Source organism: Melanostigma gelatinosum, assembly GCF_949748355.1.
Source record: "Melanostigma gelatinosum genome assembly, chromosome: 16".
Taxonomy (NCBI): domain Eukaryota; kingdom Metazoa; phylum Chordata; class Actinopteri; order Perciformes; family Zoarcidae; genus Melanostigma; species Melanostigma gelatinosum.
In genome coordinates, this window is record NC_136649.1 from 12,407,743 (window position 1) to 12,689,357 (window position 281,615).

At 41.6% G+C, this 281,615-nt stretch overlaps 23 protein-coding genes across 45 annotated transcripts in view; 9 read left to right on the top strand and 14 right to left on the bottom strand.

The window, feature by feature from the left end:
* The window catches only part of atg9a (ATG9 autophagy related 9 homolog A), an 8,763-nt gene extending 6,011 nt beyond the window's left edge, over positions 1-2,752 (bottom strand). Inside the window, exons 1-9 of one of the 2 annotated variants that reach the window (XM_079287361.1) lie at positions 2,648-2,752; positions 2,314-2,369; positions 1,592-1,743; positions 1,420-1,476; positions 1,231-1,327; positions 969-1,118; positions 647-788; positions 402-542; positions 150-270 (exon numbers count right to left, since the gene is read on the bottom strand). In XM_079287361.1, the coding sequence (XP_079143487.1) occupies positions 150-270; positions 402-542; positions 647-788; positions 969-1,118; positions 1,231-1,327; positions 1,420-1,476; positions 1,592-1,694 (811 nt within the window). In that variant the 5' untranslated portion in view covers positions 1,695-1,743; positions 2,314-2,369; positions 2,648-2,752. Of the gene's footprint in view, positions 1-149; positions 271-401; positions 543-646; positions 789-968; positions 1,119-1,230; positions 1,328-1,419; positions 1,477-1,591; positions 1,744-2,313; positions 2,370-2,647 lie in introns of those variants that run through there. The other variant, XR_013772727.1, reaches the window with a different exon arrangement.
* Positions 2,753-22,727: 19,975 nt separating this feature from the next.
* myo10l1 (myosin X, like 1) lies at positions 22,728-48,536 on the top strand (the record flags this gene model as incomplete). Its single annotated transcript, XM_079286130.1, has 43 exons — positions 22,728-22,811; positions 23,083-23,181; positions 31,833-31,991; positions 33,329-33,516; positions 33,970-34,104; positions 34,386-34,510; positions 34,662-34,675; positions 34,797-34,881; positions 35,129-35,235; positions 35,820-35,949; positions 36,033-36,151; positions 36,244-36,390; positions 36,494-36,594; positions 37,163-37,229; positions 37,482-37,574; positions 37,677-37,745; positions 37,845-37,927; positions 38,226-38,328; positions 38,715-38,795; positions 38,877-39,001; positions 39,181-39,307; positions 39,427-39,533; positions 39,640-39,940; positions 40,064-40,897; positions 41,085-41,208; positions 41,331-41,472; positions 42,334-42,438; positions 42,577-42,672; positions 42,775-42,868; positions 43,090-43,145; positions 43,465-43,607; positions 43,951-44,145; positions 44,272-44,429; positions 44,507-44,627; positions 45,033-45,181; positions 45,346-45,494; positions 45,583-45,790; positions 45,919-46,055; positions 46,171-46,294; positions 46,818-47,168; positions 47,504-47,680; positions 47,783-47,974; positions 48,432-48,536. 43 exons carry the CDS (start codon positions 22,728-22,730, stop codon positions 48,534-48,536), a joined length of 6,309 nt encoding a protein of 2,102 aa, XP_079142256.1.
* Positions 48,537-52,359: 3,823 nt separating this feature from the next.
* On the top strand, positions 52,360-59,111 carry pttg1ipa (PTTG1 interacting protein a). The gene is made up of 7 exons (XM_079287112.1): positions 52,360-52,558; positions 53,411-53,463; positions 53,817-53,925; positions 55,633-55,735; positions 56,668-56,733; positions 57,588-57,634; positions 58,410-59,111. Exons 1-7 carry the CDS (start codon positions 52,471-52,473, stop codon positions 58,445-58,447), a joined length of 504 nt encoding a protein of 167 aa, XP_079143238.1. The 5' UTR covers positions 52,360-52,470; the 3' UTR covers positions 58,448-59,111.
* Positions 59,112-60,506: 1,395 nt separating this feature from the next.
* sumo3a (small ubiquitin like modifier 3a) lies at positions 60,507-64,434 on the top strand. Its single transcript, XM_079286468.1, has 4 exons — positions 60,507-60,639; positions 61,463-61,591; positions 61,754-61,825; positions 62,045-64,434. Exons 1-4 carry the CDS (start codon positions 60,619-60,621, stop codon positions 62,105-62,107), a joined length of 285 nt encoding a protein of 94 aa, XP_079142594.1. The 5' UTR covers positions 60,507-60,618; the 3' UTR covers positions 62,108-64,434.
* Positions 64,435-66,399: 1,965 nt separating this feature from the next.
* LOC306789885 (thrombospondin-type laminin G domain and EAR repeat-containing protein-like) lies at positions 66,400-73,961 on the top strand. Of its 2 annotated transcripts, none has more exons than XM_079285962.1 (13): positions 66,400-66,757; positions 68,528-68,751; positions 69,276-69,649; positions 70,032-70,122; positions 70,232-70,388; positions 70,514-70,645; positions 70,734-70,804; positions 70,941-71,099; positions 71,173-71,374; positions 71,492-71,724; positions 72,408-72,586; positions 72,725-72,826; positions 73,069-73,961. In XM_079285962.1, the coding sequence occupies exons 1-13, from the start codon at positions 66,673-66,675 to the stop codon at positions 73,220-73,222; spliced, it is 2,163 nt and encodes a 720-aa protein (XP_079142088.1). In that variant the 5' UTR covers positions 66,400-66,672; the 3' UTR covers positions 73,223-73,961. The 2 variants fall into 2 exon arrangements, with proteins under 2 accessions (XP_079142088.1, XP_079142089.1); XM_079285963.1 differs by having other exon boundaries at positions 72,730-72,826; positions 73,069-73,191.
* Positions 73,962-74,538: 577 nt separating this feature from the next.
* On the top strand, positions 74,539-85,898 carry usp40 (ubiquitin specific peptidase 40). Its single transcript, XM_079286463.1, has 31 exons — positions 74,539-75,157; positions 75,254-75,321; positions 75,411-75,524; positions 76,088-76,252; positions 76,396-76,542; positions 76,783-76,926; positions 77,022-77,150; positions 77,338-77,454; positions 77,567-77,674; positions 77,797-78,003; positions 78,144-78,279; positions 78,472-78,553; positions 78,739-78,910; positions 79,007-79,091; positions 79,183-79,253; positions 79,358-79,767; positions 79,846-80,005; positions 80,119-80,179; positions 80,413-80,466; positions 80,706-80,794; positions 80,987-81,073; positions 81,161-81,197; positions 81,375-81,439; positions 81,542-81,616; positions 81,709-81,918; positions 82,202-82,320; positions 82,443-82,508; positions 82,618-82,828; positions 83,772-83,867; positions 83,963-84,057; positions 84,260-85,898. The coding sequence occupies exons 1-31, from the start codon at positions 74,962-74,964 to the stop codon at positions 84,366-84,368; spliced, it is 3,885 nt and encodes a 1,294-aa protein (XP_079142589.1). The 5' UTR covers positions 74,539-74,961; the 3' UTR covers positions 84,369-85,898.
* A 539-nt stretch (positions 85,899-86,437) lies between these two features.
* Positions 86,438-87,673, top strand: fabp7a (fatty acid binding protein 7, brain, a). The gene is made up of 4 exons (XM_079286697.1): positions 86,438-86,571; positions 86,746-86,918; positions 87,000-87,101; positions 87,390-87,673. Exons 1-4 carry the CDS (start codon positions 86,499-86,501, stop codon positions 87,438-87,440), a joined length of 399 nt encoding a protein of 132 aa, XP_079142823.1. The 5' UTR covers positions 86,438-86,498; the 3' UTR covers positions 87,441-87,673.
* Positions 87,674-88,889: 1,216 nt separating this feature from the next.
* LOC306790716 (uncharacterized protein) lies at positions 88,890-114,738 on the bottom strand. 18 transcript variants are annotated; one of them, XM_079287180.1, is made up of 51 exons: positions 114,315-114,738; positions 112,207-112,407; positions 112,034-112,117; positions 111,837-111,941; positions 111,590-111,733; positions 111,316-111,459; positions 111,043-111,186; positions 110,649-110,792; positions 110,408-110,527; positions 110,081-110,191; positions 109,884-109,916; positions 109,735-109,782; positions 109,633-109,659; positions 108,665-108,823; positions 106,838-108,574; positions 105,626-105,685; positions 105,377-105,514; positions 100,899-105,239; positions 100,223-100,318; positions 99,960-100,055; positions 99,368-99,418; positions 99,026-99,091; positions 98,652-98,747; positions 98,240-98,335; positions 98,098-98,148; positions 97,773-97,838; positions 97,429-97,524; positions 97,267-97,302; positions 96,941-97,006; positions 96,661-96,702; positions 96,497-96,538; positions 96,319-96,387; positions 96,169-96,216; positions 96,037-96,084; positions 95,915-95,956; positions 95,759-95,827; positions 95,524-95,571; positions 95,318-95,368; positions 95,149-95,193; positions 94,431-94,463; positions 94,306-94,353; positions 94,130-94,192; positions 93,117-93,164; positions 92,912-92,953; positions 92,223-92,270; positions 92,096-92,137; positions 91,953-91,994; positions 91,822-91,863; positions 91,699-91,743; positions 91,577-91,612; positions 88,890-91,434 (listed from the first exon to the last, which is right to left on the bottom strand). In XM_079287180.1, exons 1-51 carry the CDS (start codon positions 114,322-114,324, stop codon positions 91,352-91,354), a joined length of 9,642 nt encoding a protein of 3,213 aa, XP_079143306.1. In that variant the 5' UTR covers positions 114,325-114,738; the 3' UTR covers positions 88,890-91,351. The 18 variants fall into 18 exon arrangements, with proteins under 18 accessions (XP_079143306.1, XP_079143309.1, XP_079143310.1 ...); XM_079287183.1 differs by having other exon boundaries at positions 96,497-96,535; positions 100,899-105,242; XM_079287184.1 differs by having other exon boundaries at positions 96,037-96,081; positions 96,169-96,213; positions 100,899-105,242.
* Positions 114,739-116,204: 1,466 nt separating this feature from the next.
* Positions 116,205-120,376, bottom strand: LOC306790880 (uncharacterized protein). The gene is made up of 10 exons (XM_079287413.1): positions 120,344-120,376; positions 119,707-120,099; positions 119,439-119,569; positions 118,936-119,077; positions 118,515-118,711; positions 117,615-117,703; positions 117,455-117,523; positions 116,993-117,097; positions 116,836-116,910; positions 116,205-116,719 (listed from the first exon to the last, which is right to left on the bottom strand). Exons 2-10 carry the CDS (start codon positions 120,078-120,080, stop codon positions 116,549-116,551), a joined length of 1,353 nt encoding a protein of 450 aa, XP_079143539.1. The 5' UTR covers positions 120,081-120,099; positions 120,344-120,376; the 3' UTR covers positions 116,205-116,548.
* A 524-nt stretch (positions 120,377-120,900) lies between these two features.
* On the bottom strand, positions 120,901-136,642 carry fyna (FYN proto-oncogene, Src family tyrosine kinase a). 2 transcript variants are annotated; one of them, XM_079286965.1, is made up of 12 exons: positions 136,496-136,642; positions 131,288-131,544; positions 129,196-129,292; positions 128,328-128,426; positions 128,005-128,108; positions 127,708-127,857; positions 127,435-127,599; positions 126,386-126,565; positions 126,008-126,084; positions 125,278-125,431; positions 123,326-123,457; positions 120,901-122,232 (listed from the first exon to the last, which is right to left on the bottom strand). In XM_079286965.1, the coding sequence occupies exons 2-12, from the start codon at positions 131,532-131,534 to the stop codon at positions 122,024-122,026; spliced, it is 1,614 nt and encodes a 537-aa protein (XP_079143091.1). In that variant the 5' UTR covers positions 131,535-131,544; positions 136,496-136,642; the 3' UTR covers positions 120,901-122,023. The 2 variants fall into 2 exon arrangements, with proteins under 2 accessions (XP_079143091.1, XP_079143092.1); XM_079286966.1 differs by lacking the exon at positions 136,496-136,642 and adding an exon at positions 132,147-134,168.
* Positions 136,643-139,466: 2,824 nt separating this feature from the next.
* On the top strand, positions 139,467-142,163 carry marcksb (myristoylated alanine-rich protein kinase C substrate b). The gene is made up of 2 exons (XM_079287405.1): positions 139,467-139,830; positions 140,865-142,163. Exons 1-2 carry the CDS (start codon positions 139,735-139,737, stop codon positions 141,426-141,428), a joined length of 660 nt encoding a protein of 219 aa, XP_079143531.1. The 5' UTR covers positions 139,467-139,734; the 3' UTR covers positions 141,429-142,163.
* Positions 142,164-145,326: 3,163 nt separating this feature from the next.
* On the bottom strand, positions 145,327-150,240 carry col10a1a (collagen, type X, alpha 1a). The gene is made up of 3 exons (XM_079286475.1): positions 150,141-150,240; positions 149,618-149,763; positions 145,327-147,812 (listed from the first exon to the last, which is right to left on the bottom strand). Exons 2-3 carry the CDS (start codon positions 149,745-149,747, stop codon positions 145,978-145,980), a joined length of 1,965 nt encoding a protein of 654 aa, XP_079142601.1. The 5' UTR covers positions 149,748-149,763; positions 150,141-150,240; the 3' UTR covers positions 145,327-145,977.
* A 17,413-nt stretch (positions 150,241-167,653) lies between these two features.
* On the bottom strand, positions 167,654-173,746 carry LOC306790778 (transforming growth factor-beta receptor-associated protein 1). The gene is made up of 11 exons (XM_079287271.1): positions 172,966-173,746; positions 172,578-172,772; positions 172,228-172,382; positions 171,501-171,583; positions 171,009-171,356; positions 170,779-170,836; positions 170,551-170,694; positions 170,247-170,381; positions 170,023-170,167; positions 169,526-169,947; positions 167,654-169,414 (listed from the first exon to the last, which is right to left on the bottom strand). Exons 1-11 carry the CDS (start codon positions 173,651-173,653, stop codon positions 169,271-169,273), a joined length of 2,517 nt encoding a protein of 838 aa, XP_079143397.1. The 5' UTR covers positions 173,654-173,746; the 3' UTR covers positions 167,654-169,270.
* A 574-nt stretch (positions 173,747-174,320) lies between these two features.
* Positions 174,321-178,098, bottom strand: fhl5 (four and a half LIM domains 5). Its single transcript, XM_079286413.1, has 6 exons — positions 178,037-178,098; positions 177,661-177,841; positions 177,274-177,448; positions 175,559-175,728; positions 175,216-175,402; positions 174,321-175,065 (listed from the first exon to the last, which is right to left on the bottom strand). Exons 2-6 carry the CDS (start codon positions 177,820-177,822, stop codon positions 174,914-174,916), a joined length of 846 nt encoding a protein of 281 aa, XP_079142539.1. The 5' UTR covers positions 177,823-177,841; positions 178,037-178,098; the 3' UTR covers positions 174,321-174,913.
* An 8,298-nt stretch (positions 178,099-186,396) lies between these two features.
* fut9a (fucosyltransferase 9a) lies at positions 186,397-187,485 on the bottom strand (the record flags this gene model as incomplete). The annotated part of the gene is made up of 1 exon (XM_079287296.1): positions 186,397-187,485. The coding sequence occupies exon 1, from the start codon at positions 187,477-187,479 to the stop codon at positions 186,397-186,399; it is 1,083 nt and encodes a 360-aa protein (XP_079143422.1). The 5' UTR covers positions 187,480-187,485.
* A 3,558-nt stretch (positions 187,486-191,043) lies between these two features.
* On the bottom strand, positions 191,044-194,349 carry manea (mannosidase, endo-alpha). The gene is made up of 5 exons (XM_079286032.1): positions 194,178-194,349; positions 192,888-193,503; positions 192,460-192,569; positions 192,212-192,288; positions 191,044-192,086 (listed from the first exon to the last, which is right to left on the bottom strand). Exons 2-5 carry the CDS (start codon positions 193,390-193,392, stop codon positions 191,453-191,455), a joined length of 1,326 nt encoding a protein of 441 aa, XP_079142158.1. The 5' UTR covers positions 193,393-193,503; positions 194,178-194,349; the 3' UTR covers positions 191,044-191,452.
* Positions 194,350-195,583: 1,234 nt separating this feature from the next.
* Positions 195,584-207,676, bottom strand: LOC306790548 (serine/threonine-protein phosphatase PP1-beta catalytic subunit-like). The gene is made up of 8 exons (XM_079286905.1): positions 207,595-207,676; positions 203,729-203,860; positions 198,813-199,043; positions 198,612-198,716; positions 198,411-198,482; positions 198,073-198,224; positions 197,402-197,536; positions 195,584-197,295 (listed from the first exon to the last, which is right to left on the bottom strand). Exons 1-8 carry the CDS (start codon positions 207,644-207,646, stop codon positions 197,191-197,193), a joined length of 984 nt encoding a protein of 327 aa, XP_079143031.1. The 5' UTR covers positions 207,647-207,676; the 3' UTR covers positions 195,584-197,190.
* A 1,799-nt stretch (positions 207,677-209,475) lies between these two features.
* On the bottom strand, positions 209,476-224,953 carry plb1 (phospholipase B1; the record flags this gene model as incomplete). Its single annotated transcript, XM_079286008.1, has 43 exons — positions 209,476-209,736; positions 209,883-209,957; positions 210,370-210,465; positions 210,570-210,674; positions 211,087-211,168; positions 211,457-211,551; positions 211,672-211,737; positions 212,602-212,682; positions 212,816-212,867; positions 212,960-213,059; positions 213,178-213,221; positions 213,321-213,388; positions 213,748-213,806; positions 213,881-213,941; positions 214,048-214,125; positions 214,222-214,293; positions 214,403-214,498; positions 214,614-214,718; positions 215,095-215,176; positions 215,260-215,360; positions 215,462-215,527; positions 215,921-216,001; positions 216,103-216,154; positions 216,276-216,384; positions 217,078-217,121; positions 217,291-217,361; positions 217,705-217,763; positions 217,847-217,907; positions 217,996-218,082; positions 218,204-218,272; positions 218,789-218,842; positions 218,987-219,094; positions 219,189-219,258; positions 219,440-219,495; positions 219,576-219,641; positions 219,740-219,805; positions 220,240-220,288; positions 220,477-220,543; positions 221,049-221,083; positions 221,234-221,297; positions 221,422-221,485; positions 221,576-221,622; positions 224,893-224,953. 43 exons carry the CDS (start codon positions 224,951-224,953, stop codon positions 209,476-209,478), a joined length of 3,285 nt encoding a protein of 1,094 aa, XP_079142134.1.
* Positions 224,954-226,758: 1,805 nt separating this feature from the next.
* On the top strand, positions 226,759-230,196 carry LOC306790733 (protein yippee-like 5). 3 transcript variants are annotated; one of them, XM_079287211.1, is made up of 3 exons: positions 226,759-226,898; positions 228,297-228,468; positions 228,580-230,196. In XM_079287211.1, the coding sequence occupies exons 2-3, from the start codon at positions 228,328-228,330 to the stop codon at positions 228,802-228,804; spliced, it is 366 nt and encodes a 121-aa protein (XP_079143337.1). In that variant the 5' UTR covers positions 226,759-226,898; positions 228,297-228,327; the 3' UTR covers positions 228,805-230,196. The 3 variants fall into 3 exon arrangements, with proteins under 3 accessions (XP_079143337.1, XP_079143339.1, XP_079143338.1); XM_079287213.1 differs by having other exon boundaries at positions 226,791-226,802; XM_079287212.1 differs by lacking the exon at positions 226,759-226,898 and adding an exon at positions 226,991-227,115.
* Positions 230,197-231,951: 1,755 nt separating this feature from the next.
* On the bottom strand, positions 231,952-248,986 carry LOC306789921 (phospholipase B1, membrane-associated-like). The gene is made up of 43 exons (XM_079286007.1): positions 248,881-248,986; positions 245,236-245,282; positions 245,091-245,145; positions 244,903-244,987; positions 244,708-244,742; positions 244,137-244,203; positions 243,957-244,005; positions 243,232-243,297; positions 243,068-243,133; positions 242,932-242,987; positions 242,681-242,750; positions 242,479-242,586; positions 242,281-242,334; positions 241,792-241,860; positions 241,584-241,670; positions 241,435-241,495; positions 241,293-241,351; positions 240,883-240,953; positions 240,717-240,760; positions 239,981-240,089; positions 239,800-239,851; positions 239,618-239,698; positions 239,153-239,218; positions 238,951-239,051; positions 238,786-238,867; positions 238,323-238,427; positions 238,112-238,207; positions 237,931-238,002; positions 237,757-237,834; positions 237,590-237,650; positions 237,457-237,515; positions 237,008-237,075; positions 236,885-236,928; positions 236,667-236,766; positions 236,521-236,572; positions 236,312-236,392; positions 233,900-233,965; positions 233,685-233,779; positions 233,337-233,418; positions 232,907-233,011; positions 232,707-232,802; positions 232,398-232,472; positions 231,952-232,251 (listed from the first exon to the last, which is right to left on the bottom strand). Exons 1-43 carry the CDS (start codon positions 248,939-248,941, stop codon positions 232,084-232,086), a joined length of 3,204 nt encoding a protein of 1,067 aa, XP_079142133.1. The 5' UTR covers positions 248,942-248,986; the 3' UTR covers positions 231,952-232,083.
* Positions 248,987-253,938: 4,952 nt separating this feature from the next.
* On the top strand, positions 253,939-255,852 carry LOC306789960 (protein yippee-like 5). The gene is made up of 3 exons (XM_079286064.1): positions 253,939-254,024; positions 254,528-254,699; positions 254,811-255,852. The coding sequence occupies exons 2-3, from the start codon at positions 254,559-254,561 to the stop codon at positions 255,033-255,035; spliced, it is 366 nt and encodes a 121-aa protein (XP_079142190.1). The 5' UTR covers positions 253,939-254,024; positions 254,528-254,558; the 3' UTR covers positions 255,036-255,852.
* A 1,820-nt stretch (positions 255,853-257,672) lies between these two features.
* Positions 257,673-267,457, bottom strand: lclat1 (lysocardiolipin acyltransferase 1). The gene is made up of 6 exons (XM_079285949.1): positions 267,134-267,457; positions 263,276-263,443; positions 262,629-262,827; positions 262,304-262,450; positions 260,900-261,016; positions 257,673-259,962 (listed from the first exon to the last, which is right to left on the bottom strand). Exons 2-6 carry the CDS (start codon positions 263,441-263,443, stop codon positions 259,436-259,438), a joined length of 1,158 nt encoding a protein of 385 aa, XP_079142075.1. The 5' UTR covers positions 267,134-267,457; the 3' UTR covers positions 257,673-259,435.
* An 11,959-nt stretch (positions 267,458-279,416) lies between these two features.
* The window catches only part of lbh (LBH regulator of WNT signaling pathway), an 8,806-nt gene continuing 6,607 nt past the window's right edge, over positions 279,417-281,615 (bottom strand). The window contains exon 3 of the mRNA XM_079287196.1: positions 279,417-281,151. Within this exon, the coding sequence (XP_079143322.1) occupies positions 280,948-281,151 (204 nt within the window). The 3' untranslated portion in view covers positions 279,417-280,947. The remainder of the gene's footprint in view (positions 281,152-281,615) is intronic.

Genomic DNA, 281,615 nt, shown 5'->3' on the forward strand with positions numbered 1-281,615 from the left:
TCCTTTGTAATTCTAAACCTTGACAAATAGGCACATACATGAGCGTGTGCATGCAAATGGTTCCTTTCACCTGAATAAGACGCCATAGAAAGACAAGACAAAAACATGCTGTGCATAGAAAATGAATCATATCGTCAACACGGACGCACCTGGCCCCCAAAAGAAGATGAGCTCAAAGTTGTATTTGAGACCCCGGGTGTAGAACACAGACTCCCCAAGTGCAGGAAGTCGAAATCGCACAGGAAGGAGTGATTTATTCACCATGGCCACCTTGAGAAGTGCAGGAAGAACGTTTTGGTTTGAGGTCACACTGTTCTGTTGTGTTTGCAAGTAGCCGCATCAGACATGAATAGTTCAGAAACCAATCAGTGGGATTAAGATGTCATCACAAGCGGACAAACCATGTAGTTTTTAAAGCGGAGGATGCGGTGGTAAATGTCAAGCTCTGTCAGCTCTTTTTTATGGATGCAGATCTGGTGCTCCTTCTGGATCTCCACTATCCGGGCCTGAACCTCCTGCCATGTTGCATAGGGAAGTTCTGACTGAAAAGTTTTAAAAAAGCACCAGTTGGTACAATAAATGTCAACAACGCCAGCAAATAAAATATTCAATACTGTTCTAAAACAAACGTCTTTGTCTGTCTCACCATGGTCATCTTGAGTGCGTTGATGTAGAAGGATCGGATCTCCCAGTAGCAGCAGACGTTGTAGATGAATTTGACCAGGCGATGTAGCCAAAACACCCCGGAGATTATCAACACGAAGATCACAAACGCATTGTCTCGGACACTGCGGGAGACGATAGTCACTTTTATAATTCAAAGACGTATACATCCAACTGCACGAAGGTCTCCCGACATACTGAGAACGTCTTAAACATTCATGTTTGAGTGTCAACGGTTCTTTATCTCACAAACACAATCACAACACAAGAAATAATCATTGAATAAATGACAGTGTCACACTCACCGGGCACTGCAGACATCCACCGGGAGGAAGGCATCGGGCAAGGTGACTTTAGATGAATCGGTGTGATTTACAAACTTGTTGGCGAAGAGTATGTCATAGTCCACACAGTTAGCCAGGAACACCGTGAAGCCGACCACAAACAGCAATTGACTGCAAGGTGAAAGAGAGAAAGAGGAGAGAAGGTGCGACATCAAGCTCTGCCATACACGGACTTCTTACAGACAGACACAAAAACATAGTTCCTGATGGATAGGATACATACACCAGCTCAAAGATCTCTCCCAGCAGCATACAGGTGAATCCATTCTTCTGGTGCAGATTATAGACGTAACGGATGTTAAGGAATATTGTGAATGTATCTGAGGTTAGCAACACGATTTGTATTAAAAGCACAATTCATGCGTCATGGACATTAAGGACACAACACATTCGGAACACATGCCAAATCCACGTAAAAAGGATATTCTCTGGAAAAACAGGTCCAGGTTTTCTATATGGTGCCATTGGGCTGCAAAATATGTATTACAACATTAGTAACAGTGTTAGCCATCACGATCAGTTTAATGTGTGTTGATGTGTGATAACTTCATGATTTGTTTGTGATTTGCGTTCGCATGGCATACATTTGGCTCCCTCAGGCACGTGCATCAGCAGGTTGTCTTCTCCAGGCGGAGAGTCGCTGTAGGACGCCTCCAGACGCTGGTACTCTGTGTCAAAGTGATCCATGGTGACGGCAGTTTACGTCTCACCGGGTAGCGGAGCCCACTGCTACAGACTAGAGGCCAGAGAACGTCAGGGAGAGATGAGGGGAGGGCAAGAGGGATGAAGGAACACATACGAGTAAACAGGACGAGGAAGAGGAGGGGAAGAAAAGAGGAGAAAGGTTTACACCTCATATGATATGTTAATAATCACCTCATTCAACACTTACGCCCTATATTATGGAAAACATGTAGTACAGACCACAGCCTCTCATAAAACCACCAAAGTTCCAAAAGAGACTCAACAGATTGTATTGACTCAAGACCAAGATTACATGGTTTAGAGTACAAACAATATATACAACACAATGATGACAAAACAATGGCACCCAACAGGAATGAAGTACAACAACAGTGTTAAGAAGCATCTTATTTTGGCTTACACAACAGAAACATCTCAATCTTATGGTGTGATAACTGTCCTTACATCACAAATCAGGGACCAACGTTATACATTGGTCTTTACTGTAGGTGGGAAGAGATACTAGACCATTGAAAGATCTATTAACTGGGGACACGTCTAACGTATATATACTGTCTCAAAGCAGAGCTATGGTGTATGGCAGATTCAGAAATCATCTTACCTCCATTGCAGTGCAGTACGTCCTCTCCAGCTGTGGTATTTACTCAACATTACCAGCTGTAAAAAAAGAAGGAAGAGACATTTTCTAGGACCATAACAGACTGTAGGACCGGGGCTTTATGTCATATTTATTTTCGGAGGCAGTGCAGTACAGCACGAGACTAAACCTAAAAACGAGATGAACGAAAAAGCTTTTGACTTTGGTGGTTATTTGAAACAGGAAAAGGAACACGTCAGAGTACGAAGACAACACAGGAGAACCGATTCAGGTGTTGTTGTTGTCGTGGTTTTGACAGCACGGGCCTGCCTCCCTCTCAAAAAAACATGCGCCTTACCGTTAGGTTCCAACACCTCCGCAGCCTATCCCGGGATTTCTCTTTTTTTTAAATCTAATACCCGTCTCGTTTTCGTTTTTCTTTGGCAGCCTCTCGAAGTCGGGAGTCATACAGGAGCTAGTTTCGTTTTCGAAACAGCTAGCCGTGTGGCGTCTGTGGGGAAAGGGAGGTTATCCAATCAGAAAGAGAGTTCCCTGACGGTGAGAAGAGCCAACCAATCAGGTGCGGTCAGAGGCGGGCTCTTGGATTTGAGTTTTGTATATATGGACCGACACGCCTTGCGTGATGGGCCTCCTCGACGGGCTCCTCAGTTACAGTGATTTGTTTAATTAAATGGGTGTTTACTACCACCGCCTGGCCGTTTTAAGTAGCACTACAATACGATTCTGTCATACTGCAAGTGTACTCTTGGTGATGCTGCTCCATGAGGATTCTACATGTACGTTAAAAACAATGACGTGGGACAATTCCTGATATTACACAGATTTTTAATTGATTTTTGTCATCTATTATTGTTGTTTTACATCTTAAAATGAGTCTTTAGAACATGACGTTTGATCAGCTGGACGACATTATCATATACAGTATGCACTGAAAGAAATTAAAATAATGGTAACTCTTTATTTTATTAGAATTATTTCCTCTAATACCTGAAACTTTTCAAGAAATATAGCAATATAAGGAAAATAGTAGTCAGTTGATACACTTCCACAAATTAATTGATTTAAGGACCTTCAATTTGTGATTACTGTGTATTTTAGCTGTAGAGGCCTAAAATATACTATGTCCAAAATGAACAGCAGCCATTACCATGGATAATATGTCTGCTAGTTTCTGCTACTTAAACATATTTTAAATACATTATTTCTATGTCAAATGAAGCTGAGAACACACCAACTAAAGATCCTAATGACGTTCTTGGCAAATATTGAGATTCTGACTCAGATTGAGAAGTTGAGAATTAAAAGAGCAGCATAGCCTCGCTATGTTTTGTTATTAATACCAAATAATGTGATATCTTAAAGCTTTGCCTGTGCATCATATCTCTATCAGCATACAGTAAATGGGCAGATGTATATGACTCCATAGCATCAAGATGATGCTTTGGAAAGCCAAGCTTTAAAAAAAAAAAAAGGCCAGGGGTGTCTTGAGGCAGGGGGGAGTCAGTTATTATAGTGATCTGGGCAATTTAATCATTTCTGATTAGGATTAGGCTTCATTCAGTTTAATCCAGTTGAAAAAGTCTGTCTCAACCGAGCTCAATAGCTGATAAATCACAAACAGTAACTGAGGTATAAAAGTAATGTATATCTCAAAGTTTCTCACCTCAACCTCTTGTTGGACTGCGCTTGCATTGCTTCACTTTATGTTAATTCACTTAATTTGTTGACGTTTGTACAGGAAAAGTAAAGGGTAAAATTGCAATTGTTACAGATAATCTAAATATGTAGGGTTTACTTTTCTGGCCTGACTGAGCTAAAACATTTTTGCCCTTTTTCCTGTTTACAAAAGACAAAATACAACCAAAAAGTGCATCACATTGACAAATTATAGATAATTGAAAAATAAGATAGTTTGAGTTTTCCAGATCTAAAATGAAGCTAAAACTATAGAGTTAGAGCTCATCCACTTCTTTCGCCACTAAATTACTTCTTTTTTTTTTCCGTTGCGACACTCATTGTGAATAACTAGTGTTGTATGTCATGATTCTGGACTGTTGTGTCTGTATGTGTGTGTGTGAGCATGATAGTACTCTGCTGCAGGCTATATAGCTGGCTGATTAAATTACCCCACTGTCTGTCGGGAATTAGGGGTTTGCATTGACAGCTAATTTGGTCCAAAGACGTGCTGTCATGCTGCCATGGGTGGTGCTGGGATAGCAGATGTATAGGGTGGGGTGTGGCAGGAGGGGGTGCCGGGATGGGGGGGGCAGGGAAAAGGGAATCAGGATGATGTCATCTCTCTATATAATCAGATCAAGCTCCTTCCTGGCTTGCACCCATGTGAACTCAACACAGCAGGTATGGAATATATACACACACATGCACAAACAATTTACACAGGGTGCAACATTGGACTCCTTGAAAATGAAAATGTAATCGTTGCTTGTCTTCCTCTCCCTGCTGGTACCCCTGGGGCGGTTTTCCAGCATAGCCCTGGGCTAATTGTCCCACTTCCTGTAGGGATTGGCAAATATTCAAGAGATTACTGTTTTAATCTATTGCTGTTATCATTTTGAGGAATTATTTTTTGATTCGGCGAATCATGATTCAGTCGTTATCTAAATTACCGGTATATCAATTTATAGTTACCGCACTCAGGATTTTAGGAATTCTGAGTCTTCCTACCCCTACATTTTTATCGAAATCTTTTATTTTTCATATGTCATTTGTTCAGTCTAGTGTCTCACTGTCCCAGCATGACAGTCTACTGTTTCAAAGCCTTCTCTTAACTGCCGGGAAAGAAACTGAAGTAATGAGAGGTGAACACAATAAATCTTTGTACACTGATACTTTGGGAAGTTTGCTATTTTTTTTACCAAATGAGTCAAACCCTATTTATATCCTCCAAAGCAAAACTATTGGCTAGGCACTAATGTCAACCAGCCTGAAAATACCGCCCAATTGTGTTTATTCCCGTAAAACAACCTAAATTTCAAAAAAAATCCTACTCGGAACATAAGCTTAAGCTGAAAATGTTGTCAATCAGTCCGGTGTGATTATCAGCCATATTATTAACCTGAACCATGATACATGTGGAAGGAGGTCTTATGTTTATTGGCATATTTATACTACCCCATATCGCACAACCTTTGTGGTCCCTTATTTCACCTGAAAGATGTTTTTGACACTGGACAGAAAATAACACGCACGCACACACATACACACAGACCCACGCACACACAGAAGGAATCAGTTTAATAACAATTTCCTGTCCGGGTTGTATTTAACTGGAGACGTTTGACAAGGTTAGATTGTTTTTGTCTGTATGTGTGTGAAGGAAATAGGGATTACCTGTAAGGAGAGGAGGTCAAACTTTCATTTATAGTTTGCTGATATAGCACTGTTGGCCAAATGAGTTTTTTGAAATAGTACACCGCTGTCTTCAGATAGGAGTAATAATGCACACTTCACGGTCTGCTGATAGTAATTATAACTTGAGCACCTACGTTTTGTTTCCTTTAAAAAGTCGACTGGTCAGTAACGTTCTTTCCAAAATGACCTTCTTCATCCTCATTTATTCTGAGAAATGTGATTCAATGTTGAATCCAGAGCCAAGTGTGTTGCATGAGTCATGCACATCGGGTGACATCATATCACTCTCTGAGAGTGTGTGTTTGTGTGTCTGAGTGTGGCGGGGGGGGGGAGGGTGCATCAGACATGAATGCATGAATCATTGTCTCGTTCAGTGTAGCTACTTGTCTCCGGGGAGTGAACTCTGACACCACTTCATGGATTGTCCCTCACAAGCACCACAGTGGCTGAGCATCTTTGTATTCTTTCCCCCCCCCCCCCCACTTTTTCCACCTTTGTAATATAGAGTAGCAATATTAAAATAATGTTTGTTTTTCTATTTATTGCAATGATTTACTATTTTGACTTAAAAATCAGCAATTCAGACCTTTGTACGTCTCGATGTTCGCTTTGTCTCTCTGTCCTTACTCTCTCGTTGCTGTATCCCTGTTATGTGCATCGTAAATGAAGTAAAGTTGGGCATCCAGACATGCAGATGTCCATCAGACTTGCTCACTAGACAAAAAAGTTAAATCAGTTGCAAAGCAGTTTGTCTTGCACTGCCAGTTTAGTAACTTGGTAGATTAATATAAGAATGAAGAAGGGTATCAACCATTAAATATTTGATTATTTTTAATATATAGCAAGGGGAATCCTTTAATATATATTTGATGGGGGGTATTTATACATATATAAGACCAAACAAAGCATCTTTGTATCTCTGGGACCATTGTAAAAAACAAAACAGAGCTTGTTGAAATTTAGCCCCCAGGCCTTGCTTTGGATTGTCCCATTTTACCAGTTAACCAGTACAAAGTAAGGTTGATGATCAGGGCATTTCACACTGAGTTTCTCTGCATCCCTTTGATTCAGCGTGTCCTCTCAGACAGCCATAAACAGATGTGTCTGCAGGGAGAGCGTCGGGTCACACTGAAAGAGACAGAGGTTAACAAATGAGGAGAGATTTATGGATGCCGCGGATATAAAACTGATTGGCTGTGACATTGTGATCCACCAGTTACCAGAAACATGTGTTAAATGATATGCTTCTTCACTGTAAGTGTTGTTTGTCAGTTCCATAGATGTGTAGGTACAGATGAAGTACTGTGCGGTGGGTGGGCTCAGCTTTGAGCTCTTCAGGAATCTGTCTGCGTTTTTCACTTGGAGAACCAGAGGGACCTATTGATGATCTGTCCACATCACACACTTCTCTCTGATTCACACCCCCCACACACACATTCCGTGTAACAGTAAGAGGAGAAGGAGACGTCAAGGAGAAAGAGAGAGGGACAGAGAGCTGTGGTCAGATGAGTAAGCAGAGTTCTGCTCTTGACTCGCAGGGAACAAAATCTGTCCCACAATTCACTGTTGAGGGTCACACAGTCCTGGTGTTGTCAAAGAATTTAATAGCCCAGACTTTCTTATGTCTGTGTATTTAAATGCATTTTTCAATGCATGTGTTTGTGTTCCTGTATACATGTGCATGTTAGATGAGTTGGGTCGATGGCTTTTAGGTAATCACGGACAGCACAACTCTTGCCTTTCCACTCCAGGGATTTTTCTGTGCAAATTTGTGTCCGTTGCATTCGGTATGCTTTTGACTTTCATATAGATCAAAAATATGTTCAGTACATTTGTTTCATACTTCCTAGAGTACCAGTCGGGTGGGGTTTGTTGCAGACAACATGAAGGGTATTAGAAGGTTTTGCCAACTTTTTAGTTAACATATTTATTTTTAAAAGGTGCAATTTAAAGGGAGTCAGAGCAGTAATATAGCATCAAACAACTATTTGCTAATCAGTGGAGTATGAAGTCGCTCTCACACTATGTGTGAATTGTAATCCGAGCTGTGCCTTGGTTTGTTGACATAGCTGGACCTTGCATGCTTTTCGTGCATGTAATTGCATGTTAGCGTGCCCCACTGGGTAGCTCACAGCCGCCTCTCTGCACTGCGCTCTTACAGCTGATAACACTGTCCCGACCCACAGCGGTCATCTGGGACGCGTAGCACACACCCTCCGGTTTCCACTCAGGTAAACACTGTTAGCTCTGTAGTTTGCACTGTTAGCGCTGTTTGCACCGTTTGCTGTGAGCCGCTAGCTCAGCCGTCGCCATGTTGAGATCAGTGAGTGAGAGCAACAGAAATGCTGTCACTCACTGATCTAACAGTTATCAAAGTCATCAGTTGTTTGATGAATCAACTAATCGTTTCAGCTCTACTTAACATGATCTGAATGGTTCCGGTGTGATAAACCACTCTCATTGATTTAAAACAAAATGCTTAAAATAAACATAGTTCGGCATGTACATTTGCTTACAGATTTTGGTGCATTTCGGATTTTGTGTGTAGCCTGTATCATGACTGGTTTATACAGTAAATGCATTGTCTAATCAAAATTTTTCCAATACAGGCAGAATATTAATCCCCACTTTTCTCACAAAATGGCCAATGATGTCAGCGACCTTCAGAGCGACGCCTCATTCAATTTGAGAAGAAAAACTTCTGAGAAAACAAGAGAGATATAATTTGAGAGTCTATTATGAATTGTAAGCGCTGCTGCAGGCCACCTAATCAAGCTGAGAATGCTGTAGTCCCTGTTAGTCCTGTGTCAACAAACTGCTTCTGGTACCTGAATGCACCACTCCAATATAACATTGGCAATTGTTTTTAGTGCATGTTACTGAATATCTACAGTGAAACACCAAAATATCTTTGGGTATGGTGACCAACTGGACGGGGGATTTCCTCCCGTTTGAGACAACCTTTCCTACAGTTTAGAGTGAGCACGAGTGTATGGTGTGTGTTCATGGTCTGTTCTGCTGCAAATTTACTATAGCAGTTCTCCCTTAAGGCCACATAATATTAAAGATTATAAAGATCGGGTCTCATTTCCTGAGTGTTTGTGTGTGTGTTTAGCCCAACAGATGGGGTAGTCGAGGCTAAAGCTTTTGAAATGTCTCCCTGATGAAGATGGGGGGGGGCCACATCAAATAATACTTCCAGGCATGCATACAGGAGGCCCCCTCTATGCCTCCAGGGCTCCAGGGGGAACAGGCTGAGCTTCACAATGTTTTACCCCAGAGAGGCCTCACCCCACTGGGCTCCTGGCTGCACCTGGCCCCCTCAGCTTGGCCTTCTGAAGAGGAGAATAAAACCACACATGGTCCACATCACATAAACCAGCTGTCTATCAATTTCTAACTCATTCATACAAACTGGTGTCTTTGGGGACATTGTGTGTTATGTTCCTTGATTTTGTTTTTTTTTCCCCCTGCTGTTCTGGTCCTGTGTGCATATATGTGTCTGTGTATATGTGTATGTGTGTGTGTGTATCGTGAGATATCATTTTTCACCCTACAGGGGCTCTGACTAACCCTGTAACCAAGCCTCCTCCTCCTATGCAACGAGGGGTTGGCTTTCCAGGAAAGATCATATTTTAACTCTCCCCCTCTCACTCTTTCTCTCTTTTGATACACATGAATATGCTGACAGCTCTTGCCTCATGGCTAATTTACACATCAATTCAGTCAGTGATAGGAGGATTTCTTTCTCTGTGTTGTTACATATTAATATTCACTCAAGCCAACTTGTCAACATTAATAATTGTATCCTTCAAGAATCACTTCTAATGTATATTATACATGCAAAAGTAGGTATGTAGGGGTCATAATGCTGTACCACTTGATGACAAGTCAACCTTTATATCGGGTTTAGAAGTTGTATGACTATTGACAATGAATGGTTCACAACTTTGTGATTCAGCAGTTTTAGTTGTTCATTTATTAATATATGAAGTTTGGTTCGGGTGCTCTGCAGCTCTTTTCCAGAAGATCAGAGGTCAGACAAGACATTGGATCAAATACCTAAAAAGGCAAATTAGGCATAAATGAATGGCACAAAGGCAGATGCATACGTGGTTACACTATTTTTAGAAAGTTGAGAGAAACAAAATCACATTTCCCTTTTGCATAAATCCTCTTTCCCCTGTTTTTGCTGCTGATGGACAGTTTGGTTCATTACATGATCAACAACTGGAATTGGGCTCTTTCATTTATTCTAGTAGTCACCCACCAAAGCAACGTATTCCCCGCTGGAAAGCTTTACACATGGTGACGACTGTAAACAGTGAACAACTGCAGTGATCCAGTTTTTTTTTTTACCTCAATCATTTTGAGATTGAAGAAGAAAAAAAATCCAGATGTGGTCAGCGTTGACAACAGCAACATAACTTCAAACCCATACCACCCTTCATTTGCCCTGTGCGTGCGTGTGTGTAGGTGTGTGTGTGTGTGTGTGAGAGTGTGAGCTGAATGCGTGTGTTTTGCATTGGAGGAGGCTGTGTCTGCACCGCCCCGTCGGTGTGTGAGGTGGGCAGCGTCAAGCTCACTCTGCCCCTGGACTGGTCCTCTCGCGCAACCGAACGCACTATAGCCTACCCACAGCTTCTCTCACACGCACACACACGCACACACGCGCATCCACACATACACAGACACTGGAACGCTGAAACGAGGCAGACCTGGAAACACGGGGCGCGTCAATTAGCGCTCCTCCAACGGATCCCTGGTGTGGACATTTTTAATTTCTCATCTTGGGTTTTTCTCATGTGGCTTTTTTGCGCATAGAGCCCGGACGCTGCCGAGGTGTGTTTGAGCAACTGAGCCATTTCGGAGATGAAGACAAACGCTCGGTGAATGGGAAACACCAACACGGAGGCACCGCTACTTTTCCCCCATCCCGACCAACACGCTCACCCTTCCGTCGGCGAGATTTGTGCAGCCGAGACCGGAGCCGGTGTCTGCGCTCTGCGGGGCCGGGCGCGCGTCGTCTGGGAGGAGTAGGGAGAAGGAGGATGGAGGGGTTTTTCACAGAGGTAAGCTACGGAGAATATGTGTCACTGTTATGGAGCTGAACACCGATGACAGATTAAGCCTTTCACGGCGTGATACAGCCTATGCATTTGCACCGATGCACGGCCCAACGTGCAAAGATGCTTTTGCTGTTTGTCCACCGGTTTTTGGTTTCGGCAGGTGTTGCTTTGCCTCCGTCAACTGGAACCATTCCTCACAGTTCCTCACACACCCCCACAAGCAATAGGCCTGTGTCTAAACCGCATGCCTATATGTGTCGATTCAAAACAAACACCCCGTTTATTTTATTATCACTGCAGAGCATCAGGGCCCGGCTGCCGGACGGCTAGGTGAATTCATTCAGAGCAGAGCTGCAGATAAATTGGCCAAACGAGAGTTGACATGGGCTTTTGCATCCATAAAGCTGGCTCTCCGATTAAAGACAATCTGTTAACGGAGGGTAGACCGTGTTGACCCACAGCAACAGCCCTCCCACACCATGCTGCTGTTTAGACACCCTTTCTGTGCTTTTTAGTGCGCTGTCAATCAGGGATCTATGGGTGGGTATGGGTCGGAACACGGCTGCGAGAATTGAGGAGGGGGTGAAGGAGGAGGAGGGATATGTGTGTGTGTGTGTGTGTGTGTGTGTGTGTGTGTGTGTGTGTGTGTGTGTGTGTGTGTGTGTGTGTGTGTGTAGATGGAAGCTATAGTTGAGACAAATGGTGAACAACCGGTACTGAATATAAATCAGAGGTTATTAATTCAGCCCATTGCATTCCTCTACTGCCTATAAAAAACTCACAGGCTTTCACCTCCAGCATCCTGATTCATCTGACAAACCATTCTCATGCTTGTAAAACCAAGCCGGGTTTTCTGTATTTCCATTCCTCTTCCCCTCCATGTAGGGTCTTCATTGCAAACCCATCTTACCTCTTTCCTCCTTTCATTTGTGTTTCGGTCCACGCGCACCATTCAGTGGCACATGCATCCACACAGTCTCACGCACGCTGTCTTGTCCTCTGTCTTTGATGCCAATATCCATCCTCTCCAAGCTACTTATCCTCCCCCCTCTTAAATTAATCTGATATGGGTTTAAATGCCTTCCACGTTGGCAGTGATGTCATGCCTTTTATTAGTGTGTGTGAGTGGTTGTGTGGGTATCTGTGTGGGTAGGTCCATGGCAAGCACTGGTGTCCGAGGTCCTGGATTTTCTGGCTGTGGCTGGGGAACAAAACAGATTGAATCCTGGTAATAATGTCTCATTTGAACAACAACAAAAGTCAAAACTGTTCAGATGATCATGCAGCAACAGCTAAGTGCAACAGCCATTTTTCCTGCTCCATTTACCATCAGTCTGTGTGTAATATATTGATCATAGCATTGATTCACAGACCGCACATCACCAACCCCGCATCCCAAACAGGGACAGACTCTGACTTCATGCAGAAACCTGACTTCATGCAGTGGGGAGCTGAGTAAGCAATTCTCACGGGAAGTGTCGGTCCAACATCCACTTAGGTTCATTCCTCTGCAATCTTTATTCATGCGCTCCTCCACTTGTCTCTATGCTCTGAACCAGAAAGAGTGAACAGCTCAGCTGACCTCTCTCTCTCTCAACCCAGGCAGAAAACATGATAGCTGGCCGACCAGCCAAGCATGAAATGTCAGGTGGCAGTAGTCTACTGTATAATCCCCCCATATTCAAACTAGTTTGGTTAGATTTGGAATATGGTTGTTTCAGTGACATTATGTGCTCTAAATTCAAGAAAAATTATGTTTTTTCTACACCATACATGTGAAAAGTTATGCTACTTTATGAAAAGGATGCTGCTGGGGACACATTGGGAGTGCGAGAGGCATAAAGGGAGAAATTGAAATATTGTAAAGAATGTCCTGAAGCTGCTTTTAAACTACAAACTGCATGGGTTCGGATGACAGTACAGTGTAATGTACGTCTCATTAGACAGCCTGGATGTCATGTATATGTGTGTCTGAGCAAGATGGGTGGCATTTTGTGTTACTGTTTTGTGTGCGTGTGTTTTGTGTGTGTGTGTGATAGGTCTGCACTACAGGTGCACAACCACCATGGGCCAATAACCGGGAGATAGACAGGTGTGAATGTGGAAAGAACAGCTTTGACACATTATCTGAAGCCTGCTGCCGTGTTGCTGTATTATATCTCTGCCTGTTTATAGCCTCTCTTTCTGTCCTGTCTTTGCAGTACACAGTCCTCTTCCTCTTCCTCTTCCTCTTCTTTGCTCTGGTTTCCCTCAGTCTGTAAAAGAAATGATTGACCACTCAAAGGCAATTTGTGGAGTGGCCACTACATACTGACAGTAGTAGAGCAATAAGAGCTTTCTCTCACTGAGTTGATTTTTTCCTGCAAAGAGCACTGAAATATTAATCATATACATTCTGTATTGGATATAAGCTGTGAAACGCTCTAACAAATCTCAAAGCAGCTTCCGTGTTTGAGCTTGAACCACGGATGGAGTCATTTAATTGCAGTACAAAATGCAGTCCTTTCTTTTGTGCAATGCATTTTGATGTAAAAAGCTTACAGGCGTGAATTTAGCAGTCCATAGATTGTGTTCCAAAAAAATGCATGATTTTGTATGAAGTGCATGCTGCAGGAAGGCTGGTTCAGTGGAGGGATGGGAGCAGTCACTGGAGATGTGTGACCTATATTCAGCAGCTCCAAACACATTTGTTCTGCACAGGAGCTGCATCAGCTTTACTTCTCTCTCTCTCTCTCTCTTTCTCTTTCACTCCTCTTTTCCCTTCCCTCTGATGCTCTCTCTCTCCCCCTGCGGCCACACTATGTGCGTCTCCATCTCAGTTCTTTCGATGCTGCTCTGCCACTCTTCTTCCTCCTTCTGGCGTTTTTCCTGCTCTGTCTTTCCTCTCCTTCCTGCTCCCCCTCCTGTCTCATTCTCCGGCTTGTTCTGCTTGTGTAGGTGTGAGGGTTTAGCTCCGCGTCAGTCAAACCAAATGAAAGCTGTTTTACAGTGTGTGAATTAAACAAAATCTACCAGAATCCTACTCTTCTTTTAAAAGGGCTGTAATGGAACTTGCCAATGTCAGAATCAGCTTTATTGGCCATGTATGCGTACGCATACAAGGAATTTGACTCAGTTTTTTACGTTAATCTCAACGTACAAACACAGAAAATACAACTTGGCAATATGACCGAACATTGATATCATAATAAATCACTACAAAAAGTTCAAAAACAGCAAATGTAACAATGAGTATTTACTTTTTAGTAAAGGATTTCTTAAAATTTGGAGAGCAGGAGTTACACTTATGCACTTAACTGTTGCCTGTTTGAGTGATTAAACTATACTGATTACTGTATATAGGGCTTCACCTAATGATTATTTTCTTTATTGATTAATCTGCTGATTACTTCCTCTATTAATAAGTTCATCATTTCAAAGCCCAAGGTGGCATCTTCAAATGTCTTTTTTCTAGGTTTGACCAACAGTCGAAAACCCAAAAGATGCGTCATGATATAAAACAAAAAAAATGGGAAATCCTAACACTGAAAAGCTAGAACCGTTAAATGTTTGGCCCTTCTGTTAGAAAAACACTGACTGAAATGATTAGTTGATCGACAAAATAGTAATTTTATTGTTGGTATTCTGAGATGAATTAATCATTTATTACAACATATTTATTTAAAATGAAATTGCAGTATGACTTTAACTTGGATTGGTTTGCGACTCACAATGTCATAAATTTGCATCACAACGTTTTTATTTATCTCTAAAAACATTCATCTTTTTCCACCTTGTACACAGCGAAGTCAATTAAAATGTATATGTGTAACCCAAAGTCACAAATAAATGATATAAAATAGAATAAAAGTAAATATGAAGTTAGATCAAATTAAAGAACACAGGGCACCATATCCCACAATCCTCTCCTCCTGAACCCAGCATCCACTAGTGCTGATAGGAGAGAGGCTGTTTCCATGGTGCCCTGTTTCCACACTGTTACTGTGGAGTCTTGTTGCCAGGGTGTTGGTGGGGGTGGGGGGGTGTGTGACTGTAGTTTAATCCAAGATCAGAGAGAATGTGATAATTAGCAGACTGCTCAAAACTGGCCTCTCAAAGAGGATTTGCACTGTACTAACACACACGCGCACACACACGCACACACACACACACACACACACACACACACACACACACACACACACACACACACACACACACACACACACACACACACACACACACTTCACAGTTGATTCTATCTGCTGCCTTTAACCCTGTTTGTAATTTAGCATCATACTCTGATCTGGTTTGCTTTGGATAAATCATTCATGTGTTTGCTTTGGAAATGAGGACAGGTCAAAAGGTTATCTGTCTAAAGCTTATATATTTTCCAGAATAATAATAAAGCGGCCAAACAGGGAACTTAATGCACTCACTCTCTCTCTCTCTCACTCTCTCTCTCTCTCGCTCTCTCTCTCTCTCTCTCTCTGCTGATTATTTTCTCCTCAAAATTTTCTTTAATCTTTGATTAAAAGATAATAGGTGCTTGAGGACAAAATGATCAGTTTTGGAAATATTCACATATAGAATTGTCCAGAATTGTTTCTTTATTCCCCCAGATGTTTGTTTTTTTATACCGAGTTAAATTTCAACTGTAATCTGTCTCACTGACAGATGTGACTCATATAGGACAGGTGACACTGACCCTCACCCACCCGCACACACAAACACATGTTGTTGCTCTCCTTCCAGCCGCCATAATCTGCTGAAAGCCTCGCCGTCCTGATTGTATTATCACCTTTAATGGAATATTACTGACACACTTTAGGTCCCTGACACAGGCCGGGCTGCACCAGAGGAGACGGATCAGGGAGCTTCATCTCAGTGATGTTGTCGAGTCCCTTTCACACACGGACAAGTTAACCTGCTTCTTATACGACAGCCAACGCTTCTTACTGGTCTGTAACACCACAAGTGCACAGAAAGACCATTACAGCCACCAAAACCCTGACCTTCACAACATGCTTCCGATGGGAAGCATGTGCATCTAATTTAACAGAGGTCTCATCGTTAAAGGTCTTGTGTTTGTCCGTTCTGGGTTACTGTAAAAACATGTCAGCTGCTCTGTGAGGAGGAGCAGCTCCATCTTTATGAATAAACGACTCATTCTAAGCTTACAAAAACACAATGATTTGTATTTTCAGGTCATAATACTCTAAAGAAAACATACTTATTCATATTTTATTTCATTTCTGCCCATAGATCCCCTTAATTGCTACCCACTGTTCCTTTAAATCTAAAAGTATGGCAGGAAACATTTGAGAGAATTTGGAAACAAGATTAGAACATTGATATTGTGATCATTTACATTTCGACAGCAACCGAGTGAGCAGCTTTATATGGTCATGTGATCCTTTTTCATTGTGCCGCTAGTAGCTTGTTCCTTTTCTAAAAACAAACATGACAGTATATCATGTTAACTTGAAGCTATCACAACAGTTGGATCAGTTGGATCTCGTGATCACAGCAACTCCACTTGAAGGCACCAAACAAGCCCTCCATCCAGGATGGACAAGAACTATATTGGCAAGAGGACCCTCCCCTCCTCGCCTGATTAACTCACATAAGCACTTAACCACACCCACATCCACGCTCCTGTAAGATGTAATGTTAAAAACAATCCATGCTTGTTTGCCAGAATCATTGCCGGAGGTTTCAGAAAGAGCCACAACACAGAAACGAAAGGAGACAGAAATGCAGCTGAGTTGCATTGAAGACATTATCATGTTGAATTATTAATGGCTGGTTGTGTTTAGTGAGCCTTGGATGTGTCTCGACTGTTGTTTTAACATTGTGGAAGTAGTGACTGTAATCAATGAGTTAATGAGTTCAGCCAGCCAGAGAGACAGACATTCAAATTCATCGTAAAATGCACCCCTGACCTTTAGTCTCCAGAGTGTCCTCCCAGCTCCATGCTGGTCTGTAGTTTCCTTCCATTAGCTGGTGACTGGTCAGCTGTTTCTGTCATAATTTATTCATCCGTGTGTCATTCTGTGTATTCCTCAGTTTCCGGTAACCTTTGATCCCATTTTCTCACTTTTATGTATTTTGTACTTTCATAACAAGTGTTCCTTTTCCCCCCAGTTTCTGTCTCCTGTCTGTCTCCTCTGTTCTCCTCTCAGTCGATGATAGCCAGGCTGTCACACTTGCTTCTGTTTCTGTGGGTTACTCTTTTTCTCTCTTTCTGTTTGTGTCATTCTTTATGTTCCTTTCTCCCGAGACTCCCTAAAAAGTTGGTATTTTACTCTGGGGCCGTGCTGCTTTATCCCTTTTTTCCTTTACCTTTATCCTTGCTACCTTTTAGCCCGCAAGCCATATGTCTGTAGTGATGGTAATGTCGCTCATTCCACCACTTTGTTCCACGATGAAATATCTCATGAATCCATGAGATGGGTTGACATGACATTTTGTGCAGACATCGTGGTCCCCAGAAGATGTCTCCTACTGACTTTGCAATCCCTTGACTTTCCCTCTGGCGTCACCATGAGGTGGTCTTTATTTAAAATTACTCATCATTTATTGAATGAATTTATTTAAATCATCCCCTCAGGAGGAATTATAAAAACTGATGATTTGTGGGACACTAGAGTACCACGGACGCCTTTTTCGCTTCGCCTCCATTGTTTTTGTTTGTATGTGTTTTTGCCCCCAACATTTCTTTGCAAAATGTTGCACCAGCCAGTGTATTTTGTGTAGTTTTGTGTTGTATTCTGGTTGGTCTGTTGCTTGTAGCAGCAGTCACATTGGTAGACATTGGGGCTAAATTTCAGACACTGTCAAGATTTAGTTGCAGACTGTCTTTGGACTGACTAAAGATGTGACCGTATTTTTTTTTTTTTTTTAATATTTTATTTTAACAATGCAAGAGATCATATAGAACACAGAACATTAAACATTACAAACAACTACATAACAAGTTAAGAGAACAAAAAAAAAAAAAAAAAAAAAACTAAAAGAACTAAACACAAATAAATGAAATAAAATTCAGTAAATAAAGTAAAAAAATAAATAATTCCCCCTACCCAAAAAAAAAAAAAAAAAAAGGTTGATGCATAAAGTAACACAACACAAAGGAGCATGCAATGACTATATTGTAAATCGGAGCTCGAAATAATTACCACATCTGAAACATATTTTTGTCACGAGTGTGAACTTGTGTCTCAAACAACCCCAAATGGCACAGTGTAAAGGGATATTCAGTCTTAAATGACTGAGCCCTGCTCTTCTATTCCTCTACCTTAATTTGTTTTTCGTGTTTCCATATCAACTGAAACACTTGCGCGGATATTTGAGATAGTATTTATCACTGTAGTAGATCACGTCTTGACTCAGAGTGACCCTTGTATACGGTATGTGCTGTTTGTGTGCTTTTATTTAACGAGGTGTATTGATGCTCAGTTGAGGGGCTGTTGAACCTGCAGCTTGAAGCTAAGAACATGTGTATGCCTGCAGACATGTGTTTGGGGATCGTTGGGGCGTGAGAGGCTCTCAGAGGGAGGGGGTTCTTCATCAGACGCTGTCTCAGGGGCGATGCCTCAATCAAATGGCACGAGCGTCCATGTGATCGCCCGAGCAGAAACAAGGCCTTTATCAGACACACACACACACACAAACATACTGCTGATCAGGCGTCTAGGTCGAATGCTCTCTTTTGTATGCTCAGTAATCAGAAAGATTAGTAGAGGGTCAGGATTTTCTTAATAGTTCTCCCATTTTTCTTCTTGGTATATTCAATATGTGATAATATAATCAAACCTGCCAACCTTCCTCTGCATACAGGCCTTGATGAATGCATTTTGCATGTCTTATACATAAACTGTATACAAGAAGTTGTCGTCACTGCGACGACACACATTGGTTTTTGGACTGGCACGTTGGCTGTCGGCATGTTGGGTTTTGGCCGTCTCCATCTAGGTTTTTGCAACCAGAAGTGACAGAAGAGGGTGGAGTTATGTACAACCAAATGAATGAATGAATAATACATACTTAGGCAACAGAAATGGTTACAATTAACTTTCATAAACTGAAAACACACTGTGAGAGAGTTCAAGTTGTAAGACTAAAACACGGACAACTCCCAGACCGTGACAGTGACCTGTCAACCACAAGGTGGCCGCATCCTAAAGCATATCCTGCTTTATTGTCTATTTTACTCTAAATGGGACCCAATTTACTAAATGAACATCATGCTGTATTGACGAAGACATGAAACTAAAGCACCAAATCATTTTACCTAACATGCACAAAGACATTCATTGAATAGCATTCTTTGGGTGGGATGTTTTGGTACTCTTTCAACTCCTGTTGGTCAGAGAGCATGGTGTAAGATATGAGGTCAGGGGTCATGTTTGAGGATAAAGTGACCATTGAAGTTTAATGGAGCTTGACGAAAAGGTGATGGACAAAGCTGGAGGCCCTAGTTTGAATGCATAGTGAGAAATGGAGAGGGAGTGTTTTTAACCATACATGCAGTTCCGAGCACACAGAAAGCACTGGAGCTTGTTGTCATGCATGACCATTCCTGTCTGTCTGGGCCAGTAATAGACGAGGGGAGGGGAGGAGGAGTAGGAAGGTGTTGCTGGGTGTAGGTTGTAATGCTGGCAGGTCATTTATAACTCTCTGTGTCCCCTTAGCTGCATATTCCCCAGAGATAGCGCGTAGTGCAGGCAAAGTACATCGATCAGGACTAGAGACCAATTTACCGAAAGAGAAGGCAGATAGCGAGGTCAGGCAGAAAGCAAAAACATGCATTATATTCTTATTTACGGAGAGCATTAGGAAAAATAGGGGGGAGAAAGTGTAAATGTACCACTAGTCCAGTATTATAGGTTTTCGTGGGGTCAGAGGTCATTTTATCAGTTAAAACAGGATGTAGTAAAGTACTTGTGAACTGTGAGCATGAGCCTTAGGCCGAGGTGGTTATTGGGTCAGGTCACGGCACCACCATCATTATAATGGCTCTGTGTGCTGGAATGTGACAGGCAGACGAGCTGGAGTTTGTGACGAGACAGGCTGACTGACTGCAGAGAGAGAGGATCTATAGGAGGGATGAGGGGGGGGGGCTATATATAGAGGAGTTACTGAGGAACCAACAGCAGAGGCTCTTGAATTTTTCAGTTGTCAGAGTGAAATCGCATGTATGAGGCTTGTTCGTGCAAAGATTGGAGTAAATTAGCATGAAATGTAACATGCAGTGAATATCTTCAGATCTTAGACTCAAACTGTCCTCGATGAGGCAATCTATGGTGGAGCTTATAACAAGATGAATTGGTATAAAAATATTCACCGAGCTACTTTAGCTCAATAGCACGAAAGACAAAGTACAGTTAAACGTTAAAAGTATTGGAAGAAACCAAATTTTGATCTGATGATGGCGCTGGAGGATAAGTCGCCAAAGTTACAACAATGCATCCTGAGGGGAACACAAAGGTCTACCACATTTCATGGAAATCCATCCAGTAGTTGACAAGACATTGCACTGTGAAATACAAAGTCAACCTTAGGCCTCCGCTGTATCACCAAAGTCATGAGGATTAATCCTCTGGGAACCATGAATGTCTGTACAAAATCTCAAAGCAATCCGTTCAATAGTTGTTGAGATAGTTCAGTCTGGACTCAAAGGTGTGACGCAGACGGATTTTGCCATCCATAGAGGCTCGCCGCTAAAAATGAGGTCGCCCCGTAGTTAAAACTTTGCATCCAAAAGCATTCAGACTTTTCTTCCCCCTAAGCCTCATCTTCAGCTACCCAACAGTCTGTATATATCGTGTACTGTATGTGTGTGGGAATGATTTATGCCTGATTAACTCCACAGCCTGGAGCAAGGACTGGTTTTCTATTATCATCAGTGCATGTGTGTCAGATTGATAAAGAGAGCAGGAAAAAGAAAGAGAGAGACGGGGAGGATCACAAAGAGATAAAAGTTGCCAGGGAATGCTTTGGGGGGAGGCAACATCTGTTGCTAAAATAATTCTCCTCTGCTGCTCCGCTTATTCACGTGCACACATCTGGTGTCCGACCGAGTCTTCTCAGGACTCAAACATCTTCTCAGGCTTAAGACTTGAGTCATCAAGTCTGGAAACTTTATTTATTTTGTTGACACTTTTATGTTAATACTTCCCTCTTTCCCTGCAAAATAATTTTAACAGTACTCTGTGATTTAAATGCTCAACAGCTCAAAATATTGTCAGTTAGTGAGCAGCGGTAACCCATTAGATATTGTATTTAGGAGTGTTTAGACTCTGATGGGGCAAAATCTTTGATTTGAAACATTCACCTCTGAATAATTGGATGATTTTGTTAATTGTGATGTCATTTACATTTGTTGACATCCTCTAGAGCAGCGGTTCCCAAACTTTTTAGGCCGCGCACCCCCTTCTACATCCCGACTGGGTTCGCGCACCCCCCCCCCCCCTTAATAAAAAAAAAAAAAAAAGAAGCAACAGAGCCTTTTAAGCCTTCATAGCCGCATAAGAATCGGACCAATGAGAGAACAGTTTGCTCGCGCGTGGCATTTGTTTACAAGATTTAGTCCGCTGTTAAATGTTGCAGTGTGAACACAAACCGAACAAAGGAGCAACTGCAACATTGTATCATATTAATCCCTGAATCGGAACAAAGCAAACGAACTGAAGGTGTGAAAACGCCCTGAAACACTGCAACAAAGTTTCAATAACTTTCAGTGACACAAGGCGTCACTTTTAAAGAGCAATACGGATGCGAGGACACACGCACAGGCTCAGAGGCAGATTATCACATTTAATTTACAATTAATGACCGACTAATGAAGCCAGGATGTCTTCGGACAAAGCATCGATGCGGCGCGACACAGTGTTGTTGGACACCGGGATCATGTCCAACTTTTTTGCTTCTTTCTCCCCAATCATACATTCCACCATCTCTCTGGCAGCTGGCGAGCTCACGTCTTCGGCGATTGTGTGCGGTAGCCCCTTTCTCGCTATTCTGTAACCAGATATGAAGCCCGTAGTGCGTCATTTATAGACCCAACACATGAATGAGACTGCAGCTGTTTTTGGCTGTTTTGTAACTCCTCCAATTTTGATATAAACAATGTAAAGGGCTTTTGACTTGCACTGGCATGCTTGGTGTTCAGGTGGTGACGTAAATAAGAGCTTCAGACTGTTAGCCAGAACCTCACTGCACACCACGCACTGTGGCTTTGGGGAATCTGCGTTGCCAATCCAAGTGAAGCCCAGACACAGATACTTTTCATCATATTTCCTCTTTTTTTCCCCAGTCTGATGCTCACTCTCGTTTCCTCTTTTTCACCTTGACTCCGCGATGGGCCGATGTGCTCCCGATTTGTCTGTGCTGCACCTCTCCGTTCCCCTCGCCTCCGATTCCTCTCTCTCTCTCTGTCCCTCTCCTCTTTTACGACTGATAGCTTCAGATGTCCCACCTGACAGTTTTTAAATTAAAATTACATTTTTTTTTAATATTTAATATTATTACACCATCAGACCGCCATTACACTTTTCCTCTCGCGCACCCCCTAGAGGCAGCTCGCGCACCCCCAGGGGTGCGCGCACCCCACTTTGGGAATCCCTGCTCTAGAGCTCATGCTATTGTACATTTCAAAGCAATACAGTAAATTGTACAAGTTTATAGGAGGACATGTGGTCCATTTCCTGTCTTTACAGTACTTCAGTAGCTCTGTTGACTGCCTCCTCTTCTTGTTTCCTTTTCTGTCTCCTCCTCTTTCCATCCTCTGCTATGCTGTGCCCCTTTTTTAGGGATCGGAGGTCAGAGGTCAGTGACTTTGTGAAAGAGGGCTTTGTCTGTGTGGAAAGGTCTCGGAGGAGCACACTTCCTCTGACCCTGAGTCCCCCCCCCCCCCCCCCCCCCCCCCCAACACAAACACACGGGTCGGGTTATGCTTGAACAGAACTAGTTTGTACCGTGTGTTGTAGAACCATGTTGGAAATCAAAAGGGTTCATAGTTGTTCCAAATGGCTAGGAGGAGACGTGTGCTCATTCTCAGACAGCCTCTGCTCTAAGGTAACAAAGTGTGGCACCAATAGTTGTTGAAAGAATAAAGTTCAAGCCTAGCTTCATGGCGTGAAGCAGGTATGAATGTCGGATTATTGCTGAGCACCACGTTTAATCTACTGACAGTCAACTGTAAACAACAGACTGTAGTAGCTTAATTCTAACTCTGACTCCACCACATTGGCTAAGACCTCCACTCTAGTCGGCACTTTGCGTAACCAAATACACTTTTTTCGCACTGTTTGCTTTAATTCAGTCTTTGTGTGTGTCTGTGATCCAGGGGGCCCGTGTCTGGGTCAGAGAGAAGGAGCAGCTGGTTCCCGCCACGGTCAACTCCTGCGGAGATGGAACGCTTGTCGTCACAACCGACTATGGAGAGGTAAGAAACCTCACCTCATATACGAGTCTCGTGTGATGAGAAAATATCCCGTTTCCACAAAGTCAAAGAAATAAAAAGTGTACGTTTTAGTCATAGTTGAGTTTTACAAACCTAGCGAACCTAGCGCCTCTCCTGCACGGCTGCTGACAATCACACTCAACGGTAGAGCAGGTTGTACCAGCGCCTGTTTCAGACGTAGTTTAGCCAGCGAAGCTAACATTTGGCGCTGGAGCTGACAGCGCTGGAGCAACAAACAGCAACAAGTTGCACTCTGTATTCATAACCCCTCTTTTGTAGTCAACTTTTGTTGAAACAAGACTCTGTTGGTAAAAGTTTGAAACCCTCCTTGCTGGTGCGGTTGCAGCTCATTTCAAACCGCGGGTGTTGCTGTTCATGGTTGGGGCCTTAGAGGTACACAGGTTTTCCCCATGAAAACTGTATAATTATTTATGTGCAGGGGACTGTTTTGTTTTTAGTAAACAGTATAAACAGAAGCAAATTGCAAACACTCTACAGACTGCAAACACATTTAATGATCTTAAACACTATCAGCATTAGATTACTTCTGAATGAAAGCTGCTGTAGTTGCTTGTTATATGTCATCTTGACTGCATTCGTTTTCAGATAAAGGTCATAGTGGAGGTGAAGCAGCTGTGCAGGTTCATCCGCTCCTTCGTGGATCGATAGAAACTCCTGGACATGATGCTCCACTTTCCTGTCCTAGTTCCTTCCTCCTCTTCTTCCTCCTCGTATATATACAAAATTCATCTCTGACACACATTCAGCCTCAGGAGGAGAGCTAGAATAGATGGAGAGCATTATGGGAGCACAAATGCACATTTCAGGATGTCAGACGAATGGCAAAGCCAGGTCGTCTGCTCCAGCCCCGGCCCTTTAACACCAACCCTCCAGCCAAAATAATGGAATTGAATGTTTAAATCTCATTATGAGTGTGTGTGTGTGTGTGTGTGTGTGTGTGTGCCTGTGCGCAACTAATCTGTATCAGAGCAACATGCACACGTTGGATTTAATGTTTTTTTTTTATGGCTGATGTGTTTGGCACACACACAATAACATGCGCTCCAGTTGGCAGCGTTTAGACGGAGCTAATAATAGACTTGCTTCTGTGGCCCGAATTCAAGAGTCTCAATCCTTCCTTTTTACCCCCAAAGCTGTGACCCCCACATCTCGGCTCTCCTTCACAGATGTACAATGGAACGAAGACAAAGAATGGCCAAATGCTGCTCTAAAAGCATCGTCTTTCGGTGTAGCTGCTGCGCCGTTCTTGATCGGGGACACAGCGGGATGAGACAGGCCTTTCCCAAAATAGGATTGGTTACAGGAGCAGGCATTCTCTTTGCTCTGGATTATGAATGTCCTTAACCTCCCCAACCCCCATCCAGTCCTCCCTGCCTCCCTCTGCCCTCCCTCTTTGCTAGCGGTTGGTGTTTAACTGTTAGCTCTGCAGGAGGTGGTGAATATTTGATCGAGAATCAGCAGGATGGGTACTTTAGCCTGTTAAAACAGGATCTGACCCGTGCAAACAGACCCAGGCTCCCCATCACTCCCTGTTGCTCTGCCCCTGGTTCCCATGATCATATATACAGCTTTAATTCCAAATATCCAAAGAGCCTCCTGAACCCTCGAGGCATTTTAATCGAGGCTGCAATGGTGGCTGGTAGAAAAAAAGAAACATGCTAAATTGAATCGCATTTGGCTATTTTTTGGAGATTGTTTTATTTGTTCCTTTTTCATGTTCTGCTCCCAGCTGCCATGTCACTCTGGTTCTGTAATCTACAGGCCCTGACCCAGTTCACCACATTAACAATTCTGGGTTACTAATTCTGTGGCTGCAAAACGGCAAGCCTTCATGACAATATATAAGCCAATATATTGGCTGATTTATAGATCCTTGGTGGAAGATCTGCTCTAAAGGGAGGCCTCCAGGAGGTATCCTTAACAGATGCTTTAACCACTTCACCTTTCTTCTATCAATGTAAAGGAGCTGCATTTCTACTCTGACCTGCTTTCAATCTCTATGCTTTCAATCTTCCTCCTGTGCAGGAAGCTCATTTAATTTGCCTGTATTTGCATCATTCTTTAAGTCACTACCTTGATAAAATCAGCCGATGAAACAAGAGGTAAAACCAATCGCATTGGATCTGTAAAAACCTTGGATCATACACAAACATCTCATCCGTGGACCAAGGTGTTACCTTTCCCTTTTAAGTCTGTGCAGCTTAGAATATGATTAGATTGCATTCGATAAGAGAAAACGTGAATTAACCTGGAGTAAAACTGGGTCAGCAAAGAAGTGGATGCAGATAAATATAGAGCACATGCATGGTATTAAGATATGATGAATGAACATTCTGCTGTTAACAGAGCTGCAAATGACTTGCGCTTGTATATTAAAGTAGAGCTGAAAAAAATGAATTGGCAACAGTTTTTTATTAATTGATTACTTTTAAAACATACACTGGTTCCACTTTGTCATTTGTGAAGATTTGCTGCTTTACCTCGTGTCATATAACAGTTAACTGAATATCTTTTGAGTTGTAGACTGTTGATCGGACAAAACATGCAACTTGAGTACGTCACCTTAGGCTCCAGGATATTAAAACGGATATTTGTTTTATTTAAAAAAAAAATTTTTAGACAGACTTAATCACCAACTAATGATTAATTAAAGTTCATATTTCCAAATTTGTATTGATAACCAAATATGTTAAGGAAATGCCGTGCCTGACAAAGATCTTTAGCAGAGAGAGAGAAAGAGAGTTAGCATCAGGTTCCAATGTATATCTCTATAGGACACATTTAAACCCACACAGCATGAACCGGACATGGGAAAATATGTAGATACAGACAGAAGACAACACAAGAGTAACACACACCTGCATCCATACACTTAAACAACACACACACACCAACGTGTACACACACATTACGTTATGACTCATGGACGGTGTGTGTTATGCGACCTGGATTTCGGTAGCTAGCGTGAAAGCTGCAGCGAAAGCTCACGCGAGCGCAGAATATGCTGCAGGGATGCCTTACTCCCCGTGCACACACAAAATGACTTTGGACTTGAACACACACACACACACACACACACACAGAAATACTGACACACTGTCAAATGCACCTAATTAAAAGTGCAAAAAACACTTGTTTTGTCTGATTTGGCACATACACAAGTTGATGTTGCTGTGTGATCTCGTCGTGACCCACATTCCTCATCACAGTTTCATATTCCTACCCCTCTGAGGACCCCGTAGTTACTCACTCGCTTAGTAACAGATAATGACATTAACTCTGGCACACACAAACACTGAATCTCTCTCGTCTCTTGCCTTCTGTCGGTCTCTCACCATCCCTGTCTCTCTGCAGTGTCCCTTATCTGTGGAAAATGAAGCAGGGATGGGATGAGTGTGGCTTTGCTAAATATTAGAGGATGATGACATATGGAAGGTGTCACACACCCCACTGCTGAGTGGGTGCTGTGGGGCAAAGAAGGCTTTAACAGGGTTTAAGCTTGTTTTTAACCTCCTCTTCCCAATCCAATGTACCAGATCAGTGGTAAAAGAAACAACAAGGGGAATGATGTCATGATGTGTAATGATATTACACAATCACACGAGAACCGCGGAATCGCAGGATCAAGAGATCTCACGAAAATCCACTTTGCCAGGTTTTAAGTAATGAGTTTGTGTCCAAACCACAGTGGCTCAGACCAAACAGTATCCCGGAGCTACTGGCAGCTACGGCTGTTGTTTAGGTGTGTGTGACGACATGGAGAGGCACTATTCCTTCAATACAACAGCAGCTCCTAAAGAGTTAGCATAGATGCTGCATTGGTTATATCAGAACTGGAGAGTAACTTAACCTAAAGGTGCTAAATTCCAAATTCAGAGCTTATCTATGATTGAGAGGTTGCCTCCACACGGAATGTTGAATTTAGCACATTTAACTGAAGAAATGTGCTTTGTTTGACAGTTTCCAATATTCCAGTCCAGTCCAAATGAGCTCACTATACCACTTTGGTTTAAAGATAAAGTGAATTGCACACAGCTCTCTCTCTCTCTCTCTCTCTCTCTCCCTCTCTCTCGCTCTCTCTCTCTCTCTCGCTCTCTCGCTCTCTCTCTCTCTCTCGCTCTCTCTCTCTCTCTCTCGCTCTCTCTCTCTCTCTCGCTCTCTCGCTCTCTCTCTCTCTCTCTCTCTCTCTCTCTCTCTCTCTCTCTCTCTCTCTCTCTCTCTCTCTCTCTCTCCCTCTCTCTCCCTGATCCCTTGAAAAAAAAGTCAAGGGATCATCAAAGTAGGATTCATTCTCTGGGGACTGGGAATCTTTCCAAAATGTCATGCCAGTTCATCCAATAGTTTATTTCAGTATAAACTATTGGATGAACTGGCATGACACATACATCCCAAGACCACCGTTACGATAACCATGAGCTTTGTTTATTTTAAATTAATCCTACACATGTAACGACTCGCTAGTGTACCAAATGTGTATTAATCCACAGCTGAAAATTGTCCCCAACAAATGCAGTTTTCAAGGACAACTTTTCACTGTAGAGAAATTACATTACAGTCATTTAGCAGATGCTTTTATCCAAAGCAACTCACAATTCAGAGTCAATCACATTTCTACACCGTAGGCACAACTACAGGAGCAATTTTTTTGGGGTTAAGTGTCTTGCTCAAGGACACATCGACACACAACTAGCAGAGCCAGAGCCGGGGATCAAACCGCCGACCCGCTGAGTGAAAGACGGCCCTGCTATCCACTTAGCTACGGTCGCCCCCAGACAGACAAATCAGAGTTGGTTAACCATGCTCTACTTCTGCGTTACTCTCATTCTATCGCTCTCTCTCTCTCTCTCTCTCTCTATCTCTCTCTCTCTCTCCCTTTCAGTCTGTCTCTCTTCATGTTTTTCTCGCACTAATTCCATGTCTTTCCTCTCTACAATAATGAATTATTGACCATGAGGTATCCCATTTTAGACTCTCTGGGTAGTCAAACTTATTGTGTGCATGTGTGTCTTCACATACAGTATAGTTTGTCTGTGTATGTGTGTTAATGTGCACCAAGAAGCACAGAATGTGTGTTGAAACCCACCAGAGGGCATTGGAAGACGAAGATGGAAACCTTTTTTTTCTTCTTCCACTTCAGCTGCGTTTCATTTCAGTCACTGACATACTTTCTCACTTCATAGCATCCCTCCTCTCTCTGAATCATCTGCATCTGGGTTGTCCCACATGATTTTAGTGCAGCACGTCTGCTTTATCTGCCGTTAAAGGCCTTTGTATTTGAAAGCATCTTTGGCCTTAGAAGCAATTCTAAAACCCAGAACTGCTGCCAAGGCATTTATTTGATCTTGTGATTTAATGTCCATGTTTTCTTTTATTTACAAAGAGCTCACCACTGGAGGTAGATCCTTCTTTAAAGGCACTAAACAGATTTTACACATCAAATTGAGTTTACTCGTCATGAGGAGTTCTACTCAGCCTGTGAAAACCGTTGTTTGATGTCTTTTGTGACTCTGGAAGGAGCTTTCTTAACTGAGAGAAAATAACCTTGATAATGATTATCCTTTGCCACCGAGCATTATGAGTTTTACATTAAATGGAAAGAAATAAGACAAGTGGAGATGAATTTTGACAACCAAGACCCAGGCCTCCAGATGTCCTAGTGTCCTTCCTCCATTCAACACATATAATTTACCCTGGATTGCAAAGGCACGCCTGACTTTCTGATTGACATGGCTCTCCATAAGCCTTACAATTACCAGCAGGGGTCTACACACACGCATCCATGTGCATTAGATAGGCAGACCAGAGAGAAAAAACGAAAACAAGCTGAAGGAGCCCATCAGAAATAAGGATGGAGGTTTCAGGAACTGGCATTGAGGAGTTAAAGAGGAGAGCTGGAGGAAGAAAAAGGAAGTCGTAGGAGGTTGAAATGTGGAAGATGCAGCGTGGGGCAGGCAGAAGAGAGAGGGGTAAACTAATGAAGGCTGGGATGATGTGAGGGTGGACGAGATTGAGAGAACAGAGAGAGAAATGACAAAGAGGGGGAAGGGATGAAAGAGGAGTGACGTACAAAGGGAAAGCAGGATGAGAGAGACAGGGAAGAGATGTCTGAGACATGAAGGCATGCAGAGAGCGAGAGAGGCAGAGAGAGATTTTAATAGGGTGAGAAAATAATGAGAAAAGCCTTATATGTAACTAATAGACTTCGATGTAATTTGAGGGAGTCTTTTTGTTCTCACAGATACAGAAATGAACCCTGGTCTGGATGTAATACAGTCAGTATGAAAGCGTCTCTGTACCGCTGTCAGAAAGCATGACTGACATTTTGAATTATAAACTTTGCGTGAAATTGAATTGTTACAAATAATAGCTTAAATTAAACCTAAATCAAGAAACATATGCAGCCTAGTTTTAGCACATTTGCTACAAGTAATGGCCACTGATATTGATCCCCCGCCTGAAACACTCATGAATATAAGTAATTGCTGTTGGGTAACATGTCAGCGCCTTTGTTGAGTACCACGCTTTTAAAAAGGTGAAGACACAAGTGGACGGGGTCATGAAGAGAGACAGCGACATGAGTTATGGTCTCTGTAATGGAGGACGAGGGGTAATTGGGTCATTCCATCACAGCTGAGTGAGTGGGGAAAGGTTAGTGACTTTATGGGTTGGACTTTTATCAACAGCAACAAGACATTTACTTCTAAAAGAGAGAGAAGGTTAGGAGTGCAAAAAACATTTTACGTGCAAACGATGCTGCGGCCCTGAGAGAGCCGTCTGCACGCAACAGCTCTGTGCCGTGGAAGACACAGTTACTGGAGTGAAATAGATTTATTTAAGAACAAGATGTCTGAACGCCTACAGCAGGCCCCTCTGCCACACTCAACCGACTCCCAACACATCTGTTACAGCAACACACATAAACACAGGCACACACACACAAACACACACACACACACACAACAGGGTGGAGGCTGGCTGTGAGACTGAGCTGACATTAACAACGCAGTTCTGTAAAGGCCGTGGTTTCTATTCTTAGACAAGTTGATTTTGCTGAAATGAATGAACGACCTTTATGCTGAAATATAATTACTTTGATTATCTGTGTGTGTGTGTTCGTGTGTGTGCAATGCAAGAGAGAAAGATCATAGTCGCTGCATGTGTGTGTGTGTGTGTGTGTGTGTGTGTGTGTGTGTGTGTGTGTGTGTCTGACATGAATACACACCGGGCTGCAATTCACCTGTCATGCCCTGCCAGGTCAGATCTGTTCCTCTCTCTCTTCTACTTCTACTTCTTCTTCTTCTTCTTCTCCTCCCAAAGACGGGTTCCCCACCCGTCTTGTCCCCTGCTCTCCAGTTGCCATGGCGATGGATGAGATAAATGAGATTGGGGTCTGGTGAGAAGAAGAGCCACGAAGCTCTGTATTCTCATCATGTGCATTTTCGTCATGTTGCATCACAATTGGCTAAAAATGGAATCATCTTTTTCTCTTTTAATCTTTGTTCCTCCTCACTCTGATCAAGGCACATTTATTATCGGCATCATAAGCAGCATGACCGCTGCAACTCAACTATTTCATTGACCTTTCATTTCATTTTTTTCTTCAATTGACCTTGACCACACACAATGCCAAGTAACAGCAGCATAACACTAATGCAATGCAGTCAATCTCAATACAGCACAGCACGTCACTCAGCTTCAGCGTGTGACATTAAAGGGAAAACTCACTTTAATACCAAAGACTGTATTTAAGAAGTGGAGGTACTCGTCATGGTGTCACCCGTTGCTTTGTGGACTTTGCTTTTCAAGGCTCAAGTTTGGCATTTTGGCCCTCGCCATCTTGGATTTTGGCGGTGGTCAACTTGGTTTTTGCAACGAGTGAACGTCAGTGACCATATTTGGACTGCGGAGGAGTGACGTGGGGACGCCTTACACAGCTCTGGTAGCGGTAGCGACCTGTCAATCACACGGTAGCCACACCCTAAAACATACCCTCCTTTATCGGCTGTTTTAATCGAAACAGGACCATAATTTACCAAATGGACATCATGCTGTATTGAAGAAGACTAGAAACTAGTGATTGAGAGCATAAACTCATGTTCACAATGTTTAGTGAGGTAATAAATCAAGTGAGACTCGTAGACTTCTTCACAATCAAACTTATTTTGCAACCAGAGGAGTCGCCTACCAGCACCTCACTAATGAACACATTATATCTTAGTTGTTTAAATCTTTTTGTAAAGACAGGAAGTGGTCTTGACACACAGAACACCAGCCATAACTGAGTGTCTGTCACCAACCTGGTTCAGTGGTTTTACAATCAGTCAAGCTCAAGAACGATCTAATCTCACGAGACAATTTAAACGATGTAAAAAGATATGACGACTGCTGCACCGTCAAATGCCAGTGTGCCTTGATTTTTTTTGGGAAATTGGGGTCTCTTGTGGACATTGGTTGCCTGCCGTTGCCAGATCCACGTAGATCCTCTTCACTCGTTTTGTAAAGTTTGCGTGTACGACTGAGGTAAAAGTAAAAGTGGGTACCTAATGTAACTTGCGTAATTCAACAAATTTAGAGATGATAAGTGACATTCTGTACATCTTGTTGTCTTCCAGGTGTTGTACCTGCAGCAGGCGGAGCTCACCAGGGAGCGGGTGTACGCTATGGACCAGTCCAGCATCGATGGGGTGGAAGACATGTCAGCACTGGCTGAGCTGCACGAGGCCGCCATCATGCACAACCTGTACCAGCGCTACCAGAAGGATAACATCTATGTAAGTGCATTCTGACAGACGCATGTGTTTGTAAGTATGAGTGAGAGGGTGTATGCACGTGGCCAAGTGTGTGTACTGTGTACATGAAGTTTGTGTCTTGGTGTACTCCAGTAATCTTTACATGCATGAGGCGTTTAGGGGGGAAACACAAATCATCTTATCAGACACATCTACTCTGAGTGAAATAGGAAAAGAGGGAAGCTTATGAAGTGAGAGTTAAAAGAACAAACAAACTAAACTCCACGTCTTTAAAGTTGTAATTCTTATTTTAATCCTGGTTGAATTGGCGACACCTGTGATGACAAATAATGACACTTTCAATGCAACACACTTAACAAATGAACCAACACATGCATGATTCTTGTTGGTTTTGTACATTAACACTGTAAATCTAATACAGTGTAGTATAAATGCTCTGTTGTCTTTCTCGGATCCAACAACCGACTCCATAATTACAACAGAAATGAATTGCTGTGACAATTTGCTTACGTTTATGTCTGTAATGAATCGAAGCATTAGCCCATGCCCATAAAACTCCATTACCCACGTTGCCTTGGGGAGTTTATCTCACCCATGACCATTGATGAAATGAAAACACTATCATTCATTTTTGTGGTCACAAAATTGATACTGAGATGAATTGAAATGAGTCAATTTTGATCACGTTCATGGTGAGTTGAAAGTCAGACATCTGGAAGGCCTGGAAACCGGAACGATTACCAGACAACAGACCAATAACATCCTCCCCGAGTGTGTCCTAATCTAGATGATGAAATATTGTCCACGCATGGATTTCACTGAAGCTGATCATAAGAGTTTACCCTGTCTGGGTGGGTCAGCTTTCTGTGTCACTGTGTGCTCATGCATTTATGTGCATATGTGTCCTTCAGCACAGTTTTATATGAGTGTAGTACACAAAATGCTCAGACAGGGTAACATGACACGATGGAAGGCATGCTGACTTCAAGTTTTTTTTAGTTTCTAGTGCAGAGGGATAAAAAGCAAGGTGACTGTTACAGCACAAACAGCTCAACAAGGGAATCCAGCCTCCCTCCTCTTATCATATCACTGATTTGACCTCAGCTTTCTAATAAAAATCTGGTGATTTGTCACTCGTCACTCCCACTATCAGATCTCCACCCTGATGTGTTCCCTTATCCTCCAGTCCAGATTAATATCAACACAAGGCTGCTTTAAAGTTCCACATAGTTATACTGTGGGTGTTCTGAGAGCGTGTTGTTTGCGTATGTCTTACTACTGTTACTGTAGAAAAGAAACAAATAAACAAAAATGACGCAGAGACGGAACCTAAATTGCTGCTTCTTTACTCCATTCAGACTAATATCGGCAGCATCCTGGCAGCCGTCAACCCCTACAAGCAGATCTCAGGTCTGTACGACCCAGAGAGAGTGGACTTGTACTCCAAGCACCATATAGGGGAGCTCCCTCCGCACATTTTTGCCGTGGCCAATGAATGCTACCGCTGCATCTGGAAACGCCACGACAGTCAATGTGTCCTCATCAGGTGAGTTTCAAGCATGGAGGCGGGTATTTTGATGATTAAACAGTCTGGTTTACCTCTAATTCATACTTTGTCCATCTGTCAGTCTATCTCCCGAGCCATCAGTCCATTCATTTATTAAATCCTGTGTCACAGGGGACTGCAGCCTGTCCAAACATGCATGAGGCCAGAGGGCAGTTCCGTTTTTAGAAAATCCAACACTTCCTACTGTCCTGCTTACCCAGAGTTGCGCATGCATTTTTTTTTAATGTCTTTGGATGTCTGCCTTATTTGCTTGAGCATGAATAGCTTAGCATGAAGCTACATTTTTTACACTTCAGATGTTGTATGTTTTAATGCAGTATTACTGAAGCTGTCAAACCTTTATATCAATTAAACAACCAGACCAGTTGAGACATGGGAATGTCACAGTGTATTTAATTAAATTGTGTGTGTGTGTGTGTGTGTATACTCCAGTGGTGAATCAGGGGCAGGAAAAACGGAGAGCACCAAACTGTTGCTTCAGTTCCTGTCGGTGATGAGCCAGAAGTCAGCCGGGACTCCTCCATCGGAGAAAAGTACACGAGTGGAGCAGGCCATTGTGCAGAGCAGGTACAGATGTGCAAAATGAAGAAGAGACACTTTCCTCTTCCTTTACAATTACTGTCAGAGCTGTTTCAAAGTATTTTGGGTCAAGCCCCCATCATCAAGTCTAAAGTAATTCAAAAGATGTAGAGACAAGTGAAAGTGAGTAGAATAATGTTGCTTTTGGAGAAACATGTAATGAATGGCCTCTGCAGCACATGGTGGGTGAACTATATTCTATCCTGCGTACACTGTTAAATGCACACGAAACAAAAGGCACTAACTGCAGGTTTTTACTCTCTGTGCAGTCCGATCATGGAAGCATTTGGTAATGCTAAGACTGTTTACAACAACAACTCCAGTCGCTTTGGGAAATTCATCCAACTTCACTTCTCTGAGGGCGGCAACATCCAGGGAGGCTGCGTCATTGACTGTATCCTCATACTTATGTACGAAATATGTACATTTGTATCAAATATACCAGCATTTCTGTTCTATTACTGTTGAATAACAAGATGTGCTGAAGGAGTATGTTTGCGAAGAACTCAGTTTTATTGTTGCTTCCTTGACTCTTTACCGTTCAGATCTACTGGAAAAGGTAACCACGTCTGCAGCCGGCTCATATCAAGTTTAAATTCATTGGGAGTGATTTGTCAGTGTTGCATTGTGAGTCATAATGAAATGTTGATGGTGGCTTTGCTGCATTGATTTTGCCGTAGAACCGAGTGGTGCGACAAAACCCTGGAGAACGAAACTACCACATCTTCTACGCTCTGCTGGCAGGAGCTAACAAAGACCATAAAAGTAAGGAAAAGAAGACGGATGTTCAAATATCAACAGTGTCTTCGATGTGAAACAGTATTCACGATACAAACTGGCGATACAAAAAGATATGAAGCAGCAGATCCTGTTTTAATCAGTTGAAGCATGTTTGTGTAAGTTCACAGCAACTTCTCCAGACTACATCTATGTAAGACGTGCAGTTAGGTATCGCAATGTGCATCTCTCCCAATATCACCCTGCTGACATTTTATTGTATTTTCTCCATCAGGCCTCTACTTCCTGGAGGACCCTCCCGAATCTTTCCACTACCTCAGCCAATCAGGATGTGTGAAGGACAAGAGCCTGAATGACAAAGAACTGTATAACAGTGTTATGGTCAGTGGGACAGAGTCCTTTCTTTGTCAAGTAGATTTAAGTTTTAGCTGCTCTGGAGGCTGAAATGATCAAACTAAAAACTATCCATATAACTACAAGTTCTTTGTAATCCGAGCTGACTTTCTAGGTTTACACTAGCCACACTAGACAATAGCTTCGCTGACAAAAAATGTAATCGTGATCTGAAGATATATAGATACCTAATTCCAAACACTAAGGGGATGTTTGCAGCTTGCAAATAGCACAACATAAAATACACCTGATAGACATGATGTCCCTAGAATGTCCGAAGTCTGAACCCCGCCTTAGACGTTAAAGTGTCTTCTTTGGAGTTTTATCTTGTAACACAAACAGGAAGTCCGTGCATTGCATCTTGATGTCAAAATGATTTATGTCTTGAGTGTAGCGTTGTCTGTACATCTGAAATTAGAACCACCATTCATCAAACCTCTCTAAGTCAGTGCATTTATACAGAATCTGCGACCATACTATATTCATTTTTTCATCTTCGCAGTCACTGAGATAAAAAGTGATAAAAGCACCTCTTCTGTTGGTAGTACCTCATATCATTTCCCTGCGTGTAGGAGGCGCTGAAGGTGCTGGAGTTCACAGAGGAGGAGATCAGAGACATGTTTAAGCTGCTGTCAGGAGTTTTACAGCTGGGAAACGTGGAGTTCATGACTGCAGGAGGAGCCCAGATCACCACCAAGCAAGGTCAGTGCACGGCTTGAGTTAGGAAAAGGAAAACTTGGAAAGATGTGTTGCAGTAGTGACATCTGCCTTTGTCCGTCTTTCAGTGGTCACTAATGCCAGTGAGCTGCTGGGCCTGGATGCCTTCCAGCTGTCTGAAGTCCTGACTCAGCGCTCCATAATCCTCAGAGGAGAGGAGATCTGCTCGCCACTCACTATAGAGCAGGTCGGCATACACATATAAAATAACAGTTATTCCCCCCCTTGTGATTGATCTCTGGCTCTTCCCGACACACTCATGCTCTTTCATGCCGACAGGCCGTGGATTCCCGGGACTCTGTAGCCATGGCATTATATTCCCAGTGTTTCTCCTGGATCATCCTCAAGATCAATCAGAAGATCAAAGGGAAGGAAAACTTTAAATCCATCGGCATCCTTGACATCTTTGGCTTTGAGAACTTTGAGGTCAGAACTTTGAATTACTAAGCGGGAAGCTGTTTTCTAAGTGTCACTCGTTCTCATCCACACATGCAGATGTTTGTATGAGATTATGTGTCTTTGCTTCCAGGTGAATCGGTTTGAGCAGTTTAACATCAACTATGCCAACGAGAAACTGCAGGAGTACTTCAACAAGCACATCTTCTCCCTGGAGCAGCTAGAGTACAACAGGTGAACTTCTGCATATACAGTATATCTATCTACAAACCTGCATAGACAAATACTTACATATTACCAGTTAGTTGGTTTGTCAGGGATTTAATTAGTTATTAACTTCAATATAACAATATGAAAAATAAAAAAACACAACTTTAAGGGATCAAATACAAACATTAGGTCCGAACATCAATCTAGATACAATACAAATATAAATTTGTGTCACCACATGAACAGAATTATGTTTTAAAACTATAACCATTGTCCAAATATGCAAATCATTATGTCTGCTCCTATGAATAGTAAATTAAGGACAATCTCAAGGTGGTTGTAATCATGACAACAACAACAATCATAACAAAAATACGAATAATACGAATAATAATAATGACTATCTGTTTCTAAATAGAGCTACAAATGACATTGCAAGAAGAGTTTAAATGTAAAGAAACAGAATTAGTTGGCTGGTACATTCATAACCACGCAATCTTTTATATTCCTTTATATTTTTTCTTTGTTCAATGAAATACTGTACACTAGTTTTCTATGTGTACACTAACTGTTTTGGGTTAACTCTCCACAGGGAAGGTGTCCAGTGGGACGCAATAGACTGGATGGACAATGCCGAGTGTCTCGACCTTATAGAGAAGGTAGGAAATTGATACGTCGTCACTCGTAGCGTGAACAGTGTTGAGAGCCGTAATAATGCCATCAAATGTTTCTAAATCTTTGTAGCACCAATTTAACAGCGTTCTCTCAATCAGAGTTTGGTGGACGTCGGTTAGAATAAAGGCTGTGCTTGCCGCCTCAGACTTCTGAAACTGATCGAATCATATTGGACGAATGTCTGAGAAAGTGGTGCTGATGCATTAAGCGGATGTTTTTTACCCTCTCTCTCTTAGAAACTGGGACTGTTGGCACTTGTGAATGAAGAAAGTCGATTTCCCAAAGGAACAGACTTCACTCTGCTGGAGAAGTTGCACAGCAGACACTCTGTGGGTCTTTAGTTTAAAAAAAAGAAATATTGTTGAGCCGCTGCTGGTATTAAACGTCACACTGTATTTGATTTTGTTGTGCCGTTTTCCTGTTTTCTGCAGACAAACCCGTACTACGTCAAGCCCAGACTCGCTGATCATCAGTTTGGAATTAAACATTATGCCGGGGAGGTGAGTGGTGTACAACTGATGCACTTCATATCGACACACTGTATTTGTAATCGTAGTGAAGTCTGTGAGAGCTACGATGAACTTGTCTGTCTTTGGCAGGTCCTGTACGACGTGAAAGGGATCCTGGAGAAGAACAGAGACACCTTCAGAGACGACATCCTAAACATGCTCAAGGACAGCAGGCAGGGCATTCAGATGCATTCAATGAATAGTTTGTTGGAACTCTTAGAAGTCCTGAGATTGTTTTAAGTAATACGTTCATGTCATTCAAAGAAAAATATGCTTTGAGTTTTTTGAGCTGATATGAATCTTTGATGCAAATTAGTTCTAGTACAATGACGTTAGATGAAAACCTATCATTCAAAATGTTTTCACCTGCAAGCAATACTATTTTGATTTGATTCGATTTTTTGATCATCATTAGTATTTCCACTGATATAATGTCTGTGTGTAATCCCTCATGTTTCGGTTGCCTCTCAGACTGGACTTCATCTACGACTTGTTTGAGAAGGTTGGCAGCAGGAACAATGAGGAAAAGATGGGAACGGCCAGACGCAAACCCACCGTGAGCTCCCAGTTCAGGGTGAGCGATGCAAGCAGTTTGAGACGATACGATCAACTCGAAACAAAGTAACTAAAGAATAGCGATAGATACAATGAAGTACTTCGACTTTAAAGTGTCAAAACTTGTGAAATTCACTTTGTAGTGATATAAAACAGAGAAATCAGCAAATCCATGCATTTAAACTGGAAACAGTGAATTTTTGCATTTCTCTTTGATATATAACAAATAATTATTTGTCGGTCACTCAACTATAAATGAGTTAAGTTTTAGCCCTACTGAGACATAAGAACTTGTTACATGTAATGATCATTGAAGGAGTTACTATGGTCATTTTGTTCAAGAAATGCACTTTTTTAATATGTTCACACACACATTTTAATATGTTCCCATCTCTGTCTTCTCAGGACTCCCTCCATGCTCTCATGGCCTCTCTGAGTGTAGCCAACCCTTTCTTCATTCGCTGCATTAAGCCCAACATGGAAAAGGTCAGTCTCAGTCTCAGTTCTCAAATTCACATTAATGCTGATTCCTAATGAATTTACAATCTGTGTCGTTTATTCTTCTAGAATCCAAGTGTGTTTAACCCAGAAGTTGTCCTGAACCAGCTGAGGTATTCTGGGATGTTGGAGACTGTGAAGATCCGTCGGGCCGGGTTCCCCGTCCGCAGAACTTTCAAAGATTTCGTCTCTCGGTCAGCATCTCTAAATCTACCTTTATCTCATCTTTTATCTCAGTTGTGTGTGTGTGTGTGTGTGTGTGTGTGTGTGTGTGTGTGTGTGTGTGGTAAAAGTGTCTGGATTTGTACCCATTTTTTTTGCTGAGATCTCTCTTGTCTCTCACAGTGTGTCCTCTTAATTTTCTGCCTGCCAGGTATAAAATCATTCTGAAAGAGAAGTCATCATCAGCATCAGCAGCAGGAGATGCTAAGAAGAGAAGCACAGCCCTTCTCCTCAAATATGACAAGACCAAGAAAGACTGGCAGTTAGGCAAGACCAAGGTAAGATTTAGTGGTTTTTGGCAACACATTTTCAGACATCACAAAGCTATTATGACAGAAGTTTTGAACCACTACCACTTGTAACAATACATGGTTAATCTTTCACCATCGTTCTGCAGGTGTTTATGAAAGAGTCTCTTGAGCAGCGTTTAGAGAAAGACAGAGATGAAGTCCGACGCAAAGCTGCCATGATAATTCGAGCCCACCTACTCACTTTCTCTGCCAAGTAAGACCCTCCTAATAGGAACTCAAATTGTTGGCATTCCTGTACAATGTTGCTTGCAAGTTCTTATTCACCTTGTTAAATATGTTTTACCCTTTTCTGTCCACAGGAAGCACTTCAAGTGTGTACGCGCCAGTGTCGTCACCCTTCAGAAGCACTTCAGGAAGCACATCCAACGCCGACGGTTCGTGAAGCGACGTAAGGCCACGCTGGTGCTGCAGAAACACCGGCGAGGTCAGGTGGCGCGTACGCGAGTTCGAAAACTCAGAGAGGAGAAGCAGAAGAGGGAGGAAGAAGAGAAGAAGAAAGACGAGGAGGAGAAGAAGAAGGCGGCGGGCGAAGGGGAGCAGGAGGAAGCGAAGGAAGGAGCAGAGAAGGCTAAATCGTCAGAGGACAGTGCTTCTTCTTCAGTGCGTTTTCTCCCTGAACTCTAAAACATTAGATTTAGCATCTTATCCTTTTCCCGTTGATTTACTAATTGAAGCAAATGTTGGTGCTTAATCTGCCATTTTCTCTTCTCTCCTCCCATCTAGGGTGAGGCCCGGCAGATGGACGACATCCTCCAGTTGGAGCGAGAGATCGAGCGCTTGCAGAAGAAGAGAGAGGACGAGGTGTCCCAGCTGTGCGAGTCCTCCAAACAGGAGCTTCAACTCCGCCGAGATGCTGAGCTCAAACGGATGAAGAAGGAGGCGTCTCGCAAGGCCACGGAGCTCATCGACCTCTCGAACTTCGGAGGCGTGGACATTTCGCTGGGAGCAGCCGCAGCCAAGCCTGCTGCGGAGGCTAAAGCTCCAAAATCTGCAAGTGCCACGAGGGGTGCGTCTAAAGAGGAAGAGGTGGACGAGGGCTTTCATGCCGAGGAGGAGTGCATCCCTCTCCCCGACTTCCCTCCTCCTGCTGAGACGGACGCTCCTATCGATCAGGATATATTTGCTCACCTCCCGCCTCCTCCGCCTGCTTTTGCAGAGGGCACAGTGCCCCCTGCACTACCTCCTCTGCCCACGGACGGTGCACCTGTTCTTGGAATTCCTCCCCCTCCTCTCCCTTCACCTGCAGATGGCTCCCTTGTCCCTCCGCCACCTCCCCCAGGAGAGGTGGAGAAGAAAAATGGAGCCATGGCAGACCCGGAGAGGAAGGTGAGCATGGTGGAAAGCCTGGGGGACGGGGAGGAGCCCATCTACAGCATGCCGGCCGACACCGAGTCAGATTACGACCAGGAGGAGGAGGAGGGCTCCATCACCGCCGGAGACGACAGCTCCGTATCTGGGAGCAACCGCGGGAGCACCACCGTGACAGACGAAGAGCACCCGAGGAAGTCAACCTGCACCAACGCCAGCGTCGAGTCCTACAGAGGCAGCTCCGACTCTGTGAGGACACACACTCACACGCATCCTCACACGCGTGCACGCAGATATGTATGAGCAGCTATGTATGCAGTGACAAATTTAAAAAAATGTACTCAGTATATAGAAAATCTTATAATGCAATGCACTTTTTCTTGTTCACTTGTAGTTATTTAAAATAAACAAGTGATGTCATCGTATGATGTTGCAGTACGCAGACAGTGACGATGAACACGATGGCATGATGGACACCGATGAAGAAGTGACTAATGGCAGAGTGACCCTACTTAATGGAAATGGACCGCCGTATTTCCATGGCTACCTCTACATGAAGGGTGGGCATCTGCGTTTCCAAACTATTAACTCAGACGATCTCATGCTCAAGTGAAAAGCATCTCCACCTTTTGAGTTTTAAAATGCATTTTCATGACGGTAATTTCATTCTCTGCTCCTTCAGCTGGTCTGATGATCCCATGGAGGAGGCGTTGGTGTGTGCTGAAGGATGAAACCTTCATGTGGTTCCGGTCCAAACAAGAGTCTCTCAAGTCCGGCTGGCTCCACAAGAAGGGAGGAGGCCTCTCCACTCTCTCACGGAGGTTGTTGTAGTTGTTACTGAGTGCAGCCTGCATGCTTTTTGAATCACAATCTCTGTTGGAAGTGCTGTCCAGTACAATTTTGATGTGAATGACCATCTGTCTTGTGTTGAAAAAGTCCTCGTGTCCTGTTGAGGTGCTGGGATCACATGTGTATCTAACCCAATGCTTTGAGTCCTCTGCAGTGCTGGAAGACTTCAATGTCCCTGTCAAAGCTGATGCACTTTGACTTTACTGAGATTTTACTTTTCAAGTCCTGGTTCTACTTAATCTACTTCAAAAAAGTCAAAAGAAAAAAAGAGCAATATTTTTACAGAAGAAAGGATGTTGTTTTATGCTTGTTTTGGTTTTATTCTATCATAAGCAACCTACTCGAAAAAATATTCACAGAACCAGAAAATGAAGAATATCTAGACAAAATACACAAATTGAATCCAATGTGGGACCTGGACATGCAGAAAAAATAAAAGATAAACTAACTAAACTCTAAATGGCACATAACACAAACAAGGTTGTTTCCATACAATTTAAACATGACTCAGGATAAAAAACACTAAAACTCTATAAAAGTTAGTTTTTTCCAGGTCCTGGAATTTATCTTTATGAATGTATATTTTATTTTCAACATTAGGAAATGTGATTACTTTAACTATACAATCCTAAAGTGCATCAAAATAAAGCTTTACATAGATTTTGTGTATAGTTGCTTCCACCCTTCTATACATGTAAGAAGCTAATTCACGTTGTCTTCCAGATAGAAATGAAGTCCAACATGTGCATGCATCAGTTATAGAGTCACATGAACCGATGTAATGTCTCGAATGGATTGTCTTGGCCTTTGTTTTCATTGTGTCTGTTCTACCTCAGGAACTGGAAGATGCGCTGGTTTGTACTGAGGGACAACAAGCTGATGTACTACGAGAACGACAGCGAGGAGAAGCTGAAGGGAACCATCGACATCCGAGCTGCCAAGTAAGATTACTAGGAAGCTCCAGTGCCCCACACACACACACACACACACACACACACACACACACACAACCCCTAATTCACCGTTTGTCTTTCTATACATCTGCATGTTTGAGACGTGCTCCTTTTGTGTTTTTACAGGGAGATAGTGAATAATCATGAAAAGGAGAACGCTCTGAACCTTGTGACAGATGAGAGGACCTATCAGGTGTTTGCTGAGTCACCAGAGGATGCAAGGTGTGGTGGAGACTCGAGTGACTTTGTAGATAACGGCTACTTCGGCTGCTGAGTAGAGTCATGTATTCAAACTTGTGATGACTCCTCTTTGTTTCTGTGCAGTGGGTGGTTCAATGTGCTCAGTAAAGTGCGCGTGTGCACTCCTGAGCAGCTGATGGAGATGTCCCATGAGCAGGCCAACCCAAAGAACGCTGTGGTCAGTCTCTAAAAACAACAACTTCACGCTGATATTTTTGTCCACTAGGGATACCAGAGCAACTTTTTTAAAGTGAGGCACAAAGGTTAAAAAAAAAGTCTCTCGAAAGTTAAGAGCTCTTTGTGTTGAGTTACATAACTTTATCATTTCTAACATGTAGAAGCAATAGTGCACCAATAATTCACATTTAAAATTGTTCTCGTCCTCCTGTCGTTCTTCAGGGAACTCTTGACGTGGGGCTGATCGACTCTGTTTGTGCTTCAGACAACCCTGATCGGTGAGTTGGATCAACAATCAAAAGAAAAGGAAATGCTGATTCACTTTGCATGTCGAGGACCATTTCATTCTTTTTTCACATTTTCCAAATTGATTGAATTTGACATCAGAAGATAAGCTTTGATTTGAATTTCCTCCAAATGAGTGAGAAAAAAAGCTCTTTCTAACGATTGTTCTGATCCTTGGTTGATCTCAAAGTATATATGAAAAACTGGAAGACCCAATATGCAATCACTATCGCTTAAATACAACCCTTAAGTGTCCTGACGTATGTTAAGGTGTTTCTTTTTTATTTAAAAACCATCATATGACCTTTGCAGGCCCAACTCTTTTGTCATCATCACGGCCAACCGAGTGATCCACTGCAACAGTGACACACCGGAGGAGATGCATCACTGGATCAGTCTGCTGCAGAAACCCAAAGGAGACGCCAGGATAGACGGCCAGGAGTTCCTCGTCAGAGGTGAAAACTCATTTCATCACTTTTTAAAATAAAATGTGGACTTATTATCAGCCATGTAACTATTTAAAACACAGATGTTTTAAATAGTTTGTTGGGGCCGTAGAAGAGACAGGAATTCTCTTTACAATATAGCACACTTACCATTTAAATAAAAATATGGATTATTTAGGAACACAGATTTTGGTTTAGAATATCTCAATATGAGATTTCGTCACAATATAAATAGCCTTGGGGATAAATGCTGACGTTGAATAATTGCATAATTCTGCTGATCCTGTACAGATTCTTTACATCTTTCCTCCACTTTGCCTCCCCTCTCTCTTCCTGACTCGTCACCTTTCAGGCTGGCTTCAAAAGGAGATGAAGACGAATGCCAAGAGCACCTCCCTGAAGCTGAAGAAGCGCTGGTTTGTTTTGACCCACAACTCCCTGGATTACTACAAGAGCTCAGAGCGAAACTCCTCCAAGATGGGAACTCTGGTCCTTAACTCGCTCTGCTCCGTCATTCAGCCCGATGAGCGGGTGCACAGGGAGACAGGTAGGGAAAGAGAAGGGAAAAGACAGCAAGGGCAGGTTTAATCCAGGATTAGACGTCGGAGGTTTGCGACTACATTTTAAGAGATAATTCCGGTTTTACATTGCTGACTGAGTCCTCATTTCACAGGTTACTGGAACATCATTGTGTACGGGAGGAAGCACTCCTACCGCCTCTACACCAAGATGCTGAATGAGGCCATGAGGTGGACAGCTGCCGCACAGGGAGTCATAGACAGCAAGACCCCCATAGAAACCCCGACTCTGCAGCTCATCAGAGACATCAAGGTAGAACACACATACCTATTAAGCAAGCAACACACACTGACTCCTATGTTGAATTTGACCTCTTCTTGTCCTCTCAGGAGAACAGTGTGAACCCAGACATCGTGGAGCAGATGTACAGGAGGAATCCCATCCTCAGATACACTCAGCATCCGCTGCACTCCCCTCTGCTGCCGCTCCCTTACGGAGAGGTCCCCAGCCGTAAGTAAAACTCAGCTAAAAATGAACTTCAAATTTTTCTTCTTTTGTTTATTCCTTGTCTTCTTCCTTTCACATTCCGTGTGCACTAAAAGCTCCCGTACGTGATACTGCCCTCTGCAGGTCAGAACCAAACATTTCAATTTAAATGTATGTGCAAATGAAAAGATATCTTTTGCTCCTGCCAGCACAAAGATAAAGAAGAATTTGCAGACTTTCGTTAATTATTTGCTGAATATCAGTTCTAGTATATGTCCTTTTTTAATTACTCTAAACCGCTAAATCATCACATTAATCATTTGATGTCCTTTTTATTGCTGTCATCTCTGGTCATGTCGATGAGCTACAGCTACATTTTCTTCTTCTCTGTCTTTGTTCACCTTTTTTTTTATCTTTGTCTGTGTGCAGTTCAAAGGCAGCAGGGCTATGCCAGTCTGCAGGATGAGGCTGTGCGAGTTTTCAACTCACTGCAGGAGATGGAGACGCTGGCAGACACGGTCCCCATCATTCAGGGCATCCTGCAGACCTGCCAGGACCTGCGCCCTCTCAGGGACGAGGTACTCTTTTTAGTGTCTTCTCTCATCTCAACAGCAAATAGCACTTAATAAAGTGTACAGATTTATTATAAGTATGTTTCGTCAGAAGTCTGACATGTTTGTTTGCCATCAAATGTTGATTAAACATTGATTGAATCTCACAGCACTCCATTTCTGTGTTTCAGGTATATTGTCAGGTGATCAAGCAGACCAATCATGTGCCTCAGCCTAACAGTCCAGCCAATCGGGCACACTGGCATCTGCTCACCTGCATGAGTTGCACCTTCCTGCCCAGTCGAGTCATCCTCAGATACCTCCGCTTTCACCTCAAGAGGTGTGTGTCTGCTTTATGGAATGTGTTTTTTGTTGTTGTTGATAAATCCATCATAGAGTAAATGTGTATTAAATATGATGCCACTCAGGGTACGAGAGCGTTATCCTGGCACGGAGATCGAGCGTTACACCAGCTTCGTCGGGGAATCCCTGAAGAAGACCAAGACGCGAGAGTTTGTTCCCTCTCAGGAGGAGATCGCCGCCCTGCTGGTGAGACAGGAGATGAGCACCACCGTCTATTGCCACGGAGGAGGCTCCTGCAAGATCTCCATCAATTCACACACCACAGCTGGAGAGGTACACATAAAAATACACTCTCACAAACTGACACGTCCTCCTCTCACTGATTGTAAGACGCGGTACAAGAGCTGGTGCTTGAATTGTGGTGTGCTGTTACAAACTGGTCAGTGTTTTTCATGTTGCAGGTGGTGGAGAAGCTGATCAGAGGTTTGGCCATGGAGGAGAGCAAGAACCTGTTTTCTCTGTTTGAGCACAACGCCTGCACAGACCGAGCTTTGGAGAGCAGAGTGATTGTGGCCGATGTTCTGGCCAAGTTTGAGAGGTATGTATATCGCTGTCAGGTGTCATATAGGCTTTATATTTAGAGTGATCTCCAACGGGCTAGTGGATTGTTTTAATCAATGCGGTTACTTGACCCGTGTCTGTATTTTTCCCAGGTTGGCAGGCAGCGAAGAAGAGGAGGAGGAAGGAGAATGGAAACTCTACTTCAAGCTCTACTGCTTCTTGGATGTAGAGAGCATGCCAAAAGAAGGAGTGGAGTTTGCTTTCATGTTTGAGCAGGTGAGCTTTACACAACTGCACAACACTGTCTTGAACAGAAGGAACCAGTTATTAATCGCTCATCACTTTTCTTCCAATTTAAATAAGGTCAAGTATTTCTCTCTGAACATCAATAGCACGAGCGATTACTTGAGTTCATTTCACGAATCGATATAGGTTTGTATCAAAGAGGTGTTTGGATTGGATTGGTGTCTGGATTGACACAAAATGAATTAGGGCTGTATCAAGAAAACTGATGTGAGTAATATTATTATTCTTTCTGTAAATTCAATTTTAACTATTTTATTTATATTAATGATATCAAAGCAAATGTATTGGCCTTGACATTTTAAAAGGGAATAATTATCCAAAAAGCACAAAAGTTCAGTTACCTCTGTTCACCATATGTGATAAATGAAGTGATGTTTCACTTCTGTAGTGGGAAAAGTAATTAATTCATCGTATTACTTATGCTACCCCAACACTGCTGCAAAATGAACAGAGTGAAGGTCTTGTACTGTCATTTTCTTGTTTTGTCTCTCAGGCTCACGAGTCTTTGATAAGCGGTCACTTCCCGGCCTCAGAGGAGACTTTGCAGCACCTGGCCGCTTTACGTCTCCAGTATCTCCACTGCGACGGGGCAGGGAGGGCCGGGTGGACCCTGGGAAACGTTTATCCAATCGGACGTCTCCGCAATCGCATCATCCACTCCACCAAGCCGGGCGTCGGGGCAGCAGGTGGGTCCGGAGGAGCTGGAGGAGGAGCAGGAGATGGGAAAGGAACGGCAGGATTACAGGGAGTCGTCGGGGGAGGGACAGAGAAACGAAGGACCCCGAGCTTCCTGGACGGCACCCTGAGGAGAAGCTTCAAGACTGGGTCCCTGAAGAAGCAGAAGGTCAGTGGTGGAAGTAAAGCTTCAGCCCATTTGCAACAAAAAGCTACACAAGGATTACACAACTCAAGCAAGTTTCAAATCATTTATAGTCAGAGAACACTCAGGAGAGCTTACTGAATTGGACATCCATACTTTTACACCATCCACATCATTTCCAGTTGGTGGCAAAGTGTGACACGATGTGATGGATTTATGCATTCTGCTGAATTCCCATAAGCTCAGTCAAATCCGTCTGGTTTGCTAAATGGCGGATGGACCTCGCAAGAAACTGCTTCCTGACTGACTGACCGTCTGATTGATAGTTTGATAGTTTGTTCTGACCCATGTTGTTGCAGGTGGAGGAGGAGCAGATGCTGGAGATGTGGGTGAAGGAGGAGACGTCGGCCACACGGACCAGTGTTCTGGAGAAGTGGACCCGGCTGCAGGGAATGCCTCAGCATCAGGCCATGCTGAAATACATGAGCATTATCAAGGAGTGGCCTGGATATGGATCTACTCTGTTTGATGTGGAGGTGAGAAAACAATAGAGGAAATGATGGATCACAGAGATTTGTAAAAAACAAAAAAACAAAAAACTTATTTTTTCTTCTCCTGTGTTTCCTCTGCCTTTGTAGTGTAAAGAAGGTGGTTTCCCTCATGACCTGTGGCTGAGTGTGAGTGCTGAAAACGTGTCAGTGTACAAACGAGGTGAACCGAAGCCACTGGAGACCTTCCAGTACGAACACATCACCTTCTTTGGGACTTCACAGCCGTGTACCTACAAAGTCATCGTGGATGAGAGGGAGATGTTCTTTGAGACGCCACTGGTGAGTCATTCTTCATTATTTACCTTTTATCTCTTTCTTTTTTTCTTCATCCTTACAACTACAGATTATTTCCATCACTGAATAATTGTTTGGTCTCTAAAATGTTGGATAACTTAATTTATCTTTTGACCTGATGCGGATCCGACTCTGAAAGTAAATAAAATCATTAAGTTGGTGGTTCATCACACTCTTGTTATTCTTCTTGTTCAGCCGTATCTTATGTGTTGTCTTGTGATTTTACCTGCTATTTTATATTTTTTATATTTGCCTCCTTTGAGGCCCTTAAGGTCTCGGCTTCTGCTGCTTTGATTTTCTTTTTTTTAAATATTCTTGTGAATCTACTAACTTTATGGAAATGCGATGCCAATTTTTGCTGTATTACCTCTTTTAATTTTGCCATCAAATTATCACTGAATCAGGACACATATTAACCCACCGCATTCGTCTCTCTCTTTAGGTTGGGGAGATCACCAAAATCATGAGAGCCTACATTAACATGGTGGTGAAGAAACGTTGCAGCACCATGTCAGCGACCAGCATAACCAGTTCCTGGGCCAGGTGATTGCCACAAATCAGTCAGAGCCCGCGGTTCATCCAGTGGCATCAGATGCCCCGAGCCACATGCATCGGTTGGTTGTTGTTTTTTTTTAATGGAGGCAGTCGCAACAGCCAGCTATTCCTCAAAGAAGAGTGGTGGATGATCGAACGGGGAAAAGCAAGATAGAGGTGGACACAGTAGCCAAATGCACACTCGACTGGCCTGGGTCTCACTTGGGATAAGGTGGGGGGGGGGATGAGGATCTATTTAGAAATGTGCATGACAAAGAAAACAACCTGTATTTCGGGACGGCCTATTCACATACATAACCTGCCAGTTCTAGTCCTGCATGTAGATGTTCAAGCACACTCCAAACTCTTCACCGCTTCCCTTTCCGGACTTAACTCATGAATAATAAGCACAACTCCGCCGTCCAGTCCCAGTCTGTCCCAAGTACCCCACCCACCCACCCACCCTACCCCCAGTAGACTGCCAGACACTCACTTCTCTGATTTCAAGAGTCTCTCTCTCTTTCTCTTCACGTGTCCTCGCTCCTGTTGCATCTTTGTTTGCGGTCGGTATTGAGTTATGATGCTAAATTCTTGCTTGCTTTCTCTCTGTCGTTCTCTCTCTCTGTTGTTTATCCCTCACATCAGCTGTGTCACATCTGTTTATGACTGAGAAAAAGGACTCGATGCTGATTGTTCTTCAGGCTTCTGAAGGGGACAATGAGCTCCCTGCCCTACATAGTGTTCACTCGCTCACTCGTCAGTGCCACCGTGTGGCCACAAGAAGAAAACAAAGCCAAAGGAAATGGCTTTAAATATTGCTGAACAATGTCAAATAGATATTCTTGAAAAGAGTGGAGGTTTTGCTTTGGAGGCTCTTTAACTTGACACGGAGAGTCAGTGGATGGTTAACAGCCTCACTCGGCTCTACACGGAGAACAATATCAACCAGAATAGTATGAGTCTAAACCTTTCCCTATCTATGTCTACATTTAACACACACTACATATATCTACTGTATATTCACATACATGTACACATAAACTGAACCAACATGTATTGTTTTGTACTGTATATCACACATTATAAGAGTTATTATTGAATCTTTCAGTGGCCACTGCACTGTACAGTATATAGATGCCATACTAAATGCAATGTGAGACCTCTCGTGTAAAATACATGCAAGTGAATGGTGTGAATAATGACCACTGTATTTCCGGATGTGATGCCAACACTGTACATCATTCACTGGCTGTGCCATTAATGTGACTCACAGAGCAATGAATAGTAAAAACACAGACTATAATGAGACGGGCTGCTGTGGTGGTCGTGTTTCCACAGTGTTTTCATTGTTTTATCATTGTTGTTGCCTGTGGTACTCACTCTGCAGCATTAATTGGAGCCATACAACATTGTATATCCTTGTCTGCTCATGCTATTCTCACTGTATTTCTTTATTAAGATCAGTGACTTGAACAACAAGGCATAAGAGCTCCAGTTCGTCTGTGTTTCCAACCTGTTTATGAACATGTGACTTTTATTACTGATACTACTAGTATTGCTGTACTGTATGCCCTCTGCTATCTTAACCACCCTCAAGTGCTGTGTCTGGAATGCTGCTGTGTGTGAGTGTGTGTGTGTGAGAGAGTGTGAGTGTGTGTGTGTGTGTGTGTGTGTGTGTGTGTGTGTATTTATGGTGTAACAGTTGGAAAAGAAAGGGAAAATGAGAAAAGAGAAATAAGAAATGTTTATGATGAGTGTATTCCTTGGAAATAAGACGTATTTACATGAATAACCTTTGCAAAGAATGGTGTCGTGCTGTGAGTTAAAGGGGAAAGCATGGGAGTATTAGGGCTATATGGGTTATTTAATTATAATTGTACTGTATGTATTGCAAGGTGTGTTTGAGAGTATAATGTATAAAAAATATATTGGATTTTTTTCAGTGTAAGAGGAGCAGATAAGACACTGAGGATATGGACTCAGAGATGGTTTTAATTGTGCACTGGGAATGCTGACAGTCATCACTGCTTTCTGTGTGTGTGTGTGTGTGTGTGTGTGTGTGTGTGTTTTTGGACTGAAAGTGAAGTCACTGTTCTTTCACCTGACTCTGTGGCACTGCAGAGAGACGGCAGCATCCCTATAACACATCTTTGTAAACAAAGTGTTTCATCAAATATTCAGTGGGAATAACATGGGGAAAAGAAATTGCCTAATATCCAAATGCGGTCCAATTACTTGTCTAATTTGGTTTAGCTAAAGTTCCTAAACTAGTTTTTGTGTCAGTATTTGCCCTGAAAACAGTTATAGTTTGCCAGATACTTAAGTGAAGTTGAACTTCTTATGGTGCGGTTGTCCGTTGTCTATTCTGGGGTGCCACTTTCAGAGGCGTAGCCTGGATTTTAGAAATACGAGTCACGAGTCCAAGACCATCAACCCCTACCCACTAGAAAATTAGATCAGACACCACCATTTTATTATGATAAGGGATGTTTCATATTTGATCTTTTTCTTAAGGTTCAGTTATGGATATGGTTGAGGATTTTATTTTTCAAATTACCTGAAATAACATTTTGTTGAGGAAATTGCAGATTATTTATTTGGCCTGCAGGTATTCACATGAAAAATTGTCTTAAAATAGTGTGAACAGTCAACCAATATACATTTTCCATTTTCGGCCTTAAACTATCGTTACCACTTTTTCTAAATTGCCCAAAATTCCTAGAAAAATGACCACGGTCATGCCCTCGGTGTCCTCGACAGTATAGCTTCGGCCCTGGCTGCATACGCACAGCCCACTGGGATCCTGCCTATAGAGTTAGAATAAGCAGAACTCACTGACAGGTTCCTGTTTGAACTTTAGCTTATTTTAGTTTTGACTAAAATGAGAGGAGAACCAGAGAACCCATAAGCCATAATTAAGGAGGAACCTGTCTGTTCTAGTTATTCTACACCTATGGTTCTGTCTGTCACTGATATTACACTGAGTAGGAAGAAGTTGCCCCCGTAGTTGCTGAAATGTGATCGGCAACAACAATCAACAATAAATTGAAATTAGATTTATGATCGCAAATCCGTTTCCAAGGGCAACTTCATCACAACGGGTCCTGTTATCAGCCGCAGGCGGCCAGAGTGGGGCCCATTCTTATCTCATGTTATGCTTATTATCATTAACATAGTAGAACATTGTGCTTGTTATGAAAAAAAGAAAAGAGAAAGAGAGAGATATGTGTGTTCTTTTTTTATTTGTAACTGGCTTTACAAAATGATGCTTTAATAAATTATTAACATTATTGTCCTCTATTTCATGTTGTCTTTGTGAATTCATTTTGACACACAAACAGTGGTTGAAAGGAACTAAGGAGATTCATTTCAGCACTATAGCTCCATTTATGTTTCCCTTTTATGCTACTTCATACTTTCACTGCATTGTACTGAACATTCCTCCATGTTGAGATAACAGTTACTTTACAGATTAAAGGACCAGTTTGAGATTTTGGGAAACACGCAAAGGTTTCTGACAGAGAGAACATTGATACCACTCTCATAAATATATAGGCAAATTAGAGAAGCCCCTTTTTTCCAAACTTTTAACTTGACTATTAATATTGTTAATAATACTCATACGTTTTTTTTTAAATTTTGAATGCAGGACTTTTACTTGTAATGGAGTATTTTGTATATTGCTGACGTGGTTTACTTTAGTATCTCGAACAGTAGCCTACTGCCGAAGGGACAACTGCACAGACGCACACACACGCCTTCTTTGTCTTTGGTGCGTATTGAGCGTGCGTCAGGATTCAGCCTTTGGTTCCTTCTCGGCCAGTTCATTTTTTGAGTTTCAGCAGCCAAAACATTTCCGGTTGTTGCGCTCACGGGTTTTAAAAACAATTTCTCAGACGAAAAGTCTGACGGATACCCTCTGGAATAATCTGCGTCTAAGTGGTGTGATGATGGATTCGCGGATTTTACCCGCTGCTCTCCTGCTTCTCTTCGGTTCGGCGACAGTTTTCGGTCAGACTTCCGCACCTGGCCAAGGTAGGACTGGGAATCAGATCTGGTGACTGTGGCGTCAATGGCTGCTAAAAATCACATCCCCATTGTATTTCATTTCTTTACAAATCCACACCTTATTTCGTGAAGCTTGTCTTTGGCCCCGAACGACAATAGTCTTTCTCTTTGTAGGACTGTATTGTTTTATCTCCCCTGTCTCACACTTTCTGTTGAATAACAGGAACAAAACAGGACATGAAGCAACCAACATTATTTGAGCTGCGTTGGTCCTGAATTAAAAGCTATTGTTTTTATTCTCTGGTTTAAGCGTATTTATCATAAAATAATTGAGAACATCTTGGGTAAAGGTTATTTCAGCTACACATGAAGGCAATATGAACAGTGATATCCTTGAGCCTTTGCTCGTTAAGTATCTCTGTGTATTGTTGAAACCTCTCAACAGGAACAACGTCTCTTCTAGGTCACAACCCCCCTCAGGTTTTCTGTTTCAAAATAAGAAACCTGTAGCAACAACAACAAAAACACTGCATAAGAAAGAGACATTGTTTACACTTTAATTTGCCAGACACATTTAGACAAACCAAGCTGTTGTACTGTGCAGTCTGCTGATAATACCGTGACTAGTCTGAAGCCTGTGTTTACTGTGCTGTGTCTCCATGGAAAATGCCTCAGGAGGATTATCAGTAGTTACCCCAGTGAGCACAGGCCACATTTAATCTGCTTCTCATGGTGTTTTTCAGCTAATATTAGAGACTTTCTCTTGTGAAGCAACATGTTTGGACCTCTGACAGACACCATGTTGACTGAGTTCACTCCCTTATTTACACTTTGTGGATGATTTTGGGTGCTAAACTAAATTGACTTTCCCCCCTACAGCTTGTGAGGCGAAGAATGGGACAAACTGTGAGGAATGTCTGCGAAATGTGACGGTAAATCCTGGGGGGTTGATTTCCCTTTGTGTGTGTGTGCATGATGGGAAAGAAAAGTGTTCTAGGTGTAGGAACCATAGCCAGTGGCTCCTCCTCCACCTCCCCACCTGTTAGACTGGTTTGAGAAGTAACTGATGTCATTCATTCCAACCGTCCTCCATTTTCTACTTTTTGTGTGTGTGTGTGTGTGTGTGTGTGTGTGTGTGTGTGTGTGTGTGTGTGTGTGTGTGTGTGTGTGTGTGTGTGTGTGTGTGTGTGTGTGTGTGTATATCCTATAATTGCCTTGAAAACCTTACCATAAATTGTTTGTTCAAATAGTATCGAGACGATTATGTGTTTTGGTATTTTTACAGTGCCTGTGGTGCATCACAACCAAGTTGTGTGTAACGTATCCGGTTAAGACCATCCTTCCACCCCATGTACTCTGTCCACTGAATGAAGCACGCTGGGGGCTCTGCTGGAGTAAGAGAGTACACACACACACACACACAGATCCACACAGAGATTCACATATATATCACAATTTTATCGACATATACAGATATGTATTCATCACAAAATCTTGTGGAAGAGAGGTCGGAAGCTCAAGCTCATACAAAGACCTCTCTTAAAAACTCACGGCAAGAGAAACAGAATTACATCAAATAAATAAAGACTCCATTACACAAATAACTGTTTATTTTATAATTACTTTTGAGGTAGCGTTAGGATATATTATCTAAATGTTTCCATTTTGTGCATGCGCCAAATCGAATCAATTTAAAATGATAGAAATATAAATATAAGAGAAAAGCAGCAAATCACAGTTGAGAAGCTGTTTATAAATGAATTACATTATTAATCAATTCAAAACAATAGTTGTTGATTCATTTTCTGTCAATTGAGTAATTAATCAATCAACAAATCTTTTCAGATCTTCTCCACTGGCTGTAAGACAGAGATGGCCGTTTTGAATTATGGGCCATATAGAAAACAAATAAAAGTAGTAACGGGCCAAACAATAGTAAATGTGCAGTTTGCGCTTCAAGAAAATCTGCGTTTTTAGAGCAGAAAACCCCCTGTGCCAGTGTACGAAGTGTGAAAATGTTTGTTTTCATAGTGTCCGCTAACATTGTACTCTTTCATCATCGCAACAGATTCCTATCAAATTCAGCAAACATACTTCCCCTTGACTTCTGTGAAAACGTATTTATTTTTCCAACATTGAAATTTCCAGCTATTTGGTTCCGCCATGTTAATCTAATGAAATGAGGTAAATTATTTCATTGACGAGTAATCAATAACAGTATGTGGCCACAACGCCTCATCCTCAACTCAAGAGTAAGGCCAGCCGAGCATGTATTATTACAAACATAATGCTTTGTAGGGTGTGGGCAATAATAGCTTTTATCACAATATACATGTATATATCAATATACATATATATATTATGATGTAATACATTCCTGAAACTACCTGTTGCGAAACTGCTAATGGATAAAATAACCAAGAATAATAACAGGGAATGCCTGTTTTTAGTCAATCCAGTAAATTCAATTTCTGATAAATCAAAGTATATGAAGCAGTGCTGCTCATTGATTTGCAACATTATTATATTATATCACCTTTATTTTCATTCAGTAAGAAGTACTGAGATAATGAAATACAGTGAAGTGCATATATATATATATATATATATATATATATATATATATACACACACACACACACACCTATGGTCTAATACAGTCTAATACATATTTCAGGGTAGTAGTAGTAGCCAAATTCAAAGATACAAGATAATAAAGATTACAAGATAATAAACATACAGAGCCTTATCAAGCACCTCAAGGTCAGACTCCAGCACCATGTTCCGTACACATGAACATGGATAATTAAACATTCTGAAACAAGGAGTACCTTAACTTTTGATGTCCATTTTACTTCAAAGAATTTCTTCTACTTATGTAAACGCTGCTTTCAGGACTTGTTGACGAACCTTTATGTCTCAAATTCTAAGAATAACATTACAATCAAACATTACAAGTGGTTAAAAGTGCTCCGGTCAATTATAGTCACCTTGTAATGTACATGCAAAGATTAGAGTGACTATGCCAGGAAGAAAAGCAAAAAAAAAAAAGGGGGGGTAGAAAATAGTAAGTCATTGTGTTTCTCTTTCTCGGTCTGTAGTGAACTTCCAGACGTTGATAATCACCTTGGCAGTGATTGGTGGAATTCTCATCATCGCCTTCCTGGTCTGCCTGTTCTGCTGCTGCAAGTGTGAGAACTTCGGGTAAGTGCTTGTATGAATGCAACTCCATTAATAGAGTACTTATATGAGGAACTTTTTGGAAAGTAAAAAGCTCAGACATTACTTATTATGTCTTATTGCTAAAGCACAACTGTAACCTGTCTGTTAGAGTGTCTACTGTTAGTCATTAGACATGAGGCATGAATAAAACAATAGTATACACACTTACAATAACAAAAAAACAAACTGTTATTTTTAGTAAAATTAGTTAATGTATTTAAATGAGAATGATTCCGTGAGAAGTAAAAACATATCTACAGTAAAAATTTGAATTATTTAGATGTGTATCAGGTTTTGTGGTTGAACTGCTTCCTGGTTGTTGCATGGTCAACTCTGATCCCATCTCTCTCACTCAAAACCTTTCAATTATGTTTCTATAAATATATGTCTAACCTTCTGAGATATGCAGCTCTAGCTCACCTAATTACCTTATTAACAAAGGTAGCACACAGCTACGTTAGTCTGTAGAATGGAGAAGATAGTAGATCCACATGTTTGATGATCAGATGGTTTTATCTGGGGTTTGTCAGTTATCCAATTTATGTTGAAAGTTACAGATAGTTATGTTCAAGCATTATGTACTGGGTTAAAAGTGGTTAACTTTAGGTGCACACTTATTGTCCCAGATGGTTTAAGTATGGGTTGCCGTGTTTAAGGCCGGAGTAAGAACTTACTGTCGGATGACTACCTTTGTCACTGTGACATGTCGTAATGATATGTGATCATGATCGGTGCGTCCTATATGGAGACATTTCCGTCTTGTCATGTGAAGATAATATGGCCACATACTGTACATTTCTGTCGGCTTTGGTGTAGTTTCCTTGAGGTTTCTGCGTTTGAAACAAAAAAACTGTGCACTTTCTTGTGACCTATACAAGAATAACACTAACTTTGGTCTTGTGGTTGTGTGTCAGATCCAAAAGGTTTGAGGCCAAGCTGGAGAAACGGGCCAATAAGACAAAAACCAAGCAGGAGGAAAGGTGAGAAAAATAATGTTTCGTGAACGCAACACAAGTCTCCAGCCTGACCTGGTTTCTTCTTTTGTGAGTGCATCTTTATCTATAGTTAGTTCATCTGTAAAGAAAGATGTTCCAAGAGACATCGTCCATCTCCACTTCAGATGCACAAGGTGGACTTAACTTTGCAGTTCAAATTGTTGATAACGATGTGAAACATGAAAGCAATTCAGGCTGATATCAGGCTGCATCTTAAATGAAACTTGCCAGCGGTGCATCGATAAACGTAATCCGACCCCTCTCCTCACTGCCACCACCTTTTGTAAGCTCTCCCATCGTGGAAGACGTACAGGTTCATACCATAGGCTGTATTTCAGAAGGTGTATCCATGACACAGAGCTTGCTCCCTCCCTTGCCCGACTGATGTTTATTTTCTGATATCAGTTATCAGTTGATGATCAGTTCAGCCAACCTCTATAGCAGTGATTTATAGAAGTGATTTATAACATTTGTTTGTATTTGACCTTACAGTATGAATACCCAATATACAGTAGATGTATACACAAAAGATACTTTAATATAACAGCTGAATAACTACACGTCCATATTTCCCCTGTGTTACTGCTCTCAGGTAGTCTCTTAATAGTCTCAATGAGTAGGATAGTCTCATGTTATGCAATCTACGGGACACCAGATGCACTAACTGCCCATGTTGCATTGTTTTTCATGATCCAAATCTGTTTCCTTCATAGCAAACCACAAAAGCACACGTCAAACTGTGACCAGTCAAAACTGGTTTGTGACCACGTGACTTTTAGGAGTGTGAAAAATATTATCAGTCACTGTGTCACTCAGAAAAGAATGCTTTGTCCTTACAGGAGGACAGAAATGAAAGAGAGACATGACGATATCAGGAAGAAATATGGTGAGCGCTCTCTCTTGCTAATGCACTTTTTCATACACATGTGCACATACTAACATAGTGCAGATATATTTTTTCTGTTCCTAAATGCTAAATATGGGCTTCTGGACTTTTGATGGGATAATTCATTAAAAACTGCTAAATGAGATTAAGCTATGTTTTTTTGCTTTACACTTGACAGAGGTTATTAAAATAATAGTCAGACGTTTCAGAAAATGCGCTTGTATGATTTCTTGCCAAAGCTTAGATGAGAAGAATTCCAAGTTTGTAGTAAATATGAAGCTACCAGCAGCCAGTAAGCTTATCTTAGCATAGCTTAGGAAGCAGCTATCCTGGATCCGTCAAAAAAGCAACAAAGTCCACCTTTAAATATCACAATTTAAGATGTTATGTTATGTTTGTTTAATTCTCACAAAAAAAAACAAGTGTGAAAAAGACATGTTGCGGTGCAGTTACTCCCTGTGCTCACACACTTGAAGTCACCAAAGTGTGTTGTTTATATTAACACAATATAACTTGTTACTTAGTGAATTTAAGACTCGCTGGTAGGCTGATTCTGGAATCTTCAGACAGAGCCAGGCTAGCTGTTTCCCCTAGTTTCCAGTCTTTGTGCTAAGCTAAGCTAACCAGCTTCTGTAGCGTCACATTTAACTGACGGACATGAGAAAGGCACACATCCTCTTCTCTAACTCTTAGTAAGAAAACAACATCCCCCATAATCTCAGACTACTTTCTCAAATGAATGTATGACTCCACTGATTGTGTTGTGTTTCTCCAGGTCTAAGTGGGCAAAATCCATACTCCAAATTTGCATGAGAGGATTTACACCACGACCGTTGGGTTCTCCCCTGAACTCTGACCTCTCACGCAACAGACATCAACAACATGTCTTGTAGACATGAGAATTTATTTAAACTATAACTCATACAATTTTAGAAAAGTGACAGTTGTTTTGTAGATATATCTATCTAGATATAGATATAGATATATGGACAGGCTCGTCTGGCTTCCTCCAGCCAATGAACAGGAATGTTGTGATGACCTAAGAGGCTGTAACCAAAAGCAAGAGTATGGCTGCAGTGTTCTTCAATACTATACTAGTCTATCTTGTGGTTAATACTATTTATTTGGGTTAACTTTTAAGTTTAACCGTACAAAATGGAAAATAATCCAGTTTAGTTGTAGGACCAACTTTCTTTTTTTTCTTAAGAAAATCTGTTTCATCTGCAAATCTGTTTTTTTCCGCTGAGTTGCTGCTGATTTATTGATATACTTAGAAGATTATAGCATATTTTTGTACTTTGTGATTTCTTCTCTTGTCCCAAATTGACTCATCCCTTCTTTTTGTGGTACTGCTGTATGTGTCACTGAAATGAACAAATCTTCAACCCTTCTTACGTAATTTATGAAGTAATCATTAAATTCTTGATCATTGAATGTGTTGATCCTACATTTGGATGAGTTTGCGTGATTCTACATTTGCCGGTGTGTCCTGTAAAGGCACACAAGCCAAATAAAAGACTTTGGAATAATTATTTAATTCATGCTTGACTTTTATTGCTTGTGTTTTATACCAACAGCATTTGGGATATTTTATGTCAAAATGTATCCTGATTTTATCTGATATATACCGGTAACAAAATAAATCACCAGGCAATAATGGGTTAGGGAATTTTCTCAAAGATTTGACAATGCTGAATTATATTTTTCTGAAGAAGCAATTGATATTACCAAAGGAAATGAACAAATAACTATCACTGAAGGAAACTGCTGACACATCAGTGATTACAAATTACTATATTGTTGTTTTTAATGAAATGCCTTGATGTGATTATAGACATTAGACACTAGTGGGGGTTTATGAGGAGTCAACAAATTTCAATCTGTTTGATTATAATTTAGCTGTAATGGTTCTTTTAAAATACCATATGGCACAAAAGCTTCAGTGTAATGATAGAGGTATTCAGAATCAGCTTTATTGGCCATGTATGCGTACGCACCACACAGTGATAGAGAAGCAGAGAACAGACTGGATGATAGAGGAGTACAACAGGATGTACGCTGAGCTAAAGTCCAGAAACAGAACCCTTGCGTATGTCCCTGGGGAGTCGAGGTGTTGCAGCATGTAGTGCAGTCCCATGTTGACTGCATCATCCACCGACCCGTTTGCCTGGTAGGCAAACTGCAGGGGGTCCAGTAGGGGCCCTGTGATGTTCTTCAGGTTGGGTCAACACCAGTCTTTCAAAGGCTTTCATGACCACAGACGTCAGGGCGACGGGCCTGTAGTCATTTAATCCTGTGATGGAGGATTTCTTGGGGACCGGGATGATCGTGAAGCGTTTGAAGCAGGAGGGGACTTCACACAGCTCCAGTGATCGGTTGAAGATCTCCGTGAAGATGGGGGCCAGCTGGTCAGCACAGACTTTCGGGCAGGACGGGGGGACACCGTCTGGGCCATGGTGCCTTCCTAATCTTTTGTCTGTGAAAAAGCCGACTCACATGCTCTTCACAGATCCTCAGTGCCGGTGGGGGGTCGTTTGGGAGAGGTGAGGAGGAGGCAAGGGGTGTAGGTGGTTGTTTGATGTCAGAGCAGTTGGGGGGTATCAAACCTGATGTTTGGATTTTATTTCATGACTTAATTCAACGTTATTTATAAGTGTTTTTAAGTTTGTAAGTGTTTTTACACCTAATTTACCACAAACGCATGGTGAAGTACGAGTGTTCAGAGGTGTTGATACAATACTAACCATCATAGGTTATTCTGTCCGCGTGCTCGAGTATTTTGCATTGATGCGCGCCCCCGTTTCCGCGCTCCCGCGGTTTGGTCGTCACGTGGTGTCCCCCAGATCCAATCTTGTGTGTGTAACTTCGGTCCAAAGCGCGTACCCGTCAGCGGAGGAAAGGAGAGGACAGAAGGCGGCAGAAAGACAAATACTGCCCAATTAACCGATTAACCTGAAAACACACACACACGAAATACAGCCAAGATGTCAGAGGAAAAGCCAAAGGTAAGATACAGGTTTAGAGAGCTGTAGATTTGAAGAGATGGCTGAGTCGCGCTCCTGCCAAACAGTTTCTCAGATGTGCAATCTAAAATGGCCTGGTTTGCCCGTTTCTCTGAATCGGCGCAGTGTTTGTTTCGCAAATGAATGAGTACCCGCACAGCCGTTTACATTTACCTGCCCTCACACAGCGCTCTGTTAGATAGCACGAGGAGATAATCTGTCAAACTGACTAGAGTATCGAAGACTGTGAGCATAAATGACAATCACACCATGATTGTCATTTGCGGATTTTTTTTTTCTTTGTCAAAACGGCACCACGTTATGTCCGCAACGCTACAAATGCCGCAACTGCAACGGCGACAAAAGAGCGCCAATAGGAGGAGACGAACTCGTATAAAACAATCAAAGTAGCCGTTGTTTTGTAGCTGTTTGTAACGTGGCTGCGCTTGTTTTTTTGCCTCCGCACAACAAAACAAAAGCGTTAGCATCGTTAGCCGGCAGCTAAACTCGGCAGTGGTCTTAAAGGGCTGGAGCTAATCATGCTAACGTTAGCATCTGTGACTAAAGCAATGTACCCTACATGCATTACTCTGTTTACTGAGTTGGTTTTGGTTCAAGTATCTACAAACAAGTGGATTCCTTCACCACACACTGTCTTTTTAAAGTTACAGGCTTGCAGCCTGAAGTCTGGTAACAGCTAACGCTAGCTAAGTTACTACTTGACTGTCTAATAGTGCTCTTTTTTTAATGTGTTGTATCTGTGACAGTTGTATAAGCTCCTGACTGTTTGTGGTATCATTGTGTTCAACTCGCTTGTCTCTTGCAGGAGGGAGTAAAGACCGAGAACGATCACATCAACCTCAAGGTTGCAGGGCAAGATGGGTCGGTGGTCCAGTTTAAAATCAAAAGGCACACACCGCTCAGCAAGCTAATGAAGGCATACTGTGACCGACAGGTGAGCCGAAAAGCCTAAATGACTGCTTTCCTCTCCGACAACATGCAATTATTTTGGATTTGCTGTTACACCTCAGTCAGCGTCACCCTGACTTGCACACTGTACCTGTCCTAAAAAAAACAACCTTTCAATCACCCCTCATGTCTGTTGTCGCTTCTGCAGGGCCTCGCAATACGGCAGATCAGGTTCAGGTTTGATGGCCAGCCTATCAATGAGACGGATACCCCTGCACAGGTGAGATCGTATTCACCATTATATTCCCTTAGATCTAGCCAGAAACAAGCTTTCTACGTGACGGTAAAACGTTAAAGAAGCCTCTATAGACACTTTATTTTAACATTCAGCATCATTGTCTTAAATGAGAGCTTTATACTTCTGTCTCTGCATTATTTTACCCGTTCAGTTGTTGTTTACATCCACTAACTGCAATTCCTCTCCCTCTGCTTCTCTCAGCTGGAGATGGAAGATGAAGACACCATAGATGTTTTCCAGCAGCAGACAGGCGGGCACTGCTAAGCCCTCCCCCACCGCATTGACGGCCACCCTGAGACCACGCCCTCAGCCACTTTCACTGTCCCTCCCCATCGCTCCTCTCAGCCTATGATTATTATTATTATTATTATCATCATTGCAATAATAATAATAATGATTATTTCTTCCGTTTCAAGATGTCTGTCATGGTTTTTCGTCAGGTGTGTGGGGGGAGGGGGCTCCTCAGCTGTTTATGTACTGTCTCAGCCAGGACTGAACTTTTGTGCGTGTCAACAGCCAATCGGGACAACATTTCCTTCTGGCAACGCAGGCTGTGATTGGACCAACAGCACGTCACAGCTGTTCCTGGTTTGTCAGCGCTTCTCATTCGCTCTCCAGTGAAAGCTTAGTATCCAGTAGTTTGTCGAGGTTTTCATCCGCCGTGGTCAAACGTGAGGCTCTGCCAGTTTTTTTTGTCCGGGGGTCACAGTCAGTGGGCGTGAAAATGGTTTGAAGTGGAAGCACTATCTGAACTTAATACATGCAGGCCGCCTTCCATTTCACTTCGCTCTAATGTGTTTTTTGTCTGACCGGTGGCTCCTGCTCTTCTGTCAAAAAGGTATTTTAATTCTCTCTACATTTTAGGTGCTTTTGCTAAAGAGTTCTGCAATGCTTTTGTATTTTTTTGATTTTTCTTTTAACAATTAACAACCAGGGAGCTTGTTGGTTTTTTCCTGTACAGAAGTATCAGAGTGAGCGTTAGATAAAAGTTGTGTTGCTTGGACCAATACTCCAAAGACCGAACTTCTGTTTCATATTTGATGTACTTGGATCACTCTAAAAGCAAACTGCAAGGTCAAAACCGTCACATTTTAAAGGAGTTTGTATTCATTGATGTTATTTGCTTCCTTTTTGACTTCTACTAATTGAGAACGATTGTGGGTATCCGTGGTACAGACTTGTATTCGCTCATCCAGACTATTCCTATTTCGGGGAGGGGAATTTAATTTATCCGTTGAGATGGTAAGGGTCTGGCTGTGTAAGATAGTCTCTTGATGTACAATACATTTGTTTTCTGATGAAGCGGGCCAGTGGCCAGTCCTTTATGGTATTCTTGCAAGTGGCTCTGCTTGTGGGTTTTACATTTTGGGGAGTTAAAGTAGTGGGTGGGCTGTGGGAGGGACTGTTTTTGGGGTCAGTTGTCTCATCTCTGTATTGTCCTTGCGAATGTAAGCTGATGGGACAACTGATCCTACATGTGTTTTGAAGAGAAGCTGATTCCAGTTGAGCATGGATGTCCAACAAAAGTCAGTATGTTTATATTAACACGTTTTGAAGACACTTTTCACTGCCACATCACCTGCCAAGCTGTTTCCTTGTGTGCACAAGGCAGACGTTTGGGGCCGTTTGTTCAAAAGCTTGACTGCAGTGTTGGTAAACGGTGAGATCCCAAGTGGTGACGAGTGTCTTCAATATGTTACAGTTCAGACTAGGATGCATGCAGTTTGTTGCATATCGGGGAGGGCAGGGAGGCCAACCAATGGATTTGGGAGAATAGTGTCCTGTACCAACAGGGGCCCCGTTCGTTGTACGTAGATAACAGTTGGCTTCATTTGATTGACGGCCAGACATGAGCTTGGATTTTTCACTTCAGTCAGGATGTCCTGCTGCTAAAGTAAGTAGTCCTTGTGCTCAAATCCTGCAACGGTGCAACTTCATTCAGAGCGAGTTGGATCATGACGCCTGTTTTTAGTTTATTTTCAGATGGGGCGACGTCTGCGGAGACGCTGACTGATTAGAATTGTCACCCCTGAACGAGGTTTGAATGAAGCAGTCTTAACATACTTAAGTACAACAAAATACAACCAATGCCATTTTACAGGATTTTTTTTTTTTTTTGGTGAACTGAGCTTTTCCCAAATCAATATTCAACATAAATGTTACAAAAATAATTTACTGTACTCCCACCTGCTGAAATATTCCTCTCTGGCCCCAATAAATATCAAATCACATTTAAGGACTACCCATATCTCATCGTCATTAACATCACGCATGAGACAAAATGGTTTCACAGACGTGCTAAACCGGTGAGCGATCACTCTGAAGGACATTTCTCTGCACAAGCCAGTCACAAGTAGCGATCCTGGTTTTAGCTTTCCAGTCTCACAAAAATAAGAGCACAGTTATCAAGACAGCCTTCCACATGCATTTTAACAACTGCTTGACCGAGATCTTTTGAGCTGGCTAACATACGAGCTATGCCGTGTAATGTACGAAGAACGGGGTCCACGTCTTATTTGTTTCTCTACTGATTTGTACATTATTTGTGGTCTTTTACTACTGTATACAATAAATATAGTTTGGTACTCAGATTTGCTGTCGCGAGCATCATTGATTTGTATTTGTGTATCTAAAATTTGGTCAAGAATTTAAATGTTTATTATAATGCTTTACAACTATCCGCATTAAAAAAAGGTTAATTGATGGCTCTTAATTGCTCGTGGTTGTCTGTCCATATGTGTCAGTCCTGCGATGTCCAGGGTGAACCTTGCCTTTGCCCAATGTCAGCTGGGATTGGCTCCACCAAGCTTACAATAACTGCCACTTGATGTGCTTACAGTACATGATTCATTTATTACTAAGAAGCTGGAAGAGATTCCTTCCCGTCTTCAACCGAACCTGCCATAACGGGAAATGTCTGTCATTGAGTTCTATATAGCTGCTGTGTGATATATAGTTTTATATTTTAAACATGTGCATTTAGGTTTTTGAAGAAGTTGCCTGTTCAAAATGCAATTAAATGCTTATAATGTAATAATGCCCACAATAATAAGTTAAAAGGCGGAAATGTATTTTGTATGTGGTTGAAGACATGTTGATTCACCGTTCAGAATTTCAATGTTGATTTCTTGATTTTGGAAAGCCCCATTTATATAGGTTTTAATTCCCACATGCTAAACATGTACTGTATGCCCAGGTTTTGAAGAAAATAGACAGCTAGGTGGTGCCAGTTAACTATAGTCGCGTGTGTCTGTCTGACTTGGGTTATCCTCCACATAACACACTTGTGCACAAATACAAAAGTGATGAAAGAATTCTGCATAGAATTGAAGAATGACACTGGATCAAAACCAAAGTTAGAACTACTTATTTCCAAAGGGCCCTGAAATGCACCTTGAGAGACGAAGGGTCACTGCATTGAAAGAAGCAGGCTTAAAAAAAGATCTTCTATTAAGTCTGATAACTATTTAAAATCACTTCCAGGAAATCCTGAATTAGAATCTTAAATCTCATCTGACACGCTGACTGAATGGTTACATTCAGCACAACTGGAACAGTGATGAGACTGATCGCAGCAGAGTGGACATCTACGTTCACTTTATCTGCATCTCAACAGGTCCTTCTGAAACTCCATGCCTGGAAGGAAGAAAGATTAATGAATGGACAGAGAACGAAGAGTAAGGCCGAGTTTCTATCTTGCCTCCTGATCTGTGTGCAGTCTCTGCTTTTAATGTGGACGAGAGGAAGAGAGAGGCTAAGAGTATTTGCCTTGTAAATGTGCCAGTCGGAGGATCAGAGGATTCCGAGAGATCTGACACCACACAAGATGCCGGCGTCTATCAAAACACTGATTATTTCACGAGTGCCCGGTAACCAACAAACCAGAGTTACATATACTTAGAAGTGGTATTAAATTGTTGGGTGCCCATGGATAACCAAAACTTTGTATTCAAAAGCCATCTCCTGCTATTGAGCCAGAATTCTGCCAAATCGGCCCTGTTACTACTTTGCCGTTGCAGTGTTTCCTCATGTCACTGCCCTGGGACTTCATTACTCTTTCAACGAGTGATATTTGCAGAACATCCTTTTTTGATACTTTAATATCACAGCTGGGTTCATGCACATACCACGGTTTCCCAGGTAATAAACTACGGGATAACAGCTAATATGAAAATAGCTCCGCTCATATCCATCTGTCCAATAGTGGACCAAAGGTCTCATATGCTCTGTTGTTTTTAGGATGGCTTTTAATTACATTTTGTCTGCTAAGGCCTCTCTCATGTCGTGAATGTCTGGAGGAATCTGTCTATTGAGAGGTTTTTTTCCGATATTATTGCATTAAAATAGTCCGCTTGTGTGTCACTCAGTCTGTGTGTACGTGAGCACACGCACACACCGACTGACTACAAGTGGAGCAGCTTACCCCTCTGGCAGGTCTGTGTCATCAGAGGCGGTTGAGGGAGGATGAGTGACAGGCTGCTTGGTGATTTGCATGGCTCTGGTGTTTAAAAGGAGCTGCAGGTGCAGGATTCTCCACACAGATGAATGGATTCCTCCTCGAAGCACAGAGGAATCACAGCTCTAGGTCTTCTCTTCTTCTGTTTGTGACTCTTAGGTATAGCCAGAATAGCCTTTGATAACTTTAAACAGAGTTTGTTGACTGGACATTTTTCTTTGGATCTAAAAAAAAAATACTCACTTGGATAAATATGAAGAAAGCACGGCTGTCTGGTTTGTATCGTCACTTAAGGTAGAGACAAAAGGAGCAACTCACAGAAATATGGAGACATTTGCACCAGCTGGCAATTGAACCAAACAGGCTTTTTGGAATGACATCGCTCATATTCGTGCACCTCCTGCTCCTGGGGTTAAGGGCCATTGACACCACCGCAGACACATGGAGACGCTGCACAGGTATCGTACCATTTTATTCTATTTTGCCCCTTTCAACCTGAGCGTTCGTCTCCATTACTTCAGCTCACTTAAACAGATCTGATGTTCAGTTAACAATTATTCAGTGGATGGTTTACGGTTTCATCTAAAATCCTAGGAAACCCCTCCAGCTAAAATTCTTTTGGATAATAAAACTGTCTGTGTCTGCTTACAGTTCAGTGGGAGTGTTTGTGTGTGCAGTATTGAGTGCAATATTAACTTAAATTGATATCCACAAACAAGTACAGACATTGGATGTGGTTAGGATTCCAGAACACAGAGTATCAGGATGAACAGGGTGCATGTTTCAGAGCAATTCTCTTCTGTTATTCCAGCCTCTTTCTTTATACAACCCCTCCTAAAATGCCCTTTAGCCACCCAGGGTTCTTTCTCACACATCAGGGAGTCCAGCATGCCATGTCATTAATTGATTTATTAGTTTATAGCAGGTATTCTCAAACTTTTTAAGGTGTGTCCCCTTAAAAGCAAAGCGATGACTGCTTTTTGTTTCAAATGGTATTTATTAACCTATGAGCAGTAAAAGTACTAATACCACACTGTAAAAGTACTGTTACTTTCGTAAAAGTTTCTACACGGCTGCTACTACTAAATGATTATTATGCCACGGTGTCGGCAACAGCCGCAGCCAGGTTGATTGTTCGTATGTCCGGTCCATTCTCGTGAACGCAATACCTCAGCAACACCAGGAGGGAATTTCTTCAAATTTGGCACAAGCATCTACGTGGACTCAACGACGAACTGATTCGAATTTAGAGGTCAAAGGTCAAGGTTTTTGTGACCACACGTACGTCCCATTCTTGTGAATGCAATATCTTAGGAATGCCTTGAGGAATTTCTTCAAATTCGGCACAAACATCCACTTGGCTTCATGGTTGAACTGATTTGGTGGTCAAAGGTCACTGTGATGTCACAAAACACAGTTTTTGCCATAACTCATATGCTCATTAAGACAATTTCACACAAATGTCGAACAGGATGAAGTAATTAAGTGATTACATTTTGGACAGAGATAGATGTCTAAACTGCAACATCACTGGTCGGCAGAGGCATACAACCACAACCAATCTATTGTTCTGTTATGAATTAATCTGCAGATTATTTTACTTAACAAATCGGTTGTTTGGATTGTAAAAATTCAGTAGATGGTGAGAAATGTCATAATCCGGCAGAGCCCAAAGTGAAACCTTCACAATTATTGTCATTTAAAAGATTTGGCATGGAACAGATTGATGATATATTTCACTGACTAACTATTTCAGCTTTACTTGTATATTCTATTGGCATCATATTATATCATCTTTATGTTCTGTATGCAAACATCTTGATTTGTAAAGTGACTAAGCTATCAAATAAATACAGTTGATAAAAAGTCCAATATTTCTCTCTGCAATGTATTAGAGTGAAAGTATGAAGTACAGCGTGAAAAGAAAATACTGAAATAAAGAACAAGTACTTTGTACATCAATACAGTACTTGAGTAAATACACAAACATTCCACCAATTCCTATGAGAAAATTTCACATTAACTTCTACTTTTTAGAAACTTGCAGAAACATCTGAAAAATGTACATAATTTGGGTAGCAGATAATCTTGGTACTTTTTTGCTATCCCTTTCATCTCAGGGCTCCTTCAGAGAGAAACAACTGGTTAATAGTATAGCATATTCTGCATTTAAAGGCTTAAGCAGTGGAGCAATCTTCCTGCCCTCTTTATTTGCTCATTGTCTCCAGATTTGCTCCCTCTGGATCTTCTGTCTTTTGTCCTCGAGAGGGACTCCTCCAAACTCATAGCAGGGGTGCACATGAAGCAGGCTGGAGGGGTGAGGGGTGTGCATTTCTCAAGCCCTCATACCTCGATGAGCTTTCCCTCCTCCCAGCTGCTGGTGGACTGCGACCTGTTCCCCAAAGAATTCTCCATTGTTGTGACACTAAAAGTCACTAGCATTGCCCTCAAGGTGAGCTTCCAAGTTTGTCGGTTAATACCAGTGGTGGAAGAAGTACTCAGACTCTTTACTGAAGTGAAAGTACCGGAGTGAGAAAATACTTACAAATTAAAGTCATGCATTCAAAATTGTAGTCAAAGGAAAAGTAAAGTAGGCTACGGAAGGAATCTCAACTAAATGTACTTAAAACATTGACAGAGCAAAGTATATTTCTGGGATTTCAAATTTTTTATTTTTTATTTACTATCTAACAATGCACTTCAGTTTTTAAAACTTCTGAGTAGTAATGTAGAAGCAGTAGCGGTGTAAAAAGTACAGAATCTCCTTCTAAAATGTAGTGGAGGAGTAACATGTTGAACTATGTTAGTAAGTTACAAGTAAGAGTTGCCACTAACAATAGTGTTTTATTATTGATTAATCTGTGGACTATTTTCTTGATTAATCGATTCATTGTTGCAGCTCTACAGTACTTTGTTACTTTCCACCCCTGCTGCATACAGTGTGTCTGAATGTTTTTTTCGCCTTTTACCTTCCAGGGAAATGAATACATCTTTTCCTTGATGGAGCCAAAGCAAGTAGAGAAAAGAGGAGTGGGGGAGGAGGAAGAGGGGAACGATAAAGGGTACATTTTGGAAAAGAATAAAGAGAGGACTGTCGGTGAAGAACAACGACATGGAGAGAGGGAGAAGAAGAGGCGAGTCGAGAGTAATGAAGAACGTCGACGGGTCATCCTGGGACTGAGGTTCTCCAAAAAACGTCTGCACTTTCTTTTTAGAGGCCACGGAGGAGTCGTAGAGCGCTGGGTGTTTCGAGGCGCCGGACTGGATGACAACCAGTGGCACACTCTGGTTTTAGGTGTTGGTAGTCATCATGTCAGGCTCACAGTGGACTGCAGCACACCCCTGGAAATGTAAGTTCATGTTTTTATTCTTGTTCGTCTCTGTCTTCTGCATGTTTACTGTCTGTCTCCTACCATCCTCTCTTCCTGTGGCCCCTGAATTCCCTTGAGGGATAGTAGATCCTTCACCACAATACAATGGCCCCATTGCAATCTGCTCACACCCTGCAGCCGTATCACAGTGGCATGACAGTACGTGATAGATGTTTTTTTCGTGGAAACATGCCTCCGGCACACAGAAGCTGAGACATATCAGCTCCCGTACGGTGCCTATAAAATATGATTCCTGTCTCAGTCTTACAAACAGAAGAATGGAAGAGATTACTTTAATTACAGTGTCTTTAAGTTATATTCAAAGAGGAAAAACAACTTACTCCAGCTTTATGGCAAACAGTGTTCCCTCCAGGCTTTTCCCCGCAGATCTCAACATTCAGGGGTCGAAATTCCACATTGGCAGTCGGGGTAGATGGAAAGGCTTGTATTCAGTAAGACTTATATTTCCTTATCACTAACTTTCACGATAGACAAGCTGCTAAACCATACGGTTAATATGTTTTCACCTCTTTTGATTCTTATCTGCTGCCCCATGCACAGGGTTTGTTGCGACAGCTGGTTTTGGTGCCAGGTTCGGATGCCACCCATCAGATTTGCCCCTCTTCGAACCCCCAACTAGCAGTTCTGTCAGTACCACCACTTCTCTTAGACCTGCCTGTCACGGGGAGGGAGGTTCATGACCATGGGACTTCCTATGGTAACTTGCAGACGTATTCGACAATACTTTTCACACTGTACGGTGAAAGCCATGCCATATATGTTTTCCTGCTTCCTTGCAACTGATTGTCTGCTTGTCTTTGTGTTTTGATCATGAACTCTCAGAAACGGAGGAGCGAGTGTCAGTGGGGTTGGAGCGGTCATGCTCAGGGCTGGTACAAGGCCAGATGTGGTTCAATCCGCTCAGGAAAGGCCTCTACCTCTGCGACGGTACGGTGTGGGTCACCGTGCTGGAGGGTGAGAATCCAACATCCAAACATCTGCTCACGAGCAAGTTTTTATTCAGTTTAAAGTTGAAGAAATTCTCATCTCCTTATCGACTCAGATCATAAACGACTTGACTACGTGTTGGAACACCAGGTCCTCGCCACCAGCTCAGAGACACATGATGTCGAGGTATCCTTCAGCTTTGTAAAATATGAATATTTACAGACACTCACTGTACTTACACTTACATTACACGCAAATATTTTTGTCTTTTATATCTATTCAAAATTTGGTTTATTTTCGGCATTTTTTCGTCAATCTTTAGGTGTTCCAGGTAGCTGGCATGGGTCTGATGGCTGCAATGGCTCATAGGTCAACCTCTGGCTCAGCTGTGTATCTGTGGAGCCACACAGGTTTCCAGCTCTACCAGAATATCAGCACATATGGAGCTTTGGCTTGGAGACACTTCCGCATGGGCAAGAAGGTATGACAGAAAGGAAGACATGGGTTATCATGGATCAAGCTGATATTCACGGTGTTTTGTTACTTTTATCTAGATATTTCTGGTGGTCTCTAACTCTGGCGGAGGAACAGACAAGTGGAAAGAATCACAGACTGACATTTCTGTGATTTACAAGTGGAGCGAAAGAAGGAAACAGTTTGTGCGGTTCCAGACTCTGCAGACCCACTGTGCACGGGACTGGGAGGCCTTTAACATCAATCAACAAACCTATCTCGCTGTGGCCAACCACAGACAAGGTGAAAACTAAATATCCATGAAATGACTACTTGTTTACTTCCAGAAATCTTGGCACGACACTCACAAAATATCAAAACTGCCCTGTTTATCCTCTCTCTTTCTTGTTTGTCTTTCAGGGGATAATAATCACACTATAGACAGTGTGATATACAAATGGAACAGGTTGACAAAGTCTTTTGAGGTTCACCAGATGCTGCCGACCTCAGGGGCCTACGACTGGGAGTTCTTTACAGTGGGACCGTACCATTTCCTGGTGGTGGCTAATGCCTTTGATGGAGTGACCACCTCTGTAGACTCAGTCATTTATGTCTGGGTCAGAGGAAGCTTCCAGGTGTTTCAGACAATTAAGGTATGTGGTGAACATAAAACGACAAAAGAAATACAGAATTTGCCTTACAAATGCCTGAAAAGACCTTTATAAAAAGATCAGTTTGGTACCTTACCACAATACAGGGTAAATCCGGAAGCTGTTTGAGTGTGGGGGTAGAGTCGACATAATAGCACTTTAGTGTAGCATTTTGCTGCATGCCTTCCATATACCATTCATCTTCTCCCCAGCTGCGCTTTGCTTTTCCTCTGATGAGATCTGTATCTTTGAGATAAGTATGGAAAACCGTCTTGTCTGAACGCACAGAAGGGAAGGGAGCACAAACAGGGAGAGATAAAAGGGTAATGAAAGAGAGACGGGGAGCAAAGAACGGGTGTGTCCAATGCGGCCACGGGGCCAGAAATAGAGGTGTGCGGTTTGCCATGATTTGCTTGAGCGATAGCAGTGCTTTGGCATGTCGCTGATAGTGAATCATACAGCCACAATTGAGGAGAGAGTGTTGACACATTGATAGTCGCACAAGAAATCATAAGGAGATGATTTAGGGGAACTCCACAGCTGGATGTGAGGCACCTTGGGGCAGGTGGAACTTAATCATGTAAAAGCATCCAGATATGAGTGAAATTATATCCTTTTGGCATTTGTTTTACATGTATTACTTTCTCAGCTGTTTTTCTTTCAGTGCCTCTGTCTCTATGTTCTAGACGTTCTGCGCCACAGACTGGGAAATGTTTCAAATAGGAAGTAGAGTCTTCTTAGTTGTTGCCAATGGACACAGACTCCATCGCAATGGACCAAGTCAATATGCCATCAACTCCACCATCTACGAGCTGGACATGAATGGGCAGCTGTTTGTCCGCTTCCAGGATATCGTTACCTACAGGTACAGATATGCAAACACTTTGATGTGCCAGGGTGTATGTACATACAGACAGATTATGAGAACATCTTCTGTGTAATAACCTGATATTGCTGCCATTTCAACCTCTCGTCATCACCACATACATTCCCATCTCTCCAGTGCAGTGGACTGGGAGTTCTTCAGCCTCGGGGAGGAATATTTTTTGATTGTCGCAAACTCCTTCAACGGAGAATCCTACTCTCTCAACAGCGTTCTTTACAGGTACTCAACTTGTCAGCAACACCCCCACTAGTGTGAAATAATGCATCCATTCTGATTGCCCTCTAATTTAGTGATGTTGTAATGTAGATCTATTTTCCTCCTATGAGCCAGACTAGTGAAAGCCTAGCACTTTTGACATATGACGATGCTCAAGGAACAAATTAATTCTGGGTCTCTAGAGCCTTTGTTAAGCAGATGCAAATACAGCTTTCATCTGATTCCTCTTCTCTGTTTGTTTTTAGGTGGCAGGGATATGAAGGATTTGTTCCGGTTCATTGGCTCCCAACGATTGGGTGCAGTGACTGGGAGTTTTTTAGCTCTAAAGGAGAATCGTATCTGATCTACTCTAGTGCCAAAGAACCTCTCTCAAAAGTGTTTAAGCTGAAAACACACTAGGCAAAAAAAAACGAGAGTGTGCATGTAGCTTTGTTCACTCTGTTTATGCTTGTGTCTGTGTGTTTCTGTGTAAGAAAATGTTTGCTATAATATTTAAAATGTGAGTGTGTTTGTGCCTTCACAACACTGTGCCTGTTCTCAATTTACATACAGCCAGGGCCGTAGCAACCATTAAGGTCACGACTGTGATTCTGAGAAAAAAATCTTTAAATATGAATGTTTTAGGCAAGAACTATTAAAATAAATTGGCGTATGTTGAAAGGATTTAGTATTTCTTTACAAGAATTATATCCTAGGTTATCTTAAAGTTTTGAAAGTGTTGAAAGGTGTTTAGGGAGACATGTAGGAAGACAATTAAGACATTACAGCCAACATAATTTAACAGTTAAATTAATTAATAAAATGAGAATGATGTTATGTAATTAGAAAATTTCAGGAAAAATTTGTCCAGCCCTGCATACAGTAGTCAGCGCTAGGTTAATAATTGATTTACCTAATTTTTACACAAATGTCACGAGTTCAAGACCTTTATGGGAATATATCTTTCTATTTGTGTGCTTTGAGTGAAGTAAAGTAGAGAGTGAGCTTCTGTTAGATTTCAAATTTTCTGTAAAAACATTTAATATTGATGATTATTAACATTAACTGGAATGTGTGTTCTCAAAAGATTGAGTGATTGTTTCATTCATTAACTCATTGTATGAATTATATTTAAGATAATTACATTGAAATTACAATAAACCAGATTTAATATGTTTGTATGCAAGACAACAGTTGTTTGTGTAATGGCTGAACTTCAGCTATGTTCATTTGGAGCATTTAGGGTGGCAAACTAGTAAGTCATTTAGTGGTTAATCAAAATCCTGGTGAGGTGTTTGATTGGTATGCATGGCCATGGGCACATAACTGCCATCCTTTGTAAACACTATCAATCGTAAATATGTATTGTTCCATGGTTTGCTACAGAATACTACAAGCCCCATAACTTCAAGACTAGACTTGTCGGGAATTCAGTTTTTATTGCTATGCAAATTAGATAAAGATATGAACATATTTTTTTATGGCTGTGTCATAAAGGGGCAGTACATTACAGGAATTTAAACAAGCATGACTCATGATGTTTATACTCATAGGCCAAGTAATGAAACTATCAACCGTTATTATTTTGAGTATACGCGTTACCCAGGTGTAATACTACAAGTACCACAATGCACCGCTCCCTTTTCTGCAGAAAAAAACATGGCTGCCTACAGTTCACCAACGGTATTTCTATTTACGCCTTGTTTGTTATCTGTTTTAAGACGGACAGAGGAAGGAATAGCCAGTGTCAGAAGTCGTTAGAGTTTTGGTAAGAAGACGCCATTTCCCCGTCGTGGTGACACTGACCGTTAACATTGCCGACAGCCTGGGTTTGTGTCATTTTCGGTGTGCCGTCAAGCTGCTACTCAGTGACGGGACTGCGATTGATTTGCGATTGTTGCGTTAAGCTAGCTAACGTTGAACTTTCTCGCCAACATAACTGGAAGTCCAACGCATACATGCTACATCCGGTAATAATCGCTATGTTTAGCCCCGTGAAGTATTCTTATTTCAGAGTCAGCCCGGCCATTGTCAACAGAGAACTCGGCAAGACCAAGATGAGATAGCAAGAGGGCAAACCAGAGTGATAACACATGATTTACTACGCGGCATAGCTCGAGCAAAACTCAAGAGAAACCCCAGTAAATCACTCAAACAGCATGTTTGGGAATCTTTTCGAGGAAGAGGAGGAGGAAGGCTTCTCTTCGACTTCCTCCAGGGGGAGAGTTGCGAAGGGGGGAGACGAGCCAACTCCGCCCCGAGGAAGAAGCAATCTGTGCGGCATAAAGAACCAAGGGGGGACCTGCTACCTCAACTCTCTGCTCCAGACGCTGCTGTTCACCCCAGAGTTCAGAGGTGAGGCCAGATCTCTGACACATTTATTTTAGGAGAGCCGGTACAGTATTCAACCAGAGGACAGTTATTGACTGTTTGCTGCGTGTGTCTCTTCAGAGGAGCTGTTCAGTTTGGGAGCAGCGGAATTAGGATGTCTGGAAGACAAAGAAGATCCAGGGGCCAAAGTAAGTTGCTTGTACCTGTAACCAAAGATGTAATGTCTTTTGTGTATTTGTGAAGTGTAAACGCATGTTTTGCTTTCTTTTCTCCCCAGGTCAGAGTGATCCCGCTGGAGTTACAGAAACTGTTTGCCAGTCTGCTGTTGGTGGACCAGCAGAGCGCCTCCACCGCCAACCTCACCAACAGTTTCGGCTGGAACAGCAGCGAGGTCTGTGTCCATTATCGTTGACGGTGGAGAGGAGAAAGAGAGGCTCGGGTTACACTTCTTATTTCACTGATTGATTTACCTTCCAGCCTCAAAGGCAGACCCACGACATTTGCCGCATGACATACAAAACCACCTTTTCCAGGTCAAGACTGTCTACACAGTCATGTGATTTAAACAGGATCTGGAGCTGATAGAAGGCTGATAACAGCTAGAAGAAAGAGAGAACCATTTTACTGCTTCAGTGAAGTTTGTTCATCTGTATAAGTCTTGTATATTTCTGTGTTTCTCTTTAACAGTGAAATAGATTGATTTCTTCAATAATAGGACAAAAGCGATCCATCAGGGTTCCCACGCGTCCTGGAAAACCTGGACAATAGACACATTTTCCAACGAGAGAACGGGTCAAATGTCCTGGAAAATGATTTCAACATATTTGATTTTTTCTGGAAAACGATCTCTAGAAAAACCTGTCTTTTTGAAAAGTGCAATATAGTATGTAGTACTGTAATACTGTTAGTTCATATAATGTAACTGGGACTTTTCTTGTCTTTTGTTTTTCTCAGGGAACAAATCAGCATGATGTGCAGGAGCTGAACAGGATTCTGTTCAGTGCGTTGGAGCACTCTCTTGTGGGCACCACTGGGAGTACATTTATCCACCAGCTGTATCACGGGACCATTGTCAACAGTATTGTCTGCAAGGAGTGTGGGAACGTCAGCCAGAGACAGGTGTGTGTCCACATGTACAGGGTTTCTCTGCCTCTTTGACGTGGCTCTATTTAGGAAGACTGACGTTATTGGAGTTGTTTTGGTGGAATATATCTCACGACTAAATGCTAAGACAAATACCTGTTTTTTTGGGCCTTCTTTAGGAGGACTTCCTGGACCTGACTGTGTGTGTTTGTGGTGTGTCTAGCCTGGAAGAGGCTTTGTGGAACATGTTTGTGGAGGAAGAGATGTTTGAGGGCAATAACCTGTACCGCTGTGCACAGTGCGACATGCTGGTCACTGCTGCCAAGGTTAGTGCCAGCTTTCAGACTGTGTCAACACAATAACAACGGTTAAAATACAGCGAACCTGAAGAGACGTTAAACCTGTTCTTTCTCTTCTGATTAAGCCTTACATCAAACAATTGAGTAGAAAGGATTATTACAACTAAACATGTTAAAAGCTTCTTTGTATTGACTTTTTGTTTCCTTGTTCACATAAAAAATATTGCATTTTTGTGCTGTTTCTCACCTTCCTTTGCTTTTATTCAGTCTGCCAAGCTGAAGAAGCTTCCTCCATTCATGACCATCTCCCTGCTGAGATTCAGCTTTGACTTTGCCAAATGTGAGCGATACAAGGAGACTGGACGCTACAGTTTCCCCTTCACCATCAACCTACTGCCATTTTGTGAAGAGGTACCTGAAGGAGCTTACTCTCAACATCATCCAGGAAGGTTTTGATACACCAAGTTGTCTTGATAAGTTAACTACTATGTCTTCCTCTCCTGCAGACTGACGCAGATGACTCTGATTACTGCTACGAGTTGTTCTCTGTGATCATCCATAAGGGAGGCTGCTATGGGGGCCATTACCATGTTTATATCAGGGACATTGACCAGCTTGGCCAATGGGAGCCACCGGTGAGAAAATCAGACGAGCAAACAGGAGGATAAGAAATATATAAATGAGTCATTAGTTTTACTACTAATACTCGGAGTGGCAGCTTTTTCAGATGTGCATTACTGTCAGCAATGTTGAAAAGTGATCACAACCGGCAAGCTTTTGAACGTGTGCATTAGGAAAGGCATCTCTGTGTTTGCTTGTCAGGAGGAGGAATGCAAACCCAAGACTCAGAAGAAAGTCACGGAGGAAGTCAAGCCAACGTGTGAGCCAAAACTACAAGAAGACGACCCTTTGTCTGTCATCACTGCTATTATTGCCCAGGTGAAGCGACGCTTCCTTCGTCTGAGTTCTGTGTTGTTCATAGTTTGTTCTTTGTTGACTCGGTAGGACAGCCAGTTAATTAATTAGGTGCTGTTCATATCTTGTCCACTAGGAGCCATCAAAGAGTGTCCTGACAGACCAGTTGGGACAGAAACTCATGGATAAGATTGGTTCTTCCTGGAGCAAAAAATTTAGAAAACACTATGGCCCCATAGGAAAGGTACTTTGCTTTTATGATATTCTTATGTTTTCTTTAATGATTGCTGGTGTTCTTTGTCTTATACCAGAAAATAGTTTGTTTCCAGTGCAATTTCTTGACTTTCTTTTGCTCTTCTGGTGTAGTTCCTGCAGTCCCACAATGATGCTTTCATGTTGGTGTCTAATGGTACTCGAGTGGCACTGAAGGCGATTGCAAACCCGTCAAGCCCTGTGACCGAGCCCCCCGACCCAGCAAAGCAGACGACTAACTCTGATCCTTCAACACCTTCAGACCCCAGAGCTGCTGAACAGCAGCCAGAACTAGACCAGAAGTCAGAGCCGGAACAAAAGGTATTAAAGCAAGTTAAAGTTCTAAAATGACATTGTGAAAAAATACAGCAACTTAATTCAGTTTTATGTCTCGGTTCCTGGTGGACACTTCTTGTGATTACTTTGAGTGTTTCTCAGTGTTTCTTCCCATCTGTCAGCAGGGCAGCCACTGGTTTGATCTGAACGACTCCACGGTGACTTCCATCAGGGAGTCTGACATAGAGAAGCAGTTCCAGGGCAAAGAGAGCGCATACATGCTGTTCTACAGAAAAACACAGCTGCACAGGCCCAGTGAAGGTAATTGACACCATTTTTATTGGAAGATAAGATCAAAGAAAGAGGAGAAAAAGTTAAGTAGTGTGTGTGATTTGATTCAATGAAACAACAAATGTGTTCCTCTTTAATTAAATTTATAGTTTTGACATCAAGTACACAGTATATGAAGTAAGTAGACGACTAATATGTATCAATGTGTTTCTACATCTGCAGCTCTGAACAATCCCCAATATAAGATTCCTCTTAACCTCATCCAGATGGCTCAGGAAGAGAACATCAAGATGCAGAAAATGCGGTAAAACCACATATTACACGATTATTACACAGGCAGGTTCTGACGGTTCTTGACTTACGAGTGAGACATTTCAGCGGAAGCTAAAAATATGTAATCTGTGAAGATCAAAACCCAGAAATTGAAGAAGGTTATGTTAAAAATAGTTTTCTCACGCAAATTATTATTCTCCATTGTTTCTCTTACAGCGAGGAGTTTGACGCCACGAGTAACACCGTGGTGCTGCGTCTCCATCTGGCACCCTCGTACAGGCTAGAATATGGAGCCCTGCAACCAATCAGCAAAGAGCAGAACGGGAGCACCACTCTGACTTTTGACCGCAGAAAGACCGTGGGAGATCTTCGATTGGATATTTATCAGGTAACTCCATTTCCAAAAAGACTAGCTGTTGCGTTTTTTTAAAACGCCGAAAAGAATGATGGAATAAGCTCATGTCTTGTGCATCTGTTTATATAGAAGCAGGAACTCTGGGAGGGGGATATGGCTCTGACTGTGGCCAGGAGTCTTCCTGCAGGGCTACACCTCTACAATACTTTAACAGGTGAGACACTGACACGCAAAAAAAACCTCAAGAAGGTAAAAGAAGTTTTAAACGTTTGTAACAAACATTCTGGGTGTGGTTGTCTTTGCAGATGATAATGTCTCCCTGTATAGTGCAGGCATTTGTACGAACTCTGACCTGTTTGTGTGGAACGGCAGAGAGGTGAGTACAACACATTCTCTGCAATCACAATATGTGTTTCGTAAGCATGGTCACTTGACAAGATCCCGAGTGTCCGACTTGTGCACTGGTTTTTATCCCTTCAGGTGTGTGGAGCGACTGTCCTAACTGGAGCCGAGTGGGAGCCGGTGCTGCTGAATGTAGTCCGTCCCAATTTCGGGGAAGATGGGGATCTGGAGGAGGGGGATGGGTTGGAGTCTGTGGAGGAAGGAGGAGGTTTTGAAAATGGGGGGCCAGGGCTTAAAAGGGAGGCCAGAGGGTTTGCAGGTGCTTCGACTCTCGGGGAGGTGAGGGAGGCACTAGGGGAGCCGAAGGAGAGTCTGCTGTGCCAGGAGCATAAGGGAGGAAAGAGGGAAGAGCAGGGGACAGGAGAGGGAGGAGGGGCAAGTGGATGGAGGGTGTTCCCCCCCGGTGACATGCAACGGACGCTCAAGGAGCTGTCGCTGAAAGACGGAGATGCGCTGTTGGTGCTGGAGCCACAGTCCTTCGACAGCAGGTACAAGCCTCTGCCGTGTGTGTGTGTGTGTGTTTTCTTTCTGTGTGTTTTTACTACCGTCCTCTTAACTTTGCTCAGCATGTTCGCTCTAAACGGAGACGTCGTCACTGTGACCACACCGTCGGACTGCCGCTGGCTCCAGGTGGAGTTTGGACCACATGAAGGGGGGGGAGGAGGAGGAGAGGGGGAGAAAGAAGAGGAGAGGAGGAAGATCAAAGTTCCAGCGACAGGGAATATGGTCATTGAGTTTTTATTTTCATTAATCTATCGGGTTAGACTCTTTATCGCTGCATTTAAGCACCACATTGTTCTTTCTTCCAATAATGTAGTAGTCTAATGCATCTCTTACAGCTGCTGTGTGAGGTGAAACAGAGGGCCATAGAGGAGCTGCAGCTACAGGAGCAACTCGCAGGCAAGATTCTCAGTGTTGCATAACTATATCTGGCTAATATAGATATTGATAAATTATAACTATATAATGTGCTTATTAATGACTGTGAAAAGTTTCTTCAGGTAACATTTTTATCTCTGCTACTGTTCAGGCAATCACCAGATTTGTATTTGAGTTTGGATTCTTACATTTTTATCTACTGTAAGTATACATTAATACTTAAATGAGCTGTTGTGGTTTGTCTCACTGACCAGGTGCACAGTACTGTCTGAGGCATGTGGACTGCACAGGGAAACTCCTTCCTCCAGGTACCGTGTTGTTTGTTCCCTGAGGGTAGTAATGATTTTAATGGTGCAGATATCTTAGAGCTGGAAATCCCCTCATTTTCACAAAATATTAAGACGGGCATTCCTTTACACTGCCCCTCATAAAATGTTTAAAAGGTACTCCCCCTGCTTGTCATTTTTCTTCTCATCGTCTGTGTTTGAAGTTTGGAACACATTTACTAAGTGCTCTTGTGTTTGTCTCACCCTGGTCTACCTGACAGTGTGTGAAGAGCTGAGTGTTCGGGATGCAGGGGTGCGACTCATGACCACACTGACTCTCTGTCCGGGAAATGCCCCCAAGGCATCACAGGTGTGTCTTTAAAAAAAATTTGAAACCTTCAATAAATCCTTTGTAACAGCAGCTGCACAGGTGAATGTTACAGAACCTTTAAGTACCAGTAAACCTATCCTCCAGTGTACAACCAAATGAGACGACGAGTTACGAGCGTTTTAAAGTGCTTGATTTATGTTTGGGACGTAAGATTTTCTCTTTGCTTTGCAGCTTTTCTTGCACTTCTCTGTGGGCTCGGTGCCCTCTGCTGGCATGGAGATGGATATCATGGTGGAGAAAACGTGTACCGTCAAAGAGGTGTGTGAAACGTAATGTGTGAAACGTTATGTGCTTACGTTACATGTATATGTACTTTAAAAAAATATGATCTTTTGCTATTTGCAGTGTCTAAAGGCAATGCTGGAGGCTGTTGGACTTGATGGTAAAACTACATCAATGCATTCTGTTATTTTGTACTGTATGTAACTTGCATGTAGAGTTAGTGTTTGTGAATTGCTCTTCACCAAGATTATCTCTGCTTTTGTAAAACTGTAATCAAACAGACATTTTGCTATTGTACTTTTGAGGACGATCTGGTCGTTGAAATGTGTGTTTGCAGGCACCTGTTGGCACTTAAGGAGGCTCGATTGGTGTGAGGAGGTTGGAGAGCCGATAATGGATGAGGTGAGTGGCAGATTGTAGTTTGCACAATGTGTCATAATGAAACCGTGTTTGCTTCTGTTATAGCTATATGTATAGCGTCTCATTTTTAAATGTTTTCCTCAGGATGCTTCTCTGTCAGAGCTGAAGATAAACAATGGAGAGACATTAGTCATCACAGAAGGACAACTTCCTCCGAAGGTACTGAAATGTTTTCATTGTGTCTGGACATTCATATATTATAACTTCACCTCTCTCTTTAGCCTTTTGTTGTCTGTTTTTTTTTCTGTCAGGGGTTTCTCAAGCTATCTGTGTGGCTGTGTCTGGATCCCAGTAACAACTCTGCAGTTTCCATGGATTTTAATCACACTGACAACGGCCACACGGATGTCATGGCCGCGGGCGACTCACCTCCTCTGGGTGCCAGCAACACGGCGGAGCTGAGAAGTGCAGGACAGGTGGAGATATCGGACGAGGCTACCCTGGAGGATCTCAAGACGCAGGTAGCGTATGAAGGTTATGTGTTTATTTAAAGCAGGAGGTGATGGTCGTTTATATTAGTCAGGTAATCCTCAAAGACTCCAAATGGATTCTCTTGGATTCAAGTGGATTTCAGTCCTCATGACTTAGGACCCAGAGAGCTGCCCTTTTCCAGCCCTACCGGTTCGTTATGAGGCCAGAAGATGAACACTTTACATTTTGCCAGCTGTGGGGTACTATTTAGTTTTAGCTAAACAAACTAAATGCAAATGACTCACTTTACGTCGTTGTCTGTTTCTTTGTCAGGTGTTGACACTGCCGGCCCTTCAGGATGCGTGTGTGCCAACCACTGCGTTCATGCGGGTGTGGCAGCTTGAGGGCCGGAGGCTGGCACGTATCCTCCGAGGACAGCAGCTCACACTCAAGTAGAGACACTTTCCTGACACAGCGTGGCCAACAGATTCTCTTAATTATCAACAAATGCAAAGTGTTGAGTCATTGCTTGTTTACATGATCAACATTTTCTGTTTGGTTTCCTCCTGATCAGGAAATTGAAGCTGCCCAGTGGTACAGACCTCTGTGTGCAACAGCTACTAACAGAAGAAGATCTTGGGTAAAGTTTTCTGCTGTCTACACATTGTGACGGAGCGTCCTTTCTTTTCCAATGAGTACATTTCCCTTATTTCAACGTTAGTTAAATTCTTTTCTGTTCTGTTCCTAAGTCCTAAAGATGTGATGCTGAGTGTTAGAATGGGAGTCCCAGGGGAGAGGGGTTTCTACCCGCCAGAGGAGCTGGTTTGGGATGCAACCCGTGACTCTTCCCCACGGTCTCTACGCACTTGTCTGGCTGCACACTACGGCCTCTCCCCTGATTCTCTGCTGTTGGCCAAACACCAGCCGGAGAAACACGCCTGGGAGGAAATCTCAAACTGGGTGAGAGGAGAAGAGTCATTTCTTGAGGAGGAACTAGGGCGGGGCGCTATACCGGTTCAACCGGTATAGCGGTTTTAATTTCCCGTATGATATGAATTTTTCATATACAGTCATACGGTGCACAGCCGAAACAACTTCTGTCGCTCTTCAACAGGCAGCAAAATATATTGTTCGCCGCTGTGAGCGCTACTTCTTCCTCTTCTTCCAGTTTTACGGTGGTTGGCATCCAACTTATTGGTGCATTACTGCCACCTACTGCTCGGGAGTGTGGATCAGACGTTAGGCTGTGAGCACTACAGTCGGAGTTAGTTGTCTTAAGTGTATTGAGAGGGAACCCTAGTCATGTTTACAACAATTAATAACTCACAACTAACGCTCTTTAACAGGGCAAAACACCACGACACAACAGTTTGACACACAAACAATTTGTAACACTAATAATTGTACATTTATAAAATTTCACCGCCGAACTGCATGCTGGGTACTTCTCGCTAACAGTCTGCTAACAGCTGGGAGAGGCTCTGTGGCTCCAGTAACGTTACATTAAAGAACAGAAAAGAGCGATGCAGGATGAACAAAGACTGAACAACAAAAGGTATTTGGTCAGACACATATGCAACGCTGATTACCGAAATATGTGTGGTATTTGTTATAAATGTACGTTGGTACGAGGGTGACAAGAAGCTGTACATGGAGGGGCTTAGGACCCAGGGGAATGTAGGTGAAGGAAATAGGAAGTGACAGAACGGAAGACACACAAACAGCTGTTCACCACTCGCTGGCCAGTTGGCCGGCCGGTTCTTTTCGGCGTTAATTAATTAATGCTTTCACACGGAAAAATAATACCGTGATATACCACCCAGCCCTAGGAGGAACCTGTTTTTAGGTGTTTGGTGCGATCCGATTGTCAGTGAATAATATGTCTTATGCCTTTTACGTTCAGAGTCGGCAGGTTTCCAAAAAGAAAAAGAAGAGGAAGGCTGAATCACTACTGGGGGCACCATTTCACCTCAAAGATGGCGACACAATTGGCATAAAGGTATTCATAAACCCCTGTTCCTTTTCAACAATGAGTCTGTTGGGTTTGATTTCTTTGAAAAACACTGAATGCATTTTTTTCCTATTTTTCCCCAGAATCTTTTGATTGATAACAACAGGGACTTCCTCACCCTGGAGGATGAGCAGGGCCAGCAGAGGCTCAGGGAGCAGGCAGAGCAACGCAGGAAAGGGTGGGAACGCTCCCAACAGTTGTGATCATGTCCATGTTATTTCTTGAACTGACTAGTGTCCAAAAAAACAACCTTTTCATGGCATTTATTGTTTGGCAATCATTGTGTCATTTCGCTGTAATACAACAGCACTGTGTCAATAATGATTATGCTTATTGTTGTACAACTTGGTTAATTTTTTCCTACCCTTGCTTCTTTCCAGAGGGCAGGCTGCGGGCTCTGAGGGTGTTGGACCACCGAAGAAGACCGGACCGACCAAATCCAGGAAACCAGAGGTAGCGCTATCGATCAACGTGGGTGTATTCAGATAGCACTCTGCTCCCATGCGTGCATGGACAGATCAAACCTACCTATACAACTACACACACTTACACACGGATGCAATTGGGACAATCCACTTGACGTCAGTCGTATGTCATTTTCTTTTCTGTATTTCTCCACAAATCTTTCAAGACCGACTAAAATCTAATTATTTTATTGACAGGAAGAGACGGAATTTCATTTTGGTAATTTGATTAGCTGTTTTTTAACAATTGACTGTAATTTGCATTATTTCGATACAATGTTACTGGATGTCTTGTAAGACGCCTCTCTCTACAACCACCACTCATGCCCTTTATTAAATGAAATTGCAGTTTTATTATCCGAGAAAGATTTGAAGAGAGTTTGACCATCAGGCCATTTGTGCTGCATGGATCAGTAGTAAGAGAAGCAGAACAAACTGTTCTACTCTTAAGTGTTTTTGTGCTATTGCAGGCTGGATGTATACTCATGCTTGTGTAAACTGGAGTTTCTTTCTCATTTACAGTTTTGTATAAACTACAGCAATCGGGATGATAGCATCTGTGTTGCTAGCGGCTCAAACATTTACTTGTTTTAATATATTATTCAGTACAACAAGCCATTAATATAAGGAAATCAACCTCCATTAGTTCTTGTTGTTGCTCATAGGGTGTTTTAGGTGATGCTCATTTTTTATGATGAACCTGTCACTGTGCGCCGAGAATAAAAGAACGTTTATCTGCATCACAGGCTTGTTTTTAGGTTGATAAAAGAGAGGAGAGATGGGCCTTACTGTGGAGACGCCTCGGTGCAGCTCTGTCCTACCTCGCTCTCTGCCTCTCTCATTCTACCTCTGCTGCCCCGTCTGTTTTTCACCCCCAGGTTCATGCTGTAATTCATGATGACAATTTTTAACCTAAAGTACCTGCTCTGTTAGTTTACTACGGTTACAAAAAAAAGAAAAAAGTATTTCAGTAACTCAGTCTGATCATTTGACTCTTGTGTCTCATGTGACGTGAAACATGAACTGTAGATTGTCTGCTTTTGTTTACTTTCGACTCGTATTCTATAAATGGTTAAATAACTTAATTGACATTTAGCGGGCACGATCCACCCTCTTTATTGCTGACGATTAAAGCAGACCGTCTTCACTTTCACCTCAATCTGTTCATTTCATGTTAAAAGGAATAACCATGTGGAGCCAAACTGTCTGTGATGACAGACACTGTAAAACAGTGAACAGTTTTCATTGTGGAACATTTAATGTTTTATTTGCATGCACTATATGTGAACTTCAGGGAAGTTAAAAAGCATTTATAGATCATTAATTTGAAGTGGGGTATTTTTTCAGATCTTTTATTTTTTTTAAAACTTTTTTTCATTTATACATCGAGCCTTGACCAGTGCTTTTTTTTTGACAATATATTCAGCAAGAGTGAGATTGAATTTTGTTAATTTGGTAGTGTTCAATACATTTTTGGTGTTAATGATTCTACTGTATTATTACAGGAGACATCTGTTTGTATACTCTATCAACAATAAAGTCCGCTGCTGATGAATCACTGTTTTTTTTACTGAATTAAGCCGCATGGCTGAATGAATGTCTGTTCGGTACAGATGTTCATGGTTGCTTATCATGAATCCTAATGACTTTGGTGATCCTGATTCATTTTTTTATTCAGCGCCACCATGTGGTTGGCGTATGTGCTTTTTGTTGTCATATTGCTAAAAAATAAATGATTTAATTTTTAGAAATGTAGAGGAATACGAAATTATCCTTTTGGAAAAGGTGAAACCACTGTATTTTTAAGATTTATTTTTTTTAAACTCTGGAATCGTAACTTTAGTAATCTAACTTTCTCTAGCACCATTATCAGGTCTTAATATTATACATTTTGTTCTAAGTAATGACATTGTTATTAACCTCAGCTTTATGTATAATTAAGTCGCGTGTCTTATGTGTGTGAACGTTTTGCATTGACCAATTACAGCCCACGAAGCGTTTTGGAACATCCAATCAGATTCCCCGCTGCCGCTCGAATCCCCGCCCCCTGTCCCAGTATTAATTTGGCAGGGGGACACGCTGCAGGATTTACTGCACGGAGAACAGAGACCGTTTGACTGTTTCACACTGAACTGGACCAACAGCACTTGCAAAAATGGTTGATGCTTTCTGCGCGACATGGAAACTGGTCGACAGCCAGAACTTTGATGAATACATGAAGTCACTTGGTAATATAAATTACTGTTCTGCTGGAAATAAGATATTATTTTAGTGTGAGCAATATTGTGTTTCTCGGATAGTTGCTTAGTTTTCTCAAATATTTTCCCTGTAAGTACAGAAAATAAGTAAAATAAATAGTTAATTTGTGTCCACCATAATAATGATGCACTTTTTTTTGACAGGTATTGGTTTTGCCACAAGGCAAGTGGGCAATGTCACCAAACCCACAGTAGTGATGAGCCAGGATGGGGACAAACTTGTGATTAAAACCCTGAGCACCTTCAAGAACACTGAGATCTCCTCCAAACTCGGAGAGGAGTTTGACGAGACCACGGTTGATGACCGACATGTCAAAGTAAGCTGAGTAAAAAATCAGGGTGTAATCTGACTTTACGTTTGGAGACGGTTCAAATTCATACTGTGCTTGTGCTTGCAGTCTATCTTCACCATGGAAGGAGACAAACTTGTGCAAGTGCAGAAGTGGGACGGCAAGGAGACCAAATTTGTCAGAGAAATCAAGGATGGGAAGCTGGTGGCGGTAAGATTAAATAACACACACAACTTAATACAGTATGAAATTATTATTGTGAAATTATCACTTATTGTGATTACATTCATCATTTTATGGAGCCATTCACATTATAAAGAGTACTTGTGTGAAGCACTTTGACTGGCTTGTTAATGTTGTAATGACCCACATGAACTGCAGAAAACCTGCTTTACCTCCAACAGGAATGACTTTGCATTAAAACCACATCGAAGTATTAACTGGCACCATGTAATACAGGTTGTCTTTTGCTTTGTCTCTTCTCTTCTCGACCTCCAGACTTTGACTCACGAGGGAGTCCAGGCGGTCCGCACATATGAGAAAGCCTAACTTCCCCATCCACTTCCATCAGCAAATCATTCATGCACTGCAAACGATCAACAAGGTGTTCTCCTGTTTTTGTTTACAGTATGCAGTGATTTGCACTTGATTTGCTATTGTAACATGAGATACATACTTTGGGAAATCTTTTTTGTAAGATCTTTTGTATGAAATTCAGACTGTGAAGGGCCTAAAACTGTTTTGATCAGTGTATGTTAAAAATGGAAAAATAAACTACGTGTCTAAACGTTAATGTCTCAGACTTTTCAGTTAGTATGTAAAAGTCATGTGCGCTCCATCAGTACCACTTTATCTGTTTTTTTTTTTTTTTTCATGCAATTCTGAATGGAGTCCTACATTTCTTTTGAAATATGTCAGCCTAAGTTGTGGGAACAGTGCTTTCCCTGTGATGGCTGAGTTCCAGGTGACAGCTGCAGGGTGACGGTGCAGGCTAGAGCCAGCCGTGCCGCAGCAGCAGGTCACACTGACCATTGAACTCATGGGAATGAATGTCCTCTAGTAACCCCCAGATGGTCAGAGACTAGGAGCTGGAGGGGTTGGGTGTGGTGATGTCACACGCCTCGGGATAATCCGGTTTTAGTTGTGGTGTCATTACGTAGAGGCATCATTCGATGGGGGTGTGGAAAGATGACAGCCAACGCTAAGAAAGGACACTGTGCCGGATGTGGACAGTTTGTATCAATCCAATATCCCACAGTTAGTAGTTCAAAGTCTAAGATTAGAGTCTGTCAGTAAACTTTTGTGATCTTAATCTTAAAGTTCCACCATCTATCCTCCTCCTCTCCCACATTTTAAGAAGCCAAGCTGTCCTGCCCTGTGGGTTGGGTCTTGCCTACTGAACACTGTGACTACAAGTGGCCATTCTTCTTCTCTCAATGCACAGGCTGCCAAGCTTTTGGCCACCTCTGAATAGTGTGCGACACAAAGAAACTGTGGTAACTGGAGTGGAACTCATTTGGCCATTGCTCACTGAATTAATTTCAATCAATATACGTCTTTATGCTCCAGTTACACAGTATGCCAAAAAAAAAAAATGCCTTTATTCCGACAAAAGCAGGCAATGTCATTTGCGTAAGTATTTAGGGTGAAAACAGTTACAAGGCAAGGTTCAGGCGAGTTTATGTAACAATTTGCACAGCAGCACAATCGCACTGAACATGTAGAAAGGGGAGATTATCAGATTCTGTCTTGGAGAAAACCGTGAGAGATAATAGTTTAGTGTAGCTTCTTTTGTTCTCAATACGCTACCCAGGAGAGCACAGGGAGTGTCCTCTTTGTGTGGAATCTGTCAGCGGTGTAAACTGACCAGTAGTAACCCCTCTCTGGCCTCAAAAGGGAAATACAGCATGAGAAACTGACCATCGACTGTTGTCCCCTTCAGTTTGCACGGACTCACTCTTTGTGTTGGAAAGACGAGACTTACAAAAGACACACTTGTATTGCTATGTTTTAATGTCAAATTGCTACGATTCACAAAGAAGATGTAATTGACAAATGATACATAATGTGATTTTAACTGCAGTTAAAGAGCAGTTGCAGTAGAAATGGTTCAGGGGATAAATCTCTCTATTTTACCACTTTTTCAACTATTTACAACAGTATTATTTTAAATATGACTTCTTGTTCTCGCAACATCACTGACAGACATATCAGTTGTTGTTATCAAATGATTTATAAGTTCAAGTATTTAGTGTTGCCATTCTCAAAGTAGGGGAAGAAATATCACAAAAACATTTGTGAGCATAAAACACACACAACATCATCATCATGCACATTTCATTCATGGACTATAAGATAAACATACAGTGCTCTCATCACTGAGATATTCCCAAACAAAATGTATGTATTGCACATGTTTACAAATCAGTTTTAGGTACAATTCAGTTAAAACAATTAAAACAAATATTCATCTACTGTCACCATAAATCTAAAAGCCTTCTGTTATTTAGCAGCAATATCTTTTTTTTTAAAACGAAAATTCATTATCTCAAAATAAATATTCAAAGACAGATTTTGGGAACAAAACAAACAGCTACAACAGTGATAAAGGAGCATCGCCATAAAACTCAAGCTGTTACAGTCAATTGCAGGAGCCTGAGCTCACCGTGAGCTGCAGAGGGTCTTATGCACCATCGACTGTATGGACTAATTAAGAGTTTGTTTCTATTATACTAATAAAAAAGACGAGGGGATTTACTCGAGTAGATTTGGGATTAGTGCCATAAACTCTAATAACTGTCTTCGATGCGGCATTATGCAGCAAAAATATAAAGAGCCGTTTAGTAAACAACAGCCGGTGCAAGCCAAGAAATAAACGTACCAGTTTACATCTGACGCCATCTGCATTAATTTAGAGTGTAATCCCATAATGTACAGATATAATCCAATATGTAAATGTTTCATTTCAGTGTTACACTCGATGTCAACATAACAACGTTGACAATAACATTCAGGTTTTCACATTAACCTATAAATAGCTGATTCTCGCAGCTCACGTCATCTTTCATACTGTTGCTCTTCAGAGATTTCGAACATGTGACTTGGATTTCATTTTTAACCAACACTAGTGTTCGAAATCAATCTGAAATCATGTAACCCACAGTGTATATCACAGGATATTCGTAAAATGTAATATGAATCCTGTTACCTTCTGTATATACAGTAAATGGGATGTAATAATATAAGATATGCATTAATATCATATATAAGAACCTGTTCAAAAGGTTACTACAATATATATCGTGTTTCTACATTTTTTCACACAGTTTTTGGTCGATCAAGGAATTGCTGTTAGCCACATCCCTTTTGACTGACAAAAACTTCCATCACACGTGCCCTGCTGTTGATGTTCCAGCTTGTAAAACATCTTTGATGCAGTGCAAGAAGTGATACTCGCCCTCTCATAGACTAAAACAAGCTGCATCAAATTCAAAAGCCTGAAGAAGAAGAATTGGAACAGAGTGAGCAGTTGGAAAAAAAAGAAGCTTTTCCAACACGTCATTTATTCATTCTCATAGTACAGGCAATGCAATGCTTGTTTTTAGCGGCAATGTCAAAATGAGGAGCTGCACATGTCGGCAGTTAAATAAGACTTTGAAGGTAGTGTTTCATCTGTACGTTTGGGAGCTCTCATACACAGTGCGTGGTCATTCCTTTTGACACATAACAGACAGTAGACAAAAACAGAAAAACAGAAACACGTTCCTTTCATTAGATAGAGGAACATGTGTGAAAAACAAGGTTTCCTCGAAATTACTGAAATAATATCAATAATTATGGAACAATGCACAAACGCTATAAATGCCCAGTTGTAGAATCAAGGGCTTTAAAAGCTGGATGAGTTAAGCATTCAAAAATATGGCCATCTACAATGCAATCAAGGAAAACGCTGAAATGACACATGGTGCATAAAAATGTATGTACGATTACTGTCCAAACCACGTTTCAAGTAAATGTGGGAATTGAACCTCTGTCCGAATCCGCTTTTGTGGCCGTTTTTGTACCCCGTTTGCAGCATTATGTTCCTTCACAAAACAAAAATGCACCATCATATTTTTATTTGCATGTGTTGCTGTGAGCATCTACATGAATGATCCACCGAGGTAATATAATGTGTTGTTCCATCATTCTCAACATATCCACCTTTCAAAACAATTAAACACAAAAAAATTGGAAAGGAATGACACCGGCTGCATGTATTTGGTACGAGAGCTCAACCAAATCTGGAAGTAAAAGAAAATCGGACCGTCACATTAAATCCCCCGTCATCTTCTGCTGTCCTGGGTTTTCTCATGGAAACCAGCAGTGAACAGCAGGCTGCGTTTCAGCAGCTCGGGGGCGTGACCTGACCTCGTCATTATCAGTAAAATTGACTAAATTGTAAACCTCAGACTGAAGCTTCAAATGTGCAGCGGTGAGAAGGCGTAGAAAGGAAATTGGGCGTCGTCCTCGTCCAAAAAGAAACACTGGAAGTAGGGCTCCTCTGTGGAGGACAGAACAACACACGGCAGTACAGTTCAGTACACTGTGTTCCTCGCCTCTCTCTGGCATCCTGGAAGTAGGCCGCGCATGCAATTTGCACACTTGTGTGATATTTCGGTGATGAGAGGCGACTTCGTACTTACCTTCCATTTGAAAGCTGTCTGATACAGAAGGCTCAGCTATCAAAATAAGAAGTCAATGTTAATTATAAAACAATACAGTAATATGTTACTCTAGAATACTGCTTTCCTATACAGTAGACCACCTTTTAACTTGTCCTCCGTGGCAACCTTCTTCTCAGCAGATCTTTCTACAACAAAAAGAGCATTTTGTGGGTTCAAATAAAGTTAGAAGATTCAGAATTGAGTTGCTTAACAAACAGTTTTACCTTTCTTTGCTGGATCCTGTATCTCTTTAAGAACTCTGTCCTCTGTAAATGGACAATACACCAGATTAATAACAATTATTAGTCAAAGATTCAAACCACTTCCGGCAGAATAGACAACTGCTGTACTGTACCTTTAGCTTTCTCTTCTTTGGTTGCCCTCTCAACTGTTTTTTCTAAAATAAATAAATAATAGTTATTTTCGACTCAGGTGCACAGTAGGCTAGCAGGTGTACTATAAACGGTCACAAAGGCAGTTTCTTAACAATCAAGATACCTTTTTTTACAGGCTCTGCTTTTTCTTTACGAACCCTGACCTCTGCAATAAATCACAAAGTTTCCATAATTGTCCAGCATATCGTAGATGTGTTGAAGTATTCAAACACTCTGGTCGTATGCTGTACCTTTCTTTGTTGCAGTGGGTTTGACTTTTTCTTTCAGAACCTCATACGCTGTTTCACAAATATGAAACGAACACAAGTAGGCGAGAAATGGACAATTACAACATAGTTTCATTGCCAGGCACAAACAACTTAATGTTTTGTTTTATTTTACAGCTGCGTGAAAGTTAAAGGCGTTTCCTTTCTTGCTTGTGTAAGCCAGGTTAGCATATATGCATGTTTTTCTCGCTCCAGCATGACATTGGCTGTGGCTCATTTACTTCAAACGTCTATGTTGTTATGAAAGGACATGCTTAAGGTTTAATGGCAAAGCAAGCAGTGAAAACATCACCACCAAGAGAGTTGTTAGGATTGTTAAAGCTACCAGCATGCGTGTTCAGTGAGATACTGGCTACTGTTGCTCAACTATGCACTTGTTGTCTATAAACCTATGATGTATCATGTATGGTTTATAGAAAAACAAATCTATGGTAGTATTCTGTAAATGATTGTCTACAGAGCAAAATACTTTCCTGCTGATTAAAAACGTGTACCAATCTTAATTTGAGATGTTTTCTATAAAGAACTCTTAGACATTTTCACATTCAGCAGGAAAATATTCTCAGCCTTCAGATTACATGTTGTGATCTGATTACCACGAAGGTAACGTGGTTGCATAAAGAGCTGCCTCTAGTGAAGCACCACACATGTACCTTTCTTCACACGGGCTAGTTTGGCCTTTTCCCTAGAAATGGCTGCATCATAAGGAAGGAAATGCAATGGATTCAGCAGCATATATATAATAGACTGTTAACGTAGACTCAAATGCATCTCCAATGACTCCTGGCTTGTTCCATAACAAGTTGATCTAAATAACTGTGAAATAATATACATTTGTAATTGCACTAAACACTTTACCTTTCTTCACTGCAGCAAGCTTGTCCTTTTCTTTAAGAGTCTCCAGTTCTGCAAAAGGGAAACTCAGGTCAGACGGGACACAGAACTTGAGAGCAGAAGCCACTATTAGCTCCTTTTCCAACAATGCATATTGCAGCTGGGGCCACAGCATTGCAAGCAGCTTGCAGAGCATGAGGGATCTACAACTAGAAAGCAGGAATTAGTTTTCAAAAGTGCATCTCTGCTGAACAGATACATATTGTGTTGATTTGTACCTTTTTGTTGGTTTGTCTGCAAGAACATGAATCACTTCACCATCATTGGTTTGTCCACTTTTGATGCTTCTAGCTCGATACAATGTCTGTTTCATATTCTCTGCATGTATTATCATTTCATGTTAGGAGGAATCTTCCACTGAAACATCCAGATATACGTTCCACACATCTCAACGTTTACAGCACATTGTTACTGTTTGATGGGTTGGTGGCCTTTGCTTTGGAATCTCAGCTCTTTATTGTTTTAAAATCTAAGAGAGGTGAGTTATAAAAGCCTAACAACGTCTGTGTATGCAGTGCTTTGCAGAACTACACTTGTCTGAACAAGCAGACAGTATTCCTCAGAATGACTGTATGGAAACAACAGTTTGCCTATTGCGCTCAGGCAGTGAAATCACGTACATAATGTTGATTATTGTTGGATCTCATCGGCAAAATGCTTGTTTCTCTCCTGGGCAATTCACTCAAAACGTTTACACAATACATTGACCTACACTGTGTGATTAGATCGCTATAATTATAATGTCACATGTGGATTACTGCTCCAACTGAAGCACGACTAATGTACCGGTACCTTTCTTTACATGGACTGGTTTGGCCTTTTTCCTCAGCAATGCTGGGAGAAAAGGTAATTAATGCATGTTTATTTGTGACAATACGTAGATAAGAATGTAAGCATGTGTTGGTACTCAGTAAGCTTTATACATAATTAGTGTCTAATTATTTGATACCAAACACAGAGAATCCAGTGCAGGCTACCTTTCTTCTTTAGGAGTGATTTGACCTGTTCCTTCTTTGTGTCATCCTCAGTTTTAGAAGGAGCTAATTCATAAATGGAAAAAAATAAACTATTCTTAACTTGTGACTTTTCACAATTTAAAAATAGAAATAAAATACTGTGTCTTGTCTATGATTTCTTTGTTGTTGACACACACCTTTCTTCTGATGAGCTGGCTTAGGCTCCTCCTTTGCTACCTCAGGTGCTGAGTGTAATGAAAATGATTTGTGTTCAGGATCGTTAAGCTTTTTGCCAAAGAATGATGGATTGTATTGGCATTACCTTTTTTTGCAAGAACTGTCTTGGTCTTAGGTTCTAAAGAGAAAGAAGAAAAAAGTGGCGTGATTAAACTTGCTTTTTCGACAGATGTCGTTAAACTACATCACGTCTCTTAAAGATGTGATTTAAGATGTCTGCTATTAACATTTTCTGGAAATCTGGCATTTATTTCACATACTCTTAATCTGAAAAGTGTGAAATGCAGCCACACTATGTGCAACTAATCAGCACCTTTCTGTGAGGTTTTTGCCTTTGCCTTTTCTTTTACAACAGCTTCTACAGCTTCTATAGCTTATAGCTTCTAAGAAAGGAGGGGAAATGTCACAATAAATCTATTTGAAAAGCTACAAGCCAAAAAACTGATCACACACACACAATGCATCTTAGATAAAGCACGTCATCTCTGCAGTGTGAACAACATGCATCTCCAAAATATCAAGTTCGTCAAAGTTTTTTGTTTTAGGAAATCACAATTCAAACCTGTAAGCCTACATTGAAGCATGCACATTTTCAAGTCATGTTTAAACATGAAAAGTGACCAAATTGACAATGTTGAAAATGACATGAAATCAGTTTTCACATAACACTAATGTACCAACATTTGTGTCAGTTTCCGCAACAAATTATGTCAATGATGATATTACTAAAGCATGGAGTCTGTATGAGCGTTTCATCAGCAGCCACATATACTAATAGCTACAGAAACACACACGTCTGATACCTTTCTTCTTTTCAGCAGATTTAGGTTCAGCTTTGATAACAGGTGCTAGAGGAATACACGGCCTGATTAATTCCATTGTGTACAGTTCAGTGGGAAACCACGAAGTAAACTGATTAAAAACAAAAGAGAGATAAAGGCATTGTGAAATAATGAATGGAGAAAAACAAACCTTTTGTGGGAGTCACTGGCTCGGCCTTCTTCTGCTTGAGAACCTCAGCTTCTAAAGCAAATAACAACAAAAATATAAAAGTTGTTAATGTGATTCTAGCTCATTTCAAAATAAGACTACTTAGTAAATAATATTATCGTAATTTTTTCACATTTCATATAAATTAGGTCTAATTTAAATATGGATAATATTTGTTTAATAAAAACCTTTTTTGGTTGGTGCTGGTTTGACGTTCTCTTTTGGAGTTACAGGCACTATGAAGAATAAAATAGTGTGAAGAAAAGATACAGTTAAATAAAAAGATGAAAATAGAAAGCACCAGTTTATTTTAAATTCAAAACTCGTGAATGGATGTTGAGCAGTTAGCACTTTAAATAATAAAAGGCAGAGCGGTGAACATATGAAACATATTGGAATTAGTGTGTAAATAAAAAGATATACCTTTCTTCAGTGGCACAGCCTTCACTTTCTCCTTTGTTATTGAGACATTTTTGTGCGGTACGTCTGCCGCTGTGAGACAAAAAAGTGAATGAGTAGAAAGACGAATTGCTTTATTATTTGAAACATAAACATTAATGTTGATTCGTGTCCTCTTACCTTTGACTACTGGGACTGGTTTTGTCTTGAGCGGGGCAGGTTCTGTGTCAGAGGATTTTAGGTTTGTCATTCCAGAAAACAAGATGAAAAATAATAAAACTAAATACAAGCACGCGCCTCACCTCTCTTTGTTAGAACCGGTTCAGGCTTCTGTTTTGAAACGTCAGCTGCTAAAGAAAACATATTTAATGATCAAACCAAACCTTGATGACATACATATTTTGGTGATATATAATGTTTAAAATGTGCCTTACCTGTCTTTGTAGAAACTGCTTTGACTTTCTCTTTGGGCGCCTTGACTTCTGAAAACAAGTAAACAAGTGTCGGCTGAGGCTCATAGACTCAACCCACTAAAACATGACGAATCTGAATCCGATAAAACATATACACCAAAAGTAATTTACCTTTTTTCATCGGCACTATTTTGACTCTCTGTTCCACCAGAGAGGCATTTCTGGGAGCGCCCTCTTGTTCTGTCAGCAGCAGCAATTTGAAAATACAACACGCATACAGTATGTTATTGCAGTTCAAGATTTAGTTTGTTTATTATTCTTACGTTGTTGTAAAATTCACAACTTATACCTCTTTTCATGTCGACTGGTTTGCCCTTAGGAGCAGCAGCTTCTGTGTGTCAAAAGCACAACCGGGATCGTTTTATTTCCATTGGAACAATTAATCGTTTTTGCTTCTTGGTTAATTGAAAACAATATCTAGAACTTAGAATGAACAAATACTGTGGTTGTCACCTTTCTTAGCAGGAGCCACTTTGGCCTTTTCCTTTGGAACTTCTGTGTCACAAAATAGGATGGAGAGTTAGTGGAGATTTGCCTTTGATGCAGTTTGTGGTGCTGCTGAACTATTGCATTAGGGATTGTTTTTTAGCCTACCCTCATTTATATAAATGGGGTATAAAGTTGTTGATGTGAGGATATTGTTTCAGCTACAATCTCAGATTTCTACATTCCTCTCTGGTTAAGACAGTCCCCAAATGGGTTAGAATGCAGCATCCGTGGGTCTTTGCATTACCTGGTTTTACAGCTTTATCTTTGATTTGTTCCTTTGGTTCCTTCTTGGGTTCCTTATGAGCGGCCACTGGTGAATAAGTGTTGATAACTGTTTATAATGTGACACTTTCTTTTGAGATATAATTATGTATCTGTTGTGCACATACAATCTGTCAGCACACCAAAGATATGCATAATATGTGAGTCTATTTTCATCCTTGAACATCTGATTAAATTATTGGTGAGATATATGGTTACGGACCATCAAAAGAGCTAGAAAAAAACATAAAAGTGAACTTTTACTAATGAATTGACAGTTGACACAACATAATAAAAGCATGTTCTTACCTTTCTTTGTCGGTTCTGGTTTGGCTTTCAACTTCTCTATGATTGATGAATGTTCAAAAATATATAATTGATTCGCACAGAAAACTTTAAAATGAATCAAATACTAACAACAAGAATAAAATATCACTTTGACCAGATCTTTTAAATTCTGTATTATCTCACCTGCTTTTGTGACATTGAGATGTTCCTTCTTCAGAACAGATGCAACCTCCTTCATGACTACTTTAATCCTCCTTGCAGCCTTTTTAGGTCCATCGTCTGAAATACAAAGGCAAAGCTGATTGAACAGTTTCACGTAAAATATACAGAGGAAAGAAATAAAGCCACCTATCAATCTATCTAGCCCTCTTTAGGCTCCAGTCAGGCCTCTCTTTGGGACTTTCTATGAGTTAGCACTTCTAAATTACAACTAATGTTTACAAATATTGTGTTGTGATGAAAACTGTTCATGTATCATAATAGTATTTTGAGCCATGCTTGTAGGCTTCATGGATAATTTGTATTACCTGGTTTTACAGGTGTAGGTTTGAGTTTTTCCTTTGGTTCCTTCTTGGGCTCTTTATGATCTGCCACTGGTGGAATTCATAAAGATCAGTATTTATTATGTGACACTTTCCTTGGATATGTGACTTGTTATGTGTAAAACACATAAAAAGTCAGTATACCTAAATTATGCATTATATCTGGAATATGTTTACGTTTAACTCTCGTATTGGTTGGATTCATCATTGAGATATTAGGTTGTTGAGCAACTAAACTGAAAACATCAGATTTAAGATACTTTTACAAATTAATTGACAATTGACACAAAAGAATATAAGCCGTTCTTACCTTTCATTGCAGGCTCTGGTTTGGCTTTCACCTTCGAAACTTCAGGAACCTCTGTTAATGGGGGATATTTAAAAAGATCATTCATTTGCGCATCTTAGCTTCACATTAAACATGTAATGGTTACAGCGACTCTGTTACTTACCTGTCTTTGGAACATTCATGTGCTCCTTTCTCAGGACAGGAACTGTCTGCTTTACTGCAGCTTTCAGCACCTTTACTGCCCTCTTGGGTTCATCAGCTGAAATGAACAGCAGGAAATTATGCTCCAGTCTCAGGGACTATTTCATTTTTATTTTATTTCACATGGTATTGCAGGTGAAGTCTGTCATATCTTGCAACTGAAAAAAATGTATGAAAATATATTTAACAGATAATGTGATAATAATGTGATTTTTGTGGAAGACAATTTGAAAACAAGTGACCAATACTATAGATTTCGGGTGAGGACAGTCTCTCTTTTCAGTGCATTTAACCTACTGTAAAATTCATCAAATACTAACCACAAGAATGAAAAGTCACATTTACCAGATATTTTACATACTGTATTATCTCACCTGCTTTTGTGATGTTAAGATGTTCCTTCTTCAGGACAGAGGCAACCTCCTTCTTGATTACTTTAATCCTCCTTGCAGCCTTTTTGGGTCCAGCATCTGCAAAAAACAAATTTAAAAAAGGAAGAAAATTGAATTATTTAATTTAAATTATACTGAGGAAAGAAATACAGCCTTCATTGAACAAAATAAACATATGAATCAATTTAGCCTTCTTTAGGCTCCAGTCAAGCCTCTCTTAGGGACTCTATATGAGTAAGTACTTTTAAAGTACACCTGAAGTTTCCAGATATTGTATTCACATGAAAACTGTTCATCTGTCACAGCAGTATTTTGAGCCATGCTAGCACTGTGGCTCTATGGATGCTTTGCACTACCTGGTATTACAGGTTTAGGTTTGAGTTTTTCTTTTGGTTCCTTCTTGGGCTCCTTGGGAACATCCACTGGTGGAACATATGACATCAAAAAGCCTTAAAGATTTAGGTTTTTATAAAGATCACTATTTATTATATGACAGTTTATTGGATTGTATAACTTTTTAAGTGTGGAACACATAAAAGTTTTATTTTTCATGTTAGCAAACATGAAAAGCATAATATTTTAGTGTATTTTCATCCTTGAAAAGTCTGATAAAAAATTGGTAAGATAATGGAGCATCTTCACAGCTAAATAACAAATTAATGAATAATTGACGCAAAAGAATATAAGCATGTTCTTACCTTTCTTTGCAGGTTCTGCTTTGGCTTTCACCTTAGGATCTTCAGGAACCTCTATTATTGGGGAATGTTCAAAAATATATTTCATAAGCTCACCTTAGCTTCACATTAAACATGTAATGGTAGCACTTTATGCAATACTTCTTCTTAACCTCTTATCACTCCTGTAAAATTTGCCGAAAACGCCTATCCAATGCGTACCCAAAGTAAACTGCACAGCTCTTATTGAACCATTGGGAGTACATATATGGTTTTAGTCTTCATTGAAAGGGAACACTCTGTAGTTTCTTCCCAAACTGTCAGAATCACTGTACGTGCTACTGGCATTGAGTTATATAGTTTACCACACACTGAAACAGAAGGCTTTTTTTTCTGCCTGGATTTCTTTTGGCCAACAGTTGGCAGCAGTTATCTATGGCTGGCACTTAGGAGCTTAGATACACAGCGAAAAGATAGGGACAACACTGTTAAAGGACAATGAAATGTAATCTTTCACTTGATATTTTAAAGGTTGCCTCTTGTTTGCAATACTCACAAAGTCACACTGCAGCTTTAAGTTCACTTATGGTGACACTAAATCTGGAACGTTACATACCTGTCTTCGTAACATTCATGTGCTCCTTTATCAGGACAGGAACTGTCTGCTTTACTGCAGCTTTCAGCACCTTTACTGCCCTCTTGTGTTCTTCAGCTGAAATGAACAGCAGAAAGTGACCAACAATGTCATTGTCAGGTGAAGACTGTCTCTCATTTCCTTCCATTTAACCAACTGGGTTAATGTGTCACTGAAAGATTCCTCAAATACTAACCATTAATATAAAATATCACTGTGACCAGGTCTTTTACACAGTGTCTCACCTGCTTTTGTGACATTGAGATGTTCCTTCTTCAGAACAGATGCAACCTCCTTCATGACTGCTTTAATCCTCCTTGCAGCCTTTTTAGGTCCATCGTCTGAAATACAAAGGCAAAGCTGATTGAACAGTTTCACGTAAAATATACTGAGGAAAGAAATAAAGCCACCTATCAATCTATCTAGCCTTCTTTAGGCTCCAGTCAGGCTATCTTTTGACTCTCCACAAATTCCTGTAATGCTAATTTAATTCCCATCAGCCTCATTTGTACTTGGTGTTTATTTCTACTCAGCAAAAGTTATCATGTTAACACACTGAACTAAGATGGTGAACATGCTGACCCAGGAAAACACATATTGAACATTTGATCCAGGGGAACAGAACAATGCTGAGAACATAAACCCTTTTGAAAGTCTCCTTAATGTGTCATATAAACATGAGCTGGGGAACATTGGGCCCTGGGAACATAGATACCATCTTGTGAACATCATACATGCTCAATATCAACATGCAAGCATTGTCAGAGTGAGCATGTTAGCATGATGATGTAAGCATTTCAATCAATTGCACCATTGTGTAGTAGCCTCACAGAGCTGCAAGCATGACTGTAGATTTTTGCTGTTGTTGTGGATCATATTGTTTAATTGCTAAAAACACTGCATTCCTTGCCTTATGCCTACCCTTCTTAGTATCTTGAATCTTGACAGGTGATTTGTCTTTATGAGTCTTTTTGATTTCTTCCTCCTCTTTAGAATGCTTTGTTTGTTCTATTTTTTCCAAAGATATCTTCTTTGGTTCCTTGTCCTCTTTGGGAATCATCTTGACCTCTTTCTTGTCTTTGGAAGGTTTCTTTTGATCTTGTTCTTCATATAGATGTTTTGGTTGTTTTTCTTCCTTTCCAGAGAGTTTTGTTGATTCTTTTTCATCTTTAGAAGGTTTCTCGTGTTCTTGTTTTCCTCTAAGGAACTTGTTTGGTACTGACCTTTCTTTGGAAAGTTTTGCTTGCTTTTCCTCTAGTTTTTCCTCCACGGAAGGCTTCTTCGGGTCTTTTTCCTTCTGTATAGGCTTAGTAACTTCTTTTTCCTCCACTGAAGGCATTTTCTCTTCTTTACCTTCCTTAGATGGCATCTTGTCTTCCATCCCTTTTTTGGGAAGTTTTACTTCTTTCTTATCTTCAGATGGCTTCTTAACCTCTTTTTTCTCTTTTTCTTTTGTAGGTTTCTTGATTTCTTTTTCCTCCTTTGATGGCTTCCTTTCTTCCCTCTCCTTCAAAGGTTTCTCCACTTCTTTCTTTTCATCTTTTACATCATTCAGTTCTTTTGGCTTCATCATTTTCTCTACTATCTCTTCTTGAGGTTTTTTCAGTTTTTCCTCTTCCTTAGATGGTTTCAAGTCTACCCCTTCTTTGGGTGATTTCTTCTCATCTTTGTGAGACTTTATTTCTACTTTGTCTTCTTTGAAAGGTTTTGTCTCTTTCTTTTCTTTGAGATGTTTCTTCACTTCTTCAGGGTGTTTCTTTACTTCTTTGTGAGGTTTTACCTCTTCTTTCTGTTCTTTCAGAGGTTTCTTGACCTCTTTCTCTTCTTCAAATGTTTTCTGAACTTCTTTCTCTTCTTTAGGTGGTTTCTTAACTTCTTTCTCTTCTTGAGATGGTTTCTTGGCTTCTTTCTTTTCTGTAGGTGGTTTTTTGACTTCTTTCTCTTCTTTATATGGAGTCTTGACTTCTTTCTCTTCTTTCAATGGTTTCTTGACTTCTTTCTCTTCTTGAGATGGTTTCTTGGATTCTTTCTTTTCTGTCGGTGGTTTCTTGACTTCTTTCTCTTCTTCAAATAGTCTTTTTACTTCTTTTTCTTCTTTATATGGTGTCTTGACTTTTATATCTTCTTTAGATGGTTTCTTGACTTCTTTCACTTCTTTAGATGGTGTCTTGACTTCTTTCTCTTCTTTAGATGGTGTCTTGATTTCTTTCTCTTCTTTAGATGGTTTCTTGACTTCTTTCTCTTCTTTAGATGGTGTCTTGATTTCTTTCTCTTCTTTAGATGGTTTCTTTACTTCTTTCACTTCTTTAGATGGTGTCTTGATTTCTTTCTCTTCTTTAGATGGTGTCTTGACTTCTTTCTCTTCTTTAGATGGTTTCTTGACTTCTTTCTCTTCTTTAGATGGTGTCTTGATTTCTTTATCTTCTTTAGATGATGTCTTGACTTCTTTCTCTTCTTTAGATGGTGTCTTGACTTCTTTCTCTTCTTTAGATGGTGTCTTGACTTCTTTCTCTTCTTTAGATGGTGTCTTGACTTCTTTCTCTTCTTCAGATGGTTTCTTGACTTCTTTCTCTTGTTTAGATGGTGTCTTGATTTCTTTCTCTTCTTTAGATGGAGTCTTGACTTCTTTCTCTTCTTTTGATGGTTTCTTGACTTCTTTCTCTTCTTTAGATGGTTTCTTGACTTCTTTCTCTTCTTTAGATGGTGTCTTGACTTCTTTCTCTTCTTTCGATAGTTTCTTGACTTCTTTCTCTTCTTGAGATGGTTTCTTGGATTCTTTCTTTTCTGTCGGTGGTTTCTTGACTTCTTTCTCTTCTTCAAATAGTCTTTTTACTTCTTTTTCTTCTTTATATGGTGTCTTGACTTTTATCTCTTCTTTAGATGGTTTCTTGACTTCTTTCACTTCTTTAGATGGTGTCTTGATTTCTTTCTCTTCTTTAGATGGTGTCTTGACTTCTTTCTCTTCTTTAGATGGTGTCTTGATTTCTTTCTCTTCTTTAGATGGTGTCTTGACTTCTTTCTCTTCTTTAGATGGTGTCTTGATTTCTTTCTCTTCTTTAGATGGTGTCTTGATTTCTTTCTCTTCTTTAGATGGTGTCTTGACTTCTTTCTCTTCTTTAGATGGTGTCTTGATTTCTTTCTCTTCTTTAGATGGTTTCTTGATGTCTTTATCTTCTTTATATGGTGTCTTGACTTCTTTCTCTTCTTTCAATGGTTTCTTGACTTCTTTCTCTTCTTGAGATGGTTTCTTGACTTCTTTCTCTTCTTTAGATGGTGTCTTGATTTCTTTCTTTTCTTTAGATGGTGTCTTGACTTCTTTCTCTTCTTTAGATGGTGTCTTGACTTCTTTCTCTTCTTTAGATGGTTTCTTGACTTCTTTCTCTTCTTTAGATGGTGTCTTGATTTCTTTCTTTTCTTTAGATGGTGTCTTGACTTCTTTCTCTTCTTTAGATGGTGTCTTGACTTCTTTCTCTTCTTCAGATGGTTTCTTGACTTCTTTCTCTTGTTTAGATGGCGTCTTGATTTCTTTCTCTTCTTTAGATGGTGTCTTGACTTTTATCTCTTCTTCAGATGGTTTCTTGACTTCTTTCTCTTCTTTAGATGGTGTCTTGATTTCTTTCTCTTCTTTAGATGGTGTCTTGATTTCTTTCTCTTCTTTAGATGGTGTCTTGATTTCTTTCTCTTCTTCAGATGGTTTCTTGATTTCTTTCTCTTCTTTAGATGGTGTCTTGACTTCTTTCTCTTCTTCAGATGGTTTCTTGATTTCTTTCTCTTCTTTAGATGGTTTCTTGACTTCTTTATCCTCTCTAGATGGTTTCTTGACTTCTTTATCCTCCCTAGATGGTTTCTTGACTTTTCTCTCTTCTTCAGTTGGTTTCTTAACTTCTTTGTCTTCTCTAGATGGTTTCATGACCTCTTTATCTTGTCTAGATAATTTCTTGACCTCTTTCTCCTTTTGAGATGGTTTCTTCACTACTTTGTCTTCTTTAGATGGTTTCTTAACTTCTTTCTCTTCTTGAGATGGTTTCTTAACTTCTTTCTCTTCTTTAGATGGTGTCTTGACTTCTTTCTCTTCTTTAGATGGTTTCTTGACTTCTTTCTCTTCTTTAGATGGTGTCTTGACTTCTTTAAATAGTCTTTTTACTTCTTTCTCTTCTTTATATGGTGTCTTGATTTCTTTCTCTTCTTCAAATAGTTTATTTACTTCTTTGTCTTCTTTATATGGTTTCTTGACTTCTTTCTCTTCTTTAGATGGTGTCTTGACTTCTTTCTCTTCTTTAGATGGTGTCTTGATTTCTTTCTCTTCTTTATATGGTTTCTTGACTTCTTTAGATGGTGTCTTGACTTCTTTCTCTTCTTTAGATGGTTTCTTGATTTCTTTCTCTTGTCTAGATGGTTTCTTGATTTCTTTCTCTTCTTCAGATGGTGTTTTGACTTCTTTCTCTTCTTTAGATGGTTTCTTGAGTTCTTTCTCTTCTTTAGATGGTGTCTTGACTTCTTTCTCTTCTTTAGATGGTGTCTTGACTTCTTTCTCTTCTTCAAATAGTCTTTTTACTTCTTTCTCTTCTTTATATGGTGTCTTGATTTCTTTCTCTTCTTCAAATAGTTTATTTACTTCTTGTTCTTCTTTATATGGTTTCTTGACTTCTTTCTCTTCTTGAGATGGTTTCTTGATTTCTTTCTCTTCTTTAGATGGTGTCTTGACTTCTTTCTCTTCTTTAGATGGTGTCTTGACTTCTTTCTCTTCTTGAGTTGGTTTCTTGACTTCTTTCTCTTGTCTAGATGGTTTCTTGACCTCTTTCTGTTCTTTAGATGGTTTCTTGACTTCTTTCTCCTCCGTCGATGGTTTCTTGACTTCTTTGTCTTTTTTGAGATGTTTCTTGACTTCTTCTTCTTCTTTAGATGGTTTCTTGACTTCTTTCTCCACTCTGGATGGTTTCATGATGTTTTCGTCTTCTTCAGGTGGTTTATTGACTTCTGTCTTTTCTTTAAGGGGTTTCTTAACTTCTTTCTCCTCTGTGGATGGTTTCTTGACATCTTTTTGTTCTTTAAATGGTTTCATGTCATCTTTTTGTACTTTAGATGGTTTCTTGACTTCTTTCTCTTTAAGTAGTTTCTCCACTTCTATTTTTACTTCAGTAGGTTCCGTCACTTTCCTCTTCCCTTTAGGTTTTATTGCTTCTTCCTCTTCCTTCGAAGACTTCTTTACTTCTTTCTCATCTTTGGATGGTTTCTTGGGTTCTTCCTTCGTTTTAGACTCTTCTTCTAAAAGTAACCATCAAATTGTCATTTTGTCACGTACTCTACACATACTCTATTAAAGTTAACAACCTTGTTTTTATTTTTTACACATGTACTTTTGTACACAATTTTTTACTTTCATCAGTAAGTGTAATTACCTTTGGGCTTCGGTGGTTTCTTCTCAAGTGGTTTAGCCTCTTCCTTTAGGGTTTCTTCTTTTAGTTTTATCTCTAGGATTTCCTTAAGTTTGGCTTCCTCTTCTTTCTCCTCCTTTTCAGATTTTGCGGCTTTGAGGTCTGTAAGCCACAATACATCTTCATTCACGTATCAGGTGCTTGTGTGCATAGAGTAAATTCTTGTTCTCACTAGATACAATAGCTTTTCAAAGCATTTTTCAAAAGAATTACCTTTAATAATGGTATATTTAACTTCTTTTATTGCATGTCTTTCCTTTGCCTCTTTGAGAACTAAAGAACATAATGCAAAATATGTACAAATTAACAACACTTCCCAGTCCAATTCTGACCAGTAATCACACTGCATATTCTTAGCCCAGGCTAACAACAGTGCTGTATGAAAAGCCCAGTCATCATGACAGATAATCATGCTTGCATAAGCACTAAAAGCACTATAACACTAAAAGCACTGATCAGAAACACACCACAACTAGATATTATTGAAGCAGTCAGACCTATATTTTGGTGCTAGACTGCAGAGATCTACAGTAAGTCACAATAATTAGTTAATCAGTAATATTTTTTGTTGATACATAATTCACAGTGGAGGGAAGATCATATAATGCATCAGAATGTTGTTTTGTGTCCTCATCCAGAAACCCATTAATGTTTTTCTCAGCCTGTTAATTCCATCTTGCCGCCCTCTGTACTATTGGCTCACTGCCTAAGGTGATGAATTGCTTGTATTTCCTGTAGTCAGATGAGAAGATAGAAGAAGAATATCAAGTACAGTCAGTCTAAGGACATGCGTTGACTTCTCCTCTTGGGCAACACAAATTGAGGTAAAGATGTGTCAGGGCACGTTTTTAAACTCAACTGTGTGCTAGAACTTGAGCCCCAGTGTTTTTAGCATATACTTGTTTACAATTTGGCACCATTAAAAGTGTGCTGCATTACCTATTAACAGTTCCTGCTTGCAATATACCTGTGGTTATACTGACAACCGTAACTGGATTACTTTGACAGTGAAAAAAACTTAAAGACTTGATGATTCTTAGACAACTATGGAAGTGACTCTATGTTGCTAACATTAAGCTAGTTTAGCTATTTAACCTTTTTACGTTCTCGGATTCTGGTTAAAACGGCAAGCTAAATTATTATCTAAAATATTGTAATCTCTCAGAACAAACAAACAAACACACAATGTTAACAAAACACACTGATATGAACATATGAAAGATGTTACATTCAGTAAATCAGTCATTGAACAAATATCTGTTTGGCCCTTATAACTTTAGTCCCGTCACAACCAAGTGATCTTTTGAAAACATGTTAATGAAGATATAATAAATATCCACACTCACCATTCAGAAACATTTTCATTACCTGGTAATGAAAACGAGGATGAAATAGATGAGATGATCATGGTAAAGAGTGTTGTACCTTTGTCATGTTTGTGAAGGTGTTCTTCTTTGTGGGCAGCTCTGGACCCGACTCTTCTCCGTCTCTCAAAGGGAATATGAACGTTCCTTTTTCGTTTGAGTCCAGTTTTCACACTTTCATTGTTGTTGTTGTTTTCATCAAGTTCATCGATGATGTCGGAGTATTCGTCTTGGTCGTGAACTGTTGTTTCTTCTTCTTCAACATTGTCAGATTCGGGCACGCCACTGGCATTATTGAGTTTTTTAGATAACGGAATTTCAAAATCAAGATGTTGGACAGATGGCTCTTCTTCTTCATCTTCATCGTCCACTCCAATCATCTCTAATTTGACCAGTTTTTCTCCTTCCTCCTCCTCTTCTGAATGCTCATCGTCATCCACATCTAAAGTTTGAGCTTCCTGGTCCGTTTTTACAAGCTGATCTTTGACATCAGTGTCAAAAGTCTGTTCTTGGTCTCTTCCTTCATCAGCATGAATATCTCCATCTTCAGTCTCCTCCCCATCAACCTCTTCTTCTGTTTTTGTCTCCTCCTCTTCCTCCTCCTCATGTTTTACTCGAACTTCCACAGTTTTTTTCTCCTCCTCTTTCTCCTCCCTAGCTTCCACCGAATCTTCTTCAGTTTTGGTCTCCTCCTCCCCCTCCTCTTCCTCCCCATCTTCTATCACAAGTCCTGTTGTTGTCTCCTCCTCATCTTCCAGATATTCTTCTACTGCATCTTTCATTTTTGTCTCTTCCTCCCCATCTCTTACCAAAACTTCTTCAGTTTTTGTTTCCTCCTCCTCCTCATCGTCTACCAGAAGTCCTGTTTTTGTCTCCTCCTCATCCTCTACTGCATGTTCTTCAGTTTTGGTCTCCTCCACCTCCAATCCCTCATCTTCTACTTCAGTTTTTCTGTTTTCTTCTTCCTCCCCATCTCTTACCAAAACGTCTTCAGTTTTTGTTTCCTCCTCCTCCTCATCGTCTACCAGAAGTCCTGTTTTTGTCTCCTCCTCATCCTCTACTGCATGTTCTTCAGTTTTGGTCTCCTCCACCTCCAATCCCTCATCTTCTACTTCAGTTTTTCTGTTTTCTTCTTCCTCCCCATCTCTTACCAAAACGTCTTCAGTTTTTGTTTCCTCCTCCTCCTCATCGTCTACCAGAAGTCCTGTTTTTGTCTCCTCCTCATCCTCTACTGCATGTTCTTCAGTTTTGGTCTCCTCCACCTCCAATCCCTCATCTTCTACTTCAGTTTTTCTGTTTTCTTCTTCCTCACTATCTTCTACCAAAACGTCTTCAGTTTTAGCCCCCTCCTCCTCTTTCACCTCATCTTCTACCACACATTGTGTTTGTATCTCCTCATCATCTTCTACTGCATGTTCTTCAAATTTGGTCTCCTCTACCTCCACTTCCTCGTCTTCTACTTCAGTTTTTTTGTCCTCCTCCCTTTTTACCATAATGTCTTCAGCTTCGGCCTCCACCTCAGCTTCTACCACCTCTTCTCCAGTGTTCGGTTCCTCTATTTGTTCTTCTTCAAAATCTGTTTTATTACCTCCCCCGTCTTCTCCTTCATCATCCTCTGTTTTTAAGTCCTCCTCCTGTTGTGTACCAACATCGTCCTCTTCGTCTGTCTCCTCCTCGTAGGCTGCATCGTCTTCTGTTTTTATCTCCTCCTTCTTCTCCTCTTCCTCACTGTCAACCTCTTCTCCCTCATCTACGGTTGATGGTTCATGTTCTGTTTCTTCAAGGTTGATATGTTTCACTAGTGATGTGATAGTAACAAATTTAGTGCCTGTTATTGATCTTGTATCTGACTAATGAATGTGACTATTAGAGAAAAATGTATGAATACCATCCTTCTCCTCCTCCTGCTCGTCTGCTTCACTGGCAGCTTCAGTGGGAACTTCAGCCTCCTCTTCCTCCTTCTCCTTAATCTTTGAGTCTGGGGCTTCACTTAACTCTGCAGCAGCAGCAGCAGCTTCATCCTCGGCAGCTTGCATGATCTCTGTAACTGTACCATCACCCATGTGACCTGTCATATCTGACCTTCACATCATTACACAGAAAAGCAGTTCCAAACCTATTTTCAGGCACAGAATAATTTGATGGGGTGAAATGGGAGCAATGACCATTCATAACATTATATAGTACACACCATATGCTGCAGTTAATGACTTTCCCCATTTACTTATATAATTTAAACTAGCTAAGATCCTCTGATAAAAGATAATATGAAATATTCCAGACGAAAACACGTCATCCAGTACAAACAATCCAGATACATTTATAGACACATACAGTATCTCGGTACAGATGTTTAAATTATTGAAATACAGGTTACAGTTGGTTAGTAAGTCAGTGGAATGCAACTCCAAAGGACAAATTATAAAGACAAATTTTCATGCTCAATATAACATAGAAATCCTAGTTTGGAGCTAAATCCAGGTCAAAAGATTTGTTCATTTGCAAAACAAATTTGAGCCTGAAAGTTCAAGTTGTGGTCTTGAGCATTGAAATATACAGCAATGTATTCAAAATAAAAATAAGTGAATGAAAAAAATTTCTTGGGTTGAATATAATTTTGATTCAGTTCTGGAATTTTTTGGAATACATTTATTTTTTTAATTTTTAACTTTCATATATATTTTGATATTTGAGTTCTTATATTTTTCAGTTTCAGATTTTATATTTTCAGATTCAAATCTTTTTTTTTTCAATGCAAACATGCATGTAAGGCAACTGTTTGCTGGCAACACACATTGCACATGTCCAAAGCAATGTAATAGTGTATTTCCGTGATATGTGGTGGTATTTTCTTACCTTTTTCAAAAGGTGGCAGAAATGCACCTACAATTCAAAGAAAATATGTTAATTAAAGAAAATTAGCTTCATTTTTAAGAAATTATCTTAGTCATTATTTACCTTTCCTTTGTACCATATGTATACGAGATGGGCGAGCTACATCTTCATCTAAACAAAGAGAAGAAACAGACATGTTGTGTAAATGGGGTGTAATTTGCAGTCATATGCTAGTAAGATGCTTTTAGGTGAATTAAAACTGTAATAAAAACCTTTTTCAGTTACTACTTTTACAGCAGGTTCACCTAAAAAAAGAGAAGAAAATATGATAAAGTATATGCATCAAGGCGTCAATCACTATATATGGTACAGATATGATATGTGTCTTTATACATGTGTAACTTTTTGTTTAGTTTAAGTTATTATAGTATTTATTATTATAGTATATAGCTAATGCAAACAACCATACCCTGATCAGCAACAAGCATGCTCGACATGTAAGCCACAAACACATCTTTCTTTTCGGAGAAATCCAACAAGGCATCTTCGACAACCTTCATGGGAGCTTCAGGCATGATCCCTGAAACATTAGCACAACACAGTCAGTTCAACCTGCTCTTCATAATACTACAAATATACAGCTTTTGATTGTTTGATATTAATTCCATTACCTTACTCATACATATCTTAATATGAGTAATGACAGTGAATGCAAACACAGTGATATACCAGCAATAGTATTGTAATGTGGCTTATTTGTTATTTATGTTCTCATATGTTAAAAATGTTAAAAGACCTTGTTCACCAATCAGCGTTGTGGAGACTTGGCTCACGAGCATGTTGATCTGTTCTGTGGTGATTTCTGCTGTTCTCTTTAGAGCCGACATGGGGCTGAATCCCACAGCATGCTGGATATCTGATCAACAGAAAAGCCAAAGTAAAAACTGCAGTTAGCAGACTAGAGTAGAGTACATTGTCAAGGTAAACACACATACAGTCGATTTTAAGATCATAGGTAAAAGGTTCAAATACTGTACCTTTTACTGTGTCCATTATTACATCAAAGATGGCACAGAGCACATCCTGGATGTATCCTGTTATTCCACTCAGAAAGTCGTTTGTAACACTGAAGACATTTCTGCCAACAACCACAGGGTCCATGAAGCTGATGTCAGTGGTTCCTGAGAAGAAGAAAAAGACGCATTCAAGCCAAAGCTCCAGTGAGTATAACTTCATGCAACAATTCAAACACTTTTTGTTGTGGAGACATTTGGAAAGACAGTTAAAGACCAATGGGAAAAGATATTGTCCGCCAGTAATGAACAATTCTTAATATAAAAAACAAAAAGCACTACACAACAATACAGACACAATGTTTAATGGAAATAATGCACCACAAACAATAAGAAGGTTGAAATATAACAGAGGTACCTTTTGTTATATCCAGTGCACTGTCTATGATGGCACAAAGCACGTCCTGGATGTAGCCCACTATTCCACTCACGGTGTCATTTGTAACACTGAAGACATTTCTGCCAACTACCACAGGGTCCATGAAGCTAATGTCCATGGTTCCTGAGAAAATCAAAAAGAAAAGAAACGAGGACAATTATATAAAATCAGTTTTGTATGCTGTGTGAACTTGTCATTTTAATATTCAAGAGGTTACAGGTTAGCGGGATGGTAAATGGGGAGAGTAAATACCTTTTACTACGTGCAGAATTGTCTCCAAAATTGCATCAAGCACATCCTGGATGTAGCCCCCCACTCCACACACAAAGTCATTAGTAGCACCGAAGACACCTCTGCCTATGACCACAGGGTCAATGTAGCTAAGGTCAACTTTTCCTGAGAAAAACATTTGAGGGAAAAATGTATTTTCATTGTTAGTTTATTATCATGTTATTCGTTGTGAATAAAAAAGGGAAGACAGACAAATTCCTTAGTCAGAAGTAAGCATTAAATATGGAATACATACCTTTATTTATATCCGATATAGTATCTAATGCAGTGTCCACAATCGCACACAAGGTGCCCACAACTCCACCCATAAAATCATTAGTTGAATGGAACGCTTGTCTACCGATGATCACAGGGTCAACATAGCTGAGGTAGAAGTTCCCTGTGGGTTTCAGGGTAGATTATTAGAGCCATTGTCACATCACATGTACGCTAAAATGATACCTTTTCTTTTGTTCTGGTTGAGTGCGAGTATGTTTTCATACCTTCCTCATCTGAAAAATGGCGAACAAATCCATCTTTTGCTTCCGATATTTCATCAGCTGCGTAGGTGGCAGCGGACATGGGGTCGCTTAAATCAGGTGCACATTCTAGGGGCCCAGAGATATCAGAGTCAAACATTACAATAGTTGCTTCAACACTGCTGAAAAGATGTGGCATGCATGCGGTCTCTCCTATGTACCTTGAAACTTATTCATTAGACTGGATACTTCATCAACAGCGTCGTTTACAGCTTGCATGGGGTCCGAAACGATTTGCTGAATGTCTGAGATTAATAACAATGTGATATGATGATATGCATGTTTGATGATTGTAATTCTGAAAAGATGCATTTTTCAGGTATTCGTGACTTACCTGGGACTGCCTTGTACTCCACGAAGTCAAACATCACCACTCCAACCACCACCCAGGACAGGAGAGCAGCCAGAGCAATCAGCAGCTCCGCGGACATTTTCAGCTTCCCGAGGAGGCCCAGACCTTTGGACTTGAGAGAGCTCGTCTGTGGTGTAGCTGCTCCATTGGACCCACTGGCTGTGGAGGAGGAGGATGCTGCTCCTTTATGTGAAAAAAACGCAGAAAGATACTTTAGTCACTCAACGTCTTCAAGACAGTCCTGCTGTAGTACAGCTTTTGCTGCTTGGTTCTCTGCTACACTGGAACAAGTAGGAACAAGTATACTTTTTTTAGTTTTGAATGTATTTTTACTTGATTTGTCCTTTTAAGGTCAGACCCAATCCTCACTGTTATAACAAAGAAACAGTGGCATGCAGCTGCTCACAACAATCTCCAGAGAGGCTACATTCAGAAGTGCATTGGGAAAGTGTTGCATGCAGGTGTTTGTATTTGCTTTTTTTCAGTGTTTTTTCAACACCTTCATAGCATGGGAGTGTACATTTTTGAAAATAATAGAGCCAGACCTCAAACAAATACAACAGAATCTACAAGTATGATGGCACAGATATGTGTCAAAATTCCATATTTTGTCTGCCAGCGAGCATTGACATGTTTATTGTTTTTACTGTAAAGTGTCCCGCAGGGACATTATGTGTTATTAGATTATTTAAAAACTAGTGAAATCAGTATCTTAAAAATCTAAAGTCTAAAAATGATTATTGGTCAGACTCTGTACGGAAATAAGGATCTGACACTTCTCATTGCGCTTCTCTTTTGGATTGATCACATTTGGTTGACCACATTGGCAACATCAGCAAACAAACCACACAACTGTCACCAGAGTTGTATTCAAATATTTGAGAACTCTGAATGGTGCGCAGAAATACACGAGTTTACCTTTTCCCAACTGAGCCCCACCCACTGCAGGTGAGCAAGAAAAGCAAGAACAACTAGATACTGTCTTGTAAGCAACAAACTGAGAATATCTACTTTACCAATCTACAGTTTGCCTGTTACTTTAATGCTGTAGGAACAATTTATAACTTTGACTTGTGATGATTTGGTGAAATCTCTGACTAGGAAGTTCTCGTGGCATGTTTTGTATCACTATGTCCTTCCATAGCCACCTCTCCAGTCTCATTACCCACAATCTGCAGCTAAACCATGACATGTGAAGGATATGTCCTCTGTGATCAAAGAAACTGTACACGGTGGAGACCGTGTCTGATCTTTGCATTTATCAAATGATTACCCCAGCATGTGCATTGTAAACAGATGTAAACTAATTTCCTGATGTTGAGGGATTATATGATTTATATTTAATTGATTGGTATGCTAACATCTGGTTAGATTGAAGATCATAAAAGACAATAACAATCTGTCATTTCTATTTCATCAGGTCATCCAAACACATGATGGGACATAATTCCAACCTGTTTATCACAGTCACAAATTATTGTGATGGCATTTAATGACATACTCGCCATCATCAACACTGCTGTACTTTCCATCTTGGACATTGTGCCAAGGGGTTAGAGAGACCTTCAAAATACAATCTGAGCATGCCCGACATGCTCAGATTTACTTCCTCATGCTGTTATGAAAAAACGAACGACAGTTCAGAGCCTTCAGAGTTATTCAGGATGGACAGGTAGTATCAGCATTTCACAATAAATGAACACCGATTCGAAAGTCTGTTATTGCTCAATTCATTCAAGCCCCCAAAACTTCACTAAACAAAACAATTGGTTGGAAAATGCCACTTGTTTGAGGAAGATTACATGAGAAGTATTAGCCTATTTTTTAAATGGCAAAAAGAAAACCAGAGGTCAGCCCCAGCAGCAGCCATGTCTGTCATAGGAGAGCAACGCTAATACTCTGGCTACATGATATCCTGTATTTATAGCAACCAACTTTCAACATGTTTTCCAAAGAGGACATAACCTATCGCTAACCTAACACAGCCATTTATTTATTACATAGCTTTTATCTCTCAGGCGTTCTGTTCTCTATCAAACTATATCAAAGTGTTGTTAATTTCTGTGCAATAACAGGTGTAACAGTCCTACCTTCCGCCATGGTAATATGGAAACAATTTCAGCTATAATCCTTTAAGTTGAGGGCAAAGCCTCCTCATGCAGAAGTGAATGGAAAATCACAGCTTCAGTCGGCATCCAATCAGCATCCACTGTTTACGTAAAAAATAGACCAAGTCAATTAAGTTATTCCATTTCCACTTGGCGATCACTGTCTTCTTTCTTGACGCATGTTATCCACAGGTTGAACTTCTCCAAGATAAAAAAAAAGAAAAGAAGACAATAGAAAATCAAGCGTAAATTGTAAGATTTAAAGGTGTTGCAGAATGTGCCAGTGTGGCAGCATTACAGAGGGGGGTCTGGGGACGGTGGGGCAAAGGAAAGCAGCGCAGAGGAAGGAAAGAGCCAAGCTGAGCAGAGCGCTGGTGACGGGGAACAGACAGAATACCACCCAGTGTTATTGGTGCCTCACATGGGTATAGATCAGAGCACAGCACAGGGAGGCTTCAAGGTAACTTTATCCACCAGAAGGTCCGGGTTATTCTTAGCTGGAGCTCTGCACACCAGTTGCTCCGAAAGGCCTTTTTTGGCGGTTGAAGAAGTGTGTGCGTGAGATCAGTTAACTGAATTGGGCACCCCTATGACATACTATACTACGACTTTTTGACATTTTAATGACAAACTATACTATGAGCTTTTATATAAAATGTTTCTGACTAATGTACTATTACTTTCATGACATTTGATCACATACTACAGCAAGACTTTTTTAAAGACACTTCATTTTTTACATCATCTGATACTATGACATGTTTATTACTTTTTATGACAGACTATTTGTGGCATGCTATACCATGGCTTTGTTATGACATTTTGTGTGACATAGTACAGTTTTTTGTGAGACATGGAAAAATAAGGGTGCTGTAATATATTTTTGAAAAATATATAGTTAATCAAATATAATTAATCTATTAATTAATTACTTAAGAGTTTTCTGAATCTGCTCTTTTGATTTACAGAATACGATTTTACAGGGAAAACATAGAATAATAAAATGTTCAAACACAGGCGGTATGTGTAAATAATAAAATAATTATACAACTATAGCAATTTCATCTATTGTATTAATAATGGTCGAAAAATTCAATAAAAAGGAATCCACCCAAAAAAAAAAAAAGATTTTAATTTTTATAATTGTTTTGCTGGCGGAAAAAGGGGGGGGGACCCTGACAATTTCTTCTTTTTTTTTACTTTTGCCCCCAAACAGAGGTTTCCAGTTGCTGTTTATTGAAGGTCGCCACCCCAGCCACATCGGTTTTATTCTTTCTACTCCAGAGCTGCTTCTTGCTTAAAATTCTATTCAAGGGTGCGTTTGCTCACTACAATCCATGTGAAACATCAAGCAATTTAAGGATTTCATCTGTTTTAAAGTCACGTTTAAAGTAATCTTCAATGTACTCACAATCCATTTATATGTCAAATGTAGGGTAACCTATGAAGAGCTGCTTCTATGACTGCTGTGTTAAAGTATCTCATAATTTAGACTTTCTATAGCAACTGGAAACATCTGGTCAGTGGTTACAGATGGATGTACCAAAAGTGTTGGTGCATTTTTTTTTTTTTGCCAGACACAAGCACAGTTTCTTCCTGCAGGCGTTTACTCTGATGAACAGTTAAATCAGTCATTCACTGTCAACCCTCTAACAGCAAATGATCCACTGCTGCCATTATAGATTAGAATTTCAGAGTTTGTTTTATGACTTTTTTGACATTTTATTGACACACTATGGTCACTTTATATGATCTTGCTTATTACACAGCTACCTACTAAAGAAATCAATACTTTGACACATAATATTCAATTTTAAATGATTTTATTGATTTAGAATAATTTGATTGTTTCCACAAAAAATTGTCTCGCTGTGTACGTGATCAGAACTGCATCCATAGCCAATGTCTGTCATTCATAGCAGCAGACCGTAGAGATTCGTAATTGACCAATCAGAATTTGCTCTGTATATTTTAAATGTATTGGTTATTCTTCTTTTGTTACATGTTCCAAACAAATCTAACGCGTTGACGGACGTCTATGTCTGGTCAATTTCACATAAAATTCACCCTATAGTTGTTTAAAGTTGTGAATATGTTGTGTAGGTACACAGACAAAAAACGTCTTTGTAACGTCAAAAAACAAAAAGGTGAATTAGATACAACATGAGCTGTTAATCACTTAAAGTGATTTTAAATCACACAGTACTGGTGTGTCTTTACAGTGTAGCTGCGGCACTGAGGGCCTCAGGCCTGATGATGAGGGTGAGCTCCAGAGGTACAGGAGGAGGAATGTGTCTCTCTTCCTTGAGTAGCCGCAGTAACAAATCCTCGGTGTCCTGCGGCCAGCGGTAAACACGCGTGTTCTGAAGCCAACATGGGACGTGTTTCTGTGAGAAGTACGCATATTATACGTGTTATTTTATGTGCAGTAGAGAAAGGTTTCAGGGAGAGAAATGGTGGTAACTGCTTAACTTGAAGTTATTAAACAAAAAACCTTTCTGACCTGGGACGCATTGAGGAAAAGAAGCGGTATGAATCTGAAATTCAAGCTGCCTTGGTGGATGAATTCATTCTGCATCTGGAAAATTAGATTTAGGATTATAGTACCTATAAGCAATTATTCTCAGAATCATGTCTAATTTAAACAAATATGTTCTCACCATGGAGTGAATATATTTAGTGTGTAGACCATGGCTATCCACGACAGATCCTTCAATGTCCGCCTTGTACTTTGGACTGATGGCAACGATAATCATGCTTGATGGCTGTTAAAAAAACAACACACACACACACACACACACACACACACACACACACACACACACACACACACACACACACACACACACACACACACACACACACACACACACACACACACACACACACACACACACACACACACACAGGACAGATTAGTTGACTGAAAATACAAATTTAATACAAAATTTTGATTAAAAAAACAGTTAAAACAAACACAAAACATTTTGTTAGATCTTGTATTCTAAGTCATTGAATAGGTAATATTGCTTACAAAGATTTTATGTGATAATATAGCAACAACAATACAAAATGTATATGATATCTGTTAAAAACAGGTTTTAAACTGTGGTTTCACTTACATCTTTCAGGTAACCGTCATTCCACTTGTTGGTATCTATGCGTCTGATGGGGTTGTTAAAATTGTCAATCTGTGAAATTAAATTCAGGTCTTTAAGTGAGCTGTGTAGTGTTTAAAAAAATTAATGTATCTGACTTTTGAGGGAAGAGATATTCGCTCACATCTGGCAGAAAACCTTGCTTGGTGAGGAAGTCTCCAAAGAGGGCTATCTCTGAAGAAATGTCTGAAGAGTAAGTTATAAAAACGTTTCCTGAGAAGAGAAGAGATCATAAAATCCAAATGAATCTCAGAATGAATCATTTTTAGTTAAATAGTAACCTGTATGCTACCATGGAATAGAAGAGCCCTGCTTCTTATCTTAGCTAAACTAAATATGAATTTCTGTAAAAAAATATATACATATGTCATTGAGACAATCCTGTTATGTTTTGAAGGTGTTCTTTGTTATTCTGTCCATGTACTAATTTACTGTGCAAGAAACATCTTAACATGTATACAATGCAATACAACAAACTACAGCCTCACAAATAACCATGAAGTTGAATCAATATATCTGAAACTGTCAACAACAATTCTAAATAATGAATTTCAATAAGATAGTATTTTACACAGAATGGTTGAAAAGGGTTTTTTGTTTTTCTGGTTTGTCCATTTAAAATATTACACTGATCACAATAACCGTTTAGGAATCACAGCCATCCCCATTTCCAGAGGCAGTTTCAATTATGGAATTATTTATTGAGTACATGTTTGTCATGGGTCCTGATTTAAAATATCACACACACTATCAAGGGGTTAGGGGCACTCTGTCAGTCATTTTGAAGGAGACGGACAGATGCAGCAGATTTTGTTTGTTTTTGTTTTACACAAAATGCAAATTTACTTAAACTTTCCGAATACAATCATTATTTTCTTGCATTTTCAGATAACATTATTCACATAACTAATAGTAACATTTTGCTATGATGGTAGTTTCTTATCGTAGCTTATTCTCTTTAATCAGTCAGTAGTTATTGTATGTTAACTATGTTGGTAGGATGGCGGTTAAATGAGAGACTTACGGCTCTCATCAGGCAGGCTGATGGTTCTTCTTTTCTCATGTGGATGTGAGGCAGACGCCTCTGCTCCTGCTGAGCTCAGGTCCATCACTTTGACCTGTGACACACCCTGCAGGGCGGGGACGGAAAACTGGGGCACGTTAACCGAGACACTTCCCTGAGCCACGCTGTGATTCATGACGTTACCATGACGTCCGAGCCTGAAGCAGTGTAAAAGAAAGATAAGCAAAAGGCCCCTTGTTTGAATTGTGCTGACACGTGATAGTCTGTAATATGCAAATAAGTTGCAGTTCCTGGTTCACTGTATTTTTCACAAACATTAACAGTGAGCTTGAAGGAACTTTTTAGATGTATGTTCTACTGAGTAAGGTTACAAAGGGAATGCACCTATAGCCTGCATTTCAAGTTTAAAGTTGTTGTTTACCAGTTTTGTGTGTCATCCCAGTGTCTTCTGGGCAGGGAGGAAGCAAAGGGGTGACATGGCTGAGGAGGGTACGTGTTGAGTGGACTGAGGTTGTACTGCCCTTCTCCTGCAGAATACCTGACATCCATACTACGATGAAGGTCTGTGGACATAGTTTAGACACATGCTGAAGGCAGAAAAACGGCTGAAGAAGGTGTTTGCCAGCTCAAATACATGTACAATCAGATAAATGAAAAAAAAAAGAGCATACAACTGCTGCTAATGAAAGCAGTCAAAAGTGACTAAGCAGTCACTCAAGTACTGTACAATTTCAGGTACTCTCCACACTTTCTGGTACTCTAGTTACACTCTAGTACACTAGTTCAGACGAAATATTAAACTTTTTATGTTTATCTGAAAGAAAAGTTACTTTATAGATTCAAAGCACACTGCATATTTACCATGTTTGCCTCTTTTAATGAAAATGAATTAAATACATTTACGGTAATACATTTTTTTCTTACCGTAGTTGATCATGTGGTGGTGAGGAGGTAGAAGGGGTCTGTAGTGTGGCCACTCATCATCAGATCTTAGAGGCAAGGGAGGCTCAAGATCCTCATCACTCTGAAGAGGAGAATTGTGTTCATCCTCAACCCTCAAAATAAAAAAATAGATAAAATATTTAATCCCAAATGAATTCACATTGTATTATATTCTTTGACGGATTTCCTAACTCCAACATTTCAGAGTCACCGAGTTGTGTCTCTGTTTGCAGGCTCTGTTGTTCCGCACCGGTCAAGTCGGCAGCTCTCTCCTCTGGTGTCACCCTGCCTGGTCTCTGCAAGACCAGCGCGACGATTGAGATGCATCATGGCAGAAGCAGCTCCTCTGTCTCCTGGCTGTCTGTGCTGCATCAGCTCTACATGCAGTGCATCACGAGTTGGATGACTCTCAAACTCTTCGGTCACCTGCGCGACTCTACGTGGTATATTTTGGCAGAAATAATCCGCATTCATGCAACAGGTCGGTAGGAATCCATCATGAGGTGAATTAGCATGAACTATTTGGTTTACTGTGACTTCAGGGCTCACAAGTTGATTGGAATTTTCTAACATATTTGTGGATGAAAACACCTTTAGTTCTTCTGCTTTTTCAGATTTCTCCATCTTAACCAGGTTACAAGTCCTGCAAGTAACAGACAGAAGCAGAAACATAGTATCAGTTATCATCATGAGTTAGAAGAAAAAACAGAATTACAGGTAAATTGGCAGTATGACAAAAAGATAGTTGAACTGGGATATTGAAATAATTTCACATGCAGTCAACATATACAGAACATACCACATGGAAACATATTCTTACATGAATTGTCTTTTGTCCGTACCAGGAGTCTGAAAAGAAAAAGAGTATAAAAAGGACATACCAGTACCTGTTCTCTGCTGGATTCTTTCCACTCCTGCGGCTGCAGAGGCTTGTGTGTGCACATCCTGCTATATGCAAATTCTTCACCGTTCAGCTGCATCCAATCAGAGATAAGAATATAGTGTTTGCTGCTCAGCCAGATTGGCGGGGAAGCATTATCTGGGGATACTATTCAAGTGTCTTATTCCCGGAATTCACTGTTCCAAAAAAGGTTTGCCAAAATGATGAATAAACACTGCTCCGTCATAGGAATAACAAGGAAACGGGAGCTTTGACACATTAAAGCTATACTCTCAAATGACAAAATTCCACAAAGAGTCAAGGTTTTAGTCAGAACTAAGATGAAAAAGATGTACAATGAAAACAAATCAAACCGGTATAAAATGTTGACTGCAGAGTGGACATGATTTGCATATTTCAGTCATGTTGCCTGTGTGACAAGTTTAGTCAGTTTCTTGTTGCTGCATGTTCTCTGAAGACAGTTAACAGTCAGTTTAAAACCCACTTACCAGTACTGACAAGTGTTCAGTGCTAATTGTTTCAAAGCGGTGAGTACACAGGGCAGTGGGGGAAAGATTGTTTATTTAAAAACCAAACCAAGGTGTGTACAAGTAACAGACAGAGACAATAAATAATGTCGAGAAAAAAACAAAACAGAACAGAATTCTGCGATTGGCTGAAAATATTTGGCAAAAGAATACGTTTGGTCTCGTAAACAAGTTATTTCCAGATACACATTATGGAGGGACAAACAGATCACTTCCTTCATTCCCGTCAAGCGGCAGTTTGTTTGTCGTTTGGCTGCTGAAGCGAAAAAGACACTAATTCTTACACAGCCGGCTGCCATACAATAATGCAACATACATTTTAAAATATTGCCAGTACAATAAGCGATCAGCCGAACAATAGTTGAAGAGGAAGACGCTGAACTAAAAGTCACTTTAAGCCGATCTAGAACTCATTGGCAGAAGCTGAAATGGGATGAATGCACTTAATATTAGTGCAGATGCCATACAAGTTTGGGTGGGAGAGTCCATGATGCACTAAGTTAGTGTGTAGAAAGCATGAAGGCATTCCCTTACATTATAAGAATATTAATAAACATTAAAAGGCAAGAACAGGTGTTATAGTACATCTAAGTTCCTTGAGAAGAGGAGAGCGGTATCCTTGTAAAAAAGGTCAGTGGACTTCCAAAAAAACGTCTGAGATGCTTCGGTTCACGATGTATTTAACTATTACCGTTCCTACAGTTATTATGTCACGACTATTTGTGAGCCTCACGTTTTTCTACTTGTCGTAAATCTGAAATAACTTTTACCTTGGATTAAAAAAAATAAATAAAAAAGAATCCACACATTTCCAAAATATCAAAAGTAATATAAATTGAAACAAAAACAGAGAGAAGTAGACAAGCAATTGTATTTACACTACGTACAAGTTACACGACACGACTCATCTCGTTCATCCATGGCAGTCATCTTTAACTCCTCCCGCCTCCAAAACATCCTTTGATTTGATAGTCAGTATGCTGTCAAAACAGCAGCTGTCCCAGTTTGTAAGCTTGGAAGTCAAGAAGTCAGTCAATGAGCTTTGAATCGTTACAGCCACGGGATGAGCGCGATTAGGTGGAGATTGGCTCCCTCTGGTGGGAAGCCGGTGAAATGACATGAGATGAGGGCAGCGGCGCTCAGAGATTATCCCCCGGCTGGTACTGAGGCTCAGTGGCAGTGAAGTAGTCCTCCAAAAAGGCCTGCAGGTACTCAAAGGTGGGCCTCTCCTCCGGGTCTTTCTTCCAGCACTGCACCATCAGCTCGTGCAGGGACGAGGGGCAGTCCTGCGGGCACGGCATCCGGTAGCCTCGCTCCACCTGCTCCAGCACCTCGCGGTTGTTCATACCTGGAGAGAGGACAACACGGCGGAATGAAGGCAGATGTTTCTAATAAGAACCTCGCATCACTGTCTTACTTTAACTGCCTTCTGTATGAGCCGTTTCATTGCCTTTACAGAAACAATGTCAGGACATTCAACAGTAGAGGGAAGAACTGAATGTCAACAAAACAATTCAAACTGAAGACTAAAAATACTGCTGAAAGCTCTAAAAACTCATAAGTGGACCTTTGAGGTTAGATTATTTTGGTAACAAACTGTATACTGTTCCAAAAGGTCAACGGTTAACTTAATTATTTAAATGAATTAACAGCATTACTCTAATTGGAAGTATGTAAAGGCCGACTAAGATTAGATTTTTGAAACAGACAACAATATCAATAGATCAGAGTTTAAAAAGTGTTTTTTACAAAAACATAATATAAACAAACCCCCGACTCCACCGACCATACATTATATGTATCGGTTATGTTGTTTGCATTTTTTTAAATCCACCATTGTGATGTTTCATTGTTTCAATGTTTAATTGATCTGAAACACACTGCTACAGTGTATATTCTGTTATTCTATCGTATTCTATTCAGTTTCTTTTATTTGTTCGTTGCTTTTTGGAGCGAGGGACAAAAGCATTTCACTAAATGTATTGTGTATGATCGCGTCTGTGACAAATAAACATGATTTGATTTCATCTGTTGAGGCTCATTTTAGTACATAAAGGTGTGCAGGATTTTGCTGCTTAAAACAGTAGAAGTATGTGAAAAAACTACTGATATAAAGAAATGAGTATAATTCGATTTAAAATAATTGAACTACCGTAGTTAAAAACATATCTTCTGATATTCTGTAACTCATTTAAATGCGTAATATACGATGTCAAAATGTGTATAGCAGAGAAGAACAAATTCATTTGACATGTTCACAGTCTTCTGGGAACATTGCTCTGCATAATGCTCAATGTAACGTACGTCATGCTGCTCTTTTTTTTTTACAGAACCATGGCTAGTGTCTCTGCAGAGATCACACACTCTCACGCACTCTGCATTAATCAAATATAAGCAATCCCCTGGAGTTGAGAAGTGATGATATAATCCACAGATCTCACCTGGATAGGGCACTCTGCCCTTGGTCACCAGCTCTGTCAGCAGGATGCCAAACGACCACACGTCCGACTTGATGGTGAATTTCCCGTAGAGAGCAGCCTCAGGAGCGGTCCACTTTATCGGAAACTTTGCACCTATAAGAAATTAAAATTTGCGATTTTTAATTTTCAAATAAAGAGAAATAAAGCTACAGCATTGACCAACACCGAAGGAGTAGGTAGGTCAGGCTCCTCTGTGTGAATACTTTCCTTCATCTGTGATTTCATTAGTGCGGAGACACGAGGACGCAATAACATCCCACCGGGGGGAAAAACAGAACGATTCCATTATTTCTCTCGATGACCCAAGATGAGGAAGTAAATATTGAAATTGCTAACAAATGACGGAACATGTTGACAGAGTGACTAACGGAATCTGGAAGTCATCCTGGTGTAGTTCACGTCGGCCAGAACAATCTGGGGAAAACAGCGTTTGAGTGTTTCAGGGTTGCGCCACTTATTCCTCATCCTTCCAATGAGATACACAGTAACAGATGGATTCATAGGTTCAACATGTGCTCATCGGTCTTAAATCCTGCAGTGCACCCTTGTATCAGTTTGACACTCGTGTCTTTGTGCCATGCTACAACCACACGGGCTTCTGTTTTCCACTGGTGTCACCAAGACTTTCCTGCTCATTTTCTGTGCTTATTCTGAAAAGCAGTGTGCGTGCATAAAATGTAGTGTGTGTGTGTGTGTGTGTGTGTAAAATGTATCTTGGAGTTAAATGAATGGAATAAGTTGTCTGCCAGGCCGCTAACTCATTCCTCTAACGTTGAGGTTTTCAGAAGGGGACAAAGACAGAACAGATACACAAGTCACAAATGAATCTCTATTCCAGCAAAGTCCATTAAAAACAACAACATACATTTCCAGACTGCGACCAATAGAATAAACTCGTTCTCTTTCAAAGGTTTATAAGTTCAAAATTAGCCTCCCTACAACATAAGTGCTCATTAAGTTGAAATGTACACATCACTCATTTTCAACACTACGGTAATGTAAAACTACTTAGAGTTTAGCACTCAATATCAACTGTTACATAAGGTACTAAATTAACCAACTGGCAAAACTCACGTCAGCTTGCTAATATACAAGAGTAATGGAGGTGTTACGTAATGTGGTCTACAAATTGGATGCGACACTTCATTAGAATCGTGTTTAACAGCAATCAGCATCCAAATAACACCACCGGCAGTTATGTGTCCTGGCATTAGCCTACATTTGTTCACATTTTGGCAAATTGGCATAATTGAAAGTATCCTGAATTAGCTTTCAGCAGTGCTTGTTCACAATGTACCCACGGATGTTCTGACAACTCTCACTGGCTTACTTTAATACGTACTGTGTTCTGGATTTATGAAAGACGTCTTTTTTTCCAGTAATTTCTAAGCAGATTTATATAAGTTTATTCACAATGGAGATAATGATATCCACACTGAATTTAATTGTGTATTATGTCTGTTTTCACACAAAGAAGTTGCATTTGGATGCAAATTACAGCAATCGGGTGCTGTGTGTTATAAAGTACCGTAACTGCCAACATGCTAACTGCTAACGTCCTAAGACACAAATTCCTTCATATATGAAATTATAAATAAAACAAAGTCATACCTACATGTACAACACATTGCCAGTTCACTTTAATAAAGGGTTTGGCCTTGTGAAAGTGTTATTTTTGGAAGTTATGTTACAGTTTGTGACGCTACATTGACTTTGTATTTACACAGTTAATTGCATTTGATTGGTCCGTGCTACAGATGTTTCCCAGCAACCAATTTAAACATTACATTCGTCTTTACAAGCCCTGTTTAGTAAATCACTATTTTAAAACTGGCAAGTAGTTGCTTAGGAAGAACATGGGAAGCATTTTACACAAAAACTAAAGCTGATGCAACCCAACCAAGCAGTCGTACCTTGTCTTGCTGTGTATTCATTGTCCTCGATGAGCCTGGCCAGACCAAAGTCAGCTATCTTACACACCAGACTTTCTCCGACTAGGATGTTGGCAGAGCGCAGATCTCTGTGGATGTAGTTCATCCTCTCAATGTATGCCATGCCTGCTGCCACCTGGGAAATTGAGTTTTTTGTAGTTCAAACATTGTTCACGGAACAGTGTCAAGGTGAAAAAAATCTGTTCGAAGCAAGATTTGTACGTAGATTTACAACCATCTTATGAGCCGTACAAATGCAATAGAGAGGATAATCTCTAAACTGAAATAGATTTGTCATGTCTGCAAAATAAACTCCAGCTTCAGGTACGAGTACTTTTCAACTCACAGGAAGTGATGAATTACAGCTTCAGAATAAAATAACTGCAGTGATTGAATTCTAAATCACTGATTCAAGAGTATTTGTCCATTTTGTCTTTAAATAAATTCATCACAGACCGGCTAAACTGGTGAGTTTAAACTTTTGAAATACTGCCATCTTGGCCTGCTACAAATGAGAGGCTGCCGGATGAAACGGTAAAACCCTTGCAAGATGGAAACGGCAGTAAATGTGCAACACAGAGCTTAAATGAATAAATTGGTACCAGCTGGAGATGATTAAAGGGAATAAAGCTCTAAGATCTCTTTCAGAGTGCTCTGGTAACAACTCCCCCGTGTACAGCATCAACATTTTACATCTTCTTCAGCAGCGTACCTGAGCTGCCATGTCCACTAGATTTGGCAGTTTGAGGCTTCGTCCTTCTCCATCTTTAAGGAAGTCAAGCAAACTCCCTAAAAAAAACAGATGAAAACTGAGTTTGGAAATGTGACATGAATTCTGGGATACCTGCCACACGTTACACTTGGCTCATACTTTTATTTGTCATGGAATACATGGGAGGATCTCTTTGTTTTTGAACAAAAACACTCCTGTACAACCACAAGTTGTGTTTGTATCACAGGCCATGCTGTGAAGTAGGGCACATAACTGTACCGTCATGTTGGATGCACAAATGATGCACATACTGTGCAGGTGTGTGCACACAAACGCACGTATGTAATATTCATAGTGTCAGTTTAAAATAGCATCTACCTTTGCACATGTACTCAGTGACGATGTAGATGGGCTCTTCGGACACGACGGCATAGAGCTGCACCAGCTTATCGTGTCGAAGCTTCTTCATGATCTGAGCCTCCTCCAGGAACGATTCTGGCGACATGGTGCCGGGCTTCAGAGTCTTAACCGCCACCTTGGTGGTGCCGTTCCACGTGCCTGACAAGAAAAAAAAAAAAAAAAAAAAGTTTTTCCAAAAGTAATTCTCTGTCAGCAGGATTTTATTTTCAACAGGAGATGTTCACCATTCGAAAAAAAAATATGCCACATAGTCTGACAAAGTGAAATGTGAGAGGTCTGGAGGGACATAAATGTACATGAAAGTAATATGTAACTGAAATATACTGAAGTTCTAACGATGACTAACTATGATCCGAGTTTATCCAATTTATTTGTTTTCCATCTTACTCTAAATTTCAAAAACATTCGAAAAAAACATCTATGAGTACTAATAGATACAAATAGATGTACATCTAACATCGAGTAACATAATGATTGACACGTTTTCTTAAATTTAGCTTTAGTAAAAAAAGACAAAAAAGACGTTGCTTGCAGTTGAACCCTTTGGTATTTTATAAAGAATCAATTCTAGGATTTTATTTAATACATGTCTGTGGAACCAACATGTTCAGACATGGAGCATTCACAACCCATTGTAGGACAAATGAAGTTTTACTGAAGCCATCTGAACTAAAACAGCACGTGTCTGAGTTAAGATAAGCGATGTCACTGAAACCTAATTGAACATAACAAATACCACATACAAGTTTGAACTGGTCTTAAGGTCCTTACAGATCCTGAATCCAAGTTGGAATCATGGGAAGTTCAAAATACTCGTATTCCAGTCCAAATGGAGACTGAGATTCAACAGAGATGAAAATTCCTAAATGAAACACTCCTCCCTGTCGGTTACATTAACTGTGTGTGAGTTTGAAGTGTTCCAACACACGCAGTATGTTTCGCAACACTGCCCGCCGCTGTCCAAAGCTGTATTTGTGCCAAAAGAGGACGCCAAAAAAGATACGCACCCATCCAGACCTCTCCAAACTGGCCGTTGCCGAGACGTTTGATGAGCTGCAGTGACTCCCGCGGGATCTCCCACACGTCTTTGGTTTTGACGGACAGGTCCGTCAGACGAGGCATGCCTTTGTGACACGGTACGATCAGTCGGCAGCACAGCCCCGCAGCCCTGGCTGGATCAACAGTCGGTTTGAACATTACATTATGTTAAAGCAGTGATGTGACGTTGTCATTTTAAGGGAGGGGAAAGCAGACACGGCTCTTTCATGACAGGGTCTTACCAGAGTAGTGCTGCACTAGCTGCTGGAGTGTCTCAAACTGGGCCCTGGTGGTGATGTAGTAGCCTCCACTGTCCAGCTTGCGGATCTTGTAGTGTTTGACGTGGTCTCCCTTGACATCATCCCAGTCCTGGATGGAGAGAGAGTAGGCCCCTGGAACAGAGACAACACAATGATTAGTATTGTGTGCAAAAGATTTAGGGCAATGAAAATGGAGCAACTGCAGAGTTAATAACATATTAAACTTTGTCTATAAATAAACGGACCGAGCTGCAGCTGACATGCTGACGAGCAGAGTACCTTTGGTTGTTTCACTCTCACGGATGAGGAAAGTGCCTCTGGCGTTGCCGTTGGAGAGCAGTTGCCTCTCGGCATCCTTTCGGCCTAATTTCCCAAAATACCAGCTGCAGGGGAAAACAGACGGACTCAAACTACGGAGTGTAATATTTGGTTTAAACGTCTTTTAAATATTCTGTCAGTTATTCTTACTGTACGTGCCTCTATGCCACAGTGAACAAGAAGCATGAGACGACCTCCCAAATATTTATGATACAGCATTGCGCTCTGCTGATGAAGCTGCCGTGTGAGCTCATATTAAAAAAAAAAAGAAAAGTTGTACTCACTCCTCAGCTTGGATGGAGTCCACCGGAGCGACATAATTGCTGGGAATGTAACCAGTTCCACCTGTAGTGAGAGAACGAGCCTCCCACCAGTCGCCCTCACTGAGGAGAGAAGGATATAGAGCGATGGAGGATGGAGGCAGATTGGAACAAACAGATCAGCCGTTTACACATTATGCACACAGGCACTCAGTAGTGGATCTGATTTATCGTCTGTCTTGTCTCTGAGCGCGGAGTGGAGAGCACATAAAAAACTAACTACAAAACAAGTTGTTTTTCTCGTGCGTGGGCCCCTGAAGCTTCAGTGAATCATCACCAACTGAAATCGCATGCAAGATAGTCATCCCTTATGATAGTCAAAATGTATCTTTAGTCCTTTTTGTTTTTGATTATTGTTATAAAAAAGGAAGAAAAGTGGCATTTGGGGTTGGTCAGGTTAAAAAACGGGATATGGTTCAATCCAGATTCATGTAAGGGGAAAAAGACATCAGCATGGAAACAGTCTCAAACACAACATTGGCTCTCAGATGTCAGTCAGCTGCTGCCATTAGAAATGCCCCCCCCCCACAGCCCTGAAGCTTAGGAGCAGTTCCCACAAATATAAACATACACAATAGCTGCAGAATTATTGTAGTTTATATTAACTAACACAGAACGTGAGGAGAATTTAAATGTCAGTTTGACAAGGATAGGATCAGTCAACTTCCTGTAAAACATGCAACATAGGCCTCATAAGCTGCAGGTTCATAACAAAAAGACCTACTTTCTTCTGTCTGTGTTATTTCAGTTCAAATGCAGCACTCAGACATTCTTTGACAGACAAAAACCACCACCCTTAATAATGCTGTCATGCAGATGTTTCCACACTTACGTGCTGTTGAGGATCTGGAACCTCTCCCCCTTTCTGAAGCTGAGGTCATCCTCAGTCCTGGCTTCATAGTCATAAAGAGCCACGAACAGAGTCACCCCTGCAGGGAAGCAACACGTGACATGTGTTGGTTGGAGATAGTGGAGGTGAATTGTACGGATGAAGTATTATGTTGTGGTTTTCACCTTGTGGTTTTATTGTTGGGTTCGTTCATCTGTCTCACACATGGGCTGCTTGTTATACAACGGCGATAAGAACCACTGCCCTCTTCATTTCTTTCTTGCATCCCATCTGCTTTTGTTTTATTTTAACTTCTAAATCTCACAATCAGTTTTTTTTATGATACAATTTAAACAGATCTTACAGATATTTTTTTATGTCTCATCTTCAAACTAACTCACTTTTTTGAGTAAGAATTAAAAATGACTCAAGCTTCCGTTTCATGACGTATAATAACATATTATTTCATAACTTACATTATTTAAGTTAGTGGTAATGCATTTTTGGGGATCCCCTCTGTGTATTAAATAACATTATTTTAAGTTATTTTAATTTTAAATCTGTACCCTTCAATAATTGTATATCAACAATGCATCAAACTAAATGTGATGTGAAAGGAGATGCACACAATAACAACAGAGTTATCACCCAACTATAGTTCTCCTCCGCTCCACGAAGCACTTCAGCATCTATAAGCCGACTGCTTCACTCTCGCCACTTCTTTTCGGCCGCAGCAGGCAGCTGTTGTCAACGGGAGCTCAGATAACCCACTGTACACGACTTGCTCGACACCAAATGGCAAACAGACACACTTAGTGACAAGCTGGTGAACATACTGGAGCACTTAACAGCTGCAGAGATTACCGGTAATATTTCCCGAGGGAGTTGAGGGAGGTGAAAATATTGAACTTACATTTGTAAAATCAATTATAAATGTTCATTATAAATACGTATCGTCATGTAAAATAAAAGGCATTTTAAATTTGCACAAACCGCACAGAGTGCCTTGGGATTATTTTTGAAGGAAACTTGCAGTTTATGTCTTTTTTTGAGACCAGATTCCACCCGTGAGCCCGACACAGAACTCCTTGTTTTGCACACAATAGAAGAAGTCTGACTTTACGCCTGATCAGACAGAGCATCCTCTCGGGACTGTTCATGCTGCCTATCAGAATGTATCTGATGTGATCTGGAACGACCCTGGAGTCCCTGTATCTCCCCAATAAGCCTGCGACGATAAACTGATTTCATTTTCTGATTCCATCTGAAACGTTCCTGGGCCGTCAAGAGTCACCGTGCTGCAATAAACCTCTGAAGCACCTTACAATGACCGAAACAGCTCACTGTCACAGGGGGGGGGGGGGGGGTCAGGTGAGGTTTCTGCTCTAGTTGGCTGTTGTTCGGATGGTGTTTCTTCTCTTTACAGTCTCAGATGTTAATGTTTTTGAATTTATCACAGCATCTGAAAAAAAAATCACTTAATTTAAAAGAAATCTAAGATTACAACCTTGATGGAGTTCATTTGAGAGTGAAAACTTGTTACGAGACAAATCCTGTCTGCTGGTCGGTTAAAGCAGACATTGGCCTTTTTTTTAAAATCTTGGACGAGGGCCAGTCGGTGAGTGGTCTTCAGAGAAGTTTACAGCTTTACAACATAGACTGACATTTTATTTCCCTTTTAATTGCTCTGTTTGAAATTTGACCCACATTGAATGACATGCAACATATTTCAGAATTACAATGTCACCCTGTCTTGAAGGAACAGTTTGACATTTGGGGAAGCTTCTTTGCTTTCTTTCAGAGAGTTAGAAGAGGAGTTCAATACCACTGTTATATTTGTACGGTTAATATGAAGCTTAGCTTAGCATAAAGACTAGAAACAAGGGGAAATAGCTGGCTCTTGTCCAAAGTTATTTCACCAAAATAACATTTGTATTGTTGTTGTAATAATGCAAAAAAAGTATCACGAAATGTTTTGTTTTAAAAACAGCAACAGCCTTCAAACACCTGCCAAAACCCTATCAGTAGCATAACAGCTGCCTTGCATTTGAGCCATATCATAAAGACATATTTAAAAGAGCGCCTTCAGCCTCACCTGTTCCGCCTCGCGACCGAAGCGTCCCAGACTGCGAGGACGTGTGCACTCCTCCGAACACGGTCACCCCCTGTGTGGCGCCGGTGTGGAAGTTGTTGTAGTTGGGGATGGTGGCGACCCCGAAGCTGGGGTAGTGCTGCGGCGTGGGGTCGGACCCATAGCGATACCCCGAGTTGTGCGAGACGCTGGTCTCCCGGTCGTCGGTGAGTTTTGCTGCTTCTTTTTCCTTACATTGGACACAGCCCATTCTCTACTTTCTGCGGGTGGAGAGAGGAAGCGACAGGGAGGAAATTAGTACGATGGGTGAAATAATAGCTCAAAAGCCGTCTCCAATGGGGAAATTATGATTCAATGTTCCATTATTTCAGAGCTTCCTCTGAGAGTTACAGAGAGCCTTCTTTCAATTAGGCTGGAATTAAACACGATGCTTTAAACTCCATTACAAATCATACTTAGGAACATAATGTGACAGAGCCTCAGAGTGTCACTGTTGTGAATATGTGCACAGATGCTTTATGCTGAGAATATCCTGCTTTTAACTTACTCAACACTATAAAAGAGTTTAACAGCACTACTTATCATGGTTTACTTTTCCATCTTATTGCACGACCACACTCGTGAGAAGAGTTTACACCCAGCGATTGCATTTACAAGCTGGCATGCACTTTATTTTTGTTTTTCTTTACAAGGAGCCACACAACCCATCTACAGATTCAGTTCAAATGCATCGGGAGGCCCTTTACAGCAAACCGCTCCCTGGCTCTACACTGACTCTCATGAAAGTCTATATAAATAAATGATATAAAGTATAGCTAAACCAGTTTCTGTAAGGAGTGAGGCATTAAAAAAAGAGCCTTACCGTCTTTAAATGACCCAGTTAAACGAAGGCACATTTCGGCCCACCGTGGCCCCCTTTAAGTCCTGCAAGCTCATGAAGCCACGGCTCGGAAGAGACCGCTGACAGCACTGTTGTCTTTCATCAGCACTAGCGGCCAGCTGACTTTGGAGACGGCTAATTGGAAACACACTTGTTTACAGTCGCTGTGGATGGAGAGAGGTGGCGCTAGGGGGCAAACGCCAGTGCGGTAGGAGACGGAGGAGGAGGGGAAACTATCGCATCGCTCTCTTAACCTCAGCTGAAACATTCAGATACACATTAACAGTCCGTTGACTCTCGGGTGGTGCCTCTTTTCTGTCAAGAGAGATTTATATACTGTAACAAGAAAAATGACCATATTGTAAAAAAAATGTTTTGACAATGATAGAGCTCAATTAATCATTTACTGGTTTCAGCTTCTTGAATGTCCTGGATTTATTAGTTCTCTAAGGTAGTGAACTCAATATGTTTGTGTTGGTTGGACGACTGGACGCACATTTCAAGATGTCAAATGGGATCTGGTAACTTGTGATGGGCATTTCTTGCTAGTTACTGTCATTTTATAGACCAAGAGGTGACAGAACAGCAAACCAAGAAGTCCAGAAATTCGAGAAAATTGATCTTTTGTTCGGAAACTAGTTTGCAGCCTCACATGAGCTGCTGAAGAGAGCTTAATGGTTACAAGGAAACAGAGTGTATGACCGAATTGCTTCAGGCCTGTTTTACATTTACCGGCCAGGAACCCGAATGCCCACGTCAGAAAAAGTGCAAACAGATGCGTCACTTGCTGCACACTGCGAGCACTGCAACAGGGTACGGGCAAAGTAAAGTACAGCATGTAGTTAAAGACCAAAATCTTGTTTTTTCAAAATACCTAACATTAAAGACAACTCCATGATGCCATGGTATCATCAGTGGACGTAATGCTTGTGGCTACAACAATAAGAAGTAACTCCTTTGTGATGCAGACAGGTATACAGCACATCTCTACAGTGTTTCCTGCAGCCAACGGGTGCCTGGAAGTATGGAACAGCATGGAACAGCATTTTCAATTTCTCCAGTCCTATATTTTGCTCCACACTTGTTAACTAACAGAAGAACAGAGCCACTGCAGGGAGAAGGAGAATCACTGTGATCCATTACTGCCAATTAAACCCCATAAAATACCCAGAAGAAGAAACAAGCCCGGCGGTAGCATTACAGTATGAGACCACAGGCTGAAATACGAGGAGGAGGACTGCTGAGTCTCCTAATCCTTAAAATAACAAACCATCTTCATTTATATTTAGAACTCCTATCTTCTGGCATTTACAGCACATGTCACTACAGTATAGCAGGTAAGAAAATTCAACCTTAAAACACATGTTAAGCTGACAATTTCCATTTAGGAGGAAAGGCACTGAAAAAGCGTAGAACTGAGGAAGTGTCAGTCTGTCTACTGTCGTTGCACTTTCTGGAGCTAGCAAAGAAATGATCAATTCGTCAAGAAAAAATTGCAAAAGCTAACCCACAGGTCCAGGGGAGCCTCTTGCTCGATGAAAACACGATTAGTAACGTATTCAAATCTTTGACAGCTTTGGTGCAGACTCGCACAACATATGAACTGAACTGACTGGGATAAAACAGGTAAAGTCTGTTTTCTGGTAGATTGTCGCTCTAACTGCAGTGATGGAAATGAGAATAGCTCTACATCTACTCCTGGAGGGATCAGAGTAAATGAGGGGAGATCCCACGGCGTCGTGCAGCCAGTGGGGATTATGAAATTCTTCCTGCACTTAAAGTAAAAAGACCACAGCTTGAACATATCTGCAAGCATGCTGCTGCACAGCAACTAGGCCATCTTGTATTGTTTACATACATATGTTCACTTTGTGGTATCGTTTTACTTTCTTCTTTTTGCAGTGTTCGCTCAGTAAACATGTGCATATTAATCATATTGGTGTGCAATTTGTAATGCGACTCATGTTTCTGGATGAGGGCTATAAAAATACTTTTAGCAGAACTAACCCCCCCCCCCAAGAGAAAAACTACAGATGATGGCATTGCATCTGCGGGGCTTGCTCCTTGCCTGGGTATCGCATGACCACCTCAGCCTGCGAGAACGCTCGTCACACTATTTTCGTACCCAAATGAACAGCTTGAAACTGGAGACAGGATTGTAGCTACGTGGTGTGTTGTGACAGTTAATAGCAAAAAGGCAACGATGTGGACGAGTGGGAGGACAGACGAGAGCTATCATATTAAAACTCCTCATCTTGATTGGCTCAAGATGCACTCTGAAATCTGATTTGATGTCTGGCCAAATCTGTTGAAGTATTAGTCAACTAGCCACGCGATTCCTTCACATCAGGAAGTGAAGAACGGAAAGAAATGTAGACGTAATATCTTCTGAACACATTAAGTAACAGGAAAGGGTTTCGTGCCACTACATCAATCACAGCCGACTGGGCCCAACTGGAAATTAATGTCACGAAACAGCGGCCTTTATTTTGATGCCGTACGGACACAAATGTTAATCGTCTACAGGACCATCGAGAGCTGGGAGACATAATGACATATTCTGCCATTGATAGTAAATCTGCGAGATCAAAGGGTCACACAACGTGACTGATGGATTACACAGGAGTCAGGCCTGAGAATCAGACATATGTTCGCTTTGAAAAAACAAATTCTGACATTTAATTAAGAAGCGGGAGCCGAGGAATACTACGCCATTTTTGCTTGGAAAATATCTGAAAAAATACAAAACAACAGGCTGTGGTCTCGGCTTCAACGAGAACGCACTATTTAACATTTGACTTACAAATTGTGCTCAACGGGTAATCACATTTAAGAATGCCTTCAGTGTCTAACCCATGATAAACTGGCACATCTCAACAGAATACAATCATTTTGCATTTCAACAGAGCCTTTAACAAGACAGCTCTGTGTCATCTGAAGTGTGGGGACCCTTTACACTCAGATCATTGACATGGCACAAAACAAGGACAACCCTGCCTACTGAAGCCGCACTCGCAACGACCTTATTCAACTCCGAAACACAACTTTCTGTTCATTCAGCAAAGAAACAACGTCAGGGAGGATAATTTGCTGTTGTGTGCCATTTGAATGCGTATGATGAATGCGTATGAATTGCTGGATCTGGTACAACTGTGACAATCTCCCCTTATGGCTGCCATTCTCTGAATCGTTACAATATTTGCTTGTGTTGGACAACTGAGTTCATTCAGTGTATCAACAACACGACAATGGCCACATTTCACTCTGTTGCAAGATTATCAGTACAATGAGACGCAGTGTTGAGGCTTTCAAAGCATTCTTCTCGTACTGAATGAACAGAGCTGGTTACAAAACCCACAGCTGACTTTCATACAGTCCGTGTGGGTTTAAGCCTCAACTGTGTTTTGGTGTCACAATGTTCACATTTAAGTACGTTGAGTCACGTCGTTAAATCAGAGAGAGAGAGAGAGAGAGAGAGAGAGAGAGAGAGAGAGAGAGAGAGAGAGAGAGAGAGAGAGAGAGAGCCTGAAGGGGAATGTACATGGTCCATGAACCTTAATATGCTCCTTTCATAGAACAATTCACACACACATCACGCCATTTGTGTAGTCATTCGTGGAGCAATGATATGATGAATACGCAGAGCTTCAGGGTGCAAACCAACACACAACTATCGCCTAACTTATTCCACATGGATCAAACTGAGGCTTTAACTGAGGATCTGAGTTACTGAAACTGAGGATGGCTGCCCCTCCAGACACATCAGATAACCCAATTAGGACAGCTTTAATTGGATATTTAACAGCGTGGCAATGCAATTAGCTGAAATCATATGGCAATTATTTTGGGGTGAATGTCCGCAGGCCATTCGTGTGTGTGTGTGTGTGTGTGTGTGTGTGTGTGTGTGTGTGTGTGTGTGTGTGTGTGTGTGTGTGTGTGTGTGAGAGAGAGAGAATGGCCTCAGTGGTCAGCTCTTCTCTGCGGCGCATCCATCCCTGCTTATACTGCTGCAACAAGAGCCCCCTCTCCACAATCACAGCACTGCAAAACATCATCCACAATACTGTGACCACCACCACCACCACACTCTCTCTCTCTCTCCCTCTCTCTCTTTGAGGGCAAAGGTAGCCGTCAAATACACGCACCCACGTCTGCAGGATGACTGGGTGGGAAACTGGCTTGATTGCAGCGACCAACTAGGTGTTATTTATCTCCTCTGCTCCCTCTTTTCCGAGAGGAATTCATCTCGCAGTCCACAGCGCAAAACAGGGGACGAGGCGGGTGCACCAATTGAAATTCAACACAGGGAAGGGGGGAAAAAGCGTGCTTACCGCAGAACAAAATCAGATTAATCCATCGGAGTTTCCAGAGGGACTTTCGTGTGGGGATTCTCCAATATTTTTCTACTCTCTGTGACTGCTTTTTCTTCGCATTAAGAGAGAATAGCGGCGGGATATCCGTCCCTGTCGATTCGGGAGCTGCTGTCGCCGCCGTGCGTACAGATGATGACGACGGCGACCAGAGCCAAGTTCACAACAATAACATACAGCTTTCTGGTTGATCCTGTCAAAATAAAGCGGTTGGTCACGCGTGATTTCCAGGTTAAAACAAGAATAAAGAGAATTGTTTTCATCAAACAATCAAAAAAAAGAAAGCGTAATACAGTAATTCCACTCACACTACATTTGGAGGATCATGTTAAGCGCGCTCAGCAGATTATTTCTGAAGGACTAACTTTTATGATTTTATTTTGACATGAAAATACTGTTTTATTTTCCGGTTTATCTCTTGACGTCATGACGCAGCCGTGACGGCAGCTGAGGATCCACACGGACCACAGAGCTGTGACGGACACCGCTCTCCTCCAATAACAGAGCAGGATGCATCGTATGACACCTCCCCGTTTTGGGGAAGACTGAAAAACAGAGCATGATTGGCAAATTGGCAGTTTTTGTTCAAGTGATTTCAGCTGTCGTCACACTCCCATTTTAAATAAAAAACCAAGAGTGCATACAGAGAGAAACATGAATTAGGCTGACAATTTTGATTAGAGCTGAAAGAAATGTATTCAACCAACCAAAACCAACAGCAAGTGACTCTGCATGAAGGGCCATCGCCAGCTGAGATGGAATTAAAAGTATCCCCCCATGAACAGAGTAAAAGTCCCACCCTGACAATCAATCAGGAACAAAATAACTTGGTAGCTCTTCATTACAGGCAATATGCAGGTGATAAACTTCACTCCCTGGAAGCTTCCCCAGCAGCTAAGATTGAAATACACAGTGTCTCCTTCTGTATTGATAAACACATCAGCAACCTTCAGCCACTGAGGGATGATTCTGGGTGGAAAATGCAACAATTAGGGCAAACAATTCCCCATCCATACAACATGTTACTTTTAGATACTTCACAAGGATTCATCATAATGAATCACAAATGTGACCTTTGACTTCAATTAAGTTAATAGTCTTTCAGTTTTGCAGCAGTTTAAATGCTGCATGGCCAGACTTCAACAAACCAAAACCTGCAGGTTTATTTGGGTGACTGAAAATGCATTCAGCAACACTTTGACATGTGGACAGGAAGAATCAAACTACCAACCCTACCATTACTGCCACAAAAGACACTGCAGTTATCAATCATTTTAATTATTGATGCATCAGTTCATCTTTTTATCCTTTGCATATCAGAAAACAGTAAAAATTGTCCGTCACAGTTTCCCAGAGTACAAGGGGAAACGTTTTGTTCTGTCCGGCCAACAGTCCAAAACCTAAATATATTTCCTTTATAAAACAGGAAAAGCTGGAACAAATGGACATGTTTACCGTTATATATTAATGATCTCAACTGTTTGGTAGAGGCTCATAATTACAAAGAAATGAGAGTGCTGAATTGACAAAAGAATAATTTATTATTTCAGTTGTGTGTGTTTTTAAAGATGGGACCAGTAAAGGGTTACATTTGACATGATTTACAGTGAGTAGTTTAAATTTTCGGCATGTTTAAGATATTGTGTTGATTTGTGCCTTTTTATAAGTCAATTTGCTGACACACACACACACACACACACACGCCATGACACAGTATCGTCCTGACAGGTGAAGTCTTTATGTCTGAATGTCTGGGCTGCATGGCGCTTGTTGAAAACACTCCATGCCCTGCTGGCTTTGTCCCCGTGTTTACATATTCATGGCCTCACCATAACAATCACAGCTTTGCGTGTAATCAGAATATCACAACAATGAGCGTGGCCTAGTTAGCCCGAGGAAGAGAGGGGTGGGTGAAAGAAGTCACCCTGATCCTCACACATGTTGTCTGCGCTCTTAGGAGCTCACGCTCACCCTACTTCTCCAAAAACCAGAAGTCGTGATCGCAAAAGCCCTCGACGTGCAGCCTCTTCCTCGGAGCCATTTTGGACGAGTAACCATGGAGATGTGGGTCATGCAGTGATGAGGAGACGTGTGGCTGGTGGTGGAGTCAGAGCACTGCAGGCTGCTGGAGCAGAGGGCCATAAACTCTCATTATATCTGGGTCACTGGGATTCTCCAGCTGCAACAAGCAGACAAGATGCTATTATGCAAGAAGAGGGATGAGGAAAGTTGTGGGCACAGGGGCTTATAGTTCCAGGGGACGCCTGTGTGCTGAACGAGGCATATGTCAGGAGTGTGGGATCAACACAAGACCAGCTGACCAGCACTTTCTCAGCTTTGCAGTTGCTGTTGTTTTGGCACTTAAAAGTTGTGGCAAACTAATTCTGAGGCTTTATCTGTTGCAACTCTGTATATTGAGAGATACATTTAACTCTAATCTCGGTAGCTGTGTTTTACAATCTACAAACATATGAAATAATGTTCCAGGCTATAATATTCCACATTATGTTGTACATTATACATATAATATTAACCAGGGAGAGAATGAATATCTCTTAATATGACTTGAAGGTCATCTACATGTAAAATAAAATGTTGGCCATTTTTGTAGTTTTTGTAAAAAATATTGTTTATTTTGGTGTCTGATTGTCAAGTATTTCTGGGATATTCCCTCGTGGAAATCAGCATCTATCTGTCTGCTAGACACAGCAAATCTCAGTCGCTATTTGAGGGAAATAAAATCAAGTTTCTGCGCTGTAAAATGGCCATAAAGACAAGTTGTTGGCCATGTTGTTGTGTCTCTCCTATTGTCCATGGCCCCCCGCTCCATGACCCCCCTCCCCCCCACTCGTTGAATTCCGGAGTTGTGATTGGTGGAGACGGGGTGGCTTTGTCGTCATAGCCACAGTGCCCATTCATCAGTGGACTTGGGCGTTGTACTCCGCATCTCATTTGCGGCAGGGCCAATTTCTCCATTTACAAACTCCGCTCGAGAAAAAATTGGAAGAATTCGCGTGTCTTTTGCATCTTTGCCACATTTCTGCAAGTTCCCACACGTCGCTTTGCGGTCATTTCGATTTCGGGCTGATTCATCGGCTTCGGTCGGAGAAGTCGGCGCTTGACTTGAATTTTTGGGGAGGAAGCTTGCGGTCTTTGTTCATTCATTTGATCGGTTGGGTTTCCTTTGTTGCACCAAAAGCATGGGAGCACAAACCTCCAAAACCGCTGGAAAAGAGGAAGCCGCTGTGGAAAAGCCAGCAGAAGGCGCAGCTGTTGCAGCAAAGACAAACGGACAGGTAACTTGCATTTTAATTTAAGTCTTAATTGCTCGAGGGGAATTTTGTCTCGTTTTAGCAATGCGTTGACTCAATGGCGTGCTCCATGTTCCCTGTAGCGCACCCGCACGCTCACCGGCATTCAGGGAAAGTGGCCACATGCAACGTTATCTACAAGAATTTAGTGTTTTAAGTGGCTGATTTTACATCGCAGCATTGTTTCAAATTAATGCGTTTTATTTCAAATGCTGAAAATGAACACCGGCATGGCCTTTGATTTATCTTTTCAATAAGAATATTAGGCTACACAACTAATCGGTCGAATGCATAGTTTATCACTGAATTGTGTTTTTTGAAATGGCATTTTTGATTGACTTATGAATATTCTGATGCTTGAGCTTCCTAAACATTCCGGCTATTTTTTTTAAATTCATTTGGTTGAAATGGGTGTGCTGCTCTCTCTGTGGCATGGCCATTTTAAAAGTCCATACCACGCCTTTGTTGCCAGATTCGAGGAAGGAGCCACGTTGTTGTCACACACAACAGCCCACACAATACAGAAATTATTCCAAAAATAGCTGAGTAGGATGGCAGAAGTATATCAAAATGAACTGAACACGCATTTATTGACTACACAGGTAATTAAAAAAGGGAGGAAAAAAATCCACAAATTCCTGTGTTGTAGCCACCGGCTCCACACCGAATGCCACCTGGCGGATCCCGGCGGTACTGCGGTCTAACCGATTGGCCTACTGCTGAGAGCCACAGATCTGTCGTCACTCTCCTAGTAACAGATGTTGCTGCAGTTTCAGGGCTATTTTCCTATTGGTTACTACAGTCAATGCATTGAATTAAATTCCACAGCACGACCGATTTGGCAGGGGGTTGTCTGACGCACACACACATGTTCATGTGTTGGCCTCAGATGCATGATTACAGATCAACTAGAGTCTCAACCCTTTTTTTATTTTTATTTTTATTTTTTTATTAAGTTAAACAACTCTGTGATATGCATGTTTAGTTTTAGTTTTTCAATTTTTTATTCTGTTTCCCAGGAGAATGGCCATGCCAAGACCAATGGGGATACCTCTCCAGCTGCAGAGGAGGCCAACAAAGCTGATGTGCAGGCCAACGGCAGCACTCCTACTGAGGAGGCGCCCAAAGAAGAAGGTGAGAAAGTAGAGGTTGCTGAGGCGAACGGCGAGAAGGAGCCTGCCGCTACAAACGGCGAGGCTTCCGCAAAGCCCGAGGAAGGCACTCCATCCACCAGCGACGATGGAAAGCAAAAGAAGAAGCGTTTCTCCTTCAAGAAACCCTCCTTCAAGCTCAGCGGCTTCACATTTAAGAAGACCAAGAAAGAGTCTGAGGAGGCTGTCGAGGAAGGAGCAGCCGAACCAGCCGAGGGAGAGAAGGCAGAGGAAGCAGCCGCTGAGGAGGCCAAACCAGCTGAGGCTGCTGAGGAGGGAGCCAAGGAGGCTGAAGCTGAGAAGCCAAAGGCTGAAGAGGAGGTGAAGGCAGAGGAACCACCAGCAGCAGGAGGGGAGGAGAAACCAGCCGAGGCTTCACCTACTGAATCCGAGACGGCAGCCAGTCCAGAGGCCACAGCCACCGCTGAGTAGTCCTGCTGAACCAGACACCGGAATGAAGGAGGCGCCCGTCTGAAGGAATGCGAGGACTTGTCTAAAACCAGGGATTTTTTTTTTTGGTGTTCGTTTACTATTCTGCAACCATCTCATCCATGACTGCAAGATCCTTGGCAGTGATGGACAGGAGGTGTACTGGAGAGTGTGCTGCTCCCTCACTGCCCATTGGTGCTTGCATGTGTGACATTGGCCGAGTGTGAAGGTGTGAATGAGAGTGTGAATGTTTTTGTTTTTTTTTTGTTTGTTTTTCTACATGAAACCATGACTGTTGACACATTGCTGAATTTGACAGATTTCATCAAGGTATTTGGTGCTGGGCATTTGGATGTAGCGGCTAAAGCTGTGTCTGCAAGATTTGACACATTGTGATATTTAAAGGGAAAGTCCTAAACCAAGTCGTTAATGTTGTCTTTGCAGTGCACAGTTGTTTACAACTCTTAAACTCAATGCTCCTGTGGACTCGGCCATTCCTGAATGAAGTAGATTTCGTTAACTGTCAAAAACAGTAGGTGCTCATCACTTCCCATTTAGATTCCACCATTTCAAAACTCTGTAGTAATGCACGTTGTATAGACTTTGATATTACTGGTTTTATGACTGAGATGTACCTAAATGACTGAAGTTTTTAACAGATTACCCATTGTAAATGAAGTTTTTCTTGTTTTTCACCATTTGTAAGATTGAATAAAATTGGGAGATGTTTTAAGCAGATTTTGCATCGTGGTGTGATTTTACAAATCTACGTCAGAAAGCACATGCATTTGGGGTTTTGGGTGAGATAGTTGAAACATTTATTTTTTTGTATGTGAGGATTCATCTTATTCAAAGTAGAATTTCACATTTCCTACAAATTGGTTATAGGTGTTCCGTTTTATATCCTGTGAGCGCCGCTGAAGAATGAATTTATTCACACTGTTTAGCATTAAATGTCGTGTTTTTTATTTTTAATCTGTTAGCTGACTATTATGAGATGGGGTAGTGTGACAGCTCAGCTACTGGAGGAAAATGTGCTCACATTGATTCTTTACTTTACAGCACCCTCGTGTGGTGCCTTGTAGGAAAATGTTTCAATCACTATAAAGCATTTAAAAAAAAAGAAATCTATCTAGATTCTCAAAATAAATATAATTGGGTTGTTTATTTGCATCAAGATGAAATACTGCACGGTCTCTGTGAAAGAAAAATCCCACTTCAAGAGATCACATACAAAGAGGACGCCCTCTAATCAAATTCAGTGATTGAATTGGCGCAAAAGCAATGACTAGAGGTCTCGGTAAGCAAATCCTAAAATGCATGTGATCATCTCAAACATCGCTTTCTCTTCACTGGCCTAATTTGCAAATAGGATAAATTGAGACTTGCTCACTGCCCTGCAATATTTTTAGAAAATGACCGACTTACTGAGGGAACAGCCGCAGCATACTATTGAAATAAGATGCGGGGGAAGTTTGTAGCTGCTCGCTTTGCACCATAAATGTTAGTGTTTATTTCAAACACTAACATGCAGCACATAGCTAACTGATGCTTGGGCTAACCATGGACTTGTTGGGATAACTTTTACCAAACCCCAAACAAACACCAGAATCCTTTTAAGAGGAGAAGACATTGCTTAAATCTTCTCCCGGGTGTTTTTAGTCACCCACATCTGCACCCATGCTCATTTGCAAACCCTCTATTTCCGTTGAACCCAGTGTACTGCAGCTCTGGCCACCGCAAGCAGGGTGTGTTTTACACATTTCTATTTCTGCCTCCTGGTCTACACGTCCATCTTGGTCAGGTTGTTGAGGGATTTGCTGCTTATTTTGGCCTCCAGTGTGCCTCACATGCAGTATTTATTGATTTGATTTAAAAGGGACCATGTACAGTTTAAAACGTAAATGTCACCATTTGATGCACTGTTTAGCTTTAAGCTAATTTGCATCTGTAGTCCCTTGGCAGGTCAAAACAAGGAAAGTACAATAAACAGTACAGTATTCAACAATGCCACACACCATCTTTCAGCTTAAGTGTCTTCGAGTTCTTTCTAGACAAATGGATCCAGTATAGAGAATATATGCATACAAATACATGCAACCAGGTGTGCCAGCTAAAAAATGCAATATATATCGAGGGCCAAAGCACATAACCTCCTATCTGCAGAATTTTCTGATTGCCGGATTTCATTTTGGATGATGAGAACAAGGAAGGCTGTTCATATTCAGTCTGTTTTAAAATAATCCCGCCCTTTATTGAAACTTAATTTAGAGCATAATTTTCTAGAACCTCTTCCAACTTGCACCAAATGATGGAAAGATTGCAAAGATCCTATCTGCAAAATGATCCAGGCATTTTTCAGATTGGAGGTTTTGCTCTTCGGCCATCGATATATCAAAGGGAAAAATATTCCTTTGAGTGCAACAGATCATTTTGGAGTGTGGCTTGTGGATTCGTCCAGAGGCAGCGCTCCGTCTGTGTTCCTGCCTGTCCCACCTCATGCACCAACCGCAGACCGTCTCTGCATGGCAGTCCCCAGCAGTTTCCATCACCCAGCTTCCTCTCTCTCTCTTCAGTCCCTCGAGCCCCCTCACCTAACCACTGTATCGCTCTCTCTCCCAGGGAAGATCAAACAGCTGCTGCCCTGTCCGAAGACCATCCCCGTCCCTCATCCCACATGTTGACTATTTTCAGCACACCCATATTCAGATTTGCACGGTAGAGTCGTTTGTGTAAACTTTGGCTCCAAAGCAGGCAACCAGTGGCCAATATGTGGGAAGAAATGTATCCTTCACGATCCTCATCGATCTCAGCTTCTACACAGCGACCAGTGGTGTGTCAGTAACTCAGTACATTTACTCAAGTACTGTTCATGAGTCAAAATGTCACTATTATGTTGCATTGTACTACACTTTAAATTGTAAATATTGCATTATGTTTATTTGACAGATACAGTAACTGCTTACTCTGGCCTGAACACAGATCAACATTTAAAATATGAGGCCTTGTTACAGTTTAAATGAAGGGAGTGTTTACCTTGGCATCATGCACCTGGCACTACTGAACAGTCTGAATTCAAGAGTGCAAACCCTTTTACATGAGCTTTTCAGTAAACACCAGTATTAGTAAGGGGGGATTCTGAAAAGGTGTACTTTTACTTTGTATACTCTAGTATAATTTGTTGGGGTATTGCTACTTTTACTTACTTACTTATAAAAAAGAATCATAGTTCTACATCTGACAGGAACTCATTAATAAGAGATGCTTGTATGTGTTATATCATATTACGGCATATCATACTGTGATTGGTCCATGTGGCTATGTGTTGCTCATAGGATAGCATCCTTTTTTAACTGTTTTTGACTATCTTATGTAATTCTTTTATATATTAGCAGTGAAGTAATATTTTGCAGAACTTGTAACTCATGAGTTTGGAAACCAGGTAATACCCGAATGTCTTCATGGATCTCTAATTGACAGCTGTAAAGAAAGGCAAGTAGAAAGGTTTTAATCTTAGTTTGTATCACGTTGCAAATACAAGTGATTGCCAAGTGGGAAAGTAAACACACAAGCCATTCTTATATTAGACTCATTTTGAGGCTCCCCGACTGGAAAGCAGCAACCCAAGTGTTCTTGATCCAGACATTGAATCAGCCCAAATGAGCATTACTCTGTAGTTGACCTCTGACCTTTACAGAGTGTTCATTTTGTGTAATGCTTACATGAAATACAAAGCCTAACTAGTTTAAGAGGACTATTCAGTGTAATTGATGAACTAAGATCTAAAAGAGACTTTTTGTATTATTTCATTTGCACATGTAAGTCATTTGTCAATAGGATATTTTGTAAAATGTTCATAACTATTTAGGTTACATTTTAAAAAAGTGATTCTGAGACGAAACATTTTTTAGACATCTTTTATTTTGGTCATTATGCTTTACATGACATAATGCATGTTCAGGGATACATCGTTGTTGCTGGTAGTTTGTGTTTGTATGACAGTATTCTGGTGACTTGTTTCATCATAACGGTCAATTTGACCATTACCATTTCACAATATTCAAGTCACATGCAAGGATAACAGTTACAACATGGTACACAGTAAGTATTTGTGTACTTTTGATAAGATTATTGGTCACCCAAACAGAAACAAGCAGGCACAAAAAAACGAAAACAAAACAAAACAGACAAACATTGAATTAAGAATCACCAGTTGAAGTCAATATTAAAGGAACAGAGTTGAGAAAATGAAAAGTCAGGACACAACACCGTTATAACATCTCAATTTCACATGCTGTCTCTGTTAAAAAAGCTCGCTGGTAACTTTGTGGATTGCTTCCCCCATCCCTGATCACCTGTTTTCATAAATTAGTTTTCCTTCTTCTAAGCACCTATTTCTTGTAGTTTTCAAGTCGAGATGCTACTATTCCTCAAAGAAGGGTGAACTGCCTGTCTGTTTGTTTGAGGGAAAATGAACAGGGAGTTTACTTTAGTTTGAGAAATAGGTTGCAAATTTAGTTGGTTGGCTTTTGGGAACTACTGTATCAACGCATCACGTTGAAGCAATGAGGAACCCAGAGAAAGAGCAGTGGACGTTCTCAGCTGCAAAGACACCATTGGCCTCTTCGTCAGGGATCTGGACATAGACTGTGTCCTGCTCATCCAGCAAGAGGACAGCACTACCGGACATCTGGTCCAGGAAGCCCTTGCTGTACTCATCATAAGTGAACATAACGGGCTGGCCATTCTTGTACAACGCCACCAGGGCATGAGCCCCGTTAACATGGATGCTGTAGGAGAAATAGTAAACTCCAGGAATTTGGCAAGTGAAGATGCCAGTCTCAGGGTCATAGTGATTCTCAGCATTGTACACAATCTGGTCAAACTTAATGGGGGTGCCATCAGCAGGGTAGGGGGTGATCAGAGATGCAGTGAAAGCAGACATGGGGGACTTGACCATAATCTCACCCATTCCCATGCCTTTCTCAAACACAACCTCACCAGGAGGACCAGGGACACCAGGAGGGCCAGCTGGGCCACTGGCTCCATCAACACCATCATCACCGGACGGACCAGGGGGACCCAGAGGTCCGGGGAGACCCTTAGCAGTCAAACCAGCAGGGCCAGAGGGACCAGGGAGACCTGGGTGTCCTTTAATGCCGGGAGTACCAGAAGAACCTTGAGGCCCAGAAGGTCCTCTGGAACCTGGAGCACCATCAGAGCCAGAGGCACCTGACTCACCTGCACGGCCTGGATGACCTTTGGGTCCAGCAGGGCCTGGAATACCTGGGGAACCTGGGGTACCAGGGGCACCACCATGACCTTTGTCACCTGTGGGTCCAGAAGCACCTCTGGATCCAGGAGGACCAGCTGCGCCTGGATAACCCTGCTTGCCTGCGAAACCCTGTGCTCCCTGATCTCCCTTGTTTCCCTTAGCTCCCTGAGATCCAGTTGACCCTGTGTCACCTTTAGAGCCAGCAGCGCCGGCTTCACCTGGGAAACCTAATGGACCCTGAGGTCCAGCAGGACCAGTGGGGCCACTTGAACCAGTAGCACCAGTATATCCTGTTGGACCTTGGTGACCCTTTGCACCTGTGGCACCTGTGGCACCTGTAGATCCCCTCTCTCCCTTATCCCCATTTACACCTGGCTTTCCATATCCTGGGACTCCAGGGGCACCAGTGGCTCCAGCAGGTCCCTGGTGGCCTTTAAGGCCAGCTGCGCCAGGCAGACCTGGGGCACCATTCTGTCCTGATTTACCTGACATACCTACACCTGGGGCACCTGTGTGTCCCTTAGGTCCCTGTGGTCCCATCTGACCTGTAGCACCATCCCTACCTGTGGTTCCTGACTTTCCTGGCTCGCCTGGCATACCTGATTTGCCTGGCTTTCCGACTCCAGACTCACCTGGTTGTCCAGGTGCGCCCAAGGATCCTTCAGGCCCTGTCTCACCCTGAGGTCCTTGAATTCCCACCCCTCTATCACCCTTATCACCTGGCAGACCAGGTATACCTGGATGTCCTTTCAGACCAGACTCTCCTCTAGATCCCATTGGTCCAGGAAGACCTGAAGATCCAGGCTTGCCAGTCGCAGAGAGGCCAGAGGGTCCAGGGCTTCCAGCGGATCCAGGGGCTCCCCTTGGTCCCTGAAAGCCAGCGGCTCCGGTGTCTCCCTTCTCACCAGGTGCTCCATGGCTGCCAGGTTTGCCAGATCCACCTGGGGAACCAGGTTTGCCAGCGATGGAGCGACCAGGAGCTCCGGGAGATCCAGCAGGTCCTTGGGGTCCAGACAGACCTTCAGCACTCTCACCTGGGGGACCAGGAGGGCCAGCAGGCCCCTCAGGTCCAGGCTCACCTGGAGCACCAGGCTCACCTGCCACTGACACCACTGAGAAGAGTGAAACAGAATCCATTAGTATCACCGAACACAAGAACCAAAAAGTGCTCAAATTAAAATAACTATTAATTAGTTTTATGAAATTATAAATGTATGTATAGGCCTATAGTCTGTGCATCATATTCCCATTATTAATTAACCCATTCAAGTGACAAAAAGTACAAGAGCATGGATGCAAGCTCTCAGGTCTGAGTGTAGGTGAGCTTCAATGATCTTTCGTAGTATCTTGTTTACTCAACATGGATGTTCAACAATCATATGTGGGATGAAAAACACAAATGCTCCAATGAATGCCGCTCTCATTCGTTGCTCTTCAGTATTTCATAATAAAGTAAAAACAATTATGGGGATTATTATTAAAAAATAATTCTCAAAATTCAATGATATTTGATTCCTGGAGGCAGGGCAAGTAGTAATCTCAGGAACCAATCTTGCAGTCCTGAGGGTTTGAGTAATGAGTCACTGGCACAGTTTTATAAAATCCTTCAAATCTTAAACTTGCAAATCCTTCAAAAATAAATGTAGAAACTTTTTTTATAGTTTGTTTTAAATAATATCTTTGATCTATTTTCATACTGTGCAGGTCAAAGAGCTTCATGAGGCAGTTGGTGACTTGTTTGTCAAACAGTCGGTCTAAATTAGAAGGAGAATTTTTATTTGCTGCCTTAATGTGGTGACATGTGTTTAAGGCTCACTCCTGAGCCGAGTTTGGATAAAGCCAAACAGATGTTTCTACTTCTGTGTGAAGCAGGCACACCCAAACAAACCACACTGCTGTGTGACTGAACTGTAATTGACAGTGTCAAACTAAAAATAATTCACTAACAGCTACTTTCTCAAATAAGAATAGTATGCTGATTCACACAAAAGCAACATTTCATATTTTATATTGCATTTTAGCCAACACTCAAGACCAAATCTCTGAATATTCTAGATCTTTTTCTCGTTTTGCATGGGGAATCTTTGCAAAAAGCAAAGTGAACTTGTGTGTGAAATGAACTGAAATGTGCATTGAGGAGTATGAGTGTCTGAAAGCAAAAGAACAGGCAACATTTACAGCTAAAATGACTAAAATGAGAAACATGTAACGGTATGTCAAATCTAACACACTACATGTATTGAAAACAACAGTAGTTTTCTCCAGAATACATCAGTGGTTCCTCCGAATTGAAGATCATGAAATGCACATTTTGAAGCAGATAGTCGACAAAGGCAGTCTCAAAAAAGTATTTAAATCGAGTTCACAATCTTGATCACAAAATGAAAAAGTCCTAAAATCATTTAATTTAGAAAATGTTGCTCATGTGATTGCCTTTGTTGAATAAAAGAACAAATAAAGTAAACTACAAACAAATTGTGAAAAAGCCCCCACTTCTAGGTGCATGTATGTACCCTGTGACTTCTGGAAAAAGAAAACTGCAAAGCTCTGCACTCAGTAAATAAGCCTTGTTATTCAAATCATACATCGAAATGAACTTTGTGATTGGAGAAGCATGCACACTGTTGCAGCCAATCAGAGCACAAGGCAGTTCCAGCACAAGGTGGAGTTCAGATTTCAAAGTAAAGTGCAGCTGGCTGTGGCTGGCATCTGTCTGGCTGCTTGTGCTGCTCATGTTTGCTACAACAAAGATGTTTCAAAGGTAAGGCAAGACTGTGATGAAATGTTGCTCAATATTGTCTTCAGGGAAGAAAATCTGACTTTAAAGGCAACTTGTGTGAGGAAAAACTAGACGAAAACAGGAGAAATGCTAGCATGTTCCCATACCCATAGAGAGCAGGAGGCTGTGTTTTCTTACCGTGGCTCTTCACAGAGTAGGGCTGGTACTGAGGGGCGGCCTTCACCAGCTTCTTCACCACATACCGGTCCCCATGGGCGGCTGTAAAGGCCACCATGATGACGAAGATGCTTGCTACACGTACGTCCATCTTCCACAAGTCAAATCTTCAAAAGAAGACAGTCAGCACAACAGTTTTATAGGTACAAAGTGTCAGCAAGCGATTGTCTCTAGTTTGCAGTTATTATACAGAGCTTAAAAATGTTCTCAGCTAAGTGTACAGGCTGGGCACCTTTACAGAAACATAATGGACAACTAATAAGATAGGATAAGGTACAGTGACAGGGTGTACATTTCATTTTTTTTCTTTCAGCCTGAGCATTCTTCTGGATTCTTTAAATATCAGCCAGGATGCTCCAAGCCAGCCAAAATCCCTTCCCTATAGCCTGCCATAGGAACAGACTCAAGGCCTAGACAAAGCCTAGAGAGAGCTGAAATCCTCTAGAGATAGAGTTGTTTAGAGAGGAAGAGAAAACACACATACCAGTATCCAAAGAGGGTAAAAACAATCTCCTCAGCACCAGAGAGCGACTGGTACTGCTGTATATCCTTAGGGTAGGAGCACAACTGAGGATATGCTGCCTTCCAGTACAATGATGCTGGTATTTATACTATATCTACCCTTTGCATCATTAAAAAAAAAAAAAAAAGCCCCCACCATGCAAGTACCTCCCTCCTCAGAGCTAGGCTGTAATTAGCAGACAGATCTGCCCAAGGCGGGCATGTCACATCAGGGTGCCTCCATGTCTTGAATATCCAGACACATGATTATCACTTATTTCAGTCTTCTTCTGAACTAGAAAATAATCATGTACAAAGCAAAAAATAATCAAATACATAAAGAAAGTACACAAACAAGCTATGAAAGAGGAATGAACTTTATCTGTATACACTTCACAGTTTTTCTTTTTGTATGCTCAGGACATGTTTATATCATTGCATGCTTATGAGACCCTGTGTTTGAACACGTCTTTGATAAACAACACCAGACTTGCAGTGGCACCTGTGTTGCTTCACAAAGCATTGCATTGAGGATGTACAGTAGCAGCCACATTTGCAAATATACATCTTGTCCAGCCGGCTGGCAGAAACTCGCCTCTACCTTTCCTGACTGTCTGGGCACCTCCACGCCTGCCATGATAAGGTAAACAAGGGAGATGGTGGGGAAAGGTTGTCCAGAGTGCCATGAAAGGTACCGGAGATTTTAGTCAGCCTTAGATTCAAAGCAAATGATTATGTCTATTCCTGATGTATCATTTAGGTATTCACATATTTAGTTTTTCATATATTTAGTTTTGTACATTTCCTGGGTATTATTTGGTCAGCTTGTCATTGTGGCTTGGCTTATAGAGGACAAAGAGGCCTTGATTTCAGTCTCTATTTCAGGATGAACACTTTTTCTTAAGTTGTGTATTTTTGCAAGTGTGTCCCACTCAAAACAGCTCATAAAAGTACATAAGGAGCCACTGGAAAAGACATTCGGGCTTGTTTCTGTGCAGTCTTGTGAATGCTACCCAGTGTGTGACAGCCCTCATATGCAGTACAGATGTTTGGACACCAGAGGGCAGATTTTACTGTTGTACAGCACCTCTCCATGGTGTAAATGGTGGAAGTGGCCATGCCCCTGTGGTCTCTTGTTATTTTTGGTCCTCTCAGTGCAAATACATCATCAGAGGTTTCAGGCCTATTCCTACAATTGCATCTACTTTCTGTCATGATGTTGTGGTTCCTCAATCAGCGCCATCCTCCAGTTATTATCCTCCACCACCCTCCACCTTGCCTTGCTTACTTTGAGATCCTCCAGCTGTAATTTCTCAATTTAAGCCTGGCCACATAGGAAATGCATACACCCAAATAATCACATGTTCTCAAACACGCAAGTACCCGATGTGTAGGGTACTCTGTCCCATCTCAGAAGCTCCCTGAACATAGGCCCATTTATGGTACATGCTCTTCCTGTGTTCTTATAATGTATACACGACATGTGTATATTGTATGTTGTACATATAATGTATGTTGACAGAATGATGATGCCCGATTGAGGTCTTCACCATATTCACCATGTTTCTATTTGAGGCGCTCAAACAACACGTGACAGTGATATGCATATTTCAACAGGGGTATAATTAAATATTCGAACACATGGAGCTTGTTTGAACCCTCCCCCCCGCCACACCTGTAAATTAGACCAAATTATCTGCAATTTTCCAAAATGCTGCCTTTGCTGGCTTATAGCACTTAATCACGTCTGGCAAGCATTGTTTAAGTTTGCTCTTCCTCTCACATAAAACACAATTTAATTTGTGATCTTCATTTCCAAATGTTTGAAATTCTGTGAGCGACTGCTCACAGCAAAGGTGCAGACTGACTACCTGAGGCTGTGTGATGATAGAGAAATGTCACATTGCATGAGCAACGTATCATATTTTCATCTTGATTGCACATGTTCGGTCTTGCTTTACCAGCCGAGCAAAATCATGTTGATCCATTTGATACCTTTCAGTTATAAAATATGATTTAAAAATCTCTTCATGCTTGTGTCCAGCTACGCCAGCTGTAGAACGATTTAGATGAAAGGACAGAACAAGAGAGGGTGGAGTTCGGAATTTATATGTTTATAGGCTCAGATAATTCCAGTTTATTGATGTTTTTCAAACATAGCTAAACCACTGCAGAAGGGTTCTCTGTTTTTAGTCTTTCGAGAGGACAATGATTCATCTCTTTATGCATAAAAATGTAAAAATAGACAAAAACCAACAACATGCATCCTCATGTGAAGGTACGAAGAGGCAGAAACATTCATGCTGAGCTTTGGAACCAGAGTGTACTTTGGCTGGAGGAAGACTTGAATTAACAGTGTAATTTGGATGTTGTTTATATGCTTACAGTCTCTTTTCAGTTTCTAAATGCCACTGCATTCATTTGAGAAGGACTCTGTGTCCTTGTGCTTATAGTGGTGAAATTGAAGGCTGTGGAAGTGCACAGTAGAGCCCTCTCTCTGCTCATCTCATTCCAGTACCGCAGCAGCTTGATGTGGTCGGCAGGCTTCATTGTAATAACCATTAGGAATTAGGTTCAAGCTGAAGGCGGTGACGTCGCTTTGCTCTTATATTGTGGAGAGACCCTCACTGTAAAATACGCTTTCAGTTTCATGTCACTTCATACACTTGATATATGACATAAAACGCCTTTACTGCACTTGGATGAATAAGAAAATGTCAAATTATGAACATGACACACCCAAAGTCACTGAGAGCACATGACAGCTGCACAGTCTCTTGTTTTAGGATCACATTGATTTGAGATTTTGTTTTACAGGTTTTTTTGTGGTGGTGGAAAGTAACATTCACTCAAGTACAATTTCGAGGTACTTTCATTCAGCGTTTCTGTTTTATGCCACTTTATACTTCTACTCTATATTCAGAGGCAAATATTGTACTTTTCACCCCACTACATTTATCTGACAGCTGTAGTTACTCGTTCATTTGCTGATTTAAATTGTAACATGTAAAATATAATCAACTGACAAATTACAACTGTTATTATAGATGAAGCTATACCTAGCAGTATATAAAGTCCTAAAGCTTGCACCACCTTTACCAGCTGCATTGATGCTTACACACTGAGGCATCATAATTAGCGGGGCTGTCCACGACCAAAGATCTGAGTTTCTCCACAAAGAATCACCCAAAAGCACAACTTTGTGTTGTGCTTTTGTCTACGTACTACTTCAACCTCCGGTACCTGTTGAGATAATGCAAATTATTATCAACCTCTACAGAAGTACATCGAAAGATAAAAACAAGCATCGGAAGTTGTGACAGAGCAACATTTCTTTGTCTGATACTTCTGCAGAGAATCTGGCATTCTGAGGTCCTGCTTGTTGTCCAGGCCTTTGTTCACGTCCTTAAAATAACCCCGGAGAGTTGACTTAATTCCCCGGAGAGTACTGGTGGACAGTGTTACTGGCAATGCCAGTGATGTTTGTGCTTACACCCTACAATGATAACAGTCTTTGAAAGAAAGGTTTTCGTGTTTAGTCTTTTTTCGTTCGCTCCGCTGCCCAGGAGTTGACGTTTCTGGTTTCTTCACCATGCTGACCGAGGCTCAACCCACACCCAAGAGGAGAACATAATTGGCGGTTAATGTAAGGGGGCCCGGCCGAACACGTGAGTCAAGCAAGGCTAAAGATACACCATCACGGCTGGGATACAAATTTAATGTTTCAATAAACTCCACGGACCACTAAGAGCTAGTTTAAACTTTATGAATGGCAGACTTGCCGGGGGCCCTTGTGAGTGATTGGTGGAGAAATTACAGGGTCGTGAAAAAAAAACATGGACCCAAAAAGAGCCGGAAGTGTAAAAGTAACTGAAAAATGGCGGTGGTGGTAACCGTCGAGATGAGTGCTTATGTTTGGGAGGTCACCAGTTTGAAACCCCTGAATGCCAGGGAAATGGGGGGATGGATGAGAAAGAAATGCTTAGATGTCCTTCAACAACTCCGAAGGTGTGAATGCATGTAGCTGCACGAACGTGAAGCAGTGTGTTGCCATGCCGCGCTTTCCTGAGGTTCAACAAACCACTCGAATGTTAAAAATCGTACTTCAGAGTGTTTCATTGTCTAACCACTTGGAATTTACCATGTAATTAAGTTGATGAGTTGGAAATATTTGTCACACTCACTTCAGAAAGCGAGAAAGCTTATTGCCAGTCGACCAAGTCAAGTACTGCTTTGTCTTGCCTGTGAGATTTGATTGTTTCTGTTTCCGTAGTTCATTTGCCATAAGTCTATTTTCTGTAAAGGCCTGACTCAGCTGCTGGTTCGAAGCAATGTTCTTAATCTTTCTTTAGTCGAGGACACCAGAGTTTCGGCGTTGCAGCAGCCAAAAAGTAACTCAGCCAGACAGTTTATGAGGCGCTGCAAAACAGCTGCTGTACACAATGTACTACAAAAGGTAAAAAGGTCAGAACAACATATATAGATATTCTTTTCTAGCAAGGAAACAATCTTTGCTTCTTATTCATGACATTATAACTTGGCCCTTTTCTCTGGATCGTCTTGCCTGGTTCCAAATCCCTTCAAAGTAAAAAAAAACAACCATCCCAGTCAAACAGATGACACACTGCTAGAAGTATCTGCTTATTGTGGGATCATTTAAAGATATCAAAGTTAAACAAAACCACCTCAATGGATTTTCGCGTCTTAAGTAGGTGGTGGAGTCCTGTATTTAAGGATAATGACTAATCCGCTACATCGAGCCTGCGAGGATTTCAGGTTTCACTGTCTGTATCAAGCAGCATCAGCAATTTCACAACAAATGCCCAAAAACAACTTTCAGTGTGTGTGAAGAAGTCTTTGAGAAAGACGTGGGGACGAAAACGCCCAGCTCTCTTAACGCAGCGTGAACTGCATTAGAGCAGAGGCAGATTCATACATGACTTGTCAGTTCATAATTACATTGACATGCTGCAGTGAGAATGCGTGGGGTGAATGTCCCTGAAATGCAGAGTGACAACCAAGAAACAATGTTTATACACAATGTCACCTCAGCAGATAGTTAGCACTGCACCATAATGACTTGTGGAAAGAGAAGAGAAGTGTTGCTTCTGTACACTATATTTGGTTCCAGCCATGTCTGTCTCTAAATAGGTGTTGGAGCTAAACTGTTAGTTTGTGCCCACAGGATTCACATATCTCAGCTCATAATGTTTGTATATAAAGACATGACCACCGGAAGTTAGCTGGAGGTTAACGTACAATAGGCTACGTCCACAACAATGCCGGGGTCGAGTCTCGCTGCCTTGTGGTTCGGAGGTTTGTTTTGCTGGCTGATGGACAACGTGTGGGCTTATACTCTGGCCGGAGTCGGAAACAGTGCATTACTGAGTCTAAATGGGAAACATTCCACATTATATAATATACACAAACAATATCATCCTGTCTACCCTCTATAAAAACATCCATTCATTAGCTCGACTCGCTTTTTTTGAGGGTTGCGGGAGGCTGGAGCCCGAGCGCAGCTGACAGTAAACGTAATAATGCATAAAGAGTTCTTTTTTCTAATGCTTTTTTAAAGTTTGAAATTGACTGTGGGTAGTTCAACGGTTTCTTTCTCCAATCTCACCGCTCCTAGTGTCATTTTCAGTTGCAGCATACATATTTTTTCAGCAACAAAGCTCCATGTTCTCCCGATCAAACTAAATGGTGATGATATGTCAACGTTGTATTCACAGTTTGTTTCTGCTGCCCCCAAATTCTTTAAAGTTTGAAACCTGTATTGTTTACATCCCCGTTTGGTTGCTAGTAGTCCGAGCATTATAAGTGATCATAAACTTGCCAGGGGCACCTTTAATTCATACATTGCTTACTTTCCCCTTTTTAGGTTTTATGTCTGTCGCAGTTAACTGCACCTCAACTAGAAGAGCCCTTGTGAAAAGACAAACACTTATCAAAACCACCCGTTAAACACACGCACTCATGTCTTACAAATTAAAGTATATGGCGAAAGCACATTTTATGCTGTTGGTTTTTCAATTGAATTCAGATGAGAATTAATGAGAATATAACAAAGTCTGCATGTGTTTTGTCTGTAACTATTTTGTGTTTTGTCTGTAACTATAAAAAAACAACAACACGAAAATCATTCAGAAAAGTGGCTCGCTGCAAATATTTTGGAGTTTGTTGTTGGTAATCCACAGACACAAAAGATCCCAGAATAAATTGTTGCGTTTGTTTAAGGGGTTTTACGGGACCAGACTATTTACCTGGTATGCAAATACCAGGTCCACAATCCAGGTGATTGTGGCCCTGGAGAGCTGTCTGACACAGCGTGTGTCCCGGGTATTTCTTGTCTTCAGTGTACCGGTATCTTTTGAACACCCACCATAAGGGAAACCATAGAGCATTAAACATGTCTAACCACAGGCCACCTGAGACTGGCCCTGACATTTAGACAAAACAACTCTGAAGTTAAAGTGTAAAAAAGTGGGCATGGGCTAAATTTGGCTGTGTCGTGTTTAGTGGACATTTACTCAGAAATGTAACATAATCACAGTGAATGCACTTTTGTTAGCAGTTCTGCAGGACGCGGTGAAATTACAACACATTTAAACCTTTTTCATGATTGAGCACATCTTCAAAGGACCTGTTGAACCTGCGTTTATATGAAATGAGTTGTTAAACCTCTTATTTTAGCAGCTAATGTTTGTAACATTTGTATTCCCCTAGCTTCTAACATGCACGCGTTAATAAGGGCTGAGGCGTCTAATGGGCTGAATCCTGGCCGGGTTTTGTTAAATGATGCGTGCGACTCAACTGCACGACATAGATGAAACCATGGAAATGTAATTCTTGGGGGGTCTGAATATGTCAGCGTGCCCTGTTTCTTCCCGTGTGTAAAGTTCACATTCTTCTTAGACTTGATCAACATTAAATGACAAAAACAAAGAAATGCTTCCAGGTGGTCTGCAGGGCCAATGCTGCAAAGCAGAACAAAGAGTTTGTTGTTTTGATGAGCCAACAGTTTCTCTGCAGAGGGCCTGTTTTACCAACCTGTCCCGAGCAGAGCCCAGTGGTCTGAAACACAGAAAGAGTGAGAGTCATTGTGCACACTGCAGCTGTCTTAAGTGACTTTTAACCAGTATGCTCCAAATGTAAAACCATTCCTTCCCTTTAACATAATAACTATAATGTCACTTCCCAGAGCTCTCTCCCTAAATTGCAGCATGTATAGGTTTAACTGCAATGACAGCTTGCTGGAAGATCTTTCTATGACAGGCCTGATGACTATTTTGGGTCTCTGACCTTCTTTCCCGACAAAGAGCTTCTGTTAATCTCTTCTATAATTCCCGGACCGAATCCCTTCTTTTCCTGGATAATGCAGCTACTGTAAATAACATTTTCCAAGGGTACAGAATTGGCTTTTGAGGCACATCTGAAAACCTGTAAGTATATGTCTCTCTCTCTCTCGCTCTCTCTCTCTCTCTCTCTCTCTCTCTCTCTCTCTCGCTCTCGCGCTCTCTCGCTCTCTCTCTCTCTCTCTCTCTCTCTCTCTCTCTCGCTCTCTCTCTCTCTCTCTCTCTCTCTCTCTCGCTCTCTCTCTCTCTCTCTCTCTCTCTCTCTCTCGCTCTCTCTCTCTCGCTCTCTCTCTCTCTCTCTCTCTCTTCTCTCTCTCTCTCGCTCTCTCTCTCTCGCTCTCTGCTGACAGAGTTGGAGGTGGACAGTCGTGTCTGGATGGCACAAGGTGAACTGTTCTGTCCAATGGCACATATAAGACTTTGAAGAGTTTCCAATTGGTGTTTTTTCTCAGCTATTTACAGTTCTGTATTTCAAACAAAATCTCCAAATGTGGAAGTTTGAGGTCCTGCGGTAGAAGACGAGAGCATTGCAGTCCTAATACTGGTGGACTTTTTCTGCTGCTGTGTTTACGTTGGTCGAGTCACATTCTGGTCAGATTGCAACAGCTCTCGGTTGAATAAAACTGTGGTGGTAGCCGCTGCTTGAATCCCATCTTATGCCAGACAGACAGGTGGACTCAGACTGTGTCTGGAAACTGTAGAAGCATTTAAATGGTCGCAGCTTTCTTAAGTGGTGACTACTGAAGGGACAGAAAATTTGATCAAACATATTTCCCAAGATGGAAACAGGCCTCACTCACAGACTGTGCTGCAGTGTGCATCTCATTTGGTCGGCCAAACCAGCCATTTCCAGGAGGCTGTTTCCACTTTGGTTGCCGGAGTGAATTTTCCTTTCTTTTATCCAAAGCCATCTGTTTCTATTTAGACTAATGATTTGTTTTATAACACAGAGATGCACCCGTTCCTTTTTCTTCTTAAAGCCAATATGTGGAGGTTCTGTATGACATCTTTGCTTTTAATAAAATGGGCTAAAATTGGCTACATGATGCTTTAAGCTCATTCATCGAAAAATGGGGGTAGGAGGGTAGCAGTTTGCATTGCTTCAAGATGCTAAAGTTTTATAAAACTGTATGCTAGTGGCTTTAAATCTGTATTAATTGCCCCCATTTTCGGCACTTTGGGAATGTGCAAAAAGCTGAAAAACACCTATAATTGACACTATGTCTTAGCAAATGTCTTAGAAGTTGCCTTTTTACACACCCACCAGATATACAGATCTTGTCACATTATCATTGACGTAGAGTTGAGTCCCCTGATGATGACGAATGTAATAGTCATTCTCCATTTTGCTCCGCCAACTCCTGAGTGAAATATCTGACTCTTAAGCTGCTAAATGCTCCACTATGTTCACAAGCCAGTTGCTAACTTTGTCTGTCTGTGGGTTTATCAGAGCTGCCCTCTGCAACAAAGCTAATGAGGAAGGTAAAATGCAACGTAGAGCTGAGTGAAGCTGCAGAGCGAGGTGAGCCAGGAGGTTGTTGTGACACGAAGAAACCACAGAGAATAAAACCCACTTTCACATGACCCCAAAACTCACTGACCTAGCAGCTAGTTCAAACAGACCAATGGGTAATGGCCTTCTTTGAATGGGAACATGTGTAGAGGTCTGATTGATTGACTCAAAAAAGAGCCAATATCTATTTAGACTGATATGTTTAATGAGTTTTATAGTTACCAAAGAAAATTCGAAATGCCACAGATGTTACCCAAATGAGAAATTTGAAGATTCCACCTTAACCAGCCTCCACTAAAAATCTCCAACTTTTCTTGGAGATTTTAACTTTTCAGTTACAGATATCGCTGAGACTGGCAGTGCCTCCCAGTGAATGTCACACAATCATTTTTTGGTTTCAATAAAGGCCGAAGGTCACATAGCAAGTATTCCTAACAGGGTGAGGAATCTTCCTAAGACAATACACATGAGGGGGTTTTTCTTTCTATGATGCTGATTTAGTCAAAAATATGTTGAACAAAAGCGGAGCAAGACATTTTTGTTCACCCAAACTTTGAGGTCATGGTTATTAAGGGATTTCACTCATGCAAAATGTTTTTCGTCAGGTATTATGTTGCATTTCTAATGACAGAGCGTTCTCTTCCTCTATTGCTTTAAGTCAGTGTAAATTGCATACCTTTACTAACAGATGCAGAATCAGAGATTTCAAACATAAATGAGTTTCATGTTTGCACTCTTCTTTCAAAGCTCGTCACGTTCACTTTATACAGTGTGGAGCCCCTCTGTCGATTGCAGAGTTTGATCCAATCTATACGGCACAGACAAAGTGGTTAGCTTCATCGAAATTAAGCTAATTATACTCCACGCCTGTACACAGTAAGCTATACTTTCACCCGCTATTATCGCTCTAAAGTTTTGTGACTGTGAAACACCCTCTCCAAATTAAAGGTCGAAAATGTGCCAAGACCTGACATTATAAGTTGGGGAGCTGTTATTGGGAGTAACGAGCCCAGTCCTAAAACCCATCTCTCCAGTCTTTCCAGTTTGACATCAACTGAGAGCTTATGAGCTCCAGCTTGTGGAAATCAGACTTCTTCTCCAGTCTGTGCGGAGAGCCAGAGAGGTTTTTTTTTTTTTGAATTTAAGCTTTCTGCTCTGTGATGAAATGCAATAAACTGTTAATGTCAGTAATCACCTGAGGATGAGAAGAAAAAAAAACATTACAGTTTGTGCAATCACATAGAGGTGCACAGACACACCTTGTCTAACACGTTTCCAAAACAGACAGCTGGAAGGTATTTTCAGCCTTTTCAAAACAGTGTTTCTTTTTTTATTCATGACTTTAATGAAATAAATGAATTTGTATTTTTCTTTATAAACAGGCTGCAACTATATATAAGTGCCCAGTATATAATATCCATGCACACACTTGAAGTTAGGTGATTTGCAGTGCATTCAGACGGTATTGAAACGTATTGATGTGCTTTTTTTGCAAACTCCAAGCATGCTTTCATCAATATTTCACTGAGGAAACTTTCTCCCATCTCCAAACAAAATCTGTGGAGCTCAGCCATCAGGTTCTCGGTCACCTCTCTTACTAAGGCCCTTCTTCCCTGACTGCTCTGTTTGACAGGGCGTCCAGCTCTAAGAACACTTCTTCCATTAAGAATTATGGAGGGCTTGTGTTCTTGGGAACCTTAAATGTGACTTTCCCCAAATCTATGCCTCCACACAACCCTGTATCTTGTCATCTGTGAGACCTTATACAGGTTTGTGCCTTTTCAAATAATGTCCAATCAGTTTAAATGAATGACAGGTGCACTCCAATCCAGGTGTAGAAATGTCTCAAGGATGATCAAGATAACTGGGAGGCACCTGAGTTAGATTGTAAGTGTCACAGCAAAGGATCTAAATACATTTGTAAAAATCTGGTTTTCACTTTGTCATTGTGGGGTAGAGTGCAGTCATGAGGGAAAATTTACCAAAACGACTTTGGCATAAGGCTGCAGCATAACAAAATGTGAAAAAACCTTTGTGAATATATTCTGAATGTACTGAATAATGTCTTCTACCCGTGCAACAAAAATAATAAAGATACAGTTATCCTGCTGTAAATGGGAATTTTAGATGGCGGAATATAGACAGATTAAGATATTTATACCTGTTCAATAATGTATTTGGTACTTTAGCAATCATTAAAGTGTAGATGCATGAAGAGAAAGAGTTTAAAAAATGTTTAAAGTACTTTTTCTACCTCAGGATTTGAACACAGCGTGCTTTCCCAAGTTTTTATGGGTTTAACAAACATGCTTATTCTGGTTGACTCATACATAATAGTGGCTGTTGCCATGGTTTTGTTGCTTCATTAAGCAACATGTTAAGCATAAAAAATGTTATGTTGTGTTGCTTAGTTGGTTTGGTGTTTAGACAATGGAAAGCTAGAGAGCTTTATTTAGGATGCTGTGATTCACGGTGCTGTCACCACAATGACTGCTCTTTGAATTACTGCTGTATCTGGACCCACAGGGTTTGAATATATGCTGAAAGCTGACTAAACACATCATTCAGCAAACTATCCATCATGGATAGAGCTCGTGATTCAGTGGCAGGCAGCACCAAACAACGTAAAAATGGTAAAAATACCAGTACAACATTGGAAAAAGTATTATTTGCAAAATTCTTAATATGAAAAGTAAAAGTACTTGCTCTGCAGAAAAATACAACATGACTGATATATTGTTATATATGACTGATGATTAATTAATGATTGAATTTATGATTCATATTGTTCCATCAATGTGTAAGTGGCATTCTACTGTTTAACTGGTTGAGGTGGAGCTTCTACTTTATGTACAGTGAGGTCGTTTAGTCAATTGGTTCTCATTGCTGAACTCCCGTTGGACAGTAGCAGTTCATTCAAGCGATGATCTCAAGCAGAGATGATGAAAGGTCCACAGAGGTCTGGTCACCATGTATTTCCTTTTCATACTTGTAGTTTTTAGCATCACTTGAGGAAATGTATCAAACTATGCACAACTCACTCTTGAGCCATAAAAGGCTTTAAACAACTTTTGTCACATATGCAGTAATGCTTCCCAAGTCCTGCAAACATCCACAGCTGGTACCAAGTTAACAGCTAAAATAAAAATGAAGGAAAATGTGACCATTTCATTTAAGAATAAATATTTGCTTTTCTTGAGTACTTCTTGGTCAGAGAACATCTTGCACTCTTTTGGAATTGTTTTTATAGATGCAAAGTGATGCTCGGTAACTCTTGAAATACCCTCAAGTATGGGTATAGTGTTGGTGTATGAAACCACAAAATGCAGAGATGCCGTGCAGCTTCACGTCAGCCGAGATTCATTCCATTCTTCTGCCCTCCGTGGTAGTTTGGGTTCATGAAAGTCTTAATGAAAGCCTTGAAATATCCTTCGTTCGATGCTTTCAGAGAGATTGGATCTGTACAAAGAGACTTGTAATTCTATGCTAAAACGACATACCTCTAATTTGCCTGAGCTCTGATTGGAGCTTTGCTTGCTATATATATACGTTTATGATAGCTCATGGGATTTTTTCTGCTCTAAAATACAGATTGCTTGAGATTCCTGGTGCAGTAGCTTTGGTTCAAAGATTGAATGAGGCCTTTTTTGCAGCCTTTTGAGGTTAGTTGGGTTAGTGGATTTCATTCCTTTATCATGTAGGTTACAGTAAGTTCAGTCCTAGATCGCAGAGGGAGGGCGTTTTTGACTCCTGCGGCTGACAACAGGGGGTGCTGGGACATTTTCAACTCCCTGGCCTATCTGTTGTGGTCAAGGGTGTGTTCATCTGTGGTGAACATTGGCGCTAAATATCTAATTATGCGTTGTCCCACATTCTCAACTTTCCCAGGGTAGAGTAACAGTAACGTAATGTGGTATAATATGCTCTGTAATCAGTGATGTCAAACATCACACGAGGCTCAGTCTCTCAGAAGAAGCTCAGGAACTATTGAGGACCTAGTAAAGAACTCACGCCCCTCCTGTTGTCAGAGCTTTAATCATCTTTGCTTTACACGGGACAGATAATGAAGCCATGTTTGTGCTGCTATAATGATCACCTGCAGATTGCTTAACAGCTCTCTTTAAATATAAGCAACAGGATGCTTCAAATTAAGATCTAAATTAGGCTCGTTTGTTACTTCTTAATGAAAGTTGACATGATCTTTTTTTGTTTTATGTCATGTTGTGAAACTAAACTGTACATCATGTGGATAACGGGGTTTATTTGTATGAATGGGTGTGGAACAACGAAGCAAAACACTGCCAGGTTGCCGTTTCCTCCCCAACGTCCAAATTGTCCAGAGATGAAAGGTGCTCGACCTGGAAATGAGACACAAGCTTCCAGATTAAAGAAAACCCAGGTGGACAACCACAACTGGACCCTTTGGGCCGAGCATTTACTCTCCACCTGAAATTCACTCATTAGAAAAGAGCAGCGTCAACACATAGGGCTCCCAAAAAAGCCTCAAACTTTCCAAAAATGAACTCTCATTCTTCATCCAAAATTGAGTCATTAAGTAGCTCGCAGTACAGATGATTAAGCTAATGCTACTAAAGTTGTTTAAGAATATATCTATTTACGGTTGACTTCAGGCTGGAGAAAGAAGTGTTTCCATCTACATGTGTGTACACGCGATATTTATGTGAGATTTCTGGCAAGTTCCTTGCAAGACTAGAAGCTTTTGGAATCACCAAACGGACCTAAGAATATCATCGCGAGTAAAGGCATCAACCAATCACGTTGAGTGGAACGGGCTGAGTTGCGCCTGTATGTATGAAACAACCTAGCGGAGGCTTGGTAGTCCAAACCAAGACGGCCATCTTTAATACTCCTTTCAACTTTGACAAAGGAAGAGCATCCACTCCTGCCATTCTTACCTTTCACAATAAAAGCCCAAGGCATAACATATTGGCAGGCGAGTATTTAGCATTTGCGTGATGTTTTTTTTGTCACGCCCTGAGGTGATTAAGGCTGTGTTAAAAATATGAATACTTTTCTGACCACCCCTTTCCCCTTACAATTTTGGTCCCTAATCACTTTCACCATATTTGTAATAATATAACTGACCTTTTAGGGAAACTAATTATCTGGAAATTACATGTTTTGCAGTTCGGGTAATTATTCTAAAAGTGGCAGTTATTTACAAATACAAATATGCCATATCTTCCTCAAAAAGCTCAGTCAAGAGAGCAGTTTTGAGCACTGAAGGAGACAGTGAACAATATCAGCCCTGCAGACATGGTGACATGTCTCTCTATACCATATGATGTATATAACCAGGCCTCCGTGCAGCAGGGCAGAGTGGGTGTCTCTGTGGTTACCGTCTCTGCCCTCTGTGTCTCCAGTGGGCCACTTCTCCCAGTGGCATTCTGCCAAACCCCAAGGTAGCAAGCCATGAAAATGAGAGCGTTGCCTTAGGAGTTAAAAAAAGATATGTTTTGATCATCCTCTTCAGCTATTTATTCCCATACTTCTTCTGCTATCTATAGAATTAGTTTTGCGGGGGAAAGTTGAAATTAAAATTCAATCATTTATGTTTTCTGCTACCTTACCATTATTGCTACCAAAAGGGTTGCACATTAAGATTCTCCTTGTGTCTCTGCAACCACTAAGAGACTGAAAAATGCGTCATAAGGGACATGATACCGTAATTTGTGGCTTTGACCATAAATGTGAACACAGAGAAGCATTGTGTGTTCATGTTTCCCATCGGCTTTATTTAGTTCGATACCTGATGCGATTTCCATAATCCTGAGACAGTATTTGCTTCATAGTCTTTTTTAGACTTGGTGCCAACATGTGGAATATATATCTTCATGTATTTTTATGATGTTAAACAAATAATGAACTTAAAGGTATTGAATATTAAACCAGCACGTTCTCACCATTGTATGTTGTTGACATTCCCTTTTAGGGTCCCACAGACCCGTCTTCCATTGCAAAATCAAACATCGGTTCTTTTGAATATCTTTTTCTTATTAAAACCTAATGCGTAGAAAAGTATAGAAGTAAGACTTTCCCCGCTTTGCCACAAACTCGATGAATGTGATAGAATACGAAATGTAAAACACAGTTATTACACCAAATATGGAAATATATATTGTTTTATATGTAATGTGGGATTAGATGCACAAATGATTTTTGTTCTTCAAAGAGAAGTTTATTGACAAATAAATGTACAGTGTGTTGTTCTTCACAGTGACGTCATTTAAGGACAAGAGAGTTCTAAGTCCCATTTAGGCCTCAAACTATTAAACTATTCAAACAAATTCCAATATAGAAGTCAAAGTGGACTTATTTGGGATTTAGGAGGCTAAAGTTGCATTAAGAACACTGTCAGCATCATGCAGTCGCAGATATAGAGAAGTGTATTGAACAAAGTTGTACAGCTGGAGCCCAAACAGAAGTAATGCATCAGTTAAAAATCATGTTCAGAAGCAATTTTCATAAAATTAGGAAGAGCCATGAACTACAAAACCAATAAAACAATGTTAAATCAGATTTTAGAATGAACTGTGTTCTATAGGCAAAAAGGTCCGATGCATCTCACCATTACTTTCTGCGTCCATATGAAACAAAACGATGTTAGCATGTAAACAATTATATCTTACAGTCCAGACAGTCGACATTTTGTCTTAAATTTAGAATTAATAAAAGCACATGTGGTGGCATGGATATTTATAATAGGAGACCAATGTCTGGATAACCCACCATACTTTCTTTCATAACTGTTCTTTAGTGCATCCAATCCATTTTCTCTCATGTGTAAAATCATGTCCATCTAGCCGGAACCCCAGAGCAACCTGCAGTGACCCAGAGCACCCTGCAGTGAACTAGAGCACCCTGCAAAGACCCAGAGCACCCTGCAGTGACCCAGAGCACCCTGCAAAGACCCAGAGCACCCTGCAGTGACCCAGAGCACCCTGCAAAGACCCAGAGCACCCTGCAGTGACCCAGAGCACCCTGCAAAGACCCAGAGCACCCTGCAGTGACCCAGAGCACCCTGCAGTGAACTAGAGCACCCTGCAAAGACCCAGAGCACCCTGCAGTGACCCAGAGCACCCTGCAGTGAACTAGAGCACCCTGCAAAGACCCAGAGCACCCTGCAGTGACCCAGAGCACCCTGCAAAGACCCAGAGCACCCTGCAGTGACCCAGAGCACCCTGCAAAGACCCAGAGCACCCTGCAGTGACCCAGAGCACCCTGCAAAGACCCAGAGCACCCTGCAGTGACCCAGAGCACCCTGCGGGGACCCACAGTACCCTGCAGTGACCCAGAGCCCCCTGCTGTGACCTAGAGCACCCTGCAGGGTCCCAGAGCCCCCACCTACTGTACTGAACTCCAGATTGCAAGAGTTTTACATTCACATGAACATGAGCGACAGATATGAACTTCTTATATTCAATAAGAGGGGGATCTAAGTGCATCAAGTAAGAAAAGTAAATATTACATATCATTTAAATGCACCAAATTGGTTTCTTAATTTCGGTAGAAGAAGGTGTGTTTGTACTTATGTCTGTATGTTTTTACCTTTTGGTTGCTTAAGGTTGTTGGTCAACATCAAAGATGAGAAAAACATGTTTGAGGCACAGCATAACCGCAAATGTACCAAACAACATGAATACTCTCTGAGGATGTCCTTGAGAGGGAGGAAGAGGAGATAATCCTGGCCTCGGGTCCACCCAGTGGCCACTGGTCATCAGGCACTGCCCAAAGATCAGCCAATCACAGAGCAGCAGCCCTTACAGTCAGTCCATATAAACCGCGAGGCTCTTTCACATCTCAAAGTCACAAAGAAGTTGATGCTTTGCGTTTTTACATTGCAGCTGTTTATCCAGGAGTGCTTACAATGACTTAACACTAGATCAAAATGAAATGCATAGATTATCAAAATTACAAGGAGAAGATATGGAAGAGTGGACGTGGCAATTTTTCATGCAACCACATAAAAGAGAAAGGCTAGGTGTGTGGTTTTCTTGTGTTTTCTGTGATATGAGTCCATTTATTTATATGAGTCAGAGGTTAAATATATACACTCCAATCTCAGATCAAAGATCCTAGTTACACTCACAAAGAGCTGCATGTTGTAACACCCACACCATGAAAGATTAAATGTGCACAACTCTCAGTGGGAGCAATGAAAAAGTCCCACAAAAACTTCATATGAATAAAAAAATGGAAGACATCTTAGCAAGGACATCACAAAGAGATAATCTCCTCCAACATGCTTATAATTCACTATTTATCTACACTGCAATTAGTCACTCACCCCAGGCCCAAAAACACTCAACACTTGCAAGCAGTCCAGTCAAATGCACAACTGTTGCTGTTCCAGCTCCTCAAGGCGTCTCCTTAACCTTTGACCCAATATGCAGGATCAGGATAAAAAAAGACTGCTATAGCCTTAATGACTGAATTACAACAAAAATAGACAAATACATCTTTAATGTCCTCTGAGCTATGTTCATCCCTGTGGCGTAGTTACAAAAGGATACGGTGGAAGAAGATGGTCAATATGCATGCGATACTGTTTTAAAAACATGGGTCCTCCAACTTTCAGAATCCATAAATCAACTGTGTATTTTACGTCTGATTACAAAGTATTTTAATATCAAGTTGCACGAAACAAGAAATCCCACACTTTCTAAAGCACATAAACACACAACTTGAAACACACAGGGTCCACTTTTAACTGGAAATGAAGAAGTCAAACATCACATTTTACAGTCCCATTGACATACACCGATGTTCTTGGCAAAATATGTCACAGATTTTTCACCAAAACCGGCAGATTTGAGTAATTTACAGATCTACAGTAAAGCTTGGTCTGACTGGAAGTCACAGTGAACCTCAGGGAGCCGTCTGTCAGCAGCCATCTTAGTCAAGTTGGAGTCAGCAGCCATCTTAGTCAAGTTGGACTGACTTGGTGGGAAGTCTGGCTTTATATACGTCTATTCAACTTGCTGAGACAAATCTGTGGATATCTCATAGAGCACCGCTGCCTTTATCGATTTGTCGACTGTATATCGTGGAACTCTTCAGTTGTATAATACTGATCATCATTCATTGTGTTTATTATTATTCCAATGTTTTTGTGAGATTTATTTTTAAACAGAGCCAAAACATGGAGACCATGCTGTATTTTAGTGTATTTTCATAAAATGTTCAGTCCCGGTTGTAGCAACAAACAAGATGAAGTACATAAAATAGCATCATTACCCCCGGGATCTTGGCTATGGTGATATTGTCTTAAAATCAAGATTAAATATGCGAGGACAAAAATCGTATTTCTTTCCTTTATTGCATCTCCATCTATTCTGGAGTGGTAATATAAACAGGTTGACTTACAATGGATTCATATTAATTATCATCTTACCTTTTTAAAGGAGACCATAAATGTGCATATGAGTTTGATTCATTTTTGGTTGTTATTTTAGGTGTTTTTTTAGGGAAAGGGCTACGGAGGTTAATGATATAGGATTTTCATACTGTACATGTGGACATACTGGAGTGTGTGTGTTATTATTTGGAGTAGCCTACATGTCTGTTATGTTGCCTAAATGATATGTGGCTGACGTTGCTAAAAATTGATTCTGATTTCATGTTCCATACACTGCAAAGACAACCTGTTTGCTTTTCATTTTTAAACCTGTAATTGTGTTTTTTGGGGCGGTCATAAATGTATATTAATGCACAAGCTGAATTTAAAAAGTCTCTCACGTGTAACCTCTCAGTTGTTGACTTTCTATTTACAGCTTTACGCAGGCAAATACACACAGTCAGTGGAAACCATGAGCCATATATATACAACCATGCAAGATGGGGAAATTCCTTTTGGTCATCAGATTGACCACAGGTGGTTTCCATGTTAAACACCACTGTCTGATCAGTGAATATATGCCCCTGAGTGTCCTCCACTTTATAGCTATTGCTGTCTACAATGTCTCTAGGAAATAGCTCAGACATGCCGCCCTGAAAAAGTGCACTGCTTGCTCTTTTGCATCTTGAAACCAGTTATTTACACAAAGTATTAAGTTTTAGGCCCATGAATTGCATCCTTGTACAGTTTGTCGAGATGAAACAGTGTAAACTAGAAAAATGATCAGGTAGGATGCAGATACTTTCATTCATGTGATCCTCAAGAGTGCAGAGATGCACATATTTGCATAAACATACAGTCATTTGCTTTATCGGTTGGTGTCTTTACGGTGAGAAAAGAACAGGACAGCTTGTGTGCGTCAGCTCACCAGTGAGGTTACAGGCAAACTGTGGCTCTGCAAGCTCTCTCTGACAAACCATACACTTCTGCCCCTTATCCAGTCTGACCTTTGTTTTTGAGGCCTGCATCTGCAGAGGAGAGAGGACATAAACAGCGAGGTGAAGAATACGAAGGAAACAAGAATACACACAATGTTCATGGAATGAAAAAAACAAATAACATAATGTCATTAAACTCACCCAAATGACCTTGTGCCGGGTGAGCTCTGCCTGTAACAGAGCCTTTTGCAGCTCTGCCATCCGCCTCTGGTGGAATGTTTCTCTGAGGGATCCAACTAAGAACTGGGAGACCAGTTGAACAGACCAGGAATCAGGCAGGAGCTGGATGACCTTCTCTGCTGCAAGGACCCGAGGGTTGTTGTTGAGCAGATCCGCGGCAGCGCTGCTGTGATCCTCGGAGCTCAGGTAGATTTGGAGCAGGGTGAGCAGCAGCGTCTGCCTGAACTGTGTGTCCCGGCCCTGGGCAGCCCTGCCGCAGTAGGCCTCTGCAGCTTGGAGGTTTCCCTCCTGGTGAACAAGCACCTGCAGTGCCTCAAAGTGTCCACCGCTCCTACCGAGGAGAATGGCTTTCTCTATGTTCAGGGTTGCTGACTCGACTCTCTCTGCAATGAGAATAATGCAATCAAATTGAATCACAATACAGTAATGATTCATTTCATCAAAGGGCGCCCACACACCATATACAGTGGAGACGTCATAAAATCTGGATTCCCATAGCAGCTGCTGCAACTTCCCTCTGGTCTTCCTCAAATCTGATTCCTCTTCCTCTCGCAGCGACTGAGTAACATATGCCAGGGCCAGGCGGTTGTGATGTTTCTCCTCCTGGGGGCAGATTACACAATCATGTCTCAGTGCATTCAATAAAGGAGTCGGGGATATTATATTAGCTGCTGCTGCCTACCTCACTGTTCAAGTCATGGATTAAGAACTCAAGATACAAAAGCAACGCCAGTGGGTACTTCTCCACGAGAGCAAGGACATCTTGTGTCTCAAATCGATCATCTGGTTGACGCTTGTTGAAGATCTGCACCCCTATCTTTTTTTAAATAAAGAAAAACTGTTACTGGATATTTCATTCCCAATCATTTTCATATAAGAAAAGCAATGTAGGTGTCGTTTTGCTGCGTGTTTATATCCATAACACATTGGTTGTTCAACTCTTCCCTCTGCAGTCAGTTGGGAGCATGAAGAAGGGAAAAAGGCACCTCCTGGTTTCTTTGAAGAGTCCAGTCTGCAAATTTCCACACAGCATCTCTGTCTTGCAGTTGACTGAGGGTCCACACGATATGTCCATAAACATCTGAGCAAGACGGGTCTTTGTAGAGGCCATCTGCAATTTTCACCCAAGTCTGGAATAATATAAAAGGCTAAAAATGACATTTTTATACATCACGTTTCTATATAAATATGTTGAGTTTGTTGGGAATTGATACCTTAATTGCATCAACGTGATTTCCATGGCTTTGATAGAGGGAACCTAATGCAAAATATCTGTACATAAAGAGAGTTCACACAGGAAATGGTCCATCAGAAATTGAGCAAATTAGACAAAATATCTCAGATATTGAATTGGTACTTTTCCTTTTAAGAATAATTTGGCATTTAAACAAACCACATTTGTGACTACACATCACCTACTCGACAAATAATCATTTGTTTAAACCTGCTGTGTTGCTCCAAAACAGGAACACAGTGGTCCAGCCTGCACACATTGGGAAATGCCACAAGCTGCTGCAGATTTTCAGTGTCTCCCAGTTCTACACACAGCCTCAGGAGGGCGCAGTCCACCTCCTTACTGCACTTCAAGCCTTGCTCCGTCCCCCTGACTGCTCTGAGGAAGTCTCCCAGGAAGGCCAGGTAATGATGAAATGTCTTCCTGTCACCTTGACAAAGCACCTGGAGAGCCCTGCCCTTGTTCAGTTGATCAAGCTGGGATTGAAATTCGTTGCTGAGACACGACTGGAAGTCAGGGTAGAGGCGGATGATTTCTCTGGGGTCCAGCTCACCCGTACTGTAATGAGCATTGATTTGTGTTCGAATTAAGTGTAGAATTCAGCAGAAAATACCCACTATTCACAAAATCCCCCTATTAGTGTACAGCGTGCTGCGACTTGGCCTTGAATCTAGGGTGTCGTGAACGTGGTTTTACTCTCACATGAATAGATCCCTGGCCTCAGAAAAGCCCTCCTGGTAAAAATGAACGAATCCAGCGAGGCAAGTGACGGCCTTCTGCAGCTCCTGCCAGTAAAGAAAGCAGATCTTAAAACCAGGCACGCAATGGGTAAACATATTCAAAGCACCAATTTGTGAGCCTACTTCAGTGAGGCAGAAGACTGTTACTTTATTAAAAATACACAAAACCAGACAAATTGTAAGGAGTGACTCATCTGCGTGTAAGTTCTAACACCATCACCTCTAACCTGTAACATGAGATGTGGCACAGATTACACTAAATCTCAGACACCATCTGCTGTCCTCAGTTGCATTCATCCAACTGGAATACACCTACACGCTTGCAACAATGTCGTCCATCTACGCCTCGACAGCCTACTTCAATCTGCTCTACAGTGATGAAATATTAAATTGAAACACTCTGATGCAATGCCAGATGGGGTTGTACTGCATGCATATTATCTACACGTATGAATCTATGAAATGGTCAAATTATTGCAGCACTGAAGGTTGTCTTACGTAGGCAGACAATACAGGAAAAGGGAAGTTGAGAAAAAGGGTTTTAAGTTGAAGGTAAAGGAGAAATGCTATTCATTATTCCGTGTCATTCAGCTATCCTCAGGACTTGTTTTGTAACCCTTGAGAAGAAGAATGTTAGAAACCTAGATTTCAAAGCAGGGATGTGTATGTGTCGACAAATTGAATTTCACCTTGTATGAGTCAAGTGGACGATGGCCTTGAACTCCATCCAGCAGCAATAAGGCCTCCTCAAACCTCTCATGCCTCACAAGTGCCTCGATCTGCTCTTTGAGTGGCACCAGACGCAGGCTGAAAATGTCTCTCTCTGTGAACACTAACACACCATCTGAGGGGAGATTTGTTTTGGGTTTTCAGAAACACTGTTTCAGCGAGTAGGAACAGTAGGTGTCAGAATGATTGACTGAATCGGTGCAAGCTGAGACAGACACGGCGACATTTTTCAAAACAAAACCACAATTTGACAGCCGTTCGGTCTGAAATCTGGCAGGATGAGGTGACGAATTGATGTTGACTGGTCTACCTGATGTGGAGAGCAGACCCTTCGCTCCGCTGAGACTCACAGTCTGTTTGCACTGCTGATCTATCATGCTGTAGACAGACAGCACTTGGGGCTGCAGGGTTAGGATGTAAGGGAAACATACTCCGGCTGCCAGCACCTCCTGAGGCCACTGCAGGGGAGGGCGCTGGCATATCCCTGTCTTCATCACAAACATGCCTGAGGGATGAGGATGGAGTAATGATATCTTGGCAAAACAAATATCCTCTGGCAACATGGGTATATGGGGGAGTGGTATGAGATGATTAACTGCATAGCTGCTTTTGAAAGGAAGCATATACAGTAATGCAACAGGAGGATGTCTGTGCTTGACAGTCTGTAAAACAACTTTTACCATTTAGGCAGCTCTTACCCAAAGATTCAGGCCCGTTCAGGAGAAATTCCCCTCGTCCCATTGAGGTTACAATGACACGCTGTCTGCTGTGATTGTGAGGAAAAAGCTCATCGCTGCTCCCAGTCCGAATATCACAGAGGAGATACCTGTCGCTGGTACCTATACACACACAGGCACCATCCACCGCCAAGGCCACAGGGTCCTGGAGCAGCGGGATTTCTCTTACAACGTCCCACCTGTCCACTCCCACCACGTGGATCCGGATCACCTTCCTGCGGCTGGAGGAAGTCACCATCTCCACACATTCTGCCTGGGCTGCGAGCAATGAGTCGCACACCTCGAACAAATACACATGCTGGATCTTCTTGAGGGCCGGAACAGGCTCTAAGGAGAACATGTTGAGGGCAGTAACGCTCCGGTCCCACAGGACCAGCAGATGGTTGAAGAGTGGGACTACCCTCAGTTGGGCAACTTGGTTGCTTGAGCCTAGTTTTCTCACCCTACACTCTCTAATTTTGCTCTGGCCTGGAATCGGGTCTCTATCTGTGCCACTGGGAAGGATGAGATGCAGGACCGTTGCCTCTTTGGTCCCAATATACACATTTCGGTCATAGCACTCAATGCACTGGATGCTGGATTTGTCCTTTTCTTTTGAGGCTGATTGCTTTTCATAGACGTGTGTTTGTGTAAATGCTCTAAAAGCCATTGCAGATATTTAAGGATGTTGGATTTTTGTAAGGTAAAAACAGAAAATGTATCTGCTTAAATTAAAGCTACAGATCTTCTGTGAAATATGACAAATGAGACGTCCCTACCTCTCCGCAGTTCTACTTTCCTCTCCGATTCCTTTGTTTGTGAAGTAGTTTCACCTCCCCATGTGACTATATCCTGTCAGGAAATCTGTGTCAGCATTTTTGCACCACTCATCGTAGCATGTGAGGACACTTACACAACTCATCCAGTGGCCTCACCAAGAAAACCAACTTTTACAAGTGTCAAAAGTGTGGTAAGAAGGACAGATATTTTGAGATGCCCACAATTTACAGTCGCTTGTATTCTACTTTGGTTAGATAATGGACAAGTAGAAGAGCAAGTTATCTGCTGATCAAGGCATATATGGTCACGCTCAGTTTGTTTACAACATGAGCGAGTTGGGCGTGATGAGGTCAAGAGGCAACAGAGGTTAGTTTTACAGCAATGATTGTCTAAATGGTGATGGTCATAAAAAGATGTGGATTTCAAACCTACCATCACAGCTATATCTGTTATGCTAAACTTTGTGTCAGCCCTAAACTGACAGCAGACGACTCACTTCTTGGAGCAGAATAAGACATATTACGATGAGCAACAGACTAGAATGAATTCCATTTCAGCACGATACAGAAAGGTCTTTATTGCAACAACCTTTAAGTATTTCATAAGAGAGCAGCATAACTCATGCATGCATTAACAATTATTATTCTTATATTGATTAATCCAGTCATCATTTTGTCCATAATGTCAGAAAAAAGTGAAAAATAATAATAAAAATGTTTTTTGTTGTCTGTCTAACAGTCAAGAATCCAAAAATATTCAGTTTACTGTCATATAAGAGAAAAGACAGTTTCAAATCTTAACTCAGACGTTAATCCATTAATTGATAATATTACAGGAATACAATTAAAATATTAATAATAACAATAATAACACAATTTCATCCTTGTCAAAAATGAAAGTTTGTGAGGAACAAAGGCATGCTAACTTTAAAGATTCATGCTTATCTTTATGGAAACATCATAGTTTCTTGTGTTTGGGCATTGTGAAAGAGCTATTTGTCATTTACAACAACAAAATAAACATTTGACATCCAGAGTTTGTTCATGTGCCAGGCATGCAAAGTAGAAATGTTCATTGATACACAACATCTGTATCAGAACAGGAGCACTCTTTCTTATTGGGATAAACCTTTGACTCCTTCAGGGACAGGTCACTTCTCTCTGCCGCAGTCGGTGCACATGACGTTGTCGCGCTGGGTGAGGAAGCCGCGTCCAACCAGCGACACGGAGCACTGAATGCAGGTGAAGCACTCGCTGTGCCATTGGCGTTCCTCAAAGGAGATGTACTTGGCCCCTGCCAGACCTGCACACAGCAACATAATGTGCAGGTTAATGCAAAATCTTCACCGGGTTAATCTGACAGGTCCATCACAAATGCCAATAAAGACCTTAAATAAAAGGAGAACTGCATGTCACAGAGTAAATGAAAACATGAGCACAGCCAGGGACTCACTGGTGATGGGCTTAGTGCAGCCAACACACTTCTTTGCATACAGGCTGCTGAAGCATTCGAGGCAGTAGGGGTAGTTTTCCTTTGAGGTGAAGCGCTGACCCGAAAGCTGCTTCCTGCAGCTGATGCATAGGAAGCACTCACGGTGCCAGGGCTTGTCTTGGTAGGTCACTCCACCTGTTGTGATGGCCTCGAGGTAACACAAATCCAGTGAAGGTAAGAGTGAAAGAAAGAGAAACATTCCTCTTACTATGCATCCCTTTATTACGCGCCCACCGTGTCAGTGATATTAAAACACCTGAGTCAGGGGGTTTACTGCAAATAAAACACTCAGCTGTAACCCTACCTTCTTACAAGCACAGCACTGGTAGGCAAACTGCTTCTCGAAGCAGGGCACGCAGAAGTAGCCGTCGTCTTTTGGGATGAAGGACTTGGTTCCTATTGGCTGCTGGCAGCGGTGGCACAGGAAGCAGGTCTCATGCCAGCTGTTCCCCTTGTATTCCATTTTGCGGGATCCTGGCACAGGAGACGAGAGCAGCTTAGTCAGCATATGGTACCTCTATGATAGAAACACACTGCGGCCTAAAATAGTCCTGCTTTATATGTAGGGCGGAGACAAGGAAGAAATTGCGTCGCCGTATCGTGTTTGACATGTTTATGTGTCTTTTCCTCACTTTTGCATTTTCACGCAACCCTTTAAGCCAACATGGATGAAAAATTCCTTAAAATGCCCAGAACATTTTACATTTCAACATCTACAACTCTATGACAGCTGGGCAAACTCCATCTACTAAGGATCGAAGATCATGTGACATGATCGAAAGCTTGAGAAGAGCTACTAAATGCACTTTGCGATGAGATCGTTTTGTCAACTACTGTTTCTAAGGTCAAGATTTTCATTCTCAACTTTTGGAATTGTTTTCTTTTTTGTAAAACTTACAACTGTTAACATTACCTTTGCATGACAAAAAGATTAATTAATTTGATTACTGATATGGATCATTTACCAACCCAAATCCACTTAAATTACATCTCAAATTTAAATAGATTTCATAAATAAATCGAGAATTGCAACAATAATCAATTATGTCTGATCAGAGGTTTAACCAACAAATCAGCTCACAGTCTAGTCCAAAAGTCCTCAATCATTAACTAGTCATACTATAATTAAATACATAGTTTGATATTTTTGGAAATATGAAAATGAATTAGGGTGCTTTAGAGGTGCTGGTAAGCAGATTTTGTTACCATTGAACAGAGCCAAGCTAGCTGTTTCCCCTTGTTTCCAGTATTTGTGCTAACTGCTGCTGACTGTTGCTTTATCTTTACCGTAGAAATATAAGAGTTTTACTTATTTAATTCGGACAAACGGTGAGTAAGAAAATGAAGTACAGGGACTTCTGATGGAAGTCAAGAACAGCGACTAAAGAGTTACCTTGCACAGCAGCTGGATCCTTGCGATCACATGAGATCACAAAATCACAAGATCACAAGAGCATAAGATCATACGAACTTCCAGCTAAAATCCATCTTGTCAGGCTTCAATTAATGTCCGGCCATCCAATGACCGGACCAATAAGCATCCCCTGAGGAGCTACTGGCGGCTACAGGCGTATCTTATGTGTGTGTTACGCGATGGCAGCTCCGACAATTTAGCGTAGCTGCAAAAGCATCAGTTATATCAGAACTGGAGAGAATTTCTTCAAGGCAGAAGGAAAGCAGAACAGCACTAAACGCTTTACTTGATGGAAAGGATGTTTTTGCAAGTTTCATTGACAGATGGCTCATCCAATCGCCTGCCATGTATTTTTGAAAGTACCCGACCTTTTCCAAATCATTTTCAATGACGGCCTCTCAGGTGGTTCTGTGTAAACAAACCATCCGGCGCGTCAGTACAAAATTGACCTTGTGAAGAAAAGTCTATTTTGAAGGATCTATTTTTTTCTCTCTTTTTGTGATTATTACATTTAATGTGTGTAACAATGTAAATGTGGCAATGTATCGCGAAATAGATTTAAGGTGATGACGATTCATCGCCATCATCATCCCAACGTGTCATACCTGGCATGACGGTTTTCTTGCAGGTGGTGCACTTGGAGGAATAACCGTGGGCGTGGCATTCAGTGCAAAGTAACAAATCATCCTTGGCGGCAAAGGCCTTTTCCGCCAAAGAGCGGCTGCACTTCGCACACTTGAAACACTCCTCGTGCCAGTGGCGATCCTTGTAAGACATGTCCTGTGGATATTTAACACATCATTTATTGGACGTGTGAATTTCCAGTAAAATATGACATCTAGGTGTTTTTAAAAGGACATAAAGGGAACAAAATACATTCAAATGTTTCTTATTTTTAGATCATGAAATAAATACACATAACTCGCCTTCTGTTTTTAAAAGTTCCTGACATAAAAGCAATTACTTTCAGGGTAACATTGGTGCTTCCTTACCTTACAGTTGCAGCCAATTGCTAAAGAGCAGCCCTCACAGCTGTTAGCGAACAGGTTCTCATAGCACTTAGTGCAGTACTGCTTGTCCTCTTTCATTATGTACTTCTTCCCGAGCAGGGAGTCTTTGCAGTAATGGCAGTCGAATCGCTCGCTGGTGGACATTGTTGTTTGGTTTGCTTAACTGAAAGTCAAAGAGAGCAGGAGGAGGAAAATTGGACCATGAAGAAGAATAGAAAAGAGGAAAAGAGCCCTGTAATAATCCAAGCAATTACTTCCCCCTCTCGTCAAGCAAATTGTCAATTAAAGAGGCCAAGCAATCTTTCCACCTTTTTTACGAAATAATAAAAAAGCAGTGTTGTATGAAAGAAGTCTCTACCTCAGTTGATATGAGGCGAGGGTGAGGCTGGAGCTGGGGTCTGCAGAAAGCAAGCGGTCCAGGCACAGGGATGAAAAGGGGTGAGGCAGGATTAGGGGTATATCCACTGGGGGGGGGGGGGGATCTTCTATAAATACTGGCCCTCTTATTAGCAGTAATCTCTGGGGAGAATGGACATGCTCAACTGCATCGCTCTGCACCTTTTAAGGGTGCACAGATCGCTGAGCTTTTGAACTGATATTATCGTTGTTGCTTTATTCCAGGAATGTGTAAAAGCAATGAGCAATTTTAGGACCAGAAGATAGATTGTTGTTGGGAAACATGAGAATCTACAATGGAACTAATGTCAGTGCCCAAATGTTTGTTTCACTTAAATACACAAAATATTATCCTTATCGGCACACTAATATTAGTTTTGGATATTGGTGTGACAGAAGAGAGAGCTGGCCATTTGTATTCTGTCACGTGTCTGGACACACTTCATCAGTGCCGGCCACACACACAAGCTTTGGCGGATGCTTTTGAGAGGTGGGCGCCGGGAGCTGTGTGGTTGCCAGGTACTGCACTTTATATTGCCAGGACCTCTCAGAAGCTATTGAGAGAGCCTTGGCAGCACTTCAAGGGGGAAGCTGAGGGCCTGTGGATGTCCAGTCCATCCACAGCAAACTAAAGGAGGAGCAGCAGAAATTACAGTTTGATGGTGACCATCTTGCTGATAACAATACTGTCCTATAGATTGGGTCATTAAAGCACAAACGTAAAACTGTACCAATTGATTGTTTTCACCCACTGTATTTTTTATTTCATTTGAATTAATATGTGGTTATTTTGACCCAACGTTAGACATGACAAGCACACTTAGGAACATTGGGTAAATAACATTAATGTTAAAAATAACACGAACACTGGGTCAAAACAACCCCTTATCTTGTGTGTGAAGTTATTACATTGGTGCTATATTGACCCAAATTTGATACATTTTGACCCAGTTAGCATTGTGCAGATCATTACGGTCAAATGCCTCTGATTTATCAGCATGTATGTTTGAACCAGTCACCAATATCAAGTAAATGCATCGTTTTAATAAGTGTCAAAAAATGATGCCTGAAGTGAATCTTGGAACATGTGCTCATATCAGTTTTCCAAAAGGATCAGGGGGCGGACATCTTCATAAAAATAGCCCGAGGATACCACCACAGGCCTAATCCCTGGTATACACACACAGGAAGGTCAGTGACAGGGATGAGGCTGAGAGGAATGCAACTCTGTCTCGATGAACTCTGTCTGTTCTCTACATTAACTTCAGTGCAACTCCTTGTCAAGTAATTCACCTCTTGTGAATACATGAAACGTAATCCATTTTTAGATCAGTAGAAGATGTTAGAACAGAGGCCTGCGTTGTATGTAGGTGGTATATACAAACCTCTGAGGAATAAGACGTGTTATTTTTTTACCTACAAGCTGCTCGTTATGAAAGGCTTTCAGCACAAAATAACTGTATCATGTCAGGAATTCAGGTGCTGGAAATATTTGCGATTTGTAAGTCATTCCATCCTTCAGGTTTTAATTGTATGTAAGTAGGTGGATCCGCCGGATTACAGAGAGTCATCTGCTGCTCTGGATTGAATTACCACTCTACCCTTGCTCGCTGCTGGTGTCCAGATCAGCGGCTGAAAATCTCGAAGCCATGCAGACCTTAAATAAACCCAGAACCAACTGTTGGGCAAATATAGTCATTGCCTCTCAAAAAGCTTCTCATCTTTGCTGCATTGGTGGCTGATGCACATTATGTCTGTCATCGGGTTACACCAAACCAGGGACGGATGTGACCTATATTCACCAGCAAGCAAAAGCTATCATCTCTTCGAGTATATCTATATGATACGAAAGTCATGAAAAATAAATCACATGTCAAGAGAGGGCATTATTCACTGGATATTAAAAAAAGAGATTATTGTACATTGTCTTTGTCAGTGTTTGTATGTATTTGTGCATGCGTGTTTGGAATGCTATTATAACTGCGCGGATTTGCATGTGATAGATAACAGGTGCTGGTCTTTGTCTCCCCCGGATTATTAACTTCCACACCACTCAGTGCCAACTCTGCGGAGCAAAAAGCTTGCTGATCTAGCTTATTCCTTTTTGCCTGCTTAATCCTCTGAAGTCAACTAGTGAGCAGCTGCCAACGGATTTCGTATGCGGCCTGTCGAGCCCCAATAAACAGGCCTTTATTTGACCTGGACTCCGGTGTCCTCCTATCGTAACGTATTCAGTCTTTACAATAAGGTGCCAGTGGCTGTTTTTTCCCCCTCTCAATCAAATGATCTCAGAGAAGACGAGAAGCATTTCACTTTGGTGGCTCCTTTGAGGTGGTGACTTGTTGTAGACTGAGGCAGATCAACACGACGCAGTTGCATCTCTCTGAAGCACAAAGGCCTCGCCGCACCAGAGTTGACAGCTGGTTGGCATCGTGATGACAGCATAAGTGGAATCCATTCGGTTGTAGGACTCACACAAACCTGGCCTTTTGAGCGGGCCTCTGCACTCTACTGCGGCGTGGAGAGCTCGCTTTCAACGCAGCTTTTACATCGGAACAGGATAGCCACGTAGGGGGTTGCCAGGGGGCGAGGAGATACAATCTGCTAAGGCTACAATCTCACAAAACCTTACACCCCTTTAGGGAGGCCCTGTGAGCCTCCGCTGACTCCTGCCCCCCACCCCTCCCCGGTTCTCACCAAAATGAGTCATGGTATGAGTGGGTGACAAGTTGTCACATACCCAGACATATGATCTCCGCTGCTAAAAAGGAAGAAAAAGTTGTCTACTCCTAGGAATGCACAACCCATTAAAATGCTCTCCAGTTCGATCCATCGCCTCCTCCCAGCCCACAGATTTTGTGGTATTTGGATTAGCTGTGTGTAGACGAAGCTGCTGATTACCTTTGGGCGCCAGCAGCAGCAGTAAGTCAGAGCACAAAAGATACCTAACAAGTCACCTATGTAAGAAATTCATACCTAGATTGTTGATTACTTTTTCACAGCCTGCAAAAACAGAGATAGCAGAAATCTAAAAACTAACATATCTGCTACAAGACAAATCTGAATCTTCAGGGCCCAAAAATACTTCCTTTAATCTATACCTTTCAATGACACACAAGGACCAGAAATAATCCTCAGTGCCTTAAACTGAAACACTTCAATAGTGCAGCATAAATAAACAAGTTCACTGTAAATGTTCCAGATGTTTAGATAGATCCAAAATGCCCAGCAGTCATTGGCATGGAAGTAATGTAACCTGGCCCTCATTTACTGATCTGCTTCAATTCAAAACATTTAAATGACAAATCAATAGTTAATTTGTTCTGGCATTATTACAGCACTGATGTGACTTTTTTTGGAGGGAGCTGTGTCTGTGAGCTGTGTGCTGTGTCTGAAAGCTGCAATAGCTGACATGTTGGTCACTTGGGTGCAGCAGAACTTGTGAACACAGCACTGACACACACTATTTGCATCTTTTAAGCTGATGGCGAATACATCAGCAAACATTTGCCTATTTACACACCCAGTAGACGTGGAGCAACATTAGCATTCATAGAGTGCTGCAGGGATTAAGTGTTTTCGCAAGCAAACCCTGGAAGTTCGCATTACACTGGTTCCATCGACTAAAATCCAATGGGATTTTTCCATTAAGCTTGTGTTAACCGCAGACCTTCGAAACCCATTGACTTCAAGAAGTGGGAATCGGAAGTGGAAAAACTCTTGCTCATTTAGGACTCCTGTAGCACTCTATTTGGAGTCATGTTTTTGGCCACCTGATGAATGTTATGTCCAATATTCATTCTCTCTTAGCTCTGTTTTGGTCTCCACACACTCCTGATGGAAATATCTGGCTCCTTAGCCGTTTCAGCTAGTTGCTAACTTTGTCTGTCTGAAGTTTGGTTTTGGCGTTGTTGGTTCGCTCATTAAAAATAAAACAGAAAACATTAAATGAATGAATAAAACATGAAACATTACAGAAAACCCCAAACCTAGGAAAGAAAATCCTCCAGACAAATCAAAACTGATACAGGTCACTAAAAAGGAATTGCAAGATAGCCTTTGAAGTTTAACAAAAAGTCTGAGGATCTCTGGGCACAGAGCCAAACCACGACAACCTGATTGGCAGTCAGAATCAATTTTTACAACAGCGGAACTCAAGTTCTACAGAATTCCGACAGAATCACGACCGTTTCAGACCAACATGTTTCAGTTCAACGAGTTTCCGTGTTAACTGGTGACTTTCAGTCGATTGCGTCTGTGGTTGCTAGTTAATTACTTCGATGGTTGGCACAGATGGGTATGTATTTAAAACTGATTGTAGGCTTCTATGAGGACACCCACATATTCTGTTGTTTTCAAAAGTTAAACCAAAACACCAATGACTGCAAGCTATTGACGTGTTGACGACTACTGGACTGATCAAAAATGCCAAATTTAAAACTCAATAAACTCAAAACTCTGAGCCTATGTCATGGTATTGAACATTCTGTACGCATCTAGTGACTTGTATACTCGTCATTTCTCGCCGGTGTAACGTTACATGTTAGGTTTTTTAACCAAATATATGACCACTAAATAACAAGACACTAGCTATAGTATTCTACCCACACACTAATAGCACACAGCTCTGGAGGTCTGTCAACATCTGTCAAAGTCCATTTAGGTTGCGTTGGCAATCTTTGCTGATTAATGCCCTGCATAGCTTGACAAGCTATCAATAGCAGTGTCCGCTTATTATTTTCTGTGGGTTTGTCCCAAGACACCCCGTTGACATTACAAGTTCCGAAAACATGGATGTACAATATGTACAATGCCACCTGAACTTTCACATTAATCCCAAACTGACATCGATGGATTAGTTGCGCCGCTGATCCCGCCAACAGACACATTTGTCACACCCGTTGGCCCGCAGCATTGAACAGAGGCCGTGAACAAAGATGCGTCATCTTCGTGCGGTGGAGGAGACGACTGCAAATACCAGCGTGCTAGCGAGGATATGGGGTAACTAACAACAACCAGAGGACTGAGGCGTAACCAACACAACACACTCTCCTCTCTCTCACAAATCACTTATCAAGGCTTTTGGATAGCTATTTATACCTCTGCCTGCATTACATGGCACTGGAGAACGGTGTGGGCAACATCTGTGGAAATTGATATAGATGCAAGAATACTATATTAGGTTCGATGGCATCATATCAAATGTTTAACAGCAACTAACTTAGTGTAACCGGAAGAACTCAAACTGTCACATATCGATGTAAAGAGACGGAAGTACTCAACTTTAAAGAACATTTTGCTAATTGACCTGACTCATTAGTTTTGAATTTGATGAGAAGATTAATACCATTGTCAAGCTAATTTGATGAGAGTGGTGTCAAGCTTCTCATCTAACTCTTGACTAGAAGGCAAATGTATTTCCCAAAATGTCAGACTATTCCTTTCAGGGTAGCAAGCAACAACTGATTCCGTTGTTGATCAAATGGTTTCAGTGTAAGATTTCAAAGGTTTACCATCGTTTCTTCATCAGCTGTCTCTTGGCAAAAAAAAAAAATCTGTATGCCCCACTCATCTTTGCTCATTTGTCCATATCTTTATTTTCTTTGACACTATCAGACATCTACAGTTAAAACACAACATTTGGCAAAACACAACGATTTGGCAAAAGACTTGTACTGATTGATTCACTGGTTAGTTCAGTGAACTGGCAGAAAATGAGCATTTCTGTAGAACTCGTCATGTTCAACCACACAAAGATTTCATCCCACTGGGTATACAGTGTTTTCAAGGACTCCGGAAAAATCAGTGCCAGGTCGGACAGTATCCAGAGACATCCTGATTCATGGTGCTGTGACACACTCACAGACTCAGACGGGACAGAGAAGCCACAGCTCCCCGTGTTTGTTTTTGTGCAAAAAAGAGAGAAAGGGAGAGGGGAGGAAAGAGACAGACAACACAACAAAACAAAATGAACTTTTGTTAATTTAAGTCACCAACCACATTGGACAAGAAACCTTTGTTTTCATACATGAGATTGGACTGTACAATATGAAACCACAATTTGCAGTTTCATTGTTAAATCTGTGAGACAGCCGATGTCGCAGATGACAGTTTCTGAACTCACAACAGCTCCATCTAAAGACAGCCACCAGCACAGTGAGTCACACAACTCCACATGAATAAAAGTGCTATATCTCTGCCTAATCACAAGAAGAAGAAAAAAAGATGGTGTAAAATTGCCTCCCTTGATGAAAATGTCCACTTTAACACTGAAACCATTGTCTCTGGCACTGGTAATCCTGTTCAACTCTCCTTTCACCTTGATTCACAGCCTTTCCAAGCACCAAAATGTCCTACAAAGGTGCAGCACAATCACATTCACTGCCTGATAACACTTGCATCTTATAAAGAGATCTTTATAACATTGAAAATATGTACAACACGTTTCTTTTCCCCGTAAATGCAAAAGAAATGTTTGAGCTCCCTCAGTCCTTTACACATACAGGGATGACCTGTGTCAGTGGGCTGGTTTGATCCAGATGATGATTCAGTTCACGACAAGGTTTATATACAGGTTTTACTACGGCGTTTCGGAACCATATCCCATAAGAAAAATAATTAAATTCATCCTAATTTACATCAATGGTCCCTTTGACAGTGAAGAAATATCAAAATGACAAAAACCAGAAATGTGTTTGAGTGCTTTGACCAAAAAGACGCCGGTTTATCTTGCATAAAATGTTGACTTGGTTTTGCACAATTCTTTCTGTAAAAAACAAAACCATGACGTCAAATAGCTGCTGAGTGCTGTTGAGATGCATTTGTTTTCCAGTGGATTAGATGTTCTGACAACATTTAAATGTGATGCGGTATCTACAGATGTTGATGCATTTTGTAGTGTGATCGTGACTGGTGTAGGTTGGCTGGCAAGCCACACAACTGTAAATAGGAGTGTAAACAACAACAACAAAATCCAGAAAAATAAATATCTTTCACATGCAACCTCTAACTGCCCACACACTGCGCTGTGATGATTCAAAGATAGTAATATGGATAATCTGGCAGTAATCTCGACCATTTCACATCTTTCACTTTTTTCTTCGCGGGTACAAATAATGTGGGCAGAGCTCACCTGCTCATATTTCATCCTGATTCACACCCACTTCACACATCTGGTAACATCTGCTTGAAATAGTTGAAAAGATCGGTGTAAATATTTAATGTCAGGTTGTAGGATGACAGTACAGTATGCACAGCAAAATAGCTTCAGTAATATGTTATTTTGTGGTCTTTCCCTTCACTGTATTCAATTACACATTACAGATCAAATCAGAATGCAACATAATGAGGTGTCTGTGAGCTTCACACTGCAGTACAGTGGCTCTGGACTGTACTATTATCACCCATGCGGAATCCAACCGCACTTTGACACATCACATGTGACAATGAACAATTCACAACATGATTAAAATAGTAACCTCCCTCTCACCGAGCAGACACGTCTGCTGTCGGAGACTAGCGGTGTGGTGATCACCATTATGTCCATCTACAACCACGTAACACAACGTCCGTCTGTCTCGCTGTACATATGTTAAGATAGGTAGCAGTTGGATTAGCAGTGCAAATGCAAACTCACAAAAATATGGAGAAAGAAAACGACAGCTACATACTTCCAAAAATACACAATATGTACATGACACAATTAACTACTTTCACATTTGAGTCCAGTAAACACTGCATAGTTGACTGCATCACTAGCACAGATGAGATTGTTTTTTTTGTTATCATATGCCTTACTTGAATAAATATTACATAAATATTTGCACTTTTTTATGTCAATCTCCTTCTGCAGCCAACACTATTCTAACGTCTGCTTCATGAAAACGGGGTATTTAAAGAAAACAACAACAACAACCTTGCATCATGAATGTTATCTGTTATACAGGAACATCCATACAATCAAGCATTCATACTAAAAATAGAACAAACAATATTTCAAAAGAATAGCAGCAAATGTTGTCATGTTAAGCAAAATGTGGATTGAAATAACAATAACAAATGTAGTGCATTTTCAATTCATTAAAATTATTAATAAATGATTAACACAAAAGGCAAAGTAGGGCTTGGCAAAATTGACTTGCAAATAATTAAAATAATTAAATAAACAAGATGGATGTCTCACTGGGCCACTGAATCAACAAAAACACATAATTCGGGAGCTCTGGACACACAATAATGAACCTTCATGTTAACCGAAGGACTAAAATTGCTTAAAGCACAGCCTTTAACAACACAACAAGCACTGCATAGCCCTTCAAAGTACTATCCGCCCCAGTACCACTTGTCAAGGTTATTGAATGCCTTGTACTCCTTGTGCCTACGCAGGTAATCACAAGCCAGGCATGTGTGCTCTGCCCAGAAATAAGCCTTCTTTACTTTAAAGTGCCGCCTCCACTCAAAGTACCTGAGGTACATCTCCTCGTTCTTGTCCAAGAGCAGCAGGTAATCGGCCAGCTCCTTGGGCGAGGTGAAGTCGTCCACGTGGATGAAGGCGTCTCCCTGGATAAAGTTCTCGTAGTTCTCCCTGGGCGGGCCAAGAACCACTGGCACTGACCCCACAGACAGCGGGTTGTACAGTTTTTCAGTGATGTAGTCCTTGTGGATGGAGTTCTCAAAAGCCAGGTAGAACTTGCAGCTGGCGATGGTGGGGAAGTAGTCTTGGTCAGCGATGTACTCCCCGAAGGCTTGTCCATATGCATGAACCTCAATGTATTTGTACAACTCATTGTAGTATTTCACCCGCACGTGGTCCTGGTTCCAGTTGCTCACAATCCAGCAGATCAGCTTGTTTTTGCTGGGTGGGACAAAGTCCTCGTCGCCCTCCACCGCTACAATGGACCCATAAGGCACTTCAATGTCAGCATCCTGGCGGTAATTGAGAGTCAGATTGAACAGATTCTCGATCCCAGGCAGCTGGGAGGAGTGTGACGGCGACTCCAAGTTCATCCATATCCACTTCTGGAAGGACGGTCGCTGGAGCGGCGGCAGGTTGGACAGGTCAGTGCAGATGTCTCGGTGATGGATGACGACCCCATCCGACTTGTTGTAGAGGCTCCTGTCCGCTGTGAGAAAGCAGCCTTCGATGTTGAAGAGAGAGCTGCACACGCCCAGGTCGTAGGTTTGTCCGAAGGGCCAGAGCCAGATCAGCAGGGTGGTCACGTTTTTATCGCTCTTGTTGGAGAAGAGGTTCTTGACCCGATCTGTGGATACCGTGGACTCTACAGGACCTGATAACCAGCTGGTGGATGGTTTAAAATACATCAAAAACAGAGTCACAAAGCATCCCAGTATGAAAGTGCCGAGCAGGAGGGGTCGTAGGATTCTGTGAAAAGGTGCAGATGGCATACTCTGTCCTGGAACCAAAGAAGAAAAAGCTAGATTAAAGTCTTGATCAACAGGATTCAACCTGATCATGCACAGGTACAGCATATACCACCATGGGTTGATGATATCTATTAAAGTGAATCAGTAACTCTCAACATTGTTTGTGCCTCGATGAAATACAGTTGGCTTGTGAGCATCTACATGTGAACAAAGTGTTTCTATTCTTGCTATAGAATCAGAATCAGAACCGTTTATTGCCAAACGTTGAGCATGCACTCTGCGGTGCGTTAGGCACACACTGCTTTGGATCAATATTCATAAAGAAGAATGTGTCGCCTCCTCAGGCTCATTATAATACAAACCTGGTGGATTTGACTGAATGCTGAAATCCAAGCAAGAGTAGAGGTTGTGGGAATCTTAGGGAGCAGTTCCTACATTGGGTCGACGGTGGGATCAATCTTCGTTGTGATTCAGTGCACATAGACCAAAAAAAAAAAAAAAGGTCACAGCTAAGAGATGCCCCTTTGCTCTGACGCAGATTAACAATGATCCTTATTGATCTAATGAGGTGCGTTTGATCTTGAATGCACAGGTCTTCTTAATGACGCCTCCTTCACATGAGCAGAGAGAGAGAATCAGAGAGAATAAATTAGGGCACGAGAGACTGAACCATCACCACAGACAAATCACTTATGTGAGGTCATACGCAATCAACATGCAGAGAAGAGCTTCATCTCCACAAACAAATCTCTTAGATTCGCTGGAAAATGAAATGAAAACACCAAAGTTATTGCAAAATTACCTGTAACTCATGGATGTTATTTCAAATTTGTTAGTTAAGCATGGATGTAAGCTTCCAGCTGCTATTAGTTTTTTTTGCATATTGTATGGTAAGAGAATGCTGCCATCTTAAGGCTGAGGAGAGTAGAAAGGCCCCCCCGACTCTCCAGCTCTCTGGGGCTCAACACACCTGCACGTTAGCAGGCAGAAATAGACCCTGTTCCACCCATCACTGAAGCATATTGAAATCAATAACACATGCTCCAACACTAATGTTCCTCACATCATTCGTCCAATACGACATATGGGGAATGAGATTGCCTCTATGTATGACAGCCCCCCTTCATCTCTCCCATCTGTGACTTCGATACACAGATCTGCCCCCCAAAGGCCACATGAACCAGAGCCAGATGATGAGTGTATTCCTTTTAAAGGCTTGCGGTATCAATACTTTTGTCATGTAGGCAAATCCTCTTACACAGCTAGTAACATGCGTTCTGTGAGCAGCAGTGATAAGCTCTTTGCTTTCCAGAGGATGCAGCCCATGCATACCTTCATGCAGTGTGTGGTGCTGTCAAATATATTAAGCGCAGTATGGCTTCGGAAAAAGGCTGAAGTGTACACAAAGATCAAAATCAGGCCTGTCGAATATGCAGTGTGTGGTCAAGTTATAGTGTCTCCATGGTGATGGATGGTGCTGAGGTATATGAGAGGGTGACATGGCTCACACAGTCGTTAGGTTCCTCTCTTCTTTCCATCTCTGCACCAACAACTGAGTCCTGAGTGAGACGTGTGCAGCTTCAAGCATCCATTCAGACTTTAAATAACATAACTGGGGTTTTGTCAAATGCATTGTGATGTATTTGGGACAGAGCGCCGCATGGGTGAGTATGTCTGCAGCGAGGCTACGTTAGAATGACTGGAGAGAGGCAGAGAACAAAACCACACAACCACAGATTTAGCATCGTCAGTCACAGAGATGCATCAAATCCCTGGAGTGGGTTTTAATAACAGGTCGGCTAAAGGGGGAGCACTCATGTCCTGCAAAATGACATCTCCCCCGCTGTTTTCCACTTTGATGTATGTGTATTCTGTCATGAAAGCCACAGCATTGATTATAAAAGGACACTCCATCCCAGGTGAGAATTCATTTCCAGCCACCGAGCACTGAAGGTCATTTTAAAACGTGATGCTACAGTCGAGCCGCTGTTTAAAATGGTTGTCTTTAGGCGTGACTGCATCGACGTTGTTGAGAATATTGAGAGATTCACTCGAATATTTCATGTGTTGCCGAACACGGCACCCATTTGCGCACCAAAAACGCGCAGGACATAAATGATAGCGTGGAGGATGCTGCTGAAAAATGTAGCCTACAGTATATTAGTTGCCATATGAAAACACAGCTAGGAGTGAAATGTAAGATTTTAGAATCACATGCACTGGAGAAAAACCCTCACGCTCACATAAAGTATGCACTATCCAATGCATTGAAAATGTATTTTGAAGAAATCGTATGTAAAAAATAAACACCCTTAGGAAAATGGGAAAGCGCCGGTCAGTGCATTTATGGTGAGAGACCATTTCTAATTAGCTGGCGAGGATTTGCCGTCAAAAACCAGGTAGCCATGGGTTGCAGGGGGGGGACAACCATGCATTTCACTCACCATCTCGACAGGCGTGAGTCAAAATAGACCTTTCTTCTCATTTCCTCCAGAGGTCCGTATACGCTGCTTCAAAGACACCTTGCAACATACGGAAGATGCGGATGCGTTTGGAATAAAAAGTCGCGCCCGTCCGCCGTATTTGCAGGAATAGATGAGCCCACATCCATCGTCTTGATCCAGAAAAAAAAACGATACCTACTGTAGCAATGTGCGCTGAATCTTCCCCGCTGCTGCACACCGACGCAAAGAATGATGGCTGCAAAAAAAGAAAGAAAGAAAAGAGAAGCAGAGAAGAATTGGCGGCTACCTCGTCAGCCTGCACACTATATTCATGGCTCGGTGTGTGAGGACGCCATGTATGCCGAGTGGTGATGCGATGTGGAATAATTTCCTGCTGGCTGCCCATGCGCTACCTTTCTCTGTTTACCGTCAATGCAGCTGCAGGCTGTGGCGGAGCTCCAGTGTGTGTGGGATGCTGGGATTCATGTGCATATTACACTTTAGTCATCTGCTTCAGGGTCCTCCTTTGAATAAACAGGTGAATCATTGCTGCTGTGGATGAAAAGGTCCCCTCTCTCTTGGCCTGTGTCTTTGTCCTAATAACACAATAATCGGAGCTCTATGTGTTAGTGATGAACTTTGACCAGCCATGTTTACTTGCTGATATGAACTGTCTCGGCACATAAGGTTTCAAATGTTACCGTTAGCACCATTGCCAGTTTAAGAGCCAGATATTTCCCTCATCCGGCCATCGACCAAAGAACAAGAGAAGAGAAACAATATTGGAGTTTGCCGGGCGGCCTGAACATGACTTTGGTGGCAAGAAATTCTCAAAAATGCAACTTTTGCTGCAAAGAAGTTCCAAAATAAACAGAGTTGGCATGTTCATTGGTGTCAGGCCTTTATTATAAAGGTAAGCTATTCCACAGATGAGCATTATTTTCATTCGGCGCTGCAGTGTCTCCCTCTCCCTCAATAACTGAACTGCTATCCTGTCAGCCCTCGACTGTTTTCATCCCGACTCATCTCAGATTTGAGGTTCTCCTTTCTAATATCAAGATCTATGTTGTGCTTTTTCTTGTGTTGTTTTTGGGCTGAGGCAGAGATGGAAGAAGAGCGAGGCGACAGCTTAATACCAGCGGACTGCTTTGTTTACTTTCACTCCTTTCCAGGGTGCACTTTATTTATTTCCATTGAGGTTCAGTAGAGGCACAGATTTCAACAGTTTTAGTTGGATACTTTAAAGTTGGTGAAAAGACATGCTGATTACGTTACAAATCCCAAAATGTGCACGGCTGTGTAAACATAAGTAATAAGATATCAGTTAAATTAACAATAATTTACCAAAATGTAAAAAAAAAATCACATACCGTACAAACATCATTGCAGCCCAAATAAAGATAATTTAGCTCACTTGCTTGTGGCTTTAACAATCATTTGGCTCATAAAATGATTCATAATTTTGCATTTTGTTGTGTATTCTGCAACTACAACTTCATATAGCTTTCATGTAATCATTTTATACAACCGTGAATAAACTCTTAGCAAGATCAATCCTGCCATTTTCGTCGCTCTCCACCAAAGATCGCAGCCCATTTGCGAGTTATCTCCAGGTAGATTTCAGGTTTGTTGGGCAGGTAGTCCAGATACACAGTCTGGCCTGTTTTGGGAATTGCCATTTCGATCTGAGACCCCTCGTGCCACTCATTAAAAGATGTTATAGAGATGAAATCAGGCCTGGCTTGTAACGCAGCACTCAGCGAGGTTTCGTAGTATTTGCCGTTGATGCGGTTTCGAGTGTTTTGGAAGTTCCAGGGGCGAATGCTCGTGTCAATGTACCCGGGGCCCACACTTGGGATGAATATCAGGTTGTTATCTTCACAGAAAGCTTGAACAGACTCCCAGTTACGCTGAGTGGACCCATAGGAAAACCCATTAGTAGCAAAGTAGGTGTAGACACCATCAAAACCGGCAGTCAGGATATCCCTCTTATGTTTCTCCTCAACCAGCAGGGCGATGAAGATGGCGTCATACGGGCTGTTCCTGATGCTGTTACTCTCCGTGTGTTTGAGCAGTTTGGCCCACTGCTCCGAGTTCATCAGATATGAGTCATACACATAGAAGAGGGGAAGAAGCTTGCCAGTGTTTGTCCGGTACTTGAAGAAAGCAGGGTGCTCCCCGTATCTGAGAGGAGGTAAACAACACAAGATGGACGAGCAAAAAGGGGAAATGTCACAGGAATAAACAACATACATCTGAAGGATTTCCAGAGGGAGTGTAAGATTATGGTGCTGAAGAAACACACTCACTTCTCAATGATGTATTTGACATTAGCGAACATGTTGACTTCATCTCTGTCTTTGTAGGGTTCAATGTGAAACGCCACCTGTGAACACAGAAACAACAGCAACACAAAAGGTTCTCATCGACGAGAATGTCTTTTCAGAATATTAAGACATTGAGGAACCTGGGACATCAAACATTGTGTCTACTGCTAAATACAAAACAAAAAGGCGACTGAACTGACTACTATCTTCATACAGACCTTAATACAGACCTTAATATGGTATTTATGTGCCACTTCCAACAGCAAAGGCACAGTGTCATCCACTGGCTCACCATTATCATCCTTCGTATTAGGAGGATACCATGAGACAGCGAGGACACCTGAGTATAAACACAGTTACAGTTCAAACAGGCAAGAAAACACTCGGATAATTGTTCATGAATAGAATATGTTACTCCTATAGTGTAAATGTACTGCAGTGACATAGAATGAGTCGTAGGAGCAATACAGTAGGGGCAGAAATGATCATTTTTCTGACATCAGTCAAAAATATAGATCATGTTAAATGATAATTACTTTAAGTATAAGACTACCGATTATGTGATTCCCTAAAATGACAATTTTAGGGAATCACAATTTTTGGAAAGTGAGAATGTTGAATTATTGTCCAGCTCTGTTTAGATTCATTTCTGTTTTACCAATGGCTGCTGTGCGCAGCTGCTGCATGTGAGACTCTACGACGGAGGGATCCCTGGAACTGTAAGCCCCTAAAGATGGGTAGAAGTTGGCCCCGATGTCATCAGGTGGGATGTGTCTCCCTTGCGGGTACCCCTGAGCCACCTTTAAGTCCCAGTGTGGCAGCTGCGGGTGGTCCCAGTGGATGTATTTGCCGTCAAACTTGGGGTTCCCATACCACGGGTAGTAGAAAGCATGAAGATAGTAGTTTGGAGGAGGGAACTTCCTCAGTGCAGCTTCCAGTTTGCCTGACTGGTCCGAGTCACTCATTTTGAACGTGTCAGGTTTGTTGTTGTTTTCTTTCTGGATGTGAGTGGGACTCTTTCTGTCCGGGAACAGCTCCGCACCAACAGGGCTGCTAAACGGAGAGTCCTCCGGTGTCAGTGCCTTCAAGACCACCGTCACTATGAGCACAAGCAGCACCAAAACAACTAGTGTGATGCAAGACTTGCGCCTAAACCTCGCCATTCTTCAGTCAGTGCTCGAGGCTTTCCACAGGTCATTGTTGAGACAGCGGATTGGGATTGCCGTTGGACAGGATGCCATTGAAGCTCCAAAAAGGGAGTGTTTTTGTTCAGCCTGGAGGTTTGAGGAAGCAAGGAATATCAGTGTTACAAAAGAACATTAGGGGTGCAACTAACTATAATTGTTCTGGTTTAATAAACTAATCATCTGCCCTATAAAAAGGTCAGGAAATAGTGAAAATGGCAATCAGAATCTCCCATGACTCAAAGAGAAATATCATAACTCCCTTGTTTGACCAACAGTCTGAACCCAAAGATGTTTAGCTTAAGGGTGTAACTAATATTAGTATAGTATTTTAGCTGTATGTATCATATAGTCAGAAATACAAATCAAAATTTCTCAGAGTTCATGGTGATGCCTTAAAAAAACTCTTGTTTTGTCTGACTAACAGTCCAAAACCCTCAAATTGTTGCAGCTCTATTTCAGTTTACTAGAAATCAGCAAGTTCTCACTTTTTTTTTTGTCTGCAACCATCACGTTTGGAAAAATATGTTTACAATGTTACCAAATCAGCTGCCAATTAGTCTCTAAAACTGTAAATAAAAGAGGCAGAGAAAGACACAGGGAGTAAGCTATACTGTCCTCAATGACTGCAACTAGCTAGTTACCACTTACAGAAAGCTACTTAATTGTGCTGGCGTTCAATCACATGTAGCTACTAGCACACAGTTTAGCAACGCATTCAGAAACAATGAACAAGCTAACGACGTTAGCCACTTCAACTCTACCTCTATTGATGAACTTTAGACTGGTCAACAGCAGCTGAGGATAACAGGGCTGACACAATATGAGTTTTAGCCTCCAACCGTCAAACACGTCACTTGTTTCCGTGTTTCTACGCTCATTTAAATACAATATCGTCAGAGTTAAACGCAAACAGGCTGCACAGCTCGGGAGACTCTTCATTTGTATGAGATGCAGAGGACGGGGACACAACATGCACTTTTGGTTTGTAGCTTGTCCCGAAAAACGTTGCTGATGTGTAAATCGCTCCCACTGCGACTGCGCAGTGACCGTGACCCATCCGTGTTGTATACAGATCTGATGTCACGCGCCGCGCCGCGCCCCGTCCAGTCAACGACAGTCAAAGGAGCAGTTTCACTGAATCAAAGGGATACATGTCGCCCCCGTGTGTTTGGAGAGGTGTATTACACAAAACGATACGAACTAGAGACACCAATCAATTGAAATATTGTATATGTTTGTACAATATTATTAGATCTTCATCATCGGGCACAATCTCGTGTACGTGGTAAGTGAAGCAGATTGCTTATTTATTTAGCTTATTAAAATCAAATATTTATTCATATGAAATTGAGCTTTGGCAATCATGTAATATCAACTGTAAAGCCATTAAGCTTATTTGATTTGATTGATCAATTAGATGTGTTTTAACTTAATATTTTTGGTTTATAATATTCCATAGTTGTTTCGAGTGCTTGAACGCCAACATCTTCTTGGGCAGACACATTGGCAATGGAAGAACCACAGCCACGAAAGCCTTCTGGGCACAAGAAGAAGGAAAGGAGGACTCTCTCCCATCAGCCCCCTTACTTCCTGAGGTCTGGTAAAGGAGAAGATATGGTGATGACTGATGCAGTGAAAGTACAGGATGTACAGGTTTGGCAAGACAGGTTATTGGTTCACATATACCTAAACTTAACAGCCATCATAGCCTGTTTTAATCATAAATACATGTTAAAATTAATAGATTTAAATCTGTCCTCAGGCCGACTCCACATTAGACTCCTCTCAGGCCATCATCGACTACAGTCTCCTATTTCTAAAAGTGGGACTGTGGATCATCTTGGCTTGGATCTTGTCCCACCTCCACCTGGTCGTTCCATGTTTTCTACTGCCACTGATCCTCTGGTTGTATTCAGCGCCGATGCACGGAGCTCTGGACTGGGCAAAGAAGCGTCTGCGGGGCCCGGTCGCTTAAACCATCACTGGGTTCAATGAGGAACAGGAGAGAGAAAGAGTCCATTTGCTTTACAATCACGATTACCAATAACACATCCAGAGTGTCAGTTGTATGTTGAGATGAAGAAGTGTAGAGAATAGTAACTTTACAACGTCTCAAATTTCTTTGACATTACAGACAAACAAAAACAATTTTGGTTTCCATCCATTTTATTGAATTTACAGACTTTCAAACAAACTTGTACAAATCGCAAAACAGCTTTTGGTAACACCTCATTGTTTTGTTATTATCAGTATTAGGAAATAAATTAAGTGGATAAAAAGCAAGCAATGTGAATAGAGAACACAGAAATACAACATAAAGAATACCACAAAGAGCAAAAAAAAGAGGCAACTTTTTTCCGCTAAGTCAGCTGTTCATTTGCAGTCGACTGTAGATATCTGCCAGTACCTCCTCATGGTGAACGGCAACATTTTGTACCAGCGATGTAGTGAAAAGCCCATCCTGAGCCGTTTGAAATTCACATCTGATCTGTACTGTACTGTACTACTGTATTGATACACCAGGTGGCATCACTTGCCAAAGCATAACTGCCTGGTCCTGCCACCCACGCCCGACTCCTCCGGTTTTCATACTCCAGAACGGATTCGGTTGATGCAACAGGAGGGTAGCAGTCATTTTAAGCCTTAAGCTTCCAAGAGAAACCTTTCATCATTATGTTTTTATGCACTCTATAAACACAGCACTAAACAATTCAAATACTCTGGAGCATTATGTGAAGCTTGCTTTATTTTTATTTGGTCTTTTTAACACTGTACGGCTTACTTAAGATACGTTAGACACTTACAAAATTGCAACCGGTGCTGTTAAGATATGTTCTATCCTTCCTCATACAATCACTAGGAAAGGACAACTTTATCAGCACTTTTAGTACACCAGAGGATAATATCGGGGGAAATTATCTTAATGAGAAGAAACAGAACCAGGAAAATGCCAATACCAGCTCAGTGTGAGGAGCGGCATGCTTTTGTGATGTTGAGGGGTGTCGAGGCACAGGGAGACATAACAGAGCGGAGGAATCGATGCCCAGAGGGCGTTGTGTTTCGGGGAGTGTCCACTGCCAGCAGCATCCGATTCATCCTCTACTTTTTCCATTCAAGCCGGTCTCTTCACATTCTTTGCTACTCATGGGGAGGTGCACTTTTTCAGGGGTTAAATATATCAAATGTGCCACCGCACAACAACCGCAAGTGCACCACATACGCTGTAATGTGTTTAAACTGTTAAACCGGAATAGAAGAAATGTTATTCGTGTCTACGGATTTAGGACAGACACCGCAGTCTCATTAAAACACATTGGAAGGATTCTCTCTGCTTTTTTTTGTTGTTTTTTAGTTTTTTGAGAGTTCAAGGCAAAAACAATCTTCAATCTCTACGGTTTTTCTGTTAAACTGAAAAATAATTCCTCTAACTCAGTCACTTTGCCCCTCTAAACAGAGACGACACAGATCCTCAGAAAACCTTGAATGGCATTGGAAGTAAAACTACAAACAAGAGAATCTGTTAATAATATCAAAAACACTGACAAACAGGCAAAAAATAAAACAGATTGGTCACAGCAAATTTATGTACACATACACATTAAGAAAAGAGCTGTCAGTGGAGTTTGGGGGGGGTGAGTGGGGAGAAAGGAGGAGAAAGAGTCGGGCCATTAGATAATCCCTGTATCTTCGCTATACAGGGGAGTTACAGGGGTTGCCGTGATCGCAGAACAGGGACGGACAGGGTGAGGAGGAGGGGGAGCCAAGGCTGTACGTTCACCTCTTCTTGGGGGCTTGGGTGGTGCGGGGTGGGGTGACGGGCCGACCAGAATTCACACCTCCATACTGATACTTAGCCTTCTTCTCTGAGGGCTTTAGGATCTTTAAACAATAACAAAAGAACACAGAGAGAAAGAAGACGCATGTGTTAAGTGTTTCTGAGATAAGTCGATCGGCATTCATGTGCCTGTGGAAAGCTTTAGACTACCTGGAAGGAGCACATAAGGGATTCATCGACACTCATCATGCCGCCGGCGTTGTCGAACTCCCCGCAGTAGTTTGGAGCAGAGAAAAGTGTGACCAGTTGGCGTTTGGCAAAGAACTCGTATCCATCCTCCACAACCTGTTCGAAGACGCATGACATTATTCCACCGCCTACAGCGATCAATACCAAGAAAACAGATCTTCAGCTACTTTCAGAACCCAATTTTGCTATCGTGGCTGAGTGTCCATAACTACCCACACTTGAATCAATACGAAACGCCCATCGCAGAGCCGAAATAGCTGTTGTGTAACAACAATAATGAATTGCATTCAGTCATCCTTCAGGTAAATAAACCTGATGCCAGCGTCTCATTCTCAGTTTTATACTATTTTACTTTTCAAAGTTATAATGAATGATGTGTGGAGAAAAAGGAGAAATACACTCGGCTAGACTGCTGCACAACGTCTATTAATGTGTGGTTTAACTCTTGTGTCTGTGTCTAGGTACTTGTGCCAAAGACATACAAACTAATAGAGCTATCATTAAAGTGCATGGCCAACCAATGTTACGTCTCTCAGATAAAAAAAAGAAAAATGTCAATTTGCTTGCCATGCACTTGCTGCAACCACACACTCCACGTCCAGGCTCTCTACGTTCATTCCCTTCAGAATTACCTGGTGGGCTCTGCAGATGAGGTCCAGGTCGTGGCGGTTTAGGAACTTGCTGACCACATCTGCTCCGAAGGTGAAGGAGACCCCGCGGTCGTTCTCACCCCATCCTTGTACATCCTTATCTGGGTCTGACCACAGAAGGTCACACAGCAGGCCTGAGACACACAAAGAGAGGACAGATGGCGATAAGAACAAAGATCCTGCCTTTGCTGATGAAACACAGCAGGTCTACTGATGTAATAGTCATTTAATCAGGAAAACGTAAGTTCACTTCCTTTGGATTTCTCCCTAGAATACAGTCAGTGTGAGCATGCAGACACACACACACACACATACAGTACCTGTATCGGGCACGTCCGTTGGCCTCATGATCCTTCGAATCTGCTCCATTGACTGCAAATCAGGCGATAGCCCTAAAATAGAAAATAAAAGAGGTTACTTCTGTTTGGAGTTACTGCGATTATATTTCGAAGCAGGGCATCAAAACGTTTGGTTTACAATTGGGACAAGGGGGTCAAATACGTGCAAACAGTTCTCTTTACCTCCATGGCAGCAGAAGATCTTCTCATCAATGATAGCAGCAATGGGGAGGCAGTTAAAGCAGTCGGTGAAGGTCTTCCACAACTTGATGTTGAACCTGCGCTTGCCTGGCGGAACACATAAAACACACATTATTTAAAACCCCAAACTACACGTGTGCTTCATTGCTCGTTTGTGTGCAGGTTTAGTTCACTTCAACTCACACTCATCGTAGAAACCGTAGATGCGGTTGATGGACGCACACTCGTGGTTGCCCCTGAGCAGGAAGAAGTTCTCTGGGTATTTGATCTTGTAGGCCAGCAGAAGGCAGATGGTTTCCAGGGACTGTTTCCCTCTGTCCACGTAGTCACCCAGGAACAGGTAGTTTGCCTCTGGAGGGAAACCTCCATACTCAAACAGCCGCAGAAGATCTGTGTATTGCCCGTGGATGTCACCTAAAAAGGGGGGCGAGACAAGGCGTTAGTTTGACTATTTTCAGTAAGTGCAGTCACAAGGACAGGCTGCTCAACGTGAATGTATTACAGATAGTGAAACATTGAAAAGAATAAAAGACAGTGGAGCGAAAGGGAAGAGCTCATCACAAACGGTGGTGATGCATTTTGTGGAGAAAATGACAGTGGAGGACTTATTACAGATCTCGAAACCACATATTCACCCCCACAAATACACACAACCAACTCCTATCTCTCTGAATCCATTTTGACATTCAGAGCACAGACATGTAGGTTGCTGGGGATATATACGGCTGTGCATATGCTTTTACAGGGACCACAGGGAGCCATTACAACTGCCACCAGATCGATGCCATGGCCCATGGGAATGCTGACAATCCAGGTTAGTCACAAAAGGGAAGCACATACACGTATCCACACGAACTCAATTGAAAAGCTCTCCCAGGACTGAGGGTCAATCTTTTCTCTTCTTGACATCAGTCAGTGCTGTACCGGAGCAGCTCTTACCAAAAGCACAGTACCTCTGCAGGGGGAGCCTCACTTCCTCACCGAGCCAAGACCTGCTTTCTGCTTTTATATCCTCTCCAACCAACTCAAGAGCTGTTTCAAATTTGGGCTAAGTGCTTCAGACAGAGGTGACTGCAGTGAGCCTCACCAAAAAGACTCGGGCAATAATAACAGGCTTGATTTTTGAACAAAGCAAGTTCACGTGCCACACTCTTTTATGGCAATGCTTCATTACAAGTTGGCACCAAATACACATTAAAATGAAATAATAGGGCTAGTTGACATTTGCAGCTGTCTGGCCCTGAGATTAAAATGACCAACACAAATTACAACTTTCTATCATGAGTGTTTGGCATGATTTTTTATATTTCATGGTGCCCGTCAGTGATCTGGCACCGAACCACGACTGGCATCTGACCTATATGGCAACAGGCCTGTACTTATTCTTGCCTGCGTCTTAGGATGGCATGTTAAAACTTTTTTTTTTCCGTGCAAATGAACGATTAAAAGAACAGTTCTGAATGTTTGAAGTCCGGCTCGGTCTTATGCTCAGTGCTCAGCTGCTTGGTTTGTTTCACCATCAATCATTTTCTTTGCCCCAGCTTACACATCTAGTTTTGATGAAAGTACTGGTAATGCTAACAACTTCAAAATCCTTCACATTAATAATACAATATGAAATAATTCAAAGAAACAGGAACGGCCCTTTACTTTTGCACTTCGGGGACAGACAGTAAAAGCCTGTGTTCTGAGAGAGGAGAGTCCTGATTGGAGCATACGGTTTAAGGAGATCGGGCAGGTAGGACGGGTTGTGTCCATTTACAATTTAAAGTCGGCTCCGACACGATAGATATAGTCGATGAAGGAAAGCTAAAACTGGTGGAACAAACCATTTTCACATGGCATTGCAATGCAGGGTAAACACAGGTGTAATTCATATGCTCCATTTAGGCCCGTTGTAGTCTGAGCGAAGATTCTAGAGCATTCTGAACCATTTAGCACCATTATTGGCTTTAAAAGATTAAACATACCAATTATACAAACGTTTTGAATGGAGTTTTTTCTGCTGACTACATAAATAAGTAGAGAAACCGTGCGGCACTGATTAGCTCATCTCAATCAGCTGCATCTGTCTAGCAGCAATCAGAGGGTGGCAGCTGCTGAGTGACTCCTCGTGAGCATTCACGACAATTAACTTAATTTCTATTTTAGTTGCCGTTTCAGACCCTATTTTGAGTTTTAACTTCTTATTGAAGGTCCCTGAATATTTCTACCAGCCTCTCAATGTCTTTTGGTCTGCCACTTCAGACATCGCATTTCTTTGTGTTCAAATTAACAATATTTCAATGTTAAGTTTGCCACAACAGCTAAATTACCGGTAATCATAGCGTGCACATACCACTTTAAGTTTGCATTGTGCTAACCTAGGTCAAGTTAAAAGGCTGCTATAAGCTACAAATACTACATACAATTATGAATATAGTAATTTTGACAAACACTGATTTTTTTAGACTCGGCAGGCTAAAATCAACACACGCTGATCAACAGAGTAAACACAGAGGACAACAAAACAATAATTCTTACTTGCACCAAAACAAAAATGGACATGAGGCAATTAGCTTTGCTATTTGGTTTTTCTGTGGCAGTTTGCTTGGAAAAGGAAATTAAATGCAGGAACAAAACCACATTTGGATAAAATGGTGAACACAGAGACATGGCACCATAGACTGTAATCTCTGCGCAGACAGTTGGAGGTGAGTGAGTGCACTTTGTGAAAGCAGAGCAAACGTCCACTCAACGACCACCGTTTGATTGGCTGTCTGTTTGAAAACGTCTGCCTCGGGTTAGTTTTACTCTTCCCCACTAAGAGTTGCTGCGTGACTGAATGTGAATTCGTGAGCTTCACCAAAGACTGGCTTTCTACAGGGCAGGCAGCCCTCCCGCCCGCCCGCCTGCCGTCTCAAAAGAAATTGTAGGATGACAGTGAATTATTTACTCAGCAGCACTGACTGCAGTGGTACAACTGCTGTGGTCTGCTGAGACCCTCAGCTCATTTAAATCAAGATTGAAGACTTTTCTGTTTGCTGCTGCCTTTAATTTAACCACATTCAATTAATATATTAATCAATTTCCTGCATTTCTGCATTTTACTACTGTATTTTATTTCTTACACGGTTCTTAATTGCTGTTAAATCTCCTTTTCTTTTGCCTTATGTTTTGATGCTTTTAATGGTTTTAAAAGGACTGCACAATATATCGCCATTTCCTCCGGGACAGAGTTCGTTCACTACACTATAAAACTATAGTACACTATAAAACGCAGATCGGCAGAGATCTTTTCCAGACGTGGTTTGTGTGCGAGTAATTGCAGAATTGCGGCAGTGTATGGTTGATTGCGTGCAGCGTAATGTCTCAGGGAGACATCGATTATTGTTTCAATGTATGTTTTAAATCTCCTTTACTTTTGCCTTTATGCTTTTAATGGTTTCATGTGAAGCACTTTGAATTACCTTGTTGTTCAAATGTGCTATACAAATAAACTTGCCTTGCCTTGCCTTACAACAGTCCGAGAATAGCAGCTCAGAGATGTAGGGTTTAAAAAGATGAGCAAAAAGGCTGAAAGTTGAAAAATGAATGTGATGTGTCTCAGGAGACAACACAATATAGAAACAATGGCGATAATAGAACTCTAAAACAATAAAAAGAGGACACGGAAAGATCAGGCCACAAGACAAATCAGATGCAGAATAATGAAACAAACAATAACAATGTCTATGCATGATTAACCTACCATCAGGGCACTGGTACTTAAGGAACACAGCTACAATCAAGTGTGCTTTTGCCTGACCTCGTCCAGCAAGCTAATCAACAGGTTCAAAAGCACCCACATAAAAACACATCGCCGCTAAAAATGCCGCTCACAGCACATTTCAAGATGAAAACAACAAATAAACACAAAAACACTAAGCAATACAGTCCGCAGCTGGCATGACACATAAAAATAGCAAAAATACTTTATACTTTATGAAACAATACTATATGCAGTATTAGATATCATGTGTTGGATTTGAAAACTTAAAAAACAATCTCCTTATGAATACACAGAACACCTCATGAGACCATGAACATGTATGAAGGACCGCAGAACGCAAACCTACACATAAACAGTACAGACATCAGAGTGCATGCGTGTGGTCCACCCATCCTCACAAAGAGGGTTTGGTTATTATCGTCCCCGTCGCTGCACAAGGAACACCATTGTCAACAACGCTCTAATCAGAAAACACATTGTAACGTGTTTAAATAAATGATAAAGCAGAAACTGAGTCAAAGCTGCCAGCTTGGACCAAAGCATGCCTGAGACATTAAGGTTGAGATGTGTGAGAGAGGGGGTAAGCGCTGAACCCGATCCATGTGGCCCTAGTTAATAATTTAAGGGATTCAATGTCTTTATAGTCAGTGCTGGTGTTCTGAAAGCCTGTCGTCACAGCCGTGGGTTAAAAGGCAAGTAATCAGTCTGGGGATAGGGGTACCACAACAACAACATAACACCTTTAACTCGGGCATATTTGAGTAATATATTTGAGGGTTAGGGCTACATGGATAAAGCCTTTAAGAAGTCAATCATTCTAATGTAAACATATGGATAACATCATAGTCTCAATACTAAATTATCACGTTTATCACTTGAAATACAAACGCTGCCATCTGAGGTTGACACAGTATTAGGTCCGCAGAACAACAATCTCAAAGTGAACGTGTGTGTGTGTGTGTGTGTGTGTGTGTGTGTGGGCTTGTACTGTATTTTCAAGGACTGGCATGTATAGTAGACAGTTCTGACTTGTTTTGCAGTTGCAGCGCTGCACTGGAGGGAAGACATAAAGCACGTGGGAGTGTGCAGAGATGTGCTGGAGCCAGCCAGAGATAGTGGTAGCGTTTCGCCTGATGACAGGGAGTTCATATTATTCCATATTGTGTGTGTGTAATACAGCGATAGACAATCTGTTTAGATGTGTGCCTTTCCCCTCTATGCATCCTTTTATATTATACACAGGGTAGTCCAGTCGAGAGTAACAGTGACTTAATATGACCCAGGCAAACACACATGAGGTTGTGAGAGAACGGCCTAATACAAGGCCACACATGTACAACGCACTGACCACATATCTTCAGGGGGGCCTCCAGCTCCAGCAGGATGGGCTGGCTCAGGAAGATCTCCCTGGATTTGATGCAGAGGCCGCGCACCTCCGCCTCGGTCATCTGCACTATCTTCCCCGGGCGACATCCCCGTACTGGAGAGGAGAGAAAGACACAGTCAGTGCTACGTCAACATACCGTTGGGTTGGATTCATTGGCAGTGTTAACAAAGCTGCACCGGCAGACCCCAACACTTTCAGGAGGATCACAAGGCAATCTTAAAATCTGATGAGCTGTGGGCGTAATGGTTCTGGAGCTCATGGCTGCTAAGTCTCAGCCGTACTTAGACTACGAGAGCAGCTTGCATCTTCAGCACTGGTGTGGGTTTATTGGCTGTGTAGTTGTAGTTAGCTTAAGCCTACTTTGTGGCGTCGTGCCACAGCTCTGGAAGCAGATTTATCTCACAAACGATGAGAAGAAGAAGAGTGAGAGTTGCAAACGTTGGCGAGAGTCAGCAGTTGAACTAATCAAGAGATATGAAAAGTGAGATTATACATAAACTGCTTCCTTGCTATGGTAGACTAAAGTTAGGATCCATCTAGTTTCAACGGTCTGTATTTTCACAGCCTGATTAGCACAATGTTTCTGAAAGATGGCATCCTTTCAAAAAAAGAAAAGCAAAAAGGACACGACCAGTAACGTGATGTAACTACTATGCTAAAAGTGACCCGTGAAAACAGTAGAAAAAGATGTCCAAATGAATAAATATTAAGCTGAAGAATGGTCTTGTGGTCAACTCTGGAACGCACTGTTTTTCTTTCAAAATCAATGTCTTATTCTGGTATGATCAGGCGGAACATCCAACGTTGCTGCCCTTCACTTGTTACCTGCGAGTTTCTGAATTGATTTTCAGATTTGATTGCTTGCTGTTAAAGCCTTGGACGGTCCGGCTCCTTTGCCTCCTGGCATTATCTGTGATCTGCTAACTCTGGCCAGAGGATCACAAACACGTAAACTCAATATTCACACTCACTTTTACCTCATGGCTTTTTCTGAACTGGTGGCATTTAAAAAAAAAAATAATGTTATCTGGTTCATATCTTCCGTTCTATACACACATTTATTATTATCGTCATTATTATAGTGGTGACATAGCAGTGACTAATTATGCCTTGTCACTATATTAATACAAGTATAGTAAACACTTTTCCTTTTTGTTTCCTTATAGAATGACACATTAGCCAGGAATGATCAAAAAGGACAGGAAGCTGTTCAAAATGGGTTAACTGATATATTGGTGAGCAACTCCTAAAGCTCAGAGCATGCATACATAAATGCACACGTGTGCATGTACACATGCTTACACATTGTACTCATGTAATCCAACCAAATCTATGAAGCCTCACAGACGGTGAATCTAAGTGCCAAAAACCTATTCTAGGGCTCCACCAACATTAACCAAGTGTTGCTTTTCACCACTAATGTTTCTTTATCGACCATCTACAGTTGCTTCATATGTGCCATGGTGTGAAAGGATGGGATTGCAGAAGTAGGGGCTCTTCACTCAACTACCGAGCGTGATCAGAGCCGAGCTAGTTAAGCTTGGAAGCGTCGCCTGGCCGGCTTTGACACAGAACCTTTCACTGCTCGCACTTCTGCAGCCTGGCATTTTTAAAAGAGATTACCTTATTAAGAACATTGACGGGGCAAAAGGCTAAAATGAAGCAATGACAAGGATTTGGAACCATCATTAACCAAATCACGGCTGGTGTGTGTGTGTTTGTGTGCGTGTGTGTGTGAGAAAGTGGCACAGTGTTTCACAACTTTTAATTCCAATGAATAGGCACTCTCACCGACACTTGGCTTCTCCTCAAGACCAAATTTCCAGAGGCTGCAAAACATACAGTTAAGCTATTTATGCGATGTTGGGATGCAAAATAAGGGCTTAAGAGTGAGACCTTTCAAATTAAGCACCGGGGAATTATGTTAACTACGTGATGAACATCATAAAATAACAACAAAAACATGTGCATGTGTTAAAGACCGAAGCAAGTTTCAAAAACAAACCAACTGGATACTGGGAACGTAAAAGAGCCAGATTATTGAAAAGTGGGACCTACAAAACCTATTTGAAAGCCTGGCTTTGGTTTAACAACAGACAATAAAAAGAGACGCCAATTTACTGCCACACCATTTTTACGCAACACTGAAATATTACGTGAGAAGCCTATGAAATGATGACATTGTATCCATGCGTGTGATCACTTGTCTGAAGAGCCATCTTGCACAAACAAGATCACAACAACACTGACCACTCATGAGAGATGCCAAGTCCACCTCGTATTCAAAACATGTGCAACACAATCAACAAGTCACTGCAGTGCAAGCTGAGAAACAGGGAAATACTGTGTGTGAAGGATCAACAAGCTTTCCAGCTGAAAAAAAATAAAAGTTTCACACGCAGAACACAAACAAAAAGTTGATTGCAGTTTATGAATCAATGATATGATTTATTTCTAATTTATTTCACCATTTGGTAGCAATGTAAACTGCAAGAAAGTGAAACCCAAGGCATCTGCAGTGTGACGGCATTTTCCAGCAGCTTCTATAAATAACAAATCTGAGCATTTCAGTGCCTGGCATGCTGGTGTCTCATCCCTCCAGCAGAGTCACAGATACTGGTGGAAAGTATGCCAAGGACAGCTGCATTTACCTTAGTGGTCTGCTCTGACTCAGAGATATATACCACAGGGAGGGGAACAGAAAACCCCCGGCCTTCTCTTGTGCAGGTGATCGGCCTACACAAAAGGACTTTAGCACACACCCCTCTCACTGCCAAAAACACAACAAACGTCCTTTTATTTACCAAGTACAAAAGCAATAATGGGACCGTGAACACGGCAACACAAGATGACATACTTTAAACTGTAGATAAGAACCGTTTGTGGAGAGGTCAGAGTAACACACAATACTTCCTCCATCTCTTTTAATTTTCTTAAACTTTAGTTTAGTTATTCACCTGTACAAAGAGATTTTAAAGGGCCCAACATGCATAACACTGAATCCCAGCAAATCTGCCCACTAAACACACACCCGAGACTAAAACTACTTCACAAAAAGCAAACTAACTCTCAACAATTCAAGTTATAGCCTAGAATGTAACGCTGGTGATAAGGGCATCCAATACATTATGACAAGACAGGGTTATGCATATATTAGTGTTTTAACTTGGAATGTAAGGCTATTTCTATAGCTTTACCCAATCTGTCAAAAAAAAAACATTTTCAATAATGTACAACGCCAATAGTTAATATCAATAGTATATCATAACGATAACCTATGGGATATATCCAAGAGGGCTGGTGAACATCGATGTTAATGCCTTTGTTTAACAAATATTAATTTACTTAACTTGCTGAATATTAACGTGCGCAACAGTTACAGCCGTTAGAAGCATGGCAATTGCTTCTGGGCTCAGTGGGCTGTATTACCGTAATTACAGGACAAACGTCCCAGCCCTGCCTTAGCTGTATATCAATTGGAGAATATATGCTAAAAACACGAGTCATAAAGTTAAATTACATGTTAAAGCAAAGGCCATGGCACAATCAAATTACGGGCCAAGAGTAACGTCGCAATTACTGCGAAAAACTGAAACACGTCGGCGTTCACCGCTGACAGTGTTAGTAAACACGGTCAGCTAACAGTAACGTTAGCCAGAGCTAGAGATACACCGTTACGATTGGCTGGCGTTAGCCCCACAAGCTAACATATTACCTGCGTTTTGTGAGGCAACCGCGGTAGTTACAGAACACAAATCGGACGGGGCTTAATGAACGTAAACGGTTGAGTCTGTGTGACATAAAGAGACTGTATTGAAATTGTTCACCTTCCAGGAGCCGAGAGATGAGGCTGTCCACGTTCAATTCACCATCCGCCATCTTCAAACTGATTTGGTGGTGTTGGCCAGTTAGATTCCCCCTACAGACACCAGGAGGCGCTGTTGTCGTGAAAGCAGTACCGGTGGATGAAGATGAGGGTGACGTTAGCGGAGAGCGACCACACTTTACTCACTTTAACCGCCTTTGTATGACATAAAATTAGCTTATTTGTGACACAAGGTGACAGAGATACTGTATATCCCATACTAACTGCCATCCAGCACACATATTATATTAATAATGGGAGAAGTATTCAGATCCTGGCCTCAAGCAGCAGAAGCCATACAACATTGTAAACATACAAAATAAATGAAACTGTACAAGTAAAAGTCATGCATTTAGAATATTGTCGAAGTAAAAGTATGATAAGATACAAACTGTTCTTTAAGTATGAACAGTATAAGCAGTATAATCCTGCTTGTAAATTGTAAACTATAATATAAGAGTTAAATAATTATTATTACTGATGCATAAACGTGTCAAGAATAATTTTATGTTGGGGCTAATATTCATATTTTTGTATATTGTTGTATAGCAATGAATCATATTTCATAAAGTCATCACATGTTTTGTTGGTGAAAGCCTAATCTACAAACTACTTCAGCTCTCAAATACATTTAGTTGAGTAAATAGTGGGCCTACAATGTTTCGATTTAAAATGCAGTGAAGGAGAATTATAAAACGGTACTCAATGAGAATACTTAAGTCAAGAAAAATAATTTAAAATTGTACTTTAGAAGTTGAGACTTTCCACAAGTTTGTTTTTGCGACATAATCAACATAAGCAGCCAGTCACCTCAACCACTCACCTCTCGGAGGTCCGAACATAACAATATTTATGTTTCACCAGTGGGCTTTCTCAATGCTGGTAATGATGATGGAAGTATATGAAGGCTGATGTGTGCTGTGACGCAAGCAGAATAATCTTTGCATGGGTGGTTAGTGTAATTTATGATACGGTGATATTCTGTATTTCCTGTGTATCTAAAATAAATACCATAAGGAGTAATGGTTTCCTGGACTGGCAGACTACAATATGTCAGGACAGGTCGTTATCCGACTGTCCGGATGTCACTTCAACAATCATGCTTGATCACAGTTTATATTTATTATTGAAAATTATTTATTCCAAATAACCAAAAAAACATTGAGAATTATTACAATCAAAGGCATTATAAAAAAAGAAGGCATAAAGGATTACATTGTCTTGCCAAGTACTCATCATTGCACAAAATCCACACAAGGGTCACAAGATTTATATTTCCATCCACCAGGAGTGTACTCCACAGATGGTTAAAGTATGACAGCACTGAATGCAAATATATATTTTACTTTCAGTTAAGTAATCAATTGTATGTAGCCCAATGTCACAAATGTGCCTCAATGGGCTTTACAAGCTGCACAGATAATGGCATCCTCTATCCTTAGACCCTTTTAATACAGCAGTAATAAGTTAATGTGTAGCCAGTCATTTCAGCCTTTACATTTGCACATGAAATCTACTGTGTTTGATTTGTAGTGGTTGGTGACTGCATTGCATTAAGTTGCAGCTACAACATTGAAATACGCCTTTCACTTAAATGAGGTTTAATGCAGGAGGTATAATGGAGTTATTTATTGCTTTCCTTAGGTGAAGACTGGTGTACCTTTCCATCTTTGCATCCAGTAATAGTTTCTGTTGTTCAAGGAAAATGATTACCTTGGTCGAAGCAGACAGGGCTATCTTATCATGTCTTATTGTGAAAAACTGTTTTAGTATTATAACCACAACCATTTTTGTCAGTTATAGTGCTTCAATAGTCCAGTGCAAAAATTCATGAAGTAGCATCTTAAAACACAGTGCCCTTCATCTCCACTGTCATCATCCTCCGCTTGCTTCTCTTGGCTCTGCAGGAGAAGAGGAGCCAGGTGACAAACCAGCCAATCAGAAGACCTGATACAGCCAGTACAGCAGCGAGCCACACTGGCACACTTTCTGTGCATTCGGGGGTGAGAGGCAGGGCTGTGCTGTGAGTTGTGGGTGCTGCTGGGGTGGTGGTGATGGTCGAACTGGCCAAGCTGTTCACCTTTGTGAAGATGTAAGGATGCTCCTGGAACGCATAAGAGGGAAGGTCTTCTATTTAATCACACACACACTTTTATGAACCATAATTGCAATTATACACAAATTGTACAGATAAATCTCAAGTGGGTCAGCAGCAGCAGGTGAGAAGTGCTTGTGTGGCAGATTCCTTACCTCAGTGGGGCACTTGATGTTATTTCTGGTATTTGTGAAGTTGTTGTACGTCTGTTTTTTACCCACTGGCTCCAACTACAGATAAAACAGGGTACATCTTTGTTCAGACCATGACTAGATTGCAGAGAGATGTGGTTATTTAGAAAGACTTATCTATGGATGAATAACTGAACGGGGCCACAAGTGTCAGGGACTTCCCCCCCCCCCCCCTGGTCTAAACCTACAAAATGTCACTCAAAGTGACACGTACCAACCAGGAAAAGATTTCCACAAACACACATAAACGACTGCAAAGAGACACAAAAAGACTACAAAGAGACCAAAACAACTACAAAGAGATGCAAAAAAAGCTGTTGTGTCTTGCTGTAGGAGAGGCGATGTGGCCTTTACGTCTGTACCCATTGTCTCATAATCCATCCATGGACTTATCCACAACCCTTCCCCTGTCAAACCGTTAGCCATTAACTGCCCGCCTTGCCGGACTCACCATGTTATTCCAGAGAGCTGCAGCCATGTCAGCCTGTCCTCGTTCACTGAAGTGGAAGCAGTCCACAGAGAAGTAGGTGGTGTCAGGTCTGCCGTCCTGGAGAAGAAATAACATCAAGGGCTTGTTACTGCACTGAAGCTAGCGTATATGTTTGTATTTGTCGAGTGCAGTGGCGGCTCAGGGGTACACGGAAGACTCACAATATTCAAAGGAGTTATGGTGTTCCTAAAAAAGGGCTGCACGACCACAGTAAAGTCCTCTCTCTCTTCATACCGGCTTCCATACACCAATTTTTCCGTGTCAACCTAAAAGAAAGACCACAAAAGTTCAAATATCTTGTTAAAAAAATCCATCTGCTTCTTCTCACTCATTAAAAAGTCCTGAATCTATGAAAATGCAAATATTTTCATGACAAACATTTAACTACTGAAGATAAGATGTCTCTTACTACACTGAAAGACATGTCCACATCACACTTATATGTTCTGTATGTTGCATGTTGGACCATGATTGCTTCCAAACGAGTTGTAATGTTTGTGGGTACATGTCTAAAAGTCAGATTTAAGGTGAGCACAGAGAAACTTCCCCCCTTCAGCAGATGAATGTGAAAACAGCCACTAAGTGTCAAAGTCTGCACATCATTCTGCACATTCTGAGTGAAATAACAATAAGCAAACTTTAACTAGATGCTGCTGGTCACAGTTCCAGTCTGTTCACCTGTAGATCTCGATTGATCCGTTTTACTTCAGCCAGCTCTGGGGAATCCTCTGCTGGTAACAAGAAGCATGGGCAGACAAGCCTGAGGATCAGGGGTGAAAATAAAGAGTTGATCTCGGATAGTAAAATCAAATCATCACTGAATACAGAGTGCTGCTTTTTGCATAGCACATGATATGATGTGTCATTGATTCAGGGATGAGGTATTCTTTAAGAAACACCAAACCATAATATATTTCTTTGCTGGACTGACTAGGTATTAGATCAATATCAAGAAAAGTGCTGTGGTCAAAGGAGCAAATGTGCCTTGGGCTCAGTGGTCTGAATCCATGTAGAATTGATTTGGCATGTGTGGGTCGATCAGGCGCACTTTTGTAACACATTGCACCCGAGAGTATCCTTTTCGACCCTGCGAAGGCCTTCAACTTCTAGGATCTCCACGACGTTGACAACTGCCCTGGGAACCTACAGTCAGAAGAGAAGACAATGTAAACCTATTTTAATCTGGGAGGTGAAACTGTGCAGTTTCTTGTCCATTACAGTATTTTTCGTGTTATTTCTTTGTCGGTAACATCATTATTTTACCTCTTTGTAAAGTATATCCAAGCTTGTCATCAAATGTTGGCTATAGTTCTGAGGTGACAAAGAGGCCTGTAGTTTTGAGAACAAAAGAATAATACAATTACACACAAAGCACAAGGCTTTTTATTTAACAATAGTGAACACGAGTACTCTCATGCCTTTTTTTGTCATTAACAACTCTTCTCTGTTGTGGCCACAGACAAGCAGAATAATTAAGGCACATTTCAGGGGAAAGTGGCCAAGTTTGTAGCTAAAAAGTGCAAATCAACCAAAAGAGCCGACGCCATGCAACATGTATGAGCGTATGAGCAACACCTAACTCTATGCTGTCACTACCACAGTCTCAGAGCTCATCTTAGATTTATGCTGTGCTTTGATATTCTGCTTCAAAGCACAAACATTAAAAGAGAGACTACACTGGCAGTGGTGTGCGAGGGGAGTGAGAGAGAGAAAAAGGGAAATGGAGGCAAAATAAGAAAGCAGAAAGAAAGAGAGGAAGAAGAAGGAGGAGTGCTAGGAGAGACAGGATGAAGAGGGTTTGGGTTGACCTCTGTGTTGTTTATGCCTCTTGGAGAACAAGGCCTGTCACTGTGCCTCGTGTGCTTGTTTCATGCAGACAGAGACCGAAATAGAGGAGGGAGGGGGGGTGTTTTGTGTGACAGAATGTGCTCATTGAAAAGAAACCATGTCTGCTCTCATCTTACTCTGACACAATAACACCATTAGGGGAGGGCTGCTACACAAAGCTTGATTATTCTGCTCCAGTGCGTGGTCCCATTTGGACAGTGATATCATGACAGGGCGTCACACAACACGACGGGATGTTCGGCCACTGTGCCATGGCAGGAGAATCTTTCAACCTGGAAGCGGTGCTTTGAAAATGTCCTTCCTCCTGCTTTTCCTGCTTTGTGACGACTTGTTAAAGCAACTCACCCGATCATTGCAGTACTGACACAGGTCATTGCCTCCAATGAAGAGGGTCACCAGCTTCCAGTCGTTCTCAAAATCCACCGTCTATTTTTGTTGAAACGACAAGAAAGACAGAGAGAGAAAGAGAGAACAAAGATTACTTTTCTTGCAAATCAAATTTGTGGTCACAAAATGACATCAGTGCATGTTTGAGTATAGAACCACAATTTAAACTCACTGAGTCATTCTTCATGGTATCAATCAGGCGTCGGACCTGCCCTGGGATTCCTCTGTGTGAAATTTTCAAATGGACAAACTTAAAACACAACACGAGTGAACTATTCAAACCTGCTAACAGCAACAAAGAAATGTTGGAACTCACGCTACTTTAGCTCCTGATACAGCCATGTTGAAGCCAGTCTGCCTTGTCCCTTGTCCCTTTGACACCCCTTTGATTTCAGGATTGAACTTCTTAAGGATATCTGATGTGAAAAAGTAGGAAAATTACTGCACAAAAGACAAAGTTTTGTTACAGTCCAAATCTGCCATCTAGTGGTGCTATTGCGCACTATTGAGCAACAGAAAAGGCTTTGGACTTACTGGGTAATGTTGTGACAGTCTCAAGAGTTTGGTCTCCTCCAATGCTTGTTGATGAAAAGCAAACAATGAATGCAATTATTACAATACAATGGGTGATGTATGCATATATGTGTTGTGTATGTAGTTTGTGTGCAGTGTCTCACCTCCATGACACCCCTCTGTACTCAGTTATTAGCTGCAGGAGGTACTTTGCCTTCGCACCAAAGCCGGCCTGCATGCAGAAAATGATGATTATCATTTCTCTGTTTCTCTCTCTGGTGTGTGAAAAATGATGCACAAGAAATGAAAATGCTACACCAGCTAAGGCTAAAAAGTTTAAAATTGGTATTACATTCTTATTTATTGCACAAACTAATCTATTCCGTCTCTTTCTATAATTATTGCATTATTTGCACCACCACTTGTGAAGTAATGCATTTCAAAACTGAGACAGAGACAAAACGCAAAAACAAGGATAAATAAGGATATCAAGATAAAACCAAACATTTTCGGAAAAAATATGACATGGGCCTTGAGATCTTTTTATTGTGCAAAATGAACACAATCCTTGGTCACATGGTACAAACATACCGTTAGAGAGTCTCCCACAGCAGCCACCACTTTGATGTCGGCTGGTCGTAACCTGTGAGCTAAAAATATCAAAATGAGCTTATTTTACATCCAACATCTCGAATCACCTTTAGGATCACCTTGAAATGCTTACCTGAAGTGGGCACAGAGTTGGATGGAGCTGTGTTAATGCAGGAGAAGTCACTGCCCCAATTCTAAAGAATAATATGTTTTAGGGATTTATAGTTTTGACATCATGAATAATGATTACTTTCCATTTTAAAGTTGTGCTGAGTATGAAAGGCAGAAACTATGACCTACTGTAGCAGGAGCAGGAGTGGGGGGAGGGCCTGGAAAGGTGTAGTTGCTGTTGACAGCAGTCCTAAAAAATGGGTTGATCTAACAAAGAAATAATCAAAAACATGTCAGTACACAAAAATGATAAAACAGCATTATGTAGTATGTCGTTTTTGATAAGTTGCTGGACTCACTCACCTTAGAGGGACACTTCAGATCAATGCCAACTGAGAAGTCTTGTGTGAAAGTCTTGTTTCCCACTGGCTCTAACTAGAGATAGTGAGAGTCAGTGATTTATCTTGGATCATTACAACAGAAACAAACACCACATGTAGCAAAATACAATAAATGAAATGTCTTATAATAAAGAAACTCCTACCATGTTGTTCCAAAGAGCCTGAGCCATGAGAGTGTGAGCTTTCTGGCTGAGATGAAAACAGTCGGGTGAAAAGTAGGAGCGATCGGGCCGGCCGTCCTTTTAAAAAGAAAGGACAGGGAGAGGGAGGAAACTTTAAAAAATGTTAAAATAAACAACAATGAATGAATAAAACTTCATTCGGAATATTGTTGTAATGTTTCAGGTGTGTTACCTCTAACTTGGGAAGGACAACCTCCCTGAGGAAAGGCTGCAGCACCACAGTGAAGTTGTTGTGTGTGTCATACCGCCCAGAGTCAATTAGCTCTCTCATAGCATGCTAGACGGAAAGACAGCAAAGAGATAGAAGACCAAAAAAGAAGAGTTTGACCTTTGAGTGACAAATTTTAATAATGAATAATAATCAGCACTTTTTCATACAAGAGATGTAGCTCCACATTCAAACAAGGGCAGATCGACAATAACTTAAACATATAAAAACTTTTAAACAATACAATTTGAGATAAAAATGCAGTAGATGCTAAAACATATTTGTGAAGTTAATAAATTATAATGATGATGAAGATTTAGCACCTGGAATGGATGTTTATATTATGGTCTCAAAGTCAAATTAAGACGAGTGAATTTGTGTCTGTGAAGTAAATTTGTAAAGCGTTTAAGAATATGAGCAAAAACCCCTCTGCTTTGTTGTGTACCTGATAGGCTTTATTGAGGTCATTGACCTTCTGGAGTTCAGAGGATCCCGGTTTAGGCTTCAGTATGCAGGGGCAAACTAAACTGAAACACAAACATCAAAACTGTTGAAGATTGACTTGGTTAGTTTGTTTTTGTCTTACACAACCAAAATAAAAATCGCTGACCTTACAAACCAGGTGGGACAGCCCAGAGTTGTATCGTAGTGCAGATCACGCAATGGTAACATGTTTAACAGCTCTATCAGATTGACGATGGCACGAGGCACCTGGATGATACAAAACACAAAGTTAGTCATTTGGATTATGACTTTTAAATTGCTCACATAGAGGGAGGTTGTATGTTTGTGTGATGAAGGTGAAAACATACTTCACTATGGAGTATGTCCAGAGCTTGGCGGATACGACCCACCACATTCCTGGCTGAGAAAACAATCTGTGGAAGTACACAAGACCCAAAGCTGGTTTTCTTAATCATTTATGATGGTTTTGGACTGTTGATCGAACAAAACAAGCAATTTGAACACGTCACTTTGAGCTCTGGGCAATTTTTATGGACAGTTTTTTGTATTTTCTGACATTTTATTGACGAAACAAATGATTATAATTGTCAGTTGCAGACATTAAACAATTATACAAAAGGCTTTGCTTATTACGGTTTGGATTATCAGGGCTTTAAATATGAAAAAGGAATTATAAAGCAGATCTTGAACAGCATTTTTGGAAATGTCAACAGATCCTAAATCTGTAATTTTGCAGATAATGTAAGACAGTTCAACAATCATCATCATGAACAAAGCAAAGCATCATGCCAAAGAGTAGTGCTTACGCTGTCTGTGCAGACGTCACATAGGTCATTGCCACTGACAAACATGGTGATCACTTTCCAGTCATTGTGGAAGTCAATGCGCTGTAACGGAGATAAGAGGTAAATGTTCCGTTAATTGAGAAAAATTGGAAAAATGAGGCAAAGCATGTGTTTTTACCGTAGGTTACCACTCACTGCCTTACCGAATCATTTTTCATTTTGTCCACTAGGACGCGCACCTGTTGCACCATGTCCCTGAAAATAGAAAGGTTTGATGGTAAAATTCTTGTTCTCGTGTTCGTACTGCTACGGTTTGATTTATCAAGATTCAAAGGGTATGTGATAAAAAATAAATAATACTAATATTGTGACTGACCCACTCTTGGCTCCTGCCACAGCCTGATTGAGGAAGGCTTTAGGAGAGTCCTCTTTACCTATCCCCTCTGAGAAGCCGGTCAGGTTGGGGTTAAACACCCTCAGGATGTCTGCAGACCACAAACACAGGGAAGGTTAGAAAAAGCACACATACACATGATACACATAATGGCGCACATTCTGTATTTTGTAGATGCGGTTATTAATATAATATAATCTTTTTGTTTAAAAAAAACCAGCAAAAATATTGGAACAATCAGTGTGAAACGGAGTATTAAAGTTCATTAGAATCAAATCTTCAGTTAACTTAAGACCCCGACATGAAGTTAAGTGAACCTTGAGGTTTTTTGTCAAACCAGTTGAATTCACCATGTTATTCTTTAATTTATTGGATTTCTGAAGTGTTATTTAAACAAGCAATTTCCAGCTTCTGGTATATTTCTGAATACTTCTATGTAAATGTTGTATGGCTGTTGAAGATGTAGAATGTTAATATTGACAATCAAAGGTATCCTAAAAAATATAGTTGATTCAGGTCACTCGGACATACAAATGAGAACTGCAGAGGCCTATAATGATGGTGATAAACACCAATAATTATGGTGATAAAACACCATAATTATGGTGATAAAACAGCATAATTATGGTGATAAAACACCATAATTATGGTGATAAAACAGCATAATTATGGATGTTATCACAGACTACAATTGGCCAATGATGGACATCTGATATTTGATGAGATAAACCTTAAGCAAGTGCTTTTACAATTTAAAAAATGAATAAATAAGAAGTAAACATACTTGGCAGAGTGGTCACAGTGGTAATGTTTTCATCACCACCAATGCTGAAAAATGAAGAAACAGCTTGTTCGTTTCAAAAGCAGCTCACAGAATTACCAAATTAATTGTTGAAGTATTTCCCCCCCCCCGATCAAAATTAGAACAAAGACCGTTGTTCTGATTTTGATAGTGTGGGAAAATACTTGTGCACCTGTGTGGTTTAGCTTATCCTACCTCCATGACAGTCCTCTGTACTCATTAATCACTAACAGAAGGTTGTCATTAGCGCCCACACCATTGCCCGCCTGCAGAAAAACAGCAGATGTGAGATCGTAAGAGCGGCGTAGAACCAGAGGAAGTTTTTAATGAGCCAGATCCTGCAGCTGTGGAGATCTGCAAATACTTTTTCTGGATTACATTTTGAGTGTGGTCTGAGCCTTATAATCTACCCTAACTCCCAGTGTTTCATCTCTTGGTAGTTGAGTTTGCATGTCTGCACACATCCACAAATAAACAGGAAACACAATAGCACCATTATTTAAAGTGTATATCTGGTCTTCATCTTTATTCATGCCTATTAAGATGAGTATGTTTTCAGATATATATTCAGGCCGTAGCAACAAAAAGTAGGAGAAGGGAAACACTCACTGTCAGAGAGTCGCCTACTGCTGCCACCACCTTGACATCTCCAGGTCGGAGTTCATGAACTACACCGAGAACAAAGCGGTTGGATTGAACTACATTTCCCAAAATACAGACGCAGAATAAGAGCAAAAATGTTTTTTTCTACTTGAAGTGGGTGTAGTGGGAGATGGACTTCGGTCCGTGCAAGGTATCTCAGTACCCATAACCTGAAAAACATACAATAAATTTGAGTAAGTTAAAATGTATGTCCTGCCATTCTACACTTTAGATCTGAGGGTGACTGGACAGACTTACAGGATCTGTCGGTGTAGAGGCGTTCCTCTGAATTATGCGTCCCCTATTAGTGGGGAAATATTTATTTGTACGCAGGAACAGTTGTTCCTGGGATGAGAGTGAAAAAGAAGTTTGCAGTTCAAACAATAAGTATCGGATTTAAACTTATGACCTTAATTGTATCTTGAGTACTGAAACATTTCTCTGGAGCAGTGTTACGGGATCTCACCTCGGTCGGGCAAAGTGAAGTAATGACACTTGTGTCCATGACCTCTGCCTCACCTGTCGACGGCTGAAGCTGGAGTGGGAAAACTTATGATGGTAAGATTTCCGGTTCATGTGCGGGCCGTGCTGTGCAGCCAATGACCATGCAGTGTCAAACAGTACTGGTTACACAATTCTTGTATCTGCATATAGATGCAGAACGAGCAAAGCTGGAAAGAGTCATCCAGTATAACGATCTCATCAAGTTAATCTTTACATCTCCTATCAGATAGGGATATAAACGTTCACTTTAATCATTGTTCCATCTTATTTTTGCTTTGAGAGATTCTAAATCTTAGCTGTTGGCTCATTTTTAAATCATTTTTTCTTCTTCTTTTTTTTAGGATGACTCTTTCAGCATTTAGATTTTCTTTTATACTGATGAAGATAGACAGGAAAGGGTGAGGGAGCGGGACAATATTAATGTCAGAACTACATGTCGATCAAAAAGGTTTACAGCCGGCTGGTTTGTCAGACACAGCCTAAAGGATGTACACACAGCAGCCTATCCTGTAAATGTTATCAAGGACTTTGATTAATAAGAACGTACCATGTTTTTCCACAGCTGGACAGCTAATTGGTTTAGGTCAGACCATGTGTTCTCCTACAAAGAAACACACGATATATGCTGGTTACACATTAGCCATTTCAAGGGTTGTTCCTGCATTGTTACTGGAAAGAATAATTTACAGTTGTTAACAGTATTGTTGCTCATAACTGGTGTCTGGAAAGAATTGTCGTTACTTACTGAATCTGAGATGGGTTCAAGGATGACTGGCTCAGACAGCAGCACAGCAGTGAAGTCGGCCCTTTCACTGTTCCACTTTGGATTTTCCAAGACTTGACTGAGAGAGTCCTGAAAACAAGACAAATGGATATGTGTCAAGCAGGTAGCCAATCATATGATTCAGATGAGCCACACATTTGCCATTTATTTCCATGTATTTTACCTGCAGTGTTTTCAGAAGAGTTGCGTCACGTAATCGCTGGTCTATGCTTTCATTTCTCATACACTGACACCTGCCAGCAAATAAAAAGCAAGCACATCACTGCCACATGCATTTTACAACCAACAGGTTGACAACACGATAGAATACATATAGTGCATAAGAAAAGGGTATCATGTCAAAATAAATGACTAAATATAGTTTATATCAGGTATTTTGCTAGATTTTGAATCCCTAAAATTCTAAACACTCACTTGTCCTGCTGATGATTTGAACTCCAGACCATGACGTGAACCAAAGTGAGATGCAACTGTAAACATACACCCAGCAAATTAAATTTTTTCTAGTCACTATTTTTGGCAAAACTGTATTCAATAAAAAGTAAAATACCGTTTTCTGCAGTAACTGCAGAGCTGCTTCCACTTCCTGCACAACAGATTTAACATCTGCAGCAACCTGAAGAACAAAATAAACAGTTATACACTCTTAACATCCTTTACCTAGTCGTACGTTGGCTCCATCAAACATGGTTTATTTGTAGTTAGTCTTCTTACATTTGGTGAACAGTCACACAGGGAATCTGCCGGGGCAAACAGCAGCACAAGCTTCCAGTGTGTCACCTGCACGAATCAGATTTTGAGTCACAAATTTCATCACTTAAACTCAACTTGACAAAATCAAAAGAGACTTTCAATCGACTTGGACTTGAACACCAGTGAATAAACTTCCCTCAGCAGTTGGAAAAAAAATGACCAACGATAATTTAATTTGCTTTCAGAAACTATGCGGTGGTCAACAAAAAAACGAATTACACTTTGCATACGGAGATGTAAACGGCATTATATTTGATGAAGAGCGCATTATGACTAACACTCACCAACACTTTAAAACTCAAAGTTTAGGACTTGGGACTTGGCAGTCTCAACTTGGTATTTGACTCTGAACCTGATTGGAAAGGCTTACATGACTTGGCCCCACCTCTGAAATACAGGTTGTACATGCACAGTTCGAGTCTTACTGTTTTTTAAATTGTTATGAGAGGGTTAATGTGTACCTGATTTGAAAGGGAGAGAGACAGTTCCTCAGCTTCCTCCAACAAGCTTCTGCAACACACACACACTCACATATAACACACCTGCAGTAATATCCTCATACAGCATTTTTGTGTGTGTGTGTGTGTGTGTGTGTGTGTGTGTGTGTGTGTGTGTGTGTGTGTGTGTGTGTGTGTGTGTGTGTGTGTGTGTGTGTGTGTGTGTGTGTGTGTGTGCTTGTGTTTGTGTGTGTGTGTTACCTGGGCTGCATTGTGGTCTGATCCACATGTTGAGTGATCACTTCAGGGTTAAACATGGACAGCAACTCTACTCAACACACATAGACACAATTAGACTTAATCTGCATCATGTAAAATAACTTACACTCAGACGGTGGATTATGTACATTATGTGATCACTGCTCGTAAAAGCTTCCACTTATGTTGCAGGTTTTGCTTACTTTGATGTGAAATGAAGGTCAAGAACCTGTGTTTATGGCCCCCTGTCTTATCTTTAAAGATGAACTGACCAAAACTGTAAGATTATTGTTCTAAGATCTTTTCTAAAAAGTGTGCGCTGTGTCTGGCATTTCTTGTGACATTTCCTTGACCTGAACCAGGTCAGAGAATATGATAAAGGAACATTTAAATTCAGCATACTGAAGGTGCTGGTATGTATGAAGTATTAAAATGTATTGTCTTAGATGAATATAATTATTTTCAAAACCAAACACCGAATTGGTATTTTAGATGATCATACACCTCTTCATTTCTACTTGATTGTAGAAACACTAAGTGAGTGTTTGAGAGGCTGTGAGAGTTTATAGACTTACCATTGACTTTACGGATGACTCTGGATGCTTCATCCCTAAAGAAGAAGACAGACAAGTTGCCAGAGTAGTAAGAGAGGGTTGATACAAGTTTTAGAATATTAGCTTCCTCTTCAGGCAGGATGCCACATTTGTGTATTTCTCGAGTATTACGGAAGTATATCTGCATTGTATTTGTGGCTGTCTACCTGTGTGAGAGAGGAGTTCCCAAGACATAAAGAGCTGAGATATCAACAGGTCTGAGAGTATGAACTGATGGAGAGGAAGCAAGAAGTCAGAAATGTCGTGGTGCAACACGAGATAACATGTTTTAGAAAACAATCTGCATTCAAGTCAGATTAATATGATTATTGATGATAATTGCTGAGTGCTGTACCTGAATACGATGGGGATAAGAGGCCAACTACTGGGGAGCAGAGTATGTCCATGAAGCTTTCTGTCTGTAGCACAGAGGAACAATTCCTCAGACTGTCATCCATTCAGTATCAGAATAGTATGACACGTTGTTAATAAAGACGGTCACACTGTACCTTCTCTTTTGACAGTTCATTTTTTCCAACATCAATGTTAACAGCAACTAAACGTGACATTAGAAACAAAAAAATAAGTTAATACATTTGGAAAAGGGGGAACATTTTAATCTTAAACATTCTGTTGTGTAAAAAGTTTGTCAAGTTAACTGTTAAGAATAAAAGTTAAAAGCTGACAGTTAAGATTAAAAACATGTTCATCCTCAATTTTTTCTATTTCAAACCGTTTTCCACTAAAATATAGCAGCTTATTTAAATCTAAAAAGGCTCTTTGTAGTTGGCAGGACAATTTCTATTAGGATGTTAGTATGTTTCTTATCATTTGAATTACCTTAGAGTTCAACACAGAATAGATTCATGATGACTGAATTTACTTTTTTTCATTTGACTTTATTTTACTTTGCATCCTAAACCCATTGTGCACAGTGGATATATATATATATATATATATATATATATATATATATATATATATATATATATATATATATATATATATATATATATATATATATATATATATATTAGGGGTGTAACGATACGCGTATTCGTATTGAACCGTTCGGTACGAGGCTCACGGTTCGGTACGCATGACGAACCGAATACGTTTGAATAAAAAGAAAAAATGTTTTTTTTAGTTTTTCTTTTTTTTTAAACCTTTATTGAACCAGGTAGTCCCATTGAGATTAAACATCTTTTGCAAGATGTAAGTAACAATACAAGATGTAAGCAAGATGTAACTAACAATACTACATAACATTAAGGATCAGTTTTTGTTTTTTATGCTTATGTGTTGCTAAGAAGACACCCCAGAAGATGGGTCACTATAGTTCCATCATTGTTCAAAGTCAAAGAATAACTTTATGATATTAGTTGTAATGAATAAATATATTTTAAAATCAAGTACATTTGTATGGCATTTATAGTTTTCTACTGTACCGAAACGTACCGAACCGTGGCTCCACTGTATCGTAACGAACCGAACTGTGAATTTTGTGAACCGTTACACCCCTAATATTTATATATATATGTAACTAAAAGAGATACTGTAAATGTCTCTTGGACTCTGCACAACAGCACAAAAAACACAAATATCACTCTCAACAATTTCACAGTAAAATAACGGTAACTTACTGGCAGCAGGGACACTTGTAATTTACTGTTTTTTACGGTGAAGCTACCGTAATTTACTTTTACGGTATCTTACCGTACACTGGATTATGTCATGTGATAGTAGGATAACTGGATTTTACAGTGGATTTACGGAATATGCCAGAATGTTGCCGTTTATTTACAAAGGGTAATACAACCCAATACGTTTGCATTTAATACGCAACAAATAAAATAATAACAATTGACATTCAATACATAATTGTTGCAGTTCAATACATGTTCTCAAGACAAATAATAAAGGGACATTTGTATTACATCACAAAACTCACAATGTACTGCATGTTTAGAAGAAAACAAATGAAATCATGAAATCCTTAATGACCGGCTTAACTGAACTCATGAGGATAACCTCAAACCAGTAGCGCCGAGATTGAAAAGTGGCCGATGTGATGCTACTGTTCAGAGGTAGTACCTATCCCTAAAGTGGTATGCTACTTGGTATGCTACTGTTGTTCATTGGTATGTATTTATCCCGAGAGTAGTGTGTTGTTCAGCGCCATGTACCTATCCCTAGATTGGTACCTATCCCTAGATTGGTATGTTGTTCAGCGGTACAACAACACAGCGTCGTAAATAAAGGAATGTATCTATTAAGTTAGGTGAAGAAATGAAGCTAAGATGGACCACTCACTAAAATGAGTTTGATCTGGTTTTAATGTTGCTCTTGGGATAACACACACGTAACATTACTGGGAGTGTTGTTGTTGTTTATCGTCTTGAACACACATCAGCGATTTCTGGTCCCCTCTCCATTTTGATAATCATCCCGTTTGCTGTCCTACAGTCGGTTCAATAATAGCAGAAGTACACACAAGTTAGGTTACTAATGTTACATCTTAACACTGTGATTGATGATTAACTTTATTTATATTAACTTGCTATGCTGTTAGCTAGCTAACCTTTCAAAGGCTAATTTAGCTCGAGCTAGCTAACGTTACAGAGCTAGCGCCACCAATATTAGCAACCTAATGTAATGAAACAGACCAAGTGAAACATTATCTGAGATGTTAACAGTTCAATAATCATGAAGACAAAACTATGGAAGCCAATTTCCGGCAGCAAAGAAAACATTTTACTTTTGCGAGCGCTTTTACATCACTCCGCGCAGAATATCTCTGCTCGCGCGAGCAAAATTGCGGCCTGCGAGGAGAAAACAATGATTTGAGCGCGAGGGGCATCCCTTAACGTGCGACTTATATCTTCTGCTCGCGAAACTTTAACCTGCTTTTTGACACGAATTAAGCGGACCCAGTCACCATTGTATAACTAAATAAATTTAATTGGTTACAATCCTCGTCTTTGGATTGGTCGGATATCACTCTGACCCAGATGCTAGGTGGCGGTATAGAGATGGTTTTCAGACTGCACTACATCTTAGAGGTAAATAATGTACTGACACCACAAACATACGATGATCTTATGGAATATGATGCATTGCTGAAGATTAAACGAACCAACAGTATATAAAGGAGTTAAAAACATGCAGCATACATGTTAATGCAGCAATATATATCCTACATTAAGATCAAAGAGTTTCTTTGAATTGGAAAGTGACGTAAGGGGGATGAAGTTAGACTACAATAGGGAGAATGAAATAACTAATACTTTGGACTTGTTGGATGTTGCCTTGTGCTCATTAAAACACTTCCCGCTGGTTGCTACTCCAAGAACTGCGTCTCTTCTCTTCATTTCAGCCACAACCTAATGGTAGTGTTTCTGCCACAACAGCTGTTTGTCACAAGAGGTTTGACTATCAAACACACATTGCATGTAATAGAATAATGGAGTGAATTTAAATCAATCTGTGCATTTTGACTCGTTTATTTACAAGAGGAACACATTTTTAATAATTGTATTTCAAAACGCGATTAACATACTTTCTATTTCATCAGCCTCTGCTGTCTGAACAGTTTACAAAACCTGTCAGACTGGTATGTATGTTACAGTTATTATGAAATACTGTAAGATACCATTTTAAATCCACTGTAAATTGACAGCAATTCATATCCTAAATCACATAATCTAGAGAAATATTACACTTTGTTAAACATAAGTACTGGTCCACCTTTCATTTAAAGAATTAATCGTAAATAATTCATGACAAATTTTGTCAAAGTGATGAATATGAACATAAGTACGTCTACCTGTAAACTGAGCGCAGCATCCAACAAGGGCTGCAAGAATGAGGAGTGCAGATCTCGTCATGGTGAGGTGAGATACTGAGAGCCTACACTAAGAGTCGGTTGTTTCCCTTCAACCTCAGAGAGAGATAATGACTGTAAGCTCTCACTGACTGTGAGACTGCACTGTACCTGCAGGGTGTGGAGGAGGTAAAACAAGTTCCCAAGAGGGCAATGTTCTATAAAGGAAAAGAAGAGGAAAAAAACAATTAATCTCACTCTTTTATTCTCAGTTATCTTCTTCTTATCAGTTTATCTTCTTATCAGTTTATCAGACAAATTACAAGTCACCGCCTCACTATCTCTGCATTCCTTTGTCCATGTCTTTGTCACCTGCTATTTTTCTTTTAAAACTCAAGAACTTCCACATGTTGCACAATAGACCAAACTGACACATTATTGAAGGTTTTGAGATGTAAAGTTAAGTTTATGGCTCTCACTGTGACAAATCATAAAGCATATTGACAACATGTTTAATGGATGAAAAGGACTAAATACACAACACCTTTGTGAACCACACCAATATCATATTTTTGTTACTGAATTGTGACAGCTGGACAGTACTGTTTGACCTAATATCCAAATAAAATGATGATCAAATACCATTTGAATTGACAGACATCTTTAAAATCATATTTAATGAGATGTAACTTCTCTAAGCTTGCTGTTTTCAGTTTGTCTATGTTATTGTTAATAAGTGGAAACAGTTTTGTTTGTTGCTGTTGTTGGTTATTTTTCTACTGTTATTTAAGAGAGCTTAGATAATTGTTTTCTGCCCATAAACATTTCCATTAGCGGTAAGACACGCCATCAGGAGACACAATTTGCAGCTGCTCCATTTCAAAGAACAGGACAGAGTTTGTGGACACAGTGATAGTAACCAGAGTGATTTTCCAGGGAAATTAATGTATTTGTGGTTCATAACAAAACTCATTTGAGTGTAAAAAAACTCAAGCAACCATAAATGTTCTGCCTCTTAATCTCTTAATAATCTTGATTATCTATTTTACAAGGAGGAAGTGCAGCATAAGTGCATATTATATTGACAGAACTATGTAAATCATAAGGATGACATTCTAGTTTCAACACATTTTTTATGTGTTGATCTTTAACTTCTAGTCATGCTAGTGCTGCAATATTCATAAGATAGGGTTTTATAATTATAGTTTAACAACCAGCAATTTAGTGAAACTGTACAGGTTTTAGTTTTGGAGATGTGATGAGATAGGATTAGATTGCTAAATACTTCATGAGTTTGTACTCAGATTGGCTTTGCTGATACCCTGACCCTTGGAGTCCACAGAGAGTAGAACCACAAGTTATCTTGATGCTGTGCAGTTATCTGATTTCCATGATTTCAACAATATTGCATCCAAATAAATGTAGGCCTACGCATCAAAATGTTCGGGCCTTCGCATTACAATGTTCGGGGTGCTCATAACTTTACTAAGGGACTTAACAGCATGTATTATTTTCCTTTTATTTGTTATTCTTCTGTGTATTTTATTTCAACACTGTCCTTTTCTTCTCTTCCAGGATCCAGCCCATACTTGCTGGAGATGTCCCCGTTAACTCTCTGTTCTTTTTGAGACAATCACAGGTGTTACTAATAACGTTAACGATGGGCAGTGTCTTGGTAAAACTATTGGTACATTTAAGATAAGATTTTGCTGGTAAAAATCTTATTATTTTTTCAACACAGGGTAAAATATATCTAGTACTTATATACTTTCTTTTCATTGAACATATTTGCTGACTCCTAGTGGAGCACCCGTGGGCCGCTGCAGCACAGGATGTGACGTCATGACCGGATGTTGATACTAGCACGGAGACAGGAACAGTTGAAAAAGAACAACAAAGCCGCCGCGACGACGGTAAAAATAACAGATGTGCGTCTAAAATATACCTGAAACATCAGTGACATTATCGCTGGTGGGGACATTTTGTGCCACTAAAACAAAATTTAAAAGGTAAGAAGCTGTAGTTTGGAGCTAAGCACAAATATACGTTTTTGTTTTTGTTGTTCTCCTTGTTCCTAGCTTGCCGTCGTTGTCTATATTAGCTCGACGGCTAATGTAACGTTAGCTTCTTTCGACTTGATAATATCAGTTCGAGACCGCTCAGCCAACATGTTCAAAACCTCGGGGGGAAGCAGCAAACGTGCTCCCTGTTGACAGTTAGTCAAAGGTATTTATCTTTGTTTCATTATTCTGCTCAATGGCTTTTTATTTCCAGCTGTATTCGAAGCTCAGCTGCCATCTACAGTCAACAATCCTCACGACAAGCCAGTCAGGAACTAAAAGTACTTGTTGAAATCCGTAAAATGCTCAACAAAGAGCCAACTACGGCACTACCAATGAAGCCTCAAATATAGTTCAGTAAATACAAATTTGAACTCCATATGTTTTCCTTTGCATTGTAAAATGCATAATTTTAAAGATGGTTGAGTCCTGGATTTCAGCAGCAACATGGGTAAAACATTACTAAAACAGTCATGATCATATATGTGCATCACAGAAAATGGATATTGTTTGGGTGTCAAAATGCTTATCAAAGTAACTTACAAGTTAATGATAGATATGTATCACACAACATAGTACATTTTCTGGAGAGTGATTGAAATAATGCTAATTTCAGAAACAAAAATAATCACGCCAATCCTTACATTCTCTCAGATGTCTCACCCCTCATTGAAAAGGCTTCTACATTATTCACGAGTGAAGCATTTAACTTCTGTAGTGTTGTTTAAGGCCATCGATCATCACACATTGATTTGGTAGAATCTAGGTCGCACCTGCTAAATTAAATTACCTTCGTCAGTCTCCACCAGCACTCACACTTGAAAGGCCGTGTAGACACGTGGTGGCACATGACAAGATGCTGTCCATGGGTTGACTCAGGGGCACTCTATTTATCCTCCCAAAACACAAGTAAAAGCCTCACAACATTGTTAGGAAACGAGCAAGAGAAAGAGAGCGTGAGAGAGACAGAGATGAGGCATACAAGCGAAACTAAACAGAAACCACTTGGTCCTTATTTCATTGTGGTTACATGAAGCAAGTGCAGTTACCTTTGACTCTTTCTACATATACCACGGCCTGGATGACTTACAAATCCAGTGTGACCATAAAAAAGTCACAAACTGCTCATTGATTTCCAACATAGCCCATACTAGCCTCACTGTGTTAAAGGAGTAGCCACCACATTATAAACGTGATGGAAAAACCTCTCAGTTCACCTTTTTACAGTGCCAACCATCGGGTAACCATTGGGTATTCTATTGTAAAGTGTTACTGTTTATAGTCTAGTCCTATTTTATTTAACTTTCCAACAATAAATAGTTTGCTCTTTTTTCTGTCTTGTTTTAGCCTTCGGCCAGTCACTCCCAGAGGTTTGACGATGGGACGCATCTTCTTGGACCACATTGGTGGAACTCGCCTCTTCTCCTGTGCAAACTGTGACACCATCCTGACCAACAGGTCTGAGCTCATCTCAACGCGCTTCACAGGCGCCACGGGCAGAGCTTTCCTCTTCAACAAGGTACAGAGACAATAGCGATAAACACCTACGACGTTTACTCCTAAATAAAATGGGGGCACACCGATTCAGCATCGAGATCAAAATGAGTGCGCTTGTGTCTCGACTCCACAGGTGGTGAACCTCCAGTACAGCGAGGTGCAGGACAGAGTGATGCTCACCGGCAGACACATGGTGAGGGACGTCAGCTGCAAGAACTGCAACAGCAAGTTGGGTTGGATCTACGAGTTCGCTACCGAGGACAGTCAGCGCTACAAGGAGGGGCGCGTCATCCTGGAGAGGGCGCTGGTTAGGGAGAGCGAGGGCTTCGAGGAGCACGTCCCTTCAGACAACTCATGAGCCGCTAACCGTGGATTACCTTGAAGCTCACTCCCGCGTCCTCCTATCCCTCTCCTTGTGACCCATTGTGCTGCACACCACCACCACCTGCAGAATTAGTGGTCAGCAACGTTTGGCTTCACCCCCACACCCCTTCCCTGTCTCTAGCCTATGACCTTAGACCTCTGCTGATTAGAAGATTGGTTCGCTGGCTCTATCCTTGCTGAATAGGCTTCCTCAAAGTACTTCCTTATTTATGTGACACAGGGCAAAAAACAGCTGGGGACACAGATAGGGAGCTGTAACTACACACCACACACTGAATCTTCACCACCTCACACGGCATGCTCCACCCTTTTTCATATGGTAATTAAACACGTGCATGATTATAGACATGGTCGGTCACACACAAAAAAACCCACATCAGGTTGTTGTTTTGTTTATTTAGATAACTGGAGGCAGTAGAGCTGAGTATGTTCATCACCCAGACAGGAGCAAAGCGATGTTAAATGAACCGATGGAGGTGTCACTCGACATAGTTGCTTCCATGGGGCTCGTGCCTCTTCGTTGTGACCTTTTTGTATTTGTCTCTGGTGAGCACTGGATGCAATTAAGACCACGACAGTTATTATTTATATGTCAGTTACCCTTTTATTAGCCAGTTGTGTAGTGAATGTAATGTTTAAAATATTTGTTCACGTCCAAATGATACCATAAGGACTGCACAGAATGATGTCATATTTAAGTATCCATTGTGTTTGACCATGGCGGGAACTTTATTTAGACGTGGCTCACATGATGTGTATTTCTTTGGATTGACGTTGCATTCTTAAAATGTACACAACGGGGCGTTAAGTATCCCATTAATAGTGTGGTGGTGATCTCCTGAACAGCACAACGTGATGGAGACATTCTCTGGCTGCCTGCCCCTTTAAGGACACGGTTATGAGAGGATGGGTCAGGCAATCGTTTGGGAGTGGTCAGTGCTGGGAGACAAGTTCATAACCAACAGCAGACATTCTCTTACCAGTTAATACGTTACAATGTTAGAAACAACACACTGAAAATATGTTTTTTTTTGGAGTGAGTTGTGGTGTGCCATTTCAGAGTGTGCATGCCTGCAGGCGCTACCAGACTGCTCCGGCCTTTCTACAAAACAAATGACACTGACAGTATCCATATCCCCAAAGTCCACGCAGTGTAAAGTCAATGGCCGTGACAGAATATTGTCATTATCATTTTTTTGATAGGCCATTGTTTTTATTTGCTTTACTCTGTATGATTATTATTTTATTGACTGATACATTTATCTTATTGTATATTTTCTGTGTTGGAGGATTGAGAGAAAAAAAAAGGTTTCTTCTTGAAAGGTTTTCTGATGTGATTTCTAAATAAACATGTAGTCTTGCTGGGTTACATTTATTTGTCTTATTTATGCTTGATTTATAGCTTAGAACACATTTATTTTTGTCATAAAGGGATGTGTTGACCTGTAGGTGGCAGCAGGACACTGAGAGACTGGATTGTCTCTGAAGACATTTCCCCCACAATGCGTGATGCATGATGAGTGCCTTACCTGCTTCTGACATTAGCCTGCCTGTCAGGGTCTGTGGGACACCGACACGTGCAGCACGCGTGCAGCACTTGGGCTCTTTTCTGTACTTTGACCTGGAGCAGGAGGGCGACTGTTGCCATCTTCACCACCCTGGGAGCGTTTAAACAACGCAGATATATATCGTTGTCTGCTTTTCAGGTGGTTGACGCGACATATTTTCCGACGCGCGCTATCTGTCCGTTAGTGGGAGTGTGCGCGCACGTGTGTGTGTGCGTGTGCGTCCGTGCGCGCGCGTATCGGGGCGGAACTCGGCCGTGCGCGATACAGAGAGCAGAGGAGAATTGTAAACGCGCGACCATGTAGAGACAGAAGGCAAGGCAAGTTTATTTGTATAGCACATTTCAACAAGAAGGTAATTCAAAGTGCTTCACATGAAACCATTAAAAGCATCAAAACATAAGGCAAAAGAAAAGGAGATTTAAAAACAATTAAGAACATTCATTGCATTCAAACATTAAAAAAACTAAGAAATAAAATACAGTAGTAAAATTCAGAAATGCAGGAAATTGATTAATATATAAATTTAATGTGGTTCAATTAAAGGCAGCAGCAAGCTGCCGTGTAAATAAGATAAATAACATAAGGCTGTTTAGTTTGTTTAATAAAAGAACAAGCTATAGACCTGTTATATTGGAAAGGTAACTTTAAATGATTTCTGTTGTGATCTGGCGCAATATAGAAAATAAAATTAAACAAACCTTAAACTTGAGCTTCAAGGGGGGCGGGGCGACCCCCTAATATAATGGTAGGGGAAATATAATAATATAAGGAGGTATAATCCTGCTTGTAAATTGTAAGCTTTATAAGAGTTAATCATTACTTCTGATGCATAAACGTGTAAAGAGTAATTTTATGTTGGGGCCAATATTCATTATTTTATATATTGTATAGCAATAAATCATATTTTATAAAGTGTTATAAAGCCGGTGTCTTTCCCCACTCACCTCGGAGGTCCTGAGTGAGTTTTCTCAATGGTGGTAATGATGGAAGTATATGAAGGCTGATGTGTGCTGTGATGCAAGCAGAATAATCTCTGCATGGGTGGTTTGTGTAATTTATGATACGGTGATATTCTGTATTTCCTGTGTATCTAAAATGAATACCATAAGGAGTAATGGTTTCCTGGACTGGCAGACTACAATATGTCAGGACAGGTCGTTATCCGACTGTCCGGATGTCACTTCAACAATCATGCTTGATCACAGTTTATATTTATGATTGCAAATTATTTATTCCAAATAACCAAAAAAAAAAATTGAGAATTATTACAATCAAAGACATTAGAAGGCATGATTACATTGTCTTTCCAAGTACTCATTGCACAAAATCCACACAAGGTTCACAAGATTTATATTTCCATCCACCAAGAGATGGTTAAAAAAATATGACAGCACTGAATGCAAATATATTTTACTTTAAGTTAAGTAGTCAATTATCCATATAGCCCAATATCCCAAATGTGCCTCAATGGGCTTTACAATCTGCACAGTTAATAGCACCCTCTATACTTAGACCCTTTCATAACAGCAGTAATAAGTTAATGTGTAGCCAGTCATTTCAGCCTTTACGTTTGCACATGAAATCTGCCCTTTATCTCCACTGTTGTCATTCTCCGCTTGCTTCTCTTGGCTCTGCAGGAGAAGAGGAGCCAGGTGACAAACCAGCCAATCAGAAGACCTGATTGGTCAGTACAGCAGTACAGCAGCCAGTACAGCAGCGAGCCACACTGGCACACTTTCTGTGCATTCGGGGGTGAGAGGCAGGGCTGTGCTGTGAGTTGTGGGTGCTGCTGGGGTGGTGGTGATGGTCGAACTGGCCAAGCTGTTCACCTTTGTGAAGATGAAAGGATTCTCCTGGAACGCATAAGAGGGAAGGTCTTCTATTTAATCACACACACACTTTTATGAACCATTATTGCAATTATACACAAATTGTATGGATAAATCTCAAGTGGGTCAGCAGCAGCAGGTGAGAAGTGCTTGTGTGGCAGATTCCTTACCTCAGTGGGGCACTTGATGTTATTTCTGGTATTTGTGAAGTTGTTGTACGTCTGTTTTTTACCTACTGGCTCCAACTACAGATAAAACAGGGTACATCTTTGTTCAGACCATGACTAGATTGCAGAGAGATGTGGTTATTTAGAAAGACTTATCTATGGATGAATAACTGAACGAGTGTTACGGCCCCCTCCCTGGTCTAAACCTACAAGATATCATTCAAAGTGACAGGTACCAACCAGGAAAAGATCCCATGGACTTATCCACAACCCTTCCCCTTCGCCATTAACTGCCCGCCTTGCCGGACTCACCATGTTATTCCAGAGAGCTGCAGCCATGTCAGCCTGTCCTCGTTCACTGAAGTGGAAGCAGTCCACAGAGAAGTAGGTGGTGTCAGGTCTGCCGTCCTGGAGAAGAAATAACATCAAGGGCTTGTTACTGCACTAAAGCTAACGTATATGTTTGTATTTGTCGAGTGCAGTGGAGGCTCAGGGGTACACGGAAGACTCACAATATTCAAAGGAGTTATGGTGTTCCTAAAAAAGGGCTGCACGACCACAGTAAAGTCCTCTCTCCCATCATAGCGGCTTTCATACACCAATTGTTGGATCTCAAACTGAAAGAAAGACCACAAAAGTTAAAATATCTTGATAAAAAAATCCATCTGCTTCTTCTCACTCATTAAAAAATCCTGAATCTATGAAAATGCAAATATTTTCATGACAAACATTTAACTACTGAAGATAAGATGTCTCTTACTACACTGAAAGACATGTCCACATCACACTTATATGTTCTGTATGTTGCATGTTGGACCATGATTGCTTCCAAACGAGTTGTAATGTTTGTGGGTACATGTCTAAAAGTCAGATTTAAGCAAACACAATTTTGAGTAGACAAGTGAACTTTAACTGCTGGTCACACAGTTCCAGTCTGTTCACCTGTAGATCTCGATTGATCCGTTTTACTTCAGCCAGTTCTGGGGAATCCTCTGCTGGTAACAAGAAGCATGGGCAGACAAGCCTGAGGATCAGGGGTGAAAATAAAGAGTTGATCTAGGATAGTAAACATCAAATCATCACTGAATACAGAGTGCTGCTTTTTGCATAGCACATGGATGAGGTATTCTTTAAGAAACACCAAACCATAATATATTTCTTTGCTGGACTGACTAGGTATTAGATCAATATCAAGAAAAGTGCTGTGGTCAAAGGAGCAAATGTGCCTTGGGCTCAGTGGTCTGAATCCATGTAGAATTGATTTGGCATTTGTGGGTCGATCAGGCGTACTTTTGAAACACATTGCACCCGAGAGTATCCTTTTCGAGCCTGCGAAGGCCTTCAACTTCTAGGATCTCCACGACGTTGACAACTGCCCTGGGAACCTACAGTCAGAAGAGAAGACAATGTAAACCTATTTTAATCTGGGAGGTGAAACTGTGCAGTTTCTTGTCCATTACAGTATTTTTCGTGTTATTTCTTTGTCGGTAACATCATTATTTTACCTCTTTGTAAAGTATATCCAAGCTTGTCATCAAATGTTGGCTATAGTTCTGAGGTGACAAAGAGGCCTGTAGTTTTGAGAACAAAAGAATAATACAATTACACACAAAGCACAAGGCTTTTTATTTAACAATAGTGAACACGAGTACTCTCATGCCTTTTTTTGTCATTAACAACTCTTCTCTGTTGTGGCCACAGACAAGCAGAATAATTAAGGCACATTTCAGGGGAAAGTGGCCAAGTTTGTAGCTAAAAAGTGCAAATCAACCAAAAGAGCCGACGCCATGCAACATGTATGAGCGTACGAGCAACACCTAACTCTAAGCTGTCACTACCACAGTCTCAGAGCTCATCTTAGATTCATGCTGTGCTTTGATATTCTGCTTCAAAGCACAAACATTAAAAGAGAGACTACACTGGCAGTGGTGTGCGAGGGGAGTGAGAGAGAGTGAGAGAGAAAAAGGGAAATGGAGGCAAAATGGCGAGCAAGTGGTAGCAGCTGGCTCTGGAATTGCCAGTCGGCAGTGCCGAAAGTGGGTTCATCTCAGTCTACGCATCCTTGCTCTCCCTCAACTTTCTTGCCCTAACTGATACCTGGATCACAACAGAAAATACTACCACACCCGCAGCACTGTCAGATGTGTACTCTTTCTTCCACACTCCCAGAGCTGCGAGGCGAGGTGGTGGTACTGGCCTGCTAATTTCCCCAAAATGGAACCAACTGTCTTCCTATCTCCACCAGAACAGCGTCTTGGACCCCCACCAGTTCGGGTTCAAAGTGGGTCACTCGACTGAGACAGCCCTCCTTGCGGTGACAGAGTCGCTTCACGCCGCGAGAGTGAACTCTCTCTCCTCTGTCCCGATTCTCCTGGACTTGTCCACGGCATTTGACACGGTGAACCACCAGATCCTCCTCTCCACCCTCGAGGGGATGGGCGTCTCAGGCTCTGCACTCTCCCTGTTTGCATCCTACCTGACAGGTCGATCCTACCAGGTGACATGGAGGGGGGCCGTGTCGGAACCACGCATGCTGACTACGGGGGTTCCACAAGGCTCAGTCCTGGGCCCCCTTCTCGCTCTACACAACATCTCTGGGTTCTGTTATTCGCTTGCATGACTTCTCTTACCATTGGTATGCCGATGACACACAGCTGGTCTTGTCATTTCCCCCCGGTGACACTCAAGTGGAGGCACGCATCGATGCGTGCTTGGCTGACATCTCGAAGTGGATGACGATACACCACCTCAACCTGGACAAAACCGAGCTACTGTTCCTCCCGGGGAAGGGTTGCCCGCACCGAGACCTGTCCATCACCAATGACAATACCGTGGTGACGCCAACTCGGACTGTGAGGAACCTGGGTGTAACCCTGGATGAGCAACTGTCATTCTCAGCAAACATTGCATCGGTTATATGCTCCTGCAGATTCGCCCCTTCCTCACTGACGAGACGGTGCACGTGCTCATCCAGGCTCTTGTCATCTCCCGCCTGGACGACTGCAACTCACTGCTTGCCGGCGCCCCAGCCATCAGACCTCTAGAGCTTGTCCAGAAAGCTGCAGCTCGCCTGGTTTTCAATCGCCCCAAGTTCTCCCACACAACTTCCCTTCTATGTTCTCTACACTGGCTACCTGTAACAGCTCACATCCAGTTTAAGACTCTGGTGCTAGCCTACAGGGCAGTGAAAGGAACAGCTCCTTCCTATCTCCAGACCATGGTCAAGCCCTACACCCCCGCCCGACCACTTCGCTCTGCTACCTCCGGGTGATTGTTCCCCGTCGATCAGAGGTCCCTGCGGCCGATCGACCCGGTCACGGATGCTTTCCGTCCTGGCCCCACAGTGGTGGAATGATCTCCCCACTGACGTCAGGACAGCAGAGTCGCTGCCCATCTTTTGGCGCAGGCTGAAAACTCACCTCTTCAAGAAGTACCCTGAGCCTTCTTAGCACTTATTGTATTCATATTAGTTTGTTGCACTTATTGTATTTGTATTAATTTGTTTCTGCACTGTACTTTTGCTCTCATTTATGCTCTTAGATGCTTGTTTAAAAAAGAAGATGCACTTATGACTTCTGGTGACTAGTAGTTCTCTTGAATACCTATGTTGATTACACTTATTGTAAGTCGCTTTGGATAAAGGCGTCTGCTAAATGACTGTAATGTAATGTCTGCTCTTATCTTACTCTGACACAATAACACCATTAGGGGAGGGCAGCTACACAAAGCTTGATTATTCTGCTCCAGTGCATGGTCCCATTTGGACAGTGATATCATGAGACGGCTCTACACAGGGCGTCACACAACACGACGGGATGTTTGGCCACTGTGCCATGGCAGGAGAATCTTTCAACCTGGAAGCGGTGCTTTGAAAATATCCTTTTCCTGCTTTGTGACGACTTGTTAAAGCAACTCACCCGATCATTGCAGTAATCACACAGGTCATTGCCTCCAATGAAGAGGGTCACCAGCTTCCAGTCGTTCTCAAAATCCACCGTCTATTTTTGTTGAAACGATAAGAAAGACAGAGAGAGAAAGAGACAACAAAGATTACTTTTCTTGCAAATTTGTTGTCACAAAATGACATCAGTGCATGTTTGAGTATAGAACCACAATTTAAACTCACTGAGACATTCTTCATGGTATCAATCAGGCGTCGGATCTGCCCTGGGATTCCTCTGTGTGAAATTTTCAAATGGACAAAATGCTTCAAACATAACACGAGTGAACTATTCAAACCTGCTAACAGACCAAAGAAATGTTGGAACTCACGCTACTTTAGCTCCTGATACAGCCATGTTGAAGCCAGTCTGACTTGTCCCTTGTCCCTTTGACACCCCTTTGATTTCAGGATTGAACTTCTTAAGGATATCTGATGTGAAAATGTAGGAAAATGACTGCACAAAAGACAAAGTTTTGTGACAGTCCAAATCTGCCAACTAGTGGTGCTATTGCGCACTATTGAGCAACAGAAAAGGCTTTTGACTTACTGGGTAATGTTGTGACAGTCTCAAGAGTTTGGTCTCCTCCAATGCTTTTTAATGAAAAGCAAACAATGAATACAATGATGACAATGGAATGTACATATATGTCTTGTGTATGTAGTGTCTCACCTCCATGACACCCCTCTGTACTCAGTTCTTAGCTGCAGGAGATTCGTTGCTTGAGCACCAAAGGCGGCCTGCATGCAGAAAATGATGATTATCATTTCTCTGTTTCTCTCTCTGACCCATTCAATTAATAATGCTCTCTAAACTACAAATGATACCACATATGAGAACCTTGTGCAGAAATGGTGTGTGAAAATGATGCACAAGAAATGAAAATGCTAAACCAGCTACGGCTAAAAAGTTTTAAATTGGTATTACATTCTTATTTATTGCACAAACCACTTGTGAAGTAATGCATTTCAAAACTGAGACAGAGACAAAACGCAAAAACAAGGATAAATAAGGATATCAAGATAAAACCAAACATTTTAGGAAAAAAACATTACATGGGCCTTGAGATCTCTTTACTGCGCAAAATGAACACAATCCTTGGTCACATGGTACGAACATACCGTTAGAGAGTCTCCCACAGCAGCCACCACTTTGATGTCGGCTGGTCGTAACCTGTGAGCTAAAAATATCAAAATGAGCTTATTTTACATCCAACATCTCTAATCACCTTTAGGATCACCTTGAAATGCTTACCTGAAGTGGGCACAGAGTTGGATGGAGCTGTGTTAACGCAGGGGAAGTCACTGCCCAAATTCTAAAGAATAATATGTTTTAGGGATTTATAGTTTTGACATCATGAATAATGATTACTTTCCATTTTAAAGTTGTGCTGAGTATGAAAGGCAGAAACTATGACCTACTGTAGCAGGAGCAGGAGTGGGGGGAGGGCCTGGAAAGGTGTAGTTGCTGTTGACAGCAGTCCTAAAAAATGGGTTGATCTAACAAAGAAATAATCAAAAACATGTCAGTACACAAAAATGATAAAACAGCATTATGTAGTATGTCGTCTTTGATAAGTTGCTGGACTCACTCACCTTAGAGGGACACTTCAGATCAATGCCAACTGAGAAGTCTTGTGTAAAAGTCTTGTTTCCCACTGGCTCTAACTAGAGATAGTGAGAGTCAGTGATTTATCTTGGATCATTACAATAGAAATAAACACCACATGTGCCAAAATACAATAAATGAAATGTCTTATAATAAAGAAACTCCTACCATGTTGTTCCAAAGAGCCTGAGCCATGAGAGTGTGAGCTTTCTGGCTGAGATGAAAACAGTCGGGTGAAAAGTAGGAGCGATCGGGCCGGCCGTCCTTTTAAAAAGAAAGGACAGGGAGAGGGAGGAAACTTTAAAAAATGTTAAAATAAACAACAATGAATGAATAAAACTTCATTCGGAATATTGTTGTAATGTTTCAGGTGTGTTACCTTTAACTTGGGAAGGACAACCTCCCTGAGGAAAGGCTGCAGCACCACAGTGAAGTTGTTGTGTGTGTCATACCGCCCAGAGTCAATTAGCTCTCTCATAGCATGCTAGACAGAAAGACAGCAAAGAGATAGAATACCAAAAAAGAAGAGTTTGACCTTTGAGTGACAAATTTTAACAATGAATAATAATCAGCACTTTTTCATAAAAGAGATGTAGCTCCACATTCAAACAAGGGCAGATCGACAATAACTTGAACTTTCAAATAATACAGATAAAAATGCAGTAGATGCTAAAAACATATTAGTGAAGTTAATTAATTATAATGATGAAGATTTAACCCCTGGAATGGATGTTTAAATTATGGTCTCAAAGTCAAATTAAGACGAGTGAATTTGTGTCTGTGAAGTAAATTTGTAAAGCGTTTAAGAATATGAACAAAAACCCCTCTGCTTTGTTGTGTACCTGATAGGCTTTATTGAGGTCATTGACCTTCTGGAGTTGAGAGGATCCCTCTGTAGGCTGCAGTATGCAGGGGCAAACTAAACTGAAACACAAACATCAAAACTGTTGAAGATTGACTTGGTTAGTTTGTTTTTGTCTCAGACAACCAAAATAAAAATCGCTGACCTTGTGAACGAGTTGGGACAGCCCAGAGTTTTATCGTTGAACAGATCACGCAATGGTAACATGTTTAACAGCTCTATCAGATTGACGATGGCACGAGGCACCTGGATGATACAAAACACAAAGTTTGTCATTTGGATTATGACTTTTAAATTGTTCACATAGAGGGAGGTTGTATGTTTGTGTGATGAAGGTGAAAACATACTTCACTATGGAGTATGTCCAGAGCTTGGCGGATACGACCCACCACATTCCTGGCTGAGAAAACAATCTGTGGAAGTACACAAGACCCAAAGCATGAAATATTTGCTGGTTTTCTTAATCATTTATGATGGTTTTGGACTGTTGATCGAACAAAACAAGCAATTTGAACACGTCACTTTGAGCTCTGGGCAATTTTGACATTTTTTTGTATTTTCTGACATTTTATTGACAGAAGAAATGATTGTAATTGTCAGTTGCAGACATAAAACAAATATAAAGGCTTTGCTTATTACGGTTTGGATTATCAGGGCTTTAAATATGAAAAAGGAATTATAAAGCAGATCTTGAACAGCATTTTTGGAAATGTCAACAGATCCTAAATCTGTCATTTTGCAGATAATGTAAGACAGTTCAACAATCATCATCATGAACAAAGCAAAGCGTCATGCCAAAGAGTAGTGCTTACGCTGTCTGTGCAGACGTCACATAGGTCATTGCCACTGACAAACATGGTGATCACTTTCCAGTCATTGTGGAAGTCAATGCGCTGTAACGGAGATAAGAGGTAAATGTTCCGTGAATTGAGAAAAATTGGAAAAATGAGGCAAAGCATGTGTTATTACCGTAGGTTACCACTCACTGCCTTACCGAATCATTTTTCATTTTGTCCACTAGGACGCGCACCTGTTGCACCATGTCCCTGAAAATAGAAAGGTTTGATGGTAAAATTCTTGTTCTCGTGTTCCATAAGTACTGCTACGGTTTGATTTATCAAGATTCAAAGGGTAAGTGAGAGTAAAAACTGAATAACACTAATATTGTGACTGACCCACTCTTGGCTCCTGCCACAGCCTGATTGAGGAAGGCTTTAGGAGAGTCCTCTTTACCTATCCCCTCTGAGAAGCCGGTCAGGTTGGGGTTAAACACCCTCAGGATGTCTGCAGACCACAAACACAGGGAAGGTTAGAAAAAGCACACATACACATGATACACATAATGGCGCACATTCTGTATTTTGTAGATGCGGTTATTAATATAATATAATCTTTTTGTTTTAAAAAAAACAGCAAAAATATTGGAACAATCAGTCTGAAACGGAGTATTAAAGTTCATTAGAATCAAATCTTCAGTTAACTTAAGACCCCGACATGAAGTTAAGTGAACCTTGAGGTTTTTTGTCAAACCAGTTGAATTCACCATGTTATTCTTTAATTTATTGGATTTCTGAAGTGTTATTTAAACAAGCAATTTCCAGCTTCTGGTATATTTCTGAATACTTCTATGTAAATGTTGTATGGCTGTTGAAGATGTAGAATGTTAATATTGACAATCAAAGGTATCCTAAAAAATATAGTTGATTCAGGTCACTCGGACATACAAATGAGAACTGCAGAGGCCTATAATGATGGTGATAAACACCAATAATTATGGTGATAAAACAGCATAATTATAGACGTTATCACAGACTACAATTGGCCAATGATGGACATCTGATATTTGATGAGATAAACCTGAAGCAAGTGCTTTTACAATTTAAAAAAATAATAAATAAGAAGTAAACATACTTGGCAGAGTGGTCACAGTGGTAATGTTTTCATCACCACCAATGCTGAAAAATGAAGAAACAGCTTGTTCGTTTCAAAAGCAGCTCACAGAATTACCAAATTAATTGTTGAAGTATTTTTTCACACTATCAAAATTAGAACAAAGGTGTGCTTTAGCTTATCCTACCTCCATGACAGTCCTCTGTACTCATTAATCACTAACAGAAGGTTGTCATTAGCGCCCACACCATTGCCCGCCTGCAGAAAAACAGCAGATGTGAGATCGTAAGAGCGGCTTAGAACCAGAGGAAGTTTTTAATGAGCCAGATCCTGCAGCTGTGGAGATCTGCAAATACTTTTTCTGGATTACATTTTGAGTGTGGTCTGAGCCTTATAATCTACCCTAACTCCCAGTGTTTCATCTCTTGGTAGTTGAGTTTGCATGTCTGCACACATCCACAAATAAACAGGAAACACAATAGCACCATTATTTAAAGTGTCTGGTCTTCATCTTTATTCATGCCTATTAAGATGAGTATGTTTTCAGATATATATTCAGGCCGTAGCAACAAAAAGTAGGAGAAGGGAAACACTCACTGTCAGAGAGTCGCCTACTGCTGCCACCACCTTGACATCTCCAGGTCGGAGTTCATGAACTACACCGAGAACAAAGCGGTTGGATTGAACTACATTTCCCAAAATACAGACGCAGAATAAGAGCAAAAATGTTTTTTTCTACCTGAAGTGGGTGTAGTGGGAGATGGACTTCGGTCCGTGCAAGGTATCTCAGTACCCGTAACCTGAAAAACATACAATAAATTTGAGTAAGTTAAAATGTATGTACTGCCATTCTACACTTTAGATCTGAGGGTGACTGGACAGACTTACAGGATCTGTCGGTGTAGAGGCGTTCCTCTGAATTATGCGTCCCCTATTAGTGGGGAAATATTTATTTGTACGCAGGAACAGTTGTTCCTGGGATGAGAGTGAAAAAGAAGTTTGCAGTTCAAACAATAAGCATCGGATTTAAACTTATGACCTTAATTGTATCTTGAGTACTGAAACATTTCTCTGGAGCAGTGTTACGGGATCTCACCTCGGTCGGGCAAAGTGAAGTAATGACACTTGTGTCCATGACCTCTGCCTCACCTGTCGACGGCTGAAGCTGGAGTGGGAAAAGTTATGATGGTAAGATTTCCGGTTCATGTGCGGGCCGTGCTGTGCAGCCAATGACCATGCAGTGTCAAACAGTACTGGTTACACAATTCTTGTATCTGCATATAGATGCAGAACGAGCAAAGCTGGAAAGAGTCATCCAGTATAACGATCTCATCAAGTTAATCTTTACATCTCCTGTCTAATCTTCTTCTTTTTTTTAGGATGACTCTTTCAGCATTTTGATTTTCTTTTATACTGATGAAGATAGACAGGAAAGGGTGAGGGAGCGGGACAATATTAATGTCAGAACTACATGTTGATCAAAAAGGTTTACAGCCGGCTGGTTTGTCAGACACAGCCTAAAGGATGTACACACAGCAGCCTATCCTGTAAATGTTATCAAGGACTTTGATAAATAAGAACGTACCATGTTTTTCCACAGCTGGACAGCTAATTGGTTTAGGTCAAACCATGTGTTCTCCTACAAAGAAACACACGATATATGCTGGTTACACATTAGCCATTTCAAGGGTTGTTCCTGCATTGTTACTGGAAAGAATAATTTACAGTTGTTAACAGTATTGTTGCTCATAACTGGTGTCTGGAAAGAATTGTCGTTACTTACTGAATCTGAGATGGGTTCAAGGATGACTGGCTCAGACAGCAGCACAGCAGTGAAGTCGGCCCTTTCACTGTTCCACTTTGGATTTTCCAAGACTTGACTGAGAGAGTCCTGAAAACAAGACAAATGGATATGTGTCAAGCAGGTAGCCAATCATATGATTCAGATGAGCCACACATTTGCCATTTATTTCCATGTATTTTACCTGCAGTGTTTTCAGAAGAGTTGCGTCACGTAATCGCTGGTCTATGCTTTCATTTCTCATACACTGACACCTGCCAGCAAATAAAAAGCAAGCACATCACTGCCACATGCATTTTACAACCAACAGGTTGACAACACGATAGAATACATATCGTGCATAAGAAAAGGGTATCATGTCAAAATAAATGACTAAATATAGTTTATATCAGGTATTTAGCTCGATTTTGAATGCCTACAATTCTAAACACTCACTTGTCCTGCTGATGATTTGAACTCCAGACCATGATGTGAACCAAAGTGAGATGCAACTGTAAACATACACCCAGCAAATTAAATTTTTTCTAGTCACTATTTTTGGCAAAACTGTATTCAATAAAAAGTAAAATACCGTTGTCTGCAGTAACTGCAGAGCTGCTTCCACTTCCTGCACAACAGATTTAACATCTGCAGCAACCTGAAGAACAAAATAAACAGTTATACACTCTTAACATCCTTTACCTAGTCGTACGTTTGCTCCATCAAACATGGTTTATTTGTAGTTAGGCATCTTACATTTGGTGAACAGTCACACAGGGAATCTGCCGGGGCAAACAGCAGCACAAGCTTCCAGTGTGTCACCTGCACGAATCAGATTTGAGTCACAAATTTCATCACTTAAACTCAACTTGACAAAATCAAAAAAGACTTTCAATCGACTTGGACTTGAACACCATGCAGTGAATAGACTTCACTCGTCACTTGGGGAAAATTTTTTTTTTATTTGCTTTCAGAAACTATGCGGTGGTCAACAAAAAATCTAATTGCAGGTCAGGGTTTGGAAAAACTTGTCCATGCATCTATCTTCAGCTCCACATATCTGGAACAAAGTCCCAGAAAGCTGCAGGTCTTTTTTTCTCGATTGAAGACTTTTCTGTTTTCTGCTGCCTTTAATTGAACCAGATTCAAGGATATTAATCAACTACTGTATTTTATTTCTTAAACTGCACTGCAACTTTTATTCTATTTTTAGCTTTTTAATGTTTTAATGAATGTTTTTAATGTCTCAAGCAATGTTCTTAACTGTTTTTGAATCTCCTTTTCTTTTGCCTTATGTTTTGATGTTTTTAATGGTTTTATGTGAAGCACTTTGAATTGCCTTGTTGAAATGTGCGATACAAATAAACTTGCCTTGCCTTGCCTTATATGACTCGGTCCTGGGACCTGAAATACAGGTAGTATAATTTACACAGTTCGAGTCTTATTGTTTTTTAAATTGTTATGAGAGGGTTAATGTGTACCTGATTTGAAAGGGAGAGAGACAGTTCCTCAGCTTCCTCCAACAAGCTTCTGCAACACACACTCACGTATAACACACCTGCAGTAATATCCTCATACAGCACAGTGTGTGTGTGTGTGTGTGTGTGTGTGTGTGTGTGTGTGTGTGTGTGTGTGTGCTTGTGTTTGTGTGTGTGTGTTACCTGGGCTGCATTGTGGTCTGATCCACATGTTGAGTGATCACTTCAGGGTTAAACATGGACAGCAACTCTACGCAACACACATAGACACAATTAGACTTAATCTGCATCATGTAAAATAACTTACACTCAGACGGTGGATTATGTGATCACTGCTCGTAAAAGCTTCCACTTATGTTGCAGGTTTTGCTTACTTTTGTGTGAAATGAAGGTCAAGAACCTGTGTTTATGGCCCCCTGTCTTATCTTTAAAGATAAACTGACCAAAACTGTAAGATTATTGTTCTAAGATCTTTTCTAAAAAGTGTGCGCTGTGTCTGGCATTTCTTGTGACATTTCCTTGACCTGAACCAGGTCAGAGAATATGATAAAGGAACATTTAAATTCAGCATACTGAAGGTGCTGGTACTTACTGATATGAAGTATTAAAATGTATTGTCTCATAGATGAATATAATTATTTTCAAAACCAAACACCGAATTGGTATTTTAGATGATCATACACCTCTTCATTTCTACTTGATTGTAGAAACACTAAGTGAGTGTTTGAGAGGCTGTGAGAGTTTATAGACTTACCATTGACTTTACGGACGACTCTGGATGCTTTATCTCTGAAGAAGAAGACAGACAAGTTGCCAGAGTAGTAAGAGAGGGTTGGTAAAAGTTTTGAAATGTTAGCTTCCTCTTTAAGGCAGCTCTGTCAGGATGCCACATTTGTGTATGTCTCGAGTATTACGGAAGTATATCTGCATTGTATTTGTGGCTGTCTACCTGTGTGAGAGAGGAGTTCCCAAGACATAAAGAGCTGAGATATCAACAGGTCTGAGAGTATGAACTGATGGAGAGGAAGCAAGAAGTCAGAAATGTCGTGGTGCAACACGAGATAACATGTTTTAGAAAACAATCTGCATTCAAGTCAGATTAATATGATTATTGATGATAATTGCTGAGTGCTGTACCTGATGGGGATAAGAGGCCAACTGGTGAGCAGAGTATGTCCATGAAGCTTTCTGTCTGTAGCACAGAAGAACAATTCCTCAGACTGTCATCCATTCAGTATCAGAATAGTATGACACGTTGTTAATAAAGACTGTCACACTGTACCTTCTCTTTTGATAGTTCATTTTTTCCAACATCAATGTTAACAGCAACTAAACGTGACATTAGAAACAAAAAAATAAGTTAATACATTTGGAAAAGGGGGAACATTTTAATCTTAAACATTCCATTGTGTAAAAAGTTTGTCAAGTTAACTGTTAAGAATAAAAGTTAAAAGCTGACAGTTAAGAATAAAAACATGTTCATCCTCAATTTTTTCTATTTCAAACCGTTTTCCACTAAAATATAGCAGCTTATTTAAATCTAAAAAAGGCTCTTTGTAGTTGGCAGGACAATTTCTATTAGGATGTTAGTATGTTTCTTATCATTTGAATTACCTTAGAGTTCAACACAGAATAGATTCATGATGACTGAATTTACTTTGTTTTCATTTGACTTTGCATCCTAAACACATTGTGCACAGTGGATATATGTATATGTAACTAAAAGAGATACTGTAAATGTCTCTTGGACTCTGCACAACAAAAACTCTAAACAGTTTCACCGTAAAATAACGGTAACTTACTTTCAGCAGGGACGCCTGTAATTTAGTTTTTACGGTGAAGCTACCATAATTTACGTTTACGGTATCTTACCGTATTACGTTATGTGATAGTAGGATAACTGGGTTTTACGGAATATGCCAGAATGTTACGTAATACAACCCAATACTTTTGCATTTAATTCCCACCAAATAAAATAAGACATTCAATACATAATTGTTGCAGTTTAATACATATTCTCAAGACAAATAATAAAGGGACATTTATATGACATCACAAAACTCACAATGTACTGCATGTTTAGAAGAAAACTAAATCATAAAATCTTTAATGACCGGCTTAACTGAACTCATGAGGATAACAGTCTAGCGGCAAGATCGAAAAGTGGCCGATGGTATGTTACTGTTGTTCAGTGGTAGGTACCTATCCCTAAAGTGGTATGCTGTTCAGCAGTTGGTATCTGTAGGAGCCAGGTGTGGCCTGTGTCATTTTGTATGCCCTTTTTTGTCACTTCCGGTACACTTCCGGTGATTGAGTCACGTGGTGCTGGGAATAGTCACAATGGGGGTTTATCAGCTGTCAGAATTAGACGAGGGGAAGGTTTGGAAGGAGAGGGGGCCTTATTTTTTGTTGACCGCTATTTCACCGATCGCCGTGTTGAACCTTCACGTTGCTCCTGACAGCTGTGCCGGCTGCCCGACAAGACCGCGAGCTGAACGGTGGTATGTGACCTGCGTTTCTACTGTGTGTGGCTCGTTTGGAACACAGTTTGAATCGGTTACTGCCGCATGTCGAAGTGGTGTGTTGTTGCCCTTTCGGCGCGGGTTCGCCTCTGCATGGATTAACGTACATTGGGTTTGGAGCCTCGAAACAGACTGTGGTGCGCTGTGGACTCGGCGCATCGGACGCTAATACGGCGCCTTCATTCCAGTACTACATCTGTTGAGGTTGCTGGCTTCAAATTGAATTTCTACTGTGCCGGTCATTGCCTTGGTTGTTTGAAATGAGCGCCTCAAGGACTGGTTCGATGGTTGGTACATGGAAAGAAGGATGAAATCCTGCCATGTGACAGTATATCAAACCACAGCAGCAGGAAACGCACTTCAAAATCAAACTTTTCCACAACATCATCTGCACGTCTCAGAGCAGAGGCTGAAATGGCTGCTTTGCTCGACCGTCAAAGGTTCCTGAATGAAAAGCACGCTCTCGAGGAACAGGAAGAGCAAATAAGAAAACTTAAAGAACATCTACAGTTTGAAGCAGACATTGCTGCATCCATGGCGAAAGTCAATGTTTTACAAGCCTCTGGATCTGGTGTGTGGAGTGCTGCTTCCCGGAGATCAAACGGCATGGAATCATATTTCGAAAAACAGATAAACTTTCAAAGTGCTTAATATTGACGCAGAGACTTTCATACCACATACTATTGGAAGGACTGGAAACGGAGAACCAGCAACTGGAAATGCTGAGTCACATTTGGGAGCGACAAGACCAAAGGAAGCAGTTAATGCTGTACACGTCCACCAGGAGGCACCAGAGCTCATAAGACAGAGCACATTTCCAATCGCCACAGCTCATCCAGTACCTGATCATAGAGATGTCCATACACCCTCTTTCATGAACAGCAGTAATAATCCGAATCAGTTATTGTCTATAATGGAAAAACAAAATGAAATAACTGCAATGCTGGTGCACCAACAACGTCCGGCATCGCTGCCTAAGAGAGAGATCCAAACGTTTGATGGAGATCCTCTGCAGTACGATGCTTTCGAGCAACTGATTGAGGGAAGGACTGACGATGCGGAAGATCGCCTGCACTTCTTGGAACAGTACACCAGAGGGCAACCAAATGAGCTTGTCAGACGCTGTCAACACATGACTGATGGCACTGGATATGGAAAGGCGAAAGCCTTGCTGCAGGAACACTTTGGAAACGAGTTCATGATAGCATCTGCCTATTTGGACAAGGTCGCTTCATGGCAAACAATTGTGTCGGAGGACGGAAAGGCTTTACAGGCATACGGCCTGTTTTTGCGTGGATGTTGCAAAGCCATGGAGGAGGTTCACAGTCTGCGCAAATTAAACACACCTGCTAATATGCTCACTGTGATAAGGAGATTGCCCTACAAGCTAAGGGACAAATGGCGAACAGTGGCATGTGACATCCAGGAAAAGCATAGTCGAAGAGCTATGTTTACTGATAGTGGGTTTTATTGAGTGTCAAGTAAAGATTTTAACATATCCTGTATTTGGAAACATACAAGATGTTCCAAAGTTACTGGTGCACAAAGAAGACAAAAGGAAAATTGCCGACAGTCATCTACAGTACCTATCCCTAAAGTGGTATGCTGCAGGTAACAGTCTAGTACCTATCCCTAAAGTGGTATGCTATTGTTGTATGTACCTATCCCTAAAGTGGTATGCTGCAGGTAACAGTCTAGTACCTATCCCTAAAGTGGTATGCTATTGTTGTATGTACCTATCCCTAAAGTAGGTATTTGACAAAAAAATTCAAACTGTTTAAAAACCTTTAAAATCTACCTGACTGGATTAAGCTTGAAAAAAACAACCGGCCTGCAGAGAGCGTCGAAGAAAATGCCCGCCGGCAAGCGCGGATATTGCCACATACCTACCTAAAGTATGCTACTTGTGGTATGCTAGTGTAGTAGGTACCTTTACCTGGAGTGGTAATGAACAGTTTGAATAATGAAAATAGTCTATCGTCATTACAGATACATTAACCTACAATAGACGGTACGATGCCGATGGATCGTGATTCACTGAACTTCCATAGAGAAGCGTATTTCCACCACTTCACAGAAAATACTGTATTATGCTGATAAATATCAGAATTGTTTATTGCCATGGTATGTTGAACACACAAGGAATTTGACAGTAGTCTGCTGTTATGTTAATTGACGCCATTGACTGTTAATTTACATGCAAGGATGAACATTTAACTCTGTTACCGTTACGAAATACTGTACGATACCATTTTAATCCACTGTAAATTTACAGCAATTCATATCCTAAATCACATAATCTAGAGAAAGACAAGTACTGTTCCACCTTTCACTTAAATAATGAATCGTAAATAACTTATTACAAATTTTGTCAAAGCGATGAATGTGAATATAAGCATGTCTACCTGTAAACTGAGCGCAGGATCCAACAAGGGCTGCCAGAATGAGAAATGCAGATCTAGTCATGGTAAGGTGAGATACTGAGAGCCTTCCACACCAAGAGTCAGTTGTTTCCCCGGCACCCTCAGAGAGAGAATTACTGTAAGCTCTAACTGTTCCTGTGAAGGTGTGGAGGCGGTAAAACAAGTTCCCAAGAAGGAAATGTTCCGCCTCTCAATACTATTGGTTATCTACTTTACAGAGAGGGAGTACATCATTATGAATATTGACAGAACTATGTACATCTGTAACAGGTGTGGTAAGGACCCGGCTGATTGGACGCGGCTGCGTTCAGTCACGATTAGCAGTGGATAAAAGGGAGGAGCTCCTGAAGGACAACCTCTTGGGCAGACCACAGTAGTGAAGCTGTGCGTCGGTGTGGAGCCGACAACCCTTGGGCAACGCGTAGTGGTGGACCATTGGCACCTTTGTTCTAGCCGTGTGGGCTGTTGTCTGTATAGTGTCGCTTTCTTTCTATAAGAAAGTAGTTTTCTTTTGCTGCCATGCAAGCAGCTAGCCATTTATGCAATAAATACTCCTTTTGTTAAAACGTCATTGCTCATTCTCTTTCCCTGGGAAATTGACAGTTACTCCCCGCATCCCTTAGATGCCAAAAAGGGGAACGTAACAATTCTCAACTGAACACACAACAGGTAACAGTCTAGGTCACAGGGGCATTTCTAGGATTCAAAGAAAGGGGGTGCCCCAAGGGGAGTGTCATGTTTGCGCGCTATGCGCGTGGCAATTTTTTTTGGGGCCCATTTGGGGCCGCGGATATCCATTGTTTCAGACAGTTCATAAATTGGTTCAATCAGAAATTGTGTGATTTTGCTCTGTAATTTTGCTTGCATTCAGTATATGATAACACAAGAGACAGAATTTCAGGGTCATCGTGAAATTTGACAACACAAACATGAACCTTTGTCAAATAAAGAGAGAAATAATTTTCCTGCTTGTAAAGGAAAGACGGATAAACTAGCTTTCATATCCGTGTCACTCCCAAATCTTAAAGGGACCGCACACAATGGATGGAGAATGGACCTGACAGTGTCAACTTTATATCGTTCAGTGTGATGATAGGCTATTGGATTGTAATTTGAAGGGGGAGAAAACATACAAACCAGAACGCACGCACATATGTAGCATGTTAGAGTTATAAATAACTTGTCCATGTGAGAAACAACAGTTTAATTTAATGACACCAAAAAAAAAAGATTTTTTTTTTTAAAGACAATAATGCCAAATTATTTGGGGGGGCTGAAGAACATTTTAGGGGGGCTTCAGGGGTTTCGCGTGCGATTCGAATTATAAGGGGAAGCGAAACGCAATGGATCTCCCTCACACTTTGTGTACTTCGGACTTTATTGCGAATTTTTTTGCAAACTATTCTCTGTACCCCAGCTTCATCTGTGCCCTGTGAAAGGGTGTTTTCTAAAGCAAGGCAAGTTTATTTGTATAGCACATTTGAACAACAAGGTAATTCAAAGTGCTTCACATGAAACCATTAAAAGCATAAAGGCAAAAGTAAAGGAGATTTAAAACATACATTGAAACAATAATCGATGTCTCCCTGAGACATTACGCTGCACGCACTCAACCATACACTGCCGCAATTCTGCAATTACTCGCACACAAACCACGTCTGGAAAAGATCTCTGCCGAAGCAGGCGGAATAATCAAAAAAAAAAGAAGAAACTGCCTGAAGCCCAGCACTGTGGAAAGGTTGTTATAATTAAATAAAAATGAATACAATGTTTTACGTGTTTCATTTTTATCCATTGGCCGTGGCTCTGGCTCAATGGCTAGAGAGGGTAGGCTGGTAATTGCTAGGTCCCCGGTTTGATTCTTGACTGTAACATGTTGTCAACTTTTTTCTTTTTTACTTCTCACATCACAACCCTCTCCCCAATTTGTTTCCACTTTCCCTTTTGACCCCACCAGTGTATCATAAAGACAGACACCATATTAATAAGTTCATAAGTTATGTATTGACATCACAAACATTCTTTAATTTATTCAATTCAATGCGTCACACACCAAAGCCATCCCAGTGAGCATTTTTTGGTTCAAAAGACGTTTAAAAGGCAACTCTCTGGTCTTTTTGAACTCGTGTGACAAGCACAGTGTGACAAGCACCCCAGTGAGCATTTTTTGGTTCAAAAGACGTTTAAAAGATGTCTATGCCCGACGTTGAAAAACCGTTCAAAAGTGAACGTTTTTTCGCCGACTATTTGTAGACGTTGAACAGACGTTCACGCTAAGACCAGATTTAAACGTGATTTGCAATACTATAATTTTTCGTCCTCTACATTGTGCTAATACTAATATATCATGATTTAGAGGCTTACTAAGAAACCACATCCACATTTATCAGTTGAAAGCCAGTATTGGACATCACGTTGATATCTGGTCTAAATGTGAGCGTTGAATCAACGTCTACAAATAGTCGGCTAAAAACCTTTCACTTTTCACCGTGTTTTAACCGTGTATTCAACCTCACCGTGTTTTAACCGTGTATTCAACCTCACGTGTATTAACCGTGTATTCAACCTCACCGTGTATTCAACGCCGAAATGCTTACAGTGCTTCTGGGTATATAACACATCAACAGTTTCCACTTACAGGACAAAAGACCAAGTGACACAGCAACAGTTCATTTGTATTTATTAAAGCACAATATAAATATAACAATGTTCTTTATGTAAAAACATAATCTCCTTTTCCTTCTTTAAATGTCGTTTTCAAAGCCACACAGGAGCCTGTTTCAGGAGATCTGCCATATTTTCAAGCTGGACATCTGTAAATAAAACAAGTATTAGAAAAACAAATTGACTTAGACCAGTTTTGAACGTCTCTACACCGGAGACCATAGACGTGTCTTCAACAGAACAATGCTGACCTGGATATTACACAATTTTGTTTATATATTGCCATAACCCAAACAACAATGTTTTGACCATGATCTATTAACGTTAGTACATTACATTAACTAACACACATGTCTGCTGTTTACTGTTCGTAAACTGCTAACGCTACATGCTAACAAGCTAGCAGCCTCGCCCGCATGATGATCATAACATGATATTAATGGTATGGTAATAATATTTCGGTTTGCAATACTGGAATAAAGTAGTTCAAGTACTTACAGAGTACGTCGTTAGCGTGAAGCCTCGTTTATTCCTCATTTATCCTCGTTTATTCCATCGGCTCGTTCACTTCCTCATCACTCAGTAAGAGCTAGCTTGCGCTTGTCGTGTTTCCAGCCTCTAACTTAGAACAATGCAGAGTCCGTGCGCATGTGTTGATAAAATTAGCTTATATACAGCTTTAATCAGTAATTAGCTTATATACAGCTTTAATCAGCAATTAGCTTATATACAGCTTTAATCAGCAATTAGCTTATATGCAGCTTTAAGTAGCAATTGACTTATATACAGTTTAATTAATCACTAGCATATTTGTAGTTTTAATAACCATTAGCTTATGCAGCTCTATTAACCACTTATACAGTGCTCACAACACAGCAGGGCCAGAGAGAAGCAGGAGGAAGGTTACTGATTTAACTGCGTCACAAGAAACAGGACGCCATCTTTAGAGAAGATAAGGAAGACACAATGGACAGTCAGATTCAAGCGAGGGACAACGCCCCAGCTGAGCCCGGCTTCTTCACACACTCTTTCTCAGGTCTTGTCGCATGCATCATCTCACTCACACTGATGGAAACCAACGCCTACTGGGAGGGGCCAAGGTGGATGGACATCCACGGCTTCCATCCAGGTGTCATAACGTAAAAATGTGCCACGCCTGCTTCTTTGACTTTGACCAATGTGTATCAAGGGGTGGAACCCCTATATTAAGCTTCACGCTGATATGTTCAAGTGTGTCTCATGGTGAATCTCTGCAAAGTTCATCCATTAGCACCCAAGCTTGTTTGATGGCTGGGCTGAATAACTCTGTTGATAAATAAATCTATTGCTTTGATATAACTATACGCCTCTGAGAGCTTTCTGTTTCATTCTTAAACCTGCTCTAAGTGTGAAAGACAGTTTATTTTCACAACACATGCGTATTCCAGCAGTAAACACTGAGTTGTATTTTAGTGAACATATGCAGACATAATGTGCTCTGCTCTCATTATGATGTCCTGTGAGCTTCTTGTGGACAGCACACAGTCTATAGTTCCATATTTACGACGTTTTATATGAGACATTGAATGCGTTGAAATAACGTCTTCGTGTAGACCACATATGAACGGACAGCGGAATATGATTTTGGAGAAATACGTTTAAAGTAACCAAAATCGCGTCTCTTTCAACCTACAACTGAACAAACCATCAATATTTTAAAACAAATTGGTGTTTTGTGACACGTTGATATTGTAACCGTAATTTAGCCGGTTCAAAAGACGGTTAAAATACGTCTTAGACGTTCAGACCCCATATCAACGCTTTTTCAACCAGAAATCAACGTTGAAATCCGGGTTAGTGCTCACTGGGATGGTGTCATTTTAATCAGGCTGCCTGTTTTACATTTATTGTCCACTTGATGGCGCAGTAGAGCAAATGAAGCACCATGAAGCTTTGACCCATGTGTGAACCAATTGGATGGAAAGCTTCAATGCTTCATGAAGCTTCATCTCGCCATCACTAGAGGCAGGATCTCGTGGTCGGGGACAGAAGGCTGAGAGGTTTACCGGGGCAGAGGCAACTCTCGGGTCTTTTTGAACTCGTGTGACAAGCACAGTGTGACAAGCACAGGTGTTACTAATAACGTTAACGATGGCCTAGTCTAGGTAAGACGATTTGTAAATTGAAGATAAGATTTTCCTGCTAAAAATCTTTGAATATTTCTTGTCAACACAGGATAAAATATATCTCGTAGACTAGTACCTATATAATTCATTGAACATATTTGTAATGCTCACGTGAAGGTTTTTTTTAACCTCTCTGCTGACTCCTAGTGGAGCACCCGCTGCAGCACAGGCTGTGACGTCATGACCGGATGTTGATACTAGACGGTAAAAACAGATGTGTGTCTAAAATATACCTGAAACATCGGTGACATTATCGCTGGTGGGGACATTTTGTGTCACTAAAACAAAATTGAAAAGGTAAGAAGCCACAATTAAAGTAACAGACAAGTTAATGATCGTAATGTATCACACAATATAGTACATTTTCTGGAGAGTGATTGAAAATAATGCTAATTTAAGAAACAAAAACAATCACTCCAATGAGAACAGAGTTGAGGCATACACGCGAAACTAAACAGAAACGACTTGGTCCTTATTCCATTGTGGTTACATGAAGCAAGTGCAGTTACCTTTGACTCTTTCTACATATACCTCGGCCTGGATGACTTACAAATCCAGTGTGACCATAAAACAGTCACAAACTGCTCATTGATTTATAACATAGCCCATAATAGCCTCACTGTGTCAACGTTAACATTATAAACGTGATGGAAAAACCTCTCAGAGTTCACTTTTTTATAGTGCCTACCATCGGGTAACATAGGGTATTATATTGTAAAGTGTTACTGTTTATAGTCTAGTCCTATTTTATTTAACTTTCCAACAATAAATAGTTTGCTCTTTTTTCTGTCTTGTTTTAGCCTTCGGCCAGTCACTCCCAGAGGTTTGACGATGGGACGCATCTTCTTGGACCACATTGGTGGAACTCGCCTCTTCTCCTGTGCCAACTGTGACACCATCCTGACCAACAGGTCTGAGCTCATCTCAACGCGCTTCACAGGCGCCACGGGCAGAGCTTTCCTCTTCAACAAGGTACAGAGACAATAGCGATAAACACCTACGACGTTTACTCCTAAATAAAATGGGGGCACACCGATTCAGCATCGAGATCAAAATGAGTGCGCTTGTGTCTCGACTCCACAGGTGGTGAACCTCCAGTACAGCGAGGTGCAGGACAGAGTGATGCTCACCGGCAGACACATGGTGAGGGACGTCAGCTGCAAGAACTGCAACAGCAAGTTGGGTTGGATCTACGAGTTCGCTACCGAGGACAGTCAGCGCTACAAGGAGGGGCGCGTCAACCTGGAGAGGGCGCTGGTTAGGGAGAGCGAGGGCTTCGAGGAGCACGTCCCTTCAGACAACTCATGAGCCGCTAACCGTGGATTACCTTGAAGCTCACTCCCGCGTCCTCCTATCCCTCTCCTTGTGACCCATTGTGCTGCACACCACCACCACCTGAAGAATTAGTGGTCAGCAACGTTTTGGCTTCACCCCACATAGAATGATGTCATATTTAAGTATCCATTGTGTTTGACCATGGCGGGAACTTTATTTAGACGTGGCTCACATGATGTGTATTTCTTTGGATTGACGTTGCATTCTTAAAATGTACACAACGGGGCGTTAAGTATCCCATTAATAGTGTGGTGGTGATCTCCTGAACAGCACAACGTGATGGAGACATTCTCTGGCTGCCTGCCCCTTTAAGGACACGGTTATGAGAGGATGGGTCAGGCAATCGTTTGGGAGTGGTCAGTGCTGGGAGACAAGTTCATAACCAACAGCAGACATTCTCTTACCAGTTAATACGTTACAATGTTAGAAACAACACACTGAAAATATGTTTTTTTTTGGAGTGAGTTGTGGTGTGCCATTTCAGAGTGTGCATGCCTGCAGGCGCTACCAGACTGCTCCGGCCTTTCTACAACACAAATGACACTGACAGTATCCATATCCCCAAAGTCCACGCAGTGTAAAGTCAATGGCCGTGACAGAATATTGTCATTATCATTTTTTTGATAGGCCATTGTTTTTATTTGCTTTACTCTGTATGATTATTATTTTATTGACTGATACATTTATCTTATTGTATATTTTCTGTGTTGGAGGATTGAGAGAAAAAAAAAGGTTTCTTCTTGAAAGGTTTTCTGATGTGATTTCTAAATAAACATGTAGTCTTGCTGGGTTACATTTATTTGTCTTATTTATGCTTGATTTATAGCTTAGAACACATTTATTTTTGTCATAAAGGGATGTGTTGACCTGTAGGTGGCAGCAGGACACTGCGAGACAGGATTATCTCTGAAGACATTTTCATCCACGATGCGTGATGCATGATGAGTGCCTTACCTGCCTCTGACGTGAGCCTGCCTGTCAGGGTCTGTGGAGCTTCACTGCAGTCTGCAAAACCTATGTCGGATATATCACTCAGTGCAGCGGAAGGAAGATTAATTCCTAACAGCCAAATACGGAGCAAATAAAGCAAATATGTATGGGAATAAAATAGACATCTAAACTTGTGAATTCAATTTTCCTCCCACCTTTCCAGTACTCGCCATGAATCAGCCATGATGAGTTTTGACTGCATTGGGTTTATAAATAGGCAGTGACGGTTCTCTCCTAATCCACCCACTGATATTGCAGCGCTGCCGTAGTTATTTATAGCTCTGATCCTGTTGGAAGGCTTCTTACTTTAGTCTGTGTCACAGGTCTGTTTTTTTTTCTGCAGTCACTTCTCAGGCCGCCTGCACTAAGCAAGCAGCACTTGACTCAGCTCAGGCCGATATTAATTAAGGCCTTTGAACACAACAAAAAGGTATTTTTGCATTCACCGCATTTAGAGCATTGACAGCCCGGTGAGATTGGTGTTTTTATGAGGCACCACCACAGAACTCACTGTCCTGCTACATGATTGACAGTCTTTGACTTTGTCCCTGTGTAACCTCAGGATTATCCGCTCTCTTTATTGAAAAAGCCACCGGGCCAGATAAGATAAGTACACTGCCTTGTTGATCCGATTCGTCTGCATGTGATCTGGCCCAAACTCAGATATTGAGTTTTCCTCAAGACACCCATTTAGTTACTCTTTTAGGACCAAATCTAAAAACAAGAGACACACTAGTGAAGTGATGCTCTCACGTGTCTGTCATCCATCTTCAGAGCAAATTTAAAAGTTATATTCAAATGCGGATGATGATTTGGAGGTCAAAAAACTTTTTAAAAAAAAGCACCAGGAGCATAATTGCACCCTTAATTGGCCCGTGATTCATCACCATTGGACAGCTATTTTAGTTCACCCTCTGCCTTTTGTCTCCAATTCTATGGGATGTCAGCATCACCCCCCCCCCCCCCGCCCCCCACACACACACACACACACACAAGAGCATATAGAATATAGAAATAAACTCCCATCTTTCCACTCTATTCTCACACACGCAGTGACATCATTTCGTCAGCAGGAGAAAATAGCACGCTTTCCATTGACATCACTCTACATCCCGTTGCTAAGAGACAAGGGGAGTCAACAGTGGTTTCTATGGTGACTGCACTTCACCTTCAAAAGCTCCTGACCTTTTTGGTCGTCTACAGTAGACCAGAATGTGTGTGCGCAAACTGCAGCCCCAGTGTTGTGTAACATGAGCATTCAAGGTCCTGTTGACTCATTCACTGCAGTGTGGGGATTGTTATAGTACATTCTAGATTAAAGGGGCTGCCCAGACAATACACAAGACGCTCTGCAGCAACTAAAAAAACACATCAGGGTGATGAAAATGTTCTACACGAGTGGAACGATGAATAAATGAATGCACCGTCACGCTTCCTACGTCACACTATAACGTCTGCAATGTCAGCCAATGTTACCGTCAATCTAAAGACGTGAGCCATTACACCATTAATCAAAAGATACAAGCGTCACTAGTCGTACAATCGGTAGTAGACATTTCACAGGTTGGCAACGAAACTCGAAAGAACGACTGGAAACATGAGTTGATATAGTATATTTATTTCTATATATTTCTATATCTATATCTAGAGATATATTTCCCCCTGTAAGGGACTGACTCTTGTTTACCTGAGGACAGTGACTTTTGAAGAGGTCCAACATCAGCGAGTGATTGTAAAATGAGCAACAGAAGACGGTTACAGAGTAATACGTGGAGATTGTGGCTGGTTCAGGGCTTGATGAGACGGATATAGGACCATGTTTGGTAAACTACAACATGCTGATGGTAAAAAGTGTTAACACAGCTGGATCACAGTGACTGGACACAGCCTCTTTACACATGAACTACAAGAGCTTCCGATTCATATCAACAACAACAAAAAAGACGATTCAGTCAAAGACAAATGGGTGTCGCACAGTGTTACAGAAAGTGCTGTAGACATGTTTCCAGACTCCCATGGTATTGAGTGGCAAGGAGACTCAGTGGTTATAAGTGTGGCTGAAGCGCCGCTCCAATCTTCTTTCAATTTCTGTCCTTTATTGGCACAATTGGAGCGGCTTTCTCAGCTGTCACTTGCTAATCGAGTTTAGCAGGCGCATCACTGCCAGCCCTCTACAGAGGGACACGAGCAGAGGTGGGCATTACAGGGCTTTTTTGGATTAGGTCGAGTTCAGTGGCCAGTTTTCCACTCCAAGTCTGGTCCTCCATGCCACCCTGCACATGGAGGGGCAATGTTGTCCCAACAGGACATTCTTCCACCACAGCACAACCACCCACATCCTGCCTCTAAAAGGCAGCCCCCTCCAGTCCCAGAAAAGGGCACAAAGCTCATCTGCTTCTACAGACAGAAGGTCAGTCAGATCTCTGATCGTGATGAGTGGATGTTACCTCATGGCTGGACGAGGGTTTCCTAACAACACAGACTACATTCTGATTTCGTTTCCTTTTTAAAATCACATTGCTTTTCTCACCTTTTGGCTTATATGTGCAAAAGCTACTTGAGCGAACAAAGAGAATAACATTTATGTTTCGAGATCGTTACAGAAATAAAACATCGTCACACACGTTATCTATAATGACTAACGGGGAACACTTCATTCCCAAATTTGTATAAAAGGGTAATTAGACCCACAAAAGGTAAACTGATACACATATATACCTGTATATTCCTTTGTAATTCTCTGGGAATTAGATCAATCCTTTTCTTTCCTCGCTAGAGACTAGTAAATGAAACGGATTCATTTAACTAGTCCCGTCGGTCTAATCCAGCTCACTGCAGTGCTGATTTGAATATGGGTTAGAGTCAAGTCATCCTATGTACAGCTGCGCTGTACTATGGCTCTGCTCCATAATTTATGACACGGATATAAAACCAAGGGCAACATAGCGAACAATAAAACGAGTTTCAAAGACATGGCAACAGTATAAGGAATACTAACAGCATTGTTTCATGACGCATGTCCACACAAACAAGTACAATAAAACACCAACAACATAAACTAATAAAATGCACCGAGAGCAAGCTAAACAACAGCGTTCCTACGAGGAGAGACGTACAAAGGGCAAGTGACACAGTATGTGTGATGGACTCCTTGAATCCAACACATATAAATGTAAATAGCATTCCTCGTCGTACGCTCTCTCCACTGAAGCCATGCACACCGTGAGGAAGTTAACTCACGGCTCCCGTTTCTAAGGCGTGGAGCATCGGGTCCCTCGTCAGGATCCTCTTGCCCTCTGGACTGAACAGGCCGAGACAACAGTGTCCTTGCTGAGCGTAGGTGGAAACGTATCATTGTCCAGTCAACCGTGTGTCCTCCATCCTCACTGCATCTTCCCAGCCTGCACCTTACACTTCTCATCCACAGTGGCGGCCATCGTCTTCCAGTACCGATGGCAGGCCAACTCCAGCAGCTCCACCCCGCCGACCAGCTTCTGCTGGGCCGTATACACTCCCACCATGACCAGGAAGTAGAGCCTGACTGGAGCCCACAGCCACAGGCCGGTGAAGCACAGAGCAATGAAGCTGGTCCAGTAGAGCAGCGAGGCCGCTTTGATCAGAGACACTCGCAGCTCCGTCTTACAAGGTGGCACGAGCACAACGCCGTCCCTATCGAAGCCCCGGTGCTGGCCCGAGTAGAAGTCCCGCAGTCGGCTTTCTTTCTCGGCCCAGCGCTCGCGACACCAGGACTCCAGGTCGGAGGACGAGGCGGGCAGGGAAGCCACCGGGTAGCGGCGGACGTGGAAGTGGATCTCACGGGGGAAAAGTCCCAGGATGAGGTGGCGCTCTGTCTGAGGGATGTTCTTGGGGTAGGCCACTGTAATATCATGGACAGCATCCAGGTTGTCTCCTAGAAAAAAGGGATGCAGTTATAAATGATCGAAGGAACAACAAAACAAGTCATTGAACTACACTGCAAAAGTTTAAAACCTCCTTAACAGTCCCAGCTTACTGTAAACTACACTCCTCCCGACATGACACTGCAGGGAAACTTAATATTATCCCTTTCCCCACATCGGTTATTGGAACTGTTTCATGCACCCTTCAAAATCCCAGCCCTGAGCTCCATTACACATGCACCTCTAATTACCCCGGGGCTTAGAGCTTCATCTCCTCTCGGCCCTCAAGACTAGCGCGAGCTTTATACCGTCGTCACTGATCCGCAGTGCCCTTACGACGCACGTACAGAGATGAATGAAATATCAAGTGGACAGGACGACACCTGCCAGCGCCTGCTCCTGTAGAGCCCGGCTCACCTCACAGCTCTATCAAAAATAGAGCTGTGAGGGGCACCGTGGACTCGGACAAAAGGCAACGTGCACAGCGTGTCCGTCAGCGGTACAGAGACCGGGGAGGGGAGAATTAGCCTGGCGACATCACGCTGATTCACAACACCTGTTCAGCAGGTCGGGGGATGAGACGGCAGAACCAGAGGTGGCGTTGAAGAACTCTGGAGGACTGCCACAATTAGCTCATAGGGAAACATGAGATTCGCTCGGGTGTTGTAATGGCTGGCATGAGGATGAAGCACGGGCCTGTGAGACCGAAGAACAACAAGTGTGAGTCCTCCCAAACGAGCTGCGTCAAGTGGATTAACAGCGATCATCACGATAGCAGCTCACTTTCCCGTGGTTTTGCTGGTCATCATGACTGCGACCAAATACCGTAGTGCCAATCGACAAAACAAATGCTGCCGTTCGACCGCCAACTAACAACATCTGCATTACGAGCGGATGGTTTTTCGTATTTAATATAGACATTTCATGGTTTCAGAAATGAACCCGAACCTTTTCGGAGTCGGTCCACGATGAAGGTGAATCCAGTGCTGCGGGGATGCAGCACGTACTGGAATTTCGGCAGGTTGTTTTGGGCAGCGAACACGTCACTCTTTGCTCGCGTATTCTCTGCAAGAGATGTACACAATAAACCTCTGGCAACGGAAATCACTGGATTACGTTGTGAATCAAAAAGACACCCTTATAGCTGTTTATTTATTTAAAAGCACAACTGAAAATGTAATTTCCATTTTCTAATAACTAAAATGATTACATGCAATGTGTCTATTTGGATTCATTTACACTTTGTACCTAACAGCTGTTGACATACAGAGTGGCCTTACAATCTAATTTGTATTGTCAAATGATCACTGAATATGTCGTAAAATATGAAATAAATATGATACGTGTGTAAGGTATCATTATCACAAAAAGCCAAACTTGGTTGACAAGAAATACAACAGCAAAAATCAAAGTATGCCGTCATAAAAATAGCAGTTAAACGAATAATAATGTTCCACGTTCACAAAATACATCGATCAGTGACAAACGCTTACACATTTGTAAAAACCACCCGGGGGATATAAACACAGGAAAGATGATTATTTATTAACATTCCTCAGGAACATGGAAACTATATCATGACTCATTATGTCATGTAACGAGTAGCTCCTTCCGGCCGGCTCGTGGGACAAACAGGACTCTGGACAGATTTATGGTGATCAGGGCTCTGCCCGAAGCCTTGACTCGTCGTTCTTATACAATCTCTCATTCAATTCACACAAGCTGGACACGCTTCAACAACGGGGTCATGGAAATGTTTCGAGCGGCTTACAGGAAGTGCACTCCGAAACCGATCCTGTAGATGGAGGTCTGTGTGTCCACTTGTTTGCGTCAGATTAAGCCTCGAGGTTTAAGAGGCTTAAATGCACACGTCTGTGTGCGGGCAGGAATGAACGCAACACCAAAGGTGAAGTGCTCTTTAAAACCCTAAATCTGCTGGCCAATTATGATGCAACTTCACTGGACCCCCTCATGACATCATGGCATGTAAAGGGAAGTTAAGCTTCCCTCAGTGAAGCTACTCGGGGACTTTGATTGGCTTAGTGGTGGTCTGAAAGGGCTTTAGACACCGGTGTCGCTGGTGCTTGCGTCGAGAGATCAGAGCATTCTTGCAGAAAGCACTGTATGGGGTATGGGGTGTGTGTGGTGTGTGTGTCGAGGAATTTCGCTCTGCCTTATGACTTGGAAACTGTGTCTGCGTAACTGTGTCAGTGCAGCGGTATTAGACAGGTGTAGGGCCAAACTGAGCTCTGGAAACTGGTCGGTGGGTAACGTATTCGGGGAAAGAACAACTGAAAATGTGGGCAAACTGTCCCCTGAATGGATGGCGTGTTGCATTGTCTATTACATTACCGGTGAGGTCTGTGCCCTCCGGGAACATTAGCAGCTGCAGGGGCTCTCTAATGTCGCAGAAGTAGTCCAGCATGTTCTCCAGGTGCTTCTTGTCGTCCTCCCAACGGCGCTGAATAAAGATGAAGCAAGCCACCTGCATAGCCCAGCCTGGAAAACACAGACAAATTGTGTAATTGATTACTCCTCAAGCTCAACTGATTCGGGAGAACGTTTTCAAAAGCAGGCAGAGTCAGGGTTATATTTCCCAGAATAATTTCCCCACCCAAAATTCGCAATGTACTGCTCTCAAACCAGTGTCTTTTCACAGGACCCACTGTATACCCACCAAAGCCAGGCACAGCTTTCAGGGCGGCCTTGAGGCAGATCTTCTCCATACGAAGGTAGCTGTACCTGAGCAGACAACACCAGAGAAACATCCAGTCCAGTCGGGTGCGGTGGTTCATGATGATCACACTGCGCTCACCCGGAACAAAGCCGTCACCCGTAATCACCACCTTCACCCCAAACACCAGCTCCAGCAACGACTGCAGGGGGGAGAGACGCCGGGACGACGAAGAAGAACAAGAGAGGGAAGAATGGAAAGGGCAGGGAGAGGGAGGAAAATGGAGAGGTGGATGATCGAGGGGAGACACAAATGGTCATTGAAAAAGGATGTAGAGGGAGAGAGGAGGGACTGGGAAGAGTAAAGGCGGTAAGATAGATTTAAGAGACAAAGGTGAGGAAACAAATACATGAACAATGCCTTCAATTCATGGGGTCACAATTATGCAACTTTTGCATAATTGTTCTCAAGGGACAATCTAAATAAATGACGTGTACTTATGATAAAAATGAAAATCTGGTTACATAAGGTGGCAAAAACAACAACTGCGATGAAGCAGACGACCATGAGTGTGTGTCAAACACGGGCGCTGTAGGACCATCTGGCCGGCACATTAGTGGGCTAAGTAAAGAATAAGTTGGCGTACACACCACAGGCAGGGTGAGCCAGGTAGCGACGATGCGATCAGTGATCCAGCGGTACCAAGCCGGGGACAGCAGCATGAGAGGCAGAACTGGACCCAGCATGAAGACGCTTCCGAAGAAACTGCCCAAAAACAGGGTCACCACAAAGTACAGGCCTCGCACCGACACAGCCATCTGTGGGGGGGAGGAAGGAGACGAGATTAACCTGGATAGAAGCTCACGAGAGTAATCAGTTTGAGCTGACTATGTAAAAAAAAATGATGACATTCATGGAATTCATTCCTGACTTGGATTTCCACTGTGGAAAGTAGCTGAAGGGGAGCAGCTCTGTAACATGACACACATTGGACCATCAATAGTCTCAATAGCAAAGAATGCTGTTCTGTTGTTCCTCTGGTATCATTCCACACAAACAGTGGAACGTCCAGGCCACACATACCGAGGGTGGAATGTAAATAGGGGAACCGCTCTGACTGAGGGTGACAAGCACTGGCTGCATGGTCAGTAAATCAAGTGTGGCTGTGGCTTCCAAATTATGTTGTTACGTCTGCTCAGTGGCATTTAAACTTTGAGGAACATTTTCTCACGTTCCTAAAATTAAAATATATCCCAGCTATATCCATGTATAATCTTTTTAATAACTTTTAGGTGTAACTGGACTATTTTGCTGCACCGTGGTGGCTATCCCTTCAATGTCTGTGGGTTACTCCGCCATTGTAGGCAATAATGCAGATTAAAAAAAAAGCAGGACAGTATTCAATATTTTTCCAGAAATAAGTTGCTGAATACATTGAATGCACCCGACTCTATGACGGTTATCTCTGAGCGCCATCTATCCTGATGTTATGAGTGGAATTAATGACAAAAGAAAAGTCATAATTGAAATGTAAAAGCTTAAACTTTGCTGTGCTTTGATTTCATCTCTTGGTTTGATAATTATCCTCATGATTCACACAGGTGTAGGCAATACCAGGCCATTTTAAGACAGCTAATGTAGCAACTGGTTTGAAATGAAAACAAACAAACAGCTTAGACACCGATGCTCTAGATTGAACGCAAATTGAAACCAGTTAAGTAGAATGAACTAAGAATAGTTCAGCGTGATCTCAACAGAAGCTGCAACATGGCAGAAGCACCACCGGGTCATTAGATGCCAGAGAAGTGAACTGAGCCTGTAATGAGCCTTCTGAAATCCAAAACCAGGCAACAAGATCTTCAGTTGTCCATGACATACCAGATAAGTTTAAAGGGGCTCATCTGGACATGTCAGTGGGAGTCCCTCGTCATTTCAATGACACCAGTGGTGACCACTTCAGTTTCCATTGGTAATGGAACGTGTCCTACGCATGGTACACACACACCGGTGTTTCCACTTGTTTAGCCTAATTAGACCTCTCCTCAGGACTGTGTGCTTGGCTAAAGTGTCCCTCTTTCTCCTGCTCATTTTGTTGCACCTGTTTAGTTGTACCTCATTCGTGCATAGACTCTGGTGAGCTGATGAAATTCCACCCGTGAACTCCAGTTACTTTGTTGGTGTGCACCTTTAAAAAAAAAAAAAAGTCCAAATAGCCTCGACACAAAGTCGACTTAAGTGCCCAGAAATACTGTTTCCATGCAGTCAAATCAAAATGTTAAAAACTGGGGCTAGTGGATGAATAACAGTCGAAGGAACCAAGTCAAATTGCCCTCGAGGAAGTCAATTAATGCCAAATGATTTGATGTGCTGCACTTGCTACATGCCGAGACACCTGTAATGAAGGGCTGAGTAAATAAACTGAAAAAACAAAAAAAAGTGTCTATTTATGTAAGTTGGATCTAGTTTGTGTAACTAGATCCATGTCAGCAGAATATTGCTGACAATGGCATGCAAGTTCAGACAAACAACCGAACCACACAATGACATGAACTCAAAGTAAACTAGCACTAAAGCAAGTAAATTAGAACGTTCTCGGAGATAAAAAGGTTAAAAGTGGAAATATAGCGAGTTAATTTGATTGAGCCCTGGCCTTGCTGACGCAGGGCGTCTGAGCTGGTGCAACAGGGAGCCATTTTCATTCAACAGGTGTTTTCTTCCCTTACATATGACCTGCGGTTCACACTTTCGACTTCAATTATTGTTATGAGCCGTTAGTTTGAACTACCTGCCCCCAACACTCCCATCACCTTGCCCTCGTCCACACCATGACTCAGCAAGTCTCACAGCAGCAACCAAAGTGGCTGAAGGTGCATTCAAAAAGATGGAAGTGTGTTTGCGCGCATGATTATCATGGCAATAAGGGTTTATGGGTTACTGGTTTTAACAACGGAAAAATTGTGAGGCACGAGAGAGGTGAGAAGACACGCTCGCTCAGCACAATTAGGCCGTGTCCACACACACACACACACACACACACACACACACACACACACACACACACACACACACACACAAAAAGCACACCCTTGGGTGGCTCCTGGAACAAGCTGACAAGCCTATTCATACATACAGCAAAAAAGGCACAACACACCTGCAGCCAGTGATGTGAAAAGTGAATGGAACTATGAACATTTAGGTGTTAAATAAACATGTTTTTCCTCCACTCGGCGTGGACACCTGGGACATAACACCATGTATTTTAAGGCATCCACGGAAACACTTTTTGTTTCCATACTCCAAACAAGCACCACTTGTGGTTTGATTTAGTCCCATCCATTTGGGCTGGTTTAACATTTGTTTAAATCAAGATGGCAATGATCCTGAAAGCATTTGCCCAAACACACCACCACCACCACAGGTAACGCAAAGCATACTCCTCATCGTCCAAGTCTGACTTCTCAGACAATCATTTTGCATTCCTTACTTTAAGCAAAGACCAGACATCCCAACAGAGAAGAGCAGAGTGAAGAGGTCAAGCATGTCTGGGCTAAACAATGAGCGTGAGTGGGGTGTGTGTGTGTGTGTGTTAACTAAAAGACATAGAACAAAAGAGTGAGGGTAAGAATGGAAAATATAATGCTGCAAAATGAATTGCAAATACTAAGTGCAGGTCTACTTGGAGAGAAACATAACCTCCTCCAGACTGGCCAACTCTCCAACTTGCTGTGATATCCACAGTGTCCCTATTACTCATGAGAAATGTAAATGATTTATTCACGTAGTATGTAACGTATGTGTGTATGTATGTATATAATACAATTTCTCAATATCTACGAAATTTCCAAAAATCCTTCCATACATTTTTGATATCCTTTGACAAGCAGACAGCCTGAATGGCAGAACAACAAATAATGTAAATTACTGGGCAATATCTTACTAGAATTGGACTGGTTTTCTGGAGTACCTTTTCTATAGAAACTCACTGTGTCCAACCACTTTCAAGGAGCCCTCACAGGCAGGTTTTGTGTGGCTGATATGTGTTGTGTATGCATACTATTTGCACACAGGTGGGGAAACACATGCAATAGATCCACTGCCACCAACAACCATGACAATAACGACTTAAACCAGAAAGACAACGTTAAAATAAGTGCTTCAATTACACAAGCAGGCCCGACACTAGATGTGTCGTGTTTCTGTCTGTAAATAATAATCCCTTCGGTTAGCACGTTGCTTCGTAAATAATTACTTAACCCCAGCGTTACGTGCAAATAAGTGACAACCCTATAACTTAACACAAACAATGGTGAGGATTCTGTGGACTCGTACTAGATGGCTGATGGAATAGTTTCCGTTTTGACAGTGGGTAAAACAGCATGAATGCTAATTCACCTAATCTAACATGAAACATAGGCTAGCTCATGTTAGCATGAGCAGGTTAACTATGGCTAACAGGGCTGACTACTGTCGAATAGATATTACACACCGCGGGGTGACAAAATACCCACCTTTCTTGTTTCCCTCCAGAATCAAAGTAAATTTCAGTTAGGTGAGCTAGCTATGTTAGCTCCAATAAGTCCAAGCACTTTGTTGCGACATAGTAACTTAGCAAGCCAGCTAGCAGCCTGCTAACGTTAGCTAACAAGCGAGCACCGCTTATAAGCGTTACTGATCCTCAAAGCTGACGCCTGTTGGAACCGTTTCCCAACCGATTCGTTTTTCGCAAGTTATTAGCACACGGGAAAACTCGCTTTCTTTAATTGCCTTTACTTAGTATGACTGCAGCAAAAGTGTAACCGCTTTACCGTCTTGCTAACACGACCTTTCAACTTGTTACCTCTCACCTGTCCTTACACCCAGACACCAACAGGGGGTGCTGTTTGTGCACGCTACATTTGTCGAGGAGATGACAGTAAACTGCAGCATGTGGAGCAAACTTGGCTAAGGTGAATGCTATGAATATTTCACATGTTGATAGTGACGATGGTTGTTGGTATTAGTTATATTTTAAGCTGCAGTCAAACTACCTGCACTCAAGGTCTTTGTAGGAGGTGCAAAGGAAGAGAGGTAGGCCCAGTAGTGGTGGAAGTAGGCCTATTCATATCTCTAACAATGTAAAATTGTAATACCACAATGTAAACATACTCGATCATAAATAAAAGTCATGCACTTCAACCGTGTCAAAGTTAAAGTATTGATAAAGTGTTGTATTGTGGAAAAGGGCCCTGTGAGTGTTATTATTATTATTATTGTCATGTTATTTCCTTATAATAACATCAGTTGTATTAATGCCTAGCAGGATTTTTAATGTTATAGCTGGCGGAGGTGGAGCTACAAGTTCCTCAAAACTCGACCTAGACATCGAGATTAAGTTGGCAATGCCCCAAAAATTAATTAATACAGTTAATCAGCATCGTCATTTGAATTAGCGTTAACATTCAAAATCAGGTGAGTATTTAAAAAAAAAAAAATGATCGGAATACCTTATCAAAATATCATTCTTTTAATTATAAAACAAATTGAATTTCCCCTTGCAGGATTAATAAAGAAGCTTCTTCTTCTTCTTCTTCTTCTTCTTCTTCTTCTTCTTCTTGACAGTAACTTACTTGACAGTAACTTCTTCTTCTTCTTCTTCTTCTTCTTCTTCTTCTTCTTCTATTAATACATCTTAACAATGAACATGAATAGTTTACAACACACTGAGAAGTTAATCTTTCATGCTCTTTGGTTGGAGTGTTTAAGAGTAAATACCCAGAAGTCTTCACATTGTTTCAACAGACTCTACCTGATAGCCTACTTAATTTCTGGAAATGTAACGTCTGCATAGACGTACGTATCTTTAAATCATGCTTCACTCAAATGAAAGGAAAGGTATGCCCACTTTTGTAATCATTTTTGTTCTCAATAATCCTCTTCTCCGAGCTCAAGAGGTTTCGCTCACATTGCCGGTGTTCTTCGAGATCCCCATGTTTATAATATGTCAGATCTCATTCAAATCTCAAGCGTGGTATTGATGATTACTTCTCGACTGAGTCCCCCCCCCCAACAATGCCTTTTAAAGTAGTATAAATCCTAGCATGTATCATTTGTTTCTTTTACCCGCAGTTATGAGGTGTTCTACTGTTACAAATGACCTCAGCAGTCAGAGATGTGTGTGTGCGTAGATTGGTCAATGTTTCTGAGCGTATCCGAGCATGCACATTTTCTCTTGTGTGTGTGGGTGTGTGTGTGTGTGTGTGTGTGTGTGTGAGGTTGAGTCAGACTGACAGACAAGGTAAAAGAGAGAGTACACTTAGTCAAACTCAAGACTTTTCCATGACCTGCTCCCTATGGCATGCACTCTATCTGAGAGACTGAGTGAACTGTATAGCTTTGTCAGTATAAACTTCTCAAGGGTCAACGCATCACTTCAAAAGGGGAACGGAAAAACTTGGCTTTGAAACAAGCTCTCATTTTTTTCGGTTTAGTGCCAACTCACCTTCAAAAGAAAAGCACGTTCACATGATTAATGACGCTTGTCCGAGACAATTTAGCAAAAGCAATTTGATCAGGTACTCCTAATCATATTCCCTTTGAGAATTCCTCATATCTAAGCCCTCTGGTAAGAATCACAGACGTTTTAATCCATTAACAACATAAAACATGTACACTTAAGCTGTGTTTGCTGATAAAAGCGACATGGGAGGTAAGACATGCAGCAGATAACCAGCAACATTAATTCATGTTGGACGTGTCATTCCAGTCCACATGAATCCATGTGAGGGAAACAGAGTGACTTTTTTCAGGCATTGTACACTATGTTGATAGCACTTTAACAAGGCTTTATTGGAGAACAAACTCTTCTCGCTTGGTTTTTTTTAAACATTCTTGCCTTTAGTGACCTCTTGTACTTTGGTGGTAGTTCAAAGAGGGGACAAGGATGATTTAGCTTGAGTCTTCTTCTCTTTCACTTTACTTCCTCCTGACATTTAAAACATGTCCCGGCCTCACACCTGTAACACGACACTGTAATTCCAGTTTTGCATCTTAATTTCTCTGTGCTATCTCCGTCTTGATCCTACTTCCTCTTTCTTTTCTCCATTTTTCCATCGTGGTCTCTAGGCAAAAAGGATTAAAGTGGCAGGGTCATAAGATGTCTATTATATCAACAACAGCCTATAGAAGAGCAGCGGCCTGTGGCTTAGCATGTTAACACACAACTACAGTATAGTGTGGACGCCAGCAGACTTGTATTGATCAAAGCTTTAAAGGCTTGAGGATGAGCTGGAGATGCACCTTACATCACCCTGTTAAATAGAGAATAGGTCCCTGGGTGCTGAGACTTGTCTGTCCAAATATGTGCTGTTTTCAAAGGCTGGTCTGCTGACGTGCAGCAGTTTGGCAGAGTCTGGAGTATGCTTGACTCTGATTAATTTGGATGTTGTGGAGGCTTCGTTTTGAATAGCAATCACTACCTTGCGGTCCTCTGTTCTTGATTGGTGTATCGCATGGCCAGTGTTGGGAAGAAGGTCACTAGTTGCCCTGTTCAAATGTATGTAATGTAGCTATTTTAATTACTTTGGGATAAGCAATTAACTTATTACATTTGATTACTTTCATAATAAATGTTTTAAACTGGACAATGAAGCTAAAAAGTCCATCAACTTAAACCAGATTCTGGAAAAGGACAGATTGCAACAAAGTGACTTCTAGAGGTCTCGTGCATTTCTCTTTTTCCATTTCATTCCATCCACACTGTTTGTATGGAAAGTACACTTGTTCAATTTTATGAGGGTATAGTGACACTAAGCAAGTTCCTAAGTGTCATTTTTGCTGTGGTTGCATTTAGCCTTATCTCATCTCAAGTGTTATCTAAATCGGCCATCAAGAGAGACGACCGGACTCTAACCTGTGATTTATCCATTTCATGCAGTTCTTTTACCTCCTCGGCATCCTTAATTTTCCTTCCCTGACCCCGTCACCTTTTATCCTCCCTCCTTGTTGTGTGCCTCTCAGCGTATCTTATTCTAGCTCTTCCCTTGTTGACAGTGCCAGACATGTGTCTACGTCTCCAGACAGGTTATAAATAACTAGCTAGAGTTTTTGCCTCATGTCCTGAGAGCTCTACTTTCTTCTCACACTTGAGGAACCATGGGAAAATAATCTTTCCCTTACGCACATACTCATCATAATAACAGACACGGTTATACATGAAACCTCCACGCACACGTCTTTGCAAGCTTTGCACAAACACATCAACCTTGGTGGCTTATACAATAAGGTTGCAGCACTGAAATAGCAAGGTTATAAGAACAGGGGCTCTGTTTATAATGAAATGTTAACTTACATAACCGGCACTGTGGGAATGCAGAGTACATTTCTACTGTCATGTAAGTATGGGAAACTTGCTGAAACAACAGAATGGGATAAAAGTCTGGGAGAGCGAAAAATAGAAAGAACAAGAAAACAACGACATTGGAGAAGTGAAGAGAGGGAGTGAACGTAGAGTTCACTGGATAAGCATTATTTCTCTCCTCATGACATACCAGATTGAAGACGAATGGGTCATGTTATGGGTACACGGTGTGAGTTTGTGAGGGGCTGACTGTGAAACAGCGTTAATGTGGACTGTAGTTGGGAGTCAGGGAGAACTCAGGGGTTGGCAGGTCAGACTCTGCTGACACACTGGGATCAGCGATGGGATTGTTTCCATTGGAAAGAATTCCAAGAATGAGCTAGAAGAGCTATCAGTGACTTCACTCAGAGGGCTCTCACAACAGTTTTAATACATAGCTAGGCACACACGCTCTCACACACACTTTTAAAGATACTGTGTCTCACGCTGACTGTGGTGTGCCAGGCACACTCCATTCCCCTATGTCACTGAGTACTCAGTGACCCTCACTCATCCCACTGTTTGCAAAATGAATGCTGTCACCTCTGACCACCAGCAGAGTGGTTGATAGGATAAAAGAAATCTTTCACACAAGAGATAAAATGATTAAAATCTGCACTCAGAAAATCACAAAAACATGAGGGCATGGTCACACAAAATGAGATTAAACCCCTGAAAAGTTTATTTAAAATCGTAACATGTTTTGTATAACATAAAACGAAAGTTACGGACGTAACTACGGTTCTATGAATCCTGGATGACCGCCAGAGGCAGTGCTTAACACTGGATGTATCCCGTCTCGCGCATGCGCAGGTCGAATATTTATATCAACAAAGTCACGTGTGACCTCGGATGACCACCGTCATCTATAAGTTCCGGTGTCATCCTGAGCTCAGTCCTATGGAATCTTCTCGCGAGTTCACGGGATTCCGAGTGACCAAGAACTCTGGCGGTCATCCAGGATTCATAGAACCGTAGTTACGTCCGTAACTTTCGTTCTATTTCATCCTTACTGACCGCCAGAGGCAGTGCTTAACACTGGATGACTTATACCAAAAGAGTCACGAGGAAGCACAGTAACTACCCCTTATAGCTCCGGCAGAGAAAATTGGCCAAGAACCCTCCCCAGTGGGTGAGGGCCGGCAACGTTAACTCTGTAGTGTTTGGTGAATGTGCTCGGCGATGCCCATGAGGCCGCCGCACATGTATCCCCCACAGGCACACCACTCAGGCTTGCCCTCGGTGTGGAGACACTCTTGGTAGTGACCCTTCACCCCGGATGGCCGAGCGCAGCCGCTCGCCTTGTATGTATCGGCAATGGCCTCCACTATCCAGTGGGACAGGTGCCGTTTTTCCTTTTTCCCTTAAAAAGGAGCACAGCCCTTCTTAGGCTCACCATAACTGACTATGCAGGCGGTGGCTGCCATATAAGCTCTGAGGGCCCACACTGGGCACAGCAGCCTTGACCTCTCCTCTCCCGATGGGGGAGGGGGGGGGGGGGGGGGGTCAACTTTGCCAGCTGGATAGGCCGGTTTATATGTGACCGTATCCACCCCCTTGGGAGAAACACTGCCTTAGGCCAGAAAGTGACACCCAAGCCATCTGAGTTCCACCTCAGACATGATTCTTCCACTGATAGGGCATGCAGCTCGCCCCCACATTGAGCTGAATTGACAGCAAGGAGAAAACCGTCTTGCTGATAGCCATCTAGGCTCCGCCTGTGCCAGGGGTTCAAAAGGACAAGCATAAGCTGTCCAGTACCAAGGGTAGGTCCCATGCAGGGGAGACCGGCCCTTATCCAGGAGAGACTGTAGAAACTCAGTACAGCAGGCACGGGGCGCTGTACTGGGACCTTGTTCTGAGCCGCACACTAGTCGGAGAACAGCTTCCACCTGTTTCTTGTACTGCAGGCAGGTAGACCGCGCACTGGCATTCAGAATAGTCCGTCAGACTGGTTCTATGCAGCCACTCAGCATCCGGTCGGGCCCTCCCGTGACCCCTAATTGAAGGTGGCAGGGATTGGAATGCCAAATCCGACCCTCTAGTTGCGACAGGAGATCCCTCCTGTCGGGGAAGAACTCTGACAAGCTTACAGCAAAAGCAGAGGGAATGGTGGAAAGGCATAAAGAAGATCCTCTGGCCACGTGTGAGCCAGGGCATCTTGACCCAGAGGGCTGGTCCTCCGTCAGGGAGACCCAGTGGGGGCAGTGGGTCGACACGTCTGGCTGCAGCCGCCACTCTCCCGGTGGAGGCTTGTAACGGAACAGGAAAACCACAACCTCGTTCCATTCTCCTGGTGGGTACATTGCCCACAGGCTGGTCAGGCGAGGGGCCTCCCAAGTCAGAAGGCCACGGTGATCCCCGTAGCAACTTCTGCAGATCTGGTGCCCCATCGATAGTTCATGGGAAATCACAGCAGAGGTGCTGTCCACCGGACAAGCACATGCTTTCCCTTCAACATGGAAGGAAGTGCTCGAGCGCTAGCTCTAGAACCTGGACCTGCGGTCTTTCAGCAGACAACTGCCCCCAGGCTGTCCCGTTCCGTCACCCTGCACCCGCCTTGAGAGGCAGGTAACTGTTGTGACAATCTCCTGGTGGAATGGAACCGAGCCCCTGGGGCTCGGTTCCTGGGACACTGTTCGCCAGATATGCACTCCCTCCATGGGGATAGTGAATAGATGAATAGACACTGTTTCGATAATATTATTGCCCTGTATCTGTGCCACTTGGCATCCAAGTGAAGGCTGTTCAGCCATCCGCACTGGGGCGACAGACAGGCCCTCATAGGGCCACCCTAATGAAGGTTATGCTCTGAGAAGGGCTCAGGTAGCTCCTCTCCATGTTCACCTTGAGGCCTACCGGGCCACGTGAGAGAAGGCGAGCAGTGTCCTGTGGCGCCTGAAGCCGGGACGGCGCCTAGGTCAGCCAGTCGTCTAAGTACGGCAGTATGTTCACGCCCTGCGATTGCAGGGGGAAAGGACAGCAGTAACACACTGTGGACACCCATGGGGAGATGGGAGAGTCCGAATGGAAGCACCCAGGACTGAAAGTTGTGGTGACGCACCATGGGAACAGGCGTCGATAGACGTGCACCACTCTCCCTTGGAAATCCGCTGATGGGAGAAAGAACCCTGACAGCCGGCCTGGAGACATCTCCTGGCACCCCTGCCGGGGGGGACGGGGACGTAAGTAGGGTTGTATAGGTAGCGGTCCGGCCTCTCAGCAGGACGCCGAGGCCTGTTGCGCTACTAGGGTAAGCTGGAGGCTGAGAAACGGCCTTGTGGGCCAAAAATGGGACCCCTAGGTCTGGGGGTGCAGGCATGTCCCTGCAAAGACCAGAGAACTGCTGCCAGGTCTGGCTAGCTCTAACAGTCCGCTGAAGCGCCTGTACAGCAGCTGACTCGAACAGCTCACCAGGCTCCACTGGGACAGTATGGAGGGTCCTCCTACATGTCTCAGATAGGGGTGACTGCGCCAGCCAAACCTGGCGGCGAGTCTGAACCAGGGTGGACATCATCCATCCACGTTCCCTCGATATGAGCGCAAACGCCTGCAATGAAGCATCACTGAGCAGAAGCGTCGAAGTAGCCCGCTGCAGAGAATCTGCGAGGGAAAGCATGAGGTGGGAGAGGGAGTTGTCGATACGGTGCACAGCGCTGCTGTGTCCTAAGCCCTGGATAGCAGGTCATCTTTGACCCGACATTGGGTCGAGGGCACCTGGCATCGGGCCTCAGAGTCTCCTCAGGGGAAACTGATGGACGCCATAGTCGTCGAACTGGCTGGCATACGTGCAAGGCCAGATTTGCCACCTCCTGCATGGTCTGATGTAAGGCGGGAGAGAGCCCTGGTGTCTCCACCATGCACGCAACTCCCTCAGATATTCCTCGGCTAGGGAGGAACAGAAAAGGTGGTGAGGGCGGGAAGGTGCCTGAAGAAGGCACTCACAGGTGGATGCTCCAGCTGCTGTGTATGCCCGGCGTGCAAGCGCCATACCAATGACCAGGGTAGGTTGGTCTGGATTCAGCTGCCCTGACAGGGGGAGGTAGACCTCCCGCATCAGGTGTTCCACTTCGGCCAGCCTAGCAGACCTTACTGCTCAAGGCGTGATGCCGCAGGTCCTGCCTGGGTTCTCCCTGCTAGGGCAAGAGGTCAGGGCCGTCCTCCGGCTGAAGAGGAGCTATACAGGTCCTACAGCCGGGAGAGTTGAACATGGCCGCGATTCTGGTGGAACCCTTGTCCCACTAGTTTATGCGGAATTCCCAATCAGTCCGAGCGAGAGCGCTCTGCTGAAGGTTGAGAGAACAGGCAGGGGGCAGTCAGTGGCGAGTGATCCTTCGGACACTCTTCCCTTAGCCAGCCGCTGCGGATATTGGTGACCCACCAGTTAGCCTGAGCGAGAGCACTCTGCAACTGCGGAAACAGGTCAGGCAAAGTCCTTATAGTGAGAGGGGCGAGGACACTCTCTAAGCCCACTCTCTTCACTAAGATAGTTGCTGCAGATATTAGTGTCCCCCCAGTTAGCTTGAGCGAGAGCACTCTGTTACCGTAAAAACGGACAAAACAGACCACAGTCCGTACAGTGAGAGGGGAGCGAGGACACTCTTCACTAAGATAGTTGCTGCCGATATTGGTGTCCCACCAGTTAGCTTGAGCGAGAGCACTCTGCCACTGTGGAAACAGGTCAGGCAAAGTCCTTATAGTGAGAGGGGCGAGGACACTCTTCACTAAACTAGTTGCTGCCGATATTGGTGTCCCACCAGTTAGCTTGAGCGAGAGCACTCTGCTACTGTGAAAAACGGACAAAAAGAACACAGTCCTTACAGTGAGAGGGGAGCGAGGACACTCTTCACTAAGACAGCTGCTGCAGATATTGGTGTCCCACCAGTTAGCTTGAGCGAGCGAGAGCACTCTGCTACTGTGGAACAGGTCAGGAAAACAGTTCTCCTAGTGAGAGGGGAGCGAGGACACTCTCTTCACTCGGATAGTTGCTGCAGATATTGGTGCCCCACCAGTTAGCTTGAGCGAGAGCACTCTGCTACTGTGAAAACGGACAAAAAAACCCACAGTCCTTACAGTGCGAGGACACTCTCCACTTGGACAGGTGCTGTAACTCTTGGTGTGCTACCAGTTAGCCTGAGCGAGGGCACTCTGCTAACTGATATCCGCTACCGATATGTCCATAATGTTTACAACAATCAATGGACACACAGAGTATTAGCTTAGTCTAGTTAGCCGGAGCGAACTCGACAGCCGTAATGCGTCAAAACCATCAATGGGCACAACCTCAATGTTGATTTAGTATAACTAGCATTCACCGAGTTAGCCTGAGCGAGCACATTCCGCTAACTGTGATCGTTGTAATGCTACAAAGTTGATGGCCACAGCCCCAGTACCAGCTTTGTTTATCTAGTTTCCCACTGAGTTAACCTGAGCGAGGACGCTCTGTTAACTGTGACAGCTGTAAGGATACAAAGTTGATGGCTACAGCCCCAGTATCAGCTTTGTTTAGCTAGTTTTCCACTGAGTTAACCTGAGCGAGGACGCTCTGTTAACTGTGACAGCCGTAAGGATACAAAGTTGATGGACGCAGTCCCAGTATCAGCTTTTGTTTAGCTAGTTTCCCACTGAGTTAACCTGAGCGAGGACGCTCTGTTAACTGTGACAGCTGTAAGGATACAAAGTTGATGGCTACAGCCCCAGTATCAGCTTTGTTTAGCTAGTTTTCCACTGAGTTAACCTGAGCGAGGACGCTCTGTTAACTGTGACAGCCGTAAGGATACAAAGTTGATGGACGCAGTCCCAGTATCAGCTCTGTTTAGCTAGTTTCCCACTGAGTTAACCTGAGCGAGGACGCTCTGTTAACTGTGACAGCTCTGTTAACTGTGACAGCCGTAAGGATACAAAGTTGATGGACGCAGTCCCAGTATCAGCTTTTGTTTTAGCTAGTTTCCCACTGAGTTAACCTGAGCGAGGACGCTCTGTTAACTGTGACAGCTGTAAGGATACCCTGCAGGAACACTCTGCTAACTGTGATAGCCGTAACACTGTGAAGGGCGAGCCGACAGCGTAATTCTACGCTCTCGTTAGCGCGCCACTCGATTACTAGAGCGGAAGCGCTCTGCCAACCGTGGAACAAACAACTGTTATAGAAAACAATGTTAATCGATCTTACCGATTGCTGTCATCACGACTTAGCTGACCCTTATCAGACTGGTGACGACCGATGATAGAGGCGTCCACCAGTCCGGGGCTCGATGTCCGAACGGCGAACACACCGTTCCCTCCGAAGAGGGACAGCTCGTCGCAGCCTTTGGAGGGCGAGAGAACCGCAACTCCGACCGGTAGTCACAAGGCTACAGCGACGAGCTCTAATATGTCTTGATCGTAGACACATCCTTGTTTAAGCTACCATGGTAGCTAACCTGCGACGCGAGAAGAAAAAAAGGACTGAGCTCAGGATGACACCGGAACTTATAGATGACGGTGGTCATCCGAGGTCACACGTGACTTTGTTGATATAAATATTCGACCTGCGCATGCGCGAGACGGGATACATCCAGTGTTAAGCACTGCCTCTGGCGGTCAGTAAGGATGAAATAGAATAGCGATGTCTAAATCATCCAAAGTCAGTGGGAAAAGCATCTTTAAGGGTTATTTATTAATAGTTGGATATTTCGGGAAACGTCCCCATTCGCTTTATTGCAGAGAGTTAGATGAGGAGATAGATTCCACACTGAATATGAAATACAGTAAATCTGCAACTGAAGCCTGCTAAACAAGTTAGACTGCTAAGCAAGTTAGCTTAGCAGTTTTTTTTACAGTGACAACATATCCCACAACTGTCGTTATGATTCACATGTTGCTAAATCCTGTTTGGTGCATGAATGCTTGTCACAGTACCTTTTTCCAAACTTCAAACCAGTGAGAAAAGCACAGAATAAAACTGCAGAAAATGTTTTGATGCCGGACCCCATCATTCATTAGAAGCTGATTGAGAAAATAGGTCTCCAGGGCCTTTAAAGTGAGATCTCTCTGTGAGTTGGAACTGAGATGATGGCAATACATTTTTTTTTTTATTGCAAAGGTTCCCTACTTAATCAGTTGAGAGGATAAGGGCTGCTCAAATGCCAAAATGCCATGGGAAGCTGCTTCAGGGCCTTCCTTTCATATCTCCCTAAGCCCCAGAAACACAGGACCACTTTCATTAAAACTGAAGTTTATTGCTTTCCCACTATTCCTCCCAACAATATTTGAAAGACAACGCAAAGTTCAGAGGTGTCTGACTGACGTCACATGGTTGCGTAGCTGGATGCTTGTTCAAGGACTGCGGTTGTTCCTTTTTTAAACTTCTTAGAATTACTTCTTGCCGTGATCTCATGACATTTTCCACTGATAGGAGCAGTTTTTAAAGAGAGGGACAAAAGACTATTCTTTTCTGAAGGCTCTCACCGGCCAAACACACTCTGCTGCTGACCACCATTATCAGCTGGGGGCTATTAATAACTCTTTATGCTCCATTTTTTTTTTCCAGGAAGAAGGAAGCAGGATAGAATGTCAGTTCATTGTTCCCCTTTCAGGAAGTAACCACAAGGCCCCGAGAGCACCACCATGCACAATCTGTCAGGCTCTTGGCCCTACCGAAGCAACTCTGATGGACTGTTCCGGGTACTTAGCAATCAAACGTGACCTATCGGGTCACTAATACAGTACAAAGCAGCAAATCACCCGAGAAGTTTCCATTGAAACAGTGAACAGAACGCTTTCCGTTTATTTCTGTGAATGCCCCAGTTCCCCATTAGAGCTTTTCCACTCGTACACATTTTATTAGTCTATCATTGTGGCGAGTGTTTATGGGTAGAAAGAGTTGTTGCCGCAGACTTTTGTACCCTGTACTATCCTCAATATTTCAGTTATTGTAAAAGAAATTTAAAAAAAGCACCCAAAGATTGGTAGGTCAAACCAATGTTCTCCATATTGCAAAATAGCCTCTTTCAAATATTTTAAAAATGTTTTAAAGAAGCTGGAAATGAAAGCTCTTCGGTGCTCAGTAAACAGATTTTGCTAGGAGTCGGATTGTGTGAGAAAGTTGAAGACAGGAAGTAACATGTGGCCTGTTCTCGCTTCTACATATAGGCATTTGATACACAGATCTCTAGTCGTAAAGACATTGTGTGCGTGAGATGCGGCGCAGGAAGTTAAGCTGCTTTTCTGTAACCACTGAAGGTGAAGTGAGAGGGGAAAAGAGAAGGGGGGGGGGTTCACATAAATCAAATTGAAAGTAAAAACAGAAGTAAAGTCTCTTGAAAACACTTTAAATGCACTGAAGGATTAGCCCTGTAAAAGACTCATTCACTTCATCTTGTACCATAAGACAATAAATCGTGCAGTCAATTATTCTCACAGGAGTCAGTTGGATAGCAAATTCAAATGTTTATTTACAGCCTCTGCAATAGTCAGAGAAAAGTAGTCTAAATACAAAAACAAGAGAAAGATGGCGGCTAATCTCCCTGAGCTTTACAAAAACAATGGGACAGGAGAAATAGATGTTCTGTACACAGCCCTAACGCCACTCAAATGAGAATTTACAAAAAACAAACAAGACATCGCAATCAAGCTTGTACAACAGGATTTCATATAGTGTACACAAAAGGGAAATATTTTCTACAAAGACTGACAAGACGATTTAAAGAGTGAACAAAAGAACACAGACTTCTGAAATTGCAAACAAACAAATCAAACTGACATTGCCACCAGAGAACGAATACAATTTCTAATAAACAGCTTACGGCAAACTTCCCGACTAATTTTATTGTGAAAGAGTATTTTTTTAATACTGTCAGATATAACCTTGTTCGTGAACTTATCGGTGTCAAAAGTATGGCCGTTTTCAAAAAGAAAAAGGAAGACGAGGAAAGACTTAAAGTTCCCACTCTCTAAACAGTAAACCAAACCCACAGTACACACGACATCAGCGCAGTAGAACAATCGGGAACAAGTATTTACACATCCTTCATTGGGTCTGTACATTGCTTCATCAACTGCTTTTTCAAAAAAAATACAATTTGCAGTCTTTAACTCAGCTTTTCCCCAACGGAACAGTAAACTTGCTTTTGTCAGATTAGGTTCTCAATGTTGGGCTATTTTGCTTTTGTCATCCAAGTAGTTTGTCACACGGCTCACAAGGAGGTCAATGTGACGAGGGGATCACATCACGTTGCCCTCACTGCACAACAAGCCTTTGTACAATGAATGAATGCCCAAGCGTAGCAGGGCATGCTGGTTTATTTCTCGAAAATGATTGCAGGTTGCCTGAATGCCTGACATAAAAGTCAAATAATCTTTTAGACAAGAGGGTTGGGATCCTGGTAACATTTTACACAAAACACCCACTTCTCAGAAACGGACATCTATAGACAGCAGTGGTGATCACATTAATAAACATAAATCCAGAAACTGAGCACAAGTATGGACAGTGTTACTGTAGGCGATAACCCCCAAGGGCACCACAGTAGTTCTGTATGAGAGTACAAAGTCTCTGGGGTCATGACGCCAGCCATTTTGGAGTAAAGTTCAGAGCAGAGTGCTGGCCTCCTGCAGTTTAAGAGCTGTCCATGGAGCACTGAACTGCCGCTGTCCAACAGGACATCCGGTCTCGGCCGAGACACGCACGGTGGTAGGCATGGAAGGAAATGAGTGGAGGTTGCAGGTGTGTGTGTCTGTTCTTTTCAAGTGGGATTTGGCTGGTTTGCAGTCCCGGTGGATCAATTATTGTGTGAGAAAGTGTGTTGCCTCTGTGTATTGCTTTGATGTCAAGGGCAACAAGATGGCATCAAGAGACACTGAATGCGTGTCTGCCAGTGCTGCGGTGCAGTGTAACCAGTGTGGGAAGCACAGAGTCCATCAGAGAGAAAGAGGAAACAAGGGAGTATGGGCGCTGCATCGCAGGCTTTAGTGCTGAGAATTCTGTGTTGGCTGTCCGTTTTGGATGCTGCCATTATTCTGCTCCTCTTCCTCCTCACTGACCAGAAACTCCTCTGGAGGCCAGCGAAGCTCCCCACTCTCGACTTCTCCCTCTGTCGGCTCAACCACGATGGACGGCAGACGATCTTTGAGCTTACAGCAACGGTCAAAGTCAGAGGGGTCTGGGAAGATCTGAGGAGGAAAGACAAGGGTGAAATACTGGATATTAATCTTTCCTTGAGTAATACACTTGCCGCATTACCATGCCGTTTCCAGCTAGGAGATTCAGCTGTCCGCTGTTGTGAGACAAGAAATGATTCGTGAGCATATTTTTGATCAGTGCCAAGTGTGCAGTAGGCTCCGGGACACCAGAACTCAGTCTTGTAGAAGTGTTGCAGGCACCACTACAAGGCTAAACAACTGTGAAGGAAGTGATGTGAAGACTAAACATCTGAGACATTGCTTAAAATCCCAGTGGCATACCTGCTCTTGCCCAGCCTACATTCCTCCAACAGCCAAGCTAGCTTTCCACATAGGCGCTCACTCAAAGACAGATTTCACAAGACATCAGTGGCTGTGTATGGGTGAATGAGGCACATCTAGTGAGACTTAAAGTAAATGCTGCATCATGTTTCATCGAAAGGCTCAGGAGGGCA

Coding starts and splice junctions, on each gene's coding strand:
- LOC306790548 (XM_079286905.1), bottom strand. CDS start 207,646: ATGGCGGATGGTGAATTGAACGTGGACAGCCTCATCTCTCGGCTCCTG. Junction 198,717..198,812: donor CTACGGTTTCTACGATGAGT/GTGAGTTGAAGT, acceptor GTGTTCCGCCAG/GCAAGCGCAGGTTCAACATC. Junction 198,483..198,611: donor GATCTTCTGCTGCCATGGAG/GTAAAGAGAACT, acceptor TTTCTATTTTAG/GGCTATCGCCTGATTTGCAG.
- LOC306790733 (XM_079287211.1), top strand. CDS start 228,328: ATGGGACGCATCTTCTTGGACCACATTGGTGGAACTCGCCTCTTCTCC. Junction 228,469..228,579: donor GAGCTTTCCTCTTCAACAAG/GTACAGAGACAA, acceptor TCGACTCCACAG/GTGGTGAACCTCCAGTACAG.
- fabp7a (XM_079286697.1), top strand. CDS start 86,499: ATGGTTGATGCTTTCTGCGCGACATGGAAACTGGTCGACAGCCAGAAC. Junction 86,919..86,999: donor TTGATGACCGACATGTCAAA/GTAAGCTGAGTA, acceptor TTGTGCTTGCAG/TCTATCTTCACCATGGAAGG. Junction 87,102..87,389: donor AGGATGGGAAGCTGGTGGCG/GTAAGATTAAAT, acceptor CTCGACCTCCAG/ACTTTGACTCACGAGGGAGT.
- fyna (XM_079286965.1), bottom strand. CDS start 131,534: ATGGGCTGTGTCCAATGTAAGGAAAAAGAAGCAGCAAAACTCACCGAC. Junction 128,109..128,327: donor GACTCCATCCAAGCTGAGGA/GTGAGTACAACT, acceptor TTTCCCCTGCAG/CTGGTATTTTGGGAAATTAG. Junction 127,858..128,004: donor TGAGAGTGAAACAACCAAAG/GTACTCTGCTCG, acceptor TCTCTGTTCCAG/GGGCCTACTCTCTCTCCATC.
- lclat1 (XM_079285949.1), bottom strand. CDS start 263,443: ATGGCTGTGTCGGTGCGAGGCCTGTACTTTGTGGTGACCCTGTTTTTG. Junction 262,451..262,628: donor GAAAGCTGTGCCTGGCTTTG/GTGGGTATACAG, acceptor TGTGTTTTCCAG/GCTGGGCTATGCAGGTGGCT. Junction 259,963..260,899: donor CGTGGACCGACTCCGAAAAG/GTTCGGGTTCAT, acceptor CCTTTTTTCTAG/GAGACAACCTGGATGCTGTC.
- LOC306790880 (XM_079287413.1), bottom strand. CDS start 120,080: ATGGAGAAATCTGAAAAAGCAGAAGAACTAAAGGTGTTTTCATCCACA. Junction 117,098..117,454: donor ATGACGGTTACCTGAAAGAT/GTAAGTGAAACC, acceptor TTTTTTTAACAG/CCATCAAGCATGATTATCGT. Junction 116,720..116,835: donor TTTTCCTCAATGCGTCCCAG/GTCAGAAAGGTT, acceptor TACTTCTCACAG/AAACACGTCCCATGTTGGCT.
- LOC306789960 (XM_079286064.1), top strand. CDS start 254,559: ATGGGACGCATCTTCTTGGACCACATTGGTGGAACTCGCCTCTTCTCC. Junction 254,700..254,810: donor GAGCTTTCCTCTTCAACAAG/GTACAGAGACAA, acceptor TCGACTCCACAG/GTGGTGAACCTCCAGTACAG.
- marcksb (XM_079287405.1), top strand. CDS start 139,735: ATGGGAGCACAAACCTCCAAAACCGCTGGAAAAGAGGAAGCCGCTGTG. Junction 139,831..140,864: donor CAGCAAAGACAAACGGACAG/GTAACTTGCATT, acceptor TCTGTTTCCCAG/GAGAATGGCCATGCCAAGAC.
- pttg1ipa (XM_079287112.1), top strand. CDS start 52,471: ATGATGGATTCGCGGATTTTACCCGCTGCTCTCCTGCTTCTCTTCGGT. Junction 52,559..53,410: donor GACTTCCGCACCTGGCCAAG/GTAGGACTGGGA, acceptor TCCCCCCTACAG/CTTGTGAGGCGAAGAATGGG. Junction 53,464..53,816: donor AATGTCTGCGAAATGTGACG/GTAAATCCTGGG, acceptor GTATTTTTACAG/TGCCTGTGGTGCATCACAAC.
- LOC306790716 (XM_079287170.1), bottom strand. Junction 99,092..99,367: donor AGCAGAACCTGCAAAGAAAG/GTAAGAACATGC, acceptor ATGTTCCACCAG/TGGATGTTCCCAAGGAGCCC. Junction 97,303..97,428: donor TCTCAATGTCACAAAAGCAG/GTGAGATAATAC, acceptor CATCAATCATAG/AGAAGTTGAAAGCCAAACCA.
- fhl5 (XM_079286413.1), bottom strand. CDS start 177,822: ATGTCCACCAGCGAGCGATTCGACTGCCATTACTGCAAAGACTCCCTG. Junction 175,403..175,558: donor AGTGCTGTGCTTGTAAGAAG/GTAGGGTTACAG, acceptor TGTTACCTCGAG/GCCATCACAACAGGTGGAGT. Junction 175,066..175,215: donor CTGCACTAAGCCCATCACCA/GTGAGTCCCTGG, acceptor TGCTGTGTGCAG/GTCTGGCAGGGGCCAAGTAC.
- LOC306789921 (XM_079286007.1), bottom strand. CDS start 248,941: ATGACTAGATCTGCATTTCTCATTCTGGCAGCCCTTGTTGGATCCTGC. Junction 244,006..244,136: donor CAGACCACAATGCAGCCCAG/GTAACACACACA, acceptor TGTGTGTTGCAG/AAGCTTGTTGGAGGAAGCTG. Junction 241,671..241,791: donor CTTCACTTTGCCCGACCGAG/GTGAGATCCCGT, acceptor CTCTCATCCCAG/GAACAACTGTTCCTGCGTAC.
- usp40 (XM_079286463.1), top strand. CDS start 74,962: ATGTTTGGGAATCTTTTCGAGGAAGAGGAGGAGGAAGGCTTCTCTTCG. Junction 79,254..79,357: donor TTGTGTGGAACGGCAGAGAG/GTGAGTACAACA, acceptor TTATCCCTTCAG/GTGTGTGGAGCGACTGTCCT. Junction 80,006..80,118: donor TTCCAGCGACAGGGAATATG/GTCATTGAGTTT, acceptor CATCTCTTACAG/CTGCTGTGTGAGGTGAAACA.
- sumo3a (XM_079286468.1), top strand. CDS start 60,619: ATGTCAGAGGAAAAGCCAAAG. Junction 60,640..61,462: donor TGTCAGAGGAAAAGCCAAAG/GTAAGATACAGG, acceptor TGTCTCTTGCAG/GAGGGAGTAAAGACCGAGAA. Junction 61,826..62,044: donor AGACGGATACCCCTGCACAG/GTGAGATCGTAT, acceptor TGCTTCTCTCAG/CTGGAGATGGAAGATGAAGA.
- manea (XM_079286032.1), bottom strand. CDS start 193,392: ATGGCGAGGTTTAGGCGCAAGTCTTGCATCACACTAGTTGTTTTGGTG. Junction 192,289..192,459: donor CACATAAATACCATATTAAG/GTCTGTATTAAG, acceptor CTGTGTTCACAG/GTGGCGTTTCACATTGAACC. Junction 192,087..192,211: donor GTCAAATACATCATTGAGAA/GTGAGTGTGTTT, acceptor ACCTCCTCTCAG/ATACGGGGAGCACCCTGCTT.
- LOC306790778 (XM_079287271.1), bottom strand. CDS start 173,653: ATGGCTTTTAGAGCATTTACACAAACACACGTCTATGAAAAGCAATCA. Junction 172,773..172,965: donor GAACGGGCCTGAATCTTTGG/GTAAGAGCTGCC, acceptor CTCATCCCTCAG/GCATGTTTGTGATGAAGACA. Junction 169,948..170,022: donor TGACGTCTCCACTGTATATG/GTGTGTGGGCGC, acceptor TTCTCATTGCAG/AGAGAGTCGAGTCAGCAACC.
- LOC306789885 (XM_079285962.1), top strand. CDS start 66,673: ATGACATCGCTCATATTCGTGCACCTCCTGCTCCTGGGGTTAAGGGCC. Junction 70,123..70,231: donor GATGGAAAGGCTTGTATTCA/GTAAGACTTATA, acceptor CCCCATGCACAG/GGTTTGTTGCGACAGCTGGT. Junction 71,725..72,407: donor AGGTGTTTCAGACAATTAAG/GTATGTGGTGAA, acceptor TCTATGTTCTAG/ACGTTCTGCGCCACAGACTG.
- col10a1a (XM_079286475.1), bottom strand. CDS start 149,747: ATGGACGTACGTGTAGCAAGCATCTTCGTCATCATGGTGGCCTTTACA. Junction 147,813..149,617: donor CTACTCTGTGAAGAGCCACG/GTAAGAAAACAC, acceptor CACTCTTCTCAG/TGGTGTCAGTGGCAGGTGAG.